The sequence below is a fragment of the Ostrinia furnacalis genome, unplaced genomic scaffold (assembly GCF_004193835.3).
Source record: "Ostrinia furnacalis isolate ACB-3 unplaced genomic scaffold, ASM419383v2 OfSCF3968, whole genome shotgun sequence".
Classification (NCBI taxonomy): domain Eukaryota; kingdom Metazoa; phylum Arthropoda; class Insecta; order Lepidoptera; family Crambidae; genus Ostrinia; species Ostrinia furnacalis.
In genome coordinates, this window is record NW_021134207.1 from 223,329 (window position 1) to 505,231 (window position 281,903).

At 36.3% G+C, this 281,903-nt stretch overlaps 18 protein-coding genes across 25 annotated transcripts in view; 9 read left to right on the forward strand and 9 right to left on the reverse strand.

Moving 5' to 3' along the window:
* Positions 1–35,467: 35,467 nt before the first annotated feature.
* CPR127 (cuticular protein RR-2 motif 127) lies at positions 35,468–38,979 on the reverse strand. The gene is made up of 4 exons (XM_028312506.1): positions 38,770–38,979; positions 38,346–38,442; positions 36,842–37,090; positions 35,468–35,598 (listed from the first exon to the last, which is right to left on the reverse strand). The coding sequence occupies exons 1-4, from the start codon at positions 38,881–38,883 to the stop codon at positions 35,510–35,512; spliced, it is 549 nt and encodes a 182-aa protein (XP_028168307.1). The 5' UTR covers positions 38,884–38,979; the 3' UTR covers positions 35,468–35,509.
* A 3,461-nt stretch (positions 38,980–42,440) lies between these two features.
* Positions 42,441–60,383, reverse strand: CPR128 (cuticular protein RR-2 motif 128). The gene is made up of 4 exons (XM_028312511.1): positions 60,261–60,383; positions 56,835–56,993; positions 44,077–44,173; positions 42,441–43,536 (listed from the first exon to the last, which is right to left on the reverse strand). Exons 1-4 carry the CDS (start codon positions 60,270–60,272, stop codon positions 43,397–43,399), a joined length of 408 nt encoding a protein of 135 aa, XP_028168312.1. The 5' UTR covers positions 60,273–60,383; the 3' UTR covers positions 42,441–43,396.
* Positions 60,384–69,219: 8,836 nt separating this feature from the next.
* LOC114358505 (uncharacterized) lies at positions 69,220–70,423 on the reverse strand. Its single transcript, XM_028312481.1, has 3 exons — positions 70,305–70,423; positions 69,863–70,013; positions 69,220–69,604 (listed from the first exon to the last, which is right to left on the reverse strand). The coding sequence occupies exons 1-3, from the start codon at positions 70,378–70,380 to the stop codon at positions 69,220–69,222; spliced, it is 612 nt and encodes a 203-aa protein (XP_028168282.1). The 5' UTR covers positions 70,381–70,423.
* Positions 70,424–70,760: 337 nt separating this feature from the next.
* Positions 70,761–73,528, reverse strand: LOC114358506 (pupal cuticle protein Edg-84A-like). Its single transcript, XM_028312482.1, has 4 exons — positions 73,436–73,528; positions 72,696–72,810; positions 72,252–72,426; positions 70,761–70,971 (listed from the first exon to the last, which is right to left on the reverse strand). The coding sequence occupies exons 1-4, from the start codon at positions 73,451–73,453 to the stop codon at positions 70,761–70,763; spliced, it is 519 nt and encodes a 172-aa protein (XP_028168283.1). The 5' UTR covers positions 73,454–73,528.
* A 4,462-nt stretch (positions 73,529–77,990) lies between these two features.
* On the reverse strand, positions 77,991–82,426 carry LOC114358528 (cuticle protein 8-like). The gene is made up of 5 exons (XM_028312509.1): positions 82,276–82,426; positions 81,403–81,528; positions 80,551–80,647; positions 80,022–80,134; positions 77,991–78,261 (listed from the first exon to the last, which is right to left on the reverse strand). The coding sequence occupies exons 1-5, from the start codon at positions 82,372–82,374 to the stop codon at positions 78,193–78,195; spliced, it is 504 nt and encodes a 167-aa protein (XP_028168310.1). The 5' UTR covers positions 82,375–82,426; the 3' UTR covers positions 77,991–78,192.
* A 603-nt stretch (positions 82,427–83,029) lies between these two features.
* LOC114358529 (cuticle protein 8-like) lies at positions 83,030–87,138 on the reverse strand. Its single transcript, XM_028312510.1, has 5 exons — positions 86,977–87,138; positions 86,139–86,264; positions 85,483–85,579; positions 85,047–85,159; positions 83,030–83,525 (listed from the first exon to the last, which is right to left on the reverse strand). The coding sequence occupies exons 1-5, from the start codon at positions 87,073–87,075 to the stop codon at positions 83,457–83,459; spliced, it is 504 nt and encodes a 167-aa protein (XP_028168311.1). The 5' UTR covers positions 87,076–87,138; the 3' UTR covers positions 83,030–83,456.
* Positions 87,139–96,192: 9,054 nt separating this feature from the next.
* LOC114358531 (band 7 protein AGAP004871-like) lies at positions 96,193–102,934 on the forward strand. Of its 5 annotated transcripts, none has more exons than XM_028312512.1 (8): positions 96,193–96,436; positions 96,762–96,803; positions 97,436–97,536; positions 98,156–98,311; positions 100,736–100,833; positions 101,784–101,945; positions 102,304–102,469; positions 102,762–102,934. In XM_028312512.1, exons 1-8 carry the CDS (start codon positions 96,352–96,354, stop codon positions 102,897–102,899), a joined length of 948 nt encoding a protein of 315 aa, XP_028168313.1. In that variant the 5' UTR covers positions 96,193–96,351; the 3' UTR covers positions 102,900–102,934. The 5 variants fall into 5 exon arrangements, with proteins under 5 accessions (XP_028168313.1, XP_028168315.1, XP_028168316.1 ...); XM_028312515.1 differs by having other exon boundaries at positions 96,223–96,258; XM_028312513.1 differs by lacking the exon at positions 96,193–96,436 and adding an exon at positions 96,584–96,691.
* A 1,030-nt stretch (positions 102,935–103,964) lies between these two features.
* LOC114358534 (erythrocyte band 7 integral membrane protein-like) lies at positions 103,965–105,732 on the forward strand. The gene is made up of 5 exons (XM_028312520.1): positions 103,965–104,005; positions 104,116–104,213; positions 104,642–104,803; positions 105,286–105,451; positions 105,527–105,732. The coding sequence occupies exons 3-5, from the start codon at positions 104,787–104,789 to the stop codon at positions 105,647–105,649; spliced, it is 306 nt and encodes a 101-aa protein (XP_028168321.1). The 5' UTR covers positions 103,965–104,005; positions 104,116–104,213; positions 104,642–104,786; the 3' UTR covers positions 105,650–105,732.
* A 154-nt stretch (positions 105,733–105,886) lies between these two features.
* On the forward strand, positions 105,887–108,450 carry LOC114358532 (stomatin-4-like). Its single transcript, XM_028312518.1, has 6 exons — positions 105,887–106,069; positions 106,371–106,459; positions 106,899–107,152; positions 107,436–107,597; positions 107,985–108,150; positions 108,319–108,450. Exons 1-6 carry the CDS (start codon positions 105,946–105,948, stop codon positions 108,415–108,417), a joined length of 894 nt encoding a protein of 297 aa, XP_028168319.1. The 5' UTR covers positions 105,887–105,945; the 3' UTR covers positions 108,418–108,450.
* A 130-nt stretch (positions 108,451–108,580) lies between these two features.
* On the reverse strand, positions 108,581–112,994 carry LOC114358533 (cuticle protein 21-like). The gene is made up of 4 exons (XM_028312519.1): positions 112,931–112,994; positions 111,384–111,611; positions 109,069–109,242; positions 108,581–108,679 (listed from the first exon to the last, which is right to left on the reverse strand). The coding sequence occupies exons 1-4, from the start codon at positions 112,946–112,948 to the stop codon at positions 108,581–108,583; spliced, it is 519 nt and encodes a 172-aa protein (XP_028168320.1). The 5' UTR covers positions 112,949–112,994.
* A 2,129-nt stretch (positions 112,995–115,123) lies between these two features.
* On the forward strand, positions 115,124–117,848 carry LOC114358507 (erythrocyte band 7 integral membrane protein-like). Its single transcript, XM_028312483.1, has 5 exons — positions 115,124–115,138; positions 115,808–115,905; positions 116,733–116,894; positions 117,258–117,423; positions 117,711–117,848. Exons 1-5 carry the CDS (start codon positions 115,124–115,126, stop codon positions 117,846–117,848), a joined length of 579 nt encoding a protein of 192 aa, XP_028168284.1.
* Positions 117,849–118,202: 354 nt separating this feature from the next.
* On the forward strand, positions 118,203–120,010 carry LOC114358508 (erythrocyte band 7 integral membrane protein-like). Its single transcript, XM_028312484.1, has 5 exons — positions 118,203–118,217; positions 118,630–118,798; positions 119,181–119,379; positions 119,628–119,793; positions 119,888–120,010. Exons 1-5 carry the CDS (start codon positions 118,203–118,205, stop codon positions 120,008–120,010), a joined length of 672 nt encoding a protein of 223 aa, XP_028168285.1.
* A 770-nt stretch (positions 120,011–120,780) lies between these two features.
* Positions 120,781–123,129, forward strand: LOC114358509 (stomatin-4-like). Its single transcript, XM_028312485.1, has 6 exons — positions 120,781–120,964; positions 121,247–121,335; positions 121,773–122,026; positions 122,301–122,462; positions 122,685–122,850; positions 123,031–123,129. The coding sequence occupies exons 1-6, from the start codon at positions 120,841–120,843 to the stop codon at positions 123,127–123,129; spliced, it is 894 nt and encodes a 297-aa protein (XP_028168286.1). The 5' UTR covers positions 120,781–120,840.
* Positions 123,130–123,286: 157 nt separating this feature from the next.
* Positions 123,287–125,687, reverse strand: LOC114358510 (cuticle protein 21-like). Its single transcript, XM_028312487.1, has 4 exons — positions 125,624–125,687; positions 124,359–124,586; positions 123,777–123,950; positions 123,287–123,385 (listed from the first exon to the last, which is right to left on the reverse strand). The coding sequence occupies exons 1-4, from the start codon at positions 125,639–125,641 to the stop codon at positions 123,287–123,289; spliced, it is 519 nt and encodes a 172-aa protein (XP_028168288.1). The 5' UTR covers positions 125,642–125,687.
* Positions 125,688–128,209: 2,522 nt separating this feature from the next.
* Positions 128,210–131,106, forward strand: LOC114358523 (uncharacterized). Its single transcript, XM_083287608.1, is given in 7 exon segments — positions 128,210–128,657; positions 129,028–129,189; positions 129,348–129,799; positions 129,933–130,113; positions 130,202–130,322; positions 130,412–130,933; positions 130,936–131,106. Coding segments are annotated over 7 exon segments (1,842 nt in total). The 5' UTR covers positions 128,210–128,375; the 3' UTR covers positions 131,058–131,106.
* A 1,257-nt stretch (positions 131,107–132,363) lies between these two features.
* On the reverse strand, positions 132,364–133,685 carry mRpL47 (mitochondrial ribosomal protein L47). Its single transcript, XM_028312505.1, has one exon. The coding sequence runs from the start codon at positions 133,635–133,637 to the stop codon at positions 132,867–132,869; it is 771 nt and encodes a 256-aa protein (XP_028168306.1). The 5' UTR covers positions 133,638–133,685; the 3' UTR covers positions 132,364–132,866.
* Positions 133,686–134,227: 542 nt separating this feature from the next.
* sfl (N-deacetylase and N-sulfotransferase sfl) lies at positions 134,228–240,999 on the forward strand. Of its 4 annotated transcripts, XM_028312500.1 has the most exons (16): positions 134,229–134,450; positions 145,970–146,007; positions 190,300–190,886; positions 196,023–196,214; positions 210,203–210,455; positions 211,717–211,879; positions 214,264–214,470; positions 214,791–214,968; positions 217,381–217,626; positions 222,858–223,020; positions 227,620–227,802; positions 229,524–229,744; positions 231,633–231,788; positions 236,271–236,387; positions 238,109–238,291; positions 239,112–239,334. In XM_028312500.1, the coding sequence occupies exons 3-16, from the start codon at positions 190,678–190,680 to the stop codon at positions 239,332–239,334; spliced, it is 2,694 nt and encodes an 897-aa protein (XP_028168301.1). In that variant the 5' UTR covers positions 134,229–134,450; positions 145,970–146,007; positions 190,300–190,677. The 4 variants fall into 4 exon arrangements, with proteins under 4 accessions (XP_028168300.1, XP_028168301.1, XP_028168298.1 ...); XM_028312499.1 differs by lacking the exon at positions 145,970–146,007 and having other exon boundaries at positions 134,228–134,450; XM_028312497.1 differs by lacking the exons at positions 134,229–134,450; positions 145,970–146,007 and adding an exon at positions 182,099–182,364.
* A 30,962-nt stretch (positions 241,000–271,961) lies between these two features.
* Positions 271,962–281,903, forward strand: part of LOC114358511 (uncharacterized) — a 65,767-nt gene continuing 55,825 nt past the window's right edge. Inside the window, exons 1-2 of the mRNA XM_028312488.1 lie at positions 271,962–272,081; positions 273,549–273,700. Of these exons, the coding sequence (XP_028168289.1) occupies positions 271,962–272,081; positions 273,549–273,700 (272 nt within the window). The remainder of the gene's footprint in view (positions 272,082–273,548; positions 273,701–281,903) is intronic.

Below are 281,903 nucleotides of genomic sequence, written 5' to 3' on the forward strand. Positions count from 1 at the left end.
ATGCGTTTGTTTGTTTTGCTAGAGTTGCTCTACTTTTAAGGTATGTCGTGTCTTCTAAAGGTCAAGTTTCGGTGGTCGTGCGTAAATTCGGTAGGCTTCAGATTGATTGACTGCCACCGTGGGAGGGCGCCAAAAGATTCATAACGCTTATTGCTCTTGTGATGGATATGAGTTTATACGAATGTGAGTATCCTGTTGTTTGGATAACGAATCGTTAACAATTTAATTATAAAACTCCGCAATTAGGTTTTGTAATGTTTTGATGTTTTTGTGAGCATTATTTTTTAAATTAAAAAAAATGTATTGTATACTTACCTGCTTCTGTTTTGGTGTCGTATGTGAACACATATTACGCAGAGAAGTAAAGTGGAATTCTAACTACGTGGGTGTTCGCATTGATGCTTGTATGTCAGAACAGGTTTTAACAACCGTGTATGGGAGTATGATATTATGGTGTATTGATGTTCGACAGTTGAAAAGAGGTTGTGATAAGCTCATGTATGAAGTAGTAAGAAAAGAGGCAGCTNAGTCAGTTATTTCCCTTTATAACGGGAACGTACTGTCAGTGGAATGTCTTCCTTGTTTCATTAATAAACATAAATTCAATTTTGAAAACTTGCTTGATTATTGCTTGATATGAATATTTATTTATCCGATATTTATTCAGCCATAATGATAAGAGCCAATTGAGTTGAAAAGAATTGTGTTCATAACATTTACAGATACTAGGTAGAATTGTTCAATAGAAACCTTTTACAAAACGAGCAAGATCTAAAATGTTCTCATTTAACTGAAAAATTCTAGTTTCTACAAGTCTTTTTCAATTAAATTAGTCTACTTTCAAAAATTCGTTATTTAATCATCATTTACACTAAACAAAAGGTACCCTTTGTTAGACAAAACGTTTATACATTAACTTTATCTTGAGAAAACCATGAACGTGATCAAATTGATTAAAATACCACGATTTAGAAGGAAAGGTGGTCATCAACCTAAGTTCTGAGAGACTATTGTTTGCTTTCGGCTCTTCCTACTTTAAACAATGATCGGAACATAGAAGCATCAGGAAGTAAAGATCAGTTGACGGCTATTAATCTTGTAAGTTGTAACCTTGAGTTGCTCCTCGCGTGGTCCATCGCCTCGTAAGCTCGAGCGAGCTTCTGAGCAGTAGCGTTGTGTTGAACTGGTTTGAATAATACAAAAAAAAATCTAATGATGTTGTATAAGCTATCATTACCCACCGACTTATGTATTTTGTGCTTGTTCCTTAATGACAATAAAAACATAGTTAACAAAGCTATATGAACTAAATTCAGTCCCAAAGTAAAAAAAATTGAAGGACCTGGATCCAATTTTGAGTCCATATACTGAAACTTTTTAAATCTTTTAATAGATAGTTCCCATATTTCGAGCTTTTTGTAATTTTGTAATATCTACAATACATACGAACAAGATTTATTTATTGATTTCTATAAACAATATTGTCTCAATATTAGTACTAGTAGGACTACCATTTCAGAATAAATTACGTGTTATTTTTTTATCATAACTTTAAAAATCTCATCAAAAACCACGCCTTCGTGTTTCCTTCCTCCTTTCCAGCCATCCATTACTCTATTCTATTCTTACTCAAGACTATTCGACTCCACGAACGTCACGGCACATCACTAGAGAACCGGTTCACGATCTACAGACTCCTTTCATGTACGATACGAGTTACTGAGATAAACAACAAGGAAGCAATAAAAAGTGGAGCGCCTCCAAGATCACGTTTCATACGCAATTGTATTAAAGTATCGAGAATTTGAATATTTATAACTTTTTTGCGGCTACCGTCAGAGTTAAAACTAGTCATTGCGCTAATAATAGGTTAGTTGTCCGATTTAGGTATCGTTGATGGATTTATTGTTAGATGATTATAATTTTAGGACTACTGGCGTAGGTAGATACATAAGATACTTCAAAACTTTTGATATGACGTCATTACTTCACAATATCATAATCGGGACTATAGCACCTACTGATAATAGTCATATGCTATTAAAGCTTTTATTCTACGTTGATTTAGTACTTTCAAGAAACAAACATATTTATCACGTTCTGCGGGTCAGAAGATCTTGAAACTATTACTTTATGTTATTGGTTGACACCATAATATTTATTACCTATAGATATTTTTATTATCAAATTATTTAAACATTAATCTTAAGCATCCCTCATTATTGTAACTAGCATCTAAAATGATTGATACGATTTAATATTGATTTTATTTTATTATCTTAAAGTTTGATTTGCAATATCGTATTACTTCTCTAACAGTATATCTCTCTTTAAGCAAAAGAAACAGTCGTCACATATAACTTTAATACGCTAATCATTTAATTTTACAGCTCAATAAAAACATTTTACGGGACTTAGACATTGTTATAAAATTGCGACATAGGTTTTACGAACTGCAAAAGTGCAAACATTGAATTTCAACATCCAGTGTTTGTTTCACACCAATTTTACTGTGAAACTTTTATGGTTCATAATCGGCAAGGCGATCGGTAGTGCAACAAGCTAAGTTGCAACTTTGAATCATAATATTTTTATTAGTATTTCTACTGTTTAATGTACTGTTATCAGACTTTGTTTATGCATACTGAAATATTTCAGTGCAATTGTCAGTAACTATAATAAACAAGCAAGGAAAAATTCAATCATCGATTTTCATTTCAAAGAAAACTATTGATCGGGAGGAATACTGAAAGTTATCCGAATATAATCGTGAATATGTTAAAGTTTAATTTCGTGTAAACTAAACCACTACAATTTGGCCAGGAGGCCTTTGTCCAGCAGTGGACGTCATTTGGCTGAAACGAACGAAACCACTACAAACATGATTCCTACTATAAAAATGTATTATCAATTTTTTTTAAATATCCTTAGACATTTCTATTTTGCTATATCTATCGAATCTTCAATATTCATTCATATGATAGGGGAGAGTTCGGTATATTGGACCGCCGGGTAAATTGTACCACCCTCAATTTCGTAAAGTATTTATTAAATATCTGTAATTGCAACACTCAGCGATACGCAAAAAAAATCATTGAATATTGGCTAATGGTTTTTGCCGTCACGTGTGTTTTATTTTGAAAAGTTTTTTTTTCATTGTTTTCAAGTAACTTTTGACAATGCATGTTTAGTTTGTAATTTTGTTAAATTTAATCACACAGTGTTTAAATATTATTTAGAAGCGTAAATTAGTGTGGATTACAATTATTTTAGACAGTTTTTGGTATTTATAAGCTATATTTTTTATAGATTTTTTTATAGCACTATCACCTAGTCGGTTAAATTGTACCACATCAAGTTGTATGAAATTTTACCAAAGGATTTTGAAAATTTTTTAGTAAATCATATTTTGATGTTATAATAGCATAGTAATGTTTGACTTAACAATAAATGAAAGCAAAAGACTGGCAAAGTAGATTAAGTACAAGTGTACGCTACAAAAATTGGAATTACCAAACTTGTACTCAAAATCGTGATAACGTGTAAAAAAATATCGATTGTCTATGTTATTAACTACTGTTCTTTTTGTTGCCTAATTTGTGAAGAATGTATCGTATAATATTTTGCCATAGTTTTTTTATAGGCTTAAAATTTATTGAAATCCAATTTAGTAACCCTGTGGTACAAATTATCGAACCGGTTGGCTAAATTGGACCGATGCTCTGAACTCGCATTTTGTTGATTTGTGCTAAATATACAACAATCATGTTGATTAATACCTATGAAATAGTAAGTTGAATAATTTCTCTGAAAAAACTGGTCCAAATTACCGGACTCTCCCTTATGTATAGGCAAAAGCATTAGGTACCTATTTAGACGACAAAATTAGGTTTTTTTTACTTTTCGTTTATGACAACATTAACATACGGAGATAAAAAAATTCTATTTGTCTAATTATTTTAAATAATATTTTTATCGTTTTACTGCAGTTTAACGCCTATTTTACGCTAAAATAACTGGTATAATTACAATAATTACGCCTCGCTGATTGTTTTTATATTTATATGAATTAATTTTATTTTCTCGTAATGACGTGCATGCTGATAGAAAGCTATCTTTTATTTATAATCATAAAATATTTAAGAAAGTTTTCAAACATTTGAATGCTTTTTCGCACATCCTTTTTTCACGACATATTTGCGAGCTTTAATAGGGCAAATGCCTGCTGAAATTCGCTGCCGCAGCAAAAATATAAAAAATATGATATATAAATATAACGGGCACAGACTAGTCTATATTATATCTATAAAAGTGACATCACGAAATGTCATCAAACTACAAGTGCTAGGGAGTCTCAAATTTTGCATGGGGTTTTTTTAGAACTCTAGGTGCTCACTAAGACGGGATTTTGCTAAATTCAACCCCTAAGGGGGTAAAACGGGATCAACACGTGCGAAGTCGCGCGCGGCCGCTAGTCTATAATAAACCTATGAAAACTATGGAAACGTCGGGAAAGTACCTTTTCACTTTTTTAAGTGTTTGTGTGTTGCCGAATCCCGTGCAAATGACAATTTATGGAAACCATGTTTGTTTTTCTATATAAGCAATTTTCACTCATTTCTCTTTGTTTAATTGAAAGTCTATCATTTTAATTAATTACCATTGTTTTAATTACTTTTACTAGCCACCGTAACAACAAAATAGCTTGCCTAGTTTATTGCAAATTAGTTTTCTTTATCTTCTGCTATAAAACATTTCACGGATGGGCAAGCATACCTATTCGTAATTTTAATAATACTAACAGTTCATTTTGCATTGAAAGTTTGATTATTAATTGAATATTATGTATTGTCGTCTATGTAGAAAATAACATTCTTTTTTATGCTCTGGTAGAAGAGTACGAGGTGCGTGGTTCGCTAAATTGCGATACAAGACTCTATCACTTGTAGAATATTTTGTCTAACACCATCTTAAAATTCAGGGTAAGAGTTTAATTTACTAGTAAAATACTTGTTCGATAGCANGTAGAGAACGATCGACAGCACATCGACTATGTACCTACAGTTTTATCACAGTCGCCCTTACACGAACTTAAAAAGAGCGCCAAAGTTTAGCTTAACAGACATTGACCCGTGGCGCTACGTTGAAGCATATTTCGGTCCATTCAGTTCTTCTTTGCCTGTCCCATTCCCATTTTATTTGAGGTCGGCCCTCCGCGTCATGCATCTCCAGGCGGCTCGGTCCTGGGTTGTCTTACTGTTAACTTGAGCTTCTCTAAGGTCGTTATTGATTACGGACATCCATGTAATTTGGGGTCTTCCTCGTCCGCGAGGCTTAGTTTGGATGTCTAGCACTTTTCTGGTCATATGGTTGGGTGGTGGTCGCCTCATGACGTGACCGTACAACCGCAGACGGCTCTCCTGCAATTTAGCTGGGATAGGTCTCACTTTGAATCTTCAAAGTGAAATACACACAGGCATTTGCCTGTGTGTGTTTCTTACATGGTCCAGCCTAGTTACACCACCTGCCCATCTGAGCATCTTTATCTCAACGTAGTGCAATTGGTTTTCGTACTGCTTTTTGAGCGGTCCATTCACTGATTGTCATTATTTTTCGAGTAATTACCTACATTCAAATTTCAGTTCAAAACTTTCTTGTATTTATTCGAGCAACCCAATATACATTGTATAGACGTACTTAGTCTGTGCATCCACGTTACATACGGCTATAAAGTCACGAATTTGGTCTTAATAATGATATGTTACGTGAATATACGGTTTATAATAAGCCCTACTTGTAATGGCGAAACAATGATGATGTTCGTAAATTATGCTTTCACTCGATTCCCTGCTTTTTGTTTGCCAAATCATGTTTGCACGAACTAAAATAAATTAAGAATATACGAGTAGTCTCTACTTAACTGCACCATAGAGTGAAAATACTGCATTTTTTTTCATTGAAGCCCTGAAAACATAGCTAGATTTAAATTTGCTTTAAAATTAGGTTTTTACTGCTTTAATTTGTCAATTGAGATCTCGAACTACATAGGTAGTAGCGTCATAGATTTCCATACCACGCCATGAAAAATATGGATAAGTCGCGTTTTGTCAGGTACTTGATACGATTAACCCTAGAGCATGGTATAATCATGGTTTTAATACATATAAACCTTATTATTAACTCATTATTGTTTGGCGTGTAATGTTGTGCTAAGTATTAGGCTTGTTATCAAATGTCGAAACGAGCGTAAAATGATTATTTATGGCAGCGCTGCGTTACGGTAATCAAATAAATTGGACCTTCATTTGTTATATGGCGAAAATTATGACTCAAAATATTTAGGGTCAGTTTACACCCAAGGAATAAAATAATGTTTGTATTAAAAACAGTATGGGCTTAGCTTTCAAAAGTAAAAGCACAAATGTGTCAGTCTTCTTTTCAAGTTTCAGGGAAACGTATGACCCGTCTGGTATAAGGAATCCCCTGAAGCTATTTACAGTAGGTACTTTTTTGTTACATTATCAAAATAGAAAGCATGAGCTGAAATAAGTTTAAAGAAAGAAAGAAAAGTATTTATTCGATGCAAGTATTTAAAACATTACAAATAAATAACAACTTAAAGACTAAACAACAGAGTACAAGCACCGAAATGGCATCTGCTCAGTATAAACCGTGACGGCAGAGAGCGCGTTATGACCTGACCACTGGTATTCTGCGGATGCCAATTGAGTTTAACGATAATATAGGAACATAAAATAGGATAATCATTATTAGGTAATTACCAAAATGTAAATTTTTTCAAAATAAAGGATCTGAAACGTTGCCTTATTTTTCGGGGGGATGAAACAATTGGCAATCGTTGTTCTTCGGGGTATACTACTCATATTATCCAAATAATGATACGGCTATTTGATTAATGACTAACACTCAGGGTTCAGTTTCTCGCATAAGTTTAGATTAGCCCTAATGCGTGCGCGCTGCTCTTTGAGCCACTGTTATTAGAAGCTATTTTATATTGGGAGATTGAGCACCGCCGATTGCCAAACAAACTGCTTTAGTTATTGAGTAGACGATGGAATCTACACCAAATGTTAGGTTAGGTTGCGTTTGATGCATAGGAGAAGTCTGACTTATGCCCTCGTGAAATATTCTGGTGAGTATCGACATACTCAATCAGAATACGAGTAATTACAAAGTTGAGAAATAAAAAAAGTGGTAAGAAAATTTAGACAGGCAGATTAATAGGCTCTTTATGGTATTGTAGCACATACTCGTAAAATAAACAAATATCAGGAAAACAGAAAGGTAATATAAATATCAGGAATACAGAAAGGGAATTTGAAATAAGTATAAACCAATTAGAATACGATGATCATTTCAAAGCAAGCGGCGCAGGACCGGTCTTTGTGGAAATCCTTGGGGGAGGCCTTTGTCCAGCAGTGGACGTCTTTCGGCTGAAACGATCATTTCAAACAAGTCGATAAAACAAAACAAATATACCTGAGCCTCTACCTACCTAAACTGTGGAATGGACTGTCGTCTGCAGTGTTTCCGGACGGATACGACCTTCAAGCTTTCAAGAGGAGAGCGTATCTTCACCTTAAAGGCCGGCAACGCACCTGTAACGCCCCTGGGTCTGCGGGTGTCTATGGGCGACGGTAATCACTTACCATCAGGTGATCCGTCTGCTCGTTTGCCTCCTGTCACATAAAAAAAAGTCTCAAACTGTATTAAAACTTATCAAACAATGTCAGATAATAAATTCTCACTTAATGCTGCACAAATTTAAAATAGCACTGAATAATAAGAATTACACAACTGTTTTATAACAAGTCTGTAATAATCACATATTAATAAATGTAATCGGGTTCACATCACCCGGTGGGTGGACATTCCCAAGATTGACTAATGATGGAGTTAGGTCTAGGTGTCAGGCGTAGTTAGGATTAATTGAGTGCTAAATAAACAATCTGTATTTACTCATATGACACGCAAATGAGACTTTAAATATGAAGATGCAATTGGTCTGTCAAAAATGCATGTCTTTAATTAAAAATACAAATCAATATAATTTATTACTTGTTGGCAAAGAAGTCTTCTATTTTTTAATACTATTTTGGTAAGTTAAGAAAGAAATTAAGTAAGTAATACTATGGCTATGATAAATAAAAATTTATAAAAGCTATTCCCATAATGTTTACGTTTTCATGACACTCATTCGTATTTTTTTTTATTCCAGTTAAGATTGGCATAGATNCGATAGCAAATTTTATTTTCACAGTCGCCCAATAGGACTTAAAAAGAAGCGCCAAAGTGTAGCTTAACTGACTTTGTCCCGTGGCGCTACGTTGAAGCATATTGCGGTCCATTCACTGATTGTCATTATTTTTCGAGTAATTACCTACATCAAATTTCAGTTCAAAACTTTCTTGCATTTATTCGAGCAACCCAATATACATTGTATAGACGTACTTAGTCTGTGCATCCACGTTACATACGGCAATAAAGTCACGAATTTGGTCTTAATAATGATATGTTACGTGCATATACGGTTTGTAATAAGCCCTACTTGTAATGGCGAAACAATGATGATGTTCGTAAATTATGCTTTCACTCGATTCCCTGCTTTTTGTTTGCCAATTCATATGTTTGCACGAACTAAAATATATGTTAAGAATATACGAGTAGTCTCTACTTACTGCATCATATAGTGAAAATACTGCATTTTTTTCATTGAAGCCCTGAAAACATATAGCTAGATTTAAATTTGCTTTAAAATTAGATTTTTACATACTGTGTTTTTACTGCTTTAATTTGTCAATTGAGATCTCGAATTACATAGGTAGTAGCGTCATAGATTTCTATACCACGCCATGCAAAATATGGAAGAGTCGCGTTTCGTCAGGTCATTACTCAGCACTTGATACGATTATAGAGCATGGTATAATCATAGTATTAATATAAACCTTATTATTAACTCATTATTGTTTGGCGTGTAAATGTTGTGCTATTAGGCTTGTTATCAAATGTCGAAACGAGCGTAAAATGATCATTTATGGCAGCGCTGCGTTACGGTAATCAAATAAATTGGACCTTCATTTGTTCTAACTATGGCGAAAATTATGAGTCAAAATATTTAGGGTCAGTTTACACCCAAGGAATAAAATAATGTTTTTATTAAAAACAGTATGAGCTTAGCTTTTAGAAGTAAAAGGACAACTGTGTCAGTCTTCTTTTCAAGTTTCAGGGAAACGTATGACCCGTCCGGGATAGGGAATCCCCTGAAGCTATTTACAGTACTTTTTTATTACGTGATCAAAATACATGAGGAGAAAGCATGATCTGATCTGAAAATAGTTTAACGATATAGGAACATAAAATAGGATAGATTCTTAATTACCAAAATGTACAATTTTTCTAAAAAAAAGCTTCAGCCAAACCAATGACAGGACCAAAATGACAGAACGCGACGCACGCGTTGGTTTGGTAAGCGTTGCCTTATTTTTCGGGAAGTTAAAACAATTGGCAATCGTTGTTCTTCGGTGTATATTACTCAAATTATCCAAATAATGATACGGCTATTTGATTAATGACTAACACTCAGGGTTCAGTTTCTAGCATAAGTTTAGATTAGCCCTATGCGTGCGCGCTGCTCTTTGAGCCACTGTTATTACAAGCTATTTTCTATTGGGATATTGAGCACCGCCGATTGCCAAACAAACTGCTTTAGTTATTGAGTAGACGATGGAATCTACACCAAATGTTAGGTTAGGTTGCGTTTGATGCATAGGAGAGAAGTCTGACTTATGCCCTCGTGAAATATCCTGGTGAGTATCGAAATACTCAATCAGAATTCGAGTAATTTCAAAGTTGAGAAATAAGAAAAGTGATCAGAAAATTGAGACAGGCAGATTAATAGGCTCTTTATGGTATTGTAGCACATACTCATAAAATAAAGAAATATCAGGAATACAGTAAGGTACCTACTATAATAAATAATACTTATAATAAATCTGTAGAGAGGTCAATTCTGTACATGAAATATATTTTCAAAATAACTATCAGGGGGTGATTAGTGATTGATACTGATGTCAAAAATGCAATCAGTAAAATTTTTGTCTGTCTGTCTGTCTGTCTGTCTGTATGTTCCTTATAGAAACAAAAACTACTAGACGGATTTTAACGAAACTTGTTACAATTATTCTTCATACTCCTGGACAGGTTATAGTATACTTAGGAATTCCCACGGGAACGGGAATTAGCGGGAAAATCCTTTTGTATTAAAAATCTAAACCGCTTAAGTTAGACGCTTGAAATTTGGCATGCAGGTAGAATAGTAAACTTAAAGCTTAGTTACAACAGGATATTGCAAAATTCCCACGGGAACGGGAGTTAGCGGGAAAAAACATGTCTATGAAAAAATCTAAACCGCGTAAGATAGATGAAGGGGGTAAAACGGGATCCACGCGTACGAAGTCGCGGGCGGCCGCTAGTATAAAATAAGTATAAACCAATTAGAAAACGATGATCATTTCAAATAAGTCAATAAAACAAAATATATAGTTTTGAATGATAACATAATTACAAAACAAATATTAGCTGAGCCTCAAACTGTAAATTGTAAAACTTATCAGACAATCTTAGTTAATAAGCTCTCACATAATGCTGCACAAAATAAAATAGCAGTGAATAATAAGAATTACACAACTGTTTTATAACAAGTCTGTAATAATCACATATTAATAATGTAATCGGGTTCACATCACCCGGTGGGTGGACATTCCCAAGATTGACTAATGATGGAGTTAGGTCTAGGTGTCAGGCGTAGTTAGGATTAATTGAGTGCTAAATAAACAAACTGTATTTACTCATACGACACGCAAATGAGACTTTAAAATATTTACGACGCAATTAGCATGTCTTTAATTAAAAATACAAATCAATATAATTTATAACTTGTTTACAAAGAAGTCATCTCAATCATCAAAAATAGATGACTTCTTTTCATCTATTTTTTGATAAAATTTTGGTAAGATAAGAAAAAATTAAGTAAGCAATACTATGGCTATTAGAAATAATAATTTATAAAAGCTATTCCCACAATGTTTACGTTTTCATAACACTCATTCTTTTATAATGTAGCTGCTCGCTGACTTGTTTTTGTTGCCAGTGAAGTTTGGCATAGATAAAAATATTTATAAAATATTCGTAATATTCTCCATTAGAATTGAGTCGCTTGATTATGAAAACAAATAGTCCAAGTTGGAGTAGGCTGACAGAATGATGGATTGAGTGATTTACAAGCAGAAAAAGTAAAGACAGCAATAACTCAAGTTACCTTATGGTTTTATTAGCTTTATCTTCACCATACGGGGATTTGCACTAATTAAGTGTTGTAAGTCCAAGTGTATCTCGATAACATGATCAAAGGACAGCATTGAGATGAATAAATGGCTTCTTATTTCGTTGTATTACAGGCTATTTTGCAACAAAACTGTATGGTCTGATGTGCTGTTCATGGTATAGGTATTTTCATTATTAGCTTGTTAGCATTCGATCCGTTTCTTTGATAATACGTGCAATGTTTTAAAATGACGACGTTTGTAATCAGCGCGCTACAGTTTTTTGACCAAATCTTTCATTCCTTTAAAGTGTAACATTTCAGACATGTTTCGAATTACTTTGTAGTTTTAAGTGAAGTAACAACATTTCGTAATCCAGCAAATAGGATAAGTAATGAGGCTATATTATAACCTTGTTGAGTTTATAATATTCGCATGTTGTGTGGAAATCAAAACTAGATGTTTTTGTGTGGAATTGTGATGCGTTACTAATTATTGCTATAATTAATCAAATTGATGTGCATGCCTACAACTTCTGTCGTAACTTTACACTTCGCAAAATTCTGTATACATTGTAGAACGAGGAAGGAATTAATTTTTGCAGACTTACGTACACCATGTGGACAAAACCAACAGACAGCTCTATCCGTGGTATAACTGGTATACCAATATGTAGTAGTACTATCTCATTCTGCGCGAGTCACTACAATATTAAGAGTAGACAGATAATGAAACTCGAACATTACCTACTTCATAACATCTAAAGGTTCGGCCAAACCAACGCGATCACACGCGATCAGCCGGCGTGCAGCGATGGCGATCAATGCATTTGTCTGGTCGCCATCGCTGCACGCCCGGCTGATCGCGTGTGATCGCGTCGGTTTGGCTGAACCTTAAGCAAATATATTCTGTTTTCAACTAACAAAAAATATACTTGATAATACTTCTAAGGATCTATTGAATAAAATGATATGGATCTCCCAAAAATAGAAAACAAGTATTCATGCTCACTACTGTTTTAGCTTAGACGATAATTTATGGTCAGCAGACAACCAACGAACTTACTCTTACATGGCAGACCAATAAAAAGATAATAAATGGATGTCTGTAATAAGCAATGGACTTGAAGTTACCTTCAGTATAATTTCCAATACCTAGATAAATAAGTAGGTACCTACGTGTCTGCATCCGTATAAGTTTAGCACGTTTTTAATTGGAACAGTGTGTAGTATAGAGCAGTAGAGCAGCAGATGCAATCGTATGGTCAGCGCCAAATAGTTCGTGACACCCAAACCAGAGTAAATACAAATGAGTAGGTCATCTTCATAGAAACGCACCGTATGCGGTGTGAGCGCGCCAATACGTATGCGGCGCGCACGCACACATTGACAAAATTTAGCGTGGATTAGCGGGGTGTTGCGCCGAATTTTGCCAGTGTGTGCGTGTGCGCCGCATACGTATTGGCGCACAGTGTTTTATTTTGGCTTAGAAGCGGACATCCCTGTTTTATTAATTCAATCGTTAGATATTACTATTATGTATACAATTGATGAAGGAACTAGTAGTTGTATTTGTTTAGTTTCGAAGAAATATTCGATTTTGTGATTTTATAAAAAAAACTGTTTTAGAAGCATATTTTCTAAAAAAATTACATTAAGTCAGAATTTTGTAAATAAATTTACCTATCACTATAACGTCTACCTTTATGTAAAAATAAATGGTTATTGCTGCAGTAATTTAGGAATTATTTAATAATTTATGATTTTCAGAAAACATTTTTTTCTCTGTTGTCCTAGAAAAATGGCAGCTAGACTTACTTTATATTGATGCATGATATAATTATCTATAATACCTGAAAATATTACTTGCCTATCCCGTGGAAGTTCGAAGATATTTTAATTTCTATGAGTTTAGAAGATTTATATGTAAATAGGGTTGTCATCTAAATATTTTTTAGTTTTTTAAATGCCGTCCGTAACAATACGGTTTTAATGCCTTTGTTAGATAACTATTGAAATTCATTGCTTTTACCATTATTAATTTGTCTGGTCGAGTTTGATAATTATAGAGTTGGCCCTGTGGCGGCTTATTGGAAATCCTATCGTTTTCGAAACATCGATATATATGTTGCAGTCAAAACTCATAATCGATCAAAACCACTTTTGACTGCAAATTTCAGTTAATAGTGGTTTTGACCGATGGCCTTAGTCAATATTACTTTTGACAAATTTTTCTAGTCGTATCATCGAACTTCCACGGGATAGGCAAGTAATATTTTCAGGTATTATAGATAATTATATCATGCATCAATATAAAGTAAGTCTAGCTGCCATTTTTCTAGGACAACAGAGAAAAAAATGTTTTCTGAAAATCATAAATTATTAAATAATTCCTAAATTACTGCAGCAATAACCATTTATTTTTACATAAAGGTAGACGTTATAGTGATAGGTAAATTTATTTACAAAATTCTGACTTAATGTAATTTTTTTAGAAAATATGCTTCTAAAACAGTTTTTTTTATAAAATCACAAAATCGAATATTTCTTCGAAACTAAACAAATACAACTACTAGTTCCTTCATCAATTGTATACATAATAGTAATATCTAACGATTGAATTAATAAAACAGGGATGTCCGCTTCTAAGGCAAAATAAAAGACTGTGTGGCGCGCTCACACCGCATACGGTGCGCTTCTATGAAAATGACCTACTCATTTGTATTTACTCTGCCCAAACTGACCAAAAAGTAACAACCATATTCCAATTGTAACAAAGACGTGTTGCGAACTTATTGGCTACTTTGGGTGTCACGAACTTTTTGACGCTGACTATACCTACGTCGTGAGGAAGCCCCGATGAGCGTCACGTCTTACGGAACTTAAGTTAATGTTGAATATACGACAAAAACATTTAATTTTATTTAAAACTATTGAAATATTACTTAGTGCTTCGCCTCCAGTTTTATGCATAGAATAAGATTAAAATTGTCAAAAACTATTGCTATACTCCTGAACTACATGTCAGACATCGATAACAATGATTAATCATCATTAAGCTGCGTCAATTTATGCTAGCTAGACCAAGGCTGTCCAATACCTCGATTTTTTTTTAATGTAGAGCAATGCAGGTATTTGAACACAATCGCACATGTTAAGTGAGATGCAGACTAGGATGGTACATACCTGCCCTGTTACCTATTCACTCGCGCCTTGAATAGGTCCGGATTATTTTCTTATAGAAGAATGGTTAGCCGCTGCCAGCAATCTTTTCTGTGACAAATTTGAATTGAAGCCAAGCATAAGATGGTAGTAGTAACTTTATAACTTTATCTTTCCAACTTGCTCCTCACCGTTACGTTGTGATAGTGTGTAACAAGCATGTACCGGTAAAGTTATTCGTTCGTGAGGAAGCGGCGCGGGTCATCACGTCTCAAAGTCTCACGAGATCTGAAAGCTAAGGTCTTATGTTCACATCGATAGATACGTGTTAAAAGTAAAACGTGCGTTTGTTCGAAAGATTGATATACCAAAATATTGTTTTAATCTTCAGGAAAGAAATCAATAGCTTATGCTACAATTAGGCTTGAAGACTACTCGGAATGCTGAAAGTCAAGTACATATGCTTACAAGATACTTATGCCCGTTTTAACCACCAATCCCTAATTTTTAAGTGACCCCTATGAAAACAAAATTCCTGTTATGTGTTACCATAGGGGTCATTTAAAAATTAGAGATTGCTGGTGAAAACTGACATTAGGTCCATTATTTCATCACTAAAACCCTTGAAAGTACTTATTAAAGTCACACGATATAGCAAATGTGACACCATGAAACTAATTTCTGCAACAACTTGGCTGAAGATGACACATAAAATCATCGGAACGTGTCATGCACATTTCACATTTCTCGATTTGCCATCCCTTTCATTCGATTGCAAAACTATTCGATCCTCGTCTCGGAACCGTTCTATCGAATAGTAAATAAGCACTCGCGATAATTGAAAATCAGTGCATTGGGCTCTCATCAGCGTTGCATCAACTACTTCTGTCCCAATCTCGGATCTGTAAAGCTTGCGAAATGCATAACACTGTTTTCTTCATAATGGAGAATTGCATACAGTGGGTACATAAGTGTTATGTCACTTTTGATTTAATTTGCTGGTTAATTTCATATGATAATTATTTTTTCTCTCAATTCATTATTATCAAATTCAGCCTTTAGATATCTAGTAACGAATATGATCGTTACTAATAATAGGACCTTTGCTCTAATACCAAGTAAACCCTAATATTATGTGCTCTTTAGCCAACATCTAACCAACTGTGGTAAAACATAAAAAATAAAGTAAAAAAGTAAACACACAACTAACTATAATTAGTGACTAAATATTATAGTTTAGAATTACGACTGTGATCATAAAAACCACAAATTACCTTGTTTAGATAGCACGTGTATAAAGTAGATAAGCCAATTAGTAATCTCATAAAAAAATCAAATCAAAGCGTGACATTTTGATTTTATTATCGTGTTTGTACAAATTCTTTCACCATATGGACTTACAGCTAATTGGTGATAACATTAAGTTAATGCATCCACTTTTAATGTCACGGTCCGTGAAAACTGCAGGCCGTTAGCAATATTGCCCAATCAATCACAATCTACGCGTTTAAAACGTCTATGTTGCTGTGCAAGTTTGAACCGATCGCTAGGTATAATGTTGGAAGTTCCAGTTGTATCAAATTAACTCCTACTCGTCCAAAACTGTACGATATAACTTGATAGCATAAAAAAACTACGAAATAATAAAAAAATTGGCTTAGATCAGTCTGTGTTCCATTAGAAAAATATTAAACAATCTGCGTGAATTTCGTTCTGCTACACACAAATGTAGCAATAAGCTACTCAAGAATAAGGCAGCTTTCTGTTTTTATAAAAGAATTTTCATCCATTTAGTATTTAATTCCAGCTTACGAACTCTACCTCTTCATAATATTTACGTAGGTAAGCTTTAATAGTAGTTCGAGCTTGCACAGTAACGTCTACATTTAATCTTTATGCGATCGGCGACTTTAAGCTTTATAGAACAGGTTGTAAACAAAGATATAAATCGTTGATCAGCCCTTGCCATAGTTCCAGCTGATGACCAAGTGTCAGGGCTAAGGCATGATTTTATAATTCTGTCAAGTTAATTATGACATCAAATACTCGTTAGCTACTGCTATTATAAGCTAGAAGTAATTAAGTAAAAACTATGCTGATTTCTAGCTTTTCTATCTCCCTCTCATAATGATCTTTGCTAGTATAGTGTTTTACGGTAAAAGTTAATGTTCTTAGTTATGATATAACTAAGAACACTAACTTCTAGTTATGATAGATGATACGAGTAATATCGAAAAACTTATTATTAATAAGTAATTTGTTACTATTCACAGGTAGGTAGGTATAATTGGATTCGACAACATCGATCTTTCAAAGGACAATCTGACAAAACTGTCAAGTCTCCAAAATGCTGCAACCAATTTAACGTCTCAAATTTTTTGCTCTTGATGTTATTAAAGTATTTAAGTCCCTTGCCTCTAAGTTTTCCTTATCTTTAATGACATAAAGATGAAAATGAGTCTACGGGCTGAGTACCCAGGGATTTGACTTTACAATGCGTCGTCTGAAGAACAAAAAGCCTGTCTTGAAGGTTAACTACAATAAATTATGGAGGTATGTGCTGCCTTCATCAACATCTTAACTATGTAGGTACTTGCGGTAATGGTATTATATCTACATACACTGATGGTAGTAGTAGTTTTGTCAAAATCATACACAGTTACAGGTATTGGCAGGCTTCAGTTTTTGAGGCAGGCAGAAGACACTCCCAAAACTTTCCCAAAATAACCATAATTCCCACTAAAGTAAAATAAGGTATACAAGGGCGTATGTCATGATGACTAATACTGAATTTCACGGAATTACCTCTCGCTACCATAAGGAATGCCATATCCTTTATACTCGATGTATCTAAGCTCTTTCCAATGAAATCTTTGACCATCTAATTAACAGATGCCCCTTAACTTCAGAAAACTACTTAGTAATGCTAGTCGTACTTTGTACTAGGTCCTAGTAGCAGTAGCCCCGAAGAAGAAGTAGCAACAAAATAACTAATTTAGTGTACTACATTCCTCCTCTAATTACTTATCATTAAGATGATTAATAACATCTTAATGGTTATTTCTTATTCGTTAGTTAAATTATTGACCACCACATTTTCGTAACCTTATTTACCTTCATAGTTACTTCAAATTCAAACTCTTTATTGCTCCATGTTGGTATACCATATGGTATAAGTACTTTTAGTTTTATTCTACACATAGTAGTTTCAAATGCATACTCTTCCAGCATAGTGGGAAAAAGGTTACTAACTTCCACCCAGATTTCATTTGGCTATAGCATACTGACTAAGGTGCAAAAAGTATCATATGTTATAAATACAAAGAGGTGCTATTACGAGTATAAAATGTACAGACGTATAAACCGCCAATCAATTATTTGCCTTAATAGCTTTTTGCTCTGCTCTAGTTTTTGTATTAAATGTCATCGACTTTGGTTTTTTACGCGTAACGTGAACCAGATGGACTAAAGGACAAATCAATTGAAGGTTATTTAATGACTTCATTTCTTTTGTCTTGATAAATTAATTACTACAGGGGTAGGGCGTAACTCAGTCAGTGGCTGAAGTATGAAAGCTGCACGGCAGAGTGTCTTTGTGACGTCAAACGTCAGCGAGACCGATTCTCTTTCAGCTGGGCTAGGATGCGCGCCTTGATAAACTTTATCGACGTCAAAATGTATAGGCAAAATCGATAAAATAGCGTGATAACCGCTTATCGCGGCGCGCATCTTAGGCCTACAGCTTTGTATTTTCTATCTCGTTAAAATATGTCAGTGTCACCCCTTCCTATAAATTGCCATAGCTTGCTATCTCCACTCGGATCCTGAATTTTCGGCACTTTTAAGGGCATTGCGGGTTTGACTTTATACTTATTTAATGGTATTTGACCGACAGAGATAAATNCATCTGCTTAGTAAATTCAAATCTAACTAGAGTGATTCAAAGTCAGTACCTGACAATATTATTCTTAAAGCGGGCAATCACTACCAGTGGGCAATCACTCTCTGGTTTACCCTATATCCTCTTTTGGTTTGGTAGATTGGAAGAATTATCGACATCTCGACATGAATTCATGATTAAGAGTAGCTTTACAAGAGTATTATTAATTTTAAATCATACCCATTATCCATTCACATTCACGACTACTATAAAAACCAAGGAATTTCTTAATAAAGCGGCCTATAAATTAGCCTAACTATTATATCTTGAACACATTGTATATCGCTGTTCACGGCTCTTCAAACCTGCAATTATGCAGAATTTATTGCCTTAAAAGCACAACCCTACTGCAACCGTTAGATATACATAAGGATAAGGCCATAATAGAAGCAAATAGAGTAAGTACATTATGTCTAAAATAAAAACATCGTTTTAGTAGTTCTTGTTATTTTCAGGCATATCGCGCTAAGGACACAAGAAAAACAAAAAGCTCGTAATCACCATGTAAAAACTTTCGCTTGGCTTTACCTATTCATGTTCATGAAAATTAACGCGACTGCTCTAAAAGCTGATAGGTTTAAAATTTAGTAGTACTTCAATGATATAGGTACGTTAGTTCATTTCAGCCAAATGACTTCACTGCCACCCGCATCCAGGTATCTCCCGCGACCTTCACCAGATCGTTGGTCCACCTAGTACTACGTAGGTAGCTGACTACATTCTCGTGACAGGGAATACTTGTTTTAAAATAATGAGAGGATGTAAATAAGTTTAAATCGGTGCTAAAAATACTGTAGTAAGTTCCCCTACGGTATGCACTTATTGTATATCGTGCGACTAACAGATATACATAAGGATAAGGCTTTAATTGAAGACTCGTCTGCCGTGGATCACGCTCAGGGCCGGCGGAGACACGACTTGTATACTTATTTGGATGGCTACTTGCTATAACTTATTTTAAACAACTGAAAGGTATATACATTGGTAATGAATTACATCATACATTGAAATATGCATTGTACATAATTCTAATTCGCTTGCATAATCATAATCACTACTACAGGTGGAAGACCTCCCCTAATATGAAAATAAAATTATGGATTTGGTCTTCACTTCCCTAAGCAAAGAAAACGTTCGTTGAGCAAGTAAATCACTCGCCACGCATTGCGTATGCACAATTTTAAATAATTTTGTAGCAAACTTTAATGGAACTAAGCCTAGGCGCAGACCACCGATTTTTAGTTGGCCGATAGTTGGGTCCGATTTTAATTTGTATGAAGAATCGGCCAGATCAAATCGGTGTAATGTGCGCACTTCCATCTAATAAGACTATACTGATTAAGAGCCCGACTAAACTATCAGCTGACGAAAAATCGGTGGTCTGCGCCTAGAAACTCACACCTCGACATTTTTCTTCATCAATTGGTTTTCATGTTAATAAATTCGCAAGTAGGATAATCGAATACGACACAATTTGCGGAAGTACTTACTAGAATTTTAATCAATTTACTGTTCTAGTTCCAATATATTCGTACAAGCAATCCGGCAGTCAAAACATTTAAATGGTAACTACTAACTACTATAAAAATTATGATCGTCTGGGTCATAAATTTAAATGAACACTAATGAAGCATTACCTAATATAGAAGCAACATTTTATTTGAAGTCACCGATGCTAAATGTCATGGATCCAAACTGATTTATTCTTTTGCTATTGATTTCCCACGAATTCGAGGACATTATGAAAAAACAAAGTCGAATTGGGAACCTCCTTCTTTCTTGAAGTCGGTTAAAAACCCACCTGTACCCTGGTTTTCTTGGCTGACAATAACAAGTGCTTTTTAGACCTTGCCATGTCGCTTATTTATTTAAAAACTATTCACTGTTATAATAGTGTTATTAACATTAGAACTGGATCTGTCTATTTGCGGTTTTATTACAGACTTTATTGAGACTAACTTTAAACCTGCTTAATACGGAAATAGTTAAATCTGCAAGAGCAATAAAACTTTTTCGTTAGCTTTCGCTGGATTACCTAGCTGGACTGAAACTGACTAAAATGATGATGTCTCGCGTTTTACTATCACAAAAATATTTGGTCAACAAGCGTTCAACATAGAATTTGTCTTTAGTCAGCTTAATCCCATCAAAAACAATACTTGTCAAAAAAACCAAGTCTCGCAACTCAGTTGTTCTACGGTAAAAAGTTGTGAGATCAATGTAATAACAAGTACAGGCCAGGAAATCTTTAACGTTTTACATAAATATATCGACTTGGCCATCGCATGAGTCAGTCAGTGAGTGACAAAATTAAGTAACTTTGACCCGTTATAATTCTTAAACTACTGGTTCAAATTGAATGAAATTTTAAATATACCGTGTCTTTACAATGCCTGCATAGCTAATGAAAATTCAGCCTTCTAGTTTTATCCACAACGAAGTTACAGGCGGTCGAAAATGGCCTGAATTGCTTCGAGAAAAGGATGGTACGGCCGTGCCGCTTTTTTGCTCGACTTGGTGGGGGCACTGCCGTGCCCCCAGATACCGGCAATTAATATTAAATAACTGTGTTTAACTGAGATTTATTACTATGTTATTTAATCATGAGGCTATTTACATGAGAGATTGAGATGTGTAATTTTAGAGTAATAAAAGTAAATAAATATGGTTCTTAATACAAGGTAAAACATAGCAAAATCTTAAGAACTTTTGTAATAACACCATGTTATTTGATTATTATTATTTTAAAATTATGATTTCAAACTTTGCTTCTAGGTTAATAGTTCCGGTCCAATAAAAATGATCCTTGCACTGATCTTACAATATTTCGATAGAGGTGTTTGACATTTTGTTTGTAAACATTAAATTGACATTGATCTCTCAATCATGTAAATGCAAAATTAATACTTGACATACATTGATGGATGTAATCACAGTAATGAATCTTTTTCTTCCTAAATCATCAAGATTGAGTGCATAAGTAATTTAAGAAATTACATATCATATAGGTTAGTACACATATTTATTTATGTTCCTTTATTTTGTTTATTATTTTTAACGAGTGATTCACCATAATAGTCCAGCGTCAGTAGAGGTTGAATGCGCATTTCTAGGATCTCGATTCGGTCAGTCCAAAATTGACACTATTATTGGGCTACCTATATTGTCGCTTCATCTTTTAATCTTTAAAAGTGGCTGAATTATTGAGCTAACTCTCATCATGGGACGTCTAAAAGTGTCCTGAAAAAAAGGCCAAAAACAATGAATTTGAACATAGGAAAGATCCGTCCACTACCTACTCCCATTTCAGCAACCAAACTTACGCTGTATATTTAAACTCGCAAGCTCCACAGAAAATACAGTGTTATTATGAAAACTAGGTCTGAGCTTGTATCTCATGAGAAGGTGGTAATTGTGCGGACAACCGCATAATAAGATGTCTGACTGTAGCTTCTTCTGAGTTGCACCATCCATGGTGTTGACAGACGCAATTTGAAAATAAGGCAAATTAGATACCCTTATGACGATAATAATAAAGCTGTCATTTTATTAGATCGTCATAACAATGACCACAAATAACATCCTACGAGTAATGTAAATAGGTAATTGTAGATAAACAAAGAAAATCTCTGAATGTTAGAGATGGAGTTTTCATCAGCAATGAATTTTGGAGCAAAATGAATGAATAAACTGACTATTAATTAAATCATTTTATTCGAATTTCTCTAGAGTTTGACACTTTACGCTCTAATCATAATAAATTGAGTTGATGGATGAGGCTTCACACTATCTATAGGTACTTTAACGCCATAACGAGTCCTTTTATAACACCTATTGAATGGTCTAACGTCAGATTCCATCTTTTTTAACCAGATTGTAGAGTAGGTATGTGACACAATAGCAGTCTTAACCAATATTGTGGTCCAGTTAGAATAAAATAGGCATTGACAACAAACAGTTTCGCTGTGAAACTATTGAAATATTTTTGATTGATGGTTGCCGTATAATTAAAAGTTGTGAAGAGCATTGTGTTACTAATTGACAGACGGATATGGTGAAATACATCTCGACATATTCGTTAATAAGCTCCAAAACCTGGGGCAATATTAAAAATGGTTTCATAATTTCATATCAGGAAATCGTGTAAATCAGAAATGGTCGATGCAATACTTAAATGCTTATAAATTCAAGCTTAACCTGCTTCTAATATAAGTGAGACTTACCCTCACTGAGCTTGTTGGGTGAAAATAATTGATTATTGGGATTTATTTCAACGAGCAGTAATTTATTTGCGTTTTGAAACTTATCGAACAGCTGACATGTATTTTAAAATAACTTGAAAAAATATTTCAAACGAGAGGTGACTCTAACGCCAGAAAAAATTTCATAAGGTCCACCATAGCTTACAACTTGCTTATAAGCTTCCCAATTTTTATCATAGAACAATCTAATAAATCTCAGCATTATTATGTCTTTTCCGTACTGGAAACCACTGCACATAGCTTGTAAGTAGTTTTATTTTTACCTTTTGTTTCCCATCTAAGAATCGAATCACGGAAGACCTCACCTTTATCTCGATTTATTGATTGACCGATTAAACTATCGATGCTTCTAATCTCAGCAAATCGATTATAATTCTAAGAATCGATTCGAATGCACACGGAGGCGTTTGAGAACCTTGATCCGAGCAGACGAGCCGTCATCTCTCATAGTCTATACTCTATAACATCCGATACCGATCACATATTGAATTACAGTAATTACTGTAATATGCGTTGACGTATTAGGCTTGCCGCAGTAATGAGCAAGGAGGTGAAGTTCGAGACTTACATAATGTATCATCTTACAGCAAAGTTGTTTGGTATAAATAAGTATAGGTAATAATAATAATAATAATAATAATTTTTATTTCAATATAAACCTTTTACAAAATCTTTGACAATGGAATCACCCTTTAGGCATAAGGTGTACGCCTGTGTTAGGTGATACCGCTCTTCCCTAGACAAATATAATGTAGGTAGGTATTTTGTATAGAAGTGTGTGTAAGTATGTACGTATGTGTATGTATGTACGTATGTGTATGTATGTACGTATGTGTATGTTTATTTGTGTGTGTGTGTGTGTGTGTGTGTATATGTGCGTGTGTGCGTGAAGGATGTAAGTATGAATTTGAGTGTGTAGTGGGTCTATATGTGTGTTTGTATGATGTGTAATGTGTATGACGATTTATAATGTATTTGCAATGACGAATTCCGTCTCTTCATAACTTAAGTTTTCAAGCCATTTCAAAATTAATTTTTTGCACTGATAGAACTGTTTGTCATATATACCTATGTAGAATTTTATTTACTTTGTTATATAAAATAGCGGATCTGACTGTGTATTGTGTTTTATAGAATTGCGTTTTTGTTATTGGAACCTGAAAAACTAGATACTTTCTCCTTTTAGTGATGATGGAGGGATTATAGGATACTTCTTTGTGTTTCTTTAAAATTACATGAAGCAGATAAAGTTTCCTGACAGACAGGAGTCCAGTAATACGATAGAGATCAGCCGTCGGGAATCTTCTTTTTTTAAAATACATGACCTTTACAAGGAAGGTACAAGCTTAATTCGCTTAAAAGCTATGAAATCAGTGATTATGCAGGTTAGTTACACGATGAGAACGTGGGGCCATTTAACATACTGATTTTATAGTGAAATGGGGTTTCTTAACACCATAATGACCATTTACCAAACTTAATATATTTATAAATAATCGGCAGACAGTGGTGACTGAGCTTGTTGCGGCGCTTCTTCTCAGCACTTGCCAAATGTTGGTCTCGAAGCGCAGGTAGGGTAAAAAGATTATGAGACATGTAAGCAAAGTATTTGACGATTCGTAAGTACCTACTATTTATTAGTCTATACAAATAAATAAATTTTGACTTTGAAATCAACATGCGAATAGAATGGTATTGAGCTAATGGGAAAGATATCCCAAATCATTGAACTCTTTTTCAGGGATATTTAAGAATAAATTTTACAGGATTAGGCCATTCAGGTGATGACAGAGACGCCCTAAGAAATGTTATAGCAATTTTTTAAGCATCATATTTTATATGCCTAAATTAAGATTAATCTTAAGATAAGATTCGATAAGATCACTGCATGTACTTTTATAGACGCCACCTAACCTGTAAGACTGGTAAACACTCACCCGACTTAACTATATTGATAGCCTACTTTACACAAATGGACAGACAAATTGACTTAAATGCAAGTTGCATGCAAAATCCGTACTAATGAATATTGGCATCCGTTGTGAAATCTAAACGCAGTTTGTCATGCACACCTAGATTAATAACTTAAGCTTATGTTTGAAGATATTTATTGAACTGTCCGATTTACAACTGAAATAAAATATGACTTCTCTTATCTATTCGTTTCTTAAGTGATCTTGTTTGGTATTATTAATTGCATTGCTAATTGCATTTTTGACGCCGTCAGTGACTGCCCTGAGGTTAACCTAAAGGTGTGGTCACTCTAGACGTCAGATGATAAGGATGCCAAAATTCGTACTCTGCCTAAAAACTAAAGTGAGTGGTAACTGTAGATTAACATGGTGGGAAAGACTTGCCTAAAACGGCAGAAGACAATATCGATCTTTACTAAGTATCACTAAATATCAGGTGATTCTCTCGAGAATAACAATAATGTTAAATGCAACAAAAAAATGTACCGTGTTTCATGTAATACATTTGAATTTGAATTAATCACTGAAAAGGAGCACCATTAATTTCATTATTATCATTATTTCAGCAACAGGACATCCACTGCTGAACATAGGCCTCCCTAAAGATTTTCAGATTGGTCAATTGATTGATTTTCATTTCACCATGCTGAAAAACTCAATTGTACAGTAAAGCTCAGCTTTGTACTTAATTAGTCATCATACATATTATTATTACGTATTTATATTTATTTTAACATAATCGTACAATTAGTGATTGTGGTCACGCTGATCTAAATGTTAATGGATCCATTCAGTACAAATCCAATACCCGGATAGTGATTGTTAAATAAAACAGTGAAAAAAACTTTAAATGTCAACGTTAGTCACAGGTGGAAGATCCCTGTACACATCCTACTGACAACGGCATCCTACATAGAACGGGTAGATAATAAAAAATGTTCAATAATATTTTATTCGTTTCCTTATTTATTTACTGAAATAGATTTTATTTACCTTTGAATGGCTCATACATAAAATAATTTATTAAAATATTGGTTTTGTTGGATTAATAATTTTACAATGAAATAAGTAGATAGTGATGTTGATTTAAAAATCCTTTAATCTTTATACATTTATGTAAAAAGGAACAATAACAAGGTTAACGTTAAACCTACGTAAATAGCTTCAATAGAACCTCCAAAGTATCTTCAGATGGTTACTGATTCTCAAGTACGAAAAATTTTCAAGTCAAAAAACCAATCAGAAATTATTTTGCGTATATCTATTGGAACTTACAATTTGAATTTGAATCGAGTTTTGAGACTCGTTACATGATAATGGATAATGGTATCCAATATCAGTACCTGTCATTACGAAGTGATTGGATCATCATTATCATTAAATCAACTCGTAACAGAAAATTAATCATCTGATTTCCCGATCTGCAACTGTTTCTTGTATGGTGTAATTTTCATTGCTTCCGATTGTTTTATGAGGTGGGGAAATTATACGTACGAGTTTTCCAATGACTAATGTGTTCAATAGATCACTTTTACCAATAAATTACAACCATAAGTCACTCGAATAACAGAAGAATTTTTCATATTTTATGCGAGTGCCGAGAAAAACATTGAAAGTATCTTTATGTCGTACAAAATTTTCCTGTTTCGTGTTGTTCGTATGATTTCCTTGCTATTTAATTTCTGTAAGTTTATTTGTTTTTTTCAGTCATAAGTGCCAGTTGCTTCATTAATCACGTTTATAATTAACTTAACCTGCCATCTCAAGCATCTATTAAGCGCAATCATTCACTTTGCGCCAAAAAAGGTGCAGGTCGAAATATGACGAGTCTTTAGCGGGCCTTAAAGATTCTTATAATGTTTAAATGGAGATAAATAGCGCCTCCAAATACGGGTGGCGTTTCGAAACGGTTAATCTGTAGCGAATATATCTTCGCAGCTCGGACGGGTGGACGTCACTGCTCTATTATTGTCGCGTCGGAAGCGTTGGTGTAGGGTGACCATGATTGCTTATTACTCTAGTTTTTTATGACCCCCAATTTTATTTACCAGAGACTCTGGCACGTGTACTAATTTAAGTAACTATTAGGTAGGGCAACATACATTTGGGACGGGTTAATTCTCGTAAGTGGCTTGAAAAGGACCTACATTCTAACAAAGGACTTGAATTATAATTATGATACGTCAATTGGACATTTTGTTTGATACTTTACGAACCCTTGAACGTAGTACATCCTTGAACTAGGACAAGTGAATAAAATGTATAACTTTGTAAAATATTACTTTTGCTAAACAAACAACATAAACATCCTCCACCAATTTTATTTTAAAAACCCAGTCACTCTCATTCTCATCTCATAAAGTTCAAGTCAAATATGGTATTCTGGTACAATTGACCACTTCATACGTCCAACAATGCACTTAAGTAAAACGCATCCATATTTGAACGTTTAAATTTCAGCAATAACAATTCAAATCAAAAATATTGTGGTCAATTTTTGAATCGTAGTCACCCTAATTGGGAGGTAATCTTTAAAAGTCAAGGCCACTAGTGGACCAATGTTAACTTGTGTTATTTAAATACCAGCTCATTGCAGTGACGACTGCCTCCCTTTCGAAACTTCACATTTTTCTTCTTGAGGACATCGTGTTGGTCAGGGAAGTGGCAGATTCTAAGGAATTGAGCGATAAGTATTAAGTATTACAAATTTAAATGCATAACTCGACCAATGACAAAACAGTTTATGACTCATTTTTTGAAGTAATCCCAGGTACAAATTCGTACAGTCAGCGTCAAATAGTTCGTGACACCCAAAGTAGCCAAAATGTACGCAACCACGTCTTTGTTACTTGGATGTTTTTTTTTCTTTTTGGACTACAAAAACGAACTATTTGACGTTGACTGTACGAATTTCAAAGTAGGATGTAACTTAAACATTACAGAAACAGACTTACGTTACTCTTTAATATTGACTATCGAAATACTAATGCTGTTCCTGAATAGAATTTAGACTCGTATTTTTTCATATTTTAAAATTAAGAAACGAATGTTTGACTCCTTGCACTTTTTCAATAAAGTAGGCTATGAAATATTGATAACTAAGCAAGATATAAAATGTGGTAAATTATCTTGTACCCTCAATAACACATTAGGTATGCTTCGCCGTATATGTTTAGTAAAGATAAATTCAGTAGCTCTACTAAAAGCTCATGTGCTACATCAATGCGACAAGAGAACCCAAAATAACTCATTATTCACAAAATGAATTTCAAAAATGATACACGATTATAATTTTGTTTATAATGATATTGGTTTGATATTATTTATTTAAAACTTTAATGCACGTAAATCACAGTACACATGAAAAACTTAATGCCATTCGGTATTCTCCTCCAGTCAACCTTAGGGCCAAACTGAGAATAGAGTAGGCGGTACAAAATATTGATAAAAATTACGTATTATTATGCGATATCCTCAATTTTATGAATAAATCCGTGGGAGAAAAGTATTAAGTTATTTTTGTACTCAATTGCATTTAACTTCAGCCTGATTCATATTGCAACAGTACTAACAGCATCCTCGAAAATACGACTTTGACCATCTTTCATCAAATTCCTAACATGGGATCCATGGAAGAATTTTCATAATTTATTCATAATCGTGTACTGAAAAACACAATTCTCCCATAAAAATGTCTGCGGAACCTTACACTGCGTAGGCACACGCACTTGTCTTAGACTTGCATTATGTAATAATCAGACCTATTGCATCCACTACATCTACATATTGTGACATTATTCTGCCCTTGAAACAGGATAATAACTTATGGAAACTGGTTCAATACAAAGTAACAAATAAGAAAACTTACGCGCTCCTATTAGTGTTCATAATTAATGTGAACGAGCACATTAAATATGGCCAAAGAGCTAATGTTCTAACTAATCAATAAATTTAAAATTTAGCATCATAATTTATGGAATCAAAGCACATTTAAGTGTTTATGTAATTTATCGATTCCGTGCATCTCTCAAGAAGCAATTTGTTTACTTATAAAGAACCGGCAAAGCTAGTGGGATTTGGGGGATTGAGGGTTCCATACAAACTTGAAGGTGTGTAAGTATTTTTTTAATGCCTGACAATGCATCGCACCAAGTGTTAAGTGAGATGCAGTCTAGGGCCAAATTAACTTAATATTTGCCGTTGTTAAACTATGTTTGTCATACATCACCAAAAGACGCGGTTAGTTTAAAGCGAAAAACCTTTATGTGCTGTGACTACACGGTTTTTGGATTTTCCTTTGCTTGTTCATCTAATTTTGTTCTAAGTAAAATACTGCTTATTTACTCCCATGCTAATGACAAAATAGACAGATAAAAAAAACTCTAAGCTATGATTCTTCTGCTGAGGCCAAATATTTAAGGGATTGTTTAAATTCTTATGGAGTTAGGGACAAACCACATAATTTCGTGTAACCTCTGCCTTAGCCCGGATCTAACAAAGCGTTTGAAGATGACCGTAAGCTTGATTGCCCTCTTTCGTTCATCTTGCCGATCAATCTGAAGCTAGTACAAGTATAATGGAAGACATTGAACAATGATTCACGACTGAGGGCCAGGCTTACCTTCACTTCCGAGTAGGGTTGATTGCTGTATTATTTGGAGTTACTTTGTAGTAACTGAAAATAATACAGTTTGACAAACTTTTCTATATTGAGGAAAACAAAATCCTTATATTACGTGATTTGAAACATCTCTATTTTATGAGCCACTTAATTGCGTATAACGGATATAGTTAACCCAAAATTAAATAGGGTTGATTTACCCAAAATAAATGGACCTACTTATGTGCATAAAAACAACTTAGAAAAGTGGCAAGATTCTGCCATCTTTGTTGGTCCTGTGATGCATTTCAGACTTCAACCGATAGACGTGTGAACGCTCCATATTAGGAGCAAAATTCAACGATTTGTAAATAGGTGCTAATTCATTAAATCCTCACAAATAAAGACTCAGGGATCGTTAGTATGCGATCACGTAGACCAAAATCTAACAGCCCTATTATATCATAAAGCTCCCACAAAACTGCTACAAAGCTTAATTTGGTACTGAAGTCGATTGATCGCGTATCATCGTAATTGCATCAATAAACTTGAGTCTGCCCGTAATTGCCGCTATCTGAACTATCAGAAAGGTATGCCGCATCAGGAAGTGGCTATCGCCAAGGAAATGCCTTCGGATTACGTTTGCAACTTTGAGAACTGAGTACCCAGTATAAAGTAACGGTATATCATGTAGAAGAGACTTAAAATTTTTTGAAACTCGAATTTATTAATCCACAAATAGACTAGATGGTAATGTGCAGGTATTCTATACTTAGGCTCAAACTAATACCTACAAGCAACCTTCCTTTAAATTATTTTTGACTGGCATCTGTATCGCTAAACCTTTAAAATTACCAAAAGTAGTCACTTCGATTATGAAAACGATCACCAATCAACTTAAAAAAATGTTTATTAAACTTTTTATACTTACTAAAATATAAAGTGAAAATCATTTTACTGAAGTGAATGGCTGCCCTCTGAATCTGAAATCTTAATATAAATTTTATTATATCTATCTTACCAGATTTACTGAACAGATTTACGAGAATACTTAATATAGGCATAATACAGCTTTATACCATGTTATCTACGACAAAGCTCTAGGAAGTTCGTTTCATAACACAACAACTATAACGTCAAATTCGACATTTCATGAAATTGCATTGCATCACGATGCACTATCACTAAAACGCAACCGGGTGCCTCACTTTTCTTAACAAATATTTATTTCTAACAAAATTATATTTAGGTTCCTACTTAATAAAGTTTTATTATCATCACTATCGGTTACCAAATAACGAACAAAATAGCAAAATAAAAATTGTGTACAGCGCGGATTCTCTACCATTGTGTCTTCTTGATAATTGTGGCGAAAACACCAAATGTAAGAAAATGTTATGATGTAAGGTATTTCGATGATTTGTAATTTATTTTGGATATAATGGCAATTTTATTTTCAATTCTCTTCTTGGATCTGTGCTAGATCTAGATCTCTATGCTACATAGATACTTACTTACGCATGGCTTAACATTTCACCCGGTGTCAATGGCGTGAACCAAAACTAAGTAAGTGCGCGTCATTGCGCTATTATAATAATGTTTATTTCTGTCTATGATTTAATATTAGCATACGCACAAATAACAACATAGAATAACTCTTTTTCTTCTTTTTCTATTCTTCGGTTGAAGATTGCACTGCGCTCGTTGAGTCGTTAAAATCGATTGTTATTATTGGTACATTAGAGCGAAAGACTTTAACTAGCTAATCAAAACACCGAAAAATATTTAATTATGATTTCAAAATCCTTTTCAGTGTGCATACGTGAAATCAATTAGCAATTGCAATCAAGAACAATTTTATGACTTATCAAATCGATTCAACTCGCGAGATGTAAAACGAATCGATGGACAGAGCAATAGTCGAAAGGTCTCCTGGCTCTCATAGTTTTTAATGTCACTTGCCAAATAATGCAACAGGCTTAGCTTGGGTTGCGGCATACGCATAACAATTGTAACCGTATTATTTTGACACACTTTGTTTGATCATGCATAAGATAGTTAAGTTTTATTGATATGTGTGTTTACCAATCTGCAGTTGCTGCTTTTGCTGTGCTACTTTTAGGAAATTTACGAGTATAGGGTACAGTTCAGTGGATATACTTGTGTATTTGAGTAAGACGGGAAAAACCTCGTCAAACTAAATGGTCTTTTCAAAGGAGTAAATAAAAAAGAAGACCCTGACTTCCGTTACACAATATTCTACCTACTCGTATATCTAGCTTAGTATTTACTGAACTCTACATAATACGACGGAAAGTATTATATTTTAGTTTAGCGTTTTGTTACTGGTAATTACTATATGTTGGTCTTAAAGCCTATGTTAATGTATTTTTTTAAACTTATGTTTATAAGCACAAGGATCACCCTTTTTAAAGAGAGAAATAAAGTTATTATTTATTTATTTAACCGGTTTCAAAAAAGGAAGAGGTTCTCACCGTTTTTTAACACAATGATGACATGTAAATCGTATGCGAATCAAGAATGTATCTGACAACGATGTTGTGAAATAAAACATAATGTTTCGTGGCTCTAATAAAGCTAATTAAATGTTGTTCCATTTTACATAATTTTTTTGATAACACTAATTGACTTACACCATTTTTAAGTAATTTATGAACCATAAAAGATAAAAATCTATGTAATACACATGTTTTTTTAGCAAAGTATTTCACTGATGTATAAATGCATGTTCTTTAAACTCGATACATATTTTTTTCTTCTTTCCAGTTTGTTTGTATAATCAGGATATAAATCTTTAGTCTTCGGTAATTTATTATGTGATCCAGATGTTACAAGAATTTCATAAACATTGTTGCTGTTTTTTAACAAAACATTATGATAAATTATAATGGGAATATTATTCATCTCGACTGTACTACGAGTGTGTAAAGGTTGTCAGAGTGTAGCAGCTGATATTGTTTTTAAGAGGTATGCAAATGTCGTAATATATTTCAAACCAATGATTCATCAATGTAATTACGGATGGCTAGGTAGCACAGTCGTCATAACTACGTGTGAATTTTATTCAAAATATTTTTTTTTCTTAATATTATGCATTCAATGCCAATATTCGTGATTTAAAGTGACAGTCTTCATGATACGTAGCAATAGGTCATGACCTGCATTGCACTCAACAAAACATAGGTACAGTGACGTGCAAAAACAATCATGACAATGATTTATTTTAATTAACCAGTAGCTGTTTTGTTCGTCATGCTAATATTCATGTTTTTACAAATGTATTGTTATAACACCTACGTGTACATTTTGAATGGCTAACAAATTTTTTGGCTTTAAATGCGACTTGTCAGGGCACTAGTGTTTCCCATATTTCCTTACGGTGTTGAGACATGGACTCTGGGAGAAAGTGAGAAGAAGAAAATAGACGATCTAGAGATGTGGTGCTGGAGAAGGATGCTTGGCATAACATTTATAGAGGTGAAAACTATAGGATTTGACCAACTACACTGTATCTATGCAATTTATCCTATTTGTAAGCTGTTTGTTATCTGAATAAAACAAAACAAAAAAAATAACCTGGACACAGTTCCGAACCAACGCCTCCATCATCCAAGAGCTTGATTTCAAACAGCGTCTTTCTTCCATCGTCCAAAGTCGTATTCTCACTTTCTTTGGCCATGACGTGGAGACGTCGCTTATGTTGAACGACTTCTCGTGCAGGGGAAGGTTGAGGGCACAAGTGCGCGCGGCAGGTCACTGACTGACCAGGTCAAAACCGCACTCAATGGTCCACTCCACGAGTGCACAAGAAAAGCTGCGGTGCGGGAGGAATGGCGACGGATTGTGAGACTTGCCACCAGACCTGGTGTGACAACCACGACCACACTGGCAAGAGTGTAGCGACGAAGAAGAAGAACTAATTTTTTAAACATAAAATTAATTCGTCATTCTTTCAAAATATAAAACATAATTATTAATCTTTTATGCTCGCTTATTAAAAAAACAGTCTATATCTGATTTTAAATACTGAAAACTTTGAAGACATCATGACATTAAATATTTTATCGATAATTTTAATAAAGTTAATGTTCACATCTTGGTTTAACGTCAGCTCATTAAGTAATATTTTTTGCATATAAGTAATATTTTAAATAAATCAGAATATTTTACTTTTTTATGGCTATAAAAACTACTTCGTTAGTACCACTACATTATTTATTCATTGGTGTCTCTAAGTGAAAGGTGTCTTAGATAAAAATACCTTCTTTCCATTGAAATTGTGTAACAAAATCGTGTTAAAATAACAGATTAGTATTCAAAACAACATATTTATAGGTTTACACAGCCAATGCTATTAAGTGTACAATAAAAATCGAAGATGATTTGTGGTTCATCCGCATTAATAGTGGGTCACGACTTGTTCTTGAGCATTGCATTCTCGGCATTGCATTGCTGACTTTTATATCCTATCTTGTTTAATACATTGTTTAAACCTTAGTAAAGTAAATATTTGTAGGCAATCATTTTGGCTTTACAAGATCGAATCAGAAATGAGGAGATCCGTAAACGAACTAAATTCGCTGACATAGCACGACGAATTAGCAAGCTGAAGAGGCAATGGGCAGGGCACACAGTGCGCAGAAGTGACGGCCGATGGGGCAGCAAGATTCTGGAGTGGAGGCCGCGTAGCGAAAACGCAGCGTCGCACCTCCACCCATAAGGTGGACCGACGACTTCTTAAAGGTTGCAGGAAGGCGCTGGATGTAGGCAGCGACCAACCAGGTGATGTGGAAATCATTGGGCACCTATGTTCAGCAGTGGACGTCTTGTGACTGAAATAATGATGACGATGAATACCTTGATCTACTGGTCATTTGACTACCGATACGGTTTTGTTAATTTGTTTACTACCTCAAAGCTTTTATACATATATTTGTCCTAAGTACTTTTATATCTACGTCTTCCCAAACTGATTTTCAGGAAAGAAGGGCAAATCCGTGCCTTTGCCCTTGGCAATTAGTTACCAGTGGGTCTTTAATAATATAAGGGTCCTGAATAAAATAGGTAAGGCTGAGTTGAAACACATAAACACTGTCCAGCAGTGGACGTCTTTCGGCTGAAACGAACGAACGAACCACTTAAATTTGATCATAACTTTGACGATAACCGGTGTTTTTTGTATTTTATTTTGTATGTAGTCTGACATATTTTTGACGTTTGTTAAAGTTAAAGTCAGATGGTGCAACCCAGCCTAACTCTCATTGCTTTTACACTTTATAACTTCTCGTATTGTTTTTAAATTTCTGTGAAATTGTGATGAATCAACACGAATGCCTATCTCCACTCAATAAAGTAAGAGCAATTTAGCACAACTATGATATTGCTGAATCGGCCAATCTCAGTCACCACTACCTTACAAGACATTTCAAGCAAAGTTGCCTACTTATAAAAGGAAGCCATTACAAAATTAATAGAGGAAGCTTATGAATTTCTTTAGGTGCTCCAATTATTTTTGTTTTTTAACGTAGTACATCGTATCGAATTATGACGGTCCACTAATAAATAGGTAGGGTAAATAAGTAACCTACAGTTTCTTTCAGTAAATTTTCTCTTAAATGCAATAAGCGTATTCTGATTTTAGGGACCAATGTTATTAGTTATTTTGTTATCTCTTGACTATTTCTATTAAAAAGTTATAATTAGTAGATTTTGTTTCACAAAAAATAACAAAAAATAAATTTTAATGTAACTCTGAATCCTGACTATTATTCAATAGCAGAAGTTACTGAACATATTGCTATTTTGTGTTTGGCGTGTCTGTAGTTCTGTACAACAGTAAATTTATGATTATTCTTTATATACGAGTATGTACTCGAAGTGACAATAGCCCAACAATTTCAATGCTGGATTACCGATTCAAGGGTTGCTAGTTCGATCCCCGTCAATTGCTAAAGTTGTGTGATGATTCCACCCTTAGCAAAAGCAGGGCATGAGGTAGATGGATAGATTAAAATAGTATAAGAGGTAGGATATAGATCATTACCCATAATGTGTAACGAGAATGGTATCTCAAATATTTTTTTAAGCAAAGAATCTGTAGGAATCGCTGCTTGCTTATGTAATTAAACGGTAAATAACAAACTCCAATAACATTATTTCCTTACAATATAATTTTATTTTAAATAATAAATATGTTTCCTAAGTTTCTATCTAAAAGAAGGTTCCAGGAGAGTTTGCGTATGGCCCGTCCGCTTCGAATCCGTCGTACTCGGGGAACTGAGGGCTCACTTTCGGGAACACTGGAACAATAATAAAGTGTTTCTATTAATAAATAGACTGTACATCATCAAGTATCATAATTTATTAGTGATTCATTGCGGCAGTGTCATTAACGTTCGAGTTAAGCAAAGTTCTGGATTTATTAATTAAGTTCTTCACAATGCAAGTATCAACTGTTCAATCGTGATCCCATCCCAGCTCCAGTTTTAAACAGATTTTTTAACCCGTAATAAAATTAACCAAAAGAAAATAGGAAAAGCTGAAGGTCAAATTCCCTTTAATTTCATGCACAGTGGATGAGAATAGACAAATGACGAACAAAGGGATAATAAACCTTCGATAAAAAGGTAAACAACACAGAAAGTACATAAGTGCTTTGCTTTTATATAAATTAAAACAGATATCAATTAGGTTTGATAACTATAAGAAATAAGTTAAACTTTAACACCATCCCTAATACCAGTTTCGCTCTTAATGATTCATTGGCATGTGATTCTAAAAAAACTTGAAATACCATTAAAAGACCATGTAAAGTAAAATTAGCAAACAATGGCCGAACAAAATGAGTGATCACTATCCGCTAATTGGAGAAGGACAATAGAACACCTCTTTGCTCGCTACAGAGAGTTCAGTTAAAAAAGCATTTAAAATAAATGTTCATATCTTTTAAGTTTCCTGACAGAATTTCATGTTTATTTAACCTACTAACATGTTTGGTTGCCACATGCATATGTTAGTATTGCTAAAATCTAACAACTTATGTTGGCCGTGTTTCGTAAAACCAAGCCCAAAAAGATACTGCTTAGGTAAATCGAAGATCTAAATAAACTTTGTTATTTTTCAGATCTCTTCAGATCTATCTATCAGAAAATATCTTTCACTCACGTTGTAGCTCAGAAGCTAAGATTCAACTGTTCAGTGGCCACAGTTCCAGCTACTCATTTGTTGTCACGTTCTATCGCAAAGAATTACCATTAGAAGAGTGTGAAAGAAAAAATGAAAATGGGTAACTGGAACTGTGGTCCACTATCTATACAACCCGATCGAGATAACTGCGCACCTGACAGTCGTGACGTCACATCAACCCTCTAGTACGGACGAGAGGTGTGCGGATAAGTGGGAGGGAGAGTCGCATTCCAGCGAGGTGTTAGGTGTAAGGAGGTGGAGGCAGTTAACTCAATCGGTTTGTGTATCCCTTCTTAGACCCGTAATAAAATTTTATAAGTACCTACAAATACCAATCTATAAAAAACTTAAACTTACAGAATGACGCTGGCACAGGGTACGCCTGCTGATTGAAGTACTGGCTGGGCACCTCGACCGGTACCGGTATTGGTTTCGGTACGAACCGAATCACCGGCTTCACTTGCTGAGGAGGGGGCGGAGGTGGCGGGGGGGCTGCGTGGACGGATGGTCCGGACTTGGAGACGACCGCGTTGAAACCGTTCACGGAGTCTGCTGTGTAGTCCACGGTCCGGATCGAACCGTCCGGCTCTACTAGGGAGTATTGACCTGGAATTTGAGGAAAAACAAATTGAATCAATTGGGTGCGGTGGAAAATATACATTAACGGTGTATTTGTGGGTTTTTAAGGCAACGTTAAAGACTCCAAAAACGTAACGTAGAATGTGGGTAGGTATTATTCTTTTCTTTTTGCATTATAATGCATTTTCATTAAGCTATAAAATAAAATGTCGACACTATTTTTATATTGTTTTAGTAGAATCTTGGTAACAATCTCAACCGAAGAGTGTAGTTGCGATTTATGATTAAGATATACGAGTATACAGGATGTCCCAAAAAGTAATGTCAAGCAGAAGCCCTAGGTAGGTAGAGCATCACTAGGGCGAAAACTATCAAAAATCGCGGAATATACATGGGGGTGATTCGGATAGCCCTAGAGATGCTTCACCTCTGGGCTTCAGCTTGACACTACTTTTTGGGACACAATAAATTGCTTGCGATCAGTAAAAAAATTACGTGTACCTAAACTTTTTAACAAATTCACACAAAGAGAAAATTGTGAAGCACCTGCACGATGATAAGAATAAGGAACGTTTAACTGCAATCAAGATACTAAAAACAAAAATACTCTGATAAGGCACCAACACATATCCGTTTTTTCCGTATTTTTAGGTCTTATTATCGTCGGTCGTACTAACAAACGATAATAGCTCAACGTTTGCAAACAATACTCGCTAGCTGATTAAATCTGCTGGGAGTGAGATTTCTAAGTGTACAATACATACAATACAATAGGTTTAATGTACTTTGGAATGTACAAAAACCCCTATTAAATCATGAATGTTTTGCCTGGAAAAATGTTTTTGTTTTTCGTCGAATCGGAATCTTGATTATGTTTTCTATTGTCACCAACCTAAATTCTAGTGCAATCGAAAAGTAATGAGAAATACTCTTTATTGTGCTTTAAATAAGGCCATCCTTATTTTGAAATGGTAGAAGTTATTTATATGAAGGTGGTATTTGACTGTGTGAGAGAGTCATGTTAGTTTTGCGTAACTTTTCTTATCTTTCAACTAACGTAAGGTTTACTGGAAATCATTGGGGGTGACCTGTGTTCAGCAATGGTCGTCCTATGACTGAAATGATGATGATGGTTTTGCTATAGGTAAAATACGACAGAATGGAAAAATTCCTTATTTTTTCAAGATTGTCTACATTATTAACAACAATTTAAAAACAAATGATGATGATGATGATGATGATGATGATGATGATGATGATGATGATGATGATGATCAAATACCTTTGACAACATCTCCGTCTCGCGTCTCGTGCTGTGATTTCACATCTCCGGTAGAGTGATCCGCTACTCCATAGTTAAACGCGTATCTGGGGTGATCCTATTAGATAAATTAAATAATATTGTTAGAAAAAAGCTGATAACTTCGTTTTTACTCATTAATGGTGTTGTAATCTTTACCTGCTAAAATTAGTACCTACCTAAACTAATAAAATAATTAAATTAATTGAATTTAATCAAATCAATTAATTAGTGATTGAATCTTAATTTAAAAATTGATATGTTATAATGTATGAAGTAAGAATAACTAATGATTAAAAAGGCTCTTTTAATTTTACTGTCAACATTTTAGACAAAATTAAATTACTTTGTAAATATTTTTTTATTAATTTATTTCACTAATTATTTAATTTAAATAATTACTCACATAATATCCATTGTGTGGCTGCGGTTGATACACAGGATTAAATACTGCCAATTTAGCCTTAGCATGTACCACACTACAAACTATCGCCAACGTCAAACACTGGACCCAACACATTTTGATTTGTCCAAGCTAATAACAGACGGCACGTCAGGTTTGTCAAATGCTGCCTCCCTCAATACTACAATGGTGTTTTCCCAGGCATTTATATGTGGCCTTATTTGCCAGTGAGTGTTGGCCGCGGCAGCCTTGGGGGGCGTGGCAAGCGGGCTTCCGAAAATGAAGTTTCCTTAGAAGCCAGATGCGCGGGCGCAGCGGCGGGTAATTGAGAAAATGATTCGCACGGCACAATGGAGTATGTGGATGGTTGGACGCTATGGGAGGCAAGTCAAGGAAAATGGAAAAGTAGGTTAGATTTTTTAAAATATTTTTTTGTTTCTAGCTGTAACTATAACACCTACGTTGTGGGATAACTGGATCGACTTTCCTTAAATTTTCAGCGATCACAGGGACTGTGTATTTAAGGTAGTCTCTACTGGATTGAAAGAAAAATAACTAATTACCTATATCTAAGAAGTTTATTGAACGATTTCCAAGTTTTTAATTAATTTAACTATATTTAATTAATTTATTGTATCGACCTATGAGGGACCCAAAATATTTAAAAAAATTCAAAATTATACATCTCATCGACTTGGAACTTGATTTATATTAGTGTCAAACTGCAAATGATCTTATTTTAGAAGTGACAAATTGCAGAAGATCCACTGGTTAGCCTTCATGCATTAATAATTAATTATTTTATGCAACAAATGTCCACACATTTCCCGGTCAATATTAGATTTCATCAATTCAGCATCACTTAACTACTGATAATTAATCTATTTTATATCAATTTAATATTTAAATGATCTTGACATTTAAACTTTTAGTTCTTTGCAAATTTTATCTAACCCAAATTATAAGTTTTAAAAACACAAATATGCAGAAATATCGAGAAATAGACCAAAATTTGCACAAACTGCTCATCTTTTAAATAAACAACTTGATACATAGTTACATTATGTAATGTTAATTAAATATCCAAGGTAGACTCCCACTGGAAACATTTGATGTTACTTTATGATTTAATGATAATTATAGTCTTTATACCTAAGTGAATTTTCCATGTATGTAACAATAAAGCGATCAACGGTGACACATATTTTGCAATTGCCAGCNATGCCAGCGTTTGTTTCAAAGAATTTTAAAACATGCAAGACAGTTTTAGCGTGGTTTTAACCTTAATTTCTTCATTCATCCAACATTTTTATGTTCTGTAGATAATCCCTGATCTTTTACTTTAAAATTATAGCGATTTTTCATCATTTTTGATTCCTTTTCGCCATTAGTTGAATTCAGTTCTCTACTCCTAAAATGACCTGCCTAGGGTTCTTCAGAATTTTTTCCTAATCCTCTAAGAAGATTAAAGGGGTCTCCAGACCTGAAAAATCTCCGCGTAATCGGTGTACATACTTACTTAAAAAAAACATACAACAAGCATACCAACCTAATTTAGAAGCTCCTCCTTTTGTTGAAGTCAGTTAAAAATCGCCAAAATTAAGTAAGTCATCTTTATGAAGTTACCTACATCCATCGGTCTAACATATTTTAACTTTAGCTATTGCACTAACGTATGCAGCTCGCGTGCCTTCAATGTTTACCAGAGCTGTGTGACTGCACCGTGGGATAATACTGAGAACACTATGTCTTATGAAGTATTAGCATGTTAGCCTCTATGTTCAGAAGTAGGTCAACATTATTTACTCTGTCAGCTGTGACAAACAAATTCTCTGTATTTTTTCGTGCAGCAAATATTTAGCTGTCTCTCTTGTGTCTTCTATCATTTAACAGAGTTATAGATTGGTATCAGACTTATGATTCGTTATAGGCGTCAGACCCCTATTAAAGTACCTACTGACACATGTTTATTTTCAGGCTGTGAGGTTCATTAATTCTACCAATCTAAATCAAAATAAAAACAATACAAAATGTGATTTTACATTGCGTGTCCCATGGAAATCAAACCCGAAACCTTTAAGTTTAATTTGTCATTCTGTAGTAACATAGGTACTATAAGAGTTTGTACTCAAACATACTTAAATTGAGCTTTCCTACAAGCTAATTAAAAAAACATTTTAATTACAAACCTCTAACAAACCAGGCCTCTTTTAAATCAAATTATCCCATCACCACATTTGATTAAAAATTCGATCCAACCTAAAACAATAAGCTGTGTGGAACTAACACGGTGTAAACAAGCCTCCGAGGACAATGCTGCCTTCCGCCTGTTGGTGTTGAGGCTGCCACATCCTGGCCAGACAATGAGAGTCCTCTAAGCAAATATTCTTTGTCGGTTGCTGTTTGAAGTTTTGGTGATACGGTCTAGAGATCCGTGTTGTAAAAGCATCCCTTCGGATGCCAAGTCAGATAGATACTTTTTACTAAGCTTGTACTATAAAAACTAGAGAAAACATTGAAATAAATACCTATACCTGATGTGAAAACAACAAGTTGAATCTAGTATAGGTACTAAGATATACGAAATCCCTGCAGTGCGCATGTCCCAACTCACATTTCACCTGTTACCTACATATTTATCAAGTACTTATACTAGCTTTCCGCCCGCGGCTTCACCCGCGTGGAATTTTGTCTGTCACAGAAAAACTTTATCGCGCGCGTCCCTGTTCCAAAAACCGGGATAAAAACTGTCCTATATAATTTCCCGGGATTCAAACTATCTCTATGCCAAATTTTATCAGAATCGCTTCAGTGGTTTCGTATTTATAATATTAATATGGAGAATAGATAGTAAATCAACAAGACCTAGTACCTACATATTTATCAAGTACAGGGTGTAAAAACTTTAAATTTAAATTTCCACTAGCTCAAGCAATAAAGAATTGAGTAGGTAATTCCTTCAGTAATTATTTCAAATCTAACAATTATAATATTGAATGCATGTAGGTTATGTTTGAGTTTAGTAAAGATCGAAATCATTGTATTTGTGTACAGACAGACAATAAACTTTGATATCCCATTGAATGTACAATCTGCACCTACATAAACACAATAAATCCATTGATACCATCATGATAACTAAATAGCATTATGTCTGAATCTTTTTCTCAAGATGTAGACAAAGGGCGTATTAGACAACCATGGACATTTAAGACTTGCAAGGTTAAAAACACATAATGTACAACCTTTTCAACCAAGCCAAATTAATCTATTAGCCATTATCAAAATACGTAATAAGCCTACTATAAAACCACAATAAAATATTTACAACGTTCTTGAAAATCCGTAACCATTTATACAAATTTTCCCGCACAGTGACCAAACTATATTGACTGAATATTACAATATATTCTTTTTCGGTCCGTATATTAGTTTGTCAGGTTCTCATATTTACGAGTACAATCATTTGGGAATTAGAAATGAAAATTAAGTAGGTATATCCAAAACATAGAGTTTATTGGCTTTATAAACAATAAAGATTAAGCTAAATACAAGCAAGCAGCTTTCTAGTTCATAAGTAACTAAAAGGAAGTTAAAACTTCCAAAACAAGTATAACAACACTAATTTATTATCAGGTACTTGTATAACAACAATTTCAACAATTCTAACACTAAATATAAATTAGACAAGATAACAAAATATTGGTCTTAGTAGGACCTAATATTAAATAGGCAAAAATCAACAATAAAACTTATACTAAAACATGTAATATCGATACATCACATCATTATTTGCAACTGATTCTGAATTTCAAATAAAACATATTGTTAAACAACCATTATCTAAATACGTATGTCACTAATAAAAAAAAATGAATGGCAACTCTGAATCAACCGTTTGCTTTTACAAGTCAACTAATTTAACACGATCATAGACTATTGTCACAATCTAATTTAGTCCTAACTGATATCTAATAATAGTTGATAAAATATCCTAAAGCAATTCATCAAATTGTGTTTTTTTTTAAACAAAAATCGTTCTCTATGTTACATAAACTTGTCCTGAAAACTCAAAAATGATCAGAAATATCTTAGCACGTGTGTATATTCAACGCAGATATATATTTTAAAAGTACCGCGTCCTTTGACTTTATTTCGTGAAGCCTGAAATTCAGTGTAAACAGCACTATAGAAAGCTGGTCACTGTTACGAAATAACACTAAATACTCGATTAGAATTCAGGAATTAAACCTGTAATTGAATTTCATTATGTAGACCACTCACAGGTTTAAATCCTTTTTAAAAGGCTAGATTCAACATTTATGTATGAGTGTCATTTCTTAACACCAACCACGATCCGACAATTCCACAATGTACAAACAGTCCAAGCCTAACAAATCAAAAGTAGGATATTACGTTCTTCGTAAATCACCTAACGCCTATTCATATTGCTGCATCTACTTTACGTGCACGATTGGATTTAAAAACGACCCTTCAGTTCGCAAAAAGTAGGTAGACGCTCTCTTGTGAACTGGCCCTAAAGCAATCTAATTAAGGGTTCATTAGCACAATCTGGCGGTCCTAATTTTATCCTGTTTTCTTTGAAATTCAGAACTGATTATTACTTAATCTAATGGTGGTGCAAATGTGCAGCTTCGTGTTGCGATATGGGCGCGGTCTTGTGGACGACGGCGTTGAAACCGTTGTGCTTGTCGGCGGTGTAGTCGACCGTGCGGAGGGAACCGTCCGGCTCGACTACGGTATATTGACCTGGAATCAAGAAATTGATTTTTGAGAGAATAGTCATAAGTTTTCTTTCATCATCATCATCATCTCAGCCATAAGACGTCTACTGCTGAACATAGGCCTCCCTCCCCCAATGCTTTCCATGTTGCCCGGTTGGTAGCGGCCTGCGTCCAGCGCCTTCCTGCTAACTTTACGATGTCGTCGGTCCACCTTGTGGACGTACCACGGTGCGTTTTCCGTTTCTTTGATTCATGGAAATTATCTTCATATGGATTGATTAAAAGATCTCTCTGCTGGTCAGCCGGCCACGATGTGACAAGGACAAAAAATATTTAGCTATAAGGGCCTAATTTTCTTTTCAAGATATGAATACACACAGAGATAACCCTCCACTCCTTGATCACTGAAGAGGAGCGCAGATTTTACGAAATTATTTTATTAATTGATCGCTCATCGCTCCGTCACATCGCTCCGCGTCCGTGGACAGACAGCCTTATTTATGGTGTCTCTACCACTTACTTAATTAATAATGAAAAAGGAAGTTCAGAAAAAAAGGGAAATTACCTTTTACAACATCTCCATCTCGGCTTTCGTGGTGCGTCTTAATATCGCCAGTGTGAAAGTCATTCACTCCATACTTGAAAACGTACTTTGGGTACGCCTGAAACAATTGAGAAAATACTTCATACATGGTAACACTTTGACTAACAACATGTGTGCCAATTAAGTGGTATGTAAGTGGTCAGTAGAGGTCAATGATAGCAGTTGTCTAGACTCTTGAAGTTTCAACAAATATGCTTGGTTGACCAATGGCATTCGGTAATCATTTCAAAATAACTATACTCTAATCATTTCGCATTCATATTATTATCATCCATATTGCAAAAACTAAAAGTTATAGAATACTAGTCTCAGTAAAAATCATCAACTTTCTCCTCTCCCAGGGTTATTTGGAAGATATCGCGTCCTAGTAATGAGACCGCCTAAATGATGTCGTTTAGATTGTTTTTTTAATGTTTGTTTTATGTAGTGTATAAAACTCGTAAGTTACAGTAATATTATATCCATCCCAAGCCTGAACTTAATAATTTTATATTTTATTTTATGTCTTTGCCAAAATCGAATCTTCATAAATGCGTGTCACTCTTTTTTTCGTACCATTAAACTTTAAGTATCATTACTTAAGTGTTACCGACTAATAAACATTACGAATTACGAGTATAACAGTGCTACGAATGCCGTAATATCCATTACGTCTAAGTCAATACCCATTTGTATGTGAAAAGCGATCGGGCGTAGGATTTTTCGCACACGTAGGAAACGCAGTAACGTTTGCAGTGAAACTGTTCAAACGCGACCGCGCACGCGCTTATGTAACGATGTTTTTGTTTTGAAGGCGCAAGTTAGAAGTGTTAGCGATGATGTAAAGTTACGATATTTTTCAATGTAGGTAATGTTCTGCTACCTAATCAATTTAAATAATCGTACGTTAATTACAGAATAAAAATGTTCCTTTTTAGAGGTTATTTATAATTTATACTATTTTCAACAGTAAATGGAAAACAATTCAGCGTGAAGATTTAACTGTCAAATGTTTTTAAACATAAGTATTTGGTCTCTTTTTCTTAGGAAATTTTGGGATTAGCCTCCATGTCTACAAATTAGAACATGAGACTGAACATGATGATTGAAACTGTCAATAGCCGAGCATTCGTTCTAGATTTCAAGATTTTAATAAAAAATTTGTTGCTTACTTATTATAACGCCTCCCCAACCGATTTGGTCATCGCAGCGTGGGGATTGTAGGCAAAATTCTACATTTTCCTCTAGTAAATTAAAGAGGTTCGTGCTCCTTTAGTGAAGAATAATATGACCTAGGCTAGACCTAGACCTATGATCTAGGTCTAACTTAGGTATTTCATAATATGCAACTGCCAACCCGCCGGATAGACGCCATCACAAAGGCCACTGAGTCCACCATGGTCCAGTGTACGTGTACGTCTAACCGTCAGAAATGGAAGCACATCGCCAGGAGAGCTACCCTCGGAGATGAAATTACCCCACCATGTACCTCGTCACCGCACTCTGACATGTGTGCCCGACTGAGAAGAAGAATATGCAACTCTAGCTTTTGGAGAAACACACGCTACAACCAAACTTTATAAAGGCGTGTTCTCCTTTCGTTTGCACCACTCTCGCGACTCACGCGCAGCGTCATGTCAACAATGCGAACGTTGCGCTTGCTCAGGAAGTGTGATCTTGTCATTCCTGTTCATTCTCAAACGAAGCGTTCGTTCTTACTTCTTACGTCATAATTCTCTATTGTTTCGTTCTCCTTGTTAGGAGATAAAGTATTGGAACAATTTTTAATTGGCTCTTCCGTTCAGTTTTACCAGTCTGTTAATTAATGAAAATTGGTACGATTGATTGTAGTTTACGATATGAATACTTTACATTAATATTTACGACAAATGCACTTCATTCTCAATTATTGGAAATAATACAAATGTTTTCAGTTCCTAAATCGACTGTGGTATTTAAAAAATATTTATGCAATTTATTTGTTTGTTATTTTTATCGTAATCGTTCTATTTACAAACAGTAGATTTCTATTTTTTTCGTTATTGCTAGACGTTTACAAAATTATTTTGTTAAATAAATATCCAAGATCATAGACTTAAGACTTCATAATCACACACTAATTTAAATTGTAAATTGTGTATCGTACAAATATGTTATACGAACAGAATCATATTTTGTAAATATTATAATTATTTAAAAAATCTGCCAACAGTGTTACCTCACTATTCACATTGAAATGAGGTCGTCAGTTTGTCAACACATAAACATTGTAGCGCAGTGGAACACCAAAACAAATAAAATGTGTTTCTGTTTACGTACAATTTTTAGCGGAAAAAAAAAGTTTTTGGTCAATTAACTAAGTAATTTACAACGCAATAATTTTCCCGTACCTACCATATTAATAACATCCCACCAAAAACATTCTGTAAAAAACTAGCCAAGTCTCGATGGAGCTGCTTGTTTATCTCTAAAAAGTAATGAAATCTAGACAAAGTCGTGCCAAGTCTATGGTTCCTTACTGCGATTTCTTTATTATTATAGTTAATGTTGTGTGACTTGGCCGTTGAAGGGTACAAAACGAGGTGCTCCATGACACCATTGCACCAATCTGTCGCTAGAACCGCTACCCATTGACGATGGAAAATTGCCACTTGGAAAACTTTGATTCAACAATAACCAGTCAATTTTGGGTTTAANAAAATGTATAACTTTGTAAAATATTACTTTTGCTAAACAAACAACATAAACATCCTCCACCAATTTTATTTTAAAAACCCAGTCACTCTCATTCTCATCTCATAAAGTTCAAGTCAAATAAGGTATTCTGGTACAATTGACCACTTCATACGTCCAACAATGCACTTAAGTAAAACGCATCCATATTTGAACGTTTAAATTTCAGTAATAACAATTCAAATCAAAAATATTGTGGTCAATTTTTGAATCGTAGTCACCCCAATTGGGAGGTAATCTTTAAAAGTCAAGGCCACTAGTGGACCAATGTTAACTTGTGTTATTTAAATACCAGCTCATTGCAGTGACGACTGCCTCCCTTTCGAAACTTCACATTTTTCTTCTTGAGGACATCGTGTTGGTCAGGGAAGTGGCAGATTCTAAGGAATTGAGCGATCAGCATTACGAATGTAAATGCATAACTTGACCAATGACAAAACATTTTATGACTCATTTGTTGAAGTAATCCGAGATACAAATTCGTACAGTCAGCGTCAAATAGTTTTTAACAACCATAGTAGCCAAAAAGTAGGTAGGTACGCAACATGTCTTTGGTTGTAAGTTGCGATGTCAATTTTTTGCCCACTGGATGTCACGAACTATTTGACGCTGACTGTATGAATTGCAAAGTAACAAGTAACTTATACATTGGAGAAACAGACTTACGATACTCTTTAATATTGACTTTATCAAAATAAAAATGATATAAACTAAGTACCTACCTGAATAGAATTTAGACTCGTCTTTTTTATATATTTTAAAAGTAAGAAACGTACGTTTTACTCCCATGCACTTATTCAATAAAATTGGCTATGAAATATTCATAACTAAGCAAGATATAAAATGTGGTAAATTATTTGTACCCTCAATAACACATTAGGTATGCTTCGCTTAAGTATAGGTAAATTCAGTAGCTTTGCTTCTACGAGTACCTACCTAATTCTTAGCGTAAAACATGGCACTTTTAGAATAAAAGCTCGTGTGCTTCGTCGTCAACAAACATAAAACCATTTACAAAAAGAAAATTGTTTAGATGTAACTAAACTATCGAAGTTTCTCAAACTTATCTCAAAACTGTCAACTAAATGGAAATAACTGTCGAGTAAAAATTATTACATGGTTTGATTCTAGTTTAAGCGACTTCTTCTTAAAATGGTGATTTGAGAGAGAAAAGTTTTAAATAATGTTTGTAGTGAACGTTTATTATGACTTTTTCATACATGGGAGAATTTTCATATTTTACTCATAATCGTGTAACTGAAACACATTTACCTACTATAAAATATCTACGGAACCTTACACTGCGCGTAGCCCACACGTACTTGTCTTAGAGTTGCATTATGTAATAATCAGACCTATTGCATCCACTACATCTACATATTGTGACATTATTCTGCCCTTGAAACAGGATAATAACTTATGGAAACTGGTTCAATACAAAGTAACAAATATGAAAACTTACGCGCTCCTATTAGTGTTCATAATTAATGTGAACGAGCACATTAAAAATGGCCAAAGAGCTAATGTTCCAACTAATCAATAAATTTAAAATTTAGCATCATAATTTATGGAATCAAAGCACATTTAAGTGTTTATGTAATTTATCGATTCCGTGCATCTCTCAAGAAGCAATTTGTTTACTTATAAAGAACCGGCAAAGCTAGTGGAATTTTCGGGATTGAGGGTTCTTTACAAACTTAGAGGTGTGTGTGTATCTATTGACTAAAATTAACTTTCATCATCATCATCATCATCATCTCAGCCATAGGACGTCCACTGCTGAACATAGGCCTCCCCCAATGCTTTCCATGTTACCCGGTTGGTAGCGGCCTGCGTCCAGCGCCTTCCTGCTACCTTTATGATTATGAAAATTAACTTTGCAGTTTTTAAACTATGGTCGTCATAAATCGCCAAAGGACGCGACTAGTTTAAAGCGAAAAACCTTTTTGTGCTGTGACTACACGGTTTTTGGATTTTCCTTTGCCTGCTCATCTAATTTCATAATTCTAGCTAAAAGAACTGCTTATTTACTCCCGTGAGGATGACAAAATAGACGGATAAAAAACTCTAAGCTACGATTCTTCTGCTCAGGCCAAATATTTAAAGGATTGTTTACATTCTTATGGGGTTAGGAATAAACCCCCATATTCATTCATAACATAATTTCGTGTAACCTCTGCCTTAGCCCGGATTTAACAAAGCGTTTGAAGATGACCGTAAGCTTGATTGCCCTCTTTCGTTCATCTTACCGATCAATCTGAAGCTAGTACAAGTATAATGGAAGACATTGAACAATGATTCACGACTGAGGGCTAGGCTTACCTTCACTTCCGAGTAGAGTTGATTACAAACTAACTGAAAATAATACAGTTTGACAAAATTTTCTATATCGAGAAAAAAAAATCCTGATACATTGTGTGATTTGAAACATCTCTGTATTGATCATCATCATCATCATCATCTCAGCCATAGGACGTCCCTGCTGAACATAAATAAATAAATAAATAGTTTATTCATTAAAATAAACTATACATACATAGACCTCCTCCATTGCTTTCCATCTCTATTTTATGAGCCACTTAATTGTGTAGAACGAAAATTAAATAGGGTTGATTTACCCAAAATAAATGGACCTACTTATATGCATAAAAACAACTTAGAAAAGTGGCAAGATTCTGCCATCTTTGTTGGTCCTGTGATGCATTTCAGACTCCAACCGATAGACGTGTGAACGCTCCATATTAGGAGCAAAATTCAACGATTTGTAAATAGGTGCTAATTCATTAAATCCTCACAAATAAAGACTCAGGGATCGTTAGTATTCGATCACGTAGACTAAAAATCGAACAGCCCTATTATATCATAAAGCTCCCACAAAACTGCTACAAAGCTTAATTTGGTACTGAAGTCGATTGATCGCGTATCATCGTAATTGCATCAATAAACTTGAGTCTGCCCGTAATTGCCGCTATCTGAACTATCAGAAAGGTATGCCGCATCAGGAAGTGGCTATCGCCAAGGAAATGCCTTCGGATTACGTTTGCAACTTTGAGAACTGAGTACACAGTATAATGAAACGGTATGTCAGAGCTCTTTGTATTTTTTTCGTTGCATAGACTTTTTATTTATTTTGTGCAGTTTTTGAAACTCGAATTAAGCCATAAATAGACTAGATGGTTATGTGCATGTATTCTATGCTTAGGCTCAAACTAATACCTACCTACAAGCAACCTTTCTTTAAATTATTTTTGATTGGAATCTGAATCTTTGAACCTTCAAAATTACGATAAGTAGTCACTTTGATTATGAAAACGATCACCAATCAATTTAAAAAAATGTTTATTAAACTTTTTATACTTACTAAAATATAAAGTGAAAATCATTTTACTGAAGTGAATGGCTGCCCTCTGAATCTGAAATCTTAATATAAATTTTATTATATCTATCTCAACGACTGAACAGTAGTGAACAGATTTACGAGAATACTTAATATAGGCATAATACAGCTTTATACCATGTTTTCTATGACAAAGCTCTAGGAAGTTCGTTTCATAATACATAACAACTATAACGTCAAATTCGACATTTCATCAAATTGCATTGCATCACGATGCACTATTACTAAAACGCAACCGGATGCCTCACTTTTCTTAACAAATATTTATTTTAAAATTTTTCACAAAATTATATTTACTTATTAAAGTTTTATTATCATCACTATCGGTTACCAAATAACGAACAAAATAGCAAAATAAAAAGTGTGTACAGCGCGGATTCTCTACCATTGTTTCTTCTTGAGTATTGTGGCGAAAACACCAAATGTAAGAAAATGTTATGATGTAAGGTATTTCGATGGTTTTTAATTTATTTTGGATATAATGGCAATTTTGTTTTTAATTCTCTTCTTGGATCTATGCTAGATCTAGATCTCTATGCTGCATAGATGCTTACTTACGCATGGCTTAACACATTCACCCCGGTGCCAATGGTGTGAACCAAAACTAAATAAGTGCGCGTCATAGCGCCATTATAATAGTGTTTATTCGTAATATTACGTCTGTCTATGATTTAATATTAACATACGCACACATAACAACATAGTATAACTCTCTTTTTCTTCTTTTTCTATTCGTCGGTTGAAGATTGCACTGCGCTCGTTGAATCGTTAAAATCCATAGTTAAAATCGATTGTTATTACTGCTACATTAGAGCTAAAGACTAACTAGCTAATCAAAACACCGAAAAATATTGAATTAAGATTTCAAAATCAGTTTCAGTGTGCATACGTGAAATCAATTAGGCAATTGCAATCAAGAACAATTTTATGACTTATCAAATCGATTCTACTCGCGAGATGTAAAACGAATCGATGGACAGAGCAATAGTCGAAAGGTCTCCTGGCTCTCATAGTTTTTAATGTCACTTGCCAAATAATGCAACAGGCTTAGCTTGGGTTGCGGCATACGCATAACAATTGTAACCGTATTATTTTGACACACTTTGTTTGATCATGCATAAGATAGTTAAGTTTTATTGATATGTGTGTTTACCAATCTGCAGTTGCTGGTTTTGCTGTGCTACTTTTAGGAAATTTACGAGTATAGGATACAGTTCAGTAAATATTATTGAGTAAGACGGGAAAAATCTCGTCAAACTAAATGGTGTTTTCAAGACAAAATAAAAAAGAAGACCCTGACTTCCGTTACACATATTCAACGTAGCCTTAGAATTTACTGAACTCTACATAAAACTGCGATAGAAAGTATTATAATATAATTTAAGTTTTGCGTTTTGTTATTGGTAATTAATTAATAAAAATGTTGCTCTTAGTGCCTACTTATGTTAGTAAATAACATATTTTTAAAACTTAGGTTTATAAGCACAAGGATCATCCTTTTTAACTGGTTTAAAAAAAAGAGGTTCTCATCGTTCGCTCTCAACATCTTGTATAGATTGATGAATGTAAATCGTATGCGAATTAAGAATGTATCTGACAACGGTTTTGTGAAATAAAACATAATGTTTCGTGGCTCTAATAAAGTTAATTAAATGTTGTTCCATTTTACATAAATTTTTCGATAACATTAATTGACTTACACCATTTTTAAGTAATTTATGAACCATAAAAGATAAAAATCTATGTAATACACATGTTTTCTTCAGCAAAGTATTTCACTGATGTATAAATGCATGTTCTTTAAACTCGATACATATTTTTCCTTCTTTCCAGCAATTTGTCTGCATAATCAGGATATAAATCTTGAGTCTTCGGTAATTTATTATGTGATCTAGATGTAACAACAATTTCATAAACATTGTTGCTGTTTTTTAACAAAACATTATGATAAATTATAATGGGAATATTATTCATCTCGACTGTACTACGAGTGTGTATAGGTTGTGAGAGTGTAGCAGCTGATATTGTTTTTAAGAGATGCAAATCTATACATATAATAAATCTGTATAGAGGTCAATTCTGTACATGAAATATATTTTCAAAATAACTATCAGGGGGTGATAAGTGATCGATACTGATGCCAAAAATGCAATCAGTAAAATTGTTGTCTGTCTGTCTGTCTGTCCGTCTGTATGTTCCTTATAGAAACAAAAACTACTAGACGGATTTTAACGAAACTTGGTACAATTATTCTCCGTACTCCTGGGCAGGTTATAGTATACTTAGGAATTCCCACGGGAACGGGAATTTGCGGGAAAATCCTTTTGTATGAAAAAGCTAAACCGCTTAAGTTAGACGCTTAAAATTTGGCATGCAGGTACCTTAGTAAACTTAAAGCTTAGTTACAACAGGATATTGCAAAATTCCTACGGGAACGGGAGTTAGCGGGAAAAAACATTTGTATGAAAAAATCTAAACCGCGTAAGATAGATGAAGGGGGTAAAACGGGATCCACGCGTACGAAGTCGCGGGCGGCCGCTAGTGTTCTAATAAATTTCAAATCAAGCAATGATTCATCAATGTAATATACGGTTGGCTAGGTACAGTTGTTATCAAAAGAACCACAAAATGACACATTTCCACAAATTGATTTCAACCTTAAATTACTATCTTTAATTTTAAACAATTACGAAAATTCATTGGGAAAAATTGGTTAATATTAATACCTTTTGGTCCAAATATCGAGCACCTCGAGGGGTTTTAATTATTTATTATGACATGCCTAAATTCTACGGTTATTTTATAGATATCCAACAATTTGTGACAAGTTTTGGAAATCTTCATCATTCATAGCATTTTCGAAATGCGTAGCTGCGTGTGAATTATTTTTTATTCAAAATACTTTTTCTAAATATTATGATTTCAAATGCCAATATTCGTGATTTAAAGTGACAGTCCTCATGAGACGTAGCAATAGGTCATGAACTGCATTGCACTCTACTGAACATAGGTACAGTAACGTGCAAAAACTATCATGACAATGATTTATTTTAATTAACCAGTAGCTGTTTTGTTCGTCATATGCTAATATTCATGTTTTTACAAATGTATTGCTTATAACACCTACCCAGTGTTTCCCATATTTCTTTACGGTGCTGAGACGTTTTCCACAAGGCCTTTGTCCAGCAGTGGACGTCATTTGGCTTAAACGACGACGACGATGGCTGAGACGTGGACTCAGAGAAAGTGTGAAGAAGAAAATAGACGCTCTAGAGATGTGGTGCTGGAGAAGGATGCTTGGCATAACCTGAACACAGTTCCGAACCAACGTCTCGATCATCCAAGAGCTTGATGTCAAACAGCGTCTTTCTTCCATCGTCCAAAGTCGTATTCTCACTTTCCTTGGCCATGGACGTGGAGACGTCGCTTATGTTGAACGACTTGTCGTGCAGGGGAAGGTTGAGGGCACAAGTGCGCGCGGCAGGTCGCCTATGCGCTGGACTGACCAGGTCAAAAGCGCACTCAATGGTCCACTCCACGAGTGCACAAGAAAAGCTGCGATGCGGGAGGAATGGCGACGGATTGTGGGGCTTGCCACCGGACCTGGTGTGACGACCACGACCACACTGGCAAGAGTGTAGCGACGAAGAAGAAGAAGAACTAATGTTTTAAACATAAAATTAATTTATTCGTCATTCTTTCAAAATATAAAACATAATTGAATGATCAAACGAACTTACCAAGTGAAGTTCGATCTAAATTATCCTGTTTTCGCCGAAGAGATTTATTTTACCATGTAGTAGTCCCCCTGTACGACAACCCAATCCNCGCGGGCGAAACCGCGGGCGGAAAGCTAGTATTCAAATATTCGTTCTAAATTTCAAGATTCGATCACACAATATTACTTTTGTTAAAAATTTTGTTGCTTACTTATGATAACGCCTTCCCAAACGATCTGGTCATCGCAGCGTGGGGATTGTAGGCAAAATTCTACATTTGCCTCTAGTAAATTAAAGAGGTTCGTGCTCCTTTAGTAAATAATAAAATGACCTAGGCTAGACCTACGATCTAGGTCTAGCTTAGGTCTGACATAATATTATGCAACTGCCAACTCGCCGGATAGACGTCATCACAAAGGCCACTGAGTCCACCATGGTCCAGTATACTCGCGACGCTTCTAACCGTCAGAAATGGAAGCACATCGCCAGGAGAGCTACCCTCGGAGATGAAATTAGGTACCCCACCATGTACCTCGTCAGCGCAACCACGAACGACCACTCTGACATGAGTGCCCGACTAAGAAGAAGAATATGCAACTCTAGCTTTTGAAACACACGCTTCCACGAAACTTAAACGGTGTGTTCTCTTTTCGTTTGCACCACTCTCGCGACTCACGCGCAGCGTCATGTCAACAATACGAACGTTGCGCTTGCTCAGGAAGTGTGATCTTGTCATTCCTGTTCATTCTCAAACGAAGCGTTCGTTCTTACTTCTTACGTCATAATTCTCTATTGTTTCGTTCTCCTTGTTAGGAGAAAAAGTATTGGAACAATTTATAATTGGCTCTTCCGTTCAGTTTTACTATTCTGTTAATTAATGAAAATTGGAACGTTTGATTGTAGTTTACGATATGAATACTTTACATTAATATTTACGACAAATGCACTTCATTCTCAATTATTGAAAATAATACAAATGTTTTAGTTCCTAAATCGACTGTGGTATTTAAAAATATTTATTTATTTATTTGTTTGTTATTTTTATCGTAATCGTTCTATTTACAAACAGTAGATTTCTATTTTTTTCGTTATTGCTGGAAGTTTACAAAATTATTTTGTCAAATAAATTTTGTGCCAGAATATACAAGATCCTAGACATAAGACTTCATAATTACATACTAATTTAAATTGTAAATTGTGTTATAAATAAATATGTTATACGAACAGAATCATATTTTGTAAATATTATAATTATTTAAAATATCTGCCAACAGTGTTACCTCACTATTCACATTGAAATGAGGTCGTCAGTTTGTCACCACATAACATTGTAGTGCAGTGAAACACCAAAACAAATAAATTGTGTTTCTGTTTACGTACAATTTTTACCGGAAAAAAATGTTTTTGGTCAATTAACTAAGTAATTTACAACGCAATAATTTTCCCGTACCTACCATACCGTAGTTAGTATTATTAACATTTCATAATTTATAACACGATAAAAGAACTTTACTTTTTTAATGAAGATGATTTGAAGACGGACGGCAGTGGACGTCCTATGGCTGAAAATATGATGATGAATTCAAGAAACTTTCAAAATTGCAAAAAGAGACCCTAAAGATTGCACCTCCTTCTAAAAAAATCACAGTCAGGTGCAGATTAACACAGAACAATAACACAACTAATCATCAATGAATATGACGTGTGTTGTACAGTCGACGGCGCATTACCAGACTACAATTGGAATGATGACTGGGCAATGAAATCGAAATTCTATTTAGTCCGTGAGACAGATAATAAAAAAATATTGGACACATATTTTCTAATTTTTTTCATAACCGAATCATTACAGTATTATAGTGTAAAGTGACATGACACGCGACATATTTTCAACTTGATGTAGCACTGTTATTATTTAATTATGAAATAACATAAAAAATACGAGTCTAATATTTTCTAATTATCTATCTGACGAAATAATAATAGAAATTTTGTTGTCTAGTCTATTTTTTGTTGCAAAGTAACACATATTACAATGACCAAAGATGCCACAGTGTTTACCTTGGCGTGCTGTACCTGCCTACTCACCCACTGACAGTCAATGAACGGCTCGTCATCAATTAGCAGTAAGTCAAGGTTGGCAATGAAAGCGAAAAGAAAGCGCGATCAGTAACTTGAACCGATGTTCCTGACTTAGCTGGAATACGATACACAAAGATTTCGAATTCGAGAAACGGAATAAATATAACTTGAGTAGGATAATCACGTTCGTTAATTATTGCATCATCATCATCAGGTCATTTGGTCTACACATTTATCAGAGCAAATGAAGAATTTGCTTACACTCCCAACACTGGCCAGACGGGTTGGGTAGATGTTCGCATATTGTCACTTTATCACCTTTTTAACGATTTCCACCCGAAGAGTGGTAATGACGTACTCTACATTGTTACTTTAGATAGTATTTTAAATCAGATTTACTTTAGGCATGATCTTAGAAAGCCTGCATTTTAGACTGAAGCTACACGTGGACTTGCAGCCCGTGTCAAAATAGTTGAAGTCATAGGCAGTTGGCCTGACAGCAAGCAAGGCAGCTGGCCTACATTTTGGCTGTCTCAAGTATAATCTACGTTTTGTTCTTAGTTTTTTTTTATCCTGAAACGAGGAAGCTCTTGGCCTGTATCTCACCTGGGTAAGTGATGATCAGGCCGAAGGTGGAAGCGAGCTTCACCCGGAATCCTCAACCACGGAGGAACTGGCTATCTTACCTCTAACTGCCGGAACACAACAACAGTTCCTCTGTAATTGAGGATTCTGGACTTAGCTTCCAATTTCAGTCTGATCATCCCTTTCCAAGAGCTGCCTCTTTATGAATATAAGAAATAGCTTACATAATAGTCAACGTGTTCGTCCTCAGATATGTGGTGGTGGTCGAAGCCGAGGCGCGGCTGGACGTGCAGCGTAGGCGCCGCCTGCGCATCTGACGGCCGGTATAGCGTGAAGAGACGCGCGTGCGCACACGCTGCTAGGGCCAGGCAGACCAGCACCAACTGGAAAAGGTAAAGGGTATTGTTAGTAATAATAATAAAAGCATTCATTTCTTTCTTTCACAATCCAATGTTAGAGTAAAACACAAATTGATATGTACTATTTGAACAGGGTAAGATTGTGAGAGAACTGGAGTCTGAACTAGCCAAGAACCCTTTACTACAGAGCGCCAGCCTAGTGTTCTCTCTCGGTAATAGCCGGATAATAGAAGAAAATAATGTTTATAGAAAATTCATGACGCCTGCTCACGTCCAAACGACGGATAACTCTCTTTGCTATACACAATTTTTTGAATCTCAGGTAACAATTCCGACTGTTTAATCAGGTTATTTTTGGTCTCCACTAGACAAGCTGGAGACCTGTAGGCCTAAGATGCGCGCCGCGATAAGCGATTATCACTCCATTTTAACGATTTTGCCCATACATTTTGAGGTCGATAAAAGTTATCGCGCATCATAGGCCTACTGGTGTTCACGTTTATCCCTTTGCTTTTAAAAAAAAATGAGAATAGTGGCAGTGAACCTATCTAACTCTGGCGAAAGCAATTTTCAGGTGAGTATGATATTGAAGGCTAGGAGAAATTACGTAGATATCCAGGGATAAACACAAAATATTTATGTAACTATTCCTTGTATGTAGATAATACGATTTGCAATTTCAATGAATATATAATAAAGTTTAAAAAATCCCAACCGAAAAAACAGCGCAAATGTAAAGCTTCTAAAAAAATTCGTTTAACTCATTACAACAATAAACATCGTATACAAACTGAAGACCTAGTTTATAATCAACAAAAACAATCGACTATTTATCATTATTATTTATTCCTACCGTATTAATGTTAATACTGTTTTATTAACTAAAAAAAATATATATGTATGCTAATTTCACGAGTTACAAAAATTGAATTAATCTAATGTATTCCATCATGCAAAATTGTTCACGTGCCAGTAGACAAATAGGCCTTCCTGCAACGATAGTACTTAATGATACGTCATGCAAATGACTGCTTTCGATATTAAAAACGACAGGGAACCATTTTCAAGTAGGAAGGAAGCCAAATGTAGCCACGTTACATCGTTCGGCTGCTCTATTTCGAATAACCATTCAGCCAGAAAAAAGGCACTAAATGGATTACGTAAATCGTTATTTATAATTTGTAATTGCTAAAACATAATTGAAGGAAACATGACGAGATTGTTATGTGTAGGCATTAAATAATAACAAACAATCAGATGCAATCGGTCGTATTATGTAAAGTCAATGTAATATCTCATGTTTACAGCGATTTAATGTTTCAAGACAAAATCTTTAACGTGTTGGCCAGATAGGTAGTTTAATTAGACTTATTGTCAGACACGATTGTAATTTACAGGTTTTAAGGCAGTGTTTATCTTTCAAAAGTACCTCTTTCAAATAAAACTATAAGGCCCAGAACAGACGGTGAAACGCAACTGCAACGAAACTGCAACTGCTAGTTACTCTTGAGTTGCATCTAAGTTTCTGCCATAGCGTCCGTTGAGACCACACATGACGCGACCAGTTTGAAACTTTCTATTTCAGTTTCATTCATCTGAATCATCACAAAGTTGCAGTTTCGTTGCAGTTGCGTTTCACCGTCTGTTCTGGGCCTAAATGCTATCCACCGCTGAACATACAAATAGTGTAATGTTTTGGAGAGCTTATGTTCTAAGTAGGTAGCATTAGATAGGGATCGTCAGCAGTAGATCCATTTCCGTTTTTCGCATTTGTAGTTGTATCTTTATTTAAACGAAAGAGATTGATAGTAGATCGGAAAAAACGAAAACTTCGTTAGGGAGCAGCACCTATTACTTTAATGATGAAAGAACGATATAAAACTGCTACTCTATCGTCTTTTTATGAAATATGTGGTATTTTGTGTGTTTTAATTAATTACGTAAATCATTCTCATAAATTGTACATAGGACTTAATAACATGTCCTCCAGGCCAGGGGACGAATATTCTGAAAGCCAAACTGATTTGCAATTTACAACTGGGAAACTCTTAATTCACCAGCAATATAATCTTAATGATTAGCGTTTCATGATTATAAGTAAAAAAATACATGTAGTTATGTAGAGTCATATAAAAAAAGTATCACAACTTCGACAACTTGTAGTTACGTATCACAAACTGTTAAAAGTGCGTATGTGCAAAAAACAAATTAACAACACATTTTTTGCATTTTTGAGAACACGCGTTCATTAGAGAGTGCAAAGCGTTTTTCGCTCGCATTTAGCATAATAATATTATGACTGGAACAATGTATCAATTATCTGAGTAATCAATGGATCTTCGGTGGAGAACAAAAGGTGCTTTTTTCAATATTTCCCAGGCTTTCAATGGAATAGTTACGTGGAGCATTTTCTTGTGTGTTACGACTGCAGTTCAAGTTACCACACAGGTAAACTTTTGTTTTCACTTGTAATAATGCTGTAATATGCCCGTGGACATTAACATTAGCCAAACAAGTGTAGTCTTGTGATAATACTAATAATCGATTGTTAGGTAAATGTTTTTGATTTTAGTGGGAAATTAAAGTTGCTTACAAGTTGTTTACATTTTAAATTGCAATATGTAATTAAAATATGCTTTTTAGGGTGGGTCGCAGTTAAACCAATTCCAAACAAAACAGTTATTTAAAGTCCCTAAAGCCACCCAAAGTTAATTTGAGGAAAATTAATGAAAACTTAAAGGAAAACCTTTATGTAAGAATATAAGAGAAAATAAATACTTTACATGGTAGCTTATACATACTACCTACATAACACGCACTACACACTTAAATATGGACATGAACCTTAAACTTTTCAGGTAGGTTCAGTCAAAATTACTTGTAATACTTTTCTTAACTTTTAAAACTTATTTAACAGTATTCCAATGAATTGGCAAATGAATTAAACAAAAATGTCAATTAGTCTGCTTCCTGCTCAAGAATATCGGCTGTTGGTTTTTATCGGTATAAAATAAGATTACTAGTTAGTAGAACAAAATATAGAAAAATGAAAATCGTTTTCCAAATTAGTTTATATTCAAAATTCCTATCCTTCCTTCCTTCCTTTCTATAAAATAGTATTATCAAATCATCCATTAATCTTATCTCCAATATCAACCTCATTTAAAGGATAAATACTAAAAACTAATATTATTAGGTTTATAACCAATACTTATTAAAAATAACTTTATTCTAATTACTATATTTTTTTTAATTAATATTAATGGCAATCTAAAAACTCTGAAAACGTACCTTTAACGCCATTTTTCCTCTATTTTATGGCAACACTGACTCTAAAAAGACACCAACACACCACTACTGAACAGCGGGAAGCGAAATGGCCAGGTCAATTGCTCTAACTCGAATGTACCGAGAGAAATGTGCACACAACTTATATGTGTGCCTTATAAGTGGGGCTCGGCCCGAGAAAAAGAAAAATGAACTTCACAATGCGTTGTTTTAGGGCAGCTTCAATGCAGTTGACGTATTTGCCATGGAGGGAAGTCGAACCTTAACTTCGACCTCCTCCTATGTTCTTCTGATTAATTTCGTTGCGGGTCCAATGACAGTTTAACTTTTCCCGGGACAAACTTGACCTTCACTGGTTGGGTTTTATTGGCGGTCAAGCTGTAGATCCTGGCTACACAGGAGTTGCAGCGGTGGGAACGAGAGGTGGGAATAGTCTCGAACCTATTTGTCAGTGATAAGTGCAATTTGAAGTTATCCTGAACTGATTTTACAAAAGGAAAAGCACTAAGGTTGAGTTGCACCACCTAACACTAACAGTAAGTTTAACGATAATCGGTGTTTTTGTATGAAGTTTGACAGATTTCTGACGTTTGTTAAAGTTAAAGTAAGATGGTAATAAACTAAATAATTACTGCTAAAAATTTTGGATAATGACTTTAATGAGGCTTAAAAGTTTGACAGATTTCTGACGTTTGTTAAAGTTAAAGTAAGATGGTAATAAACTAAATAATTACTGCTAAAAATTTTGGATAATGACTTTAATGAGGCTTAAAAGTTTATCCCCCTTTATTAATAAAAGTTACACCATAGTTGAACCGTTTTAAAGTGACGTTTAGTATCGAAATGTCACTTTCAAACAGTATTCAAATAGGGTGTAACTTTTTAATAAATGGGTAGGTATGTGAATATTGCAGTTTAATGTGTTGGAACTTGGAATACACAGTTGATTTTTTTAATTAAAAATACATACCTATATACCTTCATGAAAAACCATGGTATTCATCGATATTCAAATTGTCACTATTGTAGGTATGTACTTTTAATCAAATGTTTACATTCAGTTTAATTGAAAGGATTTTTGGGTGCAAAAGTACGTCATGCATACGAAAAACTAATAGTCGTTTTTCGTAGTAGTTAGTCTATTTTAATACATTATAATTTAACCACAGCATGACAAGTAATGTATAACCTATATGTAGCTCTATAATAAGGTATTGCAATGTATATTACGTGTTAATTTTTATTGTTTATTATGAACGAAGTACCCACGTGATTTATTTTACGTTCACAATTATCTTACAGCAATTACTGGACTACTTACGGCCAAATTAGCCATTAAAAACGTGTTCTATATTAACGTAACAGAAAAATCATAGTGCAAAGTAACTCTATCGGTTATTACGTTATAATCGTCAGATTATATCATTAGGTGCGTCTGTTGTTTATAGAAGTACGGCCCAGCATGCAATATTCAAACGTTAGTGCGTGAATCGATGCGAATACTGATATTGAGCCAAGGCACACGATGCGTTGCAGCACCGCACCGCGACCGCAAAGATATCGCCGCACCGCTTGTGTGCGCCGGCCACGACGTAGATATGTCACTTTGAACATCCCCCAAATAGCACCTGTAGCACTTAGAGCTATAGCCCCTATCGATATAAAAATAAATTTATTTCCACGAAAAGCTCCTACCCAAAATACCGATAGGTGCTCTAAGTGGAATAGATCAGGTGCTATTCGTGCACGTGCTATTTGGGCGGGTGCTCAAAATGAAATACGTCCCGGCCACAGATATTTCTATGTAAGACGACACAAACGACACCGCTCTGGAGTCGCATCGCTGCCGCAACGCATCGTGTGCTTTGGCTCTAAATGCGTGAATTGATGCGAATACTGATTTACGATAACTACTCTCATCACCACTTACTAAACTACTTCTAGATTCGGTCACATAATCTTACTTTTTCTTTAATTTTTTTTTTTTTTACAGTTTTACATATCCGATATTTTGCAATCCACTGCTAAAAATTAGACATAATAAAATGACTTGCCAACTAAGGCTGGGTTGCACCATCTTACTTTAACTTAAATAAACGTCAAAAATCTGTCAAACTCCATACAAGAAGCACCGGTTATCGTTACAGTTACCGTTAAAGTTTGGTGGTGCAACTCAGCCTAAGTGTTAACTAATGCACACATAACCTGTAACACAGATTCACTTAGCAAGATTTGAGAGTTCTTTGTGACTTATTAAGCTCTACATTTTTTTTAAATAAAACTTTAGTAATTTTAGGGAGGCAGCTACGCTGTCTTGTCAACGTATTATTTTTTTCTGCTATTTTTTTCATCAGAATCACCCATTTCGGGATCGGATTGTGTAAAAAAAACCAATGTCTAAAAAATATTGTATTGAGGAGGATCTTAATACTAGCTACTATTTACGTTTTCGAACATTGGTAGCTGAACAAATTTTCCAAAACAAATAATGTTACGCATTATAAGCAATTGCAATGCTCTTCGAAAATTCAATGCAGGTCGCTAAAAGAACGTTGTTCTTTATTTTGTCAAATAATGATATTCGTAAATCAAGACATTAATTAATGTATTATCATATTAATTAAAAAATATAGAGTTGTATTCTTATCGTCACAATGTAAAGATAACAAAGAAAGTATTTACGAGAAATAAAGTCAAATAAAGTAGTGATGTGAATAATAACAATGATGATGAATTAAAAAGGATACACAGACTTAACAAGATATTACAAAATGTAAAACGAATAAAAACTTAAATAATATTTCAAATAAAAAAACTTTCAGTGATTTACGAGACGGTATATCCATTCATACATCTATTACTTGCCGTGTTTAACAGTTAAAAAACTTTACATTCGAAGCAGAAATACTCGTAAACAAGTCTAATTTATTCATTTCTCATTCAGAATTACACTACTCATTGAAGAAGTTTAATAATATAACAAAACTCAAACAGCGTAAAATCGTATTAATTATAAAGCAATTTAACGAAACTGGTCTTTTTTTAAAACCATTATGGATGCTTATACAATCGCGGTCTAGATGTTTGTCTTTACAGTAACTGCCGAAAGTACAGTAGGTAGGTATTTGAGACTGAATAAATAGCAAAATAGCATCTATTACTTAGTACAAAGATGCCACGGTGTTTAACTGGATGTCCCGTCGTCCATCGCGTAATAATATTGGATCTCAAAGTTAACCTGAGTGAAATCCATTGTGACATCTCGATACACTAATGTGAGGTATTTCAACACAATCATGTAACGTAACAATAGTAGTATTTTCAATTCAACTATACTTAGTATACATCTTTCTTCTGCCTAGGCGCAGACCACCGACATTTAGTTGGCCGATAGTTGGGTCGAGCTGTTAATCAGTATGGGCAATGGGCATGTATGAATTAGGGTTGTGGAGAATTTACTGATTCCTTAAAATGGTCTACTCCCTTATAATGGTCTAGTTCCTTAAAATGGTCTAAATAATTTGGTTGGGGAAGACAGTCGAAGCTCGAAGACTTATCGCTAAAACGTAACCTAACCAATAATAAATTAAAAATAATTACGATGCAGCTTATGTCATCGTAATTGTATTATGTGATATTACACAGCCAATTATAGCGTAATTTTAAAAATATTACTTCTTAAAAAAAGAAAAACATCGCAAAGATGATAGAGAGCCTACGATGGAAATATTGCATTTTTGTTCGCGTTTGTAATTTTTGTTCGTTCGTTCGTTCGTTCTTTTTTAGCCAAATAACGTCCGCTGCTGGACTAAGGCCTCCCTCAAGGATTTCCATGACGACTAGACCTTCGCTGCCCGCATCTTGGTACTACCTACACTAGATTCTCGGTCTACATAGTAGTCCACATTACTCAATCTTATTTTGTATGGTATAAGATAAGTACAAAACTGTTAAGGCCTTACAAAGCTCGGCGTAGTACATTTATTTCGAAAGAAATATTCAACTCGTTTCATTGTTTATGTACTAAGTAAGTACATAAGTGTGAAATGCAGAGGGCAATGGCAAACCTCTGCAACATGGGAGTCGGTGTTTTTCAATCTGCATTCATGATATCGATCCTAGCATTGTGATGAACACAACATAAGTTTCACATAACTTTTAGTTTGTAGAAAATACGCATAGGTAGTTGTTAATCAAAGAAACAAGATACATATTTACTTCTATAAGAACCAAGAGACTCAGATCCGATTCTCTATCTATATTTATTAGGTATGCTATTTCATTAAACTCGTAACTATGCGTGAGTACGTGCAAATATTCCAAATAGCCAGTTCCTCCGTGGTTGAGGATTCCGGGTGAAGCTCGCTTGATCAACACTTACCATCAGGTGAGATACAAGACAAGAGCTTAATCGTTGTGGATAAAAAAAAATATTGAATTCATTTTTCTACTTTAAGCAGTTCTATACTATTTCCCTTGCTTTATATTTTTCTTTCACGTGTAAAAAAAATCCATGTGGCACCTTTCTTTGACAAGGATTCTTTAATGTCTATGTCAGGGCTATGACAGTGTAGTTCCGATGTGTCCGTTTGGCGCTGCAATCGCTCACGCTCCCCGCTCCACCGCACCCCTCTGACGCCTGTCAACTAGGATGGGACGCCATGTTGTTGAATTGACGTTTCTCAAGTAACGTTGTCGAGTGCCGGTGTTTTTAGTGTATTTCCTCGCATTTTGCTGAGTTGAGATCCTAAATATCCAAATTCTCCTTCGTTATTTGATACAGTTATCGTAGTCTTATATAGTGTGCTGCTATAAAGATTGCGAATCGATCGTCATGGGACAATTCAAGTGTTGTGTTGGTGGTTGCAACGCAACTAGTGATACTCATCGACTGTTTAGTTTCCCTAAGAACAATGAATTAAGGAACTTGTGGTTGTCGTTTCTTGTGCCTACCAACGCTCTCCTCATCGGGCTCTCAGAAGTTCAGTTGCGCCGAAAACGTGTTTGTGAAAAACATTTCGACAAACACCAGTTTGACATAAACGGTGGAAGACTTCGGCAAGCCTATCCGTGTTTATTTACAGAGGAAGAGATTAAGCACGGAGTACCTCTTTCTGATACTAAACCTGGTAAGTTCTTTCATCGTGGTATTCATCATGAGTTCAACAATNAGAAGAAGAAGAATTACGATGCAGCTTATGTCATCGTAATTGTATTATGTGATATTACACAGCCAATTATAGCGTAATTTTAAAAATATTACTGTTTAAAAAAAAGTAAAACATCGCAAAGATGATAGAAAACCTACGATGGATATATTGCGTTTTTGTTCGCGTTTGTAATTTTTTTTCGTTCGTTCGTTCTTTTTTAGCCAAATGACGTCCGCTGCTGGACTAAGGCCTCCCTCAAGGATTTCCATGACGACTAGACCTTCGCTGCCTGCATCCAGGTACTACCTACACTAGATTCTCGGTCTACCTAGTAGTCCACACTACTCAACCTTATTTTGTATGGTATAAGATAAGTGCAAAACTATAGCCTTAAAAAGCTCGTAGTACATTTATTTCGAAAGAAACATTGAACTCGTTTCATTGTTTATGTACTAAGTACATACATAAGTGTGAAATGCAGAGGGCAATGGCAAACCACTCCAACATGGGAGTCGGTTTTTTTTCAATCTGCATTCATGATATCGATCCTAGCATTTTGATGAATACAACACAAGTTTCACATAACTTTGAGTTTGTAGAAAATACGTATAGGTACTAGTTGTTAATCAAAGAAACATGACTACATATTTACTTCTATAAGAACCAAGAGACTCAGATCCAATTAAAGTAAATCTTCTCTTTCTATATTTATTAGGTATGCTATTTCATAAAGCTCGTAACTATGCGTGATTTTAAAGACCAAAAATATTAATTGAATTCATTTTTCTACTTTAAGCAGTTGTATACTATTTCACCCTTGCTTTATATTTTTCTTCCACGTGTGAAAAATCCCACGTGGCATCTTTCACAATTGACAAGGATTCTTTAATGTCTATGTTTGCTTTGCTATCACTGTATGTTTTTTAACCTAATTTATTATTTTATTAACTAGCGTTATATAATTATGTTTAAAAAGGTGCGTACAAGCAGCAGAATTTACATCCGATGGGTCCATCAGTATTCAAGTTTAGAAATATTTCGTCATGCTCAGGTCCGGACACACAGCCGTAATATTAAGAGAATTTGCACTTTCGCTAATACCTAGTTACATTTATTCTAGACGGAAAAAGCCAATTATAAAAATACTAAACTTAATGATGTACAGACGGCATATCAAGCTAAGTACTTATGTCTTAAAGCAGCTGCAATAACACCAATTTTGCTGCAGTCTGTGATGGCTTGACTGTACCTAACGCCTCAGTGAAGTCTGACATCAGGAAGCAATCACAAAGTTGAATCTTTAATGAAACATTGTCTAGGAGTCTAGTTGTTTAAAGAAGACGCATAATATATAAGAAGGCAATCAAGGAAAGAAGGAGGAGTTTTGTTGCATCCAAAGCTGATAACGGAATAACTTCATACTTATATTGTTGATTAACCTTCTCCTGCTTTGCACCGTAGGGAAACGAAAGGATATTATTATCAATACTTCGAACTCTTCTACTATTCTTCTGGTTAAATTCACAAAACAGTCTACTATCTCTCGGATTACTCAACATTCAGTGGCTGGGTTTTATTAGTGGTCAAACTGTAAATCTTGTCTGTACAGAATTTGTCGGATTAGGAACGAAAGAATTCATGCCGTTATAATTCGACTGCCAAGTTTTTATCCAAAAAATAAGAATAAGACTTCAGCAAAGACATTCAAACACAACTTTTCATCTAGTAAAACTATCATCCGGATAACTATAAAAGTTGTATGCTCTTCGCCATACAACCTAAAACAGATTAGTCGTTTACATTCCCAAACGCATAGAATAACAATAGGTGTTATCTAAGTACACTCCTAGTTGAAGTGGAGCACGCATGCTGCTATGTTTATCGTTTTGTACCAAGTTACCTCAATATCTTGACCAGTACAGCACCGGTTGCATATGAATTGCTTTTATGTAATTCCGGTTCATTCTTAAATAAACAGCTGATGAGCAGGAAATTGGCTATCGGTTGCATCATTTCACAAAAGTATCGTAGAGATTTGGAAATTTTCTTTTACAAATGTCGGACCTACTTTTTGCTAAGAACAAAGAACCTTTTTGAAATTTATGGGGACACTTAGAATATAAAATGACTCTTTATGCTATATAGTGCGCTACTTCTCTTATTATTCTTTTGCATGACTACGTGTGAGATTCCACACATCGTTGGTCACAAGTAGTTAATGATAAGTTACCGTGATTAAACATGATCTATGTTTTTTCAGGATTCAACGAAAAAGGACTCCAATGAACTTGTGCTCCAGTATAAGAATGTTGAATACTCCAACAATATCTCAAGCATGAGTTCAATGCATTCTCCTCTTTCATTCGATTACCTCAAAAAAGAATTTCAGAATGCTGAAAATGCGTATGATCAAGCCAGGTAAAATAAAATGATGAAAACTTTTGAAAAACATAAAAGCCTTTAAAATATTTTGGGTTGAATTAAAATCATTCTATTATTTACAAAAATAAGAGTCTTTTAATGACAGAAGACATTTTATTAATGTTTAACGCGTATTCTTTCAGACCAATTTCATGTCCAGTATGTGCCAAAATGATAGTCATGAGTTCGATTTTAGTTCATTTCTACTTCGACCACTCAAAAGTGTTGAAGTTATCACTATCCAAATCAACACGTCAACATATTGTAATCAAAGCTTCAGACATAAGTCTTGAGACTAAATGCGTTGCTGTACTTTTACTGGCCGATGGAAAAAGGTACAGAAGTATATAATTAATTCTAAAGTAACTCTGCAAAGTAAATCTTTTCACACTTAAACCACTGAACCGATTTAGATGATTGATCTAGAAAGCATTTACACAAAACAAAAGCGCGCATTGTATATTAAATCGTAAGACAATATTATGAAAAAAATTTTTAGCTCAACAGGTAACATACAACAAGAACCTATCAACAATAAGTTACACGCCTTCCTAATGGCTGCCAAAATGAGTTCATGGTCTCCACTGAATAGCAACGTAGGTGTGTTAAAGGATAAATGTATTATGGTAAGGATATTTATATTATTTATCAAAATAATATTTCCATGTCTATAATTTTAAATGAACATTTTATACATTTTAAGGATCAAGTGCATGAAGACCAACCCAGACCTAATAATCTAATACGGAGTAGATTTGACGAGAATGATGTTATTTTGTTTTGGACATGCACAACACATAATTGCGAACTGATTTGTAACGTAAGTTCTTACTTAACTGAAGATTTTTTATTTGGTTTATTAAAATTTAATCTAGAGACCAAAAATGCCGTAAAAATATTGGGCATCGATAAAGGTACTAAAACTTGGAAAACAAAATTAATAATACGTCAAAAACATGGTTATATACTTACGTTCAGACACAGTACCTCTAGCTAGTAAGTCCCTGCTATTAACCGATTGAGTCCCAGACGGCATTAATTAATGTCATAACAATTGATTTTATCTATTGTGTCTAGATTCGCGGAGCTTGAACGATTAAACAGTGTCTTTATATTATTGTAGGTAAAACTTTCAAGAAAAGACAAAAAGCTAAGCTTCAGTTATACAGGCAAAGCCATTGATATAAGAGAGAAGCAAGACGCTAAAAATATTTATCGAAGCTCAGCATGTCTAGTTGTAAGAGGAGGAACTGCCAACAAGTTGCTTGATAAAGAGGACCAGCTGAATGTTTTTGTAAGATATTTACGATAAAAGAAAATAAAATATTTTTAACGCAATTTATATTCGTAACTCAATCACATGTAACACTATTTAAAACATAATAAAATAACTAAAACCTACTGCAAATCTTAGCAGTATCTTCAAATCCTTTTGAAGAAGCTTCTCGAATAGTTCTTTTATCCTTATCGAAGTATACCCGAACCTTTTCTTTTCCACATTTCTTTGGCGCTTTCAACTCATTTTGAAAGTAAATTTCATAGTCAGGGCTTGTTTTAATGTCTTTAAATTGGTTAATATGCTTTACGTTATCTTTCTTCAGTATTTCGAATGGATCGTTTATTTTGTATTTGATGTTAGTCGGGTTGTAAAAATCGGCGGCAAGTCCTAAAGAGGCGTCGGCATTTTGCAGTAAGTTGTCTATGACAGGTTGCTTGTATGTTTGGTCCAGTGGGGCTCCGGTGCTGGTAACCATTTTCAGGCTTTTTAATTCAACTCTAAAACAAAAGTTTATGGTGAGCTTTTTTTTTGACATAATTTTTATCGACACTCAATTAATTAACTAAAACATTTTCAAAGTCGATCCAAAAAAAACTTAAACATTGATAAGTACGTCTGTTTTTATTTAATTTCTTCAAGGAGAAAATTAAATAATCCTAAGTCTATTTAATCTACGACAGCCGATTATAATACTTATGGAAATTCAATCAGCTATGATGTCTTGAATGGAACTTCAGTTGTTAATGTATACTTACCCATAACTGCTATTGTCCGCATAATATTTCACTTGTATTGGGTTCCCTTCATTATCGGTGTAGGAATATTTTCCTACAACAGTCCCGTTGGGAAAGTGTTTTTCAGATTTATCAAGCTTGCTTCCAGGATCTACCTTGCTTATTGGGTAACCTGGAATTAGATTTACTTGTTTTCTAACCTAATCTAATACCGTTTCTTTATTTTCGAATATCACATTTATTATTAACATTTTGAATTAGGTGGACCGACGAGATCATAAAGGTAGCAGAAAGGCGCTGGACGCAGGCCGCTACCAATCGATCAACATGGTAAACATTGGTGGAGGCCTACGTTCAGCAGTACTTAGATGTCCTATGGCTGTAAAATTTTACTAAGGTATTTGTACCTATGATATTGGCCTTGCTGAAGACCTTAAGATTTATTTCATTAATAAATACTTACATATTGCGGATCCAAGGCATAACACAGTAATTGAAATAAGCCTCAAATTATTCGTTTTGTTGAAGCAGTGTATCATTTTCGACAAAGATTTGTTTCTCGTTTCTCCTGTAATCCTTTTGGTAAACGTCATAACAAATTTTGTCTTTGTCAACAATGTCAAAAATGTTTTTATGAATCTTTGCAAATTTAATCATAAACATTAAGTAGGACTAAGTAGGTTTTACAATATAGGTGTTATGGTGCTTTTAATTTTAATAGTTTTGTAAAGACTGACTAGCTTTCCGCCCGCGGCTTCGCCCGCGTGCAATTTTGTCTGTCACAGAAAAGCTTTATCGCGCGGCTATAAACCTTACGGAGCCCGAGACCTTTCCAACGAATGCAAAACCGTGGAAATCGCTTCGTGCGTTCTGGAGTTATAGCATCAGGAAGGAAAACCCGACTTATTNGTTTTGAACATCATTTATAAGAACCGTAATAACTAGGAGGGTGCAAAATACTATTTTGTATGGCAATATCTTTCCTGACTGGAATTCTAGTAAAATAACTTTTATTTTCAGTCTTCCTATTCGGTTTCTTTGGCCGGGACCAGGTTACTGATGGCTCCATATTTGCTACTTGGTCTATGGGGCGAGGAATTTCGGGTTGACGGGGAACATCGGTCATCAACCTGAAACAAAAACAAAAGAGTATTTAAAAAAGATTTTTGCTGTTTTTTTTTAAACTGGCAAGTACTTCTATTCCTAAATTGTTTTAATTAAGTAAGCGCCTTGTTGGATAAAAACATTGAGCGCCTTTATTATTTGAACGGCTAAGTTTTCAAACCAGTAGCGATTGCTTTTAAAACTTCTCAAGGTATCTGCACAAACGTGATATCCCAACTAATATTATAAATGCGAAAGTAACTCTGTCTGTCTGTCTGTCTGTCTGTCTGTCTGTCTGTTACGCTTTCCCGCTTAAACCTCGCAACCGATTTTGATGAAATTTGGCATAGAGATAGTTTGAGTTCCGGGAAAGAACATAGGATAGTTTTTATCCCGGTTTTTGAAACAGAGACGCGCGCGATAAAGTTTTTCTGTGACAGACAAAATTCCACGCGGGCGAAGCCGCGGGCGGAAAGCTAGTACGTTATATAGGTAGGTATTTTTTTAACAATATGCCTGTTTGCAACTTGCAGCAAAAGATAAAATCGCCACCTACCTACTTCCTAAACATGAAAATGCTTTTGAACTTTACTTGTAAGTTTTAAATTTTAAAATCGTCAGGTTTCCTGTCTTGCTTATTGACGACAATTAATTTATTACATTTCAGCCGGGCTGCGTGCCGTAATAATATCTTATCGATTTTTGACGACAAATGTATGGGCCCTATCGTAATATCGACAAAATGGGGTGATAAACGCTTTTCGCGGCACGCATCATATATTAGGCCTACTGGGCTTTTGATAAAAGAGACCAGCCAAAGAAATTATCATAATAGTATGCTCATTAAACTATAAACTAAGTACATTAGTGGAAAAACGGGGGTGATAGAGAAGGTGATTGTCAGTAAACATCCTTCTCCAGAAATAACCACTAGACACGTTACTACTAGATAAATTCATTTATTGTCTATTGAACCCCACAGGCAGGCCACTGTTTTATAGTCACGATAGCCGAACGGTGAAGGGGTCGGAGTGGCCGACTCGACATCCGAAGAACGCGGGTTCGAATCCCACCGCCGCTCGACTTTTGCGGTAAGCCCACTCAGTTTCAGCCGAAAGACGTCCACTGCTGGACAAATGCCTCCCCCGTAACACAAGCTTATTTAGCTTAACACGAGGGGCTAATGGGACTATTAGTAATTTGGGCAATACAAATTGCTAATAATCTTTACAAAAAAACTGTTGGCTTGCCCTGTGGCTTGGCCCTTAATAAGAGCTTTAATGTAAGTCCTATTTTCACAACTCACCTGTATCCTTTCTCATCGGCAACGTAATTGTATCGATGTGGTCGTCCGTTACCATCGACATAGCCGTAGCTCCCAACCACTGTGCCATTGGGGTAGCGCTCCTCAGTTCGGAACTGGGTGTTGCCAGTTTGTGGATCGTGCACGTCATAGCCAAAGGCATAGGTTCCTGGATGACCTAAAATAATAGAGCTAATGTATTGTTTGTCCTTTAAGAATAGAAATAAAGGGAAATAATATTTAAGAATCTTTCTCTTCCACTGACTTATCCTCTATTAGCTCTCTTTACCGCGACTTTTTCCGCGTAGATTTTGAAAAGAAATTACCTAACTAAGCACTGTCTAAAAAAATAATTTTATGTGAATTTAGGGACGTACGTTAGTATGAAGAACAATAGTTCCCAATAAAATGAATTAGGTATTTACGTATAGAATTTTGTTGTCTTACCATCGACATTCGTGACGTAGTAGCTAGGCATCGGCTCTGCCAAAGTCAGCCTGGCTTGTCTTGAGGGCGACAGTACTCGGGCTTGTCCTCCCAACAAACACAGTAGTAAGACAACCTTAAACAATACAATTATTACCATCATCAGATCCTTTAGTTTCTACTCCAGGAACACGACCTTCTCTATGATTTCAACGAGTAGTGGGGGTAGAGGACTACCTTCTCACTTCTGGTAAATTGGGAATTTTACTCTGTCTGAGACAAAAACTAAAAGATAATTATGAATAAACAAGGTATATTGTAGTAAAATATTATTATCTAAAAAGCTCTTTATGCTTTCGTATGTTACTTTAGGTTGCTGATTTATGGAATCCATTAGTAATTTATGGCTGAACTGAATCTAATGAATTATTTTTGTTTAAGTAAGATTTGAATGATGTGAAGTTTTAAATAAAATACTATTTATGTCTGGCCTAGAAAATTAAGTCTGAAAGGAAAAACATTAAAATGAATTTTTCAGTAGTTAATTACGAAATATTTTTAATAATTTACATAAAAAAATAATGTATTTTGATGTTAATATTGTGCTTTTGTCTAGCACTTCACATCTCATAAGATAAGTTGAATGGCACCTTAATTGTTTGTTCATTTTGGGCTTATCAAGCCACTCAAAGAATTAAAAAAAAACTTTTAGAAAAAGCTCACTAAAAAGTTTCAGCTTCTTAAAACTAATCACTCCTTACCTTATGCAAATGATCCATTTCACCGATTCCAAATTCACAAACCAAGAATAAAATTTATTTTCTTCTATATTTCTGTCAAAAGTGTACAATCCAGGAGCGTTATCTTCGCGGCAGTCACGTCAATGCGTGCTCTCTCAAAATCGTCCTTCTATTTACAGTGTTAGCCGGCAAAAACAATAAACCAGTATGGGCAACGAGCACCAGTGGGTGAGGGCAATTTCGCCCATATCCGCCTTACAGCTCTGATGTCATGCGAAGGATAAGGAATGGCCTTATACAGCTGACGAAAGGTTTATGGTGACGAACGGTGCTTTTATATGACTAATTTGTTTAACTGGGGCTTTTTTAAGGTCGATAGTTATTTGTCAACTTTGAGGTAAAAGGCGTTGAAAGTTATTCCATTTAAACTAGTAATTATCAAAATTTTTCTGTGTACGTTTTCATAGCAAGTTACTGAACTAAGTATTTTTTAAATATAGTTGATAGAGATAAATTAAATTGGACCTTTACAGGTCGAACAATAGGTATTGCCTCAAAATTCCATCCATAACATTCTTACAGAATGCACCTTTCAATAAGATATAAGAAACGGTATCACTCCTCAATTCTCTACCCCATTTAGTTCAGTAAACATATAAAAGAAGTATAAAACCTCAAGACATTTCATTTTATAGTGTTTATACCCAAAACGACGGTTTAAGAGCTTTAATATAATTAAGGGTGTCAAGCCGGCGAATTGATGGATGCAGAGATATAAAAGTGCAGTTTAAGACGCGTGTAGGGTTGCCAGGCGTCCGGCTTTAGCCGGACATGTTTGGCTTTTTAGAGGCTTGTCCGGCCAAATATTGTCTTGTCCGGCCTGTCCGGCTTTTATTAGGCTTTTTATATGCCGCGCCAGTCGAAACTCGAGCCACAGAATAATTCATTCATTCAAAGATGATAGTACCCACTCATGAGCTATGACGCTTATTGCACCCCCCCCCCCCGTGACATGGTACGTTAGCTATTAAAAAGGTATGTCCGGCTTTTAGGGTAAAATGTCCGGCCAAATGAAGCACAGAGTCCGGCTTTTGTGTTTTTGGACCTGGCAACCCTAGACGCGTGATACCGTAAATAGCTTTTATGGCACCGCCGACGACACCGCCCACGATTAGCGCTGTTATACCGCTGTTCAGAAGCTTAGGCCCGGTAAACATCTGCGACTTCTATAGTTTCTATTGTCAAACTAAGGCTAGGTTGCACCATCTTACTTTAACTGAAACAACCGTCAAATATCTGACAAACTCCATACAAAAAGCACTGGTCATAGTTATAGTTACGGTCAACGTTAGGTGGTGCAACTCAGTCTTAGTAAACTGCCTGAACACTTTTAAAGGATAAGCCTTATTTATTAGTCATAGCTACATAGGTATTCTTACTGAAAGGTTTTCCTGAACAAATTCGTATCGTGTTGATTTCAGATTATTATTGATTCTAGTCTGATACTTAGGTAAATACTAAAAAAGCTGTTTGAGCTAGCGAAACTTCGTTTGATTAAATTAGTTCCTGTACTAGTTTGTTAACTACATAGTTTGTCTTTCTTATAATGCTCCTTTTTAAGTGTTTTTGTTTAAACCAGTTCGTATGTGACTTGCCTAATTTTGAATATCTTACTTACACCAAAGACGATGCCGCGAATACGTCTTTGGACTGTTATCGATATTCTTATGCATCCTACGCTTGATATTGCTTCTTTAAAATAATATAAACAGGGAAGTAACTCTTTTTGTTGCATTTTCACGGCACACTGAACCAATATTTAAAGGTAACATCAAACCACGCGGGTGATAAGTAAGCTAACGCCCGTATTCACAAACGATGCTTGCTTAAGTGAAGCAGCAAATCGAACGCACAGCGTTGAATAGAGCTCTTTGATTGGTTCGTGTGTGACCCTGTGCGTCCACTCACTCCGTCCACTGTGAGACCTCATAGTAATGTTTCGGTATACAGGCGTTAGTATCTGTTATTCCATTAGCATTAAAGCCATAATACGATGTCAGTACAAAATACTAAGGGTGGGTTGCACCATCTTACTTTAACTTTGACAAACGTCAAAAATCTGTCAAACTCCATACAAAAAGCACCGGTTATCGTCATAGTTACCGTTAAAGTTAGGTGGTGCAACTCAGCCTTACTGTCGTTCTTGCTTTCAAGAGGTTAAAACGTTTATTGTAATAATATATTACCTTTTATAACGGTTCAGTCTATAAACATCTTCATGTCTCCATATATGGAATTTATTGCTAATAAATTCAAACAAAGCGATGAATTAGGCGAGTGTCATAATCGGATATAGTAGTAACTAGAATTCCCAACCATAGAACACCTATTTTTGAGCTAGTAGAGTTTTATTTCGCATACGAAATCGCACGGTACGAGTATTTATCAAATTCTAATCCAATTTGAATGAATTTGTATGCGAATCGTAATTCGAATGATTCAAGAATACGCCTCCAGTTCATTGCCCTAGCGAATTCGTTAGTAAGAAAATGTTAATACTAATGAAGTAATTTATTTGAGAAATGGATTCGATTTAGCGTAGCTACTTTGGTCATTGAATTAAATGAGAGCAAAGTTAATAAATGATGCATTAATGTCCAATCAATGTTTAGGATGCCAAATGAATATTCTGTCGTTTCTGTGTTAGGGTTTCCAAACGCCCGGGATATATCCAGGACTATCCTGAAATAGACCGGCGTGTATTGTGTCCTGTTTCCAAAAAAATCAAATATTTCCTAAAAATAACGTAAGTATCATCTAGTCAGTCTGAAATTGTTTTTATTTTCTTTTGTTTTCGATGTGAGTCTAATTACAGCTTTACTGTCTAGATCAGGCTTTAGGATCTAAAAAAGAATTCACTGGTTGCGTTTTATGGCTAACCATTTTGTATGTATCTGCTACACAGAACTTGTATCGGTAGGTGAGAATAATTACGTATTCAGTCGGATAAATGATGTTGATTTTTGTTACGTTAGAATTGTGTTTTTGTATACTATTTAATTTTGTAGGCGTGGTATATTTGTATTTGCGAACTGAATCATAAAAACACTTTAGGTACTTACAACTAATCAAAGTTGTAAAAATTAATGATAACCATTACAAAAATGCTCTGTAAGGGCATTAATCACTGTACTATGACCCCCAACCGCTGCGGATATCATATTGTATATTAACTCCCATCCTCTTCTAAATTACTTCGATTTTTCTTATACACATGTATAAAAAACTTACTTACTTTTGCAATTTAAATTAGTAATAAACTTTGAATAGGTGGTAAATTTTATTTTTATAATCGTACATTAAACATTATACAACGTTAAAACTTTGATTTAATACATTTTTGGCAATACATTATTTATATGGCGATTGTAAAACCAATTGAGATCATAAAAACAATAAAATCCAATAAATGAATAAAAAAGAAGAAATAAGAGATTATTTTCAGAACCAGAACAAAGTTCAGTGAACTTTTTAACACATAAACCTAAGTAAGCATATAAATCGGTAACAAAATACATAGTAATGAAAAAATTGTACTTCAGATGCTATCAAATGAACACACGTTTGTGTGTACAAGATATCCCATTAGATTATAATACAGTAATTTCTTAATCTATTCGTTTATACATAACACTAAATGAATTTCTGATAAATCTTATTTTGAAACTTAACTCAAAGCCATAAGACGTGTAAGCGATTTTGGTCTCACAGTTGTATGATAAACAGTTCAAAATGCAAATTGTCCTGTTACTAACCCTGTCTGCGCCTACTTTTCAAGATTGTTCCTAAACCGGCTTACGTACAGGTAACACAGTTATTTATAGCACATAAATCCTAACACCTTCCTTGTCGCATAAATTGTAACATTGCAAGTTGGCTACAAGTAGTTACAATTTAATATCGAATTACAATCTGGATTCAAGATTCTGAGACGTGATTGAAGCTATGCACAGTCAGCGTCAAATAGATCGTGACACCCAAAGTAGCCAAAAAGTTCGTAACACGTCTTTGTAACAATAAAATTGGAATAAGGTTACGTGTCGTCAACTTTTTGGCCACTTTGGATGTCACGAACAATTTGTAGCTGACTATATTACATCCATCACTGTTTTAAGAGGACTGTTGTCACAGTAATTTGTACTGCTGCAATAGATGAACAACAACAGCAATCATCAGACTATACATTTTAGTTGCTAAGCAGCACCTATTACCGCTTCATAAGATGCTACAAACGAGACTAATCCCACCTCTCTTTCCCACCACTGCAACTCCAATAAAGCCAGGATCTATAGCATGGCTTCTAATGAAATCCAACCCATGAAAATAAGACAGATCTTTTCTTAAAGGTCACTTAAAAAGCTTTGTTTTGTCTCTTGTCATCCGCTTTGCACTGGAGGGAAGTCGAAACTTAACTTCGAACGCCTCCTATATTCTTCTGATTAATTTCATTGCTGGTCCAATGACAGTTTAACGGTTTAACCTTCCCCCGGAACAAACTTAACCTTCACTGGTTGGGTTATTTCTGACGGTCAAGCTGTAGATCCTGGCTACACAGGAGTTACAGCGGTGGGAACGAGAGGTGGGAATAGTACTGGGCTCTACCAAATTACCCTGTACGGTGCCGGCTCTACAAAAGTATCTAACTAAAGTGTAGTTATAATTAAAAATATGACGTAATAAGTTTATCTAAAAGCGGTGCTTATATAAGGTAAGGTGGGCTAATGCAGGTAATGGGGAAGCGCGATGGCCGGCGCGGCTGCGTAGTGAGCTACTGGGGCCACGGCAACCTGTAAAGAAAGATTAAGATTAAATTCAAATTCAATCATTTATTTGCTAGAATACATACCTTATTACACATTAACCCTGTGGGATTGATAGGGTTCATGGAAAATGACAACAATTTATTTGCTAGAATACATATCTTATTACACATTAACCCTGTGGGATACGGTTCATGGAAAATGAAAAGAATCATTTGGGAATATAGAGCTTTGGTGTCTTAAATAGTGTTAAGTTTAGCTGTTAAGCTGTTGAAGGAATTTATATTATATGGCATACATCTTTTCAGAGTAAAGACCACGAAATATCAATATTATTGGTATCTTAAAAAGAGGTATAGAGATACAACACACAATGACCGTTTTACAGGCTCAAGTAATAAAGGTCGATTGGTCCTATAATAAGTACATCGGAGACACTATGTTATACGGTTATATTATATATTATAATATCACAATAAAGCGATTAGATATGAGTAACGATTACGTTTAGTTAATAGCACCTATACTCTTAAAATAGCAATTAAATGTCATTTTATCGGCCTGCAATTGCAACAATCCTAAGCCGTTTAACGTTCCATTTCAACTAGATATCACCTTAAAATTAATGGTGCATTTTTCTCGGAAAACTTTTCAAAGCCTATCTAAGAAATTCGGTAAATATGTTGGCCAAGTTCCACGGGCCTACCTGTTTCCTTATAAGTCTACGCCATTAGGACTTGCGCAAACGCACCCAGCGCAATTGCGGAGAAATCAAGTTTGTGTAATGGTAATGCCCCCTGACGAGTAAGATGGTAAACAGTCCTTGAGATTATATTGTTTTAAATACAAGTTTTGCTAAATTAATTTCTTGCTACTAGATAAGTAGCAATATAATGAAGTATTTTGTCTTGTGTTTTTAATTTCAGCAGTTTTAATAGACCCAGGATACCAAAATAAATAGGCAGGTAAAAGTGTCAGCAATATTGACACTTTATCACACTTTTCATTTATTATGAAAAATACTTTCAGTGACTTTCAAAACATTTATGTCACCCTTGAATTCTAGTGCGCATTTGCATGGTGAATCGGATGCCAAAAATATTTTTGTATACTAACGGTGAACTCACTTAAATGGTATGCAGATCAGTAGAGCATGTTACGAACATGTTAATACTAGAAAAGTAACCGGATGGCCCGCATACCCTTCAAGGAATCCTTACATGCTTATCGTATGTAGACTGTTTTGGCAAATTCTAATAACTCATTTTGCCATTACTACGACTTTTGTAGCCAGAGCCATAGCTTAATTGCCAGTTAGGAAACCCAATGTCGAAGCTCCAATGTAATGCTTCAGTTAAAAATTATTCGATGTTTGAAAAATTAGCCGTTAATCTTGTTTGTGAACTCTCAATATGTTAAGCATTTCGCTGCATTCAAACGGGCATAATAGTTAAATAATGTCCGTGACCTACATGCTATGCACTTTACCATCCAAGTGTTATGGTGTAGACTAGCACAAATTAATTATTGAACGAGCGCAGGATGGGATGTGGACGCGTTTCGTTTGTTCTTTTCGTGGAAAGAACTACGTCCGGGATAAGTGATTTTAATTAGAATGCTCACGTATGCTTCAGGTCTTCGGGATAAAGTGCACAAACAAAAGTTGTAGCAACAAGTTTCCCTAGTAGGTATATGATCGGAAAAATGTTAAGAAAAATCAAGCCTTTATTGATTGCAGGCCAAGCTTAGAACTTGACACTGAGCTACTTGTAGAAAAGTCAACTTACCGGGTGTACCGCGTGCCCCGTCTTGTGCACGACGGCGTTGAAACCGTTGTGGTCATCGGCAGAGTAGGATACTGTTCTCGTGGACCCGTCGGGCTCCACTAGTGAGTAGCTCCCTGTTAGGAAGATAAAAAAAATTAGCCGACTAAATTTTCTTTCAAGTATAACATCGAGATTTATCTCTTGTATGATCTGTTGCAGAATTGCTTCCTTTTCCCGATCATCACTGAATTAAACTGCGAGGTTTAAATCTTAATTTACCCTTTGATCATCTCTATGGTCTATCGTGATTCGTGTTGTTACTTTTGAAAAAAGGTATAATACACTAAATTGTATGCTCTGCATCGAGAAATGAGATAAAGAAAAATATAAAGAACGTAAGATTTCCTATTCGGGAAAGATAAATTAAAACTCATTTTATATCATGTAATTTACTTAGATACCAATATCATTTTAAAAAGGTAACTATGTTAAGACCTAACAAATATTTTAACAACATAAGTTTATTTAATGTAATTATGTTTAGGTTTACCTTTTACAACATCGCCGTCTCTCTCCTCCTGCTGCGACTTGATGTCGCCGGTGTGTGGGTCTTTCACGCCGTAGTTGAACGCGTACCGTGGGTACGACTGCAAATAAAACAATAAATGCTTATTCGGCTTAATTTCAGGTTCTGCCCACATCTACAACTTTGGTGAGATACTTTTCAGGAAAATTGCAATATTCTCGATTGAAAAAAAATCTCAAACGAATGAAAATGTCAATCGTCTTACTTAAAACATGAGCCTCCAAGAGTAAGGTTCGTAGGTATTACAATAGAACACTAAAAACTCGAATAAACCTCGATCAAAAATTTGTCCCATCATTGGTTAAATATACACACTCAACCAATCAAAAACTTCAATATCCTTTAACTTCAGTCGAGTTATGTTTGTGATTCATACTATACAATAAACGCGTTATGGTATCTAAGTTTAATTAAAATGTTGTATTTATTTATTGAAATAGATTTACCAACAACACATCTTTTAAGAAACAAGTAATGCAATAAAACTTTATGATGTTATAAAATAATATCATATTTGAGATCTAATAGAGATGTCCATTTCTTTGACTCCACTTCTGGACAAAGTGTCGAACCCGCGACTGTCCATAATTAATTCAGTACGCGAACCGCTAAGCCTGGCCTACGCATTGATATCTGAAAGTAACGGGACTATTCCCACCTCTCTTTCCCATCACTGCAACTCCTGTGTAGCCAGGATCTACAGCTTGACCGCCAATAAAAACCCAACCAGTGAAGGTCAAGTTTGTCCCGAGGGAAAGTTAAACTGTCATTGGACCCGCAACGTCTATATCTGAAAGTAGCTATCACTATACTGACCACAGGTTCAGCCACGGCGACCGGAGCATGCACAGCAATAGGCGCGTGCAGCAGCGGCGCATGCGCATAAGGATAGTGCTGTGGCGCCGCCCACGCTGCGCTCGCGCATGCTAGCACCAGAATGATCTGGAAGGAATGGAGGAGTTTGCAATGAAGACGATAGTGTTGAGGATCTGAGGTGGTATTGTGTACAATCGTAATCATTTGACAGTTCTTAACGTACGATAAAGTTCATACCGTATGAACTGTCAAATGATTACGATTGATTTAAACAATTCCACCTCTGATGCATTTCATGTCGTGTGCTGTCGTTGGGAGGTATTGAGTTCAGATATTGTTACATAATTATTTATCAACTAGCTTTTGCCCGCCGCTTTACCAGTGTGAAATTTAGTTTGTCACAGATTGTAGTAAATTATATGTTATTCTGGGTTACAAACAATAATAATGTAAAGTTTCATGAGTTTTTGCGTGAAAGAGTAACAAACATCCAGACATCCACACAAACTTTCGCATTTGTAATATTAGTAAGATTATATTTTGAAAATATCTAAACTCTCTCAAAGTTATTTTGATGTAATTTGTTAAAGTCATGCAAATACTAACAAAAATTTCGGGAAAATATTTTACTAGTGAAAATTATCTATTTCAAAACCAATACCATGCGCATTGCGCATACTTAGCGCAATTAAATTCACAGAATAATGAATGTTAATCAAGTTTTCTCTAATTATTGCCAAATTGAAAAAAAAAATCCAGTTTTCAATTCACGATAGGTAAACTTGAAAACAGATTGATAAGATGCCTCTTATTACAACCCTAAAAGATTGTATTTCGAACTTTGTTATCTCTATCAGATATTGCGCAACTCACCTGCATGTTGCTATGCGTGTCAAGCGGCTCTCCGGGTCGCCTGCGCAAGCGCCGACGGCTTATAACGGGGGACCCCACCAAAACCTGCACTGGGTGCATCTGACGTGTGCTGCACTTGGATCTGGTGATACGCCCTTTTCTAGAATTACATTAGTTTCCTTTATTTTTATTCTCTGTTTCAGGCTCTAAGGCTTATGTACAATGTTATGTCTTATAGACTAACAACCACAGTATATATATGAGCTAAAGCAGTACGGAAACTTAGCCCTTTCGGCGAGTTAAATACCTACACTTCAACTGAGTGTTAGGGTTGGCACTCTTAATCTTTATAAAATTAATAAGGTTCTTACTTACTTATTTATTAAAACGTTTATTTAGGTTTTTTAAGTATCAAATACTTAAGGGAATAAATTAATTGACTAAGTAGTTAACAAAAAAATAAAACGTTAATTAGGTTCTATAATAATCGAATACATAATCGAATAAATTGATTAAGTACTATTAGAGGCCGGTAGAAGATCTATTCTCTTAAATAAAATACCGGATACTAAGCCGGATACTTACTTTCACATACCTATTGCCTCATTTTAAATACAGTTCATCACTTAGTACAAAAGCGCGCGGAGCAAATTACTTTATCAAATAGAACACATAAATNTCGCTTCATAAGATGCTATAAACGAGACTAATCCCACCTCTCTTTCCCACCACTGCGATTCCAGTATAGCCAGTATCTATAGCATGGCTTCTAATGTAATCCAACCAGTGAAAATAAGACAGATCTTTTCTTAAAGGTCACATAAAAAGCTTTGTTGTGTCTCTTGTCATCCGCTTTGTACTGGAGTGAAGTCGAAACTTAACTTCAAACTCCTCCTATATTCTTCTGATTAATTTCGTTGCTGGTCCAATGACAGTTCAAATTTCCTCCTGGACAAACTTAACCTTCACTGGTTGGGTTATTACTGGCGGTCAAGCTGTAGATCCTGGCATCAAGGTTACAGCGATGGGTACGAGAGGTGGGAATAGTACTGTTAGACAGATATTGTGACGTAAAACGGGCTCTACCAAATTACCCTGTACGGTGCCGGCTCTACAAAAGTATCTAACTAAAGTGTAGTTTTAATTAAAAATATGACGTAATAAGTTTATCTAAAAGCGGTGCTTATATTAGGTAAGGTGGGCTAATGCAGGTAATGAGGAAGCGCGATGGCCGGCGCGGCTGCGTAGTGAGCTACTGGGGCCACGGCAACCTGTAATGAAAGATAATATTAAATTCAAATTCAATAATTTATTTGCTAGAATACATATCACACATTAATCCTGTGGGATTGATAGAGTTCATGGAAAATGACAAGAATCATTTGGGAATATAGAGCTTTGGTGTCTTATAGTGGTAGAGCGACGATATGAAATACCCACAACAGCTGTTATGCTAGGTGATGGAATTTATATTAAAAAATGGCTTAAATCTTTTCAGAGTAAAGACCACGAAATATTAATATTATTGGCATCTTAAAGAGAGGTAGAGCAACAACAATACAACATACAATGAATGTTATGGATGCTCAAGTAATAGGTCGATGGATCCTTTAATGTACAAGACGCTATGTTATACGGCCGCATTACTGGTCTTACCTACATAAAACATCACAACGATAACTAACTATTCGTTAATAGCTGTTATAATCCTAATAATAGTAACCGAATTATTTGTTCCCATATTTAAACGCTCAGTCACATTTTATTGGCCTATTGCAAATAAACGTAAGGCGTTTAACGTTCCATTTCAACGAGATATCACCTTAAAATTAATAGTGCATTTTTCTCGGAAAACTATCGAGGTCTAACTGAGAAGTTTGGTAAATATGTTGGCCAAGTTCCACGGGCCTACCTGTTTCCTTATAAGCCTACGCTATTAGGACTTGCGCAAACGCACCAAGCGCAATTGCGGAGAAATCAAGTTTGTGTAATGGTAATGCCCCCTGACGAGTAAGATGGTAAACAGTCCTTGAGATTATATTGTTTTAAATACAAGTTTTGCTAAATAATTTAGCAATCTAATAAAGTATTTTGTCTTATGTCCAGGATAGCAAAAGAAATTGGTAGGTAGATTACCTACGGCCTATCAAAGTGTCAGTACTGACTAAACGTTTAATCACAGCACCTTATCACACTTTCCATCTATAAAGAAAAAAAGGTAGAAGGTTAAGTGCATATTTTTATGTTGAAGCCAAAAATATACTGACGTGAACTCAAATGGTATGCAGATCAGTAGAGCATGTTAATACTAGAAAAGTAACCGGATGGCCCGCATACCCTTCTAGGAATTTTTATCTTATGTTGACTGTTTTGGCAAATCCCAATAACTCATTTTGCCAGTACTACTTACGACTCTTTTGCAGCTAGAGTCTTTAGCCTATTTGCCAAATTAGGAAACTCACAACTCATAAGAAGAATGCTCACATATTATGCTCCTGTTCTTTGGATTAAAATAAATTTAGAACTATCTACAAAATCGTTAGTGAACTATAAAGTTTAAAGTACCTACGACACTGTTTTTGTGGACCCGTCGGGCTCAAAGAATTAAACTTTTGAACCTGACCCTGAACTAGTTACGTCATATCACCGGGTGTACAGCGTGCCCAGTGTTGTGGACGACCGCGTTGAACCCGTTGTGGTCGTCGTCTGAGTACGAAACTGTTCTCGTGGACCCGTCAGGCTCAAAGAATTAAACTTTTGAACTTGGCCCTGAACTAGTTAAATCAACTCACCGGGTGTACGGCGTGCCCCGTCTTGTGCACGACCGCGTTGAAACCGTTGTGGTCATCGGCGGAGTACGACACTGTTCTTGTGGACCCATCGGGCTCCACTAGTGAGTAGCTCCCTGTTAGAAAGATAAAAAGAGTTAACACAGTTTTCTTATATCATGTAACCTAAACTTATGTCAAGAAAAATATGTACGGTTGACTTTTAGTTTCTATTGAGGGGAAAAAACTGAAATTAAATAAGTTATAATAAATTTCTTGGATGGATATAACCCATTGACCGTCCCCGTTGGTACTGGGTATGCAGTTTCATTTGCAGTTTTGCCCAATCAGTTGCTTACATCATATAATTTTTTAATTTTTGTTTCTTTAGCCTTACAAAATTACAAAATAAGCCTTAGCATTCAGCTTACATTAAGTACCTATCTATTATTATATTTACCTTTAACAACATCGCCGTCTCTCTCCTCCTGCTGCGACTTGATGTCGCCGGTGTATGGGTCTTTCACGCCGTAGTTGAACGCGTACCGTGGGTACGACTGCAAATAAAACAATAAAGGTATGCTTATTCGGCTTAATTTCAGGTTCTGCCCACATCTACAACTGTGGTGAGATACTTTTTAGGATAATTGCAATAGTTATTCTCGATCAAAAAAATTAAAACGAATGATGTCTAAAAAAATATGAGCTTTATTACTATTATGTCCGAGGTCTGTATTGCAATACGACACTCAAAACTCAATTCAATCTCTGTCAAGTGCTGTGATAGGAAGATATATTAAAAGCATAACAAATCCAAAACCTCAATCTATGCCTAACTTAAATCGAATTTAATTTAGTTTTAAGTTTATTACGCAACAGAATCTAAGTTCCTCGATAAAGTTTTCATGATTTTAAAAACATTCGTATCAAAATGAAAAGTGAGAGTTTATTTTGACTCTTTTTGCACAAAATGCATTAAATTAATTATGCTCATGTACAGGAATCGAACCTGCGACCGTTACATAATATTATATTAGTTCAGTAGGTACCCGAACCACTAGGCCTGGCCTATCTATTGATCACTGAACAAACAAAAAGCTAACACATCCTACTGACCACAGGTTCCGCAACAGCGACCGGAGCATGCACAGCAATAGGTGCGTGCAGCAGCGGCGCATGCGCATAAGGATAGTGCTGTGGCGCCGCCCACGCTGCGCTCACGCATGCTAGCACCAGAATGATCTGGAAGGAATGGAGGAGTTTGCAATGAAGACGATAGTGTTGAGGATCTGAGGTGGTATTGTGTACAATCGTAATCATTTGACAGTTCATAACGTACGATAAAGTTCATACCATATGAACTGTCAAATGATTACGATTGATTTAAATAATTCCACCTCTGATGCATTTCATGTTGTGTGCTGTCGTTGGGACTTATTGAGTTCTGATATTGTTAAATAATTATTATTATTAATTATAGGCTATATGTTATTCTGGGTTATAAACAATGATAATGTAAAGTTTCATGAAAATCCGTTCAGTACTTTTAGCGTGAAAGAGTAACAAACATCCAGACATCCACACAAACTTTCGCATTTGTAATATTAGTAAGATTATATTTTGAAAATATCTAAACTCACTCAAAGTTATTTTGATGTAAATTTTTAAACTCATGGAAATACTAACACAGATTTCGGGAAAATATTTTACTAGTGAAAATTATCTATTTCAAAACCAATACCATGCGCATTGCGCATACTTAGCGCAATTAAATTCACAGAATAATGAATGTTAATCAAGTTTTCTCTAATTATTGCCAAATTGAAAAAAAAAATTCCAGTTTTCAATTCACGATAGGTAAACTTGAAAACAGATTGATAAGATTGCTCTTAATACAACCCTAAAAGATTGTATTTCGAACTTTGTTATCTCTATCAGATATTGCGCAACTCACCTGCATGTTGCTATGCGTGTCAAGCGGCTCTCCGGGTTGCCTGCGCAAGCGCCGACGGCTTATAACGGGGGACCCCACCAAAACCTGCACTGGGTGCATCTGACGTGTGCTGCACTTGGATCTGGTGATACGCCCTTTTCTAGAATTACATTAGTTTCCTTTATTTTTATTCTCTGTTTCAGGCTCTAAGGCTTATGTACAATGTTATGTCTTATAGACTAACAACAGTGAGCTACAATAGCCCAATGATGTCGGTGTTGGATCCGTATCGAGATCTGAGGAACGTGGGTTCAAAGTTTTAACCCTGCTGCCGCTGGACTATTGTGGTTAAACCATTCGTAACACGTATTATCTGGCTTACAATGAGGGGTTAACAGGACTATAAGTAATTTGTACAGTGGCGATGTTTAGATACTACTCGTATTGTAATATGTTGCTCAAGAAAAAAATTTAAATCAAGAAACGATTCAAGCCAAATGATGGTGAGTGGAATTTTTGATAAACTCATTCAGAATTTTCAATCCCAATTCCTGCTGGGTAAATATAATATACTCGACTAAAGCCCTTTAACTATTGTATTGCGGTATTATTCACCAGATCATATTAGAAAACAGCACTTGGATACAATTTGATTTGCAGAGCCAAAGAATATTGTTATTTTCTGTCTTGACAAGATAAATTGCCCATCCTGTCACATAATCAGAGGGCTCTACATAGTGGATTATTACATGAATTATGGTAATGTCTATTTAATTAAGATGAGGTAAAGCTACTGATCTCAATCTTATGGTATTTATAAATTCATATTAATANTATAATAATTGCGTACTATAATCACATGTGGCCGCAACTTTTTAACGCGACGGAAACGTTAGCCAACACCTCCCAACATACTATATTTTTTATTTCTAATAGACTGTTAAGTCATCTTAGAATCTATTATTTAATTTACGGAAGATGAATTGTTATCAAATAGTGAAAAATAAAAAATAAATCGCTTAGAGTCAGGTCTACAACAAAATGTATACTTCAACCAACATTTCTAAAACCTAAAACTGGTCCCATACTCTATGTCAGTGGCATTTTTTACACAATTGAATCAGATTTTGAGTTTTGTTATTAGTCCAGTAGAATTAGCTTTTAAATCGGAAATAATTCCTACAAAAGATTTTATTGTTTTAATGGCTTCATTGGTTGCCCATTAAGACTCTCCTAAGTTTTCGACTTCGGCGGAGTTGTGCTTAAGTGGTGGGGCCCCCGAAAGAGGCATTTTTTCGGTTTTCCGGTTATACCGCGTAAAAGTCTTACCCTATCAAAAAGTGGTCTTCAAGACGGTTGAAGGGCACTTAATCCTGCATTGAATAAGACCAAATTCATATGTTTTGGATAAAACGTTCTCGCGCTAAAGTTCGGCAAAGTAGAAAATATACGTATAATTAATGACCCTCTCCACGTCCAATGGTTTGTTACACACAGGCTTCCAAGTCTTGAAAAGGGCCACCTCAACCAGTGTAACCCTATCAAGGCTTACGAGCTTGATGCGCCTATCCTTGTTCGTCCCAGCCGTTCCTTAACTGCGGTTGCTGCACCTCTTCCTGGCACTCACCTGAACGACTCTGTGTTACCTACTGTGGCTGCCCCTCTTCCTTGTATCCTCCTGCATGACTACGTTGCCTAGCCGTATGCCTGGTCTAAGGTTCGACGCCAAAAATCAACAACAACAAGTTCATATTAAAACGCTGAAGAGTTTTTTGTTTGTTTGTTTGAACGCGCTAATCTTAAGAATTACTAGTTTGATTGAAATCATTATTTTTGTGTTGAATAGCTCATACATTGAGGAAGGCTATAGGATATATATAATCACTCTACGATTAATAGAGGCGAAGCAGTAAAGAAAAATGTTGCAAGCACGGGAAATAGTATTTAAGCTATTTTCACTCGTACGAAGTTGATTTTATGGCGTCGAACCTTGGACCAGGCATATGGCTAAGCAATGAAATCGTACAGGAGGGTACAAGGAAGAGGGGCAGCCACATTAGGTAACACAGAGTCGTTCAGGAGAATGCCAGGAAGAGGTGCAGCAACCGCAGTTAAGGAACGGCTGGGACGAACAAGGATAAGCGAATCAAACTCGTGAGCCTTGTTAGGGTTACACTGGTTAAGGCGACCCTTTACAAAGCTTGGAAGCATGTGGGTATCAAGCTATTGGACGTGGAGAGGGTCATTAATTATACGTATATTTTCTACTTTGCCGAACTTTAGCGAGAGAACGGTTTGTCCAAAACATATGAATTTGGTCTTTTTGAATGCAGGATTAAGTGCCCTTTAACCGTCAAAAAGACCACTTTTCGATAGGGTAAGTCCTTTACGCGGTATAACCGGAAAACCGAAAAAACGCCCCTTTCGGGGGCCCCCACCATTTAAGCACAACTCCGTCGAAGTCGAAAACTTAGGAGAGTCTTAATGGGCAACCAATGAAGCCATTAAAGCAAAAAAATCTTTTGTAGGAATTATTTCCGATTTAATCAATTTTTGTGTTTAATTCTACTGGCCTATATCGCATAAATATCGCAAGCGTCTCATATTGGCATCGATCTCCAAAATAGACTAGCAGTCAATGGACTACAAGCCACAAACGTGTATCCTAACAAAACACAAACAGATCTGACCGCTGCTAAATCGGTGAGGATATTGCAGAACCCGCGTCTTTGCCGACATAAATCAGTCATCGGGACATGGCACAGTATAGAGTGTACTGTACACGTACAGTACTGTACAGCTAGTTCCTGTGTACGATCTGTATCGAGTTGTTCATTATTTTAAATCTGAACTTATACTTTTTTGCAACAGAACCTTTTTGGGTTAAGTCTAAGAATTTTTGTTTAAGGTTGAGTTGCACCACCTTATTTTAACAGTGACTATAACCATAACCGGTGTTTTTTTGTATGAAGTCTAACAGATTTTTGACGTTTGTTAAAGCTAAAGTAAGATGGCGAAACCCAGCCTATTTAACGTCATTTCAGAAGCGTCTCCTTTAATTGGATCAAAATCACGAAAGGTTGCTCAAAGGGCTGGTATACTCAGAAAGTGTCAGTTCAGTTAATTGCTGTCTGATACGTAACTAACGGGTAATGTGTGTTCTACATATTATGTCAACAAATTCATCTAACCTGTATTGAAGGGAAAAATTAAGAAAATCATCACTTAGATTCTGATAAGATCTTTAACAAAATAAATAGGTAAAAACGAAATAACCTAATAAAAAGAGATAATAAAAGAGGCGATTAAGTGGTCAGTCTAAAAACACAATTGAAAAATATTTTTGGATACTCATAAAACAAAATCACATCTTTCGTAACAAACTTAATGAGTGACCGACCACCGCTTTGTGGTATTTTGTCAAAAAACCTAATTAAATTCAGCATAAACTTCAGTAGAGCCATAAAACCTTTGCAACGTAATAGTAAAACGTTTAGTTATTTAGAACAACATTCTAGCGACAGTGTTACTACTTTTCAATTCTACGAGTAGCTGACAACGGATGTAGTGGCTCGGTGATAGAGTAACAGTTTTAAATATAAAAAAAATCTGAAAATGAAAGGTACATAGTAAAAAAGTAACGAATAATTCACCTTAAATGTTGAGTAGGCTCTAAAGGCGAAATAAACGGTTTAAAGATTCTGATATTGGTTTTTAAAACCGATCTAATACATTTTTTAATTATCATAGCGAATCTATTGTCTGTAATTTTCTGAAATTAAAATTTTAATTGGTAAATCAATAGTTTTTCTTATCTGTTGTTTAGTATTAGTAGAAGTTAATTAAATGCCTCTGAATTCCAGCGCAAAAAACGGCCTATTTGAAACATAACTCTAAAACAAAGTCTGGACCATGTCCGAACATTCCTATCATTTCAAAATCACTAAACTGCTTTAGTTTCTTAAACAGTCACCCACATAAGACTATTTTCATTGCAAAATAGCTCTTGTTACAACTAAATAAAGATTCAGCTTTTAGCTTGACATGCCGTCACCTGTATGCATTCGAGACACCTGGTGCAATCTAGAGGCTTCCGGCGACTGGGACCGCAATTAACTAGGACCGCGGTCCCAGTCGCCGGATCCATAAAAAAATAATAATTTTCTTCCGGCGACTGGGACCACTCATAGATAACCTTAAAGAAAATATTATTCAATCCAAAATCGGTACAGTACTAAAATCCATGAGTGGTCCCAGTCGCCGTAAGAAAATTATTTAACGGGCTGTAATTTATAAACCGAATCCTATTTTGTACACGATGTTGTTATAGATGAGATTTATATGTAGATATTTGTTTTGATCAAGGGTATTCGAATTTCCATTTTGGCACTTTACTATTTCCCTTTTCATTAATTACTAGAAACATACTCCTTTCTTAATCGGCATTTATATCACACCATTATTTTCATGATCACAGTTTCAGTAAGTTTCCGTAATAGAGACACTTTGATTTCTTCTTTCATCCCTCACATTGTTTGTATTAATAGGATTTTTTGTCTTATAGGTACAATCTATTATATAAAAATGAATTCAACAAACAAACTTTTTTGCTCAAAATATTTTTATAGATAGATTATGTTTTTAAGATGCGTTACTTAACAAACACCATAAAAGTGTGAAAGTTTTCTCAAGAATTATTCTGTCATTGATTTTCTTTCATTATTTTTCACACAATTTGATTACGAAATTTAAAGCTAAAGGCACACGAGTATTTGAAATTATCGGCCTATATTTATCAGAGTTGTACGCAGGCTTTTTTACCTTTTCAACCGACTTCATAAAAGGAGGAGGTTATCAATTCGACCCGTATGTTTTTTTTTTCTATGTTTGTTACGCGATAACTCCGCCAATTATGAACCGATTTGAACAAATCTTTTTTCGGCGTATAGGTAATACCTCAAGGGTGGTCCCATTTAAATTTAATAATAGAAAAAATAATCCCCAAGGGTGGAAAATTGGGGATGAACTTTTTTATACGCAATATCTCCGCCGATTATAAATCAATTTGAACGATTATTTTTTTGTTGAATAGGTATTATCAAAAGGGTAGTTTCATGCGAATTTGAAGAAAATATTTCACCCCCAAGGGTGGAAAATTGGGGTTGAACTTTTTTATACGCAATATTTTTAATTTTTAGTTTTTTTTGTGTTCACGCATTTGAAGTCGGTTTTATTTTTTTTTAAAGTTAATTATTTCACCTAGTATAACATTTAAACGTAAGAAATATTTATTAGGTATTTTATAATCCATAAAGATTTAATCTTTGTTTCTGTAATCATACTGAAAAAAAAATATCAACATCTTATTTAATGCATTATTAATATTTTCAGTAGTCAATTAGTGGCGTCATAATTAGATATTATTAGAAACAACTACAGTACACCACAATGTAAGCAAAGCTTTATTTACTGAACATAAAAATAATTATGGGTTCAGTACCTATTATGTCACTTCTTAGAACTGTTTCATTTTTATAGTAACAAAAAATTAAGCACTAACTGAATATCTAGGCGATACGAGTCGTAAAATGCTAGATATCTCGTAACACCATAAAAACCACTGAATAGAAATATTTTCCAATCAAATTAATTATGTTTTTCAAGGTACGAGTACATTTTAAGGCTCTATGTTCATAAATCCATATAGAGATTAAACGATTGTGGATTTAAAAGGAATAGAATTGGCCACTTAATTATAAGGTTGTTGAAGATGGTTGATAATAATTATCATGGCCAAATATCTCGGTAATTGTAGGCGTTTATACAAAACTAGAACTTTTTCGTGGTGCCGCTGTTTACTTACCTATTTTATTTAAACGGCATAAGTAATAACTAATAACTTTTCCTTATTAAAAGTTTAAAACAGCGAAACTACTTTTTTACTGATCCTATGTTTTTAATACTGTGCCTGTGGTTTATGAAGAATGCACACATGTCACTTTGGAGAAAGGGATTAGATCAGAAAACACATAAGTGATATTATTTATTTATGAACCTCTAACTACCTATATTTTGAACTGATGCTATCCAGCCCCTCAGGCAACGCCCTTATTCACAAACTTGCTTACTTAAGTGAAGCAGCAAATCGAACGCACAGTGTAGAATAGAGCTGTACGTGTATGTGGTCATAGTAGTGTTTGTGAATACAGGAGTTAATTACGTTTAGTGTGTAGTTAAGATGTTCAATCTGTTACACCATTTCGGTGTTAAAACTTGTCACGAATATTTACCTTGTCTAAAGAGGCAACAATGTTTCCATCCCTATATTGTGTCCGTACAAAATTACGTAAATTATGAAACGTTTCTCATAGGACTAGGTATAAGCTGTGGTATAAGTACAAAAGGTCACCGTCCATCTCGTAAAGAAGTGAACGTCCACACCGGCCTAAAGATCACTGCGCATCCTGTCAAAGGCTATTCCAGGTCATTGGATTATATCATGTGGGACGCAAAATAACCTTATAGATACAGAGTTAGTTAATTAATGTAGTTTACATTTTTATTATTTTGCTTATTATCCTTTAGGATAAAATAATCTTTCATTTTTATCACAGTCAAATTGATAGGTATTATCTTTCCTCTCTTACCTATACAATGTAGGTGCCTTTACCAGGCCTGTTCATCTCCGCGAGTTTACATTGAATACAAAACACGCACGATGGCCCACCTACAGGATACTATCCGACAAGGCCTCACATACGAGCGAACATTGACTCACGCACGCGTATTCTTGTGTATGATGGAAGAAAGTAAAGAAAATGGTGTTACTAAATACTGTGCAGTATTTAACTGCCTAAATAATAATAAAAACACAGAATGTACTTTTTTAAGTTGCCTCAAGACACTGAGAGGTAAATAAGTCGTTAATATTATTCATGATAATTCATGCTAAATCATGTATTTCCTCCGCCATTTTTCGCAGTTTGGCACCTCACGTCACATCATTTTACCGAAGTCAGCCCTATAGCTTCGGCGCACTGCGCGCAGTGCCGATCACTGACGTTTGTCAACAAAATGGTGCTTGACTCTTGAGACAGGCTAAATTACACCATATTGTTAATGACATTGAGCATAATTTTTTTTAAATACCTTCGCGAAGTAAAACTTCTGTACGTAGTACTTATACGTAGTACTTTTAATTATTCTGTGCCTCTACCATTAGGAGGGTAGTAGTAGAGTACTATTATTTTTATGATTTTCATGACATAGCTATTATTATGTAGTTAATAATAATTGATAGTTTTCAATTTATTCCGTTTCACATTCAAGGATTATCTACTGGGTTATGATTAATGAACTATGAGGGTAAGGTTAAGGTTGACAAAACGACGTATGAGGATTCTTGAGAATAACATAGTTATGTACTTAGATATGGCTATAATTAAGATCTAATAAAAATATAAGTGTGTATAATTCAAAATTAAATATGTTAGGTATGTATAGTTAGCATAACACACAAACAAATTAGTTTTATTTAACTTTGAATCAACACCAGCAATTTGTATGACCCTTGTCTATTGAACAAAGATTGGCAAACATGACCATTCTTCGGTATTCCCGATGAAAACCGTGTGATCGTGTTTGAACCTACTCGTATCACAATGGATGTGAAAATTAAACAATAGACTACACATCCATGTAAATTGATTTAAAATTACGGTATACAAGCTAAAGGTGTTTGAGGAAGCTAATATTATGAAGGCAGTAAAGACAACTGAAGATCTATGACTCCCAGTATAAAAGCTCTCTTGCTCATCACACTTCATTCAATTCACTCTTCAGAATTTATTATAAAATGTTTTTTAGAAATTACAGATAACGCTACTTGATGAAAAACCTTTAAATATCGTACAGACGACGACAGTAAATTAAGCTAAATAGTAATTAAATACCGTGGTCTCTTACGTAGTTTTAAGAAAGGCGATTTTTTCAAAGAAAATGTATTGTATAGTAGAAAACTATGTCAGATCTTTGACGACAGACGCGGAACCGTCCAGTTAAGATAGAACAATGAGGAACCTGTTACTCGATATTATGTCATGGTAAGCGCAACCCGTTTCGATTCCAGTTATTACTGCAGCCAGCCAGTCTGTTAGAGGCACTAAAATACCAACATAAGAATCTTGGGATGGTCATCAAAGTGTCGACGTCATTGATAGAAAGATGAATCGAGAACTTCCCGACTGTCACTTGTTTTTCGAACGTCGTGATTGTCACTTGTCTTTCCTATATTGATTTTTCTCCGAGCTACAACTAGTGTTGACGATTATCGCTTGTTTTTCCGATGGCACTTGTTTATCTAAAGGTCGCCGTGGTTTTATTTCATGCTAGATTATACACCAGTGAATTTGGTCTTGGTGATTGTGACCAAGAACTGACAACCAAGAAAATTCTTGGAAAGTTCCAAGAATCGGTCCTGCTTTTAATAGAGGTATTAAGCATCTAGTTCTGTTAGTCATGTCATACCTATATTGCCTATTTTTACCATTTCTCTGCAACATCAATATGTGAGCTGGCCGTCGATCTGACGTTGATTGCCGTGTGACCTGTTTTAGAGATTTATTGGACAGTGATTTGCTTCAACTGGTGTAAAGTTTCTGTTTCCGAAGAAATGGAGTTTTAATCTATTTTTGCTCTGAGAAAACAAAGATTGGAAATGAGATGTTTATGTTGCTATTCTTTTCGATGATGAATATAGCGTAAACAATTCATTCACGCAGATGTTGGCTATTTATATGGAATANTTATCCTTTATATAATCATCAACTTTATAGTAGCCCTTTTTCATTAAGGTGCTTTTGATATGTGCTTTAAATTTATGAATGGGCAATTCTACAACAGTTTGTGGTAATTTATTGAAAAGTTTAATATTTATGGAATATGATCATGCTACAATTTAAATGAAACGATTATACAAATACACAATAATTAATGTGGTTATTTTTACATCATAATAATAAATCTTAAATCATTGTCTGAAATAAAATAAGCTTCTTTGAAAACCGCAGACGCGTAAGCTCTACCTAATAGATTGGAGTAATCTCTGGTGATAAGCTTTCATCATGCACCGGCGAAGTTCATCCGAAAATAAACGAACAAGCCCTCAAAATAAAACAAATCCTCATCCGATTTAAGTGATTATCCAAACATCCTCCAGCAAATTACGGGAGCGAACGCACGAATACCTAAAGAGCACAAATTGGATCATCGCGGACCGGTGCGCGCGCGTCGGCATGGCGGAAAGTGCGTTAATTATTTATTTTCACCGATCTTTCGCGCTCACACCTTAGTACAAACAGACACCGCGACGGAGACACCAACTAATTCCCATAGTAAATGCCCCATGTCAGACGCCTCCTCCCCATGGATTTCGGTTGTCACGACAAGGATTCCGGCGAAGTGGAGTGCTACCTCGAAATACGTAAATACTTTTTGATTAATCCCTACCGGTTTATTGCCTATTGTTGTGGATGGTAATTGATATTTTTAGTTGGCACCGCTGTTTTTGGGTCGCGTAAACAGCTGGCTCTCCTGTCAGTAAGTTAGTTCATTATGTCAGCTGGTTCGGGATCGTTAGCAGTGCTAAACGATTGCTCTTCGGTATTAATAAAGTAAACAAGTGAGATGCCGGTTGAACTCAGATCTGTAAGCACTAGGCGCGACCACGTACCCAGTCGTGAGTAGATTAACTAAATTAAAACAAATAAATACTTAAACGTTATAATTGATTCGTTTGAACGTTTTAGATTGCGATACGGGTACTTCTTGCGCTATCACAATACAAATGCGTGAGTAATTTTTGAAAGGACTACTTTGTTGTTAAATTGTTGTAACGCTTATTAACATTATGGAACTTATAGTAGTAGTATTAGTAGTAGCCTTAAAAATTAAGCACATTTCTGCTGATTTACTGGTAAAAATAAATTTAGGAATAAATGGAGATCTTGAAGACATCAAGCTATTTAGGTACTGATATTTATTAAGTTTAAATAGTAATTTTAATCTTTGATGTTTATTTATTTTTGGGCGTTTATTTAATGTTGTTGATTATACTGACCTACATTTAGTATGAAATGTGTTATTAAACTAATAACATTAGTTAACCTTATTTGTTTTCTGTGGGTGGGAACATCGGAAAAAATATTACATGTCATTTTCTCAAAACTTATCCAATAAGCAGTCCAGGAGTAATGTGTGGATTTATCAATGCTCTAATTTGTATGAAACTTTGCACGCTTACATATTGTTCTGATTTTCAGATGATAGTAATATTAAAATATGTCATAAAACTTATGATAGAATCAGAACAAAAATGCCCATGTCAACTCTTATCTAAAAACGCTCATGCCAGCTACTTCGTGATTTCGAAGAACTTTTATTTATTAAACGTCATTATAACTTGACTTTTTTGTACCAATAGCTAATCCAGAAGCGGTGGGCTGCGTCGAGAGATTCGCCACTCTGGTGTCATTTCTGCTGGTCATCATCACATTTCCCTTCTCCCTTTTTGAGTGTTTTAAGGTAAAAACAAAAATAATGTTATTTAAACAACTTTCACCCCAAATTATACTGCAACTGTAACATTATTTTGTTTCGGTTATGATTTTCAGATAATAATAGGTATAGGTACCTATCTTTTGTAATCATATTTAAAAATCTTATTCAAGGAAAAATACATAGTCTTGAAAAATTATACTAGACTATTTTTATCAATATTTTCTTGAAAGGTGTGATTTTACAACAAAATTTAAAGACGGTTTCTTTTTCTGGTTAAAAAAAACACTTAATAACATAACAATAAAGGGGTACTTCTCATTTACACTCAAATTTGATGGTCACACAATAATAGTTCATAAACGGTATAAGTTAGAACAATAACTTTGAAATCAGATGATAAAATATCTATTTAGCTACATACAAAATAAATTTTATCGTAATAGAAGCAAAAATAATATGAAAAAATCACATGAAACGATAAAAAACGGGGTCATTTTTTGCGTTCTCATCGTGTCACACCTTAGGTTGCAATGAAACATTTGGTTACTGCATTCACAATTTTCATTCAATTTGTGTGTAGCATATACTAAAATCATCGTAATTAAATNCTTATTCTGTGATATTAGGTAATTTTATTTTGTAGGTAGTACAAGAATTCGAGCGAGCAGTGATATTCCGCCTGGGCAGGCTTCGGAAAGGAGGCGCGAGAGGGCCTGGCCTCTTCTTCGTGCTCCCATGTATAGACACCTACAGAAAAGTAGACCTCAGGACCGTCTCCTTCGACGTGCCACCCCAAGAGGTAAGTACTGGAACTGACAACGAAATAAGCACCTAGCTAGTAGATAAGAAAATCATGGTCGTTGCATTCGTTGACTAATGAGCTCTTCTCATTATAATTACTTGCACTACCATGAATAATGACAAAACATAGTGTACATTTTTAATAATTATTTATATCGCTTTTAATAAAAATATGTATGTTTTTTAATAATGGCTACAACAAAGACTATGTACCTATACTACTTTTGAAGTGTACATACTAACACATGCCTACTAACTAAAATAACATTTCCTTACAATTTGTGTAAAAAATAATTCAATGTCTTATACTCCAACAAACTTTATATTTGCAACAAAATAAACCCTTAAAAAATTATGGAGTGGCTACAATCCAAGACCTTGCAAATTCGCTTACAAAATAAATTCGTTTAATGAGTTCATCCAAGTTCGGATTTTAAAAATTACCCCACAGGATACCACCTAAAATACGCAGACACATAAACACCGATCGCCGACACGTGGCTGCAACAAAACACACCAATTGCTGTATAATGGTGGTATTGAAAACAGTTAACCCAGATGTACAGCATTCATTGCCTCGATTAGTTGATGACCTGCGATCATTCAAAGTTTACTGCATGTAAAACAATGGAGAATCGGTAACCGATTGTCTGGGCGGTTTAGTAGCGTTCCCTTTATAACAAAACTGAAATGATTTCAAATCGAGAGATACTCATAAACATAAATGATAATGATAGGTATATCAATCCATTTAAAAGCACTCCGATCCAAATCAAACAAGATAAAAGCCAACATGAAAGGACGTATCAATCTAAGATAAATCGGCCTGCAATTGCTGACCGTACTTATTATCATTAATAAATTGTGGATTGGATTAACCTTTTATACTAATTCAATTAACTTGATTGATGACTTTGTTAACAATTACAAAACCAGTCGGTAATAACTATTATGTCAATCTTGTTCCCATCTTCGTGAAGTGTAACGAAGTCATTAGTGATATAGAACTAAGTAAGTAAGGTGCGTTATAAAGTAGGATATGACATTTAATTACGCTAAAGATTTATTATTTTATCAGCCTTCAATGTGCTGAGATGATACTCTAAATTCGATTACAACCGATGGAATGGGAGTGGGCGAACAAAATTAATGAAGTAATGAGAACATATTGTAGTCAATAACATCTTAATTTACAGTAACAAACTAAGAATTCTTAAAAATAAGATGTAAAAATACCATCGGTTTCTAATAAGGAACTTGATTATAAACATGAAAATAGTGCTGTTTGAGAATCGGACAAATTAGTTATCACATAATGTAACAGTCGAAGTAGTAAATAAATGGTCAATATCATAATTCGAAGTGAAAAGGGGTTTATTTTGAAATGTCGAATACTGACCGCTCGAGAACAGACAGCTCGCAGAGCTGACCTCAATTTTGTGGTAAATTCCGCGCGTGCGCAACTCGCTTGATTGGCTCTGACAGTGAGATGCAAAGAATTCGATTGATTTTGGAGTAGGATGTTAATATTTACTCGATCAGATTCCATTTGTCGGAAATAAATGTTATATTGGTATTTGATCGTTGGTTGTCTTACATAATTATGTAAGTTACACGTTAATCATGCAATTCGTAAGTTCATCGGCAATAACATTGGACGCAAAGTGACACAGCCATCACCTTCAGTTCAGAAGAATGAAGAAGTTTAGAACTTACAGCGAAATTGGTTCTAATTTGTTACTAAGTATTGAGGTATTGATCGATTAAATCACCTCAGATCATAGAAAAATTACTAGTGTACCTAATGCTTAACACTATCCTACATGTAATACTTACCAACTACTGGCTATTTATTAGTGATCATTAGATGTTTTTACAGCTTCAAATCAATCGTAGATGTCACCTAGTCACCAAGAGAACGGTGGCGGTGACACCATACTTCCCACGACATTTGAACTTGCCAAATGTCATACACTCGCACCGTGCTCCATCCATCTTTGGGCAGGGCTGGTACACTACTCTACGCACGAGGCACGAGGTCTACGCTTGGAATTGGTTGAAATATGTGGAACAAGCCTTGTTTTCCAAGAATGGCGGCACTTTCCTCTCTAGTCAGTGAATGTCTCAATTATTGCAATAGCAATAAGTTGTCTGCTCTCTACAATGTAATATGTACCAAAAATAAAACTTCAAACTGCTATTATTAAGAACTTCAAAGTAATACTAATGGTTTAAAATTAGATAGATTTTGAAGATGCACTATAAGTAATTTGAATTGACAATGTTACTTTTTGATAGTTGGTAATTTGGTATTACATAGTAAACTAATAAAGTTATGTGCTTAATCATTATATGTATTTATGTTGAGTAGTTAACATGCTTGTGTATGACTGTTAAATGACCATGAAACATTGGTTCACAGGTGCTGACGAGGGATTCAGTGACAGTAGCTGTAGATGCCGTCGTGTACTACAGAATCAAGGAGCCCCTGAATGCAGTAGTGCGGGTGGCAGACTATAGGTAATATACAATAGCATTTACCTCCCTAATCGTAAAACTTTGTGTTAATCATATTATTTGACCGAAATTTTAAAAATCAAAGTATGATAAACAATCAAATCAATTCTAAAAGTACAGGTGATTTGATTTGATTACTACAATAAAAACACTCGACCACAAACAGACAGCAAGATATCAAGTCGGCTGTAATTTGGAACAATCCGAATGCACCCACGGCACATCGAGGTGCATTTTCGCAAATGCATATTTTATTACTCAGCGTTTGATGAATATACGCCATTTGTAAACAAATGAGATGATACGAAGCAGAAATTATGTTTATGTGCGTTTAATTTTAGATGACATCCCTGCAGATGTACTGTGGCTATCAATAGCACATTATTTTATGCTAAATTCACCTTTAATATGTAAAGATTAACTAGTGCATCGATTCGAGACACCAAACTCACATCGATTACAAAACGCTAGTGGACTATTCAGTCATATTTAAATTCTTTATTATTATGCTGAGTTAAGACCTTTTCATGACACTTAATTCACGTCCCAAGTAAGTATAGTGTCAATTATTACATTGGTTTAGCACTACGAACCAATCAGTGATCACTATTATTTCGCAAACATACTTGCTAATTTATGTTTCGAAGTACGAGTATCTGAAAATTTTATTTTACAGTTAATTAAACACTAATTAGATACTTAGGCTTTCAAGGCTAAGATGAAGTGCTTATAAAATTTGTTCCTTGGAATCATTGGTTAATGGTATACCTAATCCAGTAAGCCGACTTTAGTCAAAATATTTTTTAAATTGTTCCGTTAGAGGTAATTTCAGCTGCTGAAATTAAATAAAAGAAAGTAAATAACTAGGTAATATGAAGCAGGTCAGGTATCGATATAATTCATAAAGGCTGCTTTAAACTGTCTGATAAGAAAACCACTATTGTACGTTCCAGTGCATCTACCAGGCTCCTGGCTGCGACGACTCTTCGCAACGTGTTGGGTATGCGAGACCTGGCACAGCTGTTGTCGGATCGGGAGGCCATCAGCCACATGATGCAGGCCAACTTGGATGAGGCCACTGACCCGTGGGGAGTTGAAGTCGAAAGAGTTGAGATGTAAGTCGTCCTAGTATATGATATTATGTAAAATTCTTGAGCTACATCTCAGTCCTAGTATTATAAGTTCTTGGCCTGCATTAATTTCACCTGATGGTAAGTGATGATCAGTTTGAAGGTGGAAGCGAGCTTCACCCGGAATCCTTAAGAAAAGAGAAACTGGCTATCTTACCTCAAAGTTAATTCAGAACTGGCTTATTAACCCAAAGTTGTCCAACGTTATTTGTAACAAACAATAATTTTCTCGACCTTTTTTAACTTTTATGTTGTGTGGACTATTGCTAAACTGAAAGCTGATAGTTTAGTTTTTGTGTTACACTTAGTAATAAGTCATAATCAAATCAAAAATTCCTTTCAGAAAAGATGTCCGGCTACCAGTTCAACTTCAAAGAGCCATGGCAGCTGAGGCCGAGGCCGACCGCGAGGCCCGGGCCAAGATCATAGCAGCTGAAGGAGAGATCAAGGCTTCAAAGGCCTTAAGAGAAGCATCTCTGGTCATGATTGACAACCCTATGGCTTTGCAGGTAGTTATCAGTAATGAAGATGAGAAACATAGTTTCACAAAAAGAGCCTTTAAATTCCTAAACATTAATTTATAGGTTTATCATAGCTCACGACTAAAAACAAACAAACGATTAAAAATATTTCATAAAAGTTTAATAAAAAAAACACTCATCCCATGAGTGTGTGAATTCCGTGGGGAGATCCCATTGTTTGTGTCCGTAATATTATAACTAAAATTTTAAGTTCAGTTAACTAAAATCTAGATGAAAATTCTGCTAACGTCAAATAAACTGGTATTCTTTTGATTTCCAGTTACGTTACCTACAGTCGCTCAACACGATATCAGCCGAGAAGAACTCCACCATAATATTTCCGTTTCCGATGGACTTCCTCAAAACGTTCTTGGGTGGTGGCGCCGGCCCAAGCACCTCGCATGCTCTACCGATTTAATTTATTTCAATTAATTTTAGAAATAGTAAAAAAAGTTCAACACAATATGTTTTGCAATATTTTTTTCCTTAATTTAATTTATTATAGATTGTTTAGAAATAAAACATAGAAGTGGACAGATTTTGGAAAAAAATATCGGTTTTTCCGTGATATTGGCGAATCGAGTTTTCCAAAATCCAAGTCATTTTCATAAAAAAGAAGAACAATATGACTTACCTTGTCATTCGTCTCAAAATTTTTGTAATGTAAACAACACAAGTAAACAACGGATAAATCTTTCGCATATTATTTATTACAGTTAACTATTAATGTATCTATGTATATTTTTTTATCTAAAGGAAACCACACTTTACAAACATGAAAAATGAAAGTGAAAGAGGTACATAAATACAGCTTTTTACACTTAGTTTTTACATCAATAAAAGCTCATAATCCAAGGTTTTTCGTTGCAGAAAATATCAATAAAATATCACGGAAAGAACGAATATTTTTTATATTTTTCACGATAGTGGTTTTTGTATTCCCAGTTGTCCTGTTATTTTGCTTCAGGGTAAGTTCACCACCAGACTATTTTCATAGCAGACTAAAATAGGATCACTCCCACTCTTTTCATTGATGCCGTAAAAAGCAACTTAAGGTACAAAATATGCTAACATCAGTCTCTCCAGAGTGTAAATTCCAACATCGTGGGCCATCCTGCATTTGCCTCTGACAAAGGCTGTGAATTAGTCCTGCAATGTAGATTAAATGACGTATAGTTCTAAAATACTGGACTGACCTGTCCGGTGGCGTGTGGGGCGCCACCGTCTATACCGGATCGCTGGTTCAGATTTTTGCCATGTTGGAAACCATATAGTTGAACGATGGTAGCGCCCCCCTGTCATTGAGTTTGGTGGGACAGTTCAGCGTGGGTCATCTATAATCACCAATATTCCTCTTTGACGTTCCAGGTCGTTAAACAGTATCAAAGAGCAATTGTTCTCCGGTTCGGTAGAGTGAGAACGGACTCGCCGGCCGGACCAGGCATAATATGGGTGTTACCACTCACAGACAGTTCAATTCTTATTGACCTCCGAACGCAGTCCTTCAATTTACCTTCTCAAGAGGTTACTCCCTTTTGTAATTAAGTTTTGTCCCTATTGATTTCAGAGTCAAGATTTCACTTGACCTCAGAGACGTCAACATGTAAAATTGATTATTATTTTATTGATTGCAGGTCCTTACAAGAGATTCTGTGACAGTAATTGTGGACGCTGTTGTTTATTTCCACATTCAGAAGCCGTTGCATTGTTTTCTCAATGTTCAAAAACACTCGTAAATATTTTTTCTATTTAATATTTCAAGAAACTAAAGAATATGTTTTTTCTGAAAGCCTGATGATAAAATGCAATGCAAACATTTCTCAGCCAGGTCCCATTCTAGCGCTTATCCAATATTAATTCATCATGGTATTACAATACCTACAGTAGTGTATTATTATTTACTAGCTGACCCGGCGAACTTTGTTCCGCCTTAATGGCAATAAATAAGCAGACTTTTTTTTTAATTTCTAACGGGATAAAAAGTATCCTATGTCCTTCTCCTGGCTCTAAACTACCTCCCTGACAATTTTCAGCTAAATCGGTTCAGCCGTTCTTGAGTTATAAGTGGAGTAACTAACACGACTTTCTTTTATATATATAGTTTATATTTGTAATTTTCTAGCGCATAGTAATAGCATAGTTTTTTTTTATTTGCTCTAGCCAAGCGACAAAACTTATATCGGTCTCTACCCTCCGAAACATCCTCGGGCAGCACACTTTGTCTGAGCTGTTGTCGGATCGAGTGAAAATCAGCCATTCAGCCAGAAGTGAAATAGATAAAATTACTAACGAATGGGGCGTCGAAATGGAGAGAGTGGATATGTGAGTAAATATTTAGAATCATAATTATTTCAGCCTATAGGTGGGCACTGGCAGTCCACAGTTAAATGTAAGCAAACGTTTATGTAATCGTATAATGATACAAATGTTCATACATCCTAAAATATTGATCATCACCCAAAAAAGTATGTAAAGCCCTATAGAGCAGCGGTTCCCGAATGGTGGTCCGCGGAACCCTGGGGTTCCGTGGAAAGGCTGCAAGGGTTCCGTAAAAAATATTATCCCGCGTTTCGTGACCGACGTTGTTCGCTCGCACTGACTTGTACCCACAAGGGAGAGGCAGGGCGTGCGGGCGGAGTAGTACGGGGGTTCCGCTAGGAAAAGTATAATCAATTAGGGTTTCTTGGCAAAAAAAATTGGGAAACCCTGCTATAGAGCATAATAATAAAATATGTAGAGTAGAGAAATGCAGACCATGGAATGTCCAACTCCAATCCGTGACCAAATTTTTTTTTACTATTTAGAAAAGACGTAATCCTACCGTTTGAACTACAAAAAGCTATGGCAGCTGAGGCTGAAGGAACTAGAGTTGGCAAGGCCAAGGTCATCGAAGCCGAGGGAGAAATCAAAGCAGCAGAAAACCTTCGAGAGGCATCAAGAATCATGATGGAGAACCCACAGACGATGCTCGTAATAACATTTCACTAAGTTTTTGTAGATTATTTTCTCGTATACTTTATTAAATGAAAACCATTTCCATTTCAGCTTAGATATTTACAAACATTAAGTTTTATAGCCGGACAACAAAAAACTTCGATTGTTTTTCCATTTCCATTGGAACTGCCCGAACCAGAAAGTATGAAAAATGCACGCAGGCCAACAGTTTAACACTATCAAGGACCATTTGATATCTTTAGAAAAAGTTAATTTATAGTGGTTCAATCAATTACTTAAATGTGAGTAAAATTAAACTCAGCTTATCACCAACAATCACCAAAACCATGATAGAAACTTGGCTGACCTATTTATTTATTTCATTATGGAATAATAAAGACCTTCTTGGTACCAATTACCAAGAAACAAACACCTGAAAAAATAAACTGTCTAACTTTTGCGAGCATTGATTTTGACATGCTCCTGTTTGATTATTTTTTTTGTACAAATTCCTCTAAATCCCTGTGACCATGACACCCTGTGACAATGGTGCCCTTGTCAGATATGCAGATGAAACAAATAAACCATCCGTTATTAAAGACAATGATAGACTAGGAAGTTTTCAGAGAACCCCATGTGCACCCCCACAGAAAGGTTAGCTATCTAAGTATACTTACGAGCAAAAGTATGGAATCACCTTCTTGTGTTTCTACGTACCAGCGATTTGAAGAACTCAATGATTTTCTATGCACCTATGGTATCAAGTTAAAGTTTGTTGTAACCTTTAAACTGGTACTATTTTTCATTTAATCTTCATAGTCATTTAGCTACAAATATTACTCAAAACGAATGGGGTGTTTCCATACTTTTGCTCGCGAGTGTAGTTCAGTTTTCATCTTTTACTGTTTGTAATTATTATTGCTCACAATATTTCACAATTTAATTCAATTTCCAGGTGATACCTTCGTTGAAAAATGCCTGGTGCTCTTTTCAATTCTAATGGTTATCATAACTTTTCCGATATCAATGCTTTGTGTATTCGTGGTTAGTCAACCTACTCTAAAGTTCTTTATGTATACGATGTTATATTTCCATGTAAATGGCGCTGGATTAGCTTATTTCATTAACAAAATTCGATCAAAAATTTCTACTTGCTCTATTGCGGCCTGATTGCGAACGTGTTTACACGTGAAGGAGTCCTAAGGTTTGTCACCTCATCTCCACCATGGACCAATACATTTGAGTAGGTAAGTACAGTTAACAGCACATCAACCAAGTTAAACACCGTGGCAAGCTTGGCAAGTCATTTAGTTGTAAGAAGTGCTATTGAAATAAAAGTGTAAATATACTAACATATCGACTCTACTTTTTCTCCTCTCGATTCTAACCCCTCCTGTTAAACCTGGTAGGATCTGCTGAGTTGTTAGTATACGAGTTTAAGGTGATGTCAAGAAGATTGTTGATATGGATTGTAAAATTGCAGGTTGTCCGTCACTTCGAAAGAATAATAATATTACGGAATGGAAAAATATACAAGAATCGTGCCTTTGGACCCGGCCTCGTGTACTTCTTGCCTTGTGTTGACACAGTGAAATATATTGACCTGCGAATTGCTTGTTACGTTGTGCCTCCTCAAGAAGCTCTGACGAAGGATTCCTTGACAGTTTCTGTTGATGCTGTAGTCTATTATAAAGTTATCGACCCAATACCAGCTGTGATTAATGTTGCTGATTATAGGTAGGTAAATAAAGGCTGATTTAATAAAATTAGTAACTACTTAAACTTTTTGTTAACTGTTATATCTTAAAGATTCTACTTTGAGGTATAAAGCTTTGTATACTAATTGTGTTTCATCTGAAAGAATATCACCGGATTAATTAACAAAACCTCGAGCCCCCTTAGATTGTGAACAATAATTTAAGATTTTCTTTTTCCATGGTCATAACATAATCGTGCATGTACGCTCCCTACTTAAACTCGTAGGTAGATCGCACAATTAATTAGGTAAACTTTTCTACAGTGTATCAACACAGTTACTTGGAGCTACAGCGCTTAGGAACGCGCTGGGATCTGTGAAATTAACTGACCTACTAATAGACAGACCGGCAATAAGCAATCAGGTGCTAGAGCAAATGAAGAAGCTGACCAGTCAATGGGGAATCAAGGTCCTTCGAGTTGACATGTAAGTCCCAAGCTTTTGTAGTTACTTATGTACCCTTCTTGGCTCTAAATTCCTCTTTCATCAAATCTTCAGCGTGATACGTCTATCATATTATTGTATTTAACTGTTGATGATTTGGGATTTACTAAATAAAATAATCACTGTGTCGTGTACATCCTGTTTTACTCTCCATTATTCACAGACAATACATACCCAATCTATAGTCTATTCTCAGTAGTGTTGTCACCTTACAATAATGTTACAACGTCCACCCTCAAGGTGTAAGGTAGCAGGCCGCTAGCGCTACCAACCGATCAATTTGGAAGTCATGGAGGGAGGCCTATTTTCAACAGTGGACGACCTGTAGCTGAAATGATTATGATAATGATCACTGTATTTCTTTTATAGCAAAGATATAAGGCTGCCTCTCCAGCTGCAAAAAGCGATGGCAGCTGAAGCAGAGTCAACTCGTTTGGCTAACGCAAAAATAATTGTTGCAAAGGCTGAAATAGAAGCCACTAAAAACCTTCAGAAAGCCTCTGTGATTCTCTCAGATAACCCTTTGTCCATGCAGGTATCTTCAATATTATTATATCCTTTACCTTAAGTTAAGTCAATGTTTGTAACACAAACTTCACAATAATTATCATTAATTGCAAGTGGAACTAAAAAATATTAATTATTTCAGTTTCAATTAAAACGGATTTGTTAATCATTTCTTCATCTATTTCTTTATTTCCAGCTGAGATATTTACAATCATTGCACTTGATTGCGGGGGAGAACGCCCACACCATCGTGTTTCCATTTTCAACTGAAACTCTGCGAAAAATATTCAAATGAAGTTTTATGTAATTCCAGTGTTTTGTGAGTCGATGATTTCGGAAATAAAATTGCAAAATGATCAACTAGATTTTTATTTTTCTAAAAAACAGTACCAACGTAATAAATATTCAACATAACAACTTGTAACAACTAATTAAGTATTACTGGTATTACTTTTAGACTAGTATTCTCGAGATTCGTCGTCTTCTTGTTGTTGTTGTTTGCGTCCGTAGTGGATGGGTTGTTGCGCTTGACCGCCAGCCTTTTTGTGCACCACAGCCTGTAAATGAATGTTCATTTCATAAATAATTTTTATTAGAGGATTCATAATTAGTTAAGGGTCTGAAGCCATAAATAAGTGCACATAAACCACATCTGGCTTCAACAAGAAGTTGAACAATGTGTCTGGTCCTATAACTGGTCTTTACTCTTATTGACGACTGTACAACAACACCGCTAGAAGTCACACAAAAAATGTGGCGTTGAGAACCGTCTTTCTCTAATTTGTTTTGGTTCCAATTCAGAATGCCTACTTACCTATAATTATAGCAGCAGTTTCACGAATACTAAGATAATGATCGTCCCCACTTTTGGAATGGATTATTATTATTTTTAGTGGAAATTTTGGAACAGATTTTGGATTTAGTGGAAATATTGGACAGCACTCACCTGGAATCCATTTTTGGGGTCAGCAGTGTATTTGACTAGACGAATGGAACCGTCGGGCTCAACCAGAGAGTATTCTCCAGTGACGACGTCACCATCGCGGTGCTCCTTGTGGTTTTGGAGGTTACCGGTATGGGGATCTTCTACGCCATAAGCGTAGTGATAGTCGGGCTTCGCCTGGAGAAACACAACAATAGAAAGGACATCATCCATTTTGGTCCAAAATCAAAAGTGCCGGCCAAAAAATAAAAGTGCTGTATTCTGATCGAATACGTCCGCCTTAGCATTTATTACTATGGCACCAAAGCCGTAGCACCACTGTGCTTCGTAGTATTTGAGCTCTAAAAATATATGAAACGACTGACTTTGATCTCAAATACTACGATGCACAGTGGTGCTACAGCTTTGGTGTCATAGTAACAAATACTAAGGCAGACGTATTCTGTCAGAATACAGTACTTTTTTTTTTATTGGCCGACATTTTTGATTTTGAACAAAAAATGTATGAATCGTCGATGAATTTTAGATCTCAAATACTCGACNACTGATAATCCGTTTTTTGCTTCTTTAGCATTTCAGAATGCCACCAGTGTCACCCTTAAAACCGATTGCGTAGAATCTTGTAACTTAGTAAGTGACGTAATCGGTTAAATTTTAGCTTGTATTTAAGTAGGTACTTATTTATATTATGTTATTGCTATTTATCTATGAAAATAAGACAAAATATATGTTTTATAAATACTTAAGAGTCATTTACAGTAGTAAAGTTTGAAAAAATTATTGCTGTGAAGTACAGAATCACTTTCGTGGCATCAAAAAATTCAAAACGTTAAAGCTTCCAAACGAGACTCACTATTTGACTGATTTACTGAGAATACAATCTTCACATCAAGCGCTACAATTTTTGTTTACAAAAAGTTGAAATAAGTTAGAAATAAAATTCGCCACGAAGGTGACGATGAGAACCGTGGCGATGAGAAATAGCCAAAGACAATTTTAATTATTATGGCCGTGCGCCGTTTTTTCTAGGTTGTGCAAGTTTTTTTCTGACTCTACATTTTGCATAAATATACATCTTTTACCCTTCTTTATTCTAATAGATTCCCTATCCATTCAGGTTTAGGTAATGTTATTTTGCAGGTAGTACAAGAATTCGAGCGAGCAGTGATATTCCGCCTGGGCAGGCTTCGGAAAGGAGGCGCGAGAGGACCTGGCCTCTTCTTCGTGCTGCCATGTATCGACACCTACAGGAAAGTAGACCTCAGGACTGTCTCTTTCGACGTGCCACCTCAAGAGGTAAGTACTGGAACCACTGGAACTGACAACGAAATAAGCACCTAGCGAGTAGATAAGAAAGTAATGGTTGTTGCATTCGTTGACTAATGAGCTCTTCTCATTACAATTAGTTGGTACACTACCATGAATAATGACAAAACATAGTGTACATTTTAATAATTATAATATGAAAAATAAGTTTTTTTAATAATGGCTACAACAAAGACTATTTATACTAACTACCTTTGAAGTGTACCTACATACCTACTAATACTAACACATGCCTAACTAAATTAACATTAACTATTTGTAAAATAATTTCAATGTCTTATACTCCAACAAACTTTATATTTGCAACAAAATAAACCCTTAAAAACTAATGGAGTGGCTACAATCCAAGACCTAGCAAATTCGCTTACAAAATAAATCATTTGGATGAACTTATTAAACTTGGGTTCGGATTTTAAAAATTACCCCACACGATACCACCTAAAATACGCAGACACATAAACACCGATCGCCGACACGTGGCTGCAACAAAACACACCAATTGCTGTATAATGGTGGTATTGAAAACAGTTAACCCAGATGTACAGCATTCATTGCCTCGATTAGTTGATGACCTGCGATCATCTGGGGGCACGGCAGTGCCCCCGCCAAGTCGAGCGCGAAGCAAACACTGCCGTACCATCTTTTACTGGAACCATTTCGCCGCATTTTCAGGCCCCTATTTGAGAACCTCTGGATAAGACCAGAACGCAGAAATTTTCGTCATCTAGTTAGCTATANAAAAAATGCTAAGGCAGACGTATTCTGTCAGAATACAGCACTTTTTTTTGTTGGCCGGCACTTTTGATTTTGGACCAAAAATATATGAAACGTGGATGATGTCCTTTAGTTGTTTTGTCACAATATAAAAACGTTATAAAAATCCAGGATCAAATTAAAATCGTAAAATGAGCAGAGATTTTTTGTTTGTTCGTTTCAGCTAAATGACATCCGAAGTTTTCTGGCCCACGATCAGCTCTACGATTTTTACTCACCACATAATCAACGGTCTTCAAATGCGCGTATTTGGCAGTGTCTGGATGGATCTGACCGGAGTTATGGTCGTAACCATAGTCTGCGTGTTGCTGAGCGGGGATTCCCTGGGCAGCTGGGACTTGGACCTCGATGATTTTGCCGCTGACAGGCCCACTGAACCTGTTGTAGGAGTAGCCTCCTGACTTCACCGATACTGCTACAGTAGCTAAGGCTAGGGGAATGAGGACCTGAAATTGATATCAAACAAGATGTCAGATGAATAAAAAGTTTTTAAGATGACATCACATTAGAACACAGAACACCTTACCCGCACCCATGTGTGCAGCCTGAACGAGCACTTATTAATGGGACATTTAACCAGCTAACTATTATTAAGCTAGACAGAAGACATATTAATGTAGAAATGACTCAGAAGGCCTGATGTAGTAAGTGAACTGAGCGTCATTTCAAGATAGACTATCTAATTCGTAATATGACAAAGATCGAAGGATATACGGCTGTAAAATTAAATAGGACTCTATCTACAATAACTTTCCTTTAGCTCATTGTACAATTTGACATAGATAGTAATTGCCCAATCAATAGACACGGGCCACGACAAAAAGGCAAGTGGGGTTCGCAAGTCGTGACTAACTTCCACTGCTTCCACTGAAGCAAAAAATCAGCGACCTTCACGGTCAGATAGTACTCTCTCATTGCCTAACAGTGGCAATGAAAACAAACTTAGAAGAAAGTTTCCCGCGGAATTTTGTTTGTCACAGAGATAACAAAAACTGCAGCTCTTTACCGTGGCTCTTTTGTGTATTATGAGCTGTGACATCTAATAATGCTCGGTCTTTCGTATTGTGTGTTTGTGTATTGAATCATTTGAAGCGCGTCACTTTTTTTTTACTTTTGACGTGAATTTTTTTAGGTTCTTAGCTATTTTATTTATTTATTTATTTATTTATACTTCAATGCCAAAATTATTAACATTAGGCGAACTTAATGCCATAAGGCATTCTCATCCAGTTTACCTTTGGGTTATGCAGAAAAAATATTTTAAGTTATCTTTCCCAATGGAACGATAAGGTAAAGTCAACAGTCATTTCAGAGTAGGTAGGTATACTTAAGTACATTTTTATTGTAAAAGCGCACTTAATTAACGAGTGAAAAACTTTAAAAAAAAGTCGGCGTAAACGCTAATACTTGACGTGATATCGTCTGTAGGCACTAATCCCTTACATTTTACAGAATCCGGACTGAAACTGTAACACAAATCTAATATCAGTTCTCCTTAAACGATATTTTTAATCAATGTTTAGGTATTTCACTTGGTTCTCACTAATGTGCAATTATGGACTGGTGCGTTGGTCAATACCTACTTAATTAAGTGCTGTTGTCTTTTAATTATTTCAAATCGGCATTTGTTTTTTTAGATTCGGCAGATTGTTACACTACATTTACGTTAATTTTAAATAAATTACCTACCTAAACTTACAATAAATTATCAAGTAATTGAAAGAGGCGTTTGAAAATTTTGCTAATTAAAAATATTAAAAGTTACCTTGAATACGGAAGCCATTTCGTTTATTTTGCTACGACTGTGGTGTTCAGATATCAACCCTGGTACTGATGTTTGTCCAGCAAGTATTGTGGTTTTATACCGGCGGTTGCTTTCAATGAGCAATCGTGAACTTGCCGAGATAAGTTGCAGCAAACTATGAATCAATAATTTTCAATATTCGGCCACGCAGCCGAACATTACAATACCACATTGCGTAGGTTAATTTCAGCATTATTATTGTCTTTTCTCTGACCTTGGTGACAAGGTCTACGGGGAAATGGTGCGAGGTGCATTTCATTCCTGATGTCCTATTCCATTCATTCAACACCTGCGTACCTGAGCAAACGGCATAGCTGGGCATTAACTCGTTAATCCGTTAATCGTTAATTAACGAAGTTAACATTTCTATTAACGGATTAACTTTTAAGTTAACTTTAAAAAATGTTAACGGACTCGTTAACTTCCGTTAAATTATCCTAAGTCCGTTAATCGTTAATCCAGTACCTACATACTATTTACCAAAAAGATACAGCAGGCACGCTGAAAAACACTAGGAAAACGCGTTCTGACAAGTACGTTCGGGCTTCCAGAACTTCCAGAACCCAAATCAACAGTTTTTGTAACCAGAACGGAACGATATAGAAAATGCTATTTTTTATTTATTTACATGCTTTATATTGACTTCACTTGTTACTATGTGTGGTACCTACACATCTTGTAACTGAATTTAAGACCAGTTCTCAACCGATTGAGCTGAAATTTGGTATACTTATGTAAGTACGATGAAAATGCAATGGTACCATTAAGCTGGTCTGATGATGGAGTCAGGAGGTGGCCATAGGAACTCCTAAATGAAACGGCGGCATCGCATCGAATTTGGGTTCGTTGGATTTGTCTTTTCGAGCACTTTAGTACTAGATGAATGATGTCCAGTTAGGGTTGCCAGGTGTCCGGCTTTAGCCATGTTTGGCTTTTTACGGTCTTGTCCGGCCTGCCCGACTTTCCTTTGACCTTTTATTTGGCTGCCGCGCCAGGCGAAAGTCGAACCACAGAATAATAATAAATAGTCCGGCTTTTAGAGTGAAATGTCCGGCCAAATGAAGCACAAAGTCCGGCTTTTGTGTCTTTGGACCTGGTAACCCTATGTCCAGGGTCCTGATGATGGAGTCAGGAGGTGGCCATAGGAATTCCTAAACGAAACGGTGGAATCGACTTTGGATTTATTGGATTTGTCTTTTCGAGCACTTTGGTGCTAAATTGTATTTTAATTAAACCAAGGCTCTGAGATTGAGATAATATAGACTAAGAGCTAGTGAACGCCAGAACTAGGTACCTACGTTATTATTTAGTATACGTAGGTCTGGCGTTCATTAGCTTTTAGGCTGCAGTTAGACGATGCAAAAACTATCACGCGGCGGCCGTGTGATAGTTAAAAGATTAAAATTCTTTTGGACAACCACACCGTGCGGCGGCCGCGCGGTCGCCTCCTAGCTCTTGCACGAATTTTCTGGATGATGCGCTCACGCGCCGCGCGGCCGCCGCGCCGATCGATCTCAGTTGCTCGAGTTTTCTGGCGCGCGCCGCTCACATCGCAGTCAAGGGATTCTTTGATAAATTAATTTTAATGTTAAATGTAGTTACCGAAGAGCTTATTTTACTATAGCAGTCGACTCTTGAAAACGCGTACGCGGTGGCCACGAGGTGGTAGTACGCGGTAGCCGCGCGGCAGCTACGCGGCCTTTTGGCGTACCAAATAAAGCTATCGCCCGGCCGCCGTGCGGTCTCTCAGTATCCCACATAAACGGGCCCTACTAAAATGTGTAAAATAAAATTATATTAATAAAATACTTTTTTAAAAACAAGCTTTTATTCTGAAATTCAGTTGTTACTAAAATGAAAAAAATAATTGTGTGCAAGGTTCAAATAATTTCGAAAGCTTGTAGCGCAAACATAAAAGAGGAATAAATTCCGTACGCGATACAAGCTTTCGAAATTAAGTATTTGAACCTTGCATACAATTACTTTTTTCGTTTTATTATCATGTGTTAACGGATTAACGATTAACGTTAACTTGCGTTAAATCTTGCTAAATGTAACGTTTTAACGTTTAACGAAGTTAATTTTTTTATTAACGGTTTAACGATTAACGAAGTTAACTATTTGATTAACGGTGCCCAGCTATGGCAAACGNGGATGCGGTCTAGGATGGTACATATCTGCCCTGTAAGTGCCTATTCACTCTCGCCTTGAAAAGGCCCGGATTATAGTTTTCGGGAAAGACAGCAGCAGGCAACGAATTTCTATTCTGGTAGCGAAAAAAATAAATCATTAAAATTTAAGGGTAGGTAATCAAATGAAACAATGTATTACGAAAAATGAAATAAATTTGTATTTTCTTAAATCGAATCAACAAAAACAAAACAAAATAAAATAAGTCGCTTCTGTCAACCCAAAAAAAAGTAATCTTATTAATAAGGTTAATTGATTGGTACCTATGAGGATTGAGGAGCTCTACCTACTCATAGTCACTGTATGATACGTGCTGGCTTGGACTTAGCGGGCCGGCCTCGTTTTCTTTTTTGTCCAATAGGTATCAGTTTTGCTTACAGTGGCGGTGTTGTTAGTTTGAGCCGAATTGCTAGACCCAAAACGTGAATTCGGGACAGTCGCCCCGCCCCCATTCGAATTCGCGNCGCTTCACTCGACCATATTGGAGGGAATGTAACGAGTAATTTGAATTGACAATGTTACTTTTTGATTAGTTTGTATTAGTTAGGTACTAATAAAGTTATGCGCTTTAATCATTATGTTTATGTTGAGAAGTTAATATGATTGTGTGTATTAACTGTTAAATTACCATGCAACATTGGTTCACAGGTACTGACGAGGGATTCGGTGACAGTAGCGGTAGATGCCGTCGTGTACTACAGAATCAAGGAACCCCTGAATGCAGTAGTGCGAGTGGCAGACTATAGGTAATATACTTTACAATAGCATTTGTATCATATACTTACCTGCCTAATCGTAAAACTTTACTGTTCATCTTATTATTATTTGACCGTTTTTAACGTTAAAGTACTTCTGATAAACAATTATTTATCAATTCTATAAGTACAGGGTGATTTGATTTGATTACTACAATAAAAACACTCGACCACAAACAGACAGCATGATATCAAGTGGACTGTAATTTGGAACAATCCGAATGCAACCGTGGCACATCGAGGTGCATTTTCGCAAATGCATATTTTATTACTCAGCGTTTGATGAATACGCCATTTGTAAATGAGATGATACGAAGCAGAAATCATGTGCGTTTAATTTTAGATGACATCCCTGCAGATTTACTGTGGCTAACAATAGCACATTTATGCTAAATTCACCTTTAATATCTGAAGATTAACCAGTGCATCGATTCGACACACCAAACTCACAACGATTACTAAACGCTATTGACGATTCAGACACTTCAGACACGTCCCAAGCACTAGTAACCAAATGGTCACTAGTTCGCAAACTTACTATAAATAGCTAATTTATGTTTCAATGTACGAGTATCTGAAAACTTTATTTTACAGTTAGTTAAAAACTAATTAAGTTTTCAAGGCTAAACCAATACTCATTATTTATTATACCCAATCCAGTTACAGACTTTATTAAAATTATTTCTTTATGTTGTTCCTTTTAATTTCTGCCGCTGTAAGTAACATTAATAATGTTATGAAGAAGGTCAGATATGAATAGGTATATTCCATAAATTCTGCTTGTAACCGCCTAATAACAACATCATAAACCGTTCCAGTGCATCCACCAGACTTCTGGCTGCGACGACTCTTCGGAACGTGCTGGGCATGCGAGACCTGGCGCAGCTGTTGTCGGATCGCGAGGCCATCAGCCACATGATGCAAGCCAACTTGGATGAGGCCACTGACCCGTGGGGAGTTGAAGTCGAAAGAGTTGAGATGTAAGTCGTCCTAGTATGATAATTATGTAAAATTCTTGGCCTGCATCTCAGTTCTAGTATCATAAGTTCTTGGTCTGCATGAATTTCATCTGATGGTAAGTGATGATCAGTTTGAAGGTGGAAGCGAGCTTCACCCGAAATCCTCAACCAAAGAGAAACTGGCTATCTTACCTCAAAGTTAATTCAGAACTGGCCTATTAACCCAAAGTGGTCCAACGTTATTAAAATTTGTAACAAACAATAATTTTCTCGATCTTTTTTAACTTTTATGTTGTGTGGACTGTTGCTAAACTGAAAGCTGATAGTTTAGTTTTTGTGTTATACTTAGTAATAAGTCATAATCAAAGCAAAAATTTCTTTCAGAAAAGATGTCCGGCTACCAGTTCAACTTCAAAGGGCCATGGCAGCTGAGGCCGAGGCCGACCGCGAGGCCCGTGCCAAGATCATAGCAGCTGAAGGAGAGATCAAGGCTTCAAAGGCCTTAAGAGAAGCATCTCTGGTCATGATTGACAACCCTATGGCTTTGCAGGTAGTTATCAGTAATGAAGATGACAAACATAGTTTCACAAAAAGAGCCCTTTAAATTCCTAAACATTATTTTATAGGTATATCATAGCTCACGATTAAAAACAAACAAACGATTAAAACTGTTTCATAAAAGATCAATAAAAAACACTCATCCCATGAGTGAATTTTGTGGGGAGATCCCATTTTTTGTGTCCGTAATATTATAACTATGATTTTAAGTTCAGTTAACTAAAATCTAGATGAAAATTCTGCTAACGTCAAATAAACTGGTATTCTTTTGATTTCCAGTTACGTTACCTACAGTCGCTCAACACGATATCAGCTGAGAAGAACTCCACCATAATATTTCCGTTTCCGATGGACTTCCTCAAGACTTTCCTGGGCGGCGGCGCCGGCCCAAGCTCCTCGCATGCTTTACCTATTTAATTTGTTTTTAACAAGTTTTAGAAATAGTGAAAAAATTAAAAAACACATATCTTGCAATTGTTTTTCCTTAAACTTTCTATTAGTACCTATCTAAAAATAAAACATAGACTTGGACAAATTTTGGATACCAGGGTTTTCCCCGAATTGGCGAATCGTGTTTTCCAAAATCCAAGTCATTTTCATAAAAAAGAACAACACTTGACTTTTCTTGTCATTCTCTCGAAATTTTGGTAAAGTAAACAACACAAGTAAACAACAGATAAATCTTTCGCATATTATTTATTAAAGTTAACTACAAATGTACCTATGTTTAAATTTATCTCTACGGGAAACCACTCTATACAAACATGAAAAATGAAAGTGAAAGAGGTTAGGATACACGCTACATAAACAAAGCTTACACTTAGTTTTTACATTTTACATCAACAAAAGCTCATAATCCAAGGTTTTTCGTTGCAGAAAATATCAATAAAATATCACGGAAAGAAAGAATATTTTTTATATTTTTCACGATAGTGGTTTTTGTATTCCCAGTTGTCCTGTTATTTTGCTTTAGGGTAAGTTAACCACCAGACTATTTTCATAGTAGACTAAAAAGGATCACTCCCACTCTTTTCATGGATGTTGTAAAGGGCAACTTTTCGTACAGATATGCTAACATCAGGCCTCTCCAAACCATCTGGGTAGCAATGTGAGCAGTATAGATCAAAGCCTCCCCTGGTAAATTAGGATCGTCCTGCAATATTATCATGATTAATATACTTCTTCCTTTACTTTCTAGGTTGTTAAACAGTATCAGAGAGCAATCGTTCTCCGGTTCGGTAGAGTGAGAACGGACTCGCCGGCCGGGCCTGGCATAATATGGGTGCTGCCACTCACAGACAGTTCAATTCTTATTGACCTCCGAACTCAGTCCTTCAATTTACCTTCTCAAGAGGTTACTCCCTTTTGTAATTAAGTTTTGTCCCTATTGATTTCAGTGTCAAGATTTCACTTGACCTCAGAGACGTGAACATGTAAAAACCCATTAATTTATTGATTGCAGGTCCTTACAAGAGATTCTGTGACTGTAATTGTGGACGCTGTTGTTTATTTTCACATTCAGAAGCCGTTGCATTGTTTTCTCAATGTTCAAAAACACTCGTAAATATTTTATCTATTTAATATTTCAAGAAACTAAAGAAAATGTTTTTTCTGAAAGCCTGATGATAAAATGCAATGCAAACATTTCTCAGCCAGGTCCCATTCTAGCGCTTATCCAATATTAATTCATCATGGTATTACAATACCTGCAGTAGTGTATTATTATTTATTATATTTGTAATTTTCTAGCGCATAGTAATAGCATAGTTTTTTTTATTTGCTCTAGCCAAGCGACAAAACTTATATCGGTCTCTACCCTCCGAAACATCCTCGGGCAGCACACTTTGTCTGAGCTGTTGTCGGATCGAGTGAAAATCAGCCATTCAGCCAGAAGTGAAATAGATAAAATTACTAACGAATGGGGCGTCGAAATGGAGAGAGTGGATATGTGAGTAAATATTTAGAATCATAATTATTTCAGCCTATAGGTGGGCAGTCCACAGTTAAATGTAAGCAAACGTTTATGTAATCGTATAATGATACAAATGTTCATACATCCTAAAATATTGATCATCACCCAAGAAAGTATGTAAAGCCCTATAGAGCATAATGTGGCATAATAATATGTAGAGTAGAGAAATGCAGACCATGGAATGTCCAACTCCAATCCGTGACCAATTTTTTTTTACTATTTAGAAAAGACGTAATCCTACCGTTTGAACTGCAAAAAGCTATGGCAGCTGAGGCTGAAGGAACTAGAGTTGGCAAGGCCAAGGTCATCGAAGCCGAGGGAGAAATCAAAGCAGCAGAGAACCTTCGAGAAGCTTCCAGAATCATGATGGAGAACCCACAGACGATGCTCGTAATAACATTTTACCAAGTTTTTGTAACAATACTGATTATTTATTTCCGACGCTAATGCTGATTACTTATTAAATGAAACCCATTTCTTTCAGCTAAGATATTTACAAACATTAAGTTTTATAGCCGGACAACAAAAAACTTCGATTGTTTTTCCATTTCCACTGGAACTGCCCGAACCAGAAAGTATGAAAAATGCACGCAGACCAACAGTATAAGCACAGGTATAACTAACACTGTCAAGGACCATTTATTTTGATACCCTTATAAAAAGTTTATTCATAGTGGTTCAATCAATTAAATGTGAGTAAAATTAAACTCAGTTTATTTAGCACCAAAATCATTGTAGAAACTTGGCTGATCTACACTCGACAGCAAATAAATCGCACCACCCGCGACGCGAACTTTAAAGATTTTCTTTTGACACAATAATGGTGCCCCAACAATATTGGTGTTATTTGAAAGCCCAATAAATATCCTTAAAGAAAAACACATTTAATTTCTTAATAAATGATTAACATATACCATAAATGTGACTTGAAAAAAGACCTCACTTTGGGCTCACCTCTGGGGTCAATTAGACCAAATTTTATGGTTATAAAACCAAATAATGATCACATGTGTCCTCTTTAACAGATGGATAGCGATTAATCCCAACTTAACAGTTTTATAGCCATAAAAGTTGGCTCAAGCGTAACTATCTATTTTTTGAAGAAGTGACTCTGGATCCTTCTAAAGAAACATTTTTGGGGTAAAAACCTTTCCTTTAATGAAAAGAAGTTTAGAACTAGGCTTTTGAATGGTACCAATATTGGTGTGAAGTGGGGATGCATACGTTTGAAAGTGCTTGTCGCGGGTGGTGCGATTTATTTGCTGTCGAGTGTATATTTATTTATTTAATTAAGGACTAATAAAGACCTTCTTGGTACGAAATACCAAGAAATAAACACCTGAAAAAATAAACTGTCTAACTTTTGCGAGCATTGATTTTGACATCAGCTCCTCTTTGATTAGTTTTTTGTACAAATTCCTCTAAATCCCTGTGACCATGACACCCTGTGACAATGGTGCCCTTGTTAGATATGCAGATGAAACAAATAAACCATCCGTCATTAAAGACAATGATAGACTAGGAAGTTTTCAAAGAACCCCATGTGCACCCCCACAGAAAGGTTAGCTATCTATACTTACGAGCAAAAGTATGGAATCACCTTCTTGTGGTTCTGCGTACCAGCGTTCTGAAGAACTCAATGATTTTCTATGCACCTATGGTATCAAGTTAAAGTTTGTAATGTAACCTTTAAACTGGTACCATTTTTCATAGTCGTTTAGCTACAAAGATTACTCAAAACGAATGGGGTGATTCCATACTTTTGCTCGCGAGTGTAGTTCAGTTTTCATCTTTTACTGTTTGTAATTGCTCACAATATTTCACAATTTAATTCAATTTCCAGGTGATACCTTCGTTGAAAAATGCCTGGTGCTCTTTTCAATTCTAATGGTTATCATAACTTTTCCGATATCAATGCTTTGTGTATTCGTGGTTAGTCTACCTACTCTAAAGTTCTTTATGTATACGATGTTATATTTCCATGTAAATGGCGCTGGATTAGCTTATTTGATTAACAAAATTCGATCAACAATTGCTACCTGCTCTATTGCGGCCTGATTGCGAACGTGTTTACACGTGAAGAAGTCCTAAGGTTCTTAACCTCATCTCCACCATTGACCAATACATTTGAGTAAGTACAGTTAACAGCACATCAACCAAGTTAAATACCGTGGCAAGCTTGGCAAGTCATTTAGTTGTAAAAAGTGCTATTGAAATAAAAGTGTAAATATACTAACATATCGACTCTACTTTTTCTCCTCTCGATTCTAACCCCTCCTGTTAAACCTGGTAGGATCTGCTGAGTTGTTAGTATACGAGTCTAAGGTGTTGCCAAGACACTCATGATGATATGGATTGTAAAATTGCAGGTTGTCCGTCACTTCGAAAGAATAATAATTTTACGGAATGGAAAAATATACAAGAACCGTGCCTTTGGACCCGGCCTCGTGTACTTCCTGCCTTGTGTTGATACAGTGAAATATATTGACCTGCGAATCGCTTGTTACGTTGTGCCGCCTCAAGAGGCTCTGACGAAGGATTCCTTGACAGTTTCTGTTGATGCTGTAGTCTATTACAAAGTTATCGATCCAATACCAGCTGTGATTAATGTTGCTGATTATAGGTAGGTATATAATAATTTAAATTTGTAACTACCTAAGCTTTTTGTTAACTGTGAATCTTAAAGATTCTACTTTACGCTATAAAACTTGGTAAACTAATTGTGATTCATCAGAAACAATATCACCTGATCAATTAACAAAACCTCGAGCCCCCTTATATTGTGAACAATAATTTAAGATTTTGTTTTTCCATGGTCATAACATAATCATACATGTACGCTCCCTACTTAAACTCGTAGGTAGGTCGCTCAATTAATTAAGTAAACTTTTCTACAGCGTATCAACACAGTTACTTGGAGCTACAGCACTTAGAAACGCGCTGGGATCTGTGAAATTAACTGACCTACTAATAGACAGACCGGCAATAAGCAATCAGGTGCTAGAGCAAATGAAGAAGCTGACCAGTCAATGGGGAATCAAAGTCCTTCGAGTTGACATGTAAGTCCCAAGCTTTTGTAGTTACTTATGTACCCTTCTTGGCTCTAAATTCCTCTTTCATCAAATCTTCAGCGTGATACGTCCACCCTCAAGGTGTAAGGTAGCAGGCCGCTAGCGCTACCAACCGATCAATTTGGAAGTCATGGAGGGAGGCCTATTTTCAACAGTGGACGTCCTGTAGCTGAAATGATTATGATAATGATCACTGTATTTCTTTTATAGCAAAGATATAAGGCTGCCTCTCCAGCTGCAAAAAGCGATGGCAGCTGAAGCAGAGTCAACTCGTTTGGCTAACGCAAAAATAATTGTTGCAAAGGCTGAAATAGAAGCCACTAAAAACCTTCAGAAAGCCTCTGTGATTCTCTCAGATAACCCTTTGTCCATGCAGGTATCTTCAATATTATTATATCCTTTACCTTAAGTTAAGTCAATGTTTGTCCTCAAAATGTAACACAAACTTCACAATAATTATCATTAATTGCAAGTGGAACTAAAAAAATATTAATTATTTCAGTTTCAATTAAAACGGATTTGTTAATCATTTCTCCATCTATTTCTTTATTTCCAGCTGAGATATTTACAATCACTGCACTTGATTGCGGGGGAGAACGCCCATACCATCGTGTTTCCGTTTTCAACTGAAACTCTGAGAAAAATATTCAAATGATCCTGTTACATTAATATGTAATTTCAGTGTTTTGTGAGTCGATGATTTCGGAAATAAAATTTCAAAATTGTCAACTAGACTTTTATTTTTCTAAAAACCAACGTAATAAATATTCAACATAACAACTTGTAACAACTAATTAAGTATTACGTTTAGACTAGTATTCTCGAGATTCGTCTTCTTCTTGCTGTTGTTGTTTGCGTCCGTAGTGGATGGGTTGTTGCGCTTGACCGCCAGCCTTTTTATGCACCACAGCCTGTAAATTAATGTTCATTTCATAAATAATTTTTATTAGAGGATTCATAATTAGTTAAGGGTATGAAGCCATAAATAAGTGCACATAAACCACATCTGGCTTCAACAAAATTTAGACAATGTGTCTCAAGACCAGTTATAGTGTATTTACTCTTATTGACGACTGTACAATAACACCGCTAGGAAGTCACAGAAAAAATATCGCGTTGAGAACCGTCTTTCTATAATTTGTTTTGGTTCCAATTCAGAATGCCTACTTACCTACACATTAGCAGCAGTTTAACGAATACGAAGATATTGATCGTCCCCACTTTTGGAATGGATTATTATTATTTTTAGTGGAAATTTTGGAACAGATTTTGAATTTAGTGGAAATATTATACAGCACTCACCTGGAATCCATTTTTGGGGTCAGCAGTGTATTTGACTAGACGAATGGAACCGTCGGGCTCAACCAGAGAGTATTCTCCAGTGACGACGTCACCATCGCGGTGCTCCTTGTGGTTTTGGAGGTTACCGGTATGGGGATCTTCTACGCCATAAGCGTAGTGATAATCGGGCTTCGCCTGGAGAAACACAACAACAATAGAAATTAAATTGTTTTTGTCACAATATAAAACTGTAAGTTATAGCACAGAATAAAGTACTACGGTTATACTTTCTCTTCGATAGCAGTATTTCAGGTCAATTTTAGATCTATCAAATCTAAACAATCCAGGATAAAATTAAAATCGTAAAATGATTTTTCGTTCGTTCATTCGTTTCAGCCAAATGACATCCGCTGGACAATGGTCTCCCTCCCCCAAGGTTTTCTACAACGACCGATCCTGCGCTGCCCTCATTCATGCAGGTACTTCCCGCGACCTTCCCCAAATTGTCGGTAGTGGGAGGCCTGCCCACACTACGTCTTACGGCCCGTGGTCGCCACTCGAGAAGTTTTCTGCCTCACGATCAACTCTACGATTTTTACTCACCACGTAATCAACGGTCTTCAAATGCGCGTATTTGGCAGTGTCTGGATGGATCTGGCCCGAGTTATGGTCGTAACCATAGTCTGCGTGTTGCTGAGCGGGGATTCCCTGGGCAGCTGGGACTTGGACCTCGATGATTTTGCCGCTGACGGGCCCACTGAACCTGTTGTAGGAGTAGCCTCCTGACTTCACCGATACTGCTACAGTAGCTAAGGCTAGGGGAATGAGGACCTGAAATTGATATTAAACAAGATGTAAGCAGATAAAAAGTTTTTAAAAGCACATCACATTAGAACACAAAATGACTCCGAAGACTCCGAAGACGAAGAAGAAGAAGTTAAGTAAGTAAGTCATTTCAAGATAGACAAACTTTCCTTTATCTCATTGTACAATTTGACATAGATAGTGATTGCCCAATGAATAGACACGGGCCACGACAAAAAGGCAAGTGGGGTTCGCAAGTCGTGACTAACATCCACTGCTTCCACTGAAGCAAAAAATCAGCGACCTTCACGGTCAGATAGTACTCTCTCATTGCCTAACAGTGGCAATGAAAACAAACTTAGAAGAAAGTTTCCTGCGGAATTTTGTTTGTCACAGATATAAAAAAAACTGCAGCTCTTTACCGTGGCTCTTTTGTGTATTATGAGCTGTGACATCTAATAATGCTCGGTCTTTCGTATTGTGTGTTTGTGTATTGAATCGTTTAAAGCGCGTCACTTTTTTTTTACGTTTGACGTGAAATTTTTTTAGGTTCTTAGCTATTTTAAGTTATCTTTCCCAATGGAACGATAAGGTAAAGTCAACAGTCATTTCAGAGTACGTATACTTAAGTACATTTTTTTTGTAAAATCGCACTTAATTAACGAGTGAGATATTTAATAAAAAAAAAAGCCGGCGTAAACGCTAATACTTGACGTGTTATCGTCTGTAGGCACTAATCCCTTACATTTTACAGAATCCGGACTGAAACTGTAACACAAATCTAATATCAGTTCTCCTTAAGCGATATTTTTAATCAATGTTTATTTCACTTGGTTCTCACTAATGTGCAATTATGGACAGGTGCGTTAGTCAATACTTAATTAAGTGCTGTTGTCTTTTAATTATTTCAAATCGGAATTTGCTTTTTGTACTGAATATTAGTTAGCAGATAGTTACACTACATTTACGTTAATTTTAAATAAATTACCTAAACTTACAATAAATTATCAAATAATTGAAAGAGGCGTTTGAAAATTTTGCTAATTAAAAATATTAAAAGTTACCTTGAATACGGAAGCCATTTCGTTTATTTTGCTACGACTGTGGTGTTCAGATATCAACCCTGGTACTGATGTTTGTCCAGCAAGTATTGTGGTTTTATACCGGCGGTTGCTTTCAATGAGCAATCGTGAACTTGCCGAGATAAGTTGCAGCAAACTATGAATCAATAATTTTCAATATTCGGCCACGCAGCCGAACATTACAATACCACATTGCGTAGGTTAATTTCAGCATTATTATTTTCTTTTCTCTGACCTTGGTGACAAGGTCTACGGGGAAATGGTGCGAGGTGCATTTCATTCCTGATGCCCTATTCCATTCATTCAACACCTGCGTACCTGAGCAAACGGTAACATTAAGCTAAATACTGTTGCTGTGTCAAGTAAGTATCAGCAGTGCTATTTTACAGCAATACTGTATCGTATCGATGATGTGTTTTCGACTGTCACCTAACGCACTCCTAGCTAAAACTATTAGGTAGCTAGCTGGTAACGTAGTAGGTACTCTAGTCTGTTTTTATATTTAAACTAGTCATAGCAAATTTTTTTTCTGGACTTTATAACTAGGGAATAAAGTTTTATGGCGGTTAGCCATAAGTAGGTAGGTATTCTTTCTGCCTTTTTAAGGGTTAACAACTTAAAATGTGTTTCCTACACCTAGTTCCTTCAATGGTTCCTTCCACTTTAAGACAGAGTGACAGAACACGGACCTTTTTTCATTATTTGGTAAATAATGTGCATGTAAAAACAAAAAGGAAATACCTTTCTCCAATCTTTTCTAGAAGGTGAAGTTTGAAGGTACCATCAGTACCTAAGGTAAGGAGGTGCTCCACATAATTTGCCCTGTCCATTAGTAATAAGCTAATAAAAGGTATACACTAGGCACTTTTATCCCTTTTTAAATGGCATTATCAGTAAAAGGAGTTGTATTGTATAGCCTGACCAGGAACATAAAAACCCTGGCACAGAGGCGCTTCAATTGCATTTGATAGTGCAACACTGAGTACAGTCGTACATGTGTTAAATTAATAGGCTAAATTTATGTATCAGGATTCAGGATTACGGGCTAATTTGATATTTTCATAAATTAACGAAAAATATTATTAAAGATAACCTGATTTAAATAAATTAAATGAAACCATCAATCGAGCTAGTAGGATTTATTTTATTATTCATCAATAAATCAAATTCAGAACATGAATATTCAACTGCAATGTCTGCTCATGAACGCTTCAAACTCGGTACTTCTTTCCCAATTCCATAAAATTCAAAACTTAGAAAGTGACAAAAAACTTTAAAATAGGTAGTTGAAACAGACTACAGCTAATTTTCATAGTGGACTGTACCATACGATAAACATGTCAGTCAATTTGACAACCTTTGTCGGAAACATTATTCAATGAAAATATTGTCCGAACCCTTAGTATTTCTCTTCGACAAATACATTAACACATCGTGAACCACTTTTCTTTCACGACTATAAAAATATTTTAGCAATTTAATTCACAAAATCAATTGCACACATTTAAAATAAAGTTTGTTTACACTTTGACAACAATAGACTGACATGCATGGTGACATGTCAATGAAGTTTTCAGTTACTGTTGCCATTAAAAGAAATTAGTACCATTAGTTTTCCGCAACATGGCGAGGGTTTTTATGTTCCTGGTCAGGCTATANCGGGTGAATGTTAGATGGACGTTCATTTGATGGGTCTTGATCTTTAAGCACATGAATTAAGTAAGGGGCTGCATCAGAAGCTTCGTAGCGAGATCTGCCTACAAAAGTCGATACACGAGGATTTGGGGCTGGGCTTTCAGTGGAGTTCAATGCAATGGGTTCCGACATGGGAGAGTTTGGAACTACAAAGTTATCAGGCGGATTAATAAAAATATTAGGCTGATTACTTTCACTGTCACATAAACAACTATTATTTTCATTCGATGAATTTGACCTATGTTTCCTCTTTTTGTTGCAATGTTTACAATATTTACGGTTTATAGAACGTTTCCGAGAAGAGCTAGATTGACCAGCATCCGAACAATCAGTGTCTCTTTGAGATCCTTCGGTTTCAGAACATTGTGATATGGTAACAAAATTAGATACCTGGGGGACGCCGGTCCCGCCAGGATCATCGGACTCATCCATGAAACTTTAAAAAAGTGAAAAACTTACCAATGTACAGGAATTTTTACACTAATTATATTAAATATATACAGATAATTAATATACACACTATTTTACAACTGATCCTATACAATATACTATTTAAATAATTAAGTTTCAAAAAGAGCAAAAAAAGGACGACCGAACAAACCGACGTTTCCCGCGCTTTTTCAGTAAAAGGAGTTGTATTGTACAACAATTAATGACTTGAAATTATTGTTGTACACGAGTACATTACGAATTTACGAAAATGGGGTGAATGGGGTGAATGACATATTTTACACAAAAACGTTAAAATAAAGAGCAAATCGATGTGTCAAATTCAAATTTTGGCGTTTTTGACGTTGACTTTTGTTTGAAAACCAAGCAAGCCAGCCAAGCGGGACAGTCCATCCCCCAAAAAAAAAAAAAAAAAAAAAACAAGCCAGCCAAGTTTTTTTTGTTGAGTTGAGTGTTTACAAAATGTTGTTTGTCTTGCTTGTGAGTACTTTTAGATTTACTGTGACGAAACTTTAAACTGCGTTTTATCTTTTTTCTTTGATAATAGAAAGAGCTTTTCAAGTAACAAGGTCAAGGAAACCCTGTTACAATGAGCAGTCCTAGGAAGAAAAAAATTAAACTACTGGACTCGCCAAATGCGAACAAACACAAACGAGATTGTGAAAATACGGAAGAATCTTTATTTTCTAAACGGCAGAAGGTTGAAAAAGTTCCCGGGGAAGACCTACAAGCAAAGAAAAGAAGAAACTTCATAACAGCATGTGAATTAGTGTCTTACAAATCTTACTATGACCACAACTTGCGATTCCAATTGATACATGTGCCCCCTTGTGCAAACATTACCACATGCAAACATCATGATCACAAAAATGTAAGTACCAAATTAAGGAAGCAAGTAGTACACAATTTATTAAAAAGATTTATTACTTGTGATTTATTTCATTATGTAGCAATTTAAATACCTAACGTTAATTTAAATTGTACCTTAACTGTATTAGATACCCAAATAAATAATTCACAGTCTTAATTGATTGAAAAAATCTAATTAGATAATATTAACTTTTGATTTTGAGTTTGTTTGTTTCAGCCGAATGACATCCACTGCTTTACAAAAGTCTCCCCCAAAGATTTCCACAAAGACCACCTCTTCCTGTGACCTTCACCAGATCATTATTTTGAGAGTTAGTTTTTAAATTGCAACTTTTTATTCATAAATAAATAGTTGTTTATTGCACTTTCAGTCCAGCAGTAGCAAGGCTATGCCATCATATGCTGAGGAGTCTTTCAGAATAGAGATGAAAACTAACATGTGGCGTGAAGCACTGGAAGTCTGCCGACTGTGTATTACACCAGATCAATATTTATCAGCGAATATTCTAAAAGATATTGTAGAAATTATGCTGGTAAGTACATTGTGATTTTACGATTTATGTACCACCTACTTTAATTTTTAAAAAGTAATAAAACCTCCCTACCAATCTGTTATCAGTATATAAATGTTTGTATTATTCATCATTTATTAGAAGATAATATATTTTAATTATCCTAATTATCATTACAGAATGCCCACAATGATGAACACACTGATTACACAATTGAATACTTATTGGATAAGTGTCAACAAGTATTTGAATTGAACTTCAGCTATCATCCACCGTGCCTTGTCAAGAGCCTCAGAAAATGCTATAATGATTTTTTGACGTCACCAATGGACTTGAAAGATAAATCTTTTACAAATCGGACTGAGTTCGGCTGCAGCAAAGGGATATTTAAATACTGTCTGAATAGATTAGAACATGAATTAAGCATGGACAGCAAAGATGAACCGCTTGTCGATAAATGTGAAAATATACCTGAAGATATGAAGCAGAGTGTCAAGGGATTGCACTGGCAGAAAGAGAAATTCGAAATATATGAGCTGCTGCATCGAACTGAAAGGATAAAGAGACTCATTGCCGTTTTGGATACTATTATAGAACTGTTACAATATGATTTAACCATTTGGCATACAAGGTATTAAGTATAGATTTTTTAATTATTTAAAAAGCATAATCTTCATTTTAATTTACATAGTTATATTAATACCTTTTTTTATAAACCCACAGAATACTTTGCCCTGTTTAATTGGTAGACAATTTGTTTCTAGGTATACTAACAACTTAGGTAGTCACATTATGCGTTCTCACAAGCCTCTCATGGCCTATTTGCTATGGTCAAACAATGTCCTGTTTACTGGAGCTGTGAACAACAACTGCAGACAAATAATGAGGCTGTTTGTTTATATGATACACCTGCAGTACCCAGAAGAACACATAAAAGTAATAACTGTAAGTAATCTCATTTTTACATAAATAAATATACTAATAAGAAATAGGTAATTTTCTTTATTTCATTATTTTGTGTATTCTTTTTCAGATATGGCTAAATACAATGATTCAGACTTTTTATATTTGTGAAAATAATTCAAATAGTGACTACCCTAATACTGGAAAATATTGCACAGCTTTTGCAAATGAATTTTATAAAATTATTGCAGGTAAACAATTCAAGACCTCTTTGTAATAATTTAATTATTGATGATTATAGAATGATTTCTCTTATGTCTGTATTTTTTTTCTTTTACAGAAATGCCTCATGAATCTGTGATCAGGATATTAGAAAGAATAAAACCAAATTACATGAAGTATCTCATAGGGACACTACATATCAAGAGGATCCTACCAACCCAAGAAGACGATCCACTAAAGATATTCACAGATTTTGTGAAAAATCTTCAGTGGAAGAAATATCCTGAAAGCACTAGTCAAATTAATATTCCAAGGACCACAAATTTTAAAAATACTAATCTAATGAAGCACTTACTAAGGAGATGTAACAAATTAAATTCAAAAGGAAACATTGTTGATGAAGAGACTGAGACATACAAAAGATTTGATCCACTTTCCTTGCCTAAAGATCATAAAATATCATTAAATCATGTTATTCACACACTGTATATAACTTTGGAAGCATATCTAGAGGCATATAGTGTTCAGAAAGTTCAAGAAACGTTGGGTGAATTAAACTTGAACTTGGAAAGTAATGAGAACTCAATTGAACAAAAAATCTTACCAGATTTTTGTTCATACAGTGTGACAGAACATTTTATCAAAAATATCGATCTATATACCAGTCATTAAGAGAACTTGTGCTGATATTGAATGAAATGAAAGTTAGTGGAAGTCTCCCTAGCATATTTAAAGTATTTGAAAATATTGATTTGTTAGGATGAAATACATGCAATAAGCATGTATCTACAGCTACCACCAGCCAGATTTAAAATGTTCATTTGCCATCCTAGTAGCCTACTAGGAACTTATCTGTCAGATAAAGTGATGTAACTGTGTAACCAACCAGTAACCTTTGTTTGGTAGAGAATAGTGTCACTTTATCAGAAACTGGCCAAAGTGACCTTTTAAATACTATTGTAGTAAATAATAAACTTGAAAGAATCTGGGGGCACGGCAGTGCCCCCACCAAGTCGAGCTAAAAAGCGGCACGGCCGTACCATCCTTTTCTCGAAGCAATTCAGGCCATTTTCGACCGCCTGTAACTTCGTTGTGGATAAAACTAGAAGGCTGAATTTTCATTAGCTATGCAGGCATTGTAAAGACACGGTATATTTAAAATTTCATTCAATTTGAACCAGTAGTTTAAGAATTATAACGGGTCAAAGTTACTTAATTTTGTCACTCACTGACTCACTGACTCACTGACTCACTGACTGACTCACCGATCATCAAAATTCTAAGGCACTTCTAGCAGACCTAGAAGCTTCAAATTTGGAATATAAGTAGTGTTTGGTGTATGAATCAAGGAAAAACTAAAATATTTGGGGGCACGGTAGTGCAACCGCCAAGTCGAGTAAAATTTTTCAATTTCGGTCCAGTTTTCTAGATACATAACTGCTGTCTACAAAATACAAAAAGAAATGAGATCCCATCAAAAACAATACTTGTCAAAAAAACCAAGTCTCGCAACTCAGTTGTTCTACGGTAAAAAGTTGTGAGATCCATGTAATACCAAGTCCAGGCCAGGAAATCTTTAACGTTTTACATAAATATATTGACTTGGCCATCGCATGAAAACACGTGTAAATTAAATTATTTAGTGCGATGGCCAAGTCAATAATTTATGTAAAACGTTAAAGATTTCCTGGCCTGGACTTGGTATTACATGGATCTCACAACTTTTTACCGTAGAACAACTGAGTTGCGAGACTTGGTTTTTTTGACAAGTATTGTTTTTGATGGGATATATTTTACTACTAACTTAATATTCTCAAATATATGATGAAGACTTGATTAAACTCTAAATTATGTGTATTGAAATATTATGTGAATTGTAAAAGTACTCTTTTGTTGGACCCTTCATAATAATAATTTGTAGAAAGATGAACAATGAGATTGATTCATCTTAATGATAGCTTTTATTATTATCACAAAAAACTTTTGCTTGACTCAGTGCCATAGTATTTTAAGTGAGAAGAGATGTTGCTAATAGTATTGTTCTTTTAATTTTGTGTTACTTTGTGCCTGGACACCTCTTGTAACAACCTAATTTGTCTTTGATTTCTTGTAGGCACTTTAGCTGGCTATACTCAATAAATTGTAACTTATTATTGGTGGTCTCCCCTTAGGTCCAAATATTTGGGTCTCCCACTTTTGTACAGATGTTGGTTCTGTTTGGCCAAGAGATGGCGCTTCTTTACAGTATATCTTTTCATTACAATACAAATAGGTGTATGTACTACCTACATACGTAGACTACTAACTACTTACAAATAGAGGTCTATGTAGAAATACATTTAATTGTCTTCAGATATTTAGTTCAGTATGTTATTGTTATTCTTGAAGTCTGATTAAAATGTTACCTGATAATTGTATAAAATAATTATGCTGGCAAATAAAACATCAACTTGTGTTCTAAACTTATTTTTTATTTTCATCTTCCACTTATGGAGAATCATAAATGAGTTTTTCATGAAAGTAGTTATCAGATGTTAAAATATTTAATTCTATAATTTCATTTTAACAAAGGACTAATACTTGGGAAAATAGTGACCCCTAGCTTTTTTGGTGCGCTTAGCCTTTTCTATATCAACACTTGGGTACTCCGTTTTCAGCTTTTCCATATCCATATCTGGGAATCTCTTGAGCAACTGTTGGACGTGGTTGTAATCCCTGTTACGAGCTTTCCTTTCTTCATTGTATTGCTTTTCCTTGTACTTCCTTAAAAATTTCTTTACAGCTATGCTATTAATGTATCCATGTTCTAGATATGTTCTTACCCACCTAGTATTCATAAATTGGGGTATAGGATATTCCTTTTTCTCATATTTTTCTGGAAGTCCAATTAGACTGACAACATCCTCTACTGGCCTCTCCCCTGTCTCCCCAGTTTCCAATTTATAGTATGCAACATTGCGTTCTTTAATTACTGTTTCGATATTATTCATCGACTCTTGCACTTTATCAATTCGTTCAGGATTAGGAAACAATTTAACCTGTTCTTTACATTCATGCTCCATTGTATACAGCATGTTCCTCTCTTTTAGTAATACATACCATAGTTTGTGTAAATCCGTATTGGATTTTATTCTGAGTTCGTCTAATTTCCAACCTCTCCCAACTCTGATATTAGTCTCAGACCAATTTTTCTTGTCATCAAAGAATTCCATCAAGTCTTGCGCCGTATGTGTTGTATGAAAATCTCTTTTTACTGCGATAGCTGAAGCATTAATTACTGCATTATGAGACCGATGGCACAAGACCATGGTGCTCTTAAATAAATGGTTAATCAATTTGTTCATTTTTAGTTAAAATTAATGTTTTTCACATGTGGTTAAAATTCTACACAAATATTTTCGACCATAGAGAAAAGTAATACATATTTTCGACTGATGGATGTGACAGCTGACTGACAGATAAGCTGACATTTTGTTTTTTAAATTTATTCAGTAGCAATCGCTCTGAATAACAGTTATTTGGGATGAAAAAAATTGCTGCGCAACGTGAGTGGAGGCCATCAACACAAACAATAAACCAAACCACAGCAATAAACAAAGATTTTTTTATTGTTATAACGTTGTCTGCACTTACGCTGATGTCTTGTGGATCACGATTGTTCACGCACGATACGATTTTGATACGATTAATACCATCAACAACGGATGGCGGAGGGGCAGCTCTATCCAAAAAGTTACGTTTTGTTATTTAGTAAAATATTTTAAGATTTTAATTTTTGCTATTACTGTTAATTGCTATTTTATTATTTATTATAGTTTTAAATAAAACTTGTGCTTTTTAAATTATTGGCAAAGTAATCATAATTTATTTGAGTAAAAAAACTTTAAATATTATGAGACAATAGTGCTGACATTTGATGGTGGAACAAAACGAAATTTTAGTAAATGTCGTGCAGTGTTCGTTGTCATCGGGTTCGTTTGTGAGAAATGCCATCAAAAATAGTAAAAAAAACAAAGACGACTTTCGTATTTCCGTGTTTTGAAGTATTTTTCGTAGTGCCAGTTTATTTTGCTATTGATAAGTAGCACTCGGATTGTAATATTACTTGTGTTATTGGAATTTGTAACCTACTAAGAATTGTCATCCGGACCCTGAAGGTAAAGTATCACAGCACAACAAGCATTTTTTTTAACTACCTAGGTATAATAATATGTTTGTGCTTTACAAGCATCTTGTCGACTACTTTTACCGGCAATGTATTGACGAAACAAAACAAAGTCATTTTTATGAATTGATGTTGTTGCTATCAAGATTGAAACTAGTTTTGTTTTGTTTGGGTGTTACTTTAATAGTGCATAATCTTGAATTAATGACATAACTGACTTGTTTCCAGGTGTTAAATACTTTCCCTACTGTTGTTGGTATTAGGTATTGAACTGTAGGATGTTTATTTGCCATGTCTGTTTATAATTTATGTTTCCAAATTAGTAAATCCATATTAACATAGTAAAAGTTAAAATATTTATCTTCTACAGTATGACCTAACTCTACTAACTAACATAAAACTTGTACGGCCGCTTGTAAACATCAATTTTTGGAAAGGACTACAGCCTAATTTTTTCTCGGTTCGGTTTCGGTTCGTATTCGATTTATAAATAATAAACGTGCACATGCATCTGACATAGGACCGGTGAGAAAATTGACAGCAAACAAAGAATAAGAATTATATAGTTTTGTGACGGTCTGTCCTCCTTTGAGAAAACTGATGTCTACAAATGGCCTAAGGATGCAAAGTTGTGGTAAATGAAAAAGATGTAACAGAACACAGCTTAGAATTTAATTACTTTTATGTAGATAGGTTATTAAGTACTGATCAAGTTTGTTTTTTCTTAGAAAGAAGGGTCTAATAAAATTATTTGTTCAACATTTAATGGTGAATCACAATTGGATGCTATGCCATAAGAATAAAATATCTACTGGCTTGTGGAATTGTATAATTATTGAAGTCAAAAAGCTTTCAAAATCTTTTAGAGGGTCCTTAAGGGACATTAAAGTATCTAGGTAGTCCAGGCACTACAGAACAGATTTCCTCATAGTCTTGGGGCTGATTGCAAATGAACGCAGAAAGAAAAATAAACAGGTAGTCCAGGGTAAGTAGTTTGGGAAATATTCCTAAAATGCTGATACTGTGCATGTCCAAATCTTGCACTGAAATATCCAAAAACAATGATAGAAAGGATCTGGTATAATAATGTTGCTAATGTATAACCTGTGATGCCATTATGCGTTTACTCATGTACCAATATCTACTTAAATTTCTAGAAGAAAAACTCCACTTAGAAAATTATTATTTCTGTTGTTGGTCTAGCTAGATGACATCTCCCCTAGCAATAAGACCACCAAAATTATGAAGTCTCTTATCTAAAATTTTTTGTTAATTATCTAATTATTGCAGGCACTATTATTAGTGTCTATCTACCTAAAGAATCTACCTTACATTACATTAGTTCACTTTAGTAAGACCTATGCTAAATATTTATAAATGAATTAACCACATAACTTTTTTGTGATTTAAACTAACATTAAAAAGATACTTACTTGACTGTTTATTTTACACCACCCAAAAACTAAGAATCATAAAAACAAAAATATCGTTTTCTACAGGATTTAAGGCACGAACCTCCAAAACATTATCATTTCATTTACATAATATGTTTCAAATATCTTTATTAGCTCATGTAATATGAAAAAATCGTACAATCTCTTCAAATCCGGAAAGATGTCTGCCATCCTAATACATTTGTATGGAAATGGAGTCATGAATTTTATTAGGTGAATGCGGAATGCTAAACGGCGCGCGCTGCGTACTCGCACCTATCGTCAGCTTCGTTGGTTTTCCGTGCGACGAATATTAGGGTATCCATAAAGTTTGCTCACATAATGAGGTGACGAAATGCGGTAATTAAGAAAGGGGGTTCCATAGTGCTCGCCTACTTGTAATTTGTAGCCGGCATTTACCGAGTTGCGCTCGTTACGGCCCCGCTCGCTAAACAGTGTAATGTCTCAATTGCCCGCTTTTCTCACGATGACGCCCTAAACATTTTACTTTATGGCTCGTTCATGCCGCCGAAAGACGTGCTTTTTGATTCTTTGTTTATGTTGTGTAATATCGTTAGGCACACGAGCTCGGTTGGGTTGAAGATTGCCGTGAATTTGATAATACGCTCTGCTATGGGGATGTAGGCATCTGTTTTTACGTCTTCATTTTAAATAATCTAAAGTTCTGGCAGTGTCTCATAGATTCCGAATTGTTAATAATATTTATTTTTCCTAATCCATTATTAAAACACGAAATATAGTTTTTAAATCACTAACAGATACAAGCAATCTCATACCCAATTTCACCCCCTTTATTACATTTACCCTCTCCTCAAAGTCCTGTTTGAAAGTAAAAATAAATAAAAATTGGTTCGGGCTTTAATTAGGTATAGTAACAGGAAGTTTCAGCATTAATAGTTAAGTCACATTAGTAAAGTATTATAGTAGAATTAAAGTAAAATGTTGAATATTATTTTTGTTTAAAATAACGTCACCAAGTAGGTAGATAGTCATTACTCATCCAAGAGCAAAGATCACATAAATAGAAACGATAAATGAATAATTATGAGACAATACCGGCGATTACAAATTCGTCGCTCGAACCATGTTCAATTTATTACTTGCATTCAAATTTATGAGCGGGTAAGCTTCGCATTACCGTCACGTTCGTATAGTATATTCTGGTCTCTGATAAGTGGCAATGGTCAAGACTGTAGTGGGACTTGATATAGAGTGGATAAGGCTAGGTCACACGGCAGAATATCTACATACTCGTACAGCAAAAGCCATTCTAAGTCTATATTGAAACTGCTTGGAAACTATTATTTACATACGGCGCTACGAAATTCTTTCCTAAGTAAAATAATTTTCCTTTTGTAATTACCTACCTAATTGTGACAATTAGTTCTTGCTCGTCTTCTAAATCTATTACGCAAAGGTATATGTTACATGTAATTAACGAACATTTTCTCTACAATATTGTTATCGGATTAATTTAATCTTATGTTTGAACTCCCCACACGCTACGTCACTTCATCAGGGTTATCCAATCTTAAGCAAATTAGGCCGACAGGCGCTCTGCAAAATGTTGGTCAATTCCCAGAAACGTTAAGTAAGGAGATGAGGATAGGCATTCGTGATTTATAGGTTATCGGGTTCATCTAAAATTAGTTGGCTGATATGGTCCAAAATAACTTATGTCGTGAGTTCTAGGCCCATATCAAGCTCTTTGTTTCGGCAGATCGCATTATCTCGCGAGCTTGTCAGTCACACTCGAGCCGGCCTCGACGTCCATCTGGAGCGGTCAGGGAATTGTACTCCATAATACAATAGCACATCCGTTGTAATAAGGCCCAGTTCTCCAAGTAATCGTTTGGCTGAGCTTTATAATTTAGAAACGGATTTTCGGTACATACCTCCGGGAATTGACATTTTGATTCCGTAGACCACAATCTCATATCCTAATATCCCTTTAGATTTGAAGATAACATTGTTAATATCACATACTCTTTATTCTCCCCGCGGCGACTCGTGGTCTCGATGGTTCCTTTAATTCTAATTACGATTCGTTCGACTCTAATCTTCTGTAAGTTGGACAGCCCAAGCACCGCCACCGTTGTTCATAACAAAAGCTCCAGTAACAATAAATGCTTCAAGTTACTACCTAGTGGATTAATCCGCTTGTCCCATACGACATACCAATTTATGCATGAAGTTTGAACATAAATCCATCACGAACTCGCTCTAGTTATCTTACAATAGAAATTATTGCTGGCAGGAACGAACGGGGTACACGCAAATAGTATAATTTTACGTGACGATTAAATTGGGACACGCTTTGTTCCTACGGGAACGCTCTTTATCTTGCACGGCTGTCGCCCGCATTCGACTATCCCGTACATACAGTAAAGCAACGCTTGCCGCTTCGATCAAACTCGATGCCATAAAATAGAGGTTTTATTAAAGTTTTTCACAATTTTCTGCTACAGAAAGATTCCATTTTGTTAGCTAAAATAAACCAAGAAAAGCTTCTAGCTTTGTATTGGAGAAAGGCGTAGTTATTTTGCTATTTCAATAACGCAATTCCTTAGTTCTAAAATTAGCAAATAAATCTTTCTAAAATAATAATAAACTGGTAACAGTCATTCATAGGATTATTGATGGTAGGAAATTTGATAATTCTATAGCATTCTGAAAGACACTAAAATAGAAAACCATTTACTTAAACGTATTCTCTGAATCTTGAGTGGCGTTATTCAAAGGGCCTAAGATCAAAGCTATTGAAGCGAATAAATAAAAAGGAGATTGGTACCTATTTCTTTGTGTTTGTAAAGGGGCTACTTTCCATTTGACTTACGATTTATTTTCCGAATCCAATTCGTTATGCAAACATAAGTTCTGAATTCCTATAAATTTTTAAACCGAGGTGGAAAGTGAATAGAGCAGAAAGGTTGGGATAAAAGGATTAATCTATCGTTGTAAAAGGCGTTTGGCCTGAAAGCTGATACTTGTGTCGGAATGGGGTCAACTGTCTATCCAGTGAGCCCTATGATTAAGTCATCAGTGGCAAATCATCCGCATAATGCCTCTCGCTCCGGTAATGCACGTTCTGACGCTTTCTGTCGGGCAAGCCAAGCACTCCGCTACTCCGCAAACCCCGTAAACTGCCACACTTTGCATATTTGACGGTTACAGGTGTTCTCAGCCTCGTTGGTAACTTTGTGTAGGTAAATCGATTAGGTAATGTTTGCGTATGGTATTTCGTGTTCTTCTCTTGCCAAAATTGCCTTATCTTTAGAATTCCCACATGAATGAAGACAAAATAGCAATAGCAAATAACATCCATTATTCTTTTTTCTTAATATTGTCTTGTAAATGCTTGTAGTGCCTGTACATGACATGAACACAAACATACCTAATATCCTGCTATTTCATAGGATTAATTTGATAAATAGAACTGATAATATTTAAAACAATGACAACATGAAGTCATGTGCACCTAATGATACAGTATACCATCATAAGCTTTATGTTCGCGTCCCGTGGGCCTTTATTCTAGGGAGGTCACGTGTTATCTAAAACAGCTGTCGAGCGCACACGGCCTACAATGGACTCGTTTGTGCCCGTGTATTTATATTGTTTGTAATTTAAAATATCGGCTGTGTAGGCACGGCAGGCGGTTTATTTTCCACCTCAATTGTGGAGTTATCCGAGGTGTATTGTTGCGTTGATTAGATCAGGGGAGCTTTGTTCCGCGGAGAATGGCCGGCTTCACGCCTGCTATCGTCTGTCCGCCGCACGCGACCCTGTTCACGAGTTTGCGGGTACGTAGATACCTGTTTCAGCTCTCCCTCTGACCGCAGCATACGTTAATGTCTGCAAACAACAAGATAACCAACGCGAATAATCCCAGCTGCATTCGCCAGGTGTTTGTCAAAGATTAAAATCGGATGCAGCTTCGTGCGTCCTGAAAGTGGCGTTTGCACAATGCGGTTCACTTTTTACGTTTACAGATTTTAAATTGTTTTTCTAAAAGTAATAGGTACGTCTGTTTTTCTTTTCCTTTTAATATTAATGGCGTCATCATCCCCCTTTGACTTAATATCACATCACAATAATTTGATAATTTAAGATACTGCCAATCAGAAAGCCATGTCCATAGAGTTACATTATGTTTATGTAACATAGATTAATCGTGTATCTTGCTATTGTATTCTTGGCGTGGGATGACCGACTATTAGTTTCAGCTTTGTCATTATCCGATATCCCAAGGGTTATTCTATATTCATATATCATTTTCCGGGAATATCCAATCAACCATCAATGATCTGAGGTAAATTGGCCTTAGGTAATTTAGGTATACATGATCCCTATGTTGAACGATCTTTTTATATTTTTTCGTGGTTTAAGATTAGGTTCAGCTGTGATTACTACTTATTCGACATGTCAGCTAGATCTGCTCCATTCCTACTCGTGCGTATCCGAGATTGAGAAAAAACACGGAATGAATCGAATATATCACGATCATTTTGCAGATAATCTTCAGATTTTCTCGTTCCATCATAAAAAGAAAAGATTTTACACCATAATAGGAGGCATTGTCGTAGATAGTTTTGCTGTCGTGTTTTTCGATAAGACTTATTTTAGGCAAGCACTCGAAGATACTCGAGGAAAAAAGCCCCGAAAATTGAGGGTAAGTCTGAAAAGGCGCTAACAATACGCTAATGGCTTATGTTTGCGATGACTGTCCCTCTCAGCCAACAGGCTCTATTATCACGGCCTGCCCCTGTGCGCTGAATTGGCTAAATGTTTTGTGCCTCTGAAAAGATTCAAGATGACGGTGAAATTGTTGAGAAAATTGATCACTTCCACTTGAACAACTTGGGCTTGTTATTATAAAAGGATTTCTCGGTTTTGTTTATTTGGCGAAGCCAAATCTTTACCTTTGTTATCGTAAGAGCTCTACAATAGCCCCTAATGCTGGAGGAAACACGTTTCAGTAACGCAGTGTACTCTTCATATTCTTTTACTATAGTCAGAGTTACGTTTCCACGTAACTCTGACTTTGCTGGTTTCCACCATAATTTACGTTAAAAATTACGCATTTGTTTCACACATTACTCAAGCAAGGCTATTATTATTACCTTAGTTACATTGGTTCACAAATAATAAATCAGTAATAAATTAGTTTACTAAGATAAAGTGAAGTAAATTTAAACTCGGTACGTTGGTATTGTGTCCTTTTTGTCGAATAAAGATTCCATTCTAAGTCAATAGCTTTGGGAATAATTAATTCTTATAAACTTCCTTTTGAGTTATCGCCGTTCTTGTCCCCTGACATTGCGAGAAAGTTTAAAAGTTCTACCATTTTTATAACTTTTAAAAAATTATAACTTTAAGGAACCTCTTCAGCAGATAATTTGTGGAAAATTTGCCGAAAACTCCTGAAAGATAAAACGATTTACCTTTTCACGAAAAATGCTTTGTCAATAAGAGAACCTACCTGACCTGCCTATATGTCTATCCATGGTGGCAAACTGACTCTCGATAACATTAATTGTGAATTGAAACCCGTTCTCCTCAGAACTTCATAAAAAACAAATGTGCGTGTACACCCGAATATGAACCGCTTCCACAGTGAATCGACGTCACAATTTTTGGAATGTTTGATGGATTACGCGTGGATTTCGCAGTTACGATGTTAGCGATGTGTGTGCACTGCACACCGCGGGGTGTCGATCAATCACCGCGCGGATGGACGCGCGACAGGCCATTAGCCAGCCGCGTCGTCGCCTGGACTTGGTGCCAGATGCTCCGAACCTCCCTATAATATATACCCACTGGACCCCCTGAGCCCCGAAGCCTCCCGGATGCCCGTGCCCTGTCACTCGACCAGCCAGCTAATCGGCCGTATGATTCATATCCGTCACACCATTTGATGTTATTTTATTGTTCGTTATAACACTTGGGCAACAGTCTATTGTAAATAATTCCGTATGAAATTTTTTTTGACCAAACTTAATCTAATTGAAAATAAATAAATAATGGACCGTAGGTAAGTAATCTCGTATACCAAGTTCAGGCCAAGCGGTCGTTAATATAAGACGTGTAGGTGGTAATTTATGCAAATTCTAACGTCTTAAATCTGATTGAAATTCAATTTTACCCCTCATTGCCACAGAAATTGCTTTTCGTCGAAAGCTTCATAGACAGACTTTATAATAAAGTCTGATGCACTGATGGTTATCGGAATAATAGATAGTAATCATTACTGTAACCCAGTTCTAGCGAAATACGAAGTATTGCAATAGAAGCACTTCGACTGCGGAAAGCTGCGATTGTATGCGACACATGTCATCTTTTAACCATGTGCCAGACAGCTAGACAGCATGTGGAATGAACTGCAGTCCTTATCGTAGCAACGACTTGTGCAACGACGGAGACAGCGTTCAACGTCTTTCTTGCTAAGATTTTGAAGAGACATTATGATGTAACTGCGGCAAATTGAAAACGGACTTGTGGAACTTGATTTATCACATCTTTCTTCTGCAATAGTGTGATAGGAAATGTTTGTGTTAGTTAATGTTTCTTATTGCAAATGACAGTAATTGCTATGCAATTTTCATTTTACTATTTTCGCCAGGTTGCATGAAGCTTCATTTCTGTTTAAAAACAAATCACGAATTTATAACAAGAAGCTTGATGCACTAAATTTGGTGTGAACCACAGAATAAGTGAATCTGAAAGTTACAAATAACTAGCTGAGAATTGTTCAAATCTTAAGTGACTGTGATTCTTTTTAACGACTTCAACTATCTCTTGAAATTTATCGAGTTCGTAACACTTTTTTATGTCATGAAACTTTTCTCTTAGATACCGTGGCCGTGGTGGATAATTCTTATTTAACTTGTTCAAATATGTAGTAGGAACTGTGGTAGGAATCAGGAAAATGAAATGATAATGCCAAATATCATACTCATCAAATTGATTGCTCTTTAAGGAATTGCTTTCAGATTTATTGTCATCCAATCCGAAAAATTAGGCCAATTTCTTCTCGGCTCTACGGACGGCAATGACACGGCATTAATTTCATGACTTGGCCTATTTGAGCGAGTTATAATGTGTTTGTATCTCCCAAAAACTTTGCCTAGTCACGATATAGTACCTTTTTTTACATTTACTTAATTGTTACAAATACGTGAAAGTGACCTTCTGTCTAGATTCTGCCGAATCTGAAGATTTTGTTACTCCTTTCCTGCATTAATATTTTAGAGCTATGAGAGTATAAATAAGTATCGCCTTCATAAAAAAGTCATCAACATACACATGTGAACTACATGTTAACTAACGCCCGAGTTGTCAATGTGTATTCGCAGATGTATATGCGCGCCACGTATCCTGGGCACGTGGTTTCCGCACAATAATAGACTACGTCCATTAATTAGACCAACATGTTTCATCGTAATGGACATCGGTGACGCCGGGCGCGGGCCGTTATAATGTGTAATTGATGATCGTACCCAGGGCTTTTTGCTTTGCCTAAATATTGCTACTAACTTGCCTAAAGTATCTTTTTGCTGCACATTTTCGTGCAAACGCTCGTTAATTAGCTCCGTTCCTATAAAATGGGCAAAATGTTTCAATTTATTTCGGCGTTAATGTATTCGCGCTTTTTATCGCTACAAATTAACAGCAAATGCGATTCCGATAGCAACTGTGCATACGTATACAACGTGTCCCAAAATTCAAGGATAAGCCGGCGCCGTAGGATATACATAGTCATGACTACTTTAGGAAAAATAAGGAAAAAAATCTATCTCAATTATTTTTTAATTTACACAATAAATTACGAAATTCTTCGAAAATTGACACCCCTTATGATATTTTACATTACCACGACCACCATTTTTCAAATATTTCTGGTTTTTTGTTTGTATCGGCAACTTAAGTAGTGTTGCTATCCACCCCAACTCTTAAAACCCCCAGAATCCTTGCAGTTTTTACATAAAAGTTCATCAAAATATGTTATTTCGTTAAAATTTTGAACGATTTTTACTTTCACTCCACTTTGACTCATCGTTTTGTGAAAAATAAGTATGAACACTACTACGGCAAGTTTTTTATAAAGTTGACGCAACTATCCAAGATTCCAAAATGGTATAATACTCTAAGAAACCTAGTCGCAAAAAAGATATGCGTACCATTTTTACAAGCACTTCGCTTGTTAGTCAGTATGGGATAAATCTTGCAACTGAATTTAAAACCAGTTCTCCTTAACCAATTGAGCTGAAATTTGGTATACTTGTGTAAGTACGATGACAATGCAATATTATAGTACCATTGAGCTGGATGGAGTCTGGAGGTGGCCATAGGTTCTCCTAATGAAACGGCGGAACTGCATCTAGTTTGGGTTCGTTGGATTTGTCTTTTCGAGCACTTTAGTGCTAGATGATGTCCAGGGTCCTGATGATGAAGTCAATTATAATTTTCAAACGAAATCGAGCTTGTTTTTAAAAAAGTTTTTTTTATTACAACTTTATTTTAAACTTTTTAGTTGTTTTTCAATCTCATGGCCCAAGTGCTCGGGAAGACAAATCCAACGAATCCAAACTCGATAAGCTTCCGCCGTTTCGTTTAGGAGTTTCTATGGCCAGCTCCTGCCACCTCTTGACTTCATCATCAGGATCCTGGACATCATCTAGCATTAAAGTGCTCGAAAAGACAAGTCCAACGAACCCAAACTAGATGCAGTTCCGCCGTTTCGTTAAGAGTTCCTTTGGCCACCTCCAGACTCCATCCAGCTCAATGGTACCATAATATTGCATTGTCATCGTACTTACACAAGTATACCAAATTTCAGCTCAATTGGTTAAGGAGAACTGGTTTTAAATTCAGTTGCAAGATTTATCCCATACTAACTAACAAGCGAAGTGCTTGTAAAAATGGTACGCATATCTTTTTTGCGACTAGGTTTCTTAGAGTATTATACCATTTTGGAATCTTGGATAGTTGCGTCAACTTTATAAAAAACTTGCCGCAGTAGTGTTCATACTTTTTTTTTACAAAACTATGAGTCAAAGTGGAGTGAAAGTAAAAATCGTTCAAAATTTTAAGGAAATAACATATTTTGATTAACTTTTGTGTAAAAACTGCAAGGATTCTGGGGGTTTTAAGAGTTGGGGTGAACAGCAGCACTACTTAAGTTGCCGATATAAACAGAAAAACAGGAATATTTGAAAAATTGTGGTCTTGGTAATGTAAAATATCATAAGGGGTGTCAATTTTCGTCGAATTTCATAATTTATTGTGTAAGTTAAAAACTAATTGAGAAAGATTTTTTTCCTTATTTTTCCTAAAGTAGTCATGACTATGTCTATCCTGTGGCGTCGGCTTATCCTTGAATTTTGGGACACGTTGTATATGTGTTACATTTTGCATGTTATTGAAAACCATGTTGGTAGTACTTTAACTTAAAGCCAGTCATCAATATACGGAAGACTAAAGTTTACTTTAGAGACTTCAGAATAATACATACATAACGTTACACAAACTAACCGGTACGTCCCCTACGGCGCTGCTCAATAAGATAGGTAAATTTATTCCCTTTATTCTGATGTAGCTTCTTAACCAATTTTGTGAGAAAAAGGTGTCATCATTGAAAGAAAACATGTTAATGAAAACACGTTTCTATTGTCGGTCTTTTACGTCGGATGTGTGGTGTACGTAGTATAACCTCGCCAGGGTTATAAAGCACAGATAACGAAATAAAGTGTCATCCTTCCTCGTCTGCAAGTAGCTTACTCGTTCCGCGTCGGATGGAGCTATTCACCTTTCACATGTAGGCCATTAGTAGAAAGATAGGCCCGATATTGTAGCGCGTGCCCCCTCCCGCCATGCCCCTTCTGAGATAAGCCGGGAGCGTTAAATATGTGCCTCCCATGGCTTGCTGTCGACGATACCGCCCACTAAACATGAATAAACGGCATCTAAAGCTTACAATATCATCGGTTTTTCTAATCGATAAAGTTGCATTGAGGTTAATCTATTGCTAAAGTAATATTTACTTTGTTTGTTTCAGGTATGAACTCATGAAAATCTTCACTTCTCACAATGACAGTAAGCAAAATAATTTTATTACATTTATTTTTTACACTTATTACACAAATAAAGATGCAGTGTTAATTGTGCGGTGCCCATAGACAGTGGTCAAATTCCGCTGCTCCTTTAGCCACTTTCGCGGCACTAAACGTCGAATTCGTTGGAATTGAGACGGCAAGACAAATGGCTCAGTGAAGACGAATATCTTCGAATCAAATGCCTCTCCATCGAATACTCGCCGACTTAGCTTCGGCTGTCGGCACTTTACGATCTCCGACCACTATAGGTACTTCACAGAAATTCCTCATGTCTGTCTTAATTCGATCCTCTTCCTACTAGCTTTTAAGTTGTCCATATCCATTTAATATTGATTCTAACTGTTCCCGTAATTTGTATCTGTACTTTATGTAACTTGAAGGTTTTGTTAACATCGACCGTTTATTTGTTTTCTTTCTGTGTCTACCATGATGTCAATCTTCTTAATTGTAATTTGGAAGGTCGTATAAATAATACAATCTATATACGACTGTGAACTGAAGGACGTTTTTGTCGAATTGGATACATAATCTTATTTACTTTCATATTTACGAAGGCTTCAATAAATATCAATGTTCCGTAGCTGCCATTATTCTCGAAGCGATTAAGGGTAACATTTAAATGGAGGTCTCTGTTGATATTTTATTACACCGAGATGAAAATTTCAGTCAAATAAATATTTGTACTTACTCCTTCAAGCCTTGGATTTCATTTTCGCTGTCAAGGGATTTTGCTACAATAGGTAGGTACCTACTGTGATATTATTCTCGGAAAAGAAAATACATATGGATTTCATTGTCACTCTTATTGATGTAGTATTTTCAAATGTATTGCTATTTATTTACTTGACAATATTTGGTATCCACGTGGTCTGTTTATTAAAGTTATATCTTTGTGTGTTCAGGAAAGTATCGATTATTGATCTTCAGTCGTGAATGTCTTGGAATAAGGTTTTATTAACATGTCTATTTGTGTAATATGAACGCATATGGAACACAATGGGGAGTGGTTAGGAGCGGGCGAGGACAGTGCGGCAGCACGACGTAGGTATTGTTAGCGCGAGGATGTCAGAACACCTTTGTTCTGCAGGGCACGGGCGGCGGGCGTTACTTTATCTTATTACACGTGTCGGTGCCGGTCTAACGAAGCTGCCCGCCGCAATTGTCCCACCTTCTGAATTAATGTGTCGCCTTATAATAGTCTCCGGCCTCGCCTCCCACCATTGTTTATGTAACTATTACTACTCTCTGCACCGAATATAATCTCGTCGAATTAAATTTATGCCTGACAAACCCGCGGTAATTTCTGCTGTATACCGACTTAATTAACCGAAATTCACCCTCTCTAGTGCGTTAATAACTTCCTCGCTAACATTTCACACGTTTCGTGCATAGGCACTTGAGCCATGATGCTAGGCTAATATTTTACAACTACAACGTTCCGGATATTGGGAAGCATGGCGCGCGAAAATTGTAAGTAAGGGCGATGTGTTAATTGAACACATAAAACACAGTCGCGTCTTGGAATATTCAGTATCCCGAGCCAAATCTCGGAGGGAAGGGAAGCGAGCGCTATAATTGTCTGCCGTGTACTATTTATCACGGGCAAAGGTAACTAGATAACTTATTAGGATTACACGCGCGTTACAAAGAATATTTCTCTTATTTAGGGGAATGTAACAGCAGCTACCGAACGATCTCGGCCTTTTAGGAGCATATTTATTACGTTACCTACTTTTTTACGACCCCGCTTGATTTATAGAGTTCAAAAAGTTTTTATTTAACCGTTGTTATTTTGTAAAGTTCGATCCCTTACGGGAACGACTACATCTAAGTTTTATTTGAGTTGTGTGTGACGTTCGCATCGGGGAATACTGGCACGACATCTTTGTCAACTTCGGATATCTGATCGGATTTTGGTAATCTATAGATATGTGTTCGGAACTTTATTAATAGTCGATACACTAAGGCATGTAATGGATATCGATATGTCGTTGTCAACCCACATATTGTGCTGGTATTGGTACGCAGCTACAAATAGCAGCAGCTGGTAAATTACCTTTCGTTAAGACCTGGATTGCCGGTTGGCAATGCAGCGCGTCGGTTTGCGCGTTAATGAGTCCATGCCATATGTGCGCTACAAACGCTACAACGCTGAACATATTGTTTCAAACAGATAATAACCGCCTTACATATTGTTATTTTGGTCTAATAAACGCCGCGTGGCGCGATGTTCTAGAATTAACGATTTTAATGATTTTGTTCTCTAATTTCAGCTTATCTTTTTGAACAATGAGGCTGATTATGAAGTTAAAGGAGAGTAATCTTACTCGGGGGTAAATTGCTTTGTTCTCATGCGTGAGTTATATGTATAATTTTGGTACAAAAATAGAAAATAATGTGTGTCAGCTTTTCTAGAGGGTGTAGGTTTAACATGCGGGGTGTAATAGGGCTCTGAGGGAAGCTATTAGACTGGCCACGGGTTACTTACTTTAGGTTTACTGCGCCATCAAATATTCCCATTTCGTATATTACACAAAATGTCCTCCTTACTTTGCTAAACAAAGTATAAGACTCACTCCTTTGCACAGGAGCCAGGAGCTGTCCTTCGTAATCTTACCTAAGACTACAAAGATTAAATAACTAATTGTTTTAATATTCACATAGAGACTCACTCAATGGTGGGAGACATCTTTGTTGCACCTGGACGCTTAATTAATCGTTTCGAGGATTTTACTTACTTCCTCCTAGAGATAATTTATTATTGCAGTTTCTCTTGTACTTTCGTCTGTAATTTAAGAGACTCACACCTGTCGACTGCAGCTTCCCTCCTTTCCGATCGAAATATTTAAAGTATCTTTAATTTATTTAAGTTTGTGCTATTTCGCGCAGTTTTAAAGGAGTTTATGCTTGTTAGGTATTTTCGCTTCATAAAATGAAAAGGAAGAATATGCACTATGCTACTAAAGAAGGTAGAAAAAAGAAGTAAGAAAGAAAGTCGTTAGTGTTTTTATTCTCATNGATTCTCATAGAGACAAATGTCATATAGTTCCAAGATATAAGTATACAAGATTTGGACAGATGAGTGCTTGTTTACGCGAAAGGGACTTTTTCCGTAAAAAAGTTAGTGCGCGAATTGTGAATACAACATCCGACGTGGTGTCTAGTGAACAGCAAGCAAGTGTGCAGCCCGGAAGCATTACCTCAATTCGATCGTGGCTAGATTAGACAGTGCAAGATAATATTTAAATGGAACCAAAACAGCAACCAATTGGTTAAACATAATCTAAGTGTCCTCAAAGATATTATACACACACTACCCTACCCGAGATAGATATCGCAGTATTTCAAAGTTTGTTACCATTACACAGCACCTACTCGTAATTACTCCCGAACTGCAGAGACGAATCCTCCCATCTTAATACGAAATAATTCCACCTCCAAAGCTTACCATGCAAATGGGGTCTTGTTCATATTTCTCAGCACTATTGTATCACTAATCTCTGGCGCACATCTCAACACTAATGCCACTGGATTTAGAAGGTTGACATCTATAGGTATACTAATATCATAAATATGAATGTAACTGTCTGTTCGTTACATTTCCACGATTAGGTAAACAGTTGGAGTAATTTTAATGAGTTTTGATGTAGATATAGTCTTGGAATTCTCCAAGGTCAAAACTTGTCTTTCGACAAGGCTTCCTTTTGTCACAAAAACTTGAAAAGGATGAAAGTTTCTCAAGTTTCCCATAAATTACTCAAGTGAGGAGGTATGAACATTTATACTTAATATTATGTTTGTTTAAAGAATGTAGTGTTTCATAATTTTTGGAAAAAATAATTCTCAAGGTAATACAATAGAGGATGATTCACAATGTTCACCTGAACTATACTTTGTAAAGTAATTGCTTTAGCATGGCTATGACGCTGCCTGGGAAAAACCCGTGTCCAGATCCAGATGTAATACCTATTACGAGGCTAGATCTGAGTAGATTAGCTGTCCCATTTTTCCAAAAATGAGAGTCACTCTCCACTAGAAAAGTAAAATCTTACGCAAAAATATCCGCCCTTGAAGCAAAAAAAATACTATGAGACTACTAAGGATAAGAATAAAAGCAACTGTTATTTTTTTATTAAAACCAATCCTGTAACTCCAACTATGGAGGCTTAGCGTAATTGTCTACAGTAGTGGAAATGTCCTCTTTGTTCCTTTTAGATGAAAGGCTATATTCAAATGAGAGATTGTGCATTTATTTTTACATTGTGGGCCGCGTAGTATTGTTGCATGGTTTGCTGTGATGATACTAAGTGGCGATAGTCTTAAGTTTTAAACCTCTTATTTTAAGCTCTCGTTCCGAAAACATTGCAACAACTTTGTTTGAGCTGGTGGGGGGATTAAAACGATTAAGCGTTTCTGTGGTCAAAGAATGTATGTAAAACGTTACATTTTTAAAGTCAGCAAAATTGCAAAGTCAAGTAGTAGCTTGAGAATTTTCTTTGCTATAATTTGTCCAATTAGTGATAACTGCAAATTGAACTGAACAATTATCTTACATCAAGCCTAATAATAAGCTTAGTTAGATTAAAATTGTATTTTAATCTGTATAATGTAGTTCCTGCAAAATAAATAATGCTAATTAGCCTGAATTTGTTGTTAAAGTTACCATTTTACGGTTACATCTCATCAAGTTTAAAAATGTTAATCAAAAATGAAAATATTTTTTGTTATGGCTGTGGAAATTTAAAATGAAATTCTTAGAACGGAAAGCTTCAAGAAAATTAATCTCGTGACCTGGAACAACAAATATTGTTGTTTGGTCGCCTTCTCCTTATAAATCCTGGGTCTTATGCACTGATGGCGAATATTAGAAAATGCAACAGTTTTTAAACCGAACAGTGAATCGACATTGCATTGCACAACCTTGCAATTGAATAAATAAACTTTTACTTACTATGATTGATTAGGTCACGTTACTTAGCGATATTACTAATTCTTATTATGTTATTTATTTATTACGTTTATATTCTTTGTATTATCTTTTCAGTATGCAAATCTTTACCTACTTTCGCCAAAATAGTTTTACATGACATTCAGTATTCACGCTAAAACGATTATTAAAAAGTATGTCTGTCTCTCTAACCTACTAGGTATGTTGTGAACTTTTTAATACATATTTTGTCATAGCAGGCAAGTCTACAATGGAATCTGTATTGTAGAAGTATTATTGTCTCTGTTCGTAATCCAATCTGCTCTCCACTCTGTGTTTGTATACCTTACCGTTTCATAATCCAAAAACCCAATTGTCTAATTCCAAATCCGTATCTAATTGGAATGTCTGCTAATTCTCCAGCGGCATTGTTGCACACAACTGCTCGCTCAATATTCAAGCCGTTGGCCCGTTTTGGTTCAATTAATTTATTTAATAAATTCGTTGAGAGTCGAGCGCGTCTGTCCCGGTTCATTCCGCCTTTATAAATTTATATCGTCAGACGTGCCCGGAATTTAATGCTCGGTGTGCCTCCAGGCCTGGCGCCGGTGACCCTGCAAATGTCAAATGCAGGTGAACCTTGCCTTTTTAAATTGAATGTGTGGACTTCGAATAACAACCTAACATCAGTCACAATGACGAATGCATCCATAGGACATGTCAATTTCATTAACCTGAAATATAACCAATTTTCATGACATAAGGTTGTTTTCAGGATCATTAGGTATGAAAAATACTTCCAGGCTTAAATAATTTAAATGGAGGAAGCAAAGCAAATAAAATTGATTGTGTATTTGACGCATTATTTATTTCAGTCCAATTTAATAATTTCAAACTCAGAAAAACAAAAAATACTAGGCCGGCCAATCAGTTCCATTACTAACTTCCCAGCTAACTCGTCGGGAGCAAATCTTAGATAGTTGTTGGCGTTTGTGGTTGACAGCAGTTATGACGGCTCCCATCGCTTTATTGTCTCGCACAGCATTGTCCCCCTCTGAGGCTCCCGCTTAGTTTTAATTAAGTCCCCTTTGACTGTTCATTTCCAATTGTGCTACAGCGGTAAATGCGTATTAACTCATTTTTTCCTCCCTGCATCTAGGTCTCGACCTGATAATGCGCAATTCATATTAACTCTGCATTTCCCTAGGGATCCGCTCCATCGCCATTTCTCCGTAAATAGATATTTCATCACGTCGCTTCCTTTTTAATTTCTTTAGCAATTATTGGTGGAGTATTTACTCTTGGACTTAATTCATCTTTCCTCTTTGCCTTCAGTAAAAAATGCAAACGTATTCCAGCAAAAGATTGGGAAAGAGCTGAATCGAGAAATATTACACTACTTGGAAATATTGGCGCGGAAGGTGGCAGAGACATTTAACTTGAGCTTTGAAGGAACCGAGATGTAATTAAAATAAATATTTGGCACGAAATCCGGGTCGCGGCGGTTAAGCAGAGACATTCCCACCCTTTGAACAAGTTCTTGTTTATGTTTGCTCATTAAACAAATAAAAGTGGAAATTTCGTCTTAATCTGTGGAAACTTTTATGTTACCGACTGTGCCGGCTTGAAATTATTGTGTTCAAATATTTGTCTGTTCTGAGAGCGTTTGCAATTTGATATTATTGTTTTATTTTACCTTTTGCAGTAACATCCATAAGTCGTCTTTTTACTTGACGTTTCTTGCCGCTGAAAAATAATTGGATATCTGATAATATCTGAATTGCGGAATCACTGGACTGGATAGAATATAATATAACCAGAAATATGGTCAGTGCATACTCTTGTTGTGATTTCTTTGACGTTACAAATAATTGCACCCAAACATCAGCAATAACATAATCACAACTAATTGACACCATGTCGCTTGCACGAGACGTTGTATTGGCAATTAAAGGACTGGTTCGAATTCATGGAGCGTATTCGCATAATTAACCGACAGTCACCGGCCTATTTGATTGCACATTAGCCAGCTAACTGGATGCCAAGTCACGAATAATGGCACAACACTCGTCTAATGGACTCGGTGGATGTAACATAGGTGGTAGACACGTCCTGTAAACAATGACGTGATTTCCTCTCGGAGATGTGTGGGAGGACCTTTGGATTGGGATATGTTGGTAACGGAAGTTAGAGCTTGATATTAATTTCAGCTAAAGAGTACATGTGGTCATGTTGCAGGAAATAATAGTATATTCGTAATATTATCAGTCATATATACAGTGTGAGTCACGTTAAAGTGTACATATGAAAATAGATGAAACTAGACCTATTTTTATCGACAAAAAAGAGGTCAAAAAATTTTTGAGATTTTTTTTTAATTTTTTATAGAATTTTTTTTCTTCCAATTACTTAATGTAAAGAAAACGTAATAACTTTTAAACTAAGCAGTATATCCTGATAAAATAAAAATAGTAATAATGCTAAATAACAGGCAATATTAAAAAAATACATAAAATACACAAAAAAAGGCCAACAAATAATAAAAAATTATACTCTTTGAAAAAAATCTGCTTAAAAATTCGTGTTTTTTTGGTTATTTGATAAATTTCTCCAAAAAATGCCCCTATAACCGGAGGTTTTTATTACTTTGTATTATTCTCTATCGTATTACCTTCGTAAAACCAAAAACCGCATGTCTCTATCCCTATCACAACGTTTGCAATGATCGTTTGAACTAAACCTCTCCGGGCGCGCCATTCAACGCTTCGTTAACAACGAAACTGAAAATGGCTCTAGATTTGTAATTTTGATAAAGACAAGTTAGATTTCAAATAAAAACAAAAGATTTCAAAGTAAAATAAGCATTTTAGTTACAATTAACATTGTCTCTACCTGTAGCGGAGAATAATGATGTGGCAGGCCTTTGTTCAAACGATCATAGCAAATGTTGTGATAGGGATAGAGACATGCGATTTTTGGTTTTACAAAGATAATACGATAGAAAATAATACAAAGTAATAAAAACCACCTGCTATAGGGGCATTTTTTTGAGAAATTTATCAAATAACCAAAAAAATACGAATTTTTAAGAAGATTGTTTTCAAAAAGTATCATTTTTTATTATTTGTTGGCATTTTCTGGGTATTTTATGTATTTTTTCAGTGTTGTCTGTTATTTAGCATTATTTCTGTTTTTATTTTATCAGGATATACCGCTTAGTTTAAAAGTTATTACGTTTTCTTTACAATAAGTAATTGGAAGAAAAAAAATTCTATAAAAAATAAAAAAAAATCTCAAAAAATTTTTGACCTCTTTTTTGTCGATAAAAATAGGTCTAGTTTCATCTATTTTCATATGTACACTTTAACGTGACTCACACTGTATTGTTCGTAATATAGTCGTTCTATTCATGAATAAATAAATAAATAAACAAAATAACCCATCCTCCACGTAAAGATGAAACTTTCGAGTTGAAAATGTAGATGACGGTTTATTACAGCCACTAAGGGAGTTTCAGGCTGATACATCGTATTATTTTGCGGAACACTAAAACCTGCGCAGTCATACAGGCGAGACGACCATTACCTCCCACTTTATGTGAAATGCTCGAGCGCCATTATCTTAGGCTCAGCTCTTTTGTATTTGCTGCGCTTTCCCTCTAAAGAGGCTTATACACGTTCATCTTGAAAGCTGATAAAATCAGGAGTTCATCGTTACACAAATAAAATTGATCTTCTGGAACCTATCAGAAAGAAGAACGGCCACGCCCCATACAAAAAAAACCCAGACCCGACAGAAACGAGACATACCTCAGTTTTTTTTTCATGTCTTAATTAGTTAAATTATATATTTTTTATATTCGAAATCTATGTATAACACCAAAATATTACCCTTTGTTTTTGTTCAGGCGGTATACAAAAACTAATACAAAATGCCTATTTATCACCAAAATTGGTAAATGTATGTACCTAAATGTCTATTACAGCTGCTATGGAATGTATCTAGGTGACCTGGAGATACAGCAGGATTATACAGGTTTAGACATAAGTGCCACTTGTGGTCTAAACTGAATAAATATTTTTGATTTTGATTTTTTGATTTTTTTATGTGCAATATTATCTAAAGATTTTTACATGACTTATCAACCTAAACATATTTTGAAAGTTATTCAATAAATATACCTCATACTGCGCGTGTGTGTTTAAGTATAAATTGTCTGAAATGGAATATGGTTTACTTATTTCTTGCCTGAACGTAGTCTCATTCAGTTTGACATAAAACATAAATACAGAAGTGTACACGCTACATCCTCCATCAAAACATGATTTCGTACGTCTCCTTGTATTACGTCAGCGCTTTTCTTCGGAATATGTTTATAAGCCAGGAAATGTATTTCCCGAGCTCTGAGCTGACATGTCTTCGTTGTAAAGTTGATAGGTCGTAAGCGAAAAGGCGGAATCGTAACAACGTTCGTATTATTTTGTACCCATTTTCATAATACAATAGTTGTCAACATTCATATGACGCGTTGTAGCTACTTACCTATTTGCGTTTTCATTTTGCGTCGTATATTACTGACTGGTGCATAAAGCGGCGCTAGGTAAAGAAGTTTAAAGTCGGTAGATATCTGCGACTGCGATTGTTTTTTCTTATTTTGATCGGTAGCGTTCTCAAAGGTCGTGCGCTGTCATTAATCGCTTTATGAGAGAGGAAGTGCAAAGTGGAGCGTACGAGCACGCTCAAGTCCCCACCCCGCGCCCTCAAACCAGAATTCATTATTGTCTTCAAAGAAACTGCTGACGGCACTCGGAGCCGGCCCGTGAGTGGGTTCAAACGTTATTGCGCTTTCGGCAACTTATCGATATTGAGGTTAGATGCTAATCCGTTATGCATTTTAATCGCCACGATTCACCTTTGTTTATGGATGTAGCTTATTGCAGATAACTTCGTGGTCTATACAAATCGGTTCAAGGCAAACACTAAAAAGTTATGATTTAGTTTTTGTTCTTGGAAAAATCGAAGAATCTTTTTCTAGTCACGATCTAAAAATAATTAAAATTCGTTGTAGCAACGATATTCGATCCTGTGTTGTGTGTCAGAAATGAGGTTTGAACACTCTAATTTCCTTGCAAACTTCAGTCAAAGTTTCTCATAATTTCTTAACTTCTTAATGAAAGCACAAAATGTTCTTTTGATTACTTGCCTCAATATTCGTAAACAAATGTTTCAGAAAAGTAAAATGCACATTGTTTCGTCGTTGCGAATAAATTATGGAATTGAATTTCAAACTTTTTATTTTTTTCGAGTTTTATGAAATTGGAATCGGTAGCAACGTTGTTTATCAGAAGTAGTATTTTGTGAGTTAAAACTTTTGTCCAATAATCCTAATGAAACCTATCCCATAAAACGCTGACATGCGAGCTAGCATCTTGCCAACTTTTGCCAGTTGTTTGACTTGAAACTTCCCCGCCTTTTAACTTTTGATGAGAGAGCGTTTGAAAACTTGACACTTCGCGGTTATTTTGTTCATTTTAGGAAGCTTTCTTCTATTGTAAGTATTGTAAATGAAAATATCCCCATTTTCAATTTTATATTTTAAGGGGACATCGACAATTTGAACTTAAATAACACTGCAGTCTTCATTTACTTTCTTTTAATCAACAAAGAGTGTAATATTATTAATAAAAGCATACATAAACAGTTAACAGCTTAGAGAAGGCTATATGAATATAGTAGACAGTGAAATAAGGCTAGATTATGCAAATTTTCCCATAAAATGTTTACATCTACCTATGTACATTCAAATTTATTTTTAATTTAAGCTCCATAATATTTGAAGTTGTAAAAGGAGGCTTGCCTGCGTCAAGATTTTAATTAAAATTCGTCCATCTTCTATACGTCTTATGAACGAGAGTAACAGTTGACGGGAACTCGAGATGATTTAGTGAAATTATGCTGAGAGCCAGCTGTCTCGACATCTTTAGTGGAAGTGAGGCAATACTCACGACTTCACGACTCGCAATTTTACAATGTCTACACGTACAGCTACAGGAATTAGCCTTGGTATGGCGTTAACTTGGCAATTTAGGGACTCGCTAAATCTTTGCAGCGGAGTTATTAAAATTCGCTTCTAGTACTCTTACACATCAAATCGCAATCGTGAAGGTCCGAAAAATAAATATACTTAATACCAAATATTACTCTGCGATCTAATCTAGCACCATTGACTTGGCCATCGCATGAAAACACGTGTAAATTAAATTATTTAGTGCGATGGCCAAGTCAATAATTTATGTAAAACGTTAAAGATTTCCTGGCCTGGACTTGGTATTACATGGATCTCACAACTTTTTACCGTAGAACAACTGAGTTGCGAGACTTGTTTTTTTTGACAAGTATTGTTTTTGATGGGATTCTTCTGTCTATTTTCACTTCCAAAAGCACTGGGGCGTGTCTTGTCCTCGCATGTAACGCAATCAAATCAGTGATAGAAAACAGTTTCTGACGTACGATTTTATTCGGGTTATTATTGCTAGAAAAATAATGTATTGCTCTGTTATTAGGTTACATGGTATGAAATCAGTTGCTAACTAGAATGATGATGTTTATTGCAAGGCATGCCATGATCATGAGTTGTTAGACCATTGGAGGCGTGATTGGGCAAAGGCATCTGTAGGACAATGCGGGGTGCGAGGGGCCGCTTGGCAGCGCCGGACACTTGAGGCGCTGGCGGCCGCCCAACCCGCTTTATCTTAATGCACTCGCTGTCTTCTCCCCTCACTACAACCATAACTCGCTTTTCCACTCCACAATTGTTTCAGCCATACGACGCGTCGTTAGCGTGAAATTTGATACGCCCGCTGCTCCCTGTTACAACCCGCTTCATACAACGCGCCACACTTTTAACTAAATAATGTACCTAATTTTCAGAAATCTCCCTACAGTTTTGCTTTTGCTAAACTTCTCGTAAAATTCCCGCCGGAACCGGGACACAGAGACGCATTGGCGAAAAGCACAGGAATTTAATTCGGATGTTGCTCCTCTTGGAGACTGACGCCCTGTGACACGTTACGACATTTGCCCGACGATTTTTCGCCACATTTTACGTAACTGAGAGAATTTTATTGTATCTCCGAAATTCGGACTGTAAAACGTTTTGTCATTCGTAACTTTATACTTTTTGAGTTTGGCACAGAATCAACGTCGGTGTCGCTTTTTGGTTCAATTTTTATTGTGAGCTTATACTTGGTAGAACTTAATCCAATTAAATTGTGATTGTGAGCTATTTGTGGAAAATGTCCACATGTTTTGTGAACTTTCTTTTTTCTTTTACATATTTGGAAAAAAATGGGGTTCGTGAACGTGATAACTCTAACGGAAAATATTTACTGAGAAATCCAAAGAATAGAAATAATATCCTTGTACTCACTTCCTGCACCGTTAACGACTTGGGCGTCTTATGTGTATTATATTTTGCGGTGAACGTTCGTGAATCGTGTCATATTGGCTTTGTCTGGAACGTTCATCCGAAAGGCTGGTATCATTATTACATGAAAATTGCTTCTGAACATCAAGTGATGTTTTTCTTTGTTAGAAGTACCTTCAAGGCGTTTTATTTTGACTTAAAAATAAAAGGAGCAGTTATTTGAATGTTTCTTTGCGCCATGTGTAATCCGTCACATTAATTTAATTTTAGATTTTCTCACAATAAAAATACGTAACGTACATTTATAGCTAATAGACGTTGCTGATGGAAAAGACATTTACAAGAGAGAAAATTTGGATAAGAATGTGCAGCTTCCCATTGCATTCAGTTTAAGTCAGAGACATTTATTACATCTAATCGTGAATTCTGAGAAAGATCGTCCGCGCCAAAGAATTCTCATACTAACAAAGTTCAAGCTGAACTTCGCCGTAAGGAAACATCTGTCACCAAGTAATTTAAACTTAAATCTATTGAATACCGTTCTGAAAAGTGCCTAGTTTTACAAATGTAACTTAAGAGATACCAAGTTATACGATTATGATTTTGGATTCAGATTTTAGTTTTTCAAAGCTTAAGATGAATCTAGTAGGTGTACTTAGAGCAGAAAATCTACAGCTGTTTCAAATCAGGGATGTGATCGTATTGTTTTAAACTACTTACTTTATAACTTGTCTTTCAATCCTACCTAGATTAATTCCCCGAAATAGACGCGGACTGCAAGTGGTATTCTAATAATACTATTGATAGATTCCCAAAAGTTCTCCCATATCGGATGCGCTATAGTCGTGTACATTACCGGATCTCGTAATGCATCTCTGATAGTTAGGGGACTGTTAACATGAACTCCGGAGGCGATTAGCACAGGCTGTATCATTTATGATGCAAACGTATTGCCAATCTCCATAATTATGTAATACGTGTTATGTTAGTACTAATTTTCCCAAGGCACCAGTATTGGGATACCTATAGGAAACTACACTGCATTGTAATATTACATGATCTATGATCTAGTTTATACAAACAAATATGTGTTCATACGAGTAAACGACAACATATCAAGTTAAAAACTTATACTCGTATGTAGTTAAATTGGGTGTAATTTTGAAACAAAAATCTGATCAAAATCAAAAATATTTTATTCAGTTTACTTACTTAATACTGGTCGTATTTTGCCACTTATGAACGTCAAAACAAAATAAAATAAAAAAGGTAGCCCTTAATGTGCTGTCTACTGTACATAATATTCAACATTACGAATATCCTAATTTGATTGATTGTTCTAATTAATTGTTGTCAGTTAGTGATTTTTTGAATGAAAATAGGAGTAACTGGTATAATATAAAGTGTGTCATATAAAAACGATTTTGCCGATAGTATTAATTATAATCCAAAAGAATTATTATTTGAGAACGTTAATGAAATCTTAAGTCACGCAATCCTAATAAGTAATACTGACTAACAAGATTTACTGTAAATGTGAAAGTGTATGTTAGCGTGTTTCTTATTGTGTAACGTCATTAACGGATGGATGAATTAAACTTTAAAATCTTATATAACAAACAAGTTATTTTCAAATCCCGAGGGAAGAGGGTTAATGTATTGTTATAACAATCCTCCGGTTGGCAAAAACTTATTTTGCGAGTCGCGACTACGTTTTGTTGAAAAACAGTAGAATGTCTTCCTGAAAAATGTGAGATTTTCTTTTAGTTACTTTTCGCCCACTTATTCCTTACAAACTTTTTATTTTATTTCTTTTATTAGATTCCTCACTCCATTTATTATGTTCCTAGTATTATCAACAAATAGGACTGTAATGGGTTTTGGCTGTAGGTTTCACTTTATACATATTTCGAATAAATTTTCTGTAAAGTCATACCCATACACCATGTAAATAGTACGTGGTAATGACTACGAAGTGCACTAATCTTGATGAAGTTGTATCGGCGCTCACGTTATTGGAAGTAGAATCACGTTCCATTTCGCGGCGGATATAGGACCCCGCGTTACGGGCCAATCCGACGATATGATGATGGTTCGACGACGGCTACGATTTCCGGCCCGAACGCCCATATGCCAGCTTATTCCGTGTTGATGTCTAAGGGCCTAGCAGACATGCTACTTTTAGCATCGTTTTGCAACTTTGTGATTGCATCGATACTGCATCAATGTTTTGAATCTACGGTATCATCGCGCGCGGTATCTACTATATCACGCGTTTTAGCTAGCTCTGCATCGAATCGGTATCTGGTTTAGCGAGTTTTTGTCGGTATCTGGAGCTTCATATGATATAGATAGATAGTAAAATGGTCGTTCAACCAGATTTCGAAAAGGACTCAATACGGTCGCCGGTGTGGAAAGTAGCATGTTTACTATGTCCCTTCATATCGTGTTGATGTCTAACGTGCCATTTCGTTTCAAGGAAACGTCAAAACATGCTCCTGACGCTTTTCGACCTCCGCCTATGTCTCGTTCTCCCGAAATTATTGAGGCGGGCACGTCTCCCCGTGGCATGTTGTTAGGGTCGAATCAAGCTAAATGACAGCTAGCGGAGAATTCGATTTCCGTCTACAAACTTTACGAGACCTCTGGGCTCTGTGGTTTATTAAATTAGACAAAACATTTGCTCTGTCGAATGTCAATTTAGGGAAACGCTTGTCGAGAAGTCTTTAGACAGGTCATTCATGATGGATGTGTCCTGTACAAACAAATGAGTTTCGGAGCACATTAGAGTGGTCTAAATAAAAAGCAGGTTTATAGAGGTATGGTTGTGAGCCCAATAGGTTAGCTTGTTGAGCAAACACGAGTGAGGCTGGGCAAACATTAGGCGCTAATGCATGAGGAGCTGTGCGCCGGGCTCGCCACTCAGCTCACCTCGGAGACCTCGTTAAAAGTGTGTTTTTAAATGTGAAAACGGGACGTACAAAACGGGAAATGGACGCGGCTGTTACCTCCTTTAGAAGAGGACTTGCCACTTTAACGTTGTTTTTTTCTCGGAATGCTTTTTTAGTCGATTAGCATTTTATAAAGCCAGTCGGGAATAGATTTAACCTTTTCAGTAATTGGTTGAGAAATTGACTTTAAAATGTGTTGAAGTAGAGTTGAGTTTTTTTTTTACATAATGATGATAATAAAGTAAATAATTAAGGTAAAAATGAACAATACCTTGTTATCTAAATGTATAGCGCACTGACAGTCATCATTTACTATCACTGAAGTAAAAGAGCTAAAAGTGGGACAGTTTAAGTCAAGTAAAAAAAACTGCTTCCCTGAACATAAATTTTATGCCAGGTAGTAAAATTTTCATGTCACAGAAAATATAATAAGCAGAATCTAAAGGGCACGAAAGTAAAGAAAGTCAGTGGAACCGCGGAATTTTGGTCGACTAAACAATTTGCGGCAGCTTATGATGCATAACCGCTTCTTTGTGGAGCCGTGGGTAGTAAATACACCTTACTAGGTGCTTTCACTTTAATTTCAATATGAAATTTTCGCATTTTTGCTTTTACGGTTTTTTCCTGAATTAAAAATGACATGTCATGTAACGTCAACGAGCACAAATTGCCTGGGAGTCCTATGGTGCATTAGAATCACTTTTATAAAGCCACAGTGATGTAAATTTTGTTCACGAATATACCGCTGGTAACTGAATATTCAGCCGTTCACAACAATGAACTGATTTACTACTTTGCGATTCAGCGTGCGTCCGCGCTGTTGGGCCGACTCGCTCTTCCGCCCTGGATGCCGGATCTTATCCATACCGATGCCTGCGTAAAATGCGGAAAACGTAAAACTCTCCCTTGTATTATCGTGCCTTATCATTACACGTGATGGAGTCTTCAATTTTGCCTAAACGACGCATGAAAATTTAAGTGCATGTCCCCCGGACCGATTTGCTCGTTACCATATTCGACTTATAGATTTAAATGAGAAAAAAGATTTGAAAGGTCGCGACAGGATCTGCGGAATTAGCATGCGGAATGAGATTTGTCATCCCGGTCCCGGTAGTGGGGGGTGGATGAACGTAGGCGGGGTGGTTTTCTAAAAGGTATTTTATTTACAGAGCGCACGTGACGGACGCTCCGCACTCGCTGCCAACCGATCGTTTGTCACCGAAAATTACCTACAGTTAGACGCGCTCCCTCATAACATCAAATATTGAATATCTAATCGAAAGCAATTACTGTAATTTACGAGTAGTTGTCACACGAACCTGTTAGTTGAATTACTGATTCCACTGGAACACGTACTTACTTTGATAACTTAATTGCTCAATTGTATCTAAGGAATTCAGTTTACCTATTAATTTATCATTGACTCACGGTATAACTATTTCGATACGGAACTTGTAACTACTGCCAATCATGGGAGTCTACCCTATGTAATTTCCAAGTTTATAATCGTTTTACTCGTCTATAGTACAGTGTTTGTATTAAATTCTGGTCCTTTGGTCTACAACCGTAATAAATGTGAACAATCTACAGTAATTAAAATAAAGATTTCGTAAGCAATAAAAATATTGAAAGCATATTTAATACTACGAGTATTTAAGCGATTAATTCTGTTAATGTATTAAATATAACTGCTTCGAATGTTGTGGGACTTTGTGTGTTCTCAACAAATAACAATTTGTATATGAATTAAATGGATTATGAGCAAAAGTAATAATACATTACCGTGTGTGCTTTTGACCGAGTTCGAAAGAACCTATGATCTCTGCGGGAAATGTTCCTCTTTGCTTGTTTGTTCCGGCTACATCCACATTTCATTCCGGACTTAATTAAACCGACTGAAATCTGTTTTTTTAAATGAGCACAATCCACGCGCGTATGCTACGTTATTTGAGTTTTCGACATACTCCGCCACATTTTTTCGTTGCACATCTTGTCGTAATATCGCAGTGGTATTTTTACTTTGATATTAAACTTACACAAATGTGATAGAGTTGGACACAACCTTTCTTTTTAATATATGTAGAATGACAAAAAGTTAGTTTAACTACCTAGTTTGTGAAAATAGGAAAATAGAAACTGTTAATAGTCACTGACTTATTATCTGCTGGTTACACCAATACCAACTAAAAGTTCAGTTAAAATAGGGAATTTTTGGTGTAATTCGAACTTTTTAATTGAAAAGCGAGCTTGTGAACCATCTGTTGCTGCAGCAGTATTGAAATCCCATATTGTGAAGTGTTTGAGACGTGAAAATAGGCTTTTTTAAAGCGTGGCCAAAATCCCATTACGCGGAGACGTCGCGCGGCCCGCAAATTGGATTCACAAGGGATGGACGGCCGAAATAATGCGGCTTCGACGCTACGGCCCTTTTAATTTGTGTGAAAATGTACAATGTGCTTACTCGTCGAACACTGCTCATTTTGAGATTTAAAAGAACGAAAATATATATTTTATTGTGTGTAAAATTTTGCTGATAGAAACAGTGTAGAGTTTTAAATTTAAACGTCCATCTAGCGTCATGAAATGCCTTCAAATCATATAAAGGAGCAAGTAACTGTAATGTTTGCTGGTAAACAGGAAATACTTATTAGGGTTTTCTTCATCTATTAATTACTCAAAAGTAATTCGAATGACGCGTCTGTTTATCAAATTAAAACAGTATACTTTTGTGTAATTTCTATAGTTTGAAAAATTCAGATAGCCAGACCCTTAAAAATAGGTACGTACTACTAAAGAGCTGACATCTGCACGTAGGCCGTGTAATGTCCGGGAACTTTTACTATACAGTGTGAGTCACGTTAAAGTGTACATATGAAAATAGATGAAACTAGACCTATTTTTATCGACAAAAAATAGGTCAAAAAAATTTTGAGATTTTTTTTAAATTTTTTATAGAATTTTTTTTCTTCCAATTACTTATTGTAAAGAAAACGTAATAACTTTTAAACTAAGCGGTATATCCTGATAAAGTAAAAACAGTAATAATGCTAAAAAATGATACGTTTTGAAAAAAAATTGCTTAAAAATTCGTATTTTTTAGGTTATTTGATAAATTTCTCCAAAAAATGCCCCAATAACAGATGGTTTTTATTACTTTTTATTATCCTCTATCGTATTACTTTTGTAAAACCAAAAATCGCATGTCTCTATCCCTATCACAACATTTGCTATGATCGTTTGAACAAAGGCCTGCCACCACATTTTTCACCGCTACAGGTAGGGACAATTTTAATTTTAACTAAAATGCTTATTTTACTTCGAAATCTTTTGTTTTTATTTGAAATCTAACTTGTCTTTATCAAAATTACAAATCTAGAGCCATTTTCAGTTTCGTTGTTAACGAAGCGTTGAATGGCGCGCCCGGAGAGGCTTAGTTCAAACGATAATTGCAAACGTTGTGATAGGGATAGAGACATGCGATTTTTGGTTTTACAAAAGTAATACGATAGAGAATAATAAAAAGTAATAAAAACCAACTGTTATAGGGGCATTTTTTGGAGAAATTGATCAAATAACCAAAAAAATACGAATTTTTAAGCAATTTTTTTTCAAAAAGTGTCATTTTTTATTATTTATTGGCATTTTCTGGGTATTTCATGTATTTTTTTTAGTATTGCCTGTTATTTAGCATGATTACTGTTTTTATTTTACCAGGATATACCGCTTAATTTAAAAGTTATAACGTTTTCTTTACAATAAGCAATTGGAAGAAAAAAAATTCTAAAAAAATTTAAAAAAAATCTCAAAAAATTTTTGACCTCTTTTTTATCGATAAAAATAGGTCTAGTTTCATCTATTTTCATATGTACACTTTAACGTGACTCACACTGTATTAACACTTACATATTTTATTACATAGCACGTAAAAGTATGTCTTACATAAACCTTCATAGCGCACCCGCCTCCCAGGTTTATGAACAAAATCATGAAATAGTGATTTATGCAACGAACACTGAATGTCACGCGACTCATTGGAAAATCGAATATTTTGAGCATTCATATTTCACAGAAAACTCAACTGCCAATGGAAATTGAATTTAGTCGATATTGGGAAAATTTTAAACAACTTTTCTTTGGAAATAGAAAATATAGAAACGTCACAACAAATCATTCTTATAATACTTACAGAAAGAAATAGCTGAATAGGAAGTAAAAACACGTAGGAACGTACAAAAACTTTAAGTTAGTTCACTTTGCCATGCTGTGGCTACGTTTTGTCTTGCATTTTAAATAAGAACTTAGCTCCCATTTTGATTGGATTTCTCTTCGTCGTTTGAGGACTAGCGTTTCACTTTGTTTCTATTTTATTTTCTTATTGCTTCAGTTAAATAAATGTCTTTTCTGAAGTTGATATTACTATTGTGATGACTGTAGAGTGTAGAGGTAACCTTAACTCTATTTTTAAACAATGTACCTAACTTCAAAAACATTGTGTTNGGGGTTCACTAAATAGAAATGCAAGTATGTTATGAATCTTTTGTGCAATTATAACTTTATATAAATTTTGTGCACAAAATATGTGGCGTTAAAAGTAAAGTAATATTTTAACGACCTAAAAAAAAAGAAATTAAATGTAGAGCTAAAAAAATACAGTTGCACAGTAGTTAGAGCATATTTTATTATACAGAGACAGCATATTAAACACTAGTAGCTCAAGAAATTATAATATGAATGATTTTGCAATAAAATAGCAGTGAGATTTGCTATTTTATTGCAAAATAGTAGCAAGTGTAGGTACATCAACGCTTTTATGCGCTTCGTATCCTTTCGCGCTCGAGGTATTAATGAGTTTTCGAGCTACTTAGTTTACTCCTCTAGTGTGAATTAACCCGTAGAATTTAGGCGACGAACTGTTAAAGATTCACGGTTCCATCTGCTCTTAGAAATTCAGAATACCGTAATGGATATTAATACTATCTTAATGCGTATAGAGGCGTAATTAATGTGACAAGTGCAGTGAATACACATCTAATAACATTAATTAATTCTACCTGACTTGACAACAGTTAGTTACTAAGCAAGTATGGTGCTATTAGGTATCCATAGTTCTGTTAAATATTAGCGAATTGAATACTTAAATATTACTAATTAAATTATATTATTCATTGCCTCTTGCCTTGCTTTGCCTTATTCTTGATTAGCTTGATTGTCGTCTCTACTGCACTTCTTGAACTGTAAATCGATAAAGTCCAATACCACAAAATTGATGCAAATCCAAATAAATACCACACAACAAGACATACGTTTCACAGTTACGTAATTTCCACAAAAAAAAACCAACGAAGCTGAGCAATCTAGCTAATGTATGTAGATGCTCCGCAGTCTGTTCAATTTCATATTCAAATGATACTCGTTGCCGTTTTGAATGCTACGCGATAGCGTACTATATTAAATAGTTAAGCGTACATACGGCTCAAGTACCAAAAGCAAAACGTTATTGCCGAGAGTCTATTGGCTGTTCAAACAACCGTACGAAGGCAGAATAGCAAATGTGTGTATTTCCTACTATTATACGAAAAATTCAACTCTAAATGCTGTTATAGATTTTATTCCATTGTGAAATTTGTCCCCTATTGTCAAAAATGTATATTGTGCACCTTTGACACATAAAATTTAAATAGGAATGCAAAGAATCTTGGATATACATACACTTGACCCGTACCATCTGATGGCTATCGCGTGGCGCATATGCATAATGTTAACGATTATGACTGCAATAAAAATAAATTATGCGCGCACAGACTAGAATGAATTTATTTTTATTTTTAAAAGCTTAATGTGAAATTATCCTTATGTATGATAATGTGTGATGTATTTTTACAATACTTAACGCTCTGTCAATCTGTCAACATGAGTGTGGCGTGCGTGAGCGCGGCGTGACTTTCCAAATGAATTTTCAGCTGTCGCCTTTCCCTTCTTCTTGCTATTCTACTACGGGACAAGGTATAATACTTACAGATGCCTAGATCAATTCCGACATAGATTTGACTCACAGTAGCAGTATCACCTGTGTGTGTTATCTAGAACTTTATCTAGCCTAATTATTTCAAAAATAACAAAAATGATTATTTACATTTCTGAAACTACAGGTCTAAAGCTACGTTACGCCCCTTTATCGCCTACTGTTTAGCTAAGGTTTTACTTTAGTAAAATGATCCAACATTTAACGTAGTTCACGACACCAGTTTACTAATTAATTCCGCTCTAGTGCTAAAGGAGTAGTGTATTAATTAACTAGCTCCAGTAAGAAGTTTATAATTATGGCGCTTTACACACAAAGGGTCGGGCGGAGGACACGATAATCCGTTTGCAAACGTGTCAGTCGAATGGGCAGCTCAATTTCAACCCTGTAATTAAGGAGTCACCTGCGTGAACAGTTCACTCCACGTAATTAAAGCTTTCAACTTGGGTCGAGTTATGTCGACCCACCAGGGACACTGCGGTTTGTGAGTCAAATTTCATGGAGATAATAGGGCCTCTGTAACTGCGCAACTTGCAAGCTGAGCCACGATTTAATTGAAACCAACAATAAATAAGCCCAGTTTACTAAGTGAGTCTTCAATTTGTTTATAGAGCTAATTGTAGTAATTGCGTACCGGCTCAGCGTGCCGCTCGCCGACTTAAAACGATTAGATCGAACTGAAATTATTATGATCAAGTTCGTAAACGATAGAAAGTGACAAGTTTGGATTGCTATAATTACTTTCGGAGTTGATGTAATTAAAGGAAATTCGACTGCAGTTATCGTACGTTTTAAATAGGTAGGTAAAGTTGCGATGGAAATGGCCCAGTTGGTTTTAGCGCCGGCGTCCAGCACAGTTGGTCTGTAGCCAATGTCGGTTTGTTTATTACATCTAAGTAGCAAACTCTTTACCGCGTTGCAAAAGTACTGTTGCGAGTCTCTTTCAAACATTTTGGGCGGGCACCGCAACACGGGGCATACTTCGCTAAGCGCATTATCTCTATGTGGTGCGGCGAGGGCCAGGCTACGTGAGCGTATTCATCGTGTCATCGCTCACAAGGCAGCCAATTATAATCAGTTATGCATAAAGTGTAGCCGGGAAGTTGTAAGTAATAGGATTGAACGACTGACGATTGCAGATAACGCAATAGTTGCATAGGAAGCGGCACAAGTGTTGCTAGCGACTAGCGCCGGCGCCCAGCCCAGTTGGCTTGCAGCCAGCTTCTGTTTGTTTATAACATTAAAGCGTTTAATGTCGCCGCGCCGCCTTCGCTTTGAGTATTTGGAATTTTTATACGCCACACGAGATCTTTCAATATGTGCCACTTAGTAAATCGGCGAAAACATTGGGAACATACGTCAGCAACACACATTCTTAACGTTTAAATACATTAAAACACAGTTCGTATATCTATGCCTTGAAAAATATTGTGGAAATTTTTGTTGCGCTGGAAAATTTTAGAGAAAATCTACTCTTGGAGGATAGATAGATACACAACACATATTACTAACCTTCACCTAAAATTATTACTTAGTAGAATTAACGAGCTAAAACACATTTCAGCGCATAATTTGGTGAAATTGGATTTACAAGCAATTCCATGAATCTCGCGTTCATCAAATGCACATAAAACTGAACGCTCGTTTATCATTTCGGTCAAATACGTTATAGAAGCTGAAACTACGGCATATTTCAGGAAACTCGATAGAGAAACGGCACAATATCGAGCGAATTAAATTTTGGCAGGATTTCAAGTAAATATGGAATATGCAAATTGAAAAGATGAAGATTTTTCCATATGCTCACAAAATGTGACGTCGGTATGTGCTGCAGTTCCGTGCCTTTGTAGCCGCTGCCGGTCAACTGGCGCCATTTAAATTGCATTCGTAATTTTTCCAATTAGGTATGCAGATATACTGAGGAGCGAGGTAAACAAGTGTAGGTACTCGCAGGGCGTTAATCATGCGTGCCGCACAAATGTCCGTATTTACATGGAACTCGCAAACATCTGGTTTTGATGAACTGAATACTCTGCATTCAGGTTGGTGGCGGCTCTTGAAAGCGTGCCAGCTTATTTTAAGTGGCGACGTCTGCTCAAGATTTGTGTCTAATGCCTTTCGCTATTATATTTTACGACTCATTTCAAATCAACAGCGATACCGCAAATACTTTCACATTTCTTAAACTGACTTCTTATTTATACTTGTGTATTTCTTTAATTAATGATAACTATCTTGTTTTTTCTATTAATTTCATAAATATTTTCTACCGTTTTCAAGATTGATCGAATAGCGTGAAAAATCGCTACTAAAGTTATTGTATTCCTTTTCACTTTCGCGACGTTCACTCTCTCTCGAGTGTTGTTTCGTTGTGCATGCATGACCACGTGTGATGTATAATTCATTGCAATTGCATCGCTTGATTTTTTAATTTCGCGTCTATTATTGGACAGTCGTAATAAAATGGAATGCCTCTTATGTTACACGCATCCAAGTTGACTTTGTTGGGGATGTTTCGTAATAGTTTGAAGTAGTTTGCTGTTTTAAGACGTTATTAAACTCTTGGCGGCTATAAACTATTCATATTTTGTCTCTGTTGTGGTGCTTAGCCGTCCTGGCGCGGTTTCCTCCCCGGGATAGGTATGATAATGAACAAAAGTGGGTTATAGTCTGCTCCCAATATCGCCCGCAACGACTGCAGCCCGCTGTCTCCCCCCGGAAATAAAGTTTGATTTAGTTTAGACACGACAATCCGTTTGTTGTAGTAACGAATCTAATTACGTACGTACGTTTTACTGGCTGACTCGTGTCTTGCGATCTAAACTGCCATGTTTAATGTATACGATTTGCTGGCTCTTTGTGCAAACGTTTCTCATTCGATTACGAGATAACTCCGGGATGCGATTAGCGTTCTTTGTAACTGAAATATTTCTGCAACTTTTTGTGTGAGCTTTAGTGTCTACTAAAATGTTTCTTTGTTGTGTACTTATGTAAAAGAAAGAAGTAAGAACTAGTTCAGGATATATAAAGGTTACAGATATCTTAAGGTTGATGCACACATAATGTAAAATCAATATAAAGTTCGGGTTTGCAAATAAATCAATACATAGTACTTAATAACAAAGCGCGTTTCACATTTATAAGGATTACCTAATTGGTGTAATTTATCTTGCCAGTGACAATTTCGTAATCCTGCTGCTGTATTTCTCCGATAAGCGTATATTTTAATGTGAAAAGTACGGCCACTAATCTGTGTGTCAATGGTTTTTTCGATTTTAAAAGACAGCTGATGCCCAAATTTCAATTTGATCCAAAATAAACACAGCATTTATTTAGTACCTAAACTGTAACAATTTTCAAGTTGATCTCATAAAATGTTCGGACAGAAAATAATATAGGTTACACTTTTCACCCCCGATTTAACCCAATGCCAAGTTGACTTTAAACGTCGGATTGCCATATTAACTTTGAACCCGATCAAATTGACGTAAAATGAAATGGTTTTCCTTTCTATGGTTGTTTGATATAGCTGTGCGTGCATTGAAATAAATCAAGGTTTTTACATTTGTACTTGCATCATTTCTGCCTTACAAACTTTAACTTCTTCAGACTTATCTGTTTTCAACCGACTTCTAAAAAGGAGGAGGTTCTCAATTCGACCCGTATGTTTTTTTTTTTCTATGTTTGTTACGCGATAACTCCGCCAATTATGAACCGATTTGAACAAATCTTTTTTCGGCGTGTAGGTAATACCTCAAGGGTGGTCCCATTTAAATTTCATAATAGAAAAACAACCCCCAAGGGTGGAAAATTAGGGATGAACTTTTTTATACGCAATATCTCCGCCGATTATAAATCAATTTGAACGATTATTTCAAATGATTCATGCGAATTTGAAGAAAATATTTCACCCCCAAGGGTGGAAAATTGGGGATGAACTTTTTTATACGCAATATTTTCAATTATAAGTTTTTTTTTGTGTTCACGCATTTGAAGTCGGTTTTATTTTTTTTAAAAGTTATTGAAGAAATAAAGAATAGAATGAAAAGCGCGCGCATATCACTTGCTTTTGAGACGAATCTGCGAAATACGTAGTTACATCAAATACTTATTTACCTTTCAGTTCTTTATTCATCGCCGGGGGCGTGGGATAAAATCTCTCGGATAGCATTTTCCCCTTTTAACACATCTGCCAGAAAGTGACTCGGGCAAAACGCCGCGGGCTGGCTGCCAGTCGTCAGCTGTTACTTCGTACTATGGCCATTTATGAAAAAACTTTCGACATACCTCCGACTACACCCTTGCCATTGTCTTTGTGTTCCTCCAAAGTCAAATTTATTCCGCCTTACATATAGGTTTTCCCAAATACGGCCTAGTATATTTATATTCAGCAGCTATTGCAAAGTTAGCAGAATAATAAGCACATTATTGAGTCAGACACTATTCTTATTTATTCAATACTGTTGTACCACTCCATAACTTTATGAATAACACACAAAGATTTAAAGTCAAAACTATTCCGTATTTAATTAATCTCATCATACGCTCAGAATGTTACTTGAAATAAATTATGCAAGCAACGTTCGAATATAACAAGAGTTATAAAAGTTAATAAGTAACCCCGACAACTGTTCACTTGGTCGTTCCTAGCAACCGAATGCGCCTCTGCACTTTTATGAAAAAAGTTTCGCCCGATGCACTCCAATACGGCTGTCGTCTTGGAAATTCTCAACTCTCGCAATACGGTTTTATATTCAGACGAGCGCACGCAATAACATTTTATTTATATATTCAATTTAATTCTGTTAATATTGTGCGGACAGTACAGTGCGAAGTTTCGCTGAAGTAAATCTTAACTATTTTATACAAGGACTCACAAAGGAAGGAACAAGGTACCTACTACATTATTAAAATTTAAGTTGGTTAACATTTCTAGCAATTTTGAATATTCAGTTCAATGCCACTGCGCATTTCTTGAGTTCTCGACGTTCGTTCCGTTGAATATTTTGTATTAATTATGTGCCTCTTTTTACCTTCAACTTAATGATAGGAAAACATTGCAACAATGCAAAACACTAATCAATAATTATAATCGACATAAATTGTGGTCTCACATCAATTTCACATACATTATTCCACATATATCTGAAAGACAGCTGCGAATAAAAAGACGTTATTTCTACTCAAGAAAATAGTAACGTGACTTGCTAAACGTTTGTAATTGCTAATTTCACAATGCACGGCTAATTGAATAAATTAATATGTTGATATAAGAACTTAAGACTTAATGTTATATTCTGTCTTCTAGTTCCCAGTTTAAAATGGAAGAGTTAGTTCAATGACAGCCTATTACGTTTTTCCCTTCTATGATCTGAGGTTTTTTCTGTCTTGACATTGTTTTGCACAAAAAGGTTATCTTGCAAATATGTACTTCGTTCGTTTCAGCCGAAAGAGATCCACTGCTGGACAAAAGCCTCCCCCAAGGATTTCCACAAAGACCGGTCCTGCTTGTACTTACTTGGCTATAAAAAAATACGAAATTGCAACGGTTTTAAATGAGCTACAAACATTAATTAAAAACCAGACATTTATCGGTGCGTGACAAAGTAACGAACCAGCTGGCATCTATCTATATTTCCACAATTACAATATCAATTGGATCCAAAGCAAAACAATATCAAATTGCGATTGAACAATAACAAACATCCTCAATCTATTTCAAACTCACAAATGAGAATTTCCATCTTGTAAATCCCATGCTCACAAATTATATTGATTCAGCAGATTGGAAAAGTTTTAAGACGGTAAACGGATTGTTGTCATCCGAAAATTCAAATTTCTGATTTAATCGAAAGCAAGGAACGATTTAATATTATATCTTTCCTTTGTAAAAACTGGGATGAAATATGAATCATGTAATTTAATAGAATATTTTACTTGACGCGTAGTTTTGAGTAAAGTAGGTGAGTTAGCTACCAATGACCTACTTTTAAACACTACAAATCGGGATGCCTATTTCTCTCATTAAAATTAGCCATTCGAAATAAAAACAACCATGGCCTTTAGAGTAATAAGAATACGTGCCTGCCACTTTTCTTATCTTTCACAATAGAAAACCAGCCTGTATTCGAGAAGGCGCTGATAGTTTGTTGCTTGGAAACTAATTGACGTATCGAAATAATTCTTTCACATGTATTTTTTATTTTTAACAGAGAATACAGAAAGCTAAAAAACAAAAATAGTGAACATTCTTCATTGCTAGGTATCCATTTTATCATCATCACATGATAATATAATATGATATAATACCTACCCACGTTAGTCTGTGTACCGACGACACCATATTTGGACAAAGGGCTCGCCCAATATGCGTCACCTAAAACGATCTAGGGTTATTCCACGGATAACCTCTTTTTCTGATTACAAATATCCCTCAAATTCATTGGTTCCGAGCAAAGCCCATAATAACAACTTTTATATGTGTACCAGTCGCATTATAAGCTTCTTTTGTTGTACGACAAGTATCAAGTAAGTACTTGGCTTTGTCTCCAAACTTTGAGGGACGACGTAGATATTTTTCTTTTACGATCAGTAGATTTAAAACGGCGAAAGAAAAAATTACGACATTTTAGACCCACTGTCATCCTCTTCTGTATTCTTTCTATCACCAGTTCTTCTTCTGGCTTATCTAAGTACCTACTATAGTTTTCAAAAGTTGCCCGTTATAAATATCGTGTATATTGGTGCATGTAAATCCGTCCTGCGCCCGGGCTCGGCCCGCGACACCAGGCGTGACCTGAGCCGCTTATTGGCCTGCGCTTCGGGGCTTATGCACAGTAATGCACACGCGACCAAACGCTTTATCTATTTGCCCAGACCTTTGGCTTGTCTCCTTAAATCCCGATTCTGACGAGGCTATTTTGAAATATCTACAAATACCCTAGCTAGAAAGGATATAATATATCCTATCCTATCATATTATGATTCTTCGATTCTTACAATTCGTGCATCAATGGCTGTGCGAGAAAGAAAACATTGATTAAAACAGTCTGTTAAATTAGACTTCTTGTTACATAACGGTATTTCTTTAAGATAGCGTCTAGTTTTCTATTTTTGGTTTTCATGATTGAAGCTTTTCATAAGCTTGGTTTTCATAAGTTAATTATAGACATTCAAAGAAAATTTCAACTGTGGGCTGTGTAGCCTTCGTTTTGAAATACTAAGTAGTTATCTATCGACTCTATCTACCTACTCGCCTTACATCCAGTACCTACCCACAACTTGCCTTGAAGTAAGTTCGTGCTAAGAATACAACCTTGCGTTGTATGTAAAATATTCAGACTGAAACTGTCCATGGTCTGTCTGTGCAAGCTTCGTGCTCAAAGGCATTAGCAACCGCGGCTATTCTGGCTTCCGAAGAACACGTTGCGTGCTCGGGCCACCGCTAAGTCGGGCGGTGCCTCGGCCTAGGTTTCAACTCACCACGTTTATCAGAGCTACCCGTAATAGATATGCATTCGCTATTCTAAACTGATAGCTTGTAGCTATTTCTAGTTATTTTATTCAATTTCACCGGGAATCTAGGACATTAAGTCATTCTGAGATATTTATAAGCAATCTATATAAACTTACACGGATCCTAAGATGAAGAATAACTAGGTACTTTGAATCGTTTAGTTTTTCTTCAATATACCAATGCCGCATTTGCCTTCAAATCAAATCATAAATTCAGCAAACATCGGCCTTTTTGCAGTTTGATAAAATAAATGTCCACAATGAAAATATAAAGGCTACACGTATAATAATAGTTTTTCGGTTAATGGAAAAAGCCCTAACACATCCGTCATCCGACCGGCCGTGAGCCGGTACTGAGCCTGAACTGTGACTTCACTGATATGTGTGAATCGGCCTTTATGCTGCGCATGTATAGTTCCAAAATAATTTTTCGGTTAATGGAAAAAGCCCTAACACATCCGTCATCCGACCGAGTAATCAAAAATATGTTTTGCGATTGTCATTTATTGACGCGTCCGTCACACAATGGCAGGTTTTATTAATTATCAACTCGAAATTCGCCATTTTCGAATATGATATTTATTTATGTTAATAGAGGTGAATAATATCAAGTTGTATACGTGTAATCAAAATTATTGAAGGAACGATTGTCTATTTTTTGAAAAACGTATTTTACGATGCCGTTTATTAACAACGTTTAAACTCGATTCACACATATCAGTGCCACAGTTCTTCACAGTGTCCGCTCAGTTCAGTATCAGTGCTACAGTGCAGCAGTGAAATATTTAGAATATTTTAAAATGTCAGAGAGCTGTTTCAATATTCTTGTTCAGAAACTATGAAGTAAGTTATTTTGTTTTTGATGCCGCGGCGTCCGACAAAAAATATCGTCGTCAACGAATACGTCCGTGATTGCCGGTGTCGGCACTGACACTGAGAGCACTGTGTCGTCACTGACACTGACAAGTGGGGATGCGTTCATAGAAACTGTATGAAAGAATATTTCGCACTGTGCCGGTACTGAGCCTGAACTGTGACTTCACTGATATGTGTGAATCGGCCTTTATGCTGCGCATGTATAGTTCCAAAATACTGGACTGTCCTGTCGATGACATTGACAGTGGGGCGCCACCGTCAATACCGGATCGCTGGTTCAGATTTTTGCCATGTTGGAAACCATATAGTTGAACGATGGTAGCGCCCCCCTGTCATTGAGTTTGGCGGGACAGTTCAGCGTGGGTCATCTATACGCCCGCTATAGTCTTCGTACCATAGACTTAGAGGCGCTTTGTATTACACATATTCTTCGAACAATAATTGCTTTGAAAAATATATGGATTCAATAGTTTCTCTCCGTATCGCTCCATATGCTGCGATTCATAACAGACAAAATTACCCTAACAGAGAAATTTAATTGACTGTGTAAGAGCACCTTTAGAAGTTAATCTTCCACAGCCGTGTTGATATCCAATGACCCGTTAAAGTGCATGTTACAGCCCATAATCCGTGTTGGTCATCTACAAACAGAGATGTGACTTGTGTGATTAGGGTTGGACAATGCCCATCAATCTACTCGTAACACTTTAGAGGCGATAACATCACCTCTTGTTAATTGTTCTTGTGATGGAAAATGATGTTACATCAAGTGAGTCGTAAGTCAATCGACGTCCTTACAAAGTTTTNTCTTATTACGGGTAGTAATGCAAAGTATTTTGTAATGCCCTTCTTTTATTTTTGTTGTTATTAAGTCCATACTAAACTAGACAATTTTAAAACTTTTCTCATTTGCGAATGGAACAAACAAGGGATGACAGGCTGTAATTATCTAATAGGAATGACAACTAAAATAAGTAATTTTGCATGACTTTTCACCATATTTGAATCGTGTCGTTATTTATTAATGCTTTCTAAAACTACCTTTGAAGCTTCATGTAAAGTTTTAAACAAAAAATATTCTCCATCGGCATCGTAACGAAACAGTGTTGTTCCTATATTCATGTAACGATTGAACACGATAAAGAATTTGGTTACCATACAAGTTTGAGCGCCGGCAAATCTTTTACACATGAGAGAAAATAGCTTATTCAATACTTTATTTATGTAAAGGCTCGTCGGGGGAAGACGATTTGAATAGAGCTTCCTGTTAGCCGTGTCGAAGCTGAAAGCTTTTCATAAATGAACCCACAGTGCGGTCTCGCCCGGTGAGGTGCAAGGTGAAAATAGTGATGAGTTGTAAACTCGATAGGCCAGGAAGCTGTGATGGAAGATTATTATTAAACAATATCAAATCGATAAGAATCGTCGAAATACCTACAGTAGTTTTTTGCTAAACTACGTAATTTTTTATCTGACGTCAGCTGTTTATTCGCTGTTTATCATTAAAATAACTAGAGTTTTAATGAGCAAAACGATTTCGACTTATTTTAATGAGGTTAAAGTAAAACGTGAAGGTGATGTACACATGTCCATAAAGGAAATTTTTTTTATCGATGCATGTGTCACTATTTAAATTGCGCACTTAAATACTCTCTTTTCTCACATGATTTTATTTTTTATTTGTTACCCGTTTTCTCGCTATTTTTCTTATTTCAACAACACTATCGACAAAATGTTTTCGATAGCAAGACTATCGATACTATAACAACCTTGGGTAAATGCTCAAGAAACTTCTCACTTTGTCATTATGGCTTGACGCCATTGACGATAACATGTTGATCGGCGCTGAAGATGTCACGCTACTCATGTTATTAACATCAAAGTTGCGATCGAAAAATACTTATGATGCGACAAATAGCAAAGTTGGTACAATCTTACCCAAAAGTCGTAACTTCACGTACGAGTTGTTGAGATATAAATCTTTCTCCAAATATTAACTTGCGTGCGTCCCATTAGTTATGGTAATCGAAATGTAGAGGGAAGATTGCTTCGACCGCTATAACGTTGCCCGTCAGGCCCCGAAAGCCAACAGTAAAATTCTTTTAGTTATCCCACGGGATCTTTTACTTTATGTGGTAGAAATATAAACTTTATGTTAATCCTGATACTGAAATATTTTACCCATATAATTTTAAACGGTAAATATGATGGATAAATTCGAGGACTTATAAAATAAGCTATTTATTAACGATGCAGTAATTTTGGTTTGGTAAATTGAAAATTGCTAAAGTACTTAAGTACCTACCTACCGACTGCTTTATTATGTTAGGACGTAAATAAAATGAATACTACTCACTTAAAATTTAATTCTGTATGCATAACTTGTAAACGTTTGGATGAAAGAAAGTAGATGCGATGCATATTAAAACAAGTCATACATTATGAACTTGAAGAAAATATTAACACGCCATTGGGTTCCTAAATCACTAGATCACAGTTAGTTATAAATTATTCAAGCTGGTTAACACCTTATTTACCGCATAAAATACAACCAGTGTGATTACCATGAGTTTACGTTATGTGTGCTCGCTAGCGACTACGTAAAAAAATGTCAATAAAATGTTTGACAGATTGTGCAGCGCCCCTAACGGCTACTTTCAAGAACTAAAATTTTCATAGACTTTTTTGACGCACTCGCTAGCGAGCACACCTAACGTAAACTCATGGTAAGCACACTGGTAATAATTACATTTCGTAGTTTCACCTGTGTACCTACTGCTATTATTTAACCTCAACGAACCTTAAGTTAGTTTTCTTAGAAATTCAGCCTATTTTCAGACCAGACAGCCTTTAGATTACTTTTTATCAAAATAATGGAACAGGTAGTGATAGGCAATTTACTTTGTTGAGCGAAACAACGATTTTCTTAAAAATAGAACAAATTGCTCGGCTAACCGTTACACTGCGATATCGTAGTCGGCCTCAGGTGCGGTGGGCGAAGGCAATATGGACGGACTGATAACGTGTGTGGAAAATGTTGTGGGGCGTTCTTTTTTGTCAAAACATGGTAAATTAGGTCGTTTCGCTGTCGATAAATCTTCATATCCACACTGAAAAAATGTAGCTTAAAAGTAAGTAATCAATATTAAGTGAATTTATTGTTACCAAAGAACAGATGGTTGAGATTTGTCCTCCACTTCTCATCACCAGCCGATATGTTGTCCTGAAGTTATGGCAAAGCCGGTTAAATTTGAGACGTATAACATATACTTAAGTGCCCTGAAATAAGCCTACTTATACTACTAATTAAATACTAATGAAAGCGTATATTTTACAAAGCAATATAATTGACATTTATACATTTTCTTTTTGTTTAAGAAATATCTTAGAAAACGTAATCTGAGACAATTAATTAAACCACACATTTTCAATTACGAAACTCATCGCCTGTTTAAAACAATAATCTTAACTCTTACATTATAAAAATCATTCATTTTCGGTCCATTTTCTTCACAATATCAAAAATTTTACCTGTAACGAGCTCTAATTGGTAATTAATGAAAGTTATTCATTTAAATCCGTCCATGAATTGCCAATTACAATAATGCGATTCTAATCCATAGTAATCCATTGAAATGGGCCATTATTTTTATTATTTTAATGCACCAATCTATTCGAGAAAGTTTATTACTAGGCGATTTCACGTCTATCTCTTCAATTAATTATTAAGTTTTCGTTTTATTGACAATGTTAAGTACTGCGAAAGAGTCGTCACGGATATAATTCAGTAATTTATTGTTTCCCTAAAGAGCTTGTAGAGTTTAATGGATAATAAAAGATGGGCCTCAGAGGCTACTTTCTGTGCAATTCGTCTTGAACCCCCTTCGCAAAGGTGGGTCCATTTTAAGTTAGGGCTGTCAAATTGTAATTCTATGGCCCTACTAAGTATACTACCATGTCTACCATACTATATAACAATAATGTTTTTTGCTCGATTTCAATCACATTTTACGAGTTTGACCCAATATCTAAATTCAGAGGTAACAGTACTCATTACTCAATAAGTTTATTGCTTCCATAATACTTAATAACAGTGCTTGTCTATTCGTTTTTCATGGAATGGAATCCGGGAATATCAATGCAGTTTGGACAAATAACGTATTTCACTAAATAGGTAATGTTTTATTTTTTTTTTCAAACCAATAGTCATAAATCATACATTTGTATGGAAAATATTAGAAACAAAGTGAAAGTCTTCTATGTAATTAATTACATGTTAAATATTATCATAACATACTTTCAGAGATCAAAAGTTTTTGCTTTCGCAATATTAGTCAACTGCCAATTAGTGTATGTAATAATTATTTGCCTACTCTTACATTTAGGGCTGATTTTTCAATCGTCGGATAACTTTTAACTGAAGAATAAGTTTGGCACATTGACAGTTTCAGTATGGGCAATATGTCAAAATGACAAGTTTATTCTTCAGTTAAAAGTTATCCGACGATTGAAAAATCAGCCCTTAATATAATAACTTAATGAATAAACACACTTCAGTGGAATGGCTTTGAACTGTTTCCGTTCCAAGTAATTCTAGCTATTCAAGTTTGTGAACAGCTCCAATAGCCTAAGAGGTCGTTATCGTCATTTCCTAGCTGCTGAATAGCAATAGAGGAAATAATTTAACACAGCTTTAATAGAATCTGTTCCTGAACAATAAATGTATAACGTAAAAAAAATATCTGCTTTACATTTGTTTTGAGCTGCCAGTTACGCAGTCTATTCATCAAATATCTCCATTTAATTTTCAAGGAGGTCGAGCGCAACGTGAAGCCTAAAAAATGTGCGGTGCTTAAAAGCAGGAAAACTATTGTTCCACATATTTTCCGGGCATTCAAGATGCCAACAAAACCTGCCACGTGTCATCCCTGCCGGTAATAAAACAACCGGCCGTTACACAGATATCCCCGGATCCCAATGTCAACTGCGAGCTCAACGGTCAACACACGAAATTTTACGGCACACGTACAAAAGTGTACCTGCACAAACTACCAAATACGATGTTGAGATCGTCCGGGAATGGATAAAGTAACTAAGCCAAAACAGAGACGCTTTATCACTCGTACGTACGGATTTCGCAACGTTTATACACAGGTAACTTTGTTTGCTTTAAGTTATATTTATGATGAAAGTATCTCTCGTTCAATACATTAAACGCGGGAATTTATGAACTGCTTATAGCAATATCAGTACTGTTTTTAATTGAAATCTCTGTTACTGATGTATCCATTAGTGTTCCATTTATTTTTATTCAATAGCAAATACTTTTACAAAGGAAATCAATTAGTTCTTTCAGTTATTTATAACAAACTATAAAAGGTGGGGCGAGTAATTGGAACTGATAACATCTAGTCCCCGAATTGATTGAAGAAAAAGGTGTGGAACGTGAGTCGACAGGGACGGATGACACCAGCGAACCGGTACCAGCGATCGATCTTCCTCGGCACAATAATATCGGGTTGTCTGAACCGCTCGTCGGTGCCATACATTAATTAGCAAGGGATTATCGTCCGTCACATTCATACGGGTGATTTGTCAGCTCAGCGACACGATTCGCACTCACAAATTACCCCAGCTTATCTTTTCTCGACCTTTCTGCAGCAACACACCCGTTCAACCTAATAAAACTACGTGGATGACCTGCCACTACATACATCATCGATATTTTCCGGATCATTGCAATTTCAATATTTATAGCCATCAGCGGCTTTGCGGTCTGGCTCCAGAAATTGATACCATTTATCAATCTGTAAATATTTATCGGATATTAATGTAGGAATCGCAATCAAATAAATTCTGGATTTATTCAATGCTATGATTTACAACAATGGCAGGTATTATAATCTCTAAAATGTCTCTCTTGTAATTGCTACCCAAAATTGAATAAGCGTTGTTTACTAAGAACGCAATAACAATGCCAATCTCAGCAGATTGGATTCTGTTGGTCTCCGTCCTTTTAGTATACCGTAAAACATAAAGTAAAATATCTCCCTCGCAATTTGTCAAACAAACGTGAGTGTGCCATTAATAAAAGGGAACGAATCTTCCGTGCAAGACAAAGAAGCCAGTATCAATATTTATTGGCGTGCTTAGTATTAATCGGCCGGGATCGTGCGCTGTATCGCGACGGCGCGGGCGAATGGATGGACTGTCGCGGTCGGAGCGTGCCTAATTTTTCCTCAACGAATAATTTTTCCCTCGTAGCGCGTAGCGTAGCGTTTCGTAGCAGCCCATTCGCCCGCCCAGCAAAAACGCTGCGTCCGCTGTGATATCGCCTCGCTCCAGTATCACAGATTCAGCCGGTTTCGACAGTATGCCCCCAGACGCACGAGAGCACGGACGTCTCGCGCCGCGATCCCGCACTCGATTCGCGAACGAAATGTGTGACAATAAATGTTGCTTCCTCTTTGTTATCTAGAATTTTGACGTGTTTATAGAACTATTACAGTTTAAATAGATCATATCTTAGTATCTTTAAGACTAGACTTAAATTCATTAGTGTGTCAATTGCTTGGTGTTTACTTTTGCGAATGTACAGACGATTTCTTCAATAATATAGGGTAAGAAGAAAGACATTTTTTCAATTAACCATCTATATCATTTGTAAACAAAAACATGTCATGAGTATAAATCAAGTCACACATAGACACGCAATTATGAATCCTTTCAACGAAATCTGTTTCACTTATGATCTAATCGATCCGTACCGTTCACCACCATTATACACACGCAATATTATTTCACATTACATTTAACGTGTGTTTTCCCCCGGCCCGATGAATCACCGCATGAAAGTTTTTACAACATAGAAAATAATGAACGACAACACACTCCTTCCGTTACCGCGCTCCTTGTTCTGCCAATTTTCTCGCAATATCAAATCTTTTATGTTTCTTGTTTAACTTGTGTTTGTACAAGTTTGGTGCTTTATTTTCTGTTAGTGCGAGTATCGGGTGTATAAAAGCGTGGTGCAAAAAGCGGGGCGCTATTTCCTTTACGCCTACGTCCTGCGCCGTATCAGCGTTGGCAGTATTCAAGAAAGAAAATGGTAAAAAAGCGTTGGGTCGAGCTCGGGCGCTTTGCTTGCCATTTAAGATGAGAAATGGGCAGCGGTGCAGTAGTGACAGCGGCGCTAAGATTGCGGCCGCGCAGTGCTCATGCACTGAATGTCCATTGTCGGCACTTGCTCTCTGCATTTGTGCCCATTTAGTAATCGTATATCGCTTGTTGGGCGGAATAAATAGCAAGTTGTGAACTTTTGTCACGGTTGTGTGTAGACATTCAATTCAGACTAAATTTAATGAGTGTTAGACTCATAATCTTCACAAAACATGCCGTGAGAATGATTTATTAATACTTTATGATGTCGTAAAGGTCAACGAATAATTTAATGAAACTAGTATAAATACTACATGCATATTTAATATAAATTGATCTAGCTCTATAAAATAAATCAGGTCAGGTTAACATTTTAAAATTTCTATAATAGGTAAGTTTGTCTGTTCAAATACAGGTGGCCATTATTATAATGGAAGGAAATCCACCTATCTAATTTATTACCTGACTTACGCAAAACCAAAGGAGGGTTTATATAATGTGTGTACATGTTTGTCTACTTAATATTTGCCCCGTTCCGGAAATTGAACCTATCCACGATTCTCCCCTTTTGTGGGGTTTATGCACGTACACATAAAGACTACTATCTATAGAAAAAATATACAAACCATTAGTCATGTTCATATCGTAATCACAAACACCTACTATCTTTTGAGTATGCTTTTATGTATGTATGTATACTAATAACTGTTTGCTTTTGCGTTGTTAGGGAACTTCTTTCTTTCTTCCTGCATAATATTTGATCAACTAATTTGTATTTACATAGTAAATATCGTTAATTTCTAATAATGATTTATAATGATTCACGGATGCCAGCCATATAAGTAACACTTCTCCCTTTACACTGTGATAGGCTAATTAATACGAGTAATTACGATACCTTTATATTTTACTCGCAGATAATGTTGTAAGGCAACTAGTCTACCAGTTAAGGGACTTGTAGTTTCTTCGCATAAAATAAGTATGTATTTTCAACTGCAAATGAAAATGTATTTCGCGAAATAAAATGTTTCTAGCGCTTTACAACTGATTTTATTTTAATGTTAATCGACTAAGCAATTTGTAGGTGCAACACATTTCAAGCTAACTCCTACCTTCAGAAGCTAATGAGTAAAATATGCCTTTTCATATTTTCCACAACAGAAAAATATGTAAAGCTGAAATTAAAATAAAACATAAGAATTATGACATTGTAGTAAGACGCACGAAATAAATATTAATAAAAAGTAAGAGCTAACGGTATAAATACGTGACTAGCCTGATATTTCATTTGTAATAGATTTCTTTAACAATGATTTGTTTTCATTTACATGGAATTCGGTAGCTGTTTATTGGCCTGTGTAACATTATATCGGCTAAAGGCTTCGGAAATGGCCCCCGCTGATAAATTGTTCCGATGGGCGGAAACAAACTCAATGTCAGTGGAGACCAATGGACACCCCGGATCTAAGAGCGAAATTACTCGAAAAATTGCTTCGGAAGGATCCCTGTGGTAGCGTTATTGAAAAAAGGTCGACTTGATTGATATTCGAACTTAACACGTTAAAAAACGCTGAAAATACAGAACGTTCGGTTTTCCGTCTCTGCTAAAAAAAAGATTGACTCGATTTGTTCTTGTCCGTTACGCAATAAACTCGCCGAGGGTATTTTAACTACGGATTTATCTTTTTCGGAGAGTCTGTAATCGCCCTAATCTCATTCACGAAATTAGGATTTGGTGTGTTTAAATGGTAAATTAATGGGTTATGTAAATGTATTAATGAAACATGGCCGTCCTTTATTCTGTCCCTTAATAGCTTTTATAATTTAAGTACCATTCTCTTCCTGAAATGATTTTTGTTTAAGCTGTAGCCGGGGACATCTGCGCCCCTTCCGCGTAGAATGGGAATATTATTGTTATGGTTCGTATTTTCAATAAATACTCATGTTCTTAAGAAAACGGAAAAGCATGTTGGTCGTAATTTTTTATGAAAGTTTTCATATCCAATCCCATGAGATTGCTCCAGTAAACGCGCACAATATCCACGCGTCCCTTACGACATTACCTGGCCACCTTCATAAAATACAAAGGCGCAAAGGGAATCGCCGGCCAAACTTCTGTGTTCTTATTTTCCACAGTCGTTGTCATTATTCCTAACAAAAATTTAATTACCCTAACTGCTGTTCTCTCAAGAGCCATTGTACTTCAAATAAAACGTCGTACGCACTGCCGACGACGGTCACGAGAGAGCTCACCGTGATAGATGATATTCGAGAACAATTAATCTTGGGCAAAATATGCGGACGATTTGCGAGCGAGTGGTCGGGCCTAATGGTCGGGAGGATTATCACGCGTCCACCCCGCGCCCCGGCCCGCCGTCATTAGCGGAAAAACCGTCGGTTACACCTAATAAAACAATATCGAGCACTACAAAAACCGGTGTGCATACGAAACGTTTGCGAGAAGCAATAACGCGCCACCAGACACCCATATATCATAGTGAGGGGCTTCATAAAGGAAGCGGCGGAGCCTTGCGCTCGGACACTGAAGGCGTTGTTATGCGACGCCGCTGCACTGTCCTCGGATAATGTCTTGCATAAATTTACTGTAATCGTGTAAAGCCAGTGTCACTTGCATAATTAATGCAAACAAGCAATGCAGTTTATATTAAAAACGTCACGGGCAGACCAGATTCACGAATTAGAATTGCGAAACGATTAATTCTTCCGGTTCCCAATAGCGTTTAATGGACGTGTGAATAGAGGGGAACAAGGATTTGATAGCGCCGCAAAATGTTCCGTTAATTGGAGATACCTGTTTGCTGCAACTTCGATTGCACGGGGATGGGTTATTGTTGCTACTCCCTATATTAAATTTCAATTGAAACGGACGCTTTGATTGCCTTTAATCGATTCAATAATACCTGGTTACGCCTATCATTGTTCCAGCTACTAGTTATTAGATCACTTTGAATACTGGTTCGATTGGATTAATGTTGGTAAAGGAATAACCTCTATAAACGGCCATGCCACATACCTACTCGGGTATAAGGTTAGGTCATGTCGAGTTAGAAGTTTGGCTCTACATGAGATCTGATAACTTTTTCAAAGTGCGTGCCATACGGTTTGACTTGAAAACATTTTCATGTAAATGTTTAACTAACATAGTAGTTACAAAAATGTTGTTTGTATAAATTTTTACAGAAAACAGTTTACGTTGGGTTCATATTTTGTTTGACTGAATTAATTTGGTAAATGCATCCGTCGAAATTATTCAAATGCTTGTTTATAATAACAAATTAGACGTGGCGCAAGTGACGGCGCAGCAACCATAAATTAAATCGGATTTTGTCACTGGCAGTAGTAGTAGCAGTGAACTAAATCTGCATCAGGTGTATAGGCGCTTCTGGCAAACTGGTTCGGCTCGGCAGGCGCGGGGTAAGTCGCGCGCCAATGCAAATTAGTGGAATCACAATTAGTGCTCGATTGTTGTTCGCCCTGCAGCCTGCATTTAGCAAATGAAACAACCTGGTAAGAGATTCAGCAAACAAATTATGAAGCGGCATACTCCGTTTCCATGCCGAGGTGTGCCTTTTGTTGCCGTTCGGAGACGAGCGAGAGTTGCTGCTCGTTCCGCAATACTATTTACACTTTCCTCTTTGTTTTATTGTTCGCAGTTGTAAGAGCTCCTTCAATTAGTTTGAAGATATTTTTATTGAACGAGCCGGCGTTTAATACTTCTCGATTCTGGTATAAAAGAAACAGAACGATAATAATAGCAACAGCACAAAATACGGGTATATTTCGGTGCGGATATTTGGGTCTACATTATTAACCTTAATACAACAATACGTCACCCCTTTAAAATTTGTAGGGAGGGAATAACAAAACATTCAGATTGTAAAATGCCTCGAGGATTTCCCTGAAATGATTTGTGACTAAATCTGAAACTTACATTAATTAAGTTTAAATACCCGGTTTAGCGCTCTTGTTTGTTATGCTATTTATGCCGTTTGTTTGTGAATATATAATCGTTACATAGAACAATAACTTCATGTCGCATATTATGTGATTCCAGATTGAGTAACGTCAAATTCAAAATGTATCCCAACTAATAATATATTATAAATGCGAAAGTAACTCTGTCTGTCTGTCTGTCTGTTACGCTTTCCCGCTTAAACCTCGCAACCGATTTTGATGAAATTTGGCATAGAGATAGTTTGAGTCCCGGGAAAGAACATAGGATAGTTTTTATCCCGGTTTTTGAAACAGGGACGCGCGCGATAAAGTTTTTCTGTGACAGACAAAATTCCACGCGGGCGTAGCCGCGGGCGGAAAGCTAGTTGTTTATAAATATCAGGTTAGTCAGAGTTATAATAATAACATTTAAAATCAAGTGTATGAGACTGAATCGGTTAACTTCAGATTTAACTGAAAAATTTCCGATTTCAAAAACATAATATATTATACGTTGAATTTTAATACAAGTTTTAGACAATGATTAGCAAGAGTTCGTCGCTTCTATTTCCAAAAGGATCAGCTTTAGACAAAAGTGACCGCGCGGGAACCGAGGCCAGTACACATTTAATTAATGACGTATTGCAAGATGGATATGTGTCGCCATTTGTACACCAAACAAAATGTCCACGCAATGTCCTCCGGAGTTGACAGATGATGTTAAGGGCAATTAATCTTGACCAAATATGCGGGCGTATTGCGGCCTCCGCCCCTCCTAATGACGACGTTCCAGTGTCCCGCTTCTTTGCGGTTCACTTCACTTCGCCTTATCTAAGCTTTCCTCCGCGAAATATGTTTCCACATTTAGCTAAGACTTCCCAAATAAATCTTCGAACTTTGTACACCGAACTACAGCAACTAAATGATATTCGCGCTCGTAATTAACGGAGGCGCGTTCAATTTATGCGTTTTCTTACCTCGAGTCCTTACGTAAATTGGTAGTACTATAAACGAAGTATTGTAACTTCATACTATCCGAAATATGTAGAATTGTTCACATATCACCTTTATAGTTATGCAATATGACATTGGTCATAAATAAGGCTGACATAAAACGCGTTGCCCTCTTTTCCATCGTTTAATGACATTCGACAGACCCTTGTCATCGTCAGTGTCGCTGTCTGATTCATGCGGCCAAATATTTTAGTACAGCAATCGGAACGTTATGAGAGTTTCGTGTTGCGCCGGTGTTATTATGCGGGCTCCGAACGGGCGGTGACGATGAGGTGTGGTGAACGAGCAAAGTTATAATAACCTTCGTCCTTTCATCTTCGCTGGCCTGGGAGCATTGTCTTTTGATCCGATATAACTTCACACCCTTATAACTGTATAATGTTATTAAATTAGTGACGTCTAAAAGGACACCGACGGAGTTTGTGTTCGAGTTTTGTAATAAATCAATGATGACCCAAATCTACTCGATAAGTAATTTGAGTTTGGATAAAGCCTATCGTGCCATGATCATATTGAACCTATCTATAAGCAACCTTTAAGAATAGTGGAATTGAAAATACAACACAATAAAGCGGCTCAATAGCTTAATTACCAAAGATAATTCCCAGTAGAGTCCGGATAGACCTTCACTATCAAAGCTTTAATATTGGTAGTTAAGTTAACACCGCCATTGTGCAGCTGAATCAACGTGGAGACTCTAAAGCCTTTCTACGTTTCGTTTCAAGAGTCTTATCTCCGACGCAATGACTACGCTCCAAATGAACATCCTTTAGACTTTTTGCTTCTTTTAATTAACAACTTTTGTTTTTCGTCATCTTGTGCTCATTGCGGTAATCATTCGCTTTCTTAAGAAATTGCATTTTAGCTGAAATACACTTGGAATGTTCTCTTTTCTCTGCGGATATTCTTAGTAAGATAAAACAATTCTCACTAAGATTTAGAAATGAAGAATGTCTGTGGGTAGTTTGAATTAACCTTTCGAGTAGTTTGTAGATCCGTAGCCCGGTTACGGGCCGGGTCATCTGCTAGTTAATATTCAAAGGGTCGCACGATCATGGATTCCGCACGCGTCTCCCTTCCACCGCTGCCGGAACGAGCTTGTTTTTGAAACCTTACTTTTTGTTACAAAATACTCTGTTATTTTCCTACTGAAAACCTTTTGAAGAGATCTTAAAATATTGTCTGCAATTCAATTACGATCACATTATAAATTCTGTCTGAACTTTCAACTAAAAATATCCTGGTTTTATTACAGTTTAATCGTGTGTTCCGGACAAGCTTTCCTTTCCGCACGTTTCAGGCATATTCGGATATTGCGCATTGAAATTTGAAGCTCGAGCAGATAACGATTTGCTTATGTATTACAATCCGAATTCAAAGCAATGTTCCTGCCAGTGGTTCTGATTCGATAGAATTCCATTTAGCGTATGGAATACATTTCAATGTTTCAGAAACCTTATTAAATGCTGCATAATCTACTTATTTACGCTTAATTATAGATGATTTACGGCCTTCACCGCTTTTATGTTGTCGATCAGTGACGAACATTAAAAAGCAAAAATACGGGGCAACGTTTCATTGTCTCTCAAATCGGATTTAGTATTCATTACTTAACTTTTTGATAAAATTTAATTCAGAATTTTGAGGATCGCTCTTCCAATTTTATGCTTGAATGGATTTGTTTCGGGGCTGCAAAGGAGTGTTTCAATGTAAGCCTTCATTCAAATAACGAAGGTTGGATTTGTTGGAGCAGAGTATTCACGACTCGGCGAACTCGGAGATCTCTTCGGATAAATTGATAGGTATGTATATTGCTAAATGATAACGTTGTTTTTTCTTATCAGGCAGAGTTTGCCAACACTCAAAGCCAGTCTAAGAAGTTGTCTACCGACCATACTGTTAGATAGAATAAATATAGAATGTCGTGTTAAAAATATTCATACCTACCTATGCATGTTTTATTTGCGGATAAATGACTGTTATTATTTACATAATTAATATTTACGGATATAAACTTACGTAAACGATAAACAGCATTTTCTCAAGTAACCAATAAAACTATTATACCCTGTAATAATACTTCACAGACGGTCAAATAAAGTACAAATATTATTTCACGTCTTGACCAATTTACGTTTACAATAACACTCTTTATTACTGAGCAGTAGTTACCATCAGCCTTTCAGACCCGTAATTTCATGAACGAAGGGTATAATTTAGGACCGTTCACGCACGGTTAGGCTTACATCTAACTACTTAAATGCCTCTTTTTCCAATACTTTTGAAATATTCTTTGAACCTTTCTGTATCACTTACACGTATTATTGAAGAGTTATTTATAGGTATCATGGAAACTTCCGATGTAATTAAGAGGACGCAATACTTATTTTAACTTGAGCTTTTGTTTATAAGTATTTTCTTTGTTTCAGATATTACTGATGAACTCGAGACGTAGAGTCAGTGCAACGTTCCACACACGGATGTCGTGAGCTCTGTCCCCGGGAGCACACGACGTCGCCGTGATGAGCACAACCCGCCATAATGCGTCGGCGGCCATTTTAAACCGTAAACGGCGTTTGTCGGCTCGAGATGGCCGTCAACCGCGGCGCACGCGCTCCCAGCCACCCTGCGCAGTGGCGCCTTCACACTCACCTGCACTATGAAATGTGGAAACACGGCAAGTGGCGACAGAAAACGTCACGACCAAGGACAAACCCGGCCGTCAGAGTGCCCAGATAGAAACGTTGTACAGTGATATTCGTAGAGGCCTAAGTGTTACTTTTCTGTGTAAATATAGTGGTGATTAGATGTTAAGGATGGCTGGCGAGAGTAAGGGTGCGCGCACGCCGCTGCTGGAGTGCGGCGAGTACGCGCACGCGCACAAGGGCTCGGCGCCGCGATGCTGCTTCTGGCTGGCCAGTCACGTCAACGTGAGGAAGTGCGTCGCTGGCATCATGTTGCTATCCGTCCTCACGATATTCTTCTATACGTACTACGTCACCGTGCCCTTTACGAGGTTGGTATAACGTAAATTGGGTTCTGACGCATTTAACAACATGCTCACTTTTCTATAGAAATATAAAGGCTGAAGAGTTTGTTTGTACAGTAAGTATGGAAAAGTGCGCATTTCACGAAGTGCTCATTTTGAAAAGTGCACATTCTGCGTCAGACTCATAAATTGTAAATATGTTTGTGACGCCTAGATAATTAGGTCATGATCTGGCCTTAAAAGTAAGATTCATACATACTTATACATAGATTTGTACCTACCGCGCGGTGTTCTTATCTAAATTCTGAGTATTTAACTACCCTTGGCCTTTAACTAGTTACGATTAATTGTTAATTACTTAGTTCGGAACCCAGCGGAAAAATACGTTGTAAAAGATTGATTAAAAGATGATTTAATGGTTTTGCTTGATATGGAATATGATCACTTATTATTGTAAAGTATGTTTAAAACAGTATACAGGGTGTTTGGCGCATCGTGTGCCAAAATTATTTGGCGGATAGAATGGGTCATTTCCTATATTTTCAGCCCCCATAACACGTTCCATGCCAGGCGGCTACTTTTATATGAATTTTTTTAGTAATTTCACCAAAATACCCAAATCGCATCATTTAATTTCGATTTAAAAAAAAAAACTACTAGGCGTAGCCTCACAGTAAATATTNTAATCTGACGGAATTCACAATTTTACGGTGACATATACAAATCGTTAAATGTAGGGCAAACGTTTAAATAAAAAAACGTCTAAATGTATTGTACAATGATAGCACTGATGTCGAATAGAATTATCTATTACAAAGTAAACAATTTGTTATCAATGTTAACGCGCTCGTCTTGATCTTAGAAGGCATGAAAGTTTTAAGTCTTTTACGTTGTCGTTAATCAAGATTTTCGACTGAATTAGAGATTTTCTTTTATGACTCAGCTTAAATGCGTCTTTTCACACTTCACAATTTCTCCCAAAACAAACGAAATTGCTGCCTAATCCTATAAACATAAATACTTAATGTGTAGGTTGCTGCTGTTTAATTATATAGAGTTTATAAGCTGTTAACTGTTGGCGGTGAGACCGGCCGGCCCCAATGCAGAGGTCAGAGCCTTGAACTCTCTTAAATAGACGGAAACGGTGGCTATATAACACTCTACTACCACTCTGGAGGCTTTTATTTGCATTCGTCTTTTAATATTTAACTCGGTTTTTCGCCATATCTCGGACTTTGCGACAGTAATCGCCGCTGGCCGTTTTGTAAAGCAAAAAGACAAGAATATTTAAAAAAATCTTTAAGACAAATTCAGTCTTATTTTATATCTAGATAGTACATGAACGCGCTCTATGAGGATGTTGTTCAGAAGATTGCTGCAATTGCCTTCATTATTTTATGTTAGCAATTCTAAGTACAAGGTCACACGGCTGGGTCATTTGACATTGAATTTTAATATAGTGTTTCAGTCTTGATAAACAAGAAAGAAAATCATTTGAGAACTCGTCTCGATATACTATTTTTTGGCACACTTTTTCAAGTTGAAACTTAATTTGCCGTTTTCCGCAATCGTTAAACGTGGATTCAATATAGTTAACGTTAGCCGCTCTATCAAAACAACTGCCTATTTATTTGAATTATCTCGTGTTACGTATCGAAACTCAATTAATTATCGCGCGCGTAGTTAGTTGAAAATATGCCGTCATTTGCACAGTATTCAATTTACATGCTATCGGGGCAATTTGAGCAAATAATGCGTTGATATGAATTAATAGTATATCATTATAGTAGTCGGTCAGTGCAGTACTCCATTAATATGCCGGGATTAGTGGGGCATGTTTGTTGCAGCTTATCATAAAATAATGATGCCCAATTCTCACCGCCGTCGAGTGATTAATATTCGATATCTCTTTTATGCTTCGTTTAACACTCGTGGCTCGTGAAACTATTCATTGTTGACACAATATTATGGCCTCTCTATTGTTGCGAAATATTCCAATAATGTAGGTGTTTCAGTAAAATAACTAGATTCTTGTAGAGTCAGCATTCAACAAGTCCATATAAATAAATGCAAGTTCATCTGTTTTAAAAGTTAAATGATTACGCTAAATCACCACAGAATTTTCATATTCGTAAAGACGATATTATCCGCGTCATGGAAAGAAAAAATCTCTAACGACCGCATCGCTTAAGGCTTATGATAAAATGAAGAAACACTCAAAATGTTGTTACGTATACCAACACAAATCATTTACTTTTACAGCTCGCTCAAACAAAGTAGATAAGAATTTTTATGTTGCAAAAGAAATTGATGCTTACAATGCCGGGGCGAATTATATTGAAGTTTTCATAAATGGGGCAAGTCGAAAGTACAGCCTTGCTTATACCGGTATTCAGTCGGTGCTTCGTTAATAATGCAGGGGAGTCTGGGCGAACATGGCCGATCGACGTCGGGTGAGCGCTCGCTCGAGATTGCACACTCACTTCTATTATCCTCTCCACCTAATTCGGCTATCGCTTTTCATCGTAAAATCCGTAACACCTTTTGGAAAGCATATTATAAATTCTTATGTACGCTTAAAGTACTTTAGCTTTGACTTTAGCTAAAACAATAAAACTGATTATCGAATCCAATGTCTCAATTTGTTAGGTACGTGTATGTGTATTCCCAAACATGTCGTGCCGAAAGCAAAGATCAACGACATCGTTTCCGCATGCGATGTGATACGGTCTCTCGATTAAATATTTTGTCAACTTTCCTGAGAACATCCACTCGTATATCAAATATTGTCATACGGAAAATTTAACATTAGGTTCAGAACGATGTCGAGTGGATTGTATTTATTCAACAAAATGCCGCTTTAGAAACATCTGGAGCGAAGTTTTAAAAACACAGTTAACTGCACTCACGTGTTTATATAGAGAAGTGTCGTCTCGTACATGTTTGCATACTCATGCTTATCTCGTTTGTGTTCCCAGAGAAAACGTTTTAGACAATCTTAAATTTTTCCAAGTCTTAGTATACTCGCACACATTCAAGCCTTATTATTCAAAGTGTTATAAAGATGTTATGGCCAATTATAATAATACGTTATGCGTTAAATTGCCAGTTAATTCGTAAAATTTCTTCTCAGACGAATTAAAAGGCTTTGTCCCGGGTGTCCTTGTAGCGCTTTGTTTAGCACCTATTCACGGATAAATTAGGATGGGAAAGCGAATATTTCAGAGTAATTTATAACGTGATTTCATGTAATTAGTGTTGGTGTCGTGAAGCTAGGATGATAATATTTTATTTTATCGGCTTAAAATTACACCGCCGAGATGAGCAGCAAGGGGCGGCAAATTTCGCCGACTCAGTTGAATTTATAGCAAAACTTGTGTTCGAGCTAATTAATAATGGAAGCTGCTTCGAGACCGCGCCCAGAACTCGTTGATTTGAAGCCGTATTGTTTATGATCATTTACACCTAATCGCTGTTGAGGAACTTAAGGCCGGGTAGGGTAAGTGATTTCTATTAGAAAGTGTTGTGAGTGTGACGCTTGAAGGGAAGGAAGTCAACCTAACCTAACCAACTGCGTATTTCTATACTGTGTAGCTGGAAATTGTGGCGGGAGCTCTTTGACGCGCTGTTTTCGGTGAAGAATTGCGCGCGCAGATTTTGACAGCGCGAAATACCTACTTTAGAAGAAATACCAAGCCTTAAGGCTGTTAAATTCACTTAATCTAATAGTAGTGCTACCAAACGAATCAAACGTCTGTAAATGTGTGTCGTCGCGTCGCGCTTCCGAGCAGTAACCGTTTTATGTTCTTTTCATTTGAGTTTCCAATCTGTTGGCTAAGGCGTGGTTTTCATTAAAGCAAAGAGGCCACAAGCTGCGGCTCGCAGGACTCAGCTGCCTCCGATGAAATATTTTCACAAATTCCACCTTTATTTATTCTACGCTATAGAGATAAACGCTAATGGCGCTTTGATGTGGCTCCAACTTCGAACGCAACCTTAACTTTGGCAGCCTTTGATTGATTTTCTTCTAAATTTCACCGCAACTGATTACTTAGTTAATATACAATTTGCATCTTAATCTCACAAACACTTCGTATTCTATTAAATGCATAGTAAACTTTTGAACAGGTTGTGAATTGCTAAATAATAGAGAATTTCTCTCGCGTTATAATCTTAATTGACTTCGGAACTAACGGTTAAATGCCTTTGGATAATAAATAAGCTTCCATTCAAAGTTCGTTCCATTTAAATTTAATTATTAAATAGCATTGCGTGCTCCTAAGTTTCGGCATTATGAAATGTTTTGGACGTAATTAATTGTTGTAACTGGTAGTTACATTACTAATTTAGTTTTAGCAAAGCAAAAACACATTCGTCTATTTTTGGGACAATCTTAAATGTCGGTTGAAATAGGATGAGTAAAACTTTTAAAGCTGTTTTAATAAAATCCCATTTTACCGGTTTGTGCTCCTAATTTTATTATTAAAAATAATTGTCTGTAAAGGGCCCTATACACTTAAGCGGACCGGCATTAATCGGCACAGCCGGACGGTAATGTAGATGAATGTTCGGGATAAAAGCCAATAGAGAGGCTTTGCCGTTCAACAAACACTGCGAACCGAATGTGCTGACCCGCTCATATGTGTAGCGTATATAAATCCATATTAATATTTTAAATGCGAAAGGGAAAAATCTGCCGTTGTTGGTATAACGGGTCTGACGCAGAATGTGCACTTCCCAAAATGCACACTTTTCCACACCAATATAAAGGCAGAAGAATTTGTTTGTACCTATAATATTTTGCGAAGTGTACATTCTGGGACAAACCGGTTTTCGCGCCTAAATTTTAAACATTTATGTGAAGCCTACGAGGTGAAAGCAGGCTACCTTTTAGGTAAAAATAAATACTGAAGGATGTAGAAGTGTGTGGATATCCAATAGCCACCGATTTATTGTCGGCCGATAGTTTAGTCGGGCAGTTAATCAGTATGGGCATGTATGGAAGTGCGCACATTACACCGATTGATTCTTCATACAAATTAGAATCGGACCCAACTATCGGCTGACAAAAAATCGTTGGTCTGCGCCAAGGCTAAGAAAGCATGTAATAATGTGACATGCTAGAAGCTAGTAAAATAATAACGTCTGTCTTTTGTCTCACAGCCTGGTGTGGCGAGACCGCGTGCCGCGCCCGCTGTCCCAATGCTCGCTGCTCGCGTCGCAGCAGCAGGCCGCGCGCGACCACAGATCCGACGCGCGCCTGCGCATCGACGCGAAGGTGCTCGTCATCGTAGAGTCGGCCTACTCGCGACTGGGGCGCGACATCGCCGAGCTGCTTGTCGCTAATCGTATACGGTAAGTGGTAAGGTCATATAAAATAGGCGATGATCGTGACTCGTCTGTGATTGTGCTATGATCGTTCGTAATCGTGCACTACTGGATATTTAGGTAATACATGCTGAAGATCCGACAGCAGATTTATAGACCATGATCATGCAGCGACTACAAACGAGTAACCGCTAATCGTGTAGAGGAGCCATAACATTTCTATACAAAAACTCTGCTCTGCTAATTGTTCCAACTTCACCACCATTCGTGACTCGGTAAAATGCGTCATTGTCAGATCAACTTACAAACTAAATTAAGGTACGATCCCATCGTCCTTGTCGTTGCTAAATCATTCTAAAATATTGTTTTTGTAACGGTTGACGAGGCGACCAATAGCTGCAAGTTCAAATACATTTATAGTACAATTTTACCACCGAAACTACAAAAACAATTCGGATACATGTCAACATGCACCGTATTTCGCTCTACAAAACAAAGAGTAACGAATACCGGGTAAAAACAACATACATATCTATAACTTCATTCGTATTTTCACATTTCCCGGTACGGCACCACAAAGGTAATTTGGCAGAATAAAGAGTTAACGCAACCAAACCATTGTTGAGTTAAGTACCCTTCACTCGAGTGCGCCCATTCTGTCGGAGTACGTGGTATGTGTTTGACCCTTGATATATGTATTAATCCACCGAACGAAACAACAGACGAGAACTAGGGGAACATATTTTTGAAACGTTAGAAATCATGGAGCATACGAAACTGGACGAGTTCCTATACGATAGATGCAGATTCTATACAAATTACAATTCGAATGCCCCAAAAATACGTCTCGTACCCTACTATCATATATTATTTTATCGTGGCATAATGTAAAACAACATAACGTCATAATTGGCCGACTGGTTAAAAGTTTTATCGTCTGAAACAACTGACGAAAATTGTGAATGGCGTTTTTCAGTCTTTGTTTTTTTTAAACACCAAATACTGAAACTTGCGAACAACAAGAATGTGTCACTGCCCCAATTTCCCGTGCATCTCTTTTTAACTGGCTCAAATAGCACGTTTCGTTTTTATTGTAACAGTTTTGGCAGCCCGCTATCAGTTTTATGAAGTCCCCAACTTGCCATACCAATTGCACTGTGCATGTGCTAATCGGACTAATAAACACGTACCTAATACAGTTCGTGTTTGCGTCAGAATTATATTTATTTAAATAACAACTAAATATAACTCAAATTTTGTTCATTTCAATATTGAAACCGGAACAATGGCAACCATTACAAACAGAAATTACATAAGTAATTTTAAAACAAAACAAAAACCTCATCGACTTTTCAACGAATGCATCAAGAGTATCAGATTACTCTGAATTTCATAAATTTTTCAGTTTTTTTTTTCATTTCAACATATTGAAATTCAAAGAGAACGCGGCGCTATCGATTTACGCGTTGCTCTCGCCTACATTTTAATTTTTATTTGTTGAAAGATTTAGGCGATTATTACGTATTCAATGTACATTTTCTTGTAGACAAATAAATATTTCAAAGCTTTTCTATTTTTGTATTTCGCTAAAAGGGCGTACCTTCAAAAGTTTGCTATCAACATTTGCCGAGGGCTCGGCTGGTGACTATCACCGAGTCGTGTTTGCTTTGTTTTTACGCGGGGAGTCGATCGCGTTGACAGCTAATATGCGGACGAATTGATGTATGTACTGCTGCGAGGGTGGAGACGGGAGGATTATACACGGTGTTCTGTATGTGCGGTGGGAGGTCGAATCACGGTAAGGACCGCCGGATGAGTGTTTGTACATCAATAGGAAAATAACGCGCTGGTGAGATTTTATTCTGTATGCGCGGACGTATTTATGTACTTGTACTTTGCGCGAGTGCAGACGGGAGATTTATTGTTCAGTATGTATAAAGATTTAAATTAAAATATACATTGGGTCAAACTCAGATAATCATGGTGTTAATAACAATAGAAAAATAACGCATTCAGTGTTTTATTCTGTTCACAGTACCTAACATACAGAAGTATTGACGTATGCCACGGAACGCGATTCGCGAAAACATGTAAAAAATAATAACTTGCAGGTTAATATTTCTTTTAATAAGACACTAACGGCGTAACGTTCTTACTTATACATTTTATCCAGTAAAAATCTACTTATATCTGGAAAACTTCCGGTATACAGGGTGGAAACGATAAGTGATCTCACTCGATTATTTCTAAACTATACAAGATATCGAAAAACTGGTTATTGAGCCTGAAAGTGTTTCACAAGCTCTTTCAAACGGTATTAATAATAGGTTACAGAATAAACTGGAACTATCCTAAAATTAAATGTTTCCAGCTTCCATACTAAATGTATGCCGACGACACATTATTAGAAGTGTAATTTATTTTTTGTTCTTTAATAAACTTAAAAAGTCGGTTAAATTAACTCGTAACTTGCATCGTATTTAAAATTATTTGTGAAAAACATTAGATTTAGGCTTTACTTGCTATAAAATTATCAAGAGATGAGTGCCATGACTGTGATAGTACTAAATGTATGGAAGGCGGAAACATTGAATTAGGATAGATCCAGTTTATTCTGTAACTTGATATTGATACCGTTGGATAGAGCTTGTGAAGCACTTTTAGGATCAGTAACCAGTTTTACGATATCTTGTGTAGTTTTTAAAATCATGTAACTTTACCAAATGTATGGAAGCTGGAAACATTGAATTTTCGGATAGTTCCAGTTTATTCTGAAACCTATTATTAGCACCATTTGAAAGAGCTCGTGAAGCACTTTCAGGATCAGTAACCAGTTTTTCGATATCTTGTATAGTTTAGAAATAATCGGATGAGATCACTTATCGTTTCCACCCTGTATAGTTTGCAGTTGTTTCTCTAACAAACTGCTTTTCTTGTTAGTACTTCCATGATTTACTGCGCCCGTAGTCCCTCACCTATATCTGTCGCGTCCTCTCCCGCTTCTGACTTTTTGCTCTGGGGCGTCGCGTCGGGTTAAAAATCGGTTTCCTCTTGAGCCCCTCTCTAAGGTAGTGATGGGACTACAATAACCTCGTTCGGGTGCCGATTTTTCAGATAAGTTTTAATTCACACGTGCAGCTTTTAAAATTCGTGTATAGACAGACATATTTTTATTACTTTCATTAAACATTCTGTATTTCATTAGAAAGTAAGTACGAATACCATTATCCTAAATAGCTTGAGAAATATTTTGTTGTCATTTTTAAAAGTACTTATTTAAAATTGTTACCCTATAGCACAGCAGCTTATCTTATAGCACTGGTTATAAGTCCTAAATAACGCCTATCTCGAAGCTAGCAGTATAGGTACCGTTTTAATATGTCGTCTTGTTTGTTACACTGTAATCTTAATTACAAGTTTATTAAACGTTAATACTCTAGTAGATTATAACAATGTGCTCATATTTATTTTTGTCCTTTGGAGCTGTTATTCTGCCGTATAATCGTAATCGAGCAACGATTACAAACTAAGTAAGAACAGGCCTGTTCATCTCCGCGAGTTTACATCGAAAACAAAACACGCACGATGGCCCACCTACAGGATACTATTCGACAAGGCCTCACATACGAGGGAACATTGACTCACGCACGCGTATTCTTGTGTATGGTGGAAGAAAATAAAGAAAATGGTGTACTAAATACTCTGCAATATTTAACTGCCTAAATAATAATAAAAACACAGAAGTTGCCTCATGATACTGAGAGGTAAATAAGTAGTTAATATTATTCATAATAATTCATGCGAAATCATGTATTTCNATTATACACGGTGTTCCGTATGTGCGGTGGGAGGTCGAATCACGGTAGGGACCGCCGGATGAGTGTTTGTACATCGATAGGAAAATAACGCGCTGGTGAGATTTGATTCTGTATGCGCGGACGTATTTATGTACTTGTACTTTGCGCGAGTGCAGACGGGAGATTTATTGTTCAGTATGTATAAAGATTTAAATTAAAATATACATTGGGTCAAACTCAGATAATCACGATGCTAGGGCAACTGGGCTGGATGACAATAAATACTGTCAATGGATGACAATTTTCTATGACTATGTAGGTACAGCCTGTGAACGAGCATATTATTATTTTGTGGGGTTACTTTCATCAGAGTTCCTCTCAACTCTGAAGTAACAATAGAAAAATAACGCATTCAGTGTTTGATTCTGTTTACAGTACCTAACATACAGAAGTATTGACGTATGCCACGGAACGCGATTCGCGAAAACATAAAAAATAATATACTTGCAGGTTAATATTTATTTTAATAAGGACACCAACGGCGTAACGTTCTTTCTTACCTATACATTTTATCAAGTAAAAACCTACTTATATCTGGAAAACTTCCGGTATATAGTTTGCAGTTGTTTCTCTAACAAACTGCTTTTCTTGTTAGTACTTTCATGATTTACTGCGCCCGTAGTCCCTCACCTATATCTGTCGCGTCCTCTCCCGCTTCTGACTTTTTGCTCTGGCGTCGCGTCGGGTTAAAAATCGGTTTCCTCTTGAGCCCCTCTCTAAGGTAGTGATGGGACTACAATAACCTCGTTCGGGTGCCGATTTTTCAGATGAGTTTTAATTTTCGCGTGCAGCTTTTAAAATTATTTTGATTTTGAAGGTGTCGTGGATAGACATATTTTTTATTACTTTCAATAAACATTCTGTATTTCATTAGAAAGTAAGTACAAGTACCATGGTATTTCCTACTAAATAGCTTGAGAAATATTTTGTTGTCATTTTTAAAAGTACTTATTTAAAATTGTTACCGTATATCTTATAGCACTAGTTATAAGTCCTAATTAACGCCTATCTCGAAGCTAGTGGTATAGGTACCGTTTTAATATGTCGTCTTGTTTGTTACACTGTGATCTTAATTACAAGTTCATTAAACGTTAATACTCTAGTAGATTATAACAATGTGCTCATATTTATTTTTGTCCTTTGGAGCTGCTATTCTGCCGTATAATCGTAATCGAGCAACGATTACGAACTAAGTAAGAACAACACTACAACGAACTACGTTTCTCCCGCGCTTGTTCATGAAATGTTTGACGAGTCACGGAATTAGTTTTCCTCCGTAACGTTTTTTGCAGAAGTGCTTCAAGCTTTCTTTTCCTCTTTGATGTTGTCTTAATCTCGTGCTTATGTTGAGGGCACCGGTAATAATGGATGTTATGAAAAAATTCATCTCCTGAAAGAATATTGTGAAGGGTAAAAGTTGGGTCAATAGCCCAAACTCGATGGTGTTGCGTAGAGGGGAAAGGGGATCTTAATGAGTTTATTGCGGGGAAAAGAGTGGTGTCTGCTTCATTTCAGCTCATTTCAGACAACAATGTTAATAAAATTGTTGATACTTAAAAGGTGGAGTTTAAAGCTGAGACCGTTACGTTGAGAAGTCATTAGTCATTATAAATAATAAATAAATAAATCTTTGGACAATTTCACACAGCGCCAGCTAGCCCCAAAGTAAGCAACTTAATGCTTGTGTTATGGGTGCTAGCTTAACGGATATACTAGTTAAATCCTTTTTTTTTTTAATACATACATATTATACATAGTAATTATAATAAAAACGTATAAAAATACAGTCTTGCAATCGAGATCTGCGGTAGCGGTCTACTATCGTTATACGCGTTTAAACCGCGACAACCCTATTAAGAGACTTAACGACCCCAGCGTCAAGATAAGCCTATAAAGCGCTTAGTTTCATAAATATCAATTGTCGTAGTACGCCAAGTATTCATAAACTGCACGGTTAACTCGGTGATTGCGTTAATTTGGCAAACGGCTCGGGGGGCGCGCCGGTCCCGTAAGTGGCATAAACGGGCCTCGTGAGACGTTTGTCCGGGCATGGTACACTTGCCACTTGATAAATACTCGACGCCTTCTGGAAGCTGCCGTAAAAGCGATTGAATAAATGATTGCTAAGCTGGACGTCTCGTGGTGGATGTTACATTTTTAACGCCTCTTATCGATAGTTCGGATATTTTTATTTAACTTGTAGAAAGTATTTTATGAAAGGTTTTAAAAAGTTTGCTGCATTTAGTCAATATAAAAACTCAGATAAAATGTTAAAAAAGAAAAGCTGCCACATTAACGTTACTTTAATCTTAATTAATATCAAATAAAACGGACTAACACGAACTCATATTAACACTCGGTCTATATTAAATACTGTTATCGAAGTTAAGTTGAAGTTATTAGCGCAAATACGCATAGTTTTACTACTAATGCCGGTATAACCATTAAGGAACTTGCGACTGCAACCCTCTTTACCTAACTAGTGACGTACCTACTTAGTAAACAACTTAGCTCCATTAGTTTTTGCTCCCACCAGTAGACAGTGAGTGCCCCTCAGACCGAACAAACAACTCCTCTAAGAATTTTTCTAAACTCAGAAAATTTTACGTTCCATCGCTAGTCGCATTAGGTATACTGGAATGGAAAACTAAAATGTGTGTATTTTCAAAGTTGAAAAAGACTTTTTCTTCGAACTCGGCAAATTCTAAATAAAACGCACAAATAGCTTCAAGTTGTAACTGAAATGAGACTTCTAAGAATTTGTAATTTAACATTACTTATCGCCACACTAAATATTTATTTTCAGACTCTTTCCACTTCTGAGATAAACGTAATAGCATTACTTAAAGCAAATACAATTAAGATTCCACAAACGTAAATGAAACTTGTTCAAACGCAGTCACTGTTTTAATTTCTATTTATTATTTAAAGTCCACAGTTGACCCAGCTCGTATTACTGCTTAATAACATTAACCCGACCTCGCGATGCAATGTGGCTTAGTTAGCAGATAATTTAATAACAACCATTGGCTTTTACAGTGTTAGGGGTAATGGGAAGTTAATTAAATATAAAGCAAGGTGAGCTAGTGGATGTAGAGGAGATGTCAACCGCCTGACGCGAGAAGTGCCAAAAGCTTTGAATAATTTTACAGTTGCATATAGTAGGGCATAAGCGGNCCCAACTAATATTATAAATGCGAAAGTAACTCTGTCTGTCTGTCTGTTACGCTTTCCCGCTTAAACCTCGCAACCGATTTTGATGAAATTTGGCATAGAGATAGTTTGAGTCCCGGGAAAGAACATAGGATAGTTTTTATCCCGGTTTTTGAAACAGTGACGCGCGCGATAAAGTTTTTCTGTGACAGACAAAATTCCACGCGGGCGAAGCCGCGGGCGGAAAGCTAGTTAAATATAAAGCAAGGTGAGACTAGTGGATGTAGAGGGGGTGTCAACGGCCTGACGCGAGATGTGCCAAAAGCTTTGAATAATTTTACAGTCGCATATTAGTAGGGCATAAGCGGCGCACAGCCTCGACCATATTCAAATGTAATACCATAGACGAAATATGCTGCGCGAAAAGCAATATTGTAAGTTGAAATCTTTCCTAAACTCAAAATGGGTTGGAAGAATTCATGCTAAGATATTAGACCGACGAAAAGTGTCACGGCAACAGCAATTTGTACCTAACTAACTACCTACGCCTCCGCGAATCCGAGTGACTACAAAAACAATAATGTTGATTGAAAAATTATCTGTAAGGAAAGGGTAAAGTAGAGATCGTATTTATATCAGAACGTTTTTAGAAGTGTAAGTAACCTGACAACAGGAACTCGAACCTTCTTCGCCTTTGCGAATTTCCATAAATAAATTTTGAAGGGTAGAAAGAAATAGGGGAAGAATTTTTGTATGGGGAATTGATCATTTAAACGATATGAACATTATGCTTTTGGTAATAGTAAATTAAGTGTTTTTGGATGGATAACACACTTGCCATACCTATACACTCTGTGACAGGCACGTCGCATTTCATGTAGGCGAAGCCGAGAGCAAAAGCTAGTTCATTGTGTAAATTAGTAAAAGTTCTAATATCAGAACCTCTTTAGAAGTAGTAAGTAGCCTGGCAACAGCAAGTCGAACCTCCTCCACGAGCGGATGGCGCGTCGTTGCGGCAACAGTTAGTTAGTTAGTAGTGCCATTAGACCCCACCGGCCCGCCCCCTATCTCACCGCCTAGTTCTCCATTAATGCTCGTTTGTGTCAAAACGGCTTAATTACTTTACATTAACTCGTTTTGACACAGTTTCCTTTAATCTCCTCAAAAGCACGCCCCGTAAGAGCATGCCAAGTTTCATACTCCAAATGGCATTTCCTCTTTAGGTGAAAATGTGTTTCACTGTAACCATTGCCGTAATTCTTAATGTTACGAAGCGATATTGCGGCTTCATAATAGCAAAATTAATTTATATTAATGAAACAACTTAACATGCAGACGGCACTATTTTGACAGTGCTCTTAATGATTCTGGTATTGTTGGAATAGCGGGAAGTAATTTGGGTTGATTAAATTTAAGATGTGTGTTTTCGGAGGATTTCAAATCCAATGTTGTTTAAATAGGTGACACTAAACTGAAAATATTCGCGTCAAACTCGTTACAAACTCACGAGCTCGCGGTGGAAACATCACAGCAGCGGAGCGACATTTCCTCATACGTGTTCTAGTTTGTTTTCCAGTTTGATTGTTACGTCCACTTGACCCTTTTGTGATGTAAACGCCGCCGTTTATTGCTCCCGCCCGTCGTAAAGTCGGCTTTATAGTGGCACAAGAGAGAAAATCGCTTTTTTAATAGAGCACTAATGGATATTCCGTTGGCCGATGCCCTCCGGCCGCCCTCCCGATAGACCCTTCATCCTGCGTCAATGCAGTTCGTTACGCCCGATACCCACTGTGTGCCTACTTTGCTCCTCAAACATTCAACCTTTTTAGGCGATTGTGTACGCCTCGCACATAAAGGGATTACCTTTATAAATGTGTTCGGGTTTGTTTTGTGTTGGCATACTCATGGTTTTGTAAGGTTAACAGAGATGTCTTAGAAGTGCTGAAAAACGTGTGATCGTAAACATTGTGTCAGAGGTTAGTCAATTGAGTTTGTTAAATAGTGACATCATCACGGCGGTTTGTTATTGTAATATGCAAAAGCATGAAAGAGGGTTCTCCTTGATACGTTAAAATCTTAATAAACTTAATCGATCAACAAGTATTTTATAAAAATTGTCGCATGTAACGTGTAACTGGTTGCTCCTTAAAATAATGGGACCCTATTTAATTTTTCAAGTTTAAAAATAAAGCAGAAACGGGCATAAGAAAACAGTTTTAAAGATCCATTAATAGCGTTTTTCTCCTCCAGCCCGGATTAAAAAAAACATTGCTCCAACGGAAGTAGGTTACCTGTTTTTCTTAATTGTTTTAGTACTGCTGTACTGTACAACTTCACACAATCGCACATTTTTTGTGCAGAATACGAGCAAAATTATAAATCATCCTGTAAGATTTTGTGAAAACAAAACTGGTTCAAAGTCATTATAGAAATTACGAACAGGGTAAAACGTTTCACCTATTTGAAACTTCCCTTGTCCCCTTGTCCTCTCAAATGTCCTAATCTTTTCACTGAATTTATTTATTTATTTATTTATTTATTTAATGAAAGAAACATACAGCTTTTATATTACATATAGGTACAGGAAAAAGTTTAGTTTATTCATAAGCCAAAAAAGTTTCCAATGTTAATTTGTCAATAGCGAAGACATATTATAAAAAGTTTCGTAGTAATTTAACTAGGTAATTTCGTTCGTAGTAAATTTCGTAGTAAATTTCGAATTATCTGAATAAATAGTTTTGAGCGACCCGGTGCGCCACCACTAGTTCAATAGTCCAGCTTTATTATTATTACGGACCCAATTTAGTTTTAGAGTAAGTAATTGAAAGCCTTTTACCTATTTTTAGCCCAACCTTGGCTTGTTTATTTTGCCAGCCATTGAATATAACCGAAATTGCAAGAACCACCAGTGAAATCAAATAAAATAACTCAAAGAATTGTCACTTATAAAACATGACTATCATAATGAGACTTTCTAAGTTTTGTCAGTAGTTCTCCGACTTTCAGTTGTTGTAAGTTAATATGGCCTTTACGGCTCGTAGCTACCTTTCCGCCCAGTAACACTCGTGTGCACTCACAACTTTTGTATCGCTGCTTAGTGACTATACCTATATACTTACGACTCCATTAACTCTCGTAGCATTAACTTAAATAGCTATATTGAAGAAGAGATGTTAACGCCGTCTGACTTTAGCAGAAACTGACGATTCGTAACTCTTGGCTCCTTAGATCCATTTTTTCTCTGGAAACGCTTGACCTAGAATGAATGATTGCTGTCTGACCTCTATAACCTCCATACAGCGGAATTACTTCATAAAACGCCTTCATACCCGACTTCTCAATTCTCTGAACTGACCTACTTGCACCCGTATTTCCAAAGATCGTCTGAACACGTACCTACCCTAATAAATAAGGAAAAGTATACTCCCAACAGTCAGGCAATGAAATTGTCATTTCGTAGAAGGAAAGTAAACAAATAGCAACTCGATGGTAAGTGATTAGTGACCGCCCTTTCGTCCCCCTATTTTCTTTTAAGGTTGATTGTAAAATTTTCTAGGAAAACAATCAAAACGGCTACGCTGAAAATGAAAGTTAAATTCAAAATGTCTTTCTTTAACTATACAGTAACTTGTGTGGAGAACCGCCGTTATCTAAGAAATGGGCAAGTCGGTGGCGTCGCGAACTCTGACATTGCCCCCTTTTATTGAACTCACTCGCGCTCCCTTATCACGAATTAGCCCTCGTCGCATTCGGTTCACGGTTAAAGTAGGCCGTTTCGTGCGCTCTAATTTAAACCGAGCGCTCTCTCGCTTAATGGCAGGACACTAATTAAGGTAATTAGAAACATGTTAGCGCAAGTTAAATAGTCAGCCTCATCACGTCCTCGCTTTATGATCGTTCAAGTTTGCACAAACAAATTACTACAACTTATTTAGCAACTTGTTCGATATTGATAGGCGGAGTAGCTCTGCTATACGGGCAGCTCAAAGTTCCCAACGAGTGCCCGTTAGGCGAAGGCGCACCGGCGAATAGGTAAATGCTATTTGCAAGTTTCCACTCGCCTAGCTATGTAGCGCTCTTGCGCTGCCAAATTGAAACCCACCTTAACTGGAGCAAAATGAATGGTCGCCAATAGCCACAGCATATTTCATACAGCATATCGCCGCATTCTGCTGACCTGTTCCGCACTCAAAGACCTGTAGAATCTGTTGGTTTTGGTAAACGGATTGAAAATTGGAAAGTATCCTAAAAGGGAAATGTTTGGACAGTTCAATTTTCAATATTGCCAATCAACTTCGACCGCGCTTGTTCTCTGTTTGAAAAGGGGAGGCCGCGGATGCTATTTAAATTGTACAGTTTTATGACAAGGGTCGACCATCATTGCTTTGATTACTATTTGGTTAAGGTTATTTGCTTTGAATTTCAACGGCGCTTCCTTTACGATTTTTAAGCCAAATGAAAGGTTCAAAGTCATCCCCGAAGCATATTTTAATGGAATAAATGTACGAGGTAAGGCTCAAAAGATTCACAGCCTGACAAAGAAAAACGACACTTAATGTTATGAATACAAGACACTTTTCAGATCGTTTGATTAGCTTTTCCGTACAGCTGTAAAAGCTGATAGGAGCTTTGTCTTGAAAACGGGCGGAAACCGCAACGGTCACTCACTACATCTTTAGCAAAATGTTATAATTTATTTAAGTCGGTCGTTACTTTTGATAACAACCACGTTTTTAAAGCATTCAAGCTTTTTGCTGCCTTTCGAGAGACTAGTAATAGTAGTCGGGATAGCTGTAATAGATGCTATTTTACAAAAAAAATGATATGCCGTTAAAAAAATATACGCATATTCAGTATAGGAAACGACGATAGTAAAACCGAAATACACGTACTTATTTCGTATTCATTTTCCCAACGTTATCAAATTAATAAAGAGAAATCATTTGCGAGCATATAACATTTGAATATTTACTATCGTTGTAAGTATTCACATCATGTTTATTCACTGAGATAAGAGGGTTTGATATGGAACGCATAATATCTTCGCGTGTTGACTGTCCTATTTTCTATTTATAAGTAAAATATGCGGAAGCAGACATTGCTATAATAAATACCTGCCGAGTAGCGCCGTCATCTCGGGTATCTATTAAATCTCATACTTCTGTATACATTGTATAATGATGTTTATTGAATATTATTAAATTAATAACGCCGGCGGATATTCGAGTAGGTACATAGCTAATGAAGTGCCTGCTTACCGACGCAATTCTTGAAATATTATCCCCCTAATAAATTGGTGTTGCTTTACGCCAAAATTAAGACGCCTATCCATCAAGGCAGTAGTTAACAATTTATCTGTATAGCGTTTAATTAATTGATTAAAATGTAGAGCTCATTTCAAATTCTGTTTAAATAGGTCGTTTCAACATAGCACAAAAGTTGGGATAGTTTTGTTCAAAAACATGATTAATCAACCCAATTGTGTACCTTAGTTAAGCCATCTAAATGGGCACAATGTTATACTATACAGTGTGAGTCACGTTAAAGTGTACATATGAAAATAAATGAAACTAGACCTATTTTTATCGACAAAAAAGAGGTCAAAAAATTTTTGAGATTTTTTTTTAATTTTTTATAGAATTTTTTTTCTTCCAATTACTTATTGTAAAGAAAACGTAATAACTTTTAAAGTATGCGGTATATCCTGATAAAATAAAAACAGTAATAATGATAAATAACAGGCAATAGTAAAAAAATACATAAAATACACAAAAAATGCCAAAAAATAATAAAAAATGATACTTTTTGAAAAAAATCTGCTTAAAAATTCGTGTTTTTTTGGTTATTTGATAAATTTCTCCAAAAAATGCCCCTATAACAGGTGGTTTTTATTGTTTTGTATTATTCTCTATCGTATTACCTTTGTAAAACCAAAAATTGCATGTCTCTATCCCTATCACAACATTTGCTATGATAGTTTGAACAAAGGCCTACCACAACATTATTCTCCTCTACAGGTAGGGACAATTTTAATTTTAACTAAAATGCTTATTTTACTTCGAAATCTTTTGTTTTTACTTGAAATCTAACTTGTCTTTATCAAAATTACAAATCTAGAGCCATTTTCAGTTTCGTGGTTAACGATGCGTTGAATGGCGTGCCCGGACAGGCTTAGTTCAAACGATCATAGCAAATGTTGTGATAGGGATAGAGACATGCAATTTTTGGTTTTACAAAGGTAATACGATAGAGAATAATACAAAACAATAAAAACCACCTGTTATAGGGGCATTTTTTGGAGAAATTTATCAAATAACCAAAAAAACACGAATTTTTAAGCAGATTTTTTTCAAAAAGTATCATTTTTTATTATTTGTTGGCATTTTCTGAGTATTTTATGTATTTTTTTAGTATTGTCTGTTATTTAGCATTATTAGTGTTTTTATTTTATCAGGATATACCTCTTAGTTTAAAAGTTATTACGTTTTCTTTACAATAAGTACTTGAAAGAAAAAAAATTCTATAAAAAATTTAAAAAAAATCTCAAAAAATTTTTGACCTCTTTTTTGTCGATAAAAATAGGTCTAGTTTCATCTTTTTTCATATGTACACTTTAACGTGACTCACACTGTAGAATGTTACTTCAAGTACTGTAAATTAGCGTTACATATATTTTGATATCATTGGATCGTCGAAGCGCCTATTAGTCAAGATACGAGAATGAGGACGTCCAACATAATGTGACGTAAAGGTTTATAGTTAGATATTTAATACGCTATAAATCATGTCTCGCGCATATTTTAGCGACAGCTCATTAATTAGAAATTCTGTACATCGATTCGTTACAGCTCTATCTAAGATGTTATTTTCATGCAATAATATCTATGTATTTCCTGGTTTATCTAACATCGAGATTTATTGTAGAGCGTATACTTTTTCATACATTTTAATATTAATTTGTGAATTAACTGCAATTTGATCATTTATTGATTTTTTTGTACACAGGTATAAGGTAGAGGTCGCAGGGAAGAGTCTGCCCGTGCTCACCACCCTAGACAAGGGCCGCTACGGCGTGATCATGTTCGAATCGCTCTCCAAGTACGCCAACATGGACAAGTGGAATCGAGAACTGCTAGACAAGTACTGCCGCGAATACTCCGTCGGAGTCGTCGCCTTCGCCACGCCCGGCGAGGAAACCCTGGTCGGCGCACAGCTCAAAGGATTCCCACTCTTCATGCACACCAATCTCCGACTGAAGGCAAGTCCCCAAACTTTGCACCTAAACGATACCCGAATTTCATTTCTATTTCAATTTAATATTAACTTTCCAACGACTTTGAATAACCTCGTAATGTTAATAATGAACTTGGTAATTATTGCTAACGGTTTCAGTTGAGAAAGCTTAATGTTGCGGAATATTTACTAGTCTCCGAAGTGGTCATTATCAGCGCTCCGCTTGCTCTCGATTTTCCCAGAATTCATTTTATCGGTATTATTAAAGTGAACTCTACGTGTTCAATAATAAAAACATGTTTTTGTTCCATTTAATCAGTATTACTTAATCGATATTAAAATATGTATTTTATAAATTGTGCTGTAAATATTTGCTTTAAAGTTAATGCTATCGAACTTGCAGACTTTATAATCCAACTCAATCAAGCTGTATAAATAGTTTGACTATTAATAACTTTCAAATAGGGTTATTTATACAACTGTAAATACAGCCGAACGAGTCGCAAAGTAATCAGTAATTTGAATAAAGCTTTCACAAATTAATGTATTCAACTGTGTTAAGGTACCGCCATACAAGCACAGCTTAGTGCCTCACGTTTGAAAAATCTACTCAGTGAAATACATGGTATAGTGCACCACGTAACATGTCTCCGCGATAGGATTAACACCTGGTATTTGATGATGGCTATTTTTTATGCCGTTTGACTCTCGTTCTTTAATCTAAAACAAAAGACATTTACAGGTGGACAAAGACCTCCCCTAAGTATTTCCCCAACGACCAGTTCTACGTTGTCAGCGTCCAGGCGCTTTCCGTGACCTTCACACAAAAACGAGAGATTTTTTCGTCAGGAAATGCATGAAAAGTGCATACCCACTGAGGAGGAAACCAGTGGGTCATGTCACGTCATGTGAGGCTTTCCCTGCCAGATGGGCAGGGCCTACTCACTAGATCCTGACGGTGTCCTCCTAGTCTTGGGGATAGAACTGCGAGTTATTAAACAACCTGCGCTGACCTCATCCTGGCGCTTCCCGCCTTCACCAGACTTTATTTTGTGTTGGGTTCCAACACTAAAACTCATTCATTCCTTCATTCGTTCGATCTTGTGACGTATGTATTTTAGCGCCTTTCGCGCCCAGTAGCGTTTCGTACTCCGGCCATTACACTTGTGATTGTGTGTATTAAACTGTGCAGACCTGGCAATAAACTTAATTAGTGAAACCACGGCCTTTCAATCAACACCTACAACAACTCCGCTGCCCTACATTTTGACTTTGCTTTTGTTCAGGACGCGACCCTAAACCCGGCGTCGCCGGTGCTCCGGCTAGCCCGAGCCGGCGAGACGGCGTGGGGAGCGTTACCCGGCGACCATTGGACCGTGTTCAGGGCCAATAGCTCCACGTACGAGCCTGTGGCATGGGCGCTAAGGCAGAACGAGTACGGCACTAACGGTAAGTCAGCAGTCAGNCCACTTCCACAGGACAAAGACTTAAAACCTCATTTGGGAGAAATTGAGATTCATTCAGAACTCTGGGGAAAATACTCGATAGAAAGAATGGTCGATGGGCCACTCGCTATCCATTGTCAGTTTAGGAATGACAGATGACAAGAAGTAAAACGTCAGTAGCGTCACGCGCACGCGCGAAAAATAACTAAAGAATTTTAAATGCTTGATGAGATTTAGTGGTTTTATGACATTCGATCTCCCACCTTTTAATTACTAGCAATCACTTGTACTTACTTTAGTAATACGATAATCGTTTATTCTCAAGTTGATAAAAGTTTCCAGAAATATGGTGAAAGGAATTTCAGAACGCCAAAATAATTCACATCTAAATCATACGCAACATTACACTTAGACCCGAATGTTAGTTGCTATCGGCCTAGAGCAGCCGGCGGTGACTATTCGACTGTTGTCAAGGCCAATACACAAACGCTTGGCCCTTTACAACTAAACAAATATGAACTCAACTGAGTTCATGGATTTCCAAAGTAAATCTCAAGTCTACAAACATAAATGAGTCAGCGCTAAACCAGTTTCGTGTGTAGGTAATGTTATCCACTGTGACTGTAAAGGATTTCTAGATCACAGAATCGGTTATGAAACTGTGATATTCAATTTGACTTTTATGGTCATCATATAACAATTATGTGAGCAGATGTTCATACCTGCATCTATGAATACGTTAGTTTAATAGCCATTACTTGTGAACATCTCCGAATCTGAATCAATAAAAACGATTTTATAGTTAAATGCAGCCGTGTATCCTGTGCCTGAAAGCTCTAAAACGAGTGTGAGCTCAGCTTTATACCTTTTTGAAGGAAATTGAATAGCGCCAGACGTGCTCCCGTCGCACATAATAAATATCACAGAATAGCTGCATAGAATCAAATATCGTATTCCTAATACACTTCAAGGAATATTATAAACAAGCTAGTGCCTGTGCTGTGGTTTCACTCGCGTTGATTTGGTCTGTCATAGACTAACACATTATTCAGAGCAGTCTTTTTTGACAACTTTAAAAATTATGGGTTTCCCATACTATCTTTTATTCTTCAAGGTTATTTGAGACCCTGTCTTCTTTCTCCATGGGCAAATTTATCCCTAATTTTTTTTCTGTATCAATAAATAATAATGTAAAGAACAATGCAATGGTGTGAAATAAAAGTCTCGTTCTCTTATTACCTACTTTCGGTTTCGTATTTTATATTCGTAGATTAATATTTAAGGCACTGCAAGTAAGCATTATGCAAGACACTAAAACACTCAAAGCGCACTTGGCGTTGCCGCTAATGTTAGCTTGCATAACTTCCAGGCTTACAAAGGAATACAAAGTGCACAGGAGAGCTTTAAATCCTTAGCTTAAATTATAATAGATTTACCTTCATACAATCTAAGAAAGACATTATTGTTGGATCAAAATGCAGATGTTATTCACTTTAGGTTAACGGAACTAAATTAGACCTACATAATTTAAGAAAAGCAGTGGCAATTCGCTTTTAACTATGTGAAACTCTAGCATATAATTTTACGGTAAAGCCGTTATGCCAGGAAATCCTAATCCCAGTCAATTAGTGTCTACATTTAGGACTGACTACACACATTTGAGCACACGTCCCTGAAAATCTCGGAAATTGCAGATGTGTAGTCATGTTGTCCGGCCCTTAACGAGATATTTTTCCCAATCTTATCCAATTAGTCTACGACAACACTCGAATACGTATGAGAATTTGGGCTATTGGAGTGGAGTGACATCACCCTACATAGACTATGTCGTCCGGTATCGCACGACTTCGCTTGACATGCCTAGCGACAAGACGTATTGCGGGACATTCATGTCCTACTCGAGTCTTTAGGGTTTTGCCAAACAGAACACGTTCCTAGATTCTAGTAGCGTTAAAGCACTAAAATTCTGCGTTCTATCGCCGCGTTATAGCGCTGAGTTGTCCGCGTTATTTAGTTATTTTATTTATTTAAAATCTTTATTGCACACATAAAAAACAGTGGTACAACAAGCGAGCTTAATGCCATGTGGCATTCTCTTCCAGCTAACCAGAAAATTAGACAAAACAGAGTTGTCCGCGTTATAGTGCTGAGTTGTATTGTACCGTGATCACGTTATCTTCTGGCGCTAAACACACCTCTGCGCTATTACGTAGCGATAGAACAGAGCGCTTGCAGTACGCGGTCTTTTGACAGTTTGCTTCCGTCACCGTACAGCACAAGGCAGCGCTTTGCCCCTAAGAAAGAAATATGATAATACAATGAACAGAAAAGGCACTAAAAGACATTCTGCTTAGCAAAGCCTCTAGTGTTGTTTTTTCTCCCGTACAGAAGAACGAGTCCCCCTAGCGACTGTGATCCAAGACCACGGGCGCTGGGACGGCGTGCAACGCGTGCTATTCGGCTCCGGCCTGCAGTTCTGGCTGCACCGGCTGCTGTTCCTCGACGCGCTGAGCTACCTCAGCCACGGCCAGCTCAGTCTCAGCCTCGACAGGTGGATACTGGTCGATATCGATGACATATTCGTTGGCGAGAGAGGTACGCCAGATCTTGGTCACCATTCTTCTTGATTTTCAACTGTTTTCAGTCACCAGAATTCTATTTTTATTGACTTGAACGTAGTTTTCTAATGTTCAATACTCGTGCACTTAATATACCTTACCTTTCTTAACTGTGACAACTAAAAACGAAAGTAATTTTCAAATCCATTTACCTAATTTCTATCCTATTAAATCAACGATTTCCTCCTCATTCTAAAAAACTTCTTCGCACATTTCATGTCTGGCGACATTGACCCTCTCCCTCATGTCTCGGTCCTCATTCCCTCCTCAATCACTACATGAACCCTCTTTGCCCAGGGACACGGTTACACGAGGAGGACGTGCAGGCTCTGATGGCCTCCCAGTCGGCCCTCCAGAGGCTAGTGCCAGGGTTCCGGTTCAACCTCGGCTTCAGCGCAAAGTACTACCACCACGGAACCACGCTCGAAAACAGAGGCGACGACGCATTACTAAAGAATAGGGAGCACTTTAACTGGTATGTATGCTTTTTGTACTTTTTGACGGGTATCTTACCTACTTGGATAATTAAGTAGTATGTAGGTACTTTTCTCGGAAAACTGCTGAAAAAAGCAAGATTTGTTGAATACCCTTTAACCTAGGCGCAGACCACCTAACTTTTTGTCGGCCGATAGTTTAGTCAGGCAGTTAATCAGTATGGGCATGTATGGAAGTGCGCACATTACACCGATTGAATCTTTATACAAATTAGAATCGGGCACAAATTAATTATCGGCCGACTAAAAATCGGTGGTCTGCGCTAAGCGCTAAGCTAGAGAACACAAGTGGCACCAAGTAATAGGTACAGTACTCGAAAATATCTGTATATCGATCACAAATATTACCTTGACTTGACCTCAACTCAATAAGCCACCAACAAATGGGTGAAGTATTTATTGACATATTTTTATTTTCCAAAATTAATACAGTGTTTCGGTAAATCCTACCTAGGTACTAGATAATTAATCGAGTTGAGAAGGCATTTTTCAAAAATGGATAAAAAGTTAATATTAATGCTGCCTCGGCACGTTAAATAAAATAGTATGTTAAAACTGATTTCGGGTTAAATGAGCGTATAACTCTGTAATTGAACCCAATTCGCTATAAATTAATGTTATTTTAGAGCAAGCGTTTAAATATTTGCGGAGCAAAGCTACGTGCAAACCTGACTTAATTTATATTAACTGTAAATACATAAAATGTTCAGCTTGGTAAATCTAGTGCAGTGCATACTTGGAAATTATATCATAAGGTTTTTGCAAAGAAAATTACTGTCTCGCGCGGCGCTGCAGTGGCGCGTGCCAGGATTCCGGTCCGGTTCAACCTCAAAACATCTCGCTCATAATTCATTTTATCACGGAATCATTTGTTTACACCTGATAAAGAGTTGGCACCACGCCCAGCTTCGAGCGTTCACTCGGTGCATATAAATTAGACTAGGCATCCTCCGCCCATGTTTACGTGGTACATTTTTCGCAAACGTGAATCACTTCATTTAAAAAAGAAAAAGCTATCACTTTTCCCTCGCGATAGAGAACTACGACTAAACAATAGCGAAGTGCTAACTAACAAAAAGCAAAAGCGATGCCGGGATTTATTCGGAAACTAACCGGCAGCGGACTTCCTAATTCGGAACTGGCTAAATGAGAATCTGACCTAGTGCTCGTTGTTTTTGCAGCTTCACTGCTGTGTGCAGTGATCCTTGCAGTTGATAAACAACGATCAGTTTGCGAACTTTCCTTTTTTTCGTTTATTACCGGGTAACATATCGATTGAGTGCATCACAGGCAACTCAAAACAACTATCGGATGTAGTCATGGCTATGTTTAAAATACAATTCGGATATTTTAGTATGTTAGTCACGAAATTAGGTACTCTAACCGCAGCAGCGTGTAAAATTACCTGTGGCGTGGTAACAGTTAATGTTATGGATTTGTGCTTCATTACTGTTTGTATTGTTGTTGTAATTTTAATTTAATTTTATGTAGGACTAGCGGCCGCCCGCGACTTCGTACACGTGGATCCCGTTTACCCCCTTCATCTATCTTACGCGGTTTAGATTTTTTCATACAAATATTTTTTCCCGCTAACCCCCGTTCCCGCGGGAATTTTGCAATATCCTGTTGTAACTAAGCTTTAAGTTTATTAAGGTATGCCAAATTTCAAACGTCTAACTCAAGCGGTTTAGATTTTTCATACAAACGGATTTTCCCCTCTAATTCCCGTTCCCGTGGGAATTCCTAAGTATCCTATAACCTGCCCAGGAGTTTGAAGAATAATTGTACCAAGTTTCGTTAAAATCCGTCGAGTAGTTTTTGTTTCTATAAGGAACATACAGACAGACAGACAAAAATTTTACCGATTGCATTTTTGACATCGGTATCGATCACTAATCACCCCCTGATAGTTATTTTGAAAATATATTTCATGTACAGAATTGACCTCTCTACAGATTTATTATAAGTATAGATATTCATTAAACATTATTTGAAACTCGAACCACAAAATTATTCAGAAGTCAATTAACTAAATTGACATCAAATATAAATAAATCGTTCGGTGATCGATTGATCATTTTTTGTCTACTAATGATCGGTATGTTTTCATAACGAAAGTTTATGTAGGTACATTTGTAGTTGCGTATCGACCTTTTAATGAAACTTACAGTTATTATATTCAAGGCCGTGAAAAGTATGATATATAAGATCTTTTTGTGTCTTTATTATCTTAAAAGGCATCAGTAACAATGATCCATTTATATGCCCAGTTTGACCTTCTGGTTTTTTGCTGTACTTACTTATCAATAGCTCTACCCTGATTACGCAACTGAATGTTAGACTTTATTGACCTTACCTTTGGGTTCATAATAACAAAACTTTTTTGTCACCAGGTTTTGTCACATGTGGAACCATCAGCAGCCACATCTATACAACAACGTGTCCCAACTCGAAGCCGAGATGATGTTGAACAAGCAATTTGCTTTAGAACACGGCATACCAACTAACTCTTGTTACTCTGTGTCGCCGCATCACTCTGGGGTATATCCAGTTCATGAGCCGTTGTATGAGGCGTGGAGGAAGGTCTGGGATGTGAGGGTCACGAGTACAGAGGAATACCCACACTTACGACCGGCTAGGTGAGTTTTTTGTTGGTACTGAAGATTTTCAACCAAAACCCAAAAGTTGTAAAAGATGACACATTAGATCAGGGTTTCCCAAACTATGGGTAGCGACCCAGTGGTGGGTCGCGAGCGAACATTGAGTGGGCCCTGCCTGTAGAACGACCCACCACTCTACAGATCCGAGTCCTTTATTTAGGCATACTGGTAACGGTTAAATTTCCTATAGGTGGGTCCCGAGTTTGGGAACTTGTCTTAGATGAGTCGTAGCCCAGACAACTTTGAGAACCACTGCATTAGATAAATGGAAATACGATATATGAACCTTACATACAATTACAGCTTCATAGACTCTAAACATACCCCGAAGTCAGAACTTTATACTTACTATTTTCTGCCAACTAAACAATGTCATTGGCGATTTCGTAATTATCAAGCCACAAACGAGTCCGTGAACACAATGACGTTCGTTACCATTAGTCCAGCGCAACTTATTCGCCGCGGCAGGAAAACTATAACGATAGCAATGAGAGTTCACGTTCACTGAAACTGTCCGTGGTTGCTCGCCCCTAACTCCTGCCCGCAAACGCGGCGCCTCCGACCGGCATCGCCGGACCGACAATGAAATTCCAATAATTGTAATACTAGAATAGCACAGAGCATGCACACTAAACGCCGCAGCGATAATTACGCTGCAACGAGCCAAACGATCCGTCGGTTACCACTTGTAATACGCTCCGCCGCTGCCAAATGCCAATATTCGAAAACAACTGCGAATCTGGAGGTATTTAACTGGAATAACACACGGAACTTTGACAGATCGTTAACGTAGGAACAGCTATTCATATGTCACTCACGTTTCGTAGCTTTCCAAACATGACGGTTTTCAAATGGTCAATTTCACAAACGTTATGACTTCCAACGTAAATCATATTTCAATGCAATATGCGAAACCGTTTTGCTTATACATTTAGCTTGTTTAGGGTGGATTCGACCAAACAAGAGTAAAAATTAGTCTCAGAATAAATCGTCAGTTATTCGACATTTTGACATATTAACTGAAACTGTCAATGTTATACCAGGAGTTATTATTCTCGGATAAAATTTTGGTCGAATCGGGCCTTATACAAACAAGTGCTGAGCAATAGGCATTTTGCAAATCAATAAAAACGTTAAGGCTAAAGCCAAACGTAAGACTAAGCATTTGTTGTCAGCAAAAAAACATTAGTCGAGTTTCAGAAACCCTTTGGGTCCCTTTAAGCTCGCTTGGAGATAAACGCTTATACAGGGTGGAAACGTTAAGTGATCTCACTCGATTATTTCTAAACTATACAAGATATCGAAAAACTGTTTACTGATCCTGAAAGTGCTTCACGAGCTCTTTCAAACGGTATCAGTAATAGGTTACAGAATTAACTGGATCTATCCGAAAATTCAATGTTTTCAGCCTCCATACTAAATGTACGCCAGTCACATAATATTAGAAGTGTTATTTTTTATTAAATAATAAAAACTTCAAAGAACTCGTAAATTGCATTCTTATTTAAAATTATTAATGGAAAACATTTGTTTTAGGTTTTACTTGCTATAATATTATCAAGACATGAGTGCCATGACTGTGGCAGTACTAAATGTATGAAAGCTAGAAACTTTGAATTTTCGGATAGATCCAGTTTATTTTGTAACTTATTATTGTTACCATTAGATAGAGCTCATGAAGCACTTTCAGGATCAGTAACCAGTTTTTGGATATCTTGTATAGTTTTTAATATTATGTGGTTTTACTAAATGTATGGAAGCTGGAAACATTGAATTTTCGGATAGATCCAGTTTATTTTGTAACCTATTATTGGTACCGTTGGATAGAGCTCGTGAAGGACTTTCAGGATCAGTAACTAGTTTTTAGATATCTTGTATAGTTTAGAAATAATCGAGTGAGATCACTTATCGTTTCCACCCTGTATACGAGATGAGAAGAGACACACACAATACAACATTTCTTTTGTAGGCGTTGTTACCTACCATCTTGGTGTAGCTGATTCCTTGTAATTTGACGTCAAAATTATAGCACCGTCGTATTTACTTTTAGTGATATTATTCAATGACCCATGAATGTGCGTTTTTGAAACTTTTTATGGTTATATACCGTATTAAGAAGGATCGAATACAGTTTTCAGTGAGCATGTATGTTTTGTTATTCAGGCGCTACACGATTTTTTCGGATTTTGAAGAAAGCTCGATTACTTGATATTTATAAATATTTTCATGAACATTTTTCTTTCACATATACGCACAAATCAAGAGCTACTCGTGTGTGTTTATTCTATAGGCGCACATATAACGGTTATTGAGATAGAGCATTCTGCAAAACGTTACCCTGGCAGGAAATGCAATATCTCGAAAACCTGAAGACGCACAAATCACATTTTCAGCTCACATAATAGAACAAATATAAGCTATCTGCTCGTACACAGTTTTTCTCTTTCCGATCATTCGTTTAGAATTTTCCTGCTAGAACAACGTTACTCCAGCAGGAATCGTTTTTTTCGTTTTGTACCAAATCGACAGCACGCACTAATCTCTAATTCGGCGCACATTTACACCATGTTGGGAACTAATTATACGTTCTACTCATATCACTCTAGGAGCTACTTTCCAGCTGGAGTAACGTACACCAAAGATTATTAATTTATGGGGTGGTGACGAAAGTCGGTATTCGCGTTACTTTATCCCGTAATCCTACTAATATTATAAATGCGAAAATTTGGATGTCTGGATGATTATTACTCTTTCATGCAAAAACTACTTAACGGATTTTGATGAAACTTTACAGTATTATTGTTTATAACCGTTCCAAGGATATTTATTATAGTAATATTGTAATTAATCAAAAGTGTTAGGTAATCTATATTTGACAGGACCAGACAAATAAAAAGTTCTAAACTATAAGCTAATTAACATGTAACAGTATCTAGACCTTTTTGTTGCTTTAAAATGACAATTTTACAGATTACGTAAGACTTACTGTACTGTACAGTACACGTTAATTATTAAAACCTCTGTTTATAAGCACCCATTTATGTTCTCGTTCTAAAATTAATGCTTATGTATGACATACGATAGCGTAATGGATTCTGTTTTTCATTTCAAACTTTAATGGGAGGAAAACCTTATTAAATTTATAACATATTATCCATTATGCTATAACATGTGCTATGTTCAAGGATATAATCACATAATACGATTAAAAAGAAAAAATAACATCTCATGGGGCGTCTATAAACGAACAATTATAAAAATAAAGTAATTTTCCTCTTATTCTTCTAAATCCAATTCTTTGCCAGTAGTTTAATGAACTCTAATTGAAGTTTTGATTGAATTGATTTATTAGATTGATCATTTTGATAACTTGATTTGAAATTTAAATTGTATACCTCCACTTAAAGCTTCGGAATCAGAGTTTACTCTTCATAATAACCATTCTGATAAGTAGTCGTTAGTTTTTCTAATTATTGAGTGAACTATCAGGGAAACTTTTCAAACTTGGTCTGAATAAAAAATAAACTCGAGGCGAACCATTAAGTTCAACTTTTAATTAACACGAGCTACTCAGTGCTTCATTAATAGCATAAAATTTTTCAATATGTGTTACTATTAGCTATGCTCTGCGATTTCGTCCACGTTGGACGAGTGATTGATTTTTACTGATTTTGTTTTTGAAGACTTTACAATTAAATGAAACATTTTTTTGGCATCCTGGGGTCCAATAACACGTGACCTATTTAATTAGGCTACTTTAAATCGAAATCTACGCAGTCTCGGGTAAAAGCTGTAGACATTTTACGATTTGTAAACGAGCAATCGTGAATGTGTGTAGCTTTAAATGTCTAGCATTTAGGTAGACTGAAAAACGTAACTGAAAAAGCATCACCAGGTTCACCACTGCTATAACTGCTAACAAATCTCTTTATTTTATAAACAATACTATAATTGTAGTGAGAAAACCTACACATACCGACTGGAAAATGTATTTTTAAATCGAGCTCGTGCCGTTTTCACATTAAATGAAAACTAATCTAGACTCGGTGTTAGTTTAGTGCATTAATTGCGTTTTATCTAAGCCCAGTAGTAAAATTACTTTATATTTATCTCTCTACAAAACTTTCCAAGGCAAAAGTAATTGACTGACCATCATCAGTGTATGTAGCATATTTGCACCATGATTTAATGATAACAATTTAACCTGGTGTCTTATTAATTACACTTTAAGACAGACTTTATATGCTTTTTTTCACATAATGAAATTTTATAACAATAAATATAAGCCTTTGAAAAATGATCACCGTGTGCAACCAACTTCGAGAGATTACCATATCTCTAACAGTGAAACACGGGACCTTCCGAAGTTGTGAGCGTCCAACTATAAGTGCCGCAAAAGTTATTGTTTATGTCAAACTTACAGCTGACTAGTGTTAGTTGGAGTGCATTAATTGCCAGCTTGCATGTAGCAACGTGTTTGACTTTACCCACACGTCCTCGCGCCGGCTTAGTGTGATTATGCCGAAAACCTCGCTCTCTGCTAATGAACTGCAGTAATTGTTAATGCAAAGACTAAACGTATCCACGTAAAGGCACCGCTTGAAAATTCTCATCTAGTTAAGAGCTAAGAAAACGAGCGAATTAAGCTTGAGCTCAAAGTGCCAAATATAATAGTGGTCGTGCTGAAGCAATGATGAATAATAAACGCGAAGTGTAAAAGTTTAAAGCGCGGTAAAGCATTGCGGGGTGTCGGATTTTATCGTTTGTAGTTTATGGCTTTATTATAATTTGCCAGTTGACGCCACTGGCGAGTAAGGTCCACATTGGCGCCAACGTGAGAGTGCTGAAGCGGTAGGAGCTTTTCACGATCGAGCTAGTTGACGACAAAAAAATTGGTAAAATCTGAAGATGCCAACTTGGGGGCACTCACGCAATAGTTTAATTTCTATAGATCGTTTCATCCACGAAGACGCGCCCCACCATTCTTCCGCTAATATTTGAGTGTTATCGGTACACGCTAAATCATCCATGAGTGCACACGCACACTACAATAATGACGCTTGGATTGCTCGGATCAAACTCCCCGCGCCCCGCGCTTCCCTCGACCGAAAATTGGTGGAGCGCGTCTTCGTGGATGAAACGAACTATATCTGTCGTACCCAAATGGGACGTAATGGGTCTACGTTACTTATGTCATATTGTTTGTGCAGATTACGACGTGGGTTCCGTCACCGAGGCGTGATGGTGCTGCCACGGCAGACGTGTGGCCTGTTCACGCACACGCTGCTGCTGGAGCGCTATCCGGGCGGCCGGCAGCGCCTCGACCGCTCCATACAGGGCGGCGAGCTCTTCCAGACCGTCATCAACAACCCGGTGAGTGTATACAGGGCGTTGTATTGCGACGTGGGGCCGTCACTGAGGCGTGATGGTGCTGCTGACGCTATTTTGGTAGTCTCGTAAATACGATGTGACAAAATCTACTAAAACAGATTTTGAATAGTACCGATCTAAACATTATGGCAAAACTCTCCACTATAGTGGAGGAGGCTCATAGTCCAGCAGTGGACTGTAAAGGGCTGTGGATGAGGATGATGAAACATTATTTCACTTTTGTATAGATGGTTTCACATTTCAAATCTATTGATCGAGTAGTCAAATCTGTGATAACCTTCGTCAGCGACAGCTATGTGCAAGATTGTCAATAATTTCTGAAGTGTTGATTTGTAGGTACATATGTTACAGGAAATGTATGAAATCTAGGAATTGTATACTTTTCCTAGGAAATGTATACAATTCCGAAGCTATTTAGGAAATGTATAATGTATTGCTTCAGAGATTTTTTAATACGCACATATCCTAGGAAATGTATACTTTTCCTAGGAATTTTATAGAATTCCAATATTGTATTAGGAAATGTATAAAACTAAGCGGCACAAGCACGGTCGCGTGGTCGGGTGCCCCTCGGTACGCCTAAAATTTCATTTAGCCAAACCACATTGGCCGATAGGTACTTTTAATTCACAATTATTATTGTTTAGCCTGACAGTTGTTTTCGCACTATTATACTTTGGCCGAAAAAAATATTTGCCTAAAATTTATTAGCATACCTTTCTTTCGGCATCACGCATATTACGCTGAAGTATTGGAAATCCCTAATTTTAACATCTCTTTTATTAAACTATTATTGGCATGAAGGTTTTAGTACTCCTGTAGCTGGATAACAATGTCTCGGTTAGGTTAGGTTAGACTTGCGACCTTTTCTCCGAAACTTTTGAGTAGGCTTAAAATTTGTGTGCCATAGACAACTAGGCGTACAAAAAATTTGGCGATTCGATAGAGACCCCGCGTAATCGGATGATGCAATATCCTCCCCTCGCACCGCATGTCCACGCGTATTCATTGAAATCTTAACATTTCCGATTGCTGTTTAGGAAATGTATAATTTTCCTAGGAAATGTGTCTAATATTTTTTTTTTTTTTTTTATCCACAACGAGGAAGCTCTTGGCCTGTATCTCACCTGATGGTAAGTGATGATCAGGCCGAAGGTGGAAGCGAGCTTCACCCGGAATCCTCAACCACGGAGGAACTGGCTATCTTACCTCTAACTGAATTTACATCACACATTTCCGGGTGATTTTAGGACTTATACACAATTCCTAGGAATTGTATACAATGACGGATTTCATACATTTCCTGTAACACATACATAAGGCAGAGGAAGCATATTTTTGTTATTTTTTCAATTTGACAAAACCGATCGTAAAGTTCAAGTATATGGCAGGATGCTGACCCACATCTCGCAATCATGTTGATAAAATAATTCAGCTTGTAAAATAAACGAGCCCGTGTGACTCGATTACATTCTGTTTCACTTAGTCACGCTCCACACGGCGCGATGTGCGTGAGTACTCTCCTGTTCAAAATAAATGGCGTCGTAATAACTTTCATTTTTAATTGCGAAATAATTTTCCACAATAACGCACAGTTAAGCAATAAATTCACTGAATCCTGATCACTCTTCACTCTTATTTATACAGTCAATAAACTAGAAAATCATGTTTCCACTTTCCAATTAGGTATATCTTGATGGCTTTTAATTTACAAGTGTTTAATTTGCTTAACTAGTTTCTTGTTGTATAAATATTCAGTAGTTGACAGTCTAGTATAGAAATGTTGACACCTGTGTCGACATCGGAAAGCTTGCCGTTTACTCTCTTTCACTATGACTTATCTATATATATAAAAATGAAACCCGTTTCGCGTTGTCACGGCATCACGTGTGAACGGCTGAACCGATTTCGATAATTCTTTTTTTTAAATGTTTGTGGAAGTCCAAGGATGGTTCTTACGGAAAAAAATATTAAGAAAATCTCTACGCTAAGGCGGTACGAAGTTCGCCGGGTCAGCTAGTATGTAATAAATTCTTATTTAACATGCCCCTTTCTCATGTACTTGGAATGAATGAATATTTACGCACTGTAATTCGCTTAACGTATTAAAATTGTTGCTTTAAATTTATATTACATTAGAAAATCCTACCAACAGACAGATCGAAGAGAAAACATTGTAAATGTGAATTGTCTGCCAAAGGACAATGACCAAAAGTGGTCCAAATGTCCACCACTAACGAGACCCATATTGGCTTATAGTCCCTTAAATAGAGATTAACTTTCAGTATGGGACGAAAAAAAAATAAGCTGTCAGTAAAAAGTTACGACTGTATGAAAAATTGTAGTAGTTTACGCGCTAATCTCAGGAACTACTGGTCCGATTTGAAAAATTATTTTTGTTATGGATAGCCCATTTATCAAGGATAGTTTTAGATTATATAACATCACCCTATAACCAATAGGGGCGGAGCAGTAAAGACAATTAATGTTGTAAAAATTCAAACTATTTTCACGCGTACTAAGTCGTCGGCACAGCTAGTATAATATAATATAATTCGTCTATAACCCCGCACCAGTTGGGGAAATAAGACTATTTTTACCCCTATCGCATTATTCCAAGTATTCCAATATTGTTGTCTTTCTTCTGAGCTTTTTTTTCTTTTAGTGAGAACCTAACACGACACACTGTGCGACATTACATAACATGCATAGATTAGTCCAAAATGTGCGATGGATAGAATGATATCAAGAACATTTTTCGGATGAAAAGGTGAAAAACATGACTTTTCATTCAGTGATAACTTTTTACTGACAGCATATTTTTGATTGCGGTTTGGTTATAATAAATCAGTATTTAGTAGACTATTTTACTACATAGGTCTCGTTAGTGGTGGACATTTGGACCACACTCCATACATTTTTGGTCATTGTCCTTTAAAAGCTTCGCCGACATTGCCGCCATGAACAACGTTTAATTATTTAATGAAGGATGTATGCGTACTTGCACAGTGTTCGTTCGGTCTTGTTTGCCGGCATGGCGCAAGGGAGTCTCAAGTACTTTCTCGGGCAGATTAATTGACAAAGGTAGCCGCAAGCTCTTTCGTGAAAATAAAATAGGAGGCACTGCAAAGTTGTTCAATAACCAAAGTAATAATAATACATGTTTTTACAGTCAATAGCATAGACTATCTGTGCATATTTACAACCCGATAAAACTAACTGCACACCTCCGCGCGTTCGCCCTGTCCGTACCAGAACCGTCGATATAGGGTTGCCAACTTTTCTTTCAAAATATAAAGTATATTAGAGGTCGGAGAAGGAAAACAGACAGTATTAAAAAAAAACAAACAGTATAGCTCTACAACGCGTACTTAAATGTGGTGTTGGGCATTTACTTTTAAAAATATCTATGGATACTAGTGATGCTAGCTGAAAACAGTATTTTGTATACTTTATTTTTGTTCAACAGTAAAAAGTATAATTTAGTGAAAAACAGTATAATACTGTTCAAAACAGTATAGTTGGCAACCCTACGTCGATATGACGTTACGGCTGCCAGGTGCGCAGTTAACACGTTCGGATTGTAGTTAGATATGCACATAACATACCGCATCGTTAAGCTTATGTTTTCATATCAGCAATGTGAAAAGGTAATCTGGTAAAGGTCGCGGGAAGAGCCTGGATGCGGGCAGCGCAGGACCGTTCATTGTGGAAAACCTTGGGGAATGAAGGATGTATGCGTACTTGCACAGTGTTCGTTCGGTCTTGTTTGCCGGCATGGCGCAAGGGAGTCTCAAGTACGTTCTCGGGCAGATTAATTGACAAAGGTAGCCGCAAGCTCTTTCGTGAAAATAAAATATGAGGCACTTCAAAGTTGTTCAATAACCAAAGTAATAATAATACATGTTTTACAGTCAATAGCATAGACTATCTGTGCATATTTACAACCCGATCAAACTAACTGCACACCTCCGCGCGTTCGCCCTGTCCGTACCAGAACCGTCGATATAGGGTTGCCAACTTTTCTTTCAAAATATAAAGTATATTATAGGTCGGAGAAGGAAAACAGACAGTATTAAAAAAAAACAAACAGTATAGCTCTACAACGCGTACTTAAATGTGGTGTTGGGCATTTACTTTTAAAAATATCTATGGATACTAGTGATGCTAGCTGAAAACAGTATTTTGTATACTTTATTTTTGTTCAACAGTAAAAAGTATAATTTAGTGAAAAACAGTATAATACTGTTCAAAACAGTATAGTTGGCAACCCTACGTCGATATGACGTTACGGCTGCCAGGTGCGCAGTTAACACGTTCGGATTGTAGTTGGATATGCACATAACATACCGCATCGTTAAGCTTATGTTTTCATATCAGCAATGTGAAAAGGTAATCTGGTAAAGGTCGCGGGAAGAGCCTGGATGCGGGCAGCGCAGGACCGTTCATTGTGGAAAACCTTGGGGGAGGCCTTTGTCCAGCAGTGGACGTCATTTGGCTGAAACGAATGTGAAAAACCGAATAAACCAACGTAAGCTTGTTCCATGAATTGCGAATTTATTCATGCCGTTCGTCCACCAGATCAACGTGTTCATGACCCACATGTCGAACTATGGCAACGATCGGCTAGCGTTGTACACGTTCGAGTCGGTGGTGAAGTTCCTGCGGTGCTGGACGAACGTTCGGCTCGCGTCCGCGCCGCCGCTCGCGCTCGCCGAGAAGTACTTTCAGCTGAGGCCCGACGAGTTGAACCCGCTGTGGGGGGTAAGTTGTAGAATATAGATCCTATAGTCCATTCAGCGTAAGATGGTGATTATGACAGTTCTATTTAGTGAGGCGCTCCTTATAAACCTAATCGATATTTTTTAGAATCGAGAATATTTTCTATAGAAATCTAATCGCCTTTTATTTGTTTGATTTTTAATCTTGATCAAAATTATATCTATGAATTTGAACTATCTGGAAATGGAATAAACGTGAATATTCTTAGTGGTACAAAATAAATCACAAAGAATTAAATATATGCATTTTATTCAATAAAACATCAAAATAACAGTAACAAACAATACGTGGAGAAATCGCATAAAACAAAACCGTCATCAAAGGTAAACGCACACGTACTGACTTAGCTTTGACCTGCCTGAGATAATAATCGTGATTCGATGGTAAGATGACCACCATGCCGATTACTGATTTATTGCGATTGTTTATGTCCCATCCCTATGAGCAAAAGTTCCGACTAACGCAGAAGCAATTCATTTAATATTTTTTCACAATTTTTTCTAAATAATAAACTAATAAATAATTAGAAATTCTTGTTTAGGTTAATTGAGAAAGATTAGTGATTGATATTTTGGAAGGATGAAAACACACAAAAGTAATTGATTTTTACAACTCAATATTTTATTCGTAGAAAGTTAGAATCATAAAACGAAACGTCTAAACTGTCTAAATCACCATCATAAGTTGAATGAACTATAGCAATTTTCATACATTTAACTTTTACTTTTATTTATTCAAAATCTACAGCTCTTCTTAATATTCGTATTGGGTCAAACACGTTTCTTACTACGTTCAATCTGAATCCGTCAAAATACGGATCTAGAACTCGGTTGACAGAAATCGGATCTAGTGTGTGCTTTATAGATAGTTCTACGACAACTTCGGACGTGTTTTCACGGATTGAAATTTGTTGGACGTAGTGCGAAAACGTGTCATCGCGCGTCATCTAATTATATTACAATCACAGCGAACAAATAACATGAATTTTATTTTATACTATGAAACGAATATAGAACGAAACAAGGCTTTTAACTTTGATATATTTATGACACAAGCTCCAAAAATATGTATAAGTGATAGAAAGCCGTGCACGGCGACCCGTATTTCAGACACGACCAAGCCGCAGAAACAATATGGACGACGCACGAGTTTTAATATTTTATTGTCTCGCGAGATATCATTGAAATACGGTGAAGAATTTGAAATGTATTTCATGTTGTGGGACACTGCATTGTTTACCGTCTGAATTGAATAATATTTCAGAACCGAACAACAAATTCAAGCGCGCCAAGCGGTGACACGACCTCCACTGTTTGTTATTTAATATTTAATTTCGGTAACGGTCGAATAATTGTACATTTTCATCCCGTCCGCCGCATGATTTCAACAATTTTCATATAACTATGGTTTCAATCAGCTGGACTGGACATTCTGTTTGGTCAAAATGTTTTCCGATAGTCGGTATCAATTTGTCCAATATTATTATGAATGACGCCCAAAACTCGATCAAGCCTGTTAAATTTTGTATTGTAGTGTTGTTTCGTATTTATGGGCTCTGTTGTGATTTGAGTAAGATTTACAATTCAACTCCTTGTTGAAGTTGGAATCAAGTTTTGGAACTTTTGGGCATGTCGTTCTATCATAATGCTCTGCAAATTTTTCTGCATTATTCTACCACTACAAATAAATTATATTTTGTTTAGAATCCATGCGACGACATTCGCCACCGTCGCATATGGTCGAAGAGCAAATGGTGCGGGACGCTACCGAAGGTTCTGGTAATTGGACCTCAGAAAACTGGCAGTACGGCGCTGTATACGTTCCTTGCGATGCACCCCGCACTGGTGCCCAACCTGCCCAGCCCTGCCACATACGAGGAGCTTCAGTTCTTCAACAACAACAACTACCTCAAGGGACTCGACTGGTAAGTACATTAATATGGATATGACCATGACTTAGGACGACCACGACGATGGACCGACGGCCTAGTGAAGGTCAGGAAGCGCTTGGATACCAGCAGTGCAAGATCAGTTATGGAAACCCTTGGGAGAGGCCTTTTTCCAGCAGTGGACGTCTTTTAGGATCATAAGTATTTTTTTTTTTATGTGATAGGAGGCAAACGAGCAGACGGATCACCTGATGGTAAGTAAACTATTTTCTTTACAAATGAATGAGGTGTCTTTATGATATTTATATTTTATCTACTACACAAAGTTTGTCGCATGACATGTCCTAAAATAGTGGTGAACAAACATCCAATCCCTCCGTGCCTTACCCGGAGGGCTCCAGACTTCCTAAGAAAATATCAAGTATTCAAGGTCCCATTCGTAGCGGTACAGATTACATTCCGCGTGTGCCGATACACGCACGTTGTCAGTTGTTTGCGAACTCTTACATTTACTGTTGCCAAGCAAGCGTTACGATTTAGTATCATTCCGTATTCCCCAGTTTGATGTTAAAACTTGTCTGAAAATACCTGCCGCGATATACAAACTTTGTTTCATAACTTCCCGCTGGTATTGCCCACCCCACTGCGCTCGGGTTAAAGTAGTAATTGAGGTACGCCACGGAAATCAATTTGGCAACGTATTGGCGGATTTTATTAACCAGTTTACGGTTCACATTCGAAACTAAAAACAACTTTGTTGGCGGTGAAAATTGTTAAGGGAGGTTTATGTCTTCCAGTCTAAATTGATTTCGGGGTCGACAGATCGACGGCAGTAAAAAGCGGGCAGCGCACTAGTGCAAATGTACATTCTGGATCCAATCAGTTGTCTTGTACGCGGTCCAATTTTACGGTTTTTGATCCCTTTGATCCGCTGTAACGGAAAAAGTACTTCTGGGTACAGGCGCAATGTGATTGGCGGCACGTACAGTGCACTCGCCGCCGATGGCTATTTACATTTTTTCGACTTCGAGGCTCGCGCTGTTTCGGATTTTATACCACAGAGTACCTATTTTTATTTTATATCTGTCTATCAGGTAGTAAAATTATGATCTTCAGATGTTTTTTTAAGCAAAAAGAAAATATAGTTAAATCTTTCAGCATCACTATTTATGTCTTTAAAAACTTATCACACTACACGTCTTATAAATGGAAAGTTCAAACCATTAACTCACCACGCTAGTTTAGCCAGGCGGTTGGCAGCTTAATTTTCTAATTTTTGGTTATTCAATCGGCCAGCGAATTTCCGATTATGATGCCCCGATACTGAAACGATTATGCTCATCATGACTGACAACTTAACTAGCACTTCTTGGTTAGAAAATAGGGGTGCTTATAGATAAATTAATAACCCTTTGTTTAACATGCGATTAATTTGCCTAAGTTAACATCTATAAGATCTTATTTAATATGACACCACTGCTAGTTCATGAAAGTAGTTATCAAAATGATTTATACAGGGTGTTAGGTAAATGGGTATACGAGCCGACACTAGCCCATGTTAACATGGTCATATAAATGGTATGGTGAAGTCAGAAATTTGATATCATCATTTTATTTTTTTTAAATTTCATACAAATCGGATTTTATAAAATTTATTTTGTAAAATGATGATGTCAAATTTCTGACTTCACCATACCATTTATATGACCATGTTAACATATCCATGTTAGATGTAGGGCTAGTGTCGGCTCATATACCCATTTACCTAACACCCTGTATTGTTCACAGTAATAGATGCGCAGACAAATTGTAAATTGCTTTTGAAAATTCTTAGGTTCCAATCGATATTTCTTGTAAATTCTAAATTGAAACGCTAAATGATAGGTTTTTAGGTTCGTTTTACCTTAACGATACATTGCTACAGGTACCTGAACTTCTTCCCGCCGAGCCTGAGCAACTCGTCGCAGCTGACGTTCGAGAAGTCGGCTACATATTTCGACGGAGACCTGGTACCAAGGAGAGCGCACGCGCTGCTGCCCAACGCCAAGATCATTGCTATTCTAATATCACCCTCCAAGAGGTAAGTTTACTGACAGACATCGGATTATAGCCTGACCAGGAACATAAAAACCCTCGCCATGTTGCGGAAAATTAATGGTACTAATTTCTTTTAATGGCAACAATAACTGAAAACTTCATTGACATGTCACCTTGCATGTCAGTCTATTGCTGTCAAAGTGTAAACAAACTTTATTTTAAATGTGCGCAATTGATTTTGTGAATTAAATTGCTAAAATCTTTTTATAGTCGTGAAAGAAAAGTGGTTCACAATGTGTTAAAGTATTTGTCGAAGAGAAATATTAAGGGTTCGGACAATATTTTCATTGAATAATGTTTCCGACAAAGGTTGTCAAATTGACTGACATGTTTATCGTATAGTACAGTCAACTATGAAAATTAGCTGTGGTTTGTTTCAACTACCTATTTTAAAGTTTTTTGTCACTTTGTAAGTATTGAATTTTATGGAATTGGGAAAGAAGTACCGAGTTTGAAGCGTTCATGAGCAGACATTGTAGTTGAATATTCAAGTTCAGAATTTGATTATTGATGAATAATAATAAAATCCTACTTGCTCGATTGATGGTTTCATTTAATTTATTTAAACCAGTTTACCTATAGTATAATACGTTTTTGTTAATTTATGAAAATATTAAATAAGCCTATAATCCTGAATCCTGATACATAAAGTTAGCCTATTAATTTAATACAGGTACGACTGTACCCAGTGTTGCACTATCAAATGCAATTGAAGCGCCTCTATGCCAGGGTTTTTATGTTCCTGGTCAGGCTATAGATGTTTTTGTTACATAGTAGTATTTATTACAGCTTCAATAGATTCCACAGTATTAAGCTTAATGTGCTGTCGTATGTAGGTACTTGTTGTTAGCGCCGCGCCGAGCGCACAAGTTGCTTTAAAGTTTGATATTATAACAACGAAATATCTACACTTTCTTATTATTTCTGACAAATATTTCTGTACTAATAAAGCTCTATTTTACTCGTAGTGAGTGAGAGAAATAGGCAACGAACCGGGTGCACTTAATTTTTCTATCCTAAAAGAAGCTTACTTTATGAGATAGTGTGAAAGTTACACAAATAGTTTCAGTTTTTGCCACGAATTCGACAGCGCCGAGGATTATACGAGTAAAAACAGAAACAGTATGAACACACAAGTATGATGTTGTTTCGAACAAGGATATGAAAATTCCTGCAGGTTAGGAAATTTCTTGTGTAGGTGAAATGCTATTGAAATACTTGCATGATATTGTAGCGCATAACTGAGTCTGTTCCTGCAACAACCGCCTCTGTGGTCTAGTGGCAAGACCACCTGCTTCAGACGCAGAGGTCCCGGGTTCGATTATCAGTGGGGGCAGATTTTCTGTTCGGTTTGGTTGGTGGTAGGGTAGGGCTTGTTCTAACTCCGCCTGGCTAACTACCACCATCTTACCTAAGTCGGTCGCCATAAAAACAATGTTAACACAGCATTGTTGTGTTCCGGCAGTTAGAGGTAAGATAGCCAGTTCCTCCGTGGTTGAGGATCCCGGGTGAAGCTTGCTTCCACCTTCGGCCTGATCGTCACTTACCATTAGGTGAGGTACAGGACAAGAGCTTCCTCGTTGTGGATAAAAAAATGGAGCGGTGCGGAGGGAAGTTTTTGTTACGTCAAAACCGTGACTGCCAGCCGTGACAGCTATTTTACGTCACATGTCATTCCCCCCGTACCGTTCGACTATTCTATTAGATGACCCACGCTGAACTGTCCCACAAAACTCAATGACAGGGGGGCGCTAGTTCAACTATATGGTTTTCAACATGGCAAAAATCGGAACCAGCGATCCGGTATTGACGGTGGCGCCCCACTGTCAATGTCATGGATAGGACAGTTCAGTATTTTGGAACTATACCACAGGAGCCAAGTGATGTATGTATTGAGTCTATGCTCTATACCTGTAGTCTCGCCTAATAAGGCGAAGTTGCTACGAAGGCGCATCTTTGAATACTCATTGTTAGCAACATTTTTATATTAATAAGAGCGGAAAATTCTAAAGCAACTAAAAAGCAAATTCTCGTGAGCTTTCTTTACATTTGAACACTCATCAATTATTGTCAATTGTATTAGTACTTTTACCCGTAATAAGCATTCATCCAAGTTACCTAGTACAGCGTAATGTTCCCTGTGTATATTTTTATCTTTGAAACCGAAAATTTCTGCCAGTATCCTCCGGCGAGCGAGATATAATTACGCTCGTGTTGTAAATAGGACGAAACGGCGAGCAGTGAAAAAGTTTTTTCATTTTACGAACAAAAATATTATTACATTACATCTGACAACAAAGGCATCTAAATCTCATTACTTAGCTAATCAATGAGCAAGCTGAAACAGTAAGACGTGACATCGCGATGTTGGCGTGAAATAAGAAGATCTATAAATAGTAGGTATTATACCTGCATAAGTAGGTATTATAAAACTGGAAAGCGAACCCTGCCCAAGTGAGTTCAATGAGGGCTATCGTTTTAGCGCTCACCAGTTAGCGCCACTGTAGAGTAAGGTCCTGTCACTTGCTAGTAGCGAAGACAGTGGCGCCAACTGGTGAGCGCTAAAGTGGTAGGAGGACTATCGCAATTGCACTCATCAAGATGGCGCCACTGTAGAGTAAGGTTCTGTCAATCGCCAGGGGTGCCAACTGTTAAGTATAAAAACGATAGCCCTCATTGCGTTGTCATTGATTGATAGCAAAGACCTAACTCAATGTCATACGTACTATACATGTAGTTTCGATTGACTATGTATTTTTTTAGAATTGTCTAGACTTCTCTCATGCATACATAATCACTCGTAAAGGAGGGCTTAGTTGGTTGGAAATTAATCTAAGTTACTGAGGCCTCTTTAAAAATCAATTTTGCTGTCTGGATCTTTTATACCAGATTTAATTAGCGTTTGTAATAACTTTACTCGTGTAGTAACCGCATAATAATTCAATATAAACTCATTATTAAATCAACTACGCTATTATGACTATACGATCTAATATAAGTACATAACACATCACATACACAATTCTTAAGATTAATTAAAGATATGTATTTGTAATAATATACGAGCAACATACTAGTCTTATATGTGCATGTTATTATCGCTTCGAATCATTCTCAGAATCAATCACGTGTACTCGTTTCAAACTAATTAAGTTAACGCTCGAACAGCTATTAGAAATTTATTTGAATCCAAAGCGAGATTAGATTTCTCCCCGTTCATTTTAAACAAGGGGTAGGTATACGGGTAACTGCGATTTAATCCAGATTAAAACGTGAAATAATAATGTGACTGACTAGACGTTCACCTTTCTGCGTCGAAAATTTAATGCCGTCGACGTAATCGACGTATCGTTGGATCTTTATCGAATCGGTATCGAAAAACCGTTGTTCGATTCTTTTTTAGCCTTAAATGTAAAGAATAAGAAGCCTAATTTCCAGCGTGAACTCGTAGGTTTCGAAGCATTTTATTTATCTACGCACAATCGCACATAGACTTGGATGAATATTAGACTCAAGACTTTCTCGTCTGAATTTTTTTGTCACCAATATGATATTGCATTATCTAACCCTGGGTTGCACCATCTTAATTTAACAAACGTCAAAAGTCTGTTAAACTCCATACAAAAAACGCCGGTTATCGATATAGTTACGATTAAAGTTAGATGGTGCAAATCAGCCTAAGTCGTATTAAAAGGTCATTTGACGTGTAAAAATGTCTTGAAACGTATTTATATTCATTTAGGAGTTAATCTAAAAATAAATGAAGGCAATAAATGGCATGTTCCATCCAATAAATACAGGTCTCCAAGGATACACGAAGCCGCTAAAGTTATACTGCCAATTATAATATTCGTGATGCCCCCAGGGAAAATCACATCAAATCGTTAAGTAGTTACACAATATAAGTTTATTAAATTATGTGATGTTATTACATTCATGCACAAATCTATAATGAATAAATTAATAATTTAAGACATAATACCTTACGACTGTTGCTCTAAAATTAATTAATTGCATAAGAAATTGTTTTCACTTTACCATAACCGTTACGAGGCTTCGCATTGGGTTGTAGCAGACAGAATTGCAAGTAACGTTAGAATCCTAATTTTAAGTGTACAGAAATTTATAACTCAGGACAGGCTGTCTTGGCGCCTCAGAACAAGGAGAGCCGACCCCAAATAATGGGAAAAAGGTTTAGGGAAAGGAAGAAGTACAGAAATCGTCAAGGAATTTATGAACAGCGTATTTGATTTGATATTATGAATTTCAGAGCACAGCCGACTGAAACACTAAATACTATCTACTTATCACCACAACTATGAAGTGTTTGATGTGTTGTCTAAGAGTACACCCCTTTTAGCTGGTGGTGGCTGAATTAATTGCCACCATATTTTGAACTTAATGCAGATCAAGTAAGGTGTATTTTTATAGTACAGGGGATTAAAACTATCGCTTTATTGCGCAGGGCGTACTCGTGGTACCAACACATCCGCTCGCACGGCGACCCGGTGGCCAACAACTACTCGTTCCAGGCGGTCATCAGCGCCAACGACTCTGCGCCTAAACCGCTGAGGGACCTCCGGTAACTTTTATTTATTCGATGGTTTATGTACAGTCGCGGAATGAAAAGGTTCGTCACCTTAGTGTCGGTTTTCGCTTGCACTAGGTACTGTAAGAGTCAAACCTGCCAACATAACAGTGCAAGAAACAGTGCTGCTAACATTTAAATAAAATTATGACGTTTGCTAACGAATAAGGTTTTGCTTGTTTAATTTTCTATCCCATCAGAGCAATGTTACAAAACGTAGTTTTTTTAATTTAATACAAAATGGCAGGTTGAACCAACAAGAAGGTTTTAGTTTATAAATCATAATAATCTTGACAAGATAAATCTTCAAACAACTTTTATCTGAATAATTTTGAACTTTACTGACGAACAGTTAAAGATTATTTTCTCTAAGTCGAGATTATTCTGTAACATAGTTTCAAAAGGTAATATGTGCTCGCGATTCGTTGAAGGAATCAATTTGAAAACTGACGAACCTTTTCATTCCGTGACTGTACTTTTATTTTTCCAGTGTAATTTGTTAATTTGACTTTTTATAATATTTTCATGTGACAACCCGGGTAATTTGACTTTTGAACCGCTGCTTTCTACCTAATCGCTAGTCTAGTCGAAAATACAGCGTGTCTTGTTTAATATTCATAGTCTTTTTCGGTTTTGCAAAGAAGAAAAGGAGAAAGTAAATTCAATTACAACACCTTGACGTAAAAAGAATTTTAAAATGAATCATTATTATGTAATATTATTCGGAGCAAACATCGTGCGCTTTTACGAGCATCTAAAAAAAGAAATTGATTCCGCTCTTGACGGGCACCATGAATTTATTATTAGATAGCTATCGCGCCTGCCTTCAGCTTTGCGCTGTAGGATTAGGCAAGCTTACATTATAATCATTTTTCCTCTTTCGCTGAACTCCGCAATACAAACATACCAAGCGAAAGCGAGCTGTATAAAATATTTATCGCGCTTTGATCTAACATCAGCGGCCGAATCGTTTAACGCGCTCTGTAAATGGAAAGCAAATTTGCGTAAAATTTATCACTAGTCACTATCGATTACCGCTGTCAACCGGCGTGTTATGAATATTCTAAGTGAATATTAATGAATTATTTCGGTGTACAATTGTAAAATAATTTTCTGCATCATCAAATTTTAGTTATTGGAAAATGTAATCGTATTATGTATTTGCTGTTTTGTGTTCAATGAATGTTGGTTTCAAATCAAATTATACTTTCGAACATACAGGTGTACGTTTTGATCCCGTCAAAACCAGTTCAACTGAAATTCAATCATACATAAAATGCAAATTATTAGGTAATTTATAAGTACATTCTCCGAATACGTTCATATTACATGATACAAAAAAAAAACGTTTAGATGGATTGGCTCGCTTTTTTAATTTTGTTGTCATTTCAATATCAACGGGGCACATTTTAACATCGGGATATATCTATCTGTGCCGTGTGGTGACGGCAGAGTAGAATACATTTCTCACCAACCCCTACTCTTCCCGCGGGTGTCGTAAGAGGCGACTTAGGGTCCACACATCAAACAGAGAACGGGCAGCAGCGCTCTCTGAAAAACATCAATCTTTTAAACTGCGATCTCCAACCCGCCTGCCAAGCGTGGGGATTATGGCAAAACCCTCCACTATAGTGGAGGAGGCTCATAGTCCAGCAGTGGACTGTAAAGGGCTGTTGATGATGATGATGATGATATCTATCTGTAATTTCGCACAGAAACCGATGTTTGAATCCGGGCAAGTACAGCCACTACCTGGAGCGCTGGCTAGCGGAGTTCAGCAGCCACCAGCTGCACATCATCGACGGCTCGCTGCTGCGCTCCGACCCGCCTAGCGTCATGAACACGCTGCAGAAGTTCCTCAAGCTCGCGCCGCATCAGGACTACAACAAGCTGCTCAAGTGAGTACACAGCTTGTGACCATAGATAGATCATAGACCAGCGGTTCCCGAAAGGTGGTCCGCGGAACCCTGGGGTTCCGTGGAAAGGCCGCAAGGGTTCCGTAAAAAATATTATCCCACGTTTCGTGACCGACGTTGTTCGCTCGCACCGACATCTTTACGCACAAGGGAGGGGCAGGGCGTGCGGGCGGAGTAGTACGGGGGTTCCGCTAGGAAAAGTATAATCAATTAGGGTTCCTTGGCAAAAAAAAAATGGGAAACCCTGTCATAGACTATTCTGTGTTCGGGACTATTCCCACCTCTCGTTCCCACCGCTCGCAACTCTTGTGTAGCCAGGATATACAGCTTGGCCGCCAATAAAAACCCAACCAGTGAAGGTCAAGTTTGTTCCGAAGGAAAGTTAAACTGTCATTGGACCGGAACGAAATTAATCAGAAGAACATAGGAGGAGTTCGAAGTTAAGGTTCGACTTTCCTCCATTGCAAACAAGTGACAAAGGTTTTAGTAACCTTAAAGAAAAGATCAGCGACGACCCATCCCAAAAAAAAAAAGAACAGACCATTCCGTGTCTTAAAATAACTTGTCAACTTATTTTAAGATCCTACTACTTAATATTAAATGCGAAAGTTTGTGTGGATGTGTGTTACTCTTTCACGCAAAAACTACTGAACGGATTTTGATAAAACTTTACAGTATTATTGTTTATAACCCAGAATAACATACAGGTTATAATTTATGACGATATGTGACAAACTAAATTTCACGCGGGTGAAGCCGCGAGCATAAGCTAGTAAACAATAACATGTCGTTTCTTACACAGGTACGACGCGAAAAAAGGTTTCTACTGCCAAGCGGTAAGTAACGAACGGACCAAGTGCCTCGGCAAGTCGAAGGGGCGCGTGTACCCGCCGATGGACGAGGCGGCCGCCAAGTTCCTGCGGCGCTACTACACGGCGCACAACACGGCGCTGTCCAAGCTGCTGGTGCGCCTGGGCCGGCCCGTGCCGCAGTGGCTCAAGGACGAGCTCTCGGCCAACGGATAGCACATCTCGCGACGCCCGCGGTTCAACGCCACCAGGCTCGTCCGAGTCTGCCTCGTCGCCGCGCCTTGACCGGACCAAGGCGCGCCGACCCCGTCAGTCATAGACTCTGTGCGTAGCGCGCCATACGCAACATTGTTTTCGAGTGTTTCGATGTGAGAGTATCTTTGTTGAAAATATCTTTGTCTATCGAATTCTTGTAATGTAACGTTTTGAAAAGTGATATTATATGACTTAATGTTCTCGATCTGTTGTTCGCGATGAAGATATATAATTATGGTAGATTTAATTTTACTGTCGTTTAGAATAGTGAACGATTCTGTGTTTGGACGCGGTTAGTTTGACTTTGCTTGCCTGAATCATGTTACTTCTTGGTCGTTGAAGTGGAGGGGAAATCCGGCAGCTTTTTTTATTTGACTGTCGGTTTAGGTGCTATTTGTTAGTAGTGTTGCAACTTGAACATTTCTCCAATAAATATATCTATATTGTATGTTTTATGTAAAATAATTAAGAAAATCAGAAGATGGAGCTTTATGTCAATGCCATACTTGCATTTTTCGTGTATGAGTTTTATTATAGCATTCTCATTCCACACTTGTACACGCTTATTGTTTTAGTGTTTCTTTGATTATTACAATATACGTACCTGATGAAGTTTGTAAATTATAGTTAATTTTGTACTTTTCGTATCGAATATTTAGAGCTAATTATTTAACAATTTCTACGTCTACCTGTGCCATAAAACATGTATTACTAACGGCACTAACGCATTAACATTTTCATTTTATTTTATTAAAAATGCATTTTGAACAATTGACAAAGAGCTAGTCTTTTAATTTTAATGAATGACATTACTTAATTCAATTTTAAATTCTTATCCGATTAATCAAATATCAATGAGTTTAGTTCAGTTACCGTTTAGCCGTAAGAGTTTTTAATATACATATTAAATATATTATGGCGTTATATTTTAAATAAATGATATCAATGACACAATGAATGAATCATAAATGTATTTGGTATATATTTTGATATGGATGAATTTATCGGCGAGGTAACTTGGGTAAGAGAAAGATTTGTAAAGTGAAGATCACTATGTGACATTTTCTTATCCTTGTATAAACGATTTACAAATTTTAGTGAAATAATGTTATTGATGTTATCTCATAATTACACATTCAAATTTTACGTATGCGAAATCCAATATTAATAAAATATATTAAGATTATGACGAAGAAATTATTTTTCTCTAATTTCTCTGACGCTAATATTATATTAGGATAAGGAAATGTAGTAGATGTCAGTACTTAAACTTGTATAAAATGTTTTTTTCTCTCAAGAATAGAAAATACAAAATGTTGTATTACGAAATTTATATTATAATAGTGTTGATGTTTTGTAGTAAATTATTCAGTTAAATGATTAATTTTACGTTAGTTCAATTACGTTTTCAGTTGAATCGCTTATCTCATTGTGTAAACATGAATGTTCTGAACATATTGTGAAGTCGTGTGTTACGTAGAGAATGGCCTTATTTACGAAGTTTTTACGTGAGCTGTGCTGCAGTCGACTTGTTACACGCAGTCTGCGCGGGCGCACGTGACGTCACAGACGGCTCGCCCGAGTGTGCCCGAGTGTTCCTGTGGAACGGTTGTGTTTTCTTGGCAATAACAATAGTTATGTTAACTAGTTCGCCCGAACTGATGTCCACATAATCGTTAATTTAATTCGAAACATTGTTTTAATATTACGTATCCGTAAATATTTTTTAACGATACAGCCAATGACTGCTCTTAAAATGTGTTCTTTATAAGAAATTAATACATCACTTATTTTATTAAATGATTTAAAACTATGGCCGTTGTTTTTCTTCCGACAATCCCCAATGAGATGTTTAGAGGAAAACGTAAATTATAGTATAGCGGATACACGGAAGGCATCTATTGTGCCGTCAGAGCCCGCTAAACTGCGAGGCATTTAGAGAAATTGTGGCCGTCGTTATCCGCATATCGGCAATATTCGACTTACCGTGCACCCGGCAACTGCAGCTCTCGAGAAATACAATCTAACCGCTCCCAACATCTTGAAAAATGTATTACCCTCGTACCGTATTGTTCGATACGATCCCCTCCGCGAAATACTTTACATGCAGCTATAATTTTCGATTTGAATGGGTGCATCCGTAAACAAAGTTCGCTGAAAGCCGTAGACAAAATACGAGTGAATAGGTAAGTGAAGTTCGTGCTAGACTCTGCTAACTCCTTTTATTCAGTATTTTACTATTCGCGTTTTAAGACTCCGCCTCTCTTCCTTGAGAGTTAAAAGAATTTCAGACTTGAAAATTTATTGTTATTATATAAAATGGCGTAAAAGTGTTTGCGTGCGCTGAAGTAAATTTAAAGTGGGATAAGCTTTTTAAAGAACTGGAAGGAGAATAGCAAAAAATCTTAATCACATCGTCACACCCGTCATCGTTTATGTTGGAAAATGTAATAAAAGTCGGCTAGTTGAACTCCGGTTGAGTAATAAATTTGCATTCAATGAATATAATTGGATCCCGTCGATAAGCGAAGGGAAGACTCCACCCCACGCTTCATTTGCTTGCTGATCGTAGCCGGGATGGTCGTGATGCCATTATTTCACTTGAAATTGCTATACTAATTTTAAACAATTCTAGCATAATTTGGATCGAGAGAAAAATTTTATGTGACCTGAAATACATAATTTCTACCACATGATATTTGTGTGCGATGACTTCCTCATTTCCTAAGATAGATCATTAATTTTCTCACGGGCTGAAATTGTTACAGCTACGCTTAGTATGAACTCGATTATTATTTACCTATATTTCAAGTATTCGTCAACCACGAGATATAAGCCCGCAATCAATAGCTCAATAATCAGAACAATGTAAATAGGGCAATTATACACCATAATTATTTGGTTCACTAATAAATTCATGGTAAATTGGCGTCGAGTGTCGGGCTCTGGCTCTGGCGATCAAAACTGACATGACCCGACTCGATCAGTTGAATAATCAGAACAACGTTTCGCGACCGAGCATAAATCAATCAGTCCTACCCACTTAACGGTTCGTTCCCCCCATTGTGCCCTTAACTGGACAAGTCTTCATTAGTAACCCTTAGCTTTCCACTGTATGACTTTAATCCCCGTTTGGGCTTTGATGATACAAGCGAAATCCGACAGCAATACATTATTATCTATTCCATTAGGAGAATAAAGGCTAGTTTGAAACCCAAACGCAAAAGGATTAAATACTATCTCTGACTGCTACTGAACCCAAAATGATATGAAAGTTTTCTGTAGGTATAAAATAAAGAGGTTTATCTATAAAATATTTCATTAGTCTTTAAAGCCTTAGATATCATTACGAGTTGGATTGTACTTTTTAGTTTAATTATTGTTAAGCTATTTTGTGATAAATACTTAGGACTGAAGATTCTGAAGCAGTAACGTAGTACCAAATCCGGTATCTAGCAAGAAACTGTATTCAATTTATGTAAGGTCATAAAAAATAACTCAGTTTTCTTTCATCTAAGACTTTTCATTTTATAAAAAGGAGTTAATGTTCCTAAAAATAATAAAAATAAATTGAAATAAAGCAATAATAAAAAATAAGAAACGTTAAAAGGCTCGTCTAATAAATCTGTCGGAATTTATGAATAGAAGCAGTTATTAAACGGGGAATATAAAGCGAACGGTGGTTTTACATAAAACGATATTAACTCTTTTTCCTGCCGCAATAAAACTTCCCCGTGAGATGCACTGGTGCGCATTTGCATCACCCAATTATGGGAGGGGATATTACGTGACATTACGAACGTATCTATTTCCACTCGAGGTGCAGACGAGATATTTTGCCATTTTATGACGTGACGGCGGCTCTGGGCTTTATTATACAAAGACCGATATCCCTGTACCTCTCCATATAAAGTTAGCAAATAAAATTGCATCTTACTGGGTGGAAATAAGGTTGCTGGGGGAAAACCCAGCTGTAGCGCATTTGCCGGTCGTCGCGTGTTCCCGAGTGCTCCTGATTTGTTAGTGCAGAGCTGATAACGCGATTTTGATGAGCTCCGGGTTACTCTGGCCTGAGATTTATATCGTTTTTACGGTTCAAAAAGGAAAACATTAAAAAGAAAAACTGAAATCTATGTTGGTAGGTACGTAGATTACGGTGAGAGATTTTCTTTTTCAGCATCTTCTCTAAGTACTTGGTCCTTGTTGTATAGCACTTGGTAAATAAAATGTTCTTAATAATTTAGCGGGAAATTAGGATAATAATGATAGATAAAAAAATTATAGGGAATTAACAAGGATAATTTTCATTTTTAACGGTGCTATCAAACTACGAAAGAATGCCTGAAAACTGTATCTACTTAACTTACCCAATTCCTACTTATCAACTCGAATTCAAATAAGCTTAATGAAGAACAAACACTTAAAACAGGACCTCCTTTGCTTGCACAAACTTCACAGCTTCCTATCACAATCACTGTAATAGCGCTTAGCTCAGGATGTAACTAAGTAGGATGATGTGACGTACCTCGCGGCAATCCTCGGTGGAAGGATGTCCGACAAACAATATCTAAGTTTGTGTCGCTTTGTCGTAATATTTGTCAAGGCTCCAAAAGCCCGACGGAGTTGCGACTTCTCCGGCTTATTACTATTTGTGCTGCCAAGATGAGTCTGCTCCCGTCAGGATAGCTGCAAAACTATAGCTCTTAAAAGTATGTTAGAGCGAAGCTACTTTCTCCTAGACAGAGTTCTTGGGCTTAAATGGTTTGGCAGCGGATTCAAAACGCGTGTTGTTGCTTCAGTCAGTCGAGTTAATTATTGCATTTAGCTAATACACAATGAGCGGTCCTGCGCCGCCCGCATCCAGGGCTCTTCTCGCGACCTTTACCAGATCGTCGGTCCACCTAGTAGGAGGCCTGCCCACGTTACGTCTTCCAGCCCGTGGTCGCCACTCGTGAACTTTTCTGCCTTTGTTTGTTAGTTTTTTTCTTTGATTTCAGCAATTCTGCGAGCTATGTCGGTCACTTTGGTTCTCCTGCGGATCTCCTATAAGTACTTTAATTAACTACTTATTCAGCAATTAATTATGTAATCTGTGGTATTTAAAAGCAATGTTAGTGTGTAAATCTGATATTGAAACTGGTGGAAAAATGTATCCATATGAAAAATTCGCTTTTTCGTGTATCGGCACGAGCTGTGTCTCGAAATGAGCGGCATGTGTTTACGTCAATGTAAGTAAGAATAATGGGCACACATAAATCAGTGGCATCTTCACGTCGTTTTGAATACTCACAAAAGATGTCACCTCTTCGGAGTGAACGCAATTCAGTGAGAGGAGTAACCCCATTCGTTACGTCTTATTTATGTGCGCCCACAAGTTTCTAAACAAAGGAAAAGGGAGCTATAGCCGTACCTCCAGGCTTTGCTCGGTTTGCGATACTTTTCGTACACAATATTGCAGTACCTAGTTACTTTTATCAGGATTTTGGTTCTCAGGGTAGGAAGGAACTTAGTAGGTACTCGTATTTTAACTACATTAAACTACATACTTACTTAGTTTACAAAATGAAAATTCATTTTAAGTAAATTGTAAAATTACTGAAAGTTAAGATTTTATTCAAGTTATTTTTATTATTCTACAGGAAATTCCGCCGCCACAGTTCTTTGTACTTGCCCATAAAAGAAAAAGAGCTGAAACGAACAACGAAACGCATTCTGTTGCAAGCAGTTAGCAGTCGACAAGTAAACAACTCAGTCTTGGGCACAGACATGTCTTGGGTCTTGAGCCCTCTCCGTTGAATAGGTAAGTGATTTTGTACGTTTACTTATTTAGATTTATTGTTTTTTACATCACCTCTGTTCTTATCTAAATGTAGAGTTTCTTTTCTCTATGACTTGACTCAATAGCCTCAGGTGGTGTTAAAAAACAATACGAAATAACAAACTTTTTGCATAGTTTAAACCCATATCGTGTACAATCCTGGCAATCGATCAATATTGGCCGATTAGTTGTCGTTGCGACACTAAAAATCCGGGCACATTTCATACCGACCGCCGACTCGGCGACATCGCCAAACCACTGCGGTCTGCGTGTCGGTCGTTCGTTAACACGGGCACTCGCTCATGTTTGGTTTCAATAATGCACACACATTGTGGTCTTCGAAAAAACGCCTGTGTTAAATCTATAGGGGTTTAATTTTGCGACACGATAAAATAGTGATTGAGCAAAAGTTTGCTTGGTCGATAATTTTAACTAACTTTTGAATGTTAGTCGGTAGTTGTCCTAGCCATCTACTGGTATTCAAAACTCGATGTGTATTTATGTAGTTGTAGGTATTGCTAATTGCTTATTTTGGTTTTTTACGCCCAAAAATATAGGTTTCATAGTTAACTTTTTTGAATTTACATAAACTAAATTCCCCCAGTGGAAACGGAAAGATTATTTTATTGAAACATTTAACAAACATATTTTGAGGCAATACCTAGTTCAGTTGAAAAGTTATGATGAAGCCGAGTAGCGACGTCATTGCGCGGAAAGCGACCCGGCGCAGTTGCCGGCCAACTTTATTCGATCGCTGTTTGGATTTTATAATACGTCAACGTAGTACCTAGGTACACCACAGTCGTAGTACAGTCGCGGAATGAAAAGATTCGTCACCTTAGTGTCGGTTTTCGCTTGCACTAGGTACTGTAAGAGTCAAACCTGCCAACATAACAGTGCAAGAAACAGTGCTGCTAACATTTAAATAAATATGACGTTTGCTAACGAATAAGGTTTTGCTTGTTTATTTTTCTATCCCATCAGTGCAATGCAATGATGACATTGACCAATTGACAAAAGTTTTTTTTATTTTATAAGAAATACTAATGGCAGGTTGCACCAACAAGAAGGTTTTAGTGAAGATAAATCGTTAAACAAGTTTGATCTGAATAATTTTGAACTTTACTAACGAACACATAAAGATTATTTTCTCTAACTCGAGATTATTCTGTAACATAGTTTCAAAAGGTAATATGTGCTCGCGATTCGTTGAAGGAATCAATTTGAAAACTGACGAACCTTTTCATTCCGTGACTGTACATGCATAGTATACATACTTTTCCTACCAATTCTCTCAGACGCTGAAAATGAATATACAAAACAATCCGTATTTTACGAATAGATACTCGTACATACTTTTCTTTTAAAATAAACAAAAACCAAACTTTAGGCTCGCCCGAAATCCCTTATTTTCTCTTTTCGCATTTTATGAGACCTAGCTACGATCTCGGCCATACAATAAATTGATTTTGTGGAATAATTTTGTGAGTCAAACATTGTTTAAGAAAAAGGGCAATTTTTCGGGTCCCTCACTGAAGGGCGGGACTCTTATAAACATCGGGGTTCTGGCAAACTGCTGCTGGTGCCGTAATCTCCCGAAAACATAAAAGCGTATGAAAACTTTAGTGTCCAATAAATTTTGCCAATACAGACGAGGACCGCGGGATACTTTGGTGAATGGCGTGTTAGCTTAACTCGCTGCGACGCGACACAGATTGGCGGCTCGGCTTTTTTGTCACTGTATGGTCAACACAACTCGCGAGCGTGTTACTTACATCAAGTTATACTTCAATCATGCCTCTAACATTAAAATAAAATCAATTCTCCATAAAAACTTGAATTCAGGGATTCAGGTTCAATTATTGCGATCAAATACCTGCCTTGTTCTGCAATTCTGCATAATAAAAGTTTTTTCCTTTGAAAAGTAAATACTTAATCATCTATAATCCAGATCCAATGATCATCTATAAATTGGTTCTCAACCATGAAAACTCCACTAGGTGTAAAATATTTTTCTAATGATAATATGAATACAAAAGAGTCAAATTGCGACGTGTACTTATTTGGCGGGCACATCCTGGCACATCAAAGCCCATTTACCCAACCAACGCGTGAATCTAAGCCTTATTTATCCTTAATGACGCCTTCCTGTAACGATTAGATTTCCTTAATTAATGTGAGTACGAGTACCTATAAGGTTTTTATTACCTACCTATGTTATCTAAATAGACATTAGACAATACTTAGTACTGTCCAAGTTTTTATAAGAAAAGGGAATAAAATAATTTATTTCCTAGAGAAATGCAACGTAAAAAGTCCAGCACGTTGATGGAGACAGAATTTTTTCATGTTTGTAAGTAGGTATTTTAGTTTTAATACGAAATAAGCTACTTCTGATAACTGTACGTACGCGTATGAATCCGGGGTCGGGGCAAATAGGTGGTCTATTTGCCTTTAAAGTCAAAATGATATATCCAGTAGCAGAGCGCACGGCCGTCAGAAATTCACCATGATTTCGTTTGCGAGCGCATTCAAGCACTCTCTCACTCGTCAGTGGCATCATTAAGCCAAATATTTCCCTTCAGCCGAAACCGGTGACTGTCCGGGTGTCGGACAGCCGCTGCGAACCGTCGAACGTCCGACCGGCCGGCTATTAATTACGCCCCGATCTAATTAGCCCGCGCGATCAATCGGCGCGCAATGCCGATCATTTGCATAGTGAAGTGTCCTTATTTTTAGAAAGTATAGATACCTAACCTAAGTACTTTTGTAAAAACCATGGTAGGTAAAAACCTATTTACCTACTAGCCGAATGCTCTAGACCTGTTAGGTAAACAGTTCTATGAAGTAAAAAATGTAATTTTACCAAAGTTCCACTTGACAAGCGCTCATTTCTCCCCCTACTAATTTAGATATTTGATATTCATATCCGGAATAATGCGACAGTAATGTGACGTAGGTACGAATACGGACAAGATATTTCGTCAAACTTATTATTGTTTGCTGGAGTATAACCTCGTTTTTATGGAAGGACGAATTCGAATAGCAATTTCCCTATTCGTCCAATCGAACAATGTTCATGTCACGTCACACGCTTGGTTTAACATTGTCGTTGTTCTCTCATTAGCTGTTACCAGTTGTTACGAACATTTACACAATAGGACTGTATTTGGAACGAGAGGAAACAACTTATCAAACAAACACATTATGGTAAATAGACGAACATTTCAGCAATAGTTTCCATGTTATTGAATCCATCGATACAAATCAGAGTAAATGCAACTAGCAATGTTTGTAGATTTCAGTGGTAAACTTTTCCATGGAAAAATCGTATCGAGTGGACCGATCTTTTGTCCGGGACCACAGATGCTTCCGACATCGAGTATTAACTTGTTGACCACAAACAGCTTGGTGTTTCCTTAACCTTAATAAATGCGATTGGGGCGAAAAATGTTTTGTAGCTAGGCGACGCTAGGCGTAGGTACAGTTCACGTACTATTGAAATTGCTTACTATTTGCGAATAAATAAGCTGACTGACATTTACATAATATAGCTGAGGTCCCTAGTGACGTGACCTTTTGTAATGTAGAGACTATTAACACAGGCAGTTAAGTAATATTCTGTTTCTTTCGTTTGTTCGTTCGTTTCAGCCGAAAGACGTCCACTGCTGGACAAAGGCCTCCCCCTTCTTTAATTTTAATCAATTTTAAATGTTACTAATTCTATTGGCAATGGCTGTACGGGATTATAAATTACTAGCTTTCCGCCCGCGGCTTCGCTCGAATTTTGTCTGTCAGAGAAAAACTTTACCGCGCGCGTCCCTATTTCAAAATCCGGGATAAAACCGCCTTTCATCAAAATCGGTTTAGTGGTTTAGGTGTCAAAGCAAGACAGACAGACAGAGTTACTTTCGCATTTATAATATTAATATAGATATAGATTCCCACCCCTCGTTGTAACTTGTGTCAGAAACCAGGCCAGCTAAAAAGTTTTAAAACTAACAATAAACCACAACGAAATTAGTCAAAAAAAAAGAGTGGTTGAAGTAGTGAACTGTACCTAAAAATGCCTACCTACACCATATAGGATTAGGGACGTGGTATGAGGCTAGCGACAGTCACGTCCGCCAATCTGTGGCCGCGTGAGTTGACCGTGCAATATCAAAGGCTCCCGGGCCTGGCGAATATCGGATTCACTGCGAATTTGCGTATGACGGATATCGTACAGATATTTTAAGGCACATCCCTTTTCCTGATTAATATTTCCAATAACTGGCAAATGCAGGTCCCAAGGTTGTATCAAGTATTTTGAAATTACACCACCCTTATCTTAGTTACTTAATTTAGTAAATAACTTATTGTGTCCAGAAATACAGCATTATGGATATTATTAATAACTTTAATTCTGTGCCTACAACTAACACGACCAATATTTTTTCATACAAAACAAAATACTCGAGTTCTAAGTAACAATATCATGAATTTGCTGACAGTTCCGATTTGTTTCGCCTCAACTTTTACTTATGCACATTAATGAGAGCGACCATTAGCGAGTCTGACAGGCATAGTTAATGCTCAATGCGTGCAAGCGCAGCTCTCGATGCCATTTGTAATTCAATTATGAGTAGTGGAGAGCACGGTCTTGCGACAACGCTTCGGCCGCCGGTCGCAATAAAATTCATGAGACTCTTGTTACATTCATGAGGGAATTGGGAAAAAATACTGTGTAAATACGTGGCCAATATACGCTCGATGTAGATTTTACGACGGGCCCGCAACGATTTTAGTCCCGATTTTTTAAATGTTAAATCCTTTTACAATATCGCGCTTAAAGTGGAACCAATGAACTGCGTTAACGCGAGTCCATTACTAGTTATGCTTTTTAAATAAAATTGTTCGTACTACGTTATTGATATCTCAACAAGTGGGTATTAATATGTGATCAACGCATAGGTTTAAGAAAATTTACTTAAGTAGAGTCATTGTTAAATGAAACCACTGTTCTGAAAATTAAATTAAATCTTCGCCTTGAAAACAAATGAAATCCACTCGTTTAATTCTGCATTGAGCTTTTCTATGTTACTTCAGTTTCAGTGTACAAAAAATAGTAGCGCTGAAGAAAATAATAAAACCTTCGTTCCTAGCGTAGCGCGGCCAATTCCGTCCGTAGCCCGTAGTAGACCGCTACGNACGCTACGTGCTACGGCCAAAATGGCGACGAGGGAGCTGTCCCTCGCACGAGAACGAGGTGCACGTAAATGCGCTTCGTTGACGAACGTGCTAACAATTAAGCTTAAAAGTTTTAAACGGACAAATCTACATCTAGACGCGAAATAATAAAAAAGGAAAGCTTTTTAAAGCCACGAATTTGTTTATAAAAATAAATCTTAAGATCAACATGGAAAGTTTATGAAGTTTCACGTCATGCTTAAAGTTTCGCCAATCATACTTATATCATGCTATAATAACCAGTATATCTGAGTATATACTTATTAGCTTATACATACTCGTATTCCAAAGTGTTTAGTAAGAAGAGACCATCAAAATACCTACATTTAAATACCAGTATTTTGTCAAGGTGTCGTCTACTATAATACCCAACAGTAATAATTATGGTCACGAACGACAGACACACTATTTTTTACCCGACTACGCCAGAAGGAGGGTTATTAGATTAATTTGCAAACCTACATTTAAAACTTCAAAACTAATTTATCCAAGTAACCTACCAGTTACCTAAGTAGTAGTAAGTAAGGTACCTAAGCTACGTAAATCCAATTTAAACAAAAATCATAGTTGGCGTTATTTCTGCAAAACCAAATAAGAATGTTATTTCAGAATTTTCGTCAGCATGAGAACAATTTTAATTCTGTTTTGAGGGAACGACAGTATTTTTATTCCACTAACTTTCAGTATTTGGCTGAGAAGTTACCTTTTCCCGGCCAAAATTATTGTAAAACACTGAAAATTCTTGGGAAATGTGATTTACGGCTATGAAAATAATAAGTATTGTGTAGGTAGCTCGGACTTAGTTGTACGGTCACAGGCGAAGTTTTATGAAATTGCTTCATGTTTTTATTATTTCCCCGCCCGCGCCTGGTAACTAAATTTATTGCTTTTAACGTATTTTAATTATAGAGGATTTACATTTTTGGTTATTTATTACGGGCGGGACAGTTGTTTGAAGTAGATTAATTGGCGTTGTTTTAATTAGACAACAGTCCACAAACTTAGTACAAGATCTCTTCAATTTTCTTTTTCAGCACATAATCCATTTTTGTGGAAAATAGCACCAATTTACAAATACTACATTATATTCCAGAGTATTTAGCTTGATCTGGAGTTACCATACTGCAAAACCTACATATTATAANTTTTACAACCTTAGCATTCAGTAGTGGCCTTACTTATGCAGTATGTAATGTAACTGTAACAGTATGTACTCTACGTGTTCTGGGTACGTTCCGATATGAGATACTGGAGCGGGGTAAACTTGTACAAGGTAAATACAAATTAAGGGGATAAGTTCGCAACTACTCACGCATACAAACTACGCTGATCCTAATCTACGAGCGACTGTTACCGACTCACTAGTGCTGAGGTTTTTGGATATTGGTGTTTGATGTCGAATAATAAATAATAATAAATGTGTTAGATAGCTTTTAATTGTTTCTGATAATATCAGTGAACTGGCCCTACGGTTAGTAATCACTGTATTGAACTATCACCCAAGCCCCTAAAAACAAAGCAAGTCTGAAATTACGTCCATGTATCTACATAGGACCACTCGAAGGACTCAGAACTGTAACGTTAATGGCATGGTATTCCAGTGCCATAATTATTATTTGTTAAGCTTGGTATCAGCCGCCATAGGCAAGCTTTATGGTGTAGTATTTCACATAAAAAGATAGAAAGATAAAGAGGATACTATTAATTTACTTTCGGCAATTTGGCTTTAAAGCGCACTTTTAGAAATAAATTATATTACACGAATATTTTTAGTAATTGACTCGAGTATTCTATGACTTAGTTAAAGGTTAGTACGTAATTTTTAGTTTTGATATAAAAAAGAATTCCCTTCAAAAAGCGATCATTAACAAGCGAGTGGTTAGAAGTGAATTACTTAGGCTGGGTTGCACCATCTTACTTTAAATTTGACAAACGTTAAAAATCTGTCAAACTCCATACAAAAAACACCGGTTATCGTTATAGTTATGGTCAAAGTTAAGTGGTGCAACTCACTCTTAGTCTAGAAATAAAACACAAAAAAGGTTGTATAATAAGTATAATGTAATTAGTGTGCTTTCTCCTTGACCTAGATATTTAAAACAAATATTTTACAACAATTTTCTCTAAATACCTGTCCCAAAATTACCTACTTACACATTAAACATATTTTAGGGCATGTTTACTCAAAATAATTTTTGTACTCTCTGTAGATATTTGCTACAGAGAATTTCATACAGAACAGTAAACAGTAATAAGAGCTTTTTCCAATAAATAAAATACTGGAGCCCTATGACTGTGTACACTATACATACTTATAAGTATTTGCTTAAGTAAGTTTGACAATTCAGACATGAGCTAGGGTCCACACATGCCCGCATCGGACTAGCATGTCAATAGTCCTAAACTTTCGAGTTTGTCTAGCACTAGTTAGTCCACAAATTATCTAAGTTACTAACTAATATGAAGTTCTACATATAAAACCCGTAACTCAAATAATAGCCGTACGTTATCTACGTAGAGAATCCGAACTAGTATGTTAAGTAAATTTTAATTAAATCTTGATATTAAAGTATCAATAAATAAACTTATGTTTCTGTACAGGAAAATGTAATTATGTTCGACTTGATTTGTTGTACCTACTAGGTTTAAGCACATTCGTATTATAAAACAGCGTTCAAAACTTGATTCAAACACATAGATTGTCTTGTGATAGGTCTTAATATTGAACACTTATCAAATGTGCTGTCTGTATTTCACAGCCTCACAGGCTATGTATGTACAACAGCGTTTGCTTCTCTGTATTGCTTTAACGAGATATCGTAACCTGGATCAATGTATCTGATAATGACTTGAAACTATACGTTTAGGTCATGTACAGACTAACGCATAATTATCAATTTATTGAATCCCTTTGTGCTTTAATGATTACCTGGGCATCTGTTTTTGGAATTAGGTTCAGTTAAACATGCTTGCACGCTTCTTCTCAGCACTTGCCAAATGTTGGTCTCGAAGCGCTGGTAGGGTAAAAAGATTATGAGACATGTAGAGGCTCCTTAGTCTATACAAATAAAGAAAGACTATGCTTAAATTACATTTGCAATTGCTTTTATACTTACGTCTAGTAAGTACCTACCTAGTTATTTTTGAGAAAGTTCCATGAGTTATTTTGGGACACCAAGGTTCTGTAATCACTATTTTGATGGTAATAATCAATTAGGGTAAACCTGCAATCAGAAGCAATAATATAATATTCATATACCTCTACCTACCTTAGGTGGCGTTCATTGGATAGCTATTTCTGTATGCACGTAGCATAGCATGGCGGTCAACGATTCAATCAATTAGCGAGTCTGGGCGTACGCATTTCCTGCCCCACGTTTCATCCCAGTTTCAATTTCGGAACTAAGGTAAGTGCCCCCTACTTCGGTATATTAAGGCTCTTACGACTTTAACATTTTATTTAAAAATAACCAATCATGATATCAGTATGAAAGCTTTTGTATGCTAAACTTTGGTCTTTAGACAGTAAGTTAATATATAATTTATAGTTATATAGTTTGAACTTTTTTTTATATTAATTGTTCTGCGGACCTCTTGTTTGGATCCTGTTTCGTGACAAAATTTTGCTCTGTTTCTAAGTTCGTGAACTCATGTCCCCTATTTCGGGATAAGGTTTTATGCATACAGTTAGGATATTTTAATATAATAATGATTAAGGGTTTAATAAATTTAAAAACGANTTCGACGATTGTCCCGTAATTGCGTACCAGAGATACATATAGCAGCAAATAGACGATGCAAAAGGACGTTTGTGTCCTATCTTCAAGGCAGTAAGGGTTAAAATGGACACGAAAGTTTGGAGGACGATGATGCTACTGTTAACGATGCCTTTTCCAAATGTGACAGTTTAAGCTTAGCTTTTTAACCGATTTCTAAATATGAAGTTAAAATCGATATTTATTTAAGTTTTCGATTCGATTTAGATTTTTTTTATTCTTAATTACTTGGTCTAATAACTTAAGTTAAACATAGATAAGTATACCTAAACTAAACTCAACAGGTCTGCACCCTTCGATAACCCCCATCACGATATTTAACCTTAGATTTGCCAGTTATACATAGGCATATGGAACAGACAGTCAAACGAAACCGTTTACATCTAATATACAAGTATTTTCAAGAAATATAATGATACTAGCTTTCCGCCCGCGGCTTCGCCCGCGTGGAATTTTGTCTGTCACAGAAAAACTTTATCGCGCGCGTCCCTGTTTCAAAAACCGGGATAAAAACTATCCTATGTTCTTTCCCGGGACTCAAACTATCTCTATGCCAAATTTCATCAAAATCGGTTGCGAGGTTTAAGCGGGAAAGCGTAACAGACAGACAGACAGACAGACAGACAGACAGACAGACAGACAGACAGACAGAGTTACTTTCGCATTTATAATATTAGTTGGGATTCCTAAGTTTTCAGTAAAAGACAGTGTTGATAATAGATACGGAAGCAATGTGAGTATAACAACATACCGATTCTATTATGGCTTTGTATTGAATATTGACGGGATAGTAAACAAGTCTCTCAAAGTTGAGACTCGTATTTTAACCACTAGCTACATTAAATCCTCCACTTTCATTCATGAATAGGCGAGTACAGCAGCCCAGGCAACAAAGGCAACACCTTTTTCTCGTTTTCGGCGCTTATTAATCTCGGTTTAAATTCCCACTGAGTGGCTCTTACGGAGTTGTTTGGGCTATAAGCCGATCGGCACTTTCTTCCGCCCACTCAAAAGTTTCTTATGTACCCACCTAATTGCCTGTAATATTTTAATAAGCTCTTTGGGCAACATTTTCTCTAACTCCAATTAGTGGAGCCACGAACGTTTATTTTACAGAAAATCTATTAAATCTTTTAAGTGAGTGGGGATCGGAAGTTACGGATACTGTTAATTAAATTTATTGCCGCGTTAATAGGTATAGCATAAAGTGGATAAATGCCGTAAACAAGGTCAAGTGGATGGATAATGTTTGAAATGAGATAATGTTGTCTAGTGGGCGTCACAGCGCCAAATATGCCAGTTTCCATACCGTATAATATAGGATATAATAAATAATAACTTACGAACAGAAAACTACGAGTATCATAATTATCAATGATTGATTTCATTAAGTTTTTCCACTAAACCGCGCAAGAATTAATTGCAGACCTTAAATTAATACCTACTTATGTAGATTTCAGAAACTGGTGTTTCCCTAATTTTACGACTTAAATACAGAAATTCAAAATAAAAATCATCTTGGTTGATTGAGAGGTCTTGTGAAACTCGAGAGCTTAAAAAAAATCTACTACATAATGAACAACTCGGGCTTGAACTGAAGACGCTGTTTTATCCAACATACGTAGCATAGAGTAACTTGTATATATATACGTAGGGGAAGCCCGGGCAGCACGGATACCTTAAGAAAAGTGGCAAAAAAAACACATAAATATGCAAGCAACAACAGTCTATTAATTAATAATTTGTATCTTAGGTAATCATCTTTGGAATTGTAAAGAATAAACTTAGAAACTTAAACAAATTCTACAATAAAATGTCATTAAAAAAAGTTCCAATTATCCATTTTGCCCGACCCCCCTGGGCAAGACGGATATGTACAGTAATAACTGCTTTAATCATTGCAATCATCACAATAATAACTGCCTATGTCTGAATATAAGGTACAATCCTCGTGTGCCCACTTCTTGCATTGATTGCACTCTATCCAATCCTGGGTAGGTGGTTATTATTATTACTATAAAACTTTATTGCACAATAAAATATACTCAACATCAAATAAACCGCACCTTCCGCGACGCGAACTTTAACGATTTTCTTCTGACACAATCATGGTGCCCCAACAATATTGGTGTTATTTGACAGCCCAATAAATATCCTTAAAGAAAAACACATTTAATTTCTTAATAAATGATTAAAATATACCATAAATGTGACTTGAAAAAATACCTCTCTTTGGGCCCACCTATGGGATCAATTAGACCAATTTTTATGGTTATAAAACCAAATAATGATCTCACGTGTCCTCTTTAACAGATGGATAGCGATTAATCCCAACTTAACAGTTTTATAGCCATAAAAGTTGGCTCTAGCGTAACTACCTATTTTTTGAAGAAGTGACTCTGGATCCTTCTAAAGACACATTTTTGGGGTAAAAACCTTTCCTTTAATGAAATGAAAGTTAGAACTAGGCTTTCAAATGGTGCCAATATTGGTGGGAAGTGGGGAAGCATACGTTTGAAAATGCTTATCGCGGGAGGTGCGATATAATTGATGTCGAGTGTAGTACAAAAGGTGGACTTAATGCTATTTGAGCATTCTCAGCCAATCGACCGAATCGTAGAAGGGTAGAAGTTAAAATTGAAATTAAATTTTTAATTGATATAATATTTAAGATACATATACCTACATACATACATATATACAGATACATACAAACATATAATATAAATAAATATAATTAACATATTATACCATATATTATGTGCTAAATAAATAAACAATATTACGCAATCATGTGGAAAGGTGTTTACGTACTCTCATTTTAAACGATGTCCTCGTTTCCGACTCTCTGATATCTTGTGGCAACGAGTTCCAAAGGCGAGTAGCCTTCACTGTAAAGGACTTCGAGAAGAAGGCAGTGGTTCAGTGTATTCTTCTGAGCACACAACATAAATATTTTGTTTTCTCAATCAGATTTTTGTTTTTGGTCATTTTTCTTCTTGACAAGTCTTGTTTGGAAGTTCTTGTTTTCAGATGTGTGGTTTTGCTAGGGCCTGCTAATTCAGTTATGGCTGTCTTTACCTATCCGTTCTGCCCATATACATCTTGCCCAAAGCACCAATATTTAAAAGTTTTATACCCACCCGTTAAACTTCTACCGGTGAAAAAAAGCAACACACACAAATTAAACTTAATTTAACATGCAATCAACTAAACAGAGNTTCATCTTACCCGCCCTATGCTTCTTGCCCGGGCTTCCCCTACTTAGGTACAGTCAGTATACAGCCAGGCATTTACCTATTGAGAATCTTCGAAATATATTTCGAATCTGAATTCGTTGGTTTAATTCTCTCATCAGTACCTCTAGTAGGAAAAACTTTCGAGTTCGTTTCGTTGCGTATTCAAAGTGTCATCGAAAAATTTTGTATGAAAAATTAAACAGCGCCCCCTAGGGCGGCTATAATATAGGGGGCGCTGTTTAATTTTTCATACAAAATTTTTCGATGACACTTTGAATACGCAACGAAACGAACTCGAAAGTTTTTCGTACTAGAGGTACAGCTGTCTGATGCGAAGGTAATTTACTGCCTCGTTTCGTGTTTTAATTATTAAGGGGTTTATGGCTCCAGATTTATCCTCATGTTTCTCATTTTTCTTTTATAATTATTTTTAAAAGAAAATTGGCAGCTAATTAACAATGATTTACGAGTATGCACATTCGCGTTAATGACTGAAAGGCTTTATTAACATATTTAATGCTTTCCGGAGATACAATAAAAAGTTAATGTACGCGTATGCTAAGTTTTAAAATAATAGATCTCTTTTTAATGTTTTGGACAGCCTTTTCTATTCCTCACTAATTGGTAGTTTAAGTCTACACCGATGGAATATTAGTTTCCCTTCCACCGAATTCCAGATCTAGTTTTCCAAAGGCAACTTCGGATACTAATTAGCTGATCCGAAAGGCGTTTCTTTCGTGGACAAACGAATAGACGTAGGCAGGATTTTCATTTACCTCGGCATCTTTTCGATTCAATCTGCTACTTTGCACCGAACGAGAGTAATTTGAAGGTATCTTCGCCAGATATCAGAGTTACGGCTCATTCAGAGGAGCAGGGCTCACTTTATCGGATTTATTTAACGGTGGTATGCTTGAGTACCTGCACCTGGAAAACTATATGCTCGAAAATTTTAATAATTATTTTTTGTTAAGTTGCATGCATCTGCGACTGACCTATATTTGTTAGGTACCTACTTGAAGTAAAAATCAGTGCAATTAAAGTATTTAGCAAACAAACGTCTCTTAATGAAACCCATCAACGGTTAATACGACGCAGTTGACTGACATCAAAGTTTTACATTGGTCCTTCGAGCCGGATATACTGTTCTATGAACACAAAACCGATTTTTTTTACTGACTATAAAGCTGAAAATTTGAAACACCCAGACACACTTAACTAAAGACCCGTACCATGTATTACATAAATGCATCATCTTAAGTAATGGCACGGGGATAGGCGCCGGCGACGTGTCAAATGCAATCAGGGCGCCCAAAGACCTCTGCTAATTACTTTAGCTAAAGCCGCGCGCACACTAGCGCCGTAATGCGCGAATTGCTAGCGCCTAACGAGGCGTCGATCGCATATTTATCGTGCTAACGGCTTTGCTATAAATGAACTATACGTCTTTGACTTAATCTCTATTAGTGAAAACCGCATTAGAAGCCACTCGTAGTTAAAAAGATTATGCTACACCTAGACAACTGGTCAATGTTTAGATAGATATTCTTTATTTTACAGGTCATTTTCAGGGGTAAAGTACAAAATTGTTAAATTGCAAAATTGACCAATTTTTTTTAAACCAATAATAACCAGTTTTGCGCTCACGCATGCGATCTATGAACCCGCTTGACACACCAAACGAATGCGTAACAAAATAGAGCAAATATTTGCAAGAACACAACAGAACAATGGATGCTTTGATGTCGACTCGTCCCAGGAGTATTTGCATATGCCCTTTTTCATGAGAGCTCAGTGAAAAGCATACATTGGAACTTTCCTATGAAATTTGGTAATAGTCGGTGTCTAATATTGATTATGTAACAACGCAAATAGGGTGGATAGGGAGAATATTTTTTTAGTTTAACTTTTTTTTTTTTTTCATTTATTATCATTTTACAAAGGAAGTTCTTAAAAATATTACAATTAAATGCATTGGCATAAACCACTGAGGTTTGTTTGCAATGCTTGATGCGGTCAGTCTATTAAATTAGTAATCAAACAGTTGCGTTCTACAAAGAAACAAAGAAAAAACATAATAAAACTGTCGAGCCGATTTACCAAGAGGTTACTATATAATTTGTTCGTATAAGTAACTAGGTTTCTCCCTTAATGCGTTCAAAATAAATCGAATTTATAAGACTGAAAATGGATAAGCATTATAGTTAAAATGTCCAACATTATGTAGGTAACATAAAACGACACTGTTCTTATAAATACTACTCGTATAAGTAAATTTTACAGTACCTAATGGAAAGAGCTGAACAAAGCTGAAAAAAACACATAAAATGCGGACCAATATTATTGCTCTCAGTAAATTGATTCAAATGGCACTTATAAATATTAATATTCTTTAGTAGCCTTAACGTGCACGACGATACAGCCCTTACATTATTACTTTAGCGCTTAATTTAGTTCGCGCTTTCATCTCGATCAGATAACCCAATTGGCGCGATAATGTGCAGGCAGGTAATGTAACAGCCCCCCAGCCTCCAAATGGAGGCAGAGCCGTAAAATTATTTTACTGGGATTAAGAACACAATATATAAAATTTGGTTTTTTGCTACTATATTTAAAGCGAGAAGGTAGCAGGCAGATCTTTTTTTCTGCTGTAATAATTATTGAAATGTAATTTATTTACCAAGCTTTTTTCATAGGCCGAAATTCGAGCAGTCGATTCATCTGATAAAAAGTGACTATTTAGCTTGAACTGTTTGGTGTTCTTAATGAAATAAAACTCTACTTAAATCATAAACAAGTAGGTACTACCTAGATGCTTTCATATTCATCAACTAATGTAATGATCTCCCCTATTAGACAACTCGAGCGCGTGTTCCGGATAACAAGGAATCGAACTCCAAACGCAAGTTCAATCCCCTGGCCAAGTTTCTGTTTTCAATGACCGCATTTGTGTACATTACGTGATCGAACCGTTCTCGAGATTCTGATTTAACTGTACAACCCGATTCTGATTTAAGTCAACTGCGCACCTCGCTGAAATGTGGCACTCCCTCCTACTTACCCGGACACATCCAAGCGTTCGCCTAGTCGATAAGACGTCAGTACCTCTAGTAGGAAAAACTTTCGAGTTCGTTTCGTTGCGTATTCAAAGTGTCATCGAAAAATTTTGTATGAAAAATTAAACAGCGTCCCCTAGGGCGGCTATAATATATATAGGGGGCGACTATACTAACTCGACCGGGCCTTTACTATACTTTTCGCTTGCATTGCATGTAACCACAAAATAAGTACTAGCATTGTATGTATTAGGAAAATAACACCGATCTATCAACACCAACCTTTAGAAAATTATGTTTGTTATTACTAGTAGCCGCCACTTATTAATCAAGTATGCTTTCTAAGGCTGTGTAATAAAATAAATCTGTTTGTTTAATTCAAATAAAACGCCATCTAGTAGATAGTCACAATGTACACTTCACCGTCACAATTTAAGAATTTCATCATGAAAATGAAATACAAAGTAAATGCCGTTTAGAATCACGTTGGAATTTAATAGTGTCGTAAAGAGGAATCGCGCTTGCTTTTGGCGAATTAGGCGCAAGCGGCGGCGTGCTCAATGTCCCCCGTAATCCTGGATAAGCCCCTAATTTTCTGGCGGTCACGATTTACGCCTTTGCCACACCGTAAACTTTATTCTATAATTCGCTGAAAAAAATAAACAACTTCATAATAATTAATTTTTGGGAGTAACAAGTTAATGCCATCCATGCCTTTGAGCATCGACTCTACAGTGTAGTCACCACAACCACAGATAATATAATACTAGCCACAACTAAACCAAAAAAAATAATGTTAAAAGATGGTGATGTCAATGGTTCCTAAATCATATTTCCAAACAAGTTTTTTCAGGTCATACCAGTCATACTAACAATCCAATTTTTCTTACCATCAACTATTATTGATACGAGTATAATCCTACTAGTATATCCTATCCTACTAATATTATAAATGCGAAAGTTTGTGTGGATGTTTNGATGTTTGTTACTCTTTCACGCACAAACTACTGAACAGATTTTGATGAAACTTTACAGTATTATTGTTTACTAGCGGCCGCCCGCGACTTCGTACGCGTGGATCCCGTTGTACCCCCTTCATCTATCTTACGCGGTTAAGATTTTTTCATACAAATGTTTATTCCCGCTAACTCCCATTCCCGTGGGAATTTTGCAATATCCTGTTGTAACTAAGCTTTAAGTTTACTAAGGTACCTGCATGCCAAATTTCAAGCGTCTAACTTAAGCGGTTTAGATTTTTCATACAAAAGGATTTTCCCGCTAATTCCCGTTCCCGTGGGAATTGCCCAGGAACTGCCCAGGAGTATGAAGAATAATTATACTAAGTTTCGTTAAAATTTACTGATTGCATTTTTGGCATCAGTATCGATCACTAATCACAGTAATCACCCCTTGATAGTTATTTTGAAAATATATTTCATGTACAGAATTGACCTCTCTACAGATTTATTATAAGTATAGATAACCCTGAATAACATATAGGCTATAATTTATGACGATCTATGACAAACTAAATTTCACGCCGGTGAAGCCGCGGGCAAAAGCTAGTCCAGTATAATCAAACAATTTTGCTTCAGGCATTTAAATCAACTGAATGGTTTCTACTGTACGAGTAGCGTGTTTTGTTTTTCCTAAGCTTTGTAAAATAAATTAAAAGAATCCATTTGCACATCACGTAAAAGCTTATGGATGGATAAAACTCAATTTAATGGAGTTTGTAATATGTGTGTCGGTTTCGGAATTGCTTTTTTGCCAGTGAGAACGTAATAGATTTAAAAATTCTGAATTTTTACTATGAAAATTCATGGTAGCTGTTGAAAACACAAAGGAAACTTCAGCCATACAAACTTTCTTTTCCTATTCCAAATGTCTTTCTCGAAGATTCAATAGGCTAGTTGCCTAAAAAAATTTTTTTAGTCCGTAAGTAATGTTTAATATTAAAAAAATATTGGACACATATATTTTTATTTGTCAATCTAACAAATAATTTAATAGTTATGGTGCGTTGAAGTTGCGCACGATGTCACAACGTGCGGCATTTTTAAGCAAGCGTTGACGTCACGGGCCTCTTCTTATGAACTTTGGGGCGCTTTATCTCTTTAAATTTTCATTAGTTTGAAAAAGTGAAAAATACGTGTAGAGTATTTTTTGATAAGTTAACTGACGGACTAATTAAAACTCTTGCTTTTTGACCCAGGCAACATCCCCATTTCCACCAACTTGCTGGTTTGGTTTTTCTGTCATGAAAACGTCATATCATGCAATCCAATTTGGCTTTTCTGTCATGAAAACGTAACTTTCTCGTTTTAATGTGTAGGTAGGTATGTCTATTTTTTACTTCCTAATAATGATTTCTACTATTTAGTTTGATGAAACTAATCAGTTTTCTTTCTGTAAAATACTGTAAATAAATCTAAACTTGAACGCGAATTCTATCAAGTGATAGCATTCAATCCAGAGTTACGAGGGGCGGCTGAAAAGTTTTGAGCCTAAGTATCTTCAAGTGTTATTATTGACTCGCACTAAATTTTATTAATTTGCCAATAACCTCCTTACTATATGTATAAANGGATGTTTGTTACTCTTTCACGCACAAACTACAGATTTTGATGAAACTTAAAACTGTATTATTGTTTACTAGCGGCCGCCCGCGACTTCGTACGCGTGGATCCCGTTGTATGCCCTTCATCTATCTTACGCGGTTAAGATTTTTTCACACAAATGTTTATTCCCGCTAACTCCCGTTCCCGTGGGAATTTTGCAATATCCTGTTGTAACTAAGCTTTAAGTTTACTAAGGTACCTGCATGCCAAATTTCAAGCGTCTAACTTAAGCGGTTTAGATTTTTCATACAAAAGGATTTTCCCGCTAATTCCCGTTCCCATGGGAATTGCCCAGGAACTGCCCAGGAGTATGAAGAATAATTATACCAAGTTTCGTTAAAATTTACTGATTGCATTTTTGGCATCAGTATCGATCACTAATCACCCCCTGATAGTTATTTTGAAAATATATTTCATGTACAGAATTGACCTCTCTACAGATTTATTATAAGTATAGATAAACCTTGAATAACATATAGGTAGGCTATAATTTATGACGATCTATGACAAACTGAATTTCACGCCGGTGAAGCCGCGGGCAAAAGCTAGTCCAGTATAATCAAACAATTTTGCTACAGGCATTTAAATCAACTGAATGGTTTTTACTGTACGAGTAGCATGTTTTGTTTTTCCTAAGCTTTGTAAAATACATTAAAAGAATCCATTTGCACATCACGTAAAAGCTTATGGATGGATAAAACTCAATTTAATGGAGTTTGTAATATGTGTGTCGTTTCGGAATTGCTTTTTTGCCAGTGAGAACGTAATAGATTTAAAAATTCTGCGTTTGACTATGAAATTTCATGGTAGCTGTTGAAAACACAAAGGAAACTTCAGCCATATAAACTTTCTTTTCCTATTCCAAATGTCTTTCCCGAAGATTCAATTTCCACCAACTTGCTGGTTTGGTTTTTCTGTCATGAAAATGTCATATCATGCAATCCAATTTGGCTTTTCTGTCACGAAAACGTAACTTTCTCATTTTAATGTGTAGGTATGACTATTTTTTACTTCCTAATAATGATTTCTACTATTTAGTTTGATGAAACTAATCAGTTTTCTTTCTGTAAAATACTGTAAATAAATCTAAACTTGAACGCGAATTCTTTCAAGTGATAGCATTCAACCAGAGTTAAGTCGCTCGATTTTGTTATAGCATCGTATCTCACAAGTTAGAAGAGTGAGTTCACGTTTTAGAAAATACAAAATGTGTTGAATAGGTAAGTACAGCTTTAGCTTCTAAAATGTTAACGTGGTACCTTATCTATCTACCCATTAAAATGAAACATTTTATAACATAAAGTACATACGACATCTAACTTTACAAATACACAGGTGAAAATATGATTGCGAAACTCTTTCCAATCACAATTGTTTCGCAGAACACTCCCTTATTTTACGCTCAGAAGCGTTTACAGTTAGTTTCGTCGGCTCCCGTGTTTTATAATACCTTTTGTGAATAAATATCCATTATTAATATTTGCGAAACTTTCTGTTATTATGCAGCTACCCTGCCCAGGTACCAGACAATATCACCAGTTACTAATTTTGGAGTTAAATTTGAAATTGGAATAAAACTTTGTTGTCATTTCTGCAAGTTTTACGGAGCTGGTATGAAAATGGCTGCTGAATTCTGGAAACAGAAACGTTATAAATGATGTGCCTGATATTGTAACGTTAAATTCACGTGAATAACGTAAAGCGTTATTGGGATTGTGAAAAATGAACGCCCGACGCTAGTACTTAGAGAGAATGATCATTTGTAATGCATTCTGAAGTCTAGTGAATTGCTTAGAATAAAATATCGTATTATTCAAATATTCAGCAAATAAATATGCATTTTTTTTATAAAATAAAAGTACAGAAGGTACTTTTTTAAATGAGACCATCATGCTTGATGAAACTAGTTAATTAAAGGCTATTTTTCCGGATTCAGCTTTTCAACATACGGGTATCGGATGTTATGCAATGAACAATGTTAGGAAATCAAATTTTCACTCCATTATGGCTTTATTTTTATTCATATCTAGTTTACTATGTTGAAATGGAATGAAGCTTTGTTTTGCAATACCTATACGAAACTCCATTCTATTCCCTGCAGGCTTTTAATTTTGAATATTTAGACCAATCACTAGGCAGAATCTATGACTGAGGTTGAATCGAGTTTCTATCTTTGCTGTGTATTACGGACCTTATACAACTGCAGAAAATGTGTCATCTGTGTTGAAGTCTACACGCAATGTTTCCAAACTAAGGATGGGATGAATAAATTTAACATAATTCCGCAATCCTTATAGGCAAGGCCGGAGGTTCGCAACTAATTAGTAGGGAATTTAGTGCAAGAACCCCTCCACTTTGGTATAGAAGGCTCATTTTTGCACCAGTTGTTCTTTGGGTGCTCCTGAGTAGATTTCCGTCGGTAGACATCGGGAGCCCCCCCTGTGGTAGCAGGGGGAGGGGGGGCAAGTTTCCTTCTGCCGCGCTTCACATTAAGGCCCATATCTTCAAAACTATGGGTATTAGGGCAAGTTTGGTGTCATTTTCGGATAATTAAAGGATGGCGAATTCATTTCTAGAACAAACTTTTTGCCTTTTCATACAAAAAAATAGAAATATGGAGTAAAATTCACAAAAACCAAAAAGTATTTTTTTAAATAAACGTCGTTTACTTTTAAACCACTGGAGATAATCTAATAAAAAAAATATGTCCTGAAAGCTACATTTATCAGGAATATAAATATATACCATTGTATGGTACTTTTTTTGAAAAAAGTAGGTGAAAAAAAATTTTTCTTCAGGACACAGCCGTCGAATTTTAATGCGCGTCGGAAAAAAATATTTATTTTATCCATGAATTCATACTATTTGGTTCATAAGCAAGTAAAGATTATTATTTTAGAATTTATTTAGAGTTCCTGGCACATCATGCTACCATGATTTGTATTTTTTCTTCAATTAATTTTGAACTCTATGTGTAAGACATAAGGTTGAAAATAGTTTAATTACATTGTATTAATGAAAATATAAGAAGAAAGCACTACATAAAGAACTTGAATTTGTCTAAACGTCTAATGATTATTATTATTATTTTAATTAACATTTTTATTTCTACATAAAATTAAATAAATTCATAAAATTCATTTATTTTTGCANCTCTTAAAAGCTTACAGTTTGATCCAGCTTAAAAGATTAGGCAGTACAAAGAGATAGTAGATGTCAAAATAAGATCAACGTCAAAACAAACAAGAATTCAGTCAGGTTATAATATATCAAATAAATAAATCTAAACCTGAGATATTCCATCAGAAGAGAGTCAAAACAATGAGAATAAAAATAATGTCGTTTAGGTACAATGATCCGAAAAATATTGCAATCAAATAATATTATTGTCAACTGTCTCCGGCAATATTATTTAGGTCTCGCATTGCCAGTGACATACTTTCAAGTTTCAACCAAATGCGGTCTAAATATACAAAATAAGAGAATGTTTAATACAAATTTTATTTCCCTGCAACCGTAATTAAAGATATAAGTGCGGAACAGAATTTTCATTGTTCGGCGTCTTTTATTACATTTCTACCTTTACTTAAGAATTTTTAAGGAAGTCTCTTTTATTTCTATAAGTGACATTAAACGAGGAGAGGGAAATATCTCTTGGAAGGAAAATATGATGGTACACTGGAAAATAATCTTTATTTAAACAAATTGATGTTTTTAGTTGATTGTGGTGAAAGTTTCAATCACGAGTTAAAAGAATAGGTTTCTTTTTTAGGAACATTTTTCCTCTTTCAGCCCGTATCTTTTCCTGTCTGGGAAATATAAGGAAGCCTTCGACCCACAATTGGGGATCAAAGCTCGGATAATTCTAGGCCAGGCTGAGTCGGAGGGCAGGCATCATTACGCAGCTCGCTTTGTCGCCTGCTGGTGCGTGAGTGACGCACGAAGACAACTTAGGCATTTAGATTCTTTATCTTAGGGTTAGTGCAACGATTTCTGCTAGTTATCTGACGTACGCGATTTTATTGTAACAAGTAATAAGTTGCCAGTGACTTTTTTTCCAGAAATTCTATTCGAGACTTGTGAAACTGGTCTGATAACGGTTTCGTCATCAGTTCAGTTTCGAACTTCTTCAATTTCCTTTTCTCGCTGCTTGTAAAGAATATACTTAATTAATAATTACGAGTACGTAGATCTAGTTATAGGTACCTACTTCTGCCCATCGTCAACACAGCCCTTTCATTAAACGTGATGCTTTATTTTTCCCTTACCATAATAATTGATTGGGTAGAGCTTTCATTAATTTATGACTCGCTCGTAAAGCTCGAGGGTGTGTCTATTAGACCAAGTGGTCTCTTACGCGACAAACACGACAATTACGCGTCGACTAAATCGCTGTGACTGCCGCGCGATAAGAACGGAGTACTTTACCTACAAATTACATTGCGTACGAGTATTCCGCACGCGCGTGTTATGTGCGTGTACCGGGACTTCTATTACGCGAGTTAATCGCGACGTGCGAGACTGATATAATTAAATTTCGGTATCCTCTTTTGTTTTTATTTATGATTCGGTGTTATCGTGCTTTGTGGCATGCTCTTCCTTATGTCCAGCACTGACTGATGTAGGCTGAAATGATGAAGAAGATTTATTTATGGCTATTAGAGAAAATTAACTGAGTAATATAACGACTATTTTATGTACCTACTAGCTTTCCGCCCGCGGCTTCGCCCGCGTGGAATTTTGTCTGTCACAGAAAAACAATATCGCGCGCGTATTTACTCACCGTTTAGACCTGGACTACGACAAACATTTTAAAACCAAAATCAGCTCAATCGGTCCAGTCGTTCTCGAGTTATAATCAGACTAACGAACATCAATTCATTTTTATTTATATAGATAGATAGATGATAGCTAGCGGCCGCCCGCGACTTCGTACGCGTGGATCCCGTTTTACCCCCTTGATCTATCTTCGGCGGTTAACTCCCGTTCCCGTAGGAATTTTGCAATATCCTGTTGTAACTAAGCTTTAAGTTTACTAAGGTACCTGCATGCCAAATTTCAAGCGTCTATCTTACGCAGTTTAGATTTTTTCATACATATGTTTTTTCCCGCTAACTCCCGTTCCCGTGGGAATTTTACGATATCCTGTTGTACCTAAGCTTTAAGTTTACTAAGGTACCTGCACACCGAATTTCAAGCATCTAACTTAAGCGGTTTAGATTTTTCATACAAAAGGATTTTTCCGCTAATTCCCGTTCCCGTGGTAATTTCGGGAATTCCTTTCTTAGTGCACCTCTACGGTACCTAAACTACGTCCCTTCCAAATTTCAAGTGCCTACGTTTAGCCGTTTAGGCTGTGCGTTGATCTGTCAGTCAGTCAGTCAGTTTCTCCTTTTATATATTTAGATATTAGTATCCATCAGGTGATATGCAGGCTAAAAGCTTTCTTGTTGTGGATATCAGCCTAGGTGCTTCAATTACACAGCAGCTACGATCTATTGTCAGAATTAAGAAGAAACGCAATACTAGTTTGTTAGAAATTCTGTGAACAACTAATACTCGTAGTTGAATTACAAACAAAAATCAAAGGTTTTCTCTAAAATAATCGAAATAGCTACGACATTCTCGGGTTACAAATCCATTAGTTACTGTTGTCGAGGTTAATGCTTAATGTCTTGACACCGAATACAAAAGCATGTGATAAAAGTTCAGACTGTCCCAAAATAAGTAGGATAAATTGGGCATAGGATTCAAGTAGTGCGTAAGATCTCGTACCCCACACACGTGCGTCGCGGAGTCACGCGGCGGGCTACGTGGCAGGCCTACCAACGGCCCTTAGTTAACTCCGGCCAATCAAGACAGACCCCCAATATTTCAACACTTATCCCCTCTTCAACCCTCAAAGTTTCCTGAAGGCGAGGCACCGAAGTTCTCCTTAAGTTGGCGCGGTCATAACACTGTCCATGACTACTCCAACACGTCCTATTCTACGCACATCAGCGTAATGTTGAATTGGCACGATTCGGCTAAATAGCCCGCAATCGAATGTCTTATATGGAGAAATTGGGAGACCTAATAGGTCTGGTAAGTATCTGGAAAAATCTCCGATGAAGTAACTAGAATGTGCTGAAAGCATCTTGAAATGTCATCTGTTTTCCTGTTTCTTTGTGCGAATCTAGAAACCTGCACAATGGCTCAGCGTTCCGATTACAATACAGAACAAAATTACAGCCATGTATATCCACTTACCTAACAAAAGTGTAGAGAAGAACTGTGAGTGAACTGAGTCGCACAAAGTGGCTAATCGGGCAACTTTTACGTGATATACTTGGTTGACACTTGTGGAAAACATTCCCCTGTTGTGGCTGAAAATTGAAAATCTCATCGCAAAATTAATGCCGCCTCCAGCGAGCGAAGTTGCGCGTAGAGTGGGCTGCACTCGAGATCTAATTGCACTAACAAGACACTGTTACCAACTTGCGCATTTAATTACTGTACACTGAAAGATGAAACTCTTCAGAGTTGCCGCCATCTGCTGTGTGGGGTACGGAGTCATCCCATTACTAGTTTCGCGAGTGGGGGAGATAAATAGTGATCAACTAGACTCTAGTTACTAGAGATAACTGGTCGATGTAGGATTGTAGGGTCTGTGGAAAAACTTTTCTTTGAACTGGTATTCTAACTTCAAAAGTTACTGTTCAAGATCTACCTACATTTAATTCTTTAGTATTCAGTTTTTTTGAAGTTGATGAAGACAGAAATACATTTTACTCAGACCTAGACTAATCCTAGACCAAGCTGGGCCATTAAGTAAATTACTGTTTTAAGCATTAAATATGACGAAAATATCTAACCTTTTACAAGGTTTTTAACTTAAGACTTTAACTTGAACTAAGAAGGTGTTTCACGCTCGTATCAGAACACGAAAGCACCCATTAATCTGTACTAAGCCTGAACTTTTAGTGGCTGTGGTTGAACAATGGACTTACGCTATTTGAAGAGTTTCTTCCACTTAGAAAGGTATTGAGCTTTTTACAATCTTTCCACGCTTTAAAGAGGCACAGTATTCAGGTAATTCTAAAAGTTTGAATCTCGTGTTGATATCGGAAAGTCCTAAAACAGTAAATAATTCAGCTACTTTTAAAAATAAACACCCAACAATGAGGCTAGCACTCACAACAGTTGAGTAACGCGAAGCTTGCCCGAGTTGAACAATGGTCTGTGTAATTTGAATTCGCAAAGCAGTTTGCTCTCTATTGAGTAAAGTTTCTTCTGCTACAATTTTTATTGTTCGACACAGAGTAATTGCATATTAACTAGCAGAGAAACAAATGCCTCCTACAGTGCCACAAAAGTTTAAAAGAACCCTTGTTTACCTCATTGCTTTGTTATTGTTGAATTCGAATGGTACTTGGAATTTTTCTGGGAACCTCCACCAATACAGGCAGTATGTTCTAAACACTGTGTCTTAAATACATATTAGGTATCGTAATGAAAGCTATTTTCCAAGACTAGACTGACGTACTATCGAGTGTAGGCATCCTAGAATATAGCTTATAGAGCGAGTTCAGGAAATTGACTTCTCTAATGCCTGTCATCTTCATCGATCAGCTGTTCGAACATCAAGACTAATCTCAATGTATTTCCATACAATAAAGTTCATTGCCCCTGAAAGGATATAAGCCTTTTAACACGTACGCACCTCACGAGGGTGGCTCGCCTTCGATTCGCCTTCAACAAGATTAATATTCGTGGCGAGTGATGGCCACCGTAACAATACAATGGCGCATGCATTTAGTATAATGCCCATATAATGTTTCGATGAAATTGCTTGGCCCTCGCGTGTTCGTCTTCAGTATCATGGGTACCTTCGGGGCACGCGTTTCGTCCTAAGGTTATTAAAATCGTATCAGTGATTTGAGTGTCGTTTTTGTGGAGATAGAGATAATGTCTTAATTGTTGTGGCAGTGACCTTCGCAATGTGTTTGTTAGTGTGTGTGTAGAGGGAGGCATGTTGAAGTTTTGCTCACCGGTGGCGAGGCGCCGGCAGCCGAATGCGGTTTGTAACTTCTACACAGTTGTGCTCTTGTTTGCGGAAATGTTTAATGCGATGTGATTTTAATTCTAGTTTAGGATTACAGGAGTTGGGTTGCGAAAATTTAGGAGAATAGTTTGTAAAAGGGTAATGCATTCTGATTTTACGCTTTACCTACAAAAGCTATGAAAACATAAGGTTTTCGATTGACGTTCAAAGGTCAATTATTATAACCGAAGCAGATATTGATAGGATTATTCTCGTTTTTTTCTATTCATCATCTTAGACTTCTTTTAGAGTTATTATTTCCGATTGATTTGATTGTCTTGTATCGTACTTATTTAAAAAAATGCTGATTCCATCTACAGCTCTGAATAAAGAGTCATCTAGGCATTTGTAGGACGCACGTTTTTTTGAGGCTGCTTATAGAATCTTATCTAATTCCATCTCAAAACCCTACAAGGTTTCTACTTCCCATTAAACTGATTAAACTTACCAATCACGTAATTAAATCGTAATCCAACTGGAATATTGCATTGTAAATCGTCATAAATGAATATTCATGGTATGATTGTCAAATTACTAAATCGGGAATGCTCATTGCGCCCGGCGATTAGCCGCGATAATCTAGGTGTAGGCGCACACTAGGCGACACGCGACAGTGCAGCGACAGCTCGGCGACTAGATGCGATGGCTGTTAGCTTTCATATACAGGGTGTGGTTTTGTAAAACAACGCCCATCTAAAGGGTGGAAGGAAGTATACTCGACACTGATGCCAAAAAAAAAATATTTTAAATTTTCATGAAAAAAATCATGAAATCAGGAAAATGGTATTATTACGCGGGCGAGCTATCGGTCAGTCCCCCCGCTCTCCCGGGGCGGCGGCTGCATGTGTTCGGTGGTGGAGCGGGGTACGTGGAGGTGGTGGGGGCGGTAAAAAGCGCCGCGCCGTTTCGAGAGTTTTAGGAGACGTTTGAACAAGGTTTTTTGATATTAAAATTTTATTTATATTTTTCTTGTAATTACTTTCATGTGTAGCTACCACCCCTAAGATGGGAGTTGTGTTACAAAACCACACCTTGTATTTTGGATGCCGCGACTCTGACGCTTAGTGGGTTAAGCTTTGAACAAAATATATGAAATTGTCGGCCGTCATCGCGTCTAGTCGCTGTCGCCTGTCGCCCTGTGTGCGCCTACAGTAGAGTTGCATGTTAGAAAGACATACTGCGAGCACGCGAGTGTTAAACTAGTAATTTATTCTAGGGTGAAATTAGTTGGCATTTTAAATTTGCTGTAAAATAGTATTTTTAAGGAGACTTTACGACTTCTGGAAAGCCCCAAGTATCGTTTTTATTTGTTTTTGTTGAAAGGACGAGGGAAATTGATATAAATACTGGTCGTAGGTATATTATAGTACCTATTTGTGATACAAGGATAGTCCCGCGACTGCGCTCGCGTACTTCTGAAAGTCCTTACTTATCTGTCGCACACGCTCATGCATCTCCTGAACATACTCGTATCATTCCCTAACTAAAGCATCGTAGGTGCTTAAGTATTCTATTAGGTAATATACAGGCTGTCCCAGAATGGGTGAATCAAACTGCTAGGGGAGATAGCTCTACTAATGTACTTTCCCTAAAAAATATGAAAAAAATAAATAAAGCGCATAAGGACACAATTTTTTTTTATTGAAAATAAATCTACTTTGCCTAAATATCTGGCTATAATTGCTGCGTTTGGAGTTTATTAGTACTTTTTTCTTACTAATATTAATTGTACATGATCGCTTCGTCTATCTGTAAACAAACTTTTGAGTTTAGAGCACTTAATTAAAAAAAAACCGAAATCATTTTTTTTTTCATATTAGGGATAGTCGTACATTAGTAGAGCTGCCTCCCCTAGCAGTTTGATTCACCCATTCTGGGACACCCTGTAGATTACTCACTGTGTATAGTTATAGCTATCTCGTTATGTTTTAATGTTGTATAGTAAAATAGGCCGTCTGGTTTTTTGATCTCAATCACATTGCTGCACACGGCTGTGATTGCAACATTTACGGATATCTCATGCCGATGTGTCATCCAAGGATTTCATAAAATACACATTACGATGCACGCACTACTCACCCCATGTTGTGACGACATAATTTGATGTCACTCCTTTTAAGGTGAGTATCGACTTGAGCATTTCTGTGTAATGTAACATGCTTACGAACGGAACAATACATGTAAAATGTACAACGTTTGGTTCATGACACTGAAACCAAAACATTTCATAGAGCTGTTCGTTGTTCTGTTACAAGTAAATGCTCTGTCTATACTCACCTTAACTTCTTACTAATACTTAACTCTCTCTTATCTTATCTTAATTTCTTCCACAATAATCATTTTCCAATTGCAGGTGAACCCGGGTCGCAAGGCGTCCCTCAGCGGGATCCGGGAGGGCGACGTCATCTCGTCCATCAACGGGCGGCCGACCAAAGCCATGACCAACGCCGACGCCCACGCCATGCTGCGGTCGGCTGGCCCGGTGCTGCGGCTCGGCTTGAACGAGTAAGTAGGAAAGTATATGTAAATTGACGTCATAAGTAGAACAAGGGCACAATTAAATTTTTAGAAATGTTATAGAATGTGCTCTTGCACTACTAATGTTACTCTAAAACTCTCTTTTGCATGAAAAACTATTTTTTTAGGTTTACAACCACCCGACTGTAGTCAATGATTACAGGTAACAAATGCAAAAAAAATGCATTAGCATAGAGATCCAATTTGAAAACTTTTTTTCATTGTCTGTTAGAGCTATATTATGAGCGATGGTGCTTCAAGGTCTTCAAACTTCAGATTAAAATTCGTATTATATGAAGATAAAATTTTAGTATTTTACGTAAGTCTATTACAGAATCCATTACGAAATTGAATCTGTCACGAATATTATATTGTCTACCTACATGCATAGTCTATACGTGGTTGCGAGCTTTCGTCACAGCAAAGGAATCTATACTTCTATACTAATATTATAAATGGGAAAGTAACTTTGTCTGTCTGTCTTGCTTTCACGCCTAAATCACTGAACCGATTTTGATGAACTTTAGCACAGAGATAGTTTGAGTCCCGGGAAATAAGGATAATAAAGGTAAAGGATAGTTTTTATCCCGGTTTTTGAAACAGGGACGCGCGCGATAAAGTTTTTCTGTGACAGACAAAATCCCATCGGGCGAAGCCGCGGGCGGAAAGCTAGTGGTTGATAAAATAATTATCATGCAGATAAGGAGTCGCTAATAAAGTCCACTAAGCGGCAATAGAGCCCTTTTTGGGTCGCGTGCGCATAGTTATCGTATATTACTTTGACAATTATTGCTAATTAGCTATATCGGGGCACAGATAGTACACAACGACGGGGCTCATCAGTGTTAAGGCATATAACGATTAAACTTAAGGCTTACATAAAGTTTATGCCAATATAAAGCCTTGTTTTGACGTCTAAAGTGAATAAACATAGATAATATTAATTTAAATTAAGAAAATTTTGGCAAGGATACAGGAAATATTTAGCTCGACCAGCTATCATAAAATTCATAACCTTAAAGTTTTAATGTCCTCATATTCCAGTGCACGGCTTTATTATTTCTATTGGCTGAACTAAAGCTCTTAAAAGTTAATAGTTAAAGCTTTTCAAAATATCCCTTATATTTATTCTGGATTGAATATGGTGATGATGTGACTAGAAATAGTCAAAGATGGTTAGTGTAGACTGGCTCTATATTTCTCTGTCTGGTGGGTAGACTTGTGTGCTTATATGCGTTTAATCCCCGAAGGGCCCGAAGTGTGCCAACCAAAACAAAATTAATTTACATAAACATTACTTGCATGGAATGAGGATTATGTTTATTTTACTGACATTTGGAAAATACTGGATGTTTTATTATGTACAAGCTTACCGAAATTAGCGGCTTCGCCCGCGTAAAAGATTTTTGACAATACATAAACAATTTAGTTGTTAAAAAAACTTTAATCTCCTATTTCACCACTTCATGACATAAATTTTGAATTAAGTAAATTGCACCTAAAGTATAAATTAATAAAGGCTTACTCTCAAAACTAGAATCATCTATCGTTAATTGTTTAGGCTGGGCGTTGTATACTCAATAAGTCTAAAAAATTCAGTGATGTGTGTGTGAAAGGATGATGGGCACTTTTCTATGGAATCTGGGCGCAAAACCAACAGAAATGTAACTACTATTATTTGTTAGGACTTAGTATCAGAAATATATTTTCATATAAATAACTACCAAAAACTCCCGGGTTTGCTTGGAAATTGACATAATGTATAATAGTCATAGGTGTTTTAATGCGCAAACAAAAATATTATTAATTAATATACCTACATTGATACATTAAGTTATTTATCAATTATTATGTCCGAGTGGGGCCAACAAATGGAATAAAATAAGTACCATGTTCTACATTACGTGCGTAGGACCACACCTACTCGTAGGTACCATTTTGAGAAATGAAATGAACACAGTCATGTTTCAATGGGATTTCTACCAGTTAAGCTGTAGGTAGTGTTGACGCATAATCGATCACGAATCGATTATTAATCGATATTGCCAAATAACGATTTATCGATTAACAATTCGATTAATCGATTTCATTGATTACCATCATCACTATCATTTGATTGTTAGTTTGATTCCTTATTTTCAGCATTATACTCGATTACTGCTGCAATCGAATAATCGATTGTGATTTATTCGGTATACTTACACACTTAATCGATAGAATCGATAGTAAGATATGATACAATACTATCAATATGATTGATACAAGCAATTAAATTGACCTAATACTATTTTTATTACCCTAGTGTGATGTGAAATACTATGGAAACTTTGCATATTCAATGACCTCTATCTCCGTATCCCCGCGTATTTCAGGATTGTTGTCATACTATGAAATGAAGTACTAGTATTAAGCTTTAATTTAGTATACTTTTTGTTTCTGTTGGTTCAACGCCCAATTTGCCCATCATCCTTTCCAATTTAGTGATTATAAATATTGCCATATGTTAGTCCATTTCTAATTTATAGATTTTTCAATATCCCCATGACCTATTTTAGTCCAATCCCGGAGCTCAATTAAATCCCGTCTTTATGTAAGTCCGTCTAATACCTCTGAGGTGTTAGACACCAGAATCCTTGCTTTATTAACGTCGCCTGATGGCGAATGGGCCATGTTAGGGATGTCCCGATAACGGTTATACCGATAAATAACGAAATCGGTATTTTTATGCAGTGTCTATAATTTTACTATTACTGAGGAATGTAGCATTTAAGGGGAGACAAATATTTATTTTGACTCGAAAAGAAAGAGCCAATGTTTGGTTTATTTGATAACGAGATACATTCTTTCAAGAAACCTTAACAGTTAATCTGGTACAAGATATTTTGATTCAGATTTTTGCGAAGTTCAAATAAGTATTAAAAATAATAGTTTTTAGCTGAATACGATTGACATTAAGTTCCCTTAAATACTAAAAAGGAAGTACAGAGACACGTTGCGTTCTTCTTGAAAGTCTCTCGATCTTACCGGTACAAGTATACCTATATAGCTATTTCGGTAATTTGCGGTATTAGTGTGTGGCCTACCTATTGCACTTCCGGTAAATTGTGGTATTTGTGGTACATCCCTACCCATTCGGTGTCTGGCGCTAATCCGATCACTCGCTCCGGAATCGAACGTGGGACCGCTCGCAGATTACTCGTGACGCAAATTGGAGCACTTAGTATCTGTATGACGCGCCTAATGGGATTCTGTGCCGTGCGAGATCACGTAGGTAGAGCAATGGGATTAATATTCATAGAAGCCAAGCTCTTAAAAGCTAGCCACAAACAATACCTCTGATAGGTGTAAATCCTCATTCCTCAGGAATTTACGGTTAGGCGTAGCTGAAAATCAGCGTTGTGACCTTTCCTTAGAACAAAAGCTGAGCCACGTTTCTCTATATTTGTACTGTGTTAAATACAGTTTTTTTATTTACTTATTATAAATTAATAATTCAAATTCGGGTAAACTGAATAACGTATTTCCATGTGATATAAAAATTTAAACAGACACAGATCGCCCTTATTAAAAAGAATAACCCATGGTTTTCTGAGCTTAAGAGCGCTTTCACATTAGGGCGTTAGTAGCGCGACCGCAGCGCGACAGTGGCGTTTTTATAATGTGAAGGGATGCATCCGGTGAATTCCGGTGTCACATAGTATGAAATTTTCGGCAGCGTGTCTGTCGCGCTGCTAAATCGCCTGTGAAAGCGCTCTAATAGAGCCATTGCCACAGAGCTTTTTATGTAGCTAGTGACTTGGCTAAACTTATTTTTGATTGTAGAGAATAAGGATACTGAGAAAATTAAATCTTAGATAGAGTCGATTTTTCGTTGTAATCTTAGCGTTTCAAAAATGCCCTGTATTGGTTGTTGACCTACACAATGCTCGAACCCAATTAGTTTGTGTAACCGCAAATTGAAGTGTGCTTATCATGCGCAAACCTAAACTGCCACGCCATGCCCATTCGTTTGTCATCAATAGTTACAATAGTTGCGGTTTGCGGCTCGTTCACATCGTTATTCATGTTGTTATAGTATAATCATAGACCGCGTTTATGTAGCGAAGGATTCCATTAATATATGGTGTAATAATTAGGTACAATAATCAGTAAGGATGAGTTTGTTGCGGCGCTTCTTCTCAGCACTTGCCAAATGTTTGTCTCGAAGCGTTGATAGGGCAAAAAGAGAATGAGACATGTATAGGCTCCATAAAAGCATTTGACGATATGTAAGTATAGCCTGACCAGGAACATAAAAACCCTGGCATAGAGGCGCGTCAATGGACATGGCGCACAATTTTTGTTGAAGATGCCAAAATAAACTACAAAAAATTAGAATGAATACTGTATTTTTACTTTTTTGATATCTTTAAAAATGACTGAAATATTAAAGCTCAAAGTGCGCTCTTCCGCTAGGAGCGATTTTCCGCGCGGATTTAGAAAATGTGACGTAGTAACATGAAAAGCTGCATGTAAGATATTATCTGTGTGCAATGGTTAGAATGGTTAGTAGGGGAGCCGAAGCGAGGATTTCGGGACTTACCTACTAAAGAGTGGCAGACTAACATACAAGGAAATACTTTGTACCTGGTTGATTACCTCTAAGTATGAATTTTTGATATAAAACGGCATTAGTTCTTATGCCTCTCACCCAAAAAATACCTAAATTAAGCCCAAATTTGAGACCGCAGCCAAACTTTGAGTGACGATGGAAACTAGCCTAGATGGAGGTCACATGAAATTGAACTTCTGCTTCTTCATTGATAAAGACTTATCATTTACCATACCTTATCATTTTGTATACCATTTACAAATCACTTTTTTTCACTTACTGTTTAAACAAAACGTGGGATTTTTTTAAATCTCAGGTCTTTTAAACGCACATCTGAACGATGTCTGGTTTTAATTTCTTCAGTTACTCCGTGACCATGGCGCTTGCAACAGTGCCAAAATATTGGAAACTCAAAACTAAGGTACATGGTAGCAATCCCGTCAGTAATATAATAGGAAAATGTCTTGAAAAATAAGTAAATCGTATATTACTTTATGTAACTAATTTTATTATGTATCATACTTATAACTAATTACTTCATTCAGAACTAGAAAACGATTCCAAGGATTCCACTTTTCTTCAATAGATGATCAAGATATAGAGTTATCTACACTAATATTATAAAGAGGAAAACTTTGTTTGTTTGTTTGGTTGTAATGAATAGGCTCAAAGACTACTGGACCGTTTTTAAAAATTCTTTCACCATTCGAAAGGTACATTATCTACGAGTAACATAGGCTAAATTTTATTTTGAAAAAAAAAATAGGGTTCCGTAAAATATGTAGATAATGTAGTCAAAGCGCGCGAAGCCGCGGGCGGAAAGCTAGTCTATTATATAAAAGAAAGTCGTCTTAGTTACTCCACTTATAACTCAAGAACGGCTGAACTGATTTAGCTGAAAATTGTCAGGGAGGTAGTTTAGAGCCAGGTGAAGGACATAGGATACTTTTTATCCCGTTATTTATTGCCATTAAGGCGGAACAAAGTTCGCCGGGTCAGCTAGTTTATTATAAATTGCTCTTCCACCATTTCAATTATTCTATCTTACGTCTAACTTGATGAAATCTTTTTTAATTTTATTTACATGGTCATAACATTTTCACCATTCCTCTGCACCACTTTGTGAGTTACACCTGAAACCCCCGAAAAGCAGCTATTATAAGAATAATATTTAAAAAAACCCTCCTTCTGACGCAGTTAGGTAATAAACTAAATGTATCCAATTTTACTCCAACTTACTGTTAACTCAACGACGCGCTTTAAAATCAAAGATTGACTTTGAATTATGCCTTATTTTACAATACACATTGAAAACAATATGACTTGCTTGAGCTTTTTCGACTTTTTCACAAAAATAACAAATAGGCATGAAGAGATTACAAAATTTCTGCAGCGACTGACAGTTCACTTGATTTACGTTGACAGGTGACAATAAAGCCATAGACATTTGCCCTAAGAAAGACACACTTTTCCAATATTTTTGTTTGCCATGAGATTCTGGTACACCTATACCTATCATTTAATGAAAAGATAAACTAAACTTTTTCAGCACAACGAAAATCTGCTTTGGCGCGTAGCAATGCAACGTGACAACTACAGTTCGGACTTGTTTATGCGTCCACTACACATAAAATAAAATTCGAACTATCGCACATTTTTTCTTTTTAATTCTAATTCAGTAAAAAATATTTTTGAAACCTTCATTCAAAATTCAAAAGTTATTATCATATTATGACAGAACTTATGACCAGACTATGTACTATCGCCAACAGTGTTAACTGCCCATTGAATGTCATGTCATCTCGTTCTATCGCAAAGAATCGCCATTTGATTAGACCGAGAGCAAAAACGGAAATGGATAGTTAACAGTGTGGGCGTGTGTACATTGAATAAAATATTTTTCTTTTTATCATCAAGCTTAGCAGTCTAATATGTTACTATGACACTCGAGTTAATCCACATTCAGCACCATAGCCTCCCCTTCTACAAGGCCCTCTACAAATGTCAAAACGTCACTTAACCCTTTTAGCACCAGTTCTTTTGTTTTTGAGAAGATGTACCCAAATTTTTCGATTGGTACAAATTAACGTGGTTACCTGGAAAGTGTTCCGTGAGTTTTGAAAATTGGTGATTAATTAAATAGATTTCGCTATGCTCTCTGATAGTCTGTTAGTTAAGTGTGATTGCCGCGCTCGTTGCGAAATTGGAAAAATGCTGCCTTATAGAAGATTTTTGATAGTTACATTCTTTCCTATTTCGTTGTTCCAAATGACGTTCACTGCTGGACAAAGGCGAGAGGCCTTTGGGTTTTCCATAGGTTTTTCATAATGAACAGTCCTGCGCTGCCCGCATTCAGGTTCTTCCCGCGACCTTTACCAGATCGTCGGTCCACCTAGTAGGAGGCCTGCCCACGCTACGTCTTCCAGCCCGTGGTCGCCACTCAAGAAATTTTCTGCCCCAATGGCCATCGTATCTACGAGCTATGTGTCCCGCCCACTGCCACTTGATTTTAGCAATTCTGCGTGCTATGTCGGTCAATTTGGTTCTCTTGCGGATCTCCTCATTTCTGATTCGATCACGCAGGGAAACCCCGAGCATAGCCCCCTCCATTACCCTTTGGGTGACCTTGAGCCTTCTTATGAGGCCCATAGTAAGCGACCACGTTTCAGAACCTTAAACTTTCCTATTTATTTCACGACTAGCTTTTGCCTGCGGCTTCACCCGCGTGAAATTTAGTGTCACAGATCGGCATAAATTATAGCCTATATGTTAATCTGGGTTACAAATCTATACTTATAATAAATCTGTAGAGAGGTCAATTCTGTACATGAAATATATTTTCAAAATAACTATCAGGGGGTGATTAGTGATCGATACTGATGCCAAAAATGCAATCAGTAAAATTTTTGTCTGTCTGTCTGTCTGTCTGTCTTTCTGTCTGTCTGTCTGTCTGTCTGTCTGTATGTTCCTTATAGAAACAAAAACTACTTGACGGATTTTAACGAAACTTGGTACAATTATTCTTCGTACTCCTGGGCAGGTTATAGGATACTTAGGAATTCCCACGGGCACGGGAATTAGCGGGAAAATCCTTTTGTATGAAAAATCTAAACTGCTTAAGTTAGACGCTTGAAAGGATGATGGGCACAAATGTATGGAAAGTGGTACCCGCTCCAATAGCCATAACCAATATATATTTTAAAAGGCCTTTAGATGTAGGAAAATGTCTGCTATGGGGCCAGTTCTAATTCACGTTTTGAAAGCAGTAATTCCACTAAGTATTATAATGAAAGTATAACATAATCATCCATGTATACGAGTATGTATTATGACTACAATCTATTCATATAACTAAAAGAAGCATTGAAAAGGAAAGGATTATACCTACGATGAACTACCCAAGCTATTAGCCCTTTATTCGCTTTCATCATCATCATCATGATCATTTTAGCCATAGGACGTCCAGTTGAACATAGGCCTCCCCCAATGATTTCCACAATGGCCGGTTGGTGGCGGCCTGCATCCAGCGCCTTCCCGCTACCTTTATGAGGTCGTCGGTCCATCTTGTGGGTGGACTTATTGGGTCTTGTGGGTTTATTC

Coding starts and splice junctions, on each gene's coding strand:
- CPR127 (XM_028312506.1), bottom strand. CDS start 38,883: ATGTGTTGGGTCCAGTGTTTGACGTTGGCGATAGTTTGTAGTGTGGTA. Junction 38,443..38,769: donor AGCCACACAATGGATATTAT/GTGAGTAATTAT, acceptor TTTATCTAATAG/GATCACCCCAGATACGCGTT. Junction 37,091..38,345: donor AGACGGAGATGTTGTCAAAG/GTATTTGATCAT, acceptor CTCAAATTCCAG/GTCAATACTCCCTAGTAGAG.
- CPR128 (XM_028312511.1), bottom strand. Junction 44,174..56,834: donor ACGAACACGTTGACTATTAT/GTAAGCTATTTC, acceptor CAATTGTTTCAG/GCGTACCCAAAGTACGTTTT. Junction 43,537..44,076: donor AGATGGAGATGTTGTAAAAG/GTAATTTCCCTT, acceptor TCTTGATTCCAG/GTCAATATACCGTAGTCGAG.
- LOC114358505 (XM_028312481.1), bottom strand. CDS start 70,380: ATGATACACTGCTTCAACAAAACGAATAATTTGAGGCTTATTTCAATT. Junction 70,014..70,304: donor ATGCCTTGGATCCGCAATAT/GTAAGTATTTAT, acceptor ATCTAATTCCAG/GTTACCCAATAAGCAAGGTA. Junction 69,605..69,862: donor GCGGACAATAGCAGTTATGG/GTAAGTATACAT, acceptor CTTTTGTTTTAG/AGTTGAATTAAAAAGCCTGA.
- LOC114358506 (XM_028312482.1), bottom strand. Junction 72,427..72,695: donor CTACGTCACGAATGTCGATG/GTAAGACAACAA, acceptor CTATTATTTTAG/GTCATCCAGGAACCTATGCC. Junction 70,972..72,251: donor GCCGATGAGAAAGGATACAG/GTGAGTTGTGAA, acceptor TTTTTGTTTCAG/GTTGATGACCGATGTTCCCC.
- LOC114358528 (XM_028312509.1), bottom strand. CDS start 82,374: ATGCACCCAGTGCAGGTTTTGGTGGGGTCCCCCGTTATAAGCCGTCGG. Junction 80,648..81,402: donor TCGCCGTGGCTGAACCTGTG/GTCAGTATAGTG, acceptor TTTTATTTGCAG/TCGTACCCACGGTACGCGTT. Junction 78,262..80,021: donor CGGGGCACGCGGTACACCCG/GTAAGTTGACTT, acceptor CTTTCTTTACAG/GTTGCCGTGGCCCCAGTAGC.
- LOC114358529 (XM_028312510.1), bottom strand. CDS start 87,075: ATGCACCCAGTGCAGGTTTTGGTGGGGTCCCCCGTTATAAGCCGTCGG. Junction 86,265..86,976: donor ACACGCATAGCAACATGCAG/GTGAGTTGCGCA, acceptor CATTCCTTCCAG/ATCATTCTGGTGCTAGCATG. Junction 85,160..85,482: donor AGACGGCGATGTTGTTAAAG/GTAAATATAATA, acceptor TCTTTCTAACAG/GGAGCTACTCACTAGTGGAG.
- LOC114358531 (XM_028312512.1), top strand. CDS start 96,352: ATGCCCCATGTCAGACGCCTCCTCCCCATGGATTTCGGTTGTCACGAC. Junction 100,834..101,783: donor GTGCGGGTGGCAGACTATAG/GTAATATACAAT, acceptor TGTACGTTCCAG/TGCATCTACCAGGCTCCTGG. Junction 102,470..102,761: donor ACAACCCTATGGCTTTGCAG/GTAGTTATCAGT, acceptor TTTGATTTCCAG/TTACGTTACCTACAGTCGCT.
- LOC114358534 (XM_028312520.1), top strand. Junction 105,452..105,526: donor AGAACCCACAGACGATGCTC/GTAATAACATTT, acceptor TTTCCATTTCAG/CTTAGATATTTACAAACATT.
- LOC114358532 (XM_028312518.1), top strand. CDS start 105,946: ATGACACCCTGTGACAATGGTGCCCTTGTCAGATATGCAGATGAAACA. Junction 106,070..106,370: donor ATGTGCACCCCCACAGAAAG/GTTAGCTATCTA, acceptor TTCAATTTCCAG/GTGATACCTTCGTTGAAAAA. Junction 106,460..106,898: donor CAATGCTTTGTGTATTCGTG/GTTAGTCAACCT, acceptor GTAAAATTGCAG/GTTGTCCGTCACTTCGAAAG.
- LOC114358533 (XM_028312519.1), bottom strand. Junction 109,243..111,383: donor TGAAGACCGTTGATTATGTG/GTGAGTAAAAAT, acceptor GTGTTTCTCCAG/GCGAAGCCCGACTATCACTA. Junction 108,680..109,068: donor ACCCCAAAAATGGATTCCAG/GTGAGTGCTGTC, acceptor ATTCATTTACAG/GCTGTGGTGCACAAAAAGGC.
- LOC114358507 (XM_028312483.1), top strand. Junction 115,906..116,732: donor GTGCGAGTGGCAGACTATAG/GTAATATACTTT, acceptor AAACCGTTCCAG/TGCATCCACCAGACTTCTGG. Junction 116,895..117,257: donor GAAGTCGAAAGAGTTGAGAT/GTAAGTCGTCCT, acceptor AATTTCTTTCAG/AAAAGATGTCCGGCTACCAG.
- LOC114358508 (XM_028312484.1), top strand. Junction 118,799..119,180: donor TCAAGAGGTTACTCCCTTTT/GTAATTAAGTTT, acceptor GTAATTTTCTAG/CGCATAGTAATAGCATAGTT. Junction 119,794..119,887: donor AGAACCCACAGACGATGCTC/GTAATAACATTT, acceptor CATTTCTTTCAG/CTAAGATATTTACAAACATT.
- LOC114358509 (XM_028312485.1), top strand. CDS start 120,841: ATGACACCCTGTGACAATGGTGCCCTTGTTAGATATGCAGATGAAACA. Junction 121,336..121,772: donor CAATGCTTTGTGTATTCGTG/GTTAGTCTACCT, acceptor GTAAAATTGCAG/GTTGTCCGTCACTTCGAAAG. Junction 122,851..123,030: donor ATAACCCTTTGTCCATGCAG/GTATCTTCAATA, acceptor CTTTATTTCCAG/CTGAGATATTTACAATCACT.
- LOC114358510 (XM_028312487.1), bottom strand. Junction 123,951..124,358: donor TGAAGACCGTTGATTACGTG/GTGAGTAAAAAT, acceptor GTGTTTCTCCAG/GCGAAGCCCGATTATCACTA. Junction 123,386..123,776: donor ACCCCAAAAATGGATTCCAG/GTGAGTGCTGTA, acceptor ATTAATTTACAG/GCTGTGGTGCATAAAAAGGC.
- mRpL47 (XM_028312505.1), bottom strand. CDS start 133,637: ATGAACAAATTGATTAACCATTTATTTAAGAGCACCATGGTCTTGTGC.
- sfl (XM_028312499.1), top strand. CDS start 190,678: ATGTTAAGGATGGCTGGCGAGAGTAAGGGTGCGCGCACGCCGCTGCTG. Junction 229,745..231,632: donor TACCTCAAGGGACTCGACTG/GTAAGTACATTA, acceptor ACATTGCTACAG/GTACCTGAACTTCTTCCCGC. Junction 236,388..238,108: donor AAACCGCTGAGGGACCTCCG/GTAACTTTTATT, acceptor AATTTCGCACAG/AAACCGATGTTTGAATCCGG.